Source organism: Schistosoma haematobium, chromosome 2 (assembly GCF_000699445.3).
Source record: "Schistosoma haematobium chromosome 2, whole genome shotgun sequence".
NCBI lineage: Eukaryota > Metazoa > Platyhelminthes > Trematoda > Strigeidida > Schistosomatidae > Schistosoma > Schistosoma haematobium.
The window spans coordinates 38,522,094-38,765,504 of NC_067197.1; the positions used below are offsets into that span (position 1 = coordinate 38,522,094).

The 243,411-nt window shown below is 34.5% G+C and overlaps 9 protein-coding genes across 19 annotated transcripts; 4 read left to right on the plus strand and 5 right to left on the minus strand.

Moving 5' to 3' along the window:
• The first annotated feature begins 20,166 nt into the window (after positions 1 to 20,166).
• On the plus strand, positions 20,167 to 21,501 carry SNRPD3 (Small nuclear ribonucleoprotein Sm D3). Its single transcript, XM_051215151.1, has 3 exons — positions 20,167 to 20,409; positions 20,443 to 20,552; positions 20,590 to 21,501. Exons 1-3 carry the CDS (start codon positions 20,204 to 20,206, stop codon positions 20,664 to 20,666), a joined length of 393 nt encoding a protein of 130 aa, XP_051068335.1. The 5' UTR covers positions 20,167 to 20,203; the 3' UTR covers positions 20,667 to 21,501.
• Positions 21,502 to 23,630: 2,129 nt separating this feature from the next.
• NUDT20_1 (Nudix hydrolase 20, chloroplastic) lies at positions 23,631 to 56,182 on the minus strand. 3 transcript variants are annotated; one of them, XM_051215154.1, is made up of 8 exons: positions 55,726 to 56,182; positions 52,974 to 53,334; positions 52,870 to 52,939; positions 51,509 to 51,787; positions 44,799 to 44,917; positions 38,069 to 38,201; positions 32,853 to 32,949; positions 23,631 to 24,084 (listed from the first exon to the last, which is right to left on the minus strand). In XM_051215154.1, the coding sequence occupies exons 4-8, from the start codon at positions 51,566 to 51,568 to the stop codon at positions 24,029 to 24,031; spliced, it is 465 nt and encodes a 154-aa protein (XP_051068336.1). In that variant the 5' UTR covers positions 51,569 to 51,787; positions 52,870 to 52,939; positions 52,974 to 53,334; positions 55,726 to 56,182; the 3' UTR covers positions 23,631 to 24,028. The 3 variants fall into 3 exon arrangements, with proteins under 3 accessions (XP_051068336.1, XP_051068337.1, XP_051068338.1); XM_051215152.1 differs by lacking the exon at positions 52,870 to 52,939 and having other exon boundaries at positions 23,975 to 24,084; positions 53,078 to 53,334; XM_051215153.1 differs by lacking the exons at positions 23,631 to 24,084; positions 55,726 to 56,182 and having other exon boundaries at positions 30,879 to 32,949; positions 52,974 to 53,490.
• Positions 56,183 to 66,460: 10,278 nt separating this feature from the next.
• Positions 66,461 to 84,344, plus strand: DDX3X_1 (ATP-dependent RNA helicase ddx3x). The gene is made up of 9 exons (XM_012937838.3): positions 66,461 to 66,541; positions 68,186 to 68,463; positions 68,501 to 68,900; positions 68,936 to 69,183; positions 69,230 to 69,374; positions 69,558 to 69,702; positions 76,132 to 76,349; positions 77,394 to 77,647; positions 80,752 to 84,344. Exons 1-9 carry the CDS (start codon positions 66,521 to 66,523, stop codon positions 81,872 to 81,874), a joined length of 2,832 nt encoding a protein of 943 aa, XP_012793292.3. The 5' UTR covers positions 66,461 to 66,520; the 3' UTR covers positions 81,875 to 84,344.
• Positions 84,345 to 95,062: 10,718 nt separating this feature from the next.
• Positions 95,063 to 109,990, minus strand: MS3_00006915 (uncharacterized protein; the record flags this gene model as incomplete). The annotated part of the gene is made up of 3 exons (XM_012937845.2): positions 109,846 to 109,990; positions 101,561 to 101,767; positions 95,063 to 95,346 (listed from the first exon to the last, which is right to left on the minus strand). Exons 1-3 carry the CDS (start codon positions 109,892 to 109,894, stop codon positions 95,063 to 95,065), a joined length of 540 nt encoding a protein of 179 aa, XP_012793299.1. The 5' UTR covers positions 109,895 to 109,990.
• Positions 109,991 to 114,324: 4,334 nt separating this feature from the next.
• Positions 114,325 to 136,893, plus strand: MS3_00006916 (uncharacterized protein). Its single transcript, XM_051215155.1, has 10 exons — positions 114,325 to 114,437; positions 114,499 to 114,554; positions 116,397 to 116,430; positions 118,247 to 118,371; positions 123,183 to 123,260; positions 129,306 to 129,342; positions 131,445 to 131,569; positions 134,535 to 134,615; positions 135,876 to 136,652; positions 136,704 to 136,893. The coding sequence occupies exons 1-9, from the start codon at positions 114,398 to 114,400 to the stop codon at positions 135,900 to 135,902; spliced, it is 603 nt and encodes a 200-aa protein (XP_051068339.1). The 5' UTR covers positions 114,325 to 114,397; the 3' UTR covers positions 135,903 to 136,652; positions 136,704 to 136,893.
• An 8-nt stretch (positions 136,894 to 136,901) lies between these two features.
• On the minus strand, positions 136,902 to 155,856 carry MS3_00006917 (uncharacterized protein). Of its 3 annotated transcripts, XM_051215156.1 has the most exons (8): positions 155,784 to 155,856; positions 155,583 to 155,745; positions 155,429 to 155,536; positions 155,344 to 155,387; positions 150,780 to 150,810; positions 143,192 to 143,316; positions 139,540 to 139,620; positions 136,998 to 137,144 (listed from the first exon to the last, which is right to left on the minus strand). In XM_051215156.1, the coding sequence occupies exons 3-8, from the start codon at positions 155,520 to 155,522 to the stop codon at positions 137,118 to 137,120; spliced, it is 402 nt and encodes a 133-aa protein (XP_051068342.1). In that variant the 5' UTR covers positions 155,523 to 155,536; positions 155,583 to 155,745; positions 155,784 to 155,856; the 3' UTR covers positions 136,998 to 137,117. The 3 variants fall into 3 exon arrangements, with proteins under 3 accessions (XP_051068340.1, XP_051068341.1, XP_051068342.1); XM_051215157.1 differs by lacking the exons at positions 155,429 to 155,536; positions 155,784 to 155,856 and having other exon boundaries at positions 136,902 to 137,144; positions 155,344 to 155,378; positions 155,597 to 155,747; XM_051215158.1 differs by lacking the exon at positions 155,784 to 155,856 and having other exon boundaries at positions 136,902 to 137,144; positions 155,344 to 155,536; positions 155,583 to 155,747.
• Positions 155,857 to 164,020: 8,164 nt separating this feature from the next.
• Positions 164,021 to 179,757, minus strand: MS3_00006918 (uncharacterized protein). 2 transcript variants are annotated; one of them, XM_051215160.1, is made up of 8 exons: positions 179,468 to 179,757; positions 178,637 to 178,708; positions 176,166 to 177,024; positions 176,075 to 176,127; positions 175,364 to 175,382; positions 173,069 to 173,193; positions 171,819 to 171,899; positions 164,021 to 165,316 (listed from the first exon to the last, which is right to left on the minus strand). In XM_051215160.1, exons 3-8 carry the CDS (start codon positions 176,233 to 176,235, stop codon positions 165,293 to 165,295), a joined length of 372 nt encoding a protein of 123 aa, XP_051068344.1. In that variant the 5' UTR covers positions 176,236 to 177,024; positions 178,637 to 178,708; positions 179,468 to 179,757; the 3' UTR covers positions 164,021 to 165,292. The 2 variants fall into 2 exon arrangements, with proteins under 2 accessions (XP_051068344.1, XP_051068343.1); XM_051215159.1 differs by lacking the exon at positions 176,166 to 177,024 and having other exon boundaries at positions 176,075 to 176,103.
• MS3_00010828 (uncharacterized protein) lies at positions 177,883 to 192,371 on the plus strand. Of its 6 annotated transcripts, XM_051219228.1 has the most exons (9): positions 177,886 to 177,937; positions 177,980 to 178,026; positions 179,798 to 179,867; positions 179,964 to 180,082; positions 181,612 to 181,689; positions 182,994 to 183,030; positions 184,252 to 184,373; positions 189,976 to 190,056; positions 192,216 to 192,371. In XM_051219228.1, exons 1-9 carry the CDS (start codon positions 177,892 to 177,894, stop codon positions 192,273 to 192,275), a joined length of 660 nt encoding a protein of 219 aa, XP_051068348.1. In that variant the 5' UTR covers positions 177,886 to 177,891; the 3' UTR covers positions 192,276 to 192,371. The 6 variants fall into 6 exon arrangements, with proteins under 6 accessions (XP_051068345.1, XP_051068346.1, XP_051068348.1 ...); XM_051219225.1 differs by lacking the exon at positions 189,976 to 190,056 and having other exon boundaries at positions 177,883 to 177,937; XM_051219224.1 differs by lacking the exon at positions 181,612 to 181,689.
• Positions 192,372 to 230,855: 38,484 nt separating this feature from the next.
• On the minus strand, positions 230,856 to 232,446 carry MS3_00006920 (uncharacterized protein; the record flags this gene model as incomplete). The annotated part of the gene is made up of 1 exon (XM_012937835.2): positions 230,856 to 232,446. A coding segment is annotated over exon 1 (1,566 nt), but the record flags the coding sequence as incomplete, so codon positions are not given.
• Positions 232,447 to 243,411: the final 10,965 nt, after the last annotated feature.

Consider the following 243,411-nt stretch of genomic DNA (forward strand, 5'->3'; position numbering starts at 1 on the left):
GCTTAAAGTAGTGTTCAACTCTTCGAACGGACGTGACCTAATTTTACAGAATGGACACAAATTAAAGGGTTCAGGAGTCTTTATCCGGAAGGACTTACTGTTGGTAGACCGTGTTAAAAGACGGGAAGCCGAAAAAGGACTACAACATAGGTTAGACGCTGGCGAAAAGGACTTGAAAATTGTAAATTTTTGGGTTGTAAGGCTTCGGCAGAGAATGATGCCGAAGCCACTCTGGGTGAAGCACGAAGCCACTTAAACAGGCTTCGGATCTGTAACGCCAATGCCCGGAGCTTACTTAATAAGCTATCGGAACTAGGTGTACAGACTGACTCTACAAAGCCAGACATAATCGCAGTTACAGAAACCTGGCTGACACAGGCTATAGATAGTATGGAACTTGATTTAGAGGGTTTTACGTTAGTAAGGGTCGACAGAATACAAAAGCGTAAAGGAGGGTGAGTAGCTCTATTCATTAGGAATGCTATCCCATTTGCCATTCTCGACAGTATATCCCATGAGAGTGGGACGTTTGAATTAGTTAGTCTCCACTTGAAATGCAAGGGACGAGAGCTGCTGATTGGTTTGGTCTATCGCAGTCCAAGGTGTGAGGTAAATGAAGTCCTGCTAAGCAGTCTCAATACTTGGTCACGAAGTGGTCAATGTCTAATCCTATGGGACTTGAATGCACCTATGGTAGACTGGGAAAATCTGCGAACTGAATTGTCAGAAAATTCCTTCGAGCAGGAACTAGTTGATGCGGTTATCACATATGCCCTAGTGCAACATGTGAAAGAAGCGACTAGGTACGATCCGGACACTGAATCATCCTTACTAGATCTTATACTCACTCACTATGTGGATGACGTTGTGAACCTTCATTATATGCCACCCCTAGGTAAAAGTGATCACGCAGTTTTAATTTTCGACTTCCATATAACTGTCAGTCACGAGCACGCGTCAGCCTAGTCCAGACCTAACGTCTGGGAAGCAAATATACCAGACATCATGCACTCAGCATCGTTATTAGATTGGACAATAGACCCAGAGTCCTCAGTTGAAACGGCCTGGGACGCATTTCGAAATTCATACTTAAAAGTTACCACCCCACATCCCTTGGACTATGCCAAGGGGACTGAGAAACTCCCCACCATGGTTCAGTAGGAAGGTCCGCATCCTTCTCCGTAAGAGAAGAAGAATGTGGGATAGATTTAGGTTACTGGAGACTGATGAAACTAAATCCCAGTATAGAAAAGTCCGGAATACCTGTGCCTCAAACCTCCGTAAGTCCAGAAAGCTGTACGAAGAAAAGATTGTTAAGGAATCCATAGAATGTCCTAAACGTCTGTATTCTTATATAAACCAAAGGACAAAGAGAAGAGGAAATATTCCTACTCTATGGGGAGACAGTACTGCCGCGTCACTAGTGGAGGACGACTTTGGTAAGGCTCAAGTGTTCTCAAACTACTTTAGCAATTTATACACCATAGAAGCACCCAACCCGTCAGCGCATACAGATCCCCCCACACATACACTGGATAGCGTGACCATTAAAGAACTCGAGGTCTTTGGTCTGCTAAATAAGCATGACATAGGTAAATCCACGGGGCCCGATGAATTACATCCTAGGCTACCGAAGGAATTATCTAACTTCGTTGCGAACCCTTTAAGTATATGCTTTAACCTATCCGTTACGCAGGGTCGTCTACCCAAAGACTGGAAAAACGCCGTAGTAAGTCCTGTCTTCAAAACAGGTACGAAGCACAAACCTGAGAACTACCACCCCGTTAGCCTAACTAGTGTGGTTGTTAAAATCTTAGAAAAGATTATTCGGAAGGAGCTGTTTAAGTATCTCGATAAAAACCGGATCCTCTCGGAGAAGCAGCACGGTTTCAGAATAGGTTACTCTTGTCTCACTAACTTATTAGTGGCTCGTGAAAGCTGGTGCTCTCTTAAGGACCAAAAGTTACCTGTAGACGTAGCCTTCATTGATTTCAGCAAAGCTTTTGATAAAGTTCCGCACAACCGGCTGTTATATAAGTTAAGAAATGTCGGGATTGGAGGCAATCTATTTATGTGGATAAAAGACTTTTTAGTTGGGCGTCAACAAAGAGTAAGGGTGAACTCAAAGTTATCTAGCTGGAGAACTGTGCTTAGTAGAGTACCCCAGGGTACAGTTTTGGGGCCAGTGCTATTTCTCTTGTATGTAAATGACCTTCCTTGTCTCCTATCATCATCGGTCTTGCTATATGCTGACGATGTCAAGATATGGAAAACGATACGATGTAAGAGTGATAGCTTAGAACTTCAAAATGACCTGAAGAGATTATCTGAATGGTCTGAAACCTGGCGGTTGCCGATAAATACTTCCAAGTGTGTTGTGATGCACGTCGGTCATCAAAGTACAGATACCTACACGATGAATAACACTGAGCTACCTGTCGTCCAGACATATAATGACTTGGGAATCATCGTTAGTCAAGACTTAAAGACTACTGCACACTGCCGTGCAATAGCCGCCAAAGGTTTTAGAACGTTATGGTCAATACGTAGGGCTTTTATTCATGTCGACGCTAAGACGTTTTTGACTTTGTATACAGTGTTCTTACGTCCTAAACTTGAGTACTGCATACAAGTGGCCAGCCCCTGCTTAAAAAAAGACAGTGAGCTTCCGGAAAAGGTTCAGAGAACGGCAACTAAGCTGATTCCCGGAATAGCGAAGCTTCCGTATGAATCTCGACTGGCCAAGCTGATCCTTTTCCCGTTGTCATATCGCAGAACTCCAAAAAAGTTCACAAGCCAAGAACAAATTACTTGTCAGCTGACTATCGACTTTCCCATCGAATCATCAACGAGTGGAACTCATTACCTCAGCACGTGGTTGAGGCTCCATCCGTCGACTCTTTCAAAAGAAAGTTGGATCAACTGAGAGACCACCATTGCCAGGACTAACACAGGCCATCAGGCCTCCTGTCCTTCCCAAACTGAAACTGAAGCTGAAACTAACTCTGTTGACAGAAGTTCTTTCGCCCAAATAGTGGTTAGTCAAGCATCTATAGGAGATCACATTCAGGTACATTGCACTGCAAATTTGCGACAACTAGTCAGCCACTATACCACATACCGCAAATAATAGACCCTCATATCAAATATACATTGGTAGTCTTTCTTTCTTGACCTCTGCTTTCATTGGCTCTGGGATCGCTACGCAAGAAAAGATTTTGGACAGCAGATGTTGAAAAATCTTCCAAGTGAATGTATGAACTTGTTTCCTAGGCTGTTCTAATAACTCCAGACTAACTCTACACAGCAACTTTAACATGAGATAAAATACACAAAGTATGAAAAGAAAACTTTTTTCCAATATAAATAAATTACTATATTTGCACTATCCCAATGAATAAAAAAGATCAATTTTCTGACGTTTCCTAACGCAGTGTAAACTACTTATTCTGAGAAAAAATAACCCAGCCAAAATTATTCCAAGTTTAAATAGTACAAACGGATGACACAAGAATATTAGGTGTGATCAATCAAAAAACAGGTTTGAACAAATCAATGCCATGTTATTTTGGTCAAGGTGATTCGTAACTGACATGTATGTAAATTGTATGTGTATGTGTGCACGGTAAAGGATAAAATATATGTGACCTTTATGGTGAGAAAGGATATAGTTTAATTTATATGTAGGATAATAACATGAACTGTGAATAATATCAGACTATGCGGCTAGGAGAGATAGGCCATGTAGTATGTATAGTAAAACCTTCTTTTCCATGGAGAGGAGTAGGATCAAGCATTATATGGAACGCTTCGGCTTCTCTCTTCACTTTGTAATTAGACAAACACTTTTGTAATATTTTGATATTATTGAAATCGATTTGGTGGTTGTTGAAAATGGTGTGCACTGCTATCCAGTGGAATTATTAGGTAGTTTCTGTGTGTATCTAATATGTTCTTTGGCTCGAGCCAAGATTTCCAAAAATGACTCTTCAAAATAGAAGTCATCAGAATCAATACCACACAATTTGTAGACACAGTTCTGTGTTGACATAAAGGGAATTTTTTCCTTTAAGAGAACTAAAGTATTTCGAGGGGTGTTCGTTGTTTTGTAATACACTAATTCTGTGTTGCTTTAAGATTCTTTTGAGTTTTTCCGTTGTGCCATGACGGTATGGTAAGACTGCGGTACCAGTCCATAGTATTTCATTCGAATTATTATTAAGCAATGAAAAGCCTCGTTTTAATATACCTCTAATAATCTTCATTGGAAAATTAGTAGCTTTTAAGATGCTTATTACATCCTTTTGTTCTTTTTGTTTATCCTCTTCTGATGTGATGATCTTGTTGGCTCTTCCGAAAAGATTTAGGGCTAGCGAGATTTTTGCACTGAATGGATGTGCTGAATTGAAGTCAATATAACAACTCGGGTGTGTAGGTTTTTCGGTGGACGGATAGATTTATAATTCCATTTAGATTTCTATTCACTAAGCAATCTACAAGTGGTTGCTCAACATGTTTGTTTTCATTCTCGTTCGTAAATTTGACGTGCAATGAAAGTGTATTGATCCGTTTCGAAAAACATCTTAGATAAGTCTTTTTATGACAATAAGGGTATCATCTACATATCCAAGCCAAATTCGTGGTTTAGTGTCATTCGTGAAAATATTTGATTCTGTGTGCCATAAACAGGTTGACTACAATCGAGAACACAGATAATCCTATTGCTGCACGGTTGTTTTGTTTGTATAGCGTCTTGTTAAAAGTATATAGTGTCGAATCTAAGCAACGTTTCAAGGATTTCATGATTAGATTAATGCTTAAGGGAAACCTGTCAGAAAGAGTATTGTCGTTCCCTAGTAAATCACTAATGAGTTCTAGGCATTTAACAATAGGAATACTAGTGTATAATGAAACAACGTTATAGCTAACCATGACTTCATTCTTCTCGATAATTAATTCGGATGTTTTTGATTTAGAGTCATAGGAATCTTTAATCGTATTATGTACATTAACTCAAGCTTTAATAAACTTCACCGATATTTAGATAATGCATATATTCGTGAAGTCAGCTATAGGTCTTTGATATATGACCGGTTTATGAATTTAGGTGAACCAAAAACGTGAAGTATTGCATGATTTGGGATATAGAGCAAATCATAGCGAGACACCAACGACTGGTTTTAGTTCTTTCAAAATTTGACATGTCTCTGATTTAATTTCATTTTCAATCGTTAGAGAATTTCCGGATCGATCTTTTCATACAGTTATGTAGAGAGATGTTCAATAGTTCTATTAAAATAGTCTTTTTTATTCATGACCACTGTCTTGTTGCCTTTGTCAGCTCTTGTGAGTATATTGGTTTTGCCATTCTTTAAGTAAGTGTAGAGTCTTTAATTCTTCTTTCGAAATGTTAAGCGGTGTTTTGTTTAGTCAACATATGGAATATCTTTCGACGAAACAAGTGCGACTCTTTTTCCACTCATTGTGCGGTTATCGGTTCTATAATTGAAGCAATTTCAAGACTACTAAGTGATTTTCTATGAAAATTGAAATCTAATCCTTTCTCCAGTCGAGTGATCTCATCATTGGTCAAATTTCCGTCTTAAAGATTATGGGCAATTCTTAGGTCATTAGAACTAAATTTTATTACTGACATTTTCATATTTTTCTTTCTTTGATCTTTTCAAATTTTTTCATTCGATGACGTTTTGATGAAAGTGAATAACAACGTTCTCGTTCTGTAAAGAGGTTGGAAACCGTGGTTTGTAATTCTGTAGGAATTAGAAGTCCCAGTAGATCATCTAGGTTGTTGATTCCTTCACGATATTTTTTAAGTAAATATGTGCATTGTGAATGCTTTCTCGTAAAAATACTCGAGTTAAGCGTTGAGAAGTCTGGATAGGTCTCCAGGACAGTTCTGGAGATTTCACAAAAAGAGATTTCGGAATAATGTTGTCTTGTTAACATCGTTTATTAAATATCCTGTGATTGTACCAACTGCATTTACACCAATATGAGTCTGCGTACAGAAAATTTGGAGTATTTATGGCATTTCAGATGGTCTTCTGCCTCTGGGTGGTTTCGTATCCCTTCTAGTCATAGTAGCAGGATAGGCAATCACCCGGTCAGAAATGTGTGGTGGACCAGACAATATATAAACGCAAAAGGTATCAACAAAGTTAATAACAATCAATAGTAATATTAATATATACAAGTTAAATGTTACAAATACAATAATAATTAAGGACGTTACTTAGATTGCCCAAACGTTGCGTGTTCTGATTAAGTCCAGTAATGTAACTCCACAATTATAAATGCTTGATGACTCTGAGCAGGTTGGTGAACTCTCTAGCGATATAGTCCAACGTAGGATGTGATATATTCCGATTATAGTCTATAAATGTAGATAGTATTTGATTTAAACTTCCATTAACCCAATCACAAATGAAGATAGAACGAGGAATGCGTGAGTAGTAATGTATTTGTTAACCAGCACGAATATGTCACGCTATGTAGTAGCTCAACGGAAAGTGTCTTCAAGGTCAATGACTAAAACAACACGTACAGTCATTTAATGATGAATGTACATACAGTGAAAAATTGACAAAATAAATACAAATAATATTAAAAACTATTTACAAAATAAGCTTGTTAGAGTTATCTCCACATAGCTCCCCCCAGAGTGTCCGGAGGTAACACTGGTTATAATAACAACAAAAATGTGAGAATATGATATGTATATAAAAAAAAATAATATTTACAGTTATAACCAACAAAGATGTGGAGATGCGTATGATATGTATATTAGTGAGACATACCGTGTGTTATCGAGTGAAAAAAATAACAGTGATGTCACAGAATAACAAGCACAAAAAAAAATGAATATACTGTCATTTAATGTCTTGTTTAGCTAACAATGATAATGTGTAAAACTGTTAATGACCCACACACACACACAAACAAAATTGAACCGTTTATTTTTGTGACAAAATTTTTTTTTTGAAAAAGTGACAAAACGAATAATTGTGGGAAAATTTGATTAATCATATATACTGTTAAAAAAATTTTTTTTAGATGGGATTGATAGTGTAGGTCCTCGATAATTGTTTGCTTTGATTGTTTTAGTTTTTTTATATGGCAAAATGTACGTAACGCTTTGGTTTTTTTATAAGTCTCCCAGAACGTGTTAAACAAGAGGGTGTAGTGCTAAGTTTTTCCTCTTCCTCTTGTTTCTTAGCAATAGATGGGAGTGATTGTTTGTTCGCAGTATTGTCTTCTGTGTCATGACGGACTTCGTAGGAAGCTGGTTTTATTCGGTCTATAGAAATTGTCTCATGGTTCCCATTTTTGTTGATAATGAAATATTTGTCAGTGCGTTTTATTACTTTATAAGGGCCTTCATATGGTGGTGTCAGTGGCTTTTTCACCGCGTCTACTCGGACAAAAACAAATTTGCACGTTTCTAAATGTTTATCGAGATGGACTCGGTTGTCGTATTCTCGAGGTGGTATTGCTCTGATGCTCTGCATCATTTGTAGTAATCTGCTTACAAAACGAGAAGGGTCTCCTGGTGTTGTGGTTTCATTCTTGACCAGTTGTCCTGGTAACGTTAATGTCGTGCCATAGACTAGTTCAGCGGCCGTGCATCCGATGTCTTCCTTTACAGACGAGCGAATCCCAAGGAGAACGAGCGGTAAAGCATCGCTCCATTTTGAAGGGTCCGGTTGTGCCATCAGAGAGCTTTTTAGTTGGCGATGGAATCTTTCAACCATGCCATTAGCTGCCGGATGATAAGCTGTCGTTTTAACATGATTTACTCCAAGAAGTTTAGTGAACTCGTTAAATAGAACGGATTGGAATTGGGGACCGCGATCTGTTGTGATTGTTGATGGTACGCCAAAGTTGGATATCCAGCGGTCGAGGAAAACTGAAGCCACTGTCTCTGCCGATGTGTCTTTGATGGGGCATGCTATGGCCCATCTTGTGAACCTATCTATTGCGGTGAGGATATGTGTGAAAGAGTTTGATGGTGGCAGAGGCCCAACTAAATCTAAATGCACGTGCTGGAAGCGTTTGTCAGGGATAGGGAACTTCCCAATTGGACTGTAGGTGTGTTTTTGCGTCTTACTGCGTTGGCACTGGAGACAGTTACGTGTCCAACGTTTAACATCCGAGTTGATTTTAGGCCACACAAAACGTTCGGTAATGAGCTTTGTTGTTGCTCTGATGCCTGGATGTGAAAGACCATGCAAATACTGGAATATTTTTCGTCGGCAAGCATGTGGGACAAACGGACGATTGTTGCCTGTTGAAGTGTCGCACATGATGAATTCGTCTGAAAGGGGAATAGGTACAGGTTTGAGGTCTAAGCTAGACTTTTCTTTGCAGACTTTTAATTCTGCATCGTCTGCTTGTAATTTAGCCAAGGTTTCAAGGCTGATGTCATGATTGAGTACCATCGTATTGATATCCCTCCTAGATAGTGCGTCTGCAACAATGTTCGAGTGACCTTTGATAAACCTGATGTCTGTGGTAAATTGTGAGATATAATCAAGTTGTCTTGCTTCTCGTGGGGAGTGTTTGTCATACGATGTGCTAAAAGAATGGCAAAGGGGTTTATGATCTGTCATAATGATGAAATCACGACCCTGTAGCAAAAAGTTGAAATGTTTTACTGCTAAATACATAGCTAAGAGTTCGCGTCCAAAAGTACTATAACGTTCTTGTGCTGGCGATAATCTCTTGGAGAAAAATGCAATGGGGGTAATCGTGTTGTTTACTCGCTGTTGTAATACTGCCCCTACGGCTTTTTGTGAAGCATCCGTGCATAGGATCAACAGTGTTGTGGGGTCAGTATTTAGGTGTTGGAGCATGGTAGCATTAGCAATCATGGATTTAGCTTTTTCAAATGCTACTTTGGCATCGGAAGGTAACTTGAATATTTGGTTCTTTTCTTTCTTGGTACCTGATTTATCGTTTTTCAGTAAATCTGTCAATGGCTGTAGTACATCGGCACAATTTGGTAGAAATCGTCGATAAAAATTACATGTTCCAAGAAAACGGCGTAGTGATTTTACTGAGGTTGGTTCTGGATAGCTGGAGATGGCTTTGACTTTCTCTTCAAGTGGTTTAATTCCTTGGGAATCAATGTGGTGTCCCAGGAATTCCAGAGATGAGGCGCCAAATATACACTTCGAAGGGTTGATTACAACACCATAACTTTTGAAACGTTCAAAAAGCGTGTGTAGGTGTTGAACATGTTCGTCAATGGAAGAACTAGCGATTAAAACATCGTCGATATAGACAAATACGAAATCCAGACCTCTAGTTACTTCGTCCATAAATCTCTGGAAGGTTTGAGCGGCGTTTTTTAGTCCGAAAGGCATCCTCAAGAATTCAAACAAGCCAAAAGGTGTGATTACAGCTGTTTTCTCGATATCCTCAGGTGCCATCGGTATTTGATGGTATGCTCGGACTAGATCTAACTTTGAAAAGATCTGTTTTCCATGTAGATTTAAAGAAAAATCATGCAGGTGAGGGATCGGATACCGGTCTGGGATAGTCTGGTTATTCAATCGGCGATAATCTTCACATGGGCGCCAGTCTTGATCTTTCTTGGGAACCATATGCAGCGGCGAGGCCCAAGGACTGTTAGATTGTCTGATTATCCCAAGTTGCATCATATGTTCGAATTCTCTCTTAGCGAACTGCAACTTGTTTGGAGGGAGTCTTCTCGCCCTGGCGCGAATAGGTGGTCCTGTAGTAGTAATACTGTGTTGGACACGATGTGTGGAGCATTCGTTTTGGTAATCAGCTCTGGTTATACTTTCATAATTCGATAGGATATCGGTGAAAATTTTGTTTTCAGGTCTTAACATACGGACTCCATGAATTTCGTAACTGGAGATAGTTGTGCCACTGACCTGTAAGCTTGTGTTTTTGTCGATTAGTTTCTTTTTTGCCATATCTACAAGTAGGTTGTAAGCACCGAGAAAATCGGCCCCGATAATGGGTTGTTTGATTTCAGCTACGATGAAAACCCATGTGAAACGTCTCCGGAGACCGAGATCTAAAATAAGTGATTGCTCGCCATAAGTTTTAATGACTGTGTTATTGGCTGCGACTAGAGACAATTTAGTACTCTGAGGGTGCCGTCGTTGAGAGAGCTGTAATGGGATAATGCTGATTTCGGCTCCTGTATCGACCGAAAAATCTGAGCCCGAAATTCGATCCCTGACATGAAATAGACGGCTCGGGTAGTGGCCAGAAACAGGCGCCGCCATCACTGTCTGGCCGGGTCGTTTCCCTGATTTTCTGTGTCAGACGCAGAAAATGTGCACGGTCGTGTACAACGCCGTGCTTTGGTGCCGTATTTTTGGTGGTACCAACAAACATCAGATGTTCGCTTCGGTGACCTAGACCGTTGTCTAGAAAAAGATCTTCGTCTGGAGGGGGATCTCGATTGTCTAGCTTGGATGGTTGCTATGGTTGATTGCAGTGACGCCAGCTGGCTCGTTAATTGTGTTAACTGCTTTTGAAAGGAGGCTAAACAGCTAATATCTGTTGGTCCAGGTGGTTGCAATGAGTTCACACAGTGATTGTCGTGGTATACTTCCATCATTTTATCTACCATGTCGGCTAAGTCATCAAGTGCGACGGATTTCCCTGAAACACTGAGAATTTGTCGAACGCTGTGTGGTAATCTTTGAAACCACATTTGCTTTAGGAGGGCTTCGTCTAGCTTGTATGGACCGGCGAGTTGTTTCATGTGGCGGAGAAGTTGCGAGGGTCTTTTATCACCCAAGTCACAAGATGTTAACAACTGTTGTAGCCTTTTCTCATCTGAGACCGTGGTGCGTTGAATAACTGCTGCTTTTATCTTATCATATGGTTCAGATTCTGGCACGTGATCGATTAAATCACCAACTTCAGCGGCAATCTCGATAGGAAGTGCGCCGACTACGTATGCATACTTTGATGCCTGAGATCTTATGCCTCTAGCCATGAATAAAGCTTCAATTTGAGCAAACCAGACTCTGGGATTATTAGCTCCATAAGTTGGGAGTCTGAATTCTGAGATAGAATTAACTGGACTAAAATTATTTTCGGGAGAGTTCGACAATGAGACAAAAGTTGTTACTGAAGGCGAATCCATATCAATGAGTTTAGTGGGAGAGGACATTACGAGAAAAAAAATAAGCCAGTAAATTGTATGAAATGAAAAACAAAATAACCGTTAGGATAAACACGAGGCTCACCAAATAATTGTGGTGGACCAGACAATATATAAACGCAAAAGGTATCAACAAAGTTAATAACAATCAATAGTAATATTAATATATACAAGTTAAATGTTACAAATACAATAATAATTAAGGACGTTACTTAGATTGCCCAAACGTTGCGTGTTCTGATTAAGTCCAGTAATGTAACTCCACAATTATAAATGCTTGATGACTCTGAGCAGGTTGGTGAACTCTCTAGCGATATAGTCCAACGTAGGATGTGATATATTCCGATTATAGTCTATAAATGTAGATAGTATTTGATTTAAACTTCCATTAACCCAATCACAAATGAAGATAGAACGAGGAATGCGTGAGTAGTAATGTATTTGTTAACCAGCACGAATATGTCACGCTATGTAGTAGCTCAACGGAAAGTGTCTTCAAGGTCAATGACTAAAACAACACGTACAGTCATTTAATGATGAATGTACATACAGTGAAAAATTGACAAAATAAATACAAATAATATTAAAAACTATTTACAAAATAAGCTTGTTAGAGTTATCTCCACAAATGTAACACTTGACTTTTCACTTTCTAGATGTTTCCGAAAAAACTCTGTTGAGTACTGACCGGATAAGATAGTTTCCTGTGTTTTCATGGCCCCTTTGGACTTTTTTCGAGGAATTTCCCGGGTCTTTCAAACAGATATGAAAAAATTCTGCGTACCTGTGGACCCTTTACCACAGTTTTCTGAAGCTGACTGAATATGATACCACATGTGCTTCCTTTTTATGGGAACTAGTAGAAAGTGTTCCAGTGGTTCCATTACTAACCAAAGATCTAGTGTATTATACCCTGGAGGAGCGAAGAAATATACACCATCTCTCTCATGAGATAATGAACATCTCATAAAACTGACAGTTTTTGCTGCTGATCAGTAAAGTTAGAAGTTCTAACCTTACGATACAGCATACTCTCGTGTAAAAGCAAGTTTATCTTCAGTTTTCGGTGACAAAGGCAGTGGTTTTGTTAACCACAGCTCATCTACTCTACATGTTTTTCAGAGACTCAGTTCCTCTCAGAAGCCTTCCCATAGTTCCACATTATGCCTTATTTATATTTTCAGTCTTTCTTTGGAAGCCGTCCTACTTCTCTAATTTGCTTTGCATTACATGGTTCTACTATACTGATTAAATATTAGTGAATTATCTTCTGACGTCCTAAACATTACGCCGGGTAAATCGGTTGCTTTGCTTTTGGATGCAAGTCAACTATTCCTGTCGTCGAGATTAGAATTAAAAACGTCATGGCTTTCAAACTGTGGACACTGAGACAGGGACATATAAATGTATTTATGTATTGCTTCATAAATAATGGGGTAAAGAGAATTAAATTACCGAATCAATAGTTACGGGAATTAAAGGATATCGTAACTTCTCTCAATTGTTTTGACACCCTTATCAACTCATTGGGTCACGTTCTGAGAGTTCATGGCGCGATTGGTTCATTCTTTTCCTAACTTTACGGAGCTCATGCCCAAATATTTTGTGTTTGCTTTAGATTCACGAGTCAGGTAGCTATGTTTTGTGGCCTGGTTATTCAGAGACAGATTTTCAACCCTTGGAAAGCGACAAAGTTCTGTATGTGGAGTCCATAATACAGCCACAGGTTTGCTTCACATTCAAACGTGATTTCTAGAATTATATTAAAATGATGATTTAGAAATCACCCGATTTCTTTCTTACTTCTGTCAAGAAACACTTGTACCTAGTGTATTAGTTTACATTACTAGAATACGTTTTCAGTGACAAGGATAGTAAGCCATCCGATCTGTGTTAATTTTTACGGCTTGTTTTCCAGTGAGGACTCAGCTTCCTGAAAGTGCTAACCGATGGGTCCGTATTACTTTTTCGAGTCGGGGTTTCCAGTCTCTCACCGCTCAGTGAGTGTATTTGACCATGAATTCCTTACCTTCTTGCAGTGGCCTCGGAGGTAATAAGTTAAGTAGGAAGAAAAATGATAAGACGTCATCCCACAAACCCCTATTTAAGATACAAGATGCCTATATAAGGCGAGCCCCACTATACGACAAGTTACGGTATAAGGTATAAACATTTTAAGCGCTCATCGTAAATAAACTTGGGAAGACCTGTTTATATCTTAGTTTCCATGCTCGAGAGTGCTGGAACCCCGTTTAAGACAAGGGCTGGTTGTTTGGATACAATACACAAAGTGAAGCTCCACATGGGTGGGGTATAAAATCCAGTACATATTTTCTCAAAGTATCTGAATTTTTGTAGAAAGGACTATTATGCTCAAAGGCTACTGGTAGCTGCTGCATTGTAATTTACGTTTGTTTTCAAGTCATGACTTACAATTAATCATAAGTCTCTTTGTTCCTACACATGTGAAATCGATGTGTCGTTGACAATTTGACTGTTATTATTGCTATGTCTAATGTGTATTGGCACACTTTTCCTAGAATTGTTTTCCAAACGCCAAGTTTGGGACCAAATGAATAACTCTACTAGATCAACACGGAAACGAAGATGCACACCATCACTGTTCGCCAGTTTTCGACACAATTAGAGAGAAAAGTGTCGAGGACTTAAACATTTTTCAAAAATTCATGAACGTAGAGAAGAAAAATAGGGGACCTAAAATGGTGTATTGGTTTACAACAGTCTTTAACGGCCTCTAGTTAGATAATAACTCATCTATACTCACCCTCTACCTCGCTTCAGACAAAGTATCTGTTTGTTTTTATCACTGACTGAGCATGCCATACTTGACATATTACACGGCAAAATAGTTTAATGGCCTTGTCTGATTACGGATCGTCACGGATACACAGGGAATGACTACGCTTTCAGATGGAAGACCACATGTATATCCAAATAGGAATTCAGGAAAGAAGGAGTTCAAGGATATATTCAGAAAATAGTCGATACGTCACGGCCCGTGAGAACTAGGCTGATTGGTTGTTGAGAGAGATGCGTAGCATGTAGTGCCTAGTAGTGAAATATTATGAATGCGTGACTCATCGCCCTCAGCTAGGATGTGTCCAGCAAAAATCAGGAGGTCGGCATCAATTTCGAAGACTTTTAACAACTTAGGTTGATTAGTTAGGAGTTTAATTTACACAACTACTTTGTCAAAACAATAGAGCCCAAGTATTTATTCATTTCCTCATTTTTTGTAGGTATTATATTTCCTACCACCCTATATTGAATGTCGAAAAGCTTTTTGTGTTTGAAGAGGTAACCTCCCTCTCCAATGAGACTGTCCCATGAGCTAAATAAAGACCGATTCACTACTAGTCCTATCTCTTATATCAATAAAATAAGGGTTACTTAACGCTACCGAATTGGTGAGCTGTGTTGAACACAAATTTAACTTCATTTCTATCAATAGTATCTTTTCCTGAGTCGTAAATTAACCTTCCCATTATCCTTGACCAAAGTTTGGTATTTATATTTATACACAGATTTTTATCTTAAGGTATCAGTGTTATACCCATGATTTATTTCGTTATTATTATATTACTATATTTTTCGTGTACCTCATGTCAGACTCAATGCAAACCCAAAACCTAGGGGATTTGTCACCAGTGGAAATGGACACTTTTATGACTACGAAAGTTCAGCCCTCAGAATTTGATAGTGGTGAGCCCTAGTTGTAATTTGCACAACTAGAGCATTATTTCACGAGACACAATATCGAATTTGAAGGAATTCGTTATAGAGACATATGTTCTATCCTTCCTTATCCAGTCGCCAAAAAAGTCCGTGAATTAATATCATGCCCACCATCAACACAACCGTACACCATCTTAAGACGAGAGATAATGAACCGTCTATCATTATCAGGCGATCAAAGAATCCAAAGGCTTTTCCGAGGAGAAACATTAGGTGATAGGTCCCCGTCACAGTTTTTACGTTACCTTTAAATCTCAGTGGGCGAGAGCACAGTGGGTGAAGCAGTCCTAAAACAAGGATGGATACGAGCTGTCCCATGCTACTTCCAACACTGTTTGGATTCACAAGACCCTGACACATTTTTATCTCACTTGGCGCGTATAGCAGATAGAATGATGTAAAGAGGCCTAAACTGGATCAAGTAAGATAAACCACACACAAAAAGGAGAACCATAAAAAAAACGCAGTCATAGGATTCATTGCGAGTGTTTAAAGTCTCACTGAGGGCAGTGGATCATAGAAACAGGAGCAGGTCACCACAACGACGAGGACTCAAGTCATAAATGTTGATTGTCTGGGCAGTTCCCTTGGTATCACTGGATGTTTGGTGTCAGATCGACAGAGTCCAGGCAACAATGCGCCTAGCCTAGACGTAACCCCCAAAATACGGTAAATGAATAACCTCTGCGCAGGTCGCGACGACGGAGGACGGGGGCCTTAACAGTTTTATGTTAGAGACAACTGATCAGACCCCGGAGACCAGCACCAGATAAGCTTAAAATCTTTAGAGCTGAATTCGACTACAAACTTCAGCTGGGTGTTATCCGTCCCTCTGATAGTCATGGTCCCGAAGAAAAAATGAAAGTGATCGGAGATCGAGTGAGGTTTATAGATCATTCAGCCGTCGAACCGTACAGGATCGGTACCCAATACATTATATCCAAACGGTTTACATGGTATGACCATATTTACTAAGATTGACGTGGTCAGGGCATATCACAATATCCAAGTAGATGAAGAAGATATCCCTAGAACAGCTACTACAATACAATACATTTTCTTGACATTTCGTTAAACAGAAAAGAAACTACTTTTATCAGTGGATATGTATATAGAAAATGTTCTTCATCAAGTCAATGTACTCATTTCTTAAGCTTTATATCCCTTAATTATAAGAGAAACTTAGTCATATGTCTGCCAAATAGAGATATGTCCAGTCGATACAATCAATAATGAATTATAGCTCATGCATAATTTGTTGATTAAAACGGGTTATCTACAGGGTTTCCTGAAGAAACACATGTGTGTAACAAACAAGAAAATAGTAACATCAGCGGCTAGTGAGAAACCTCTCTTCCTGATGCTACAGTTTGATGGAAATGTAGCTGGTGATGTATTACGTGATAGACTGACTAGAGCAGTGAAGAGAACGTTTAATGCAGCCAACCTTTGTCCGTCGTATTCGAACCGATCTATGGCGATTCCCGAACTAAAGGATTAGTCTCCCGGTTGTGCCACTTCTTTGTATACTTACGACTTCAGCTGCCCTGGTGGAGAAAGCCATATTGGGCAACTGGACCGGAGAGTCAGTGAACACCTCTCTTCGGGGTTAGGAAAAGGTTCTGTCAAGTCAATACGCAGCTCGTTTGTATCACACTTGGTCGATAGTGGTCATGTAATAGACAGAAATAAGTCAATTAAAGTTGTTTACCGTATTCCTACTAGTTTTCCCTGTGGTGTTCGTTCTTGTCTCTCACACAGCAGAAACTATAGGAATTCGAGCCAACAATCCAAGTCTTTGCATTCATAAGAAATTTGTAACACCTCTATCTCTTCTTTGATCTTAACAAATGATTTTATTTATTATCATTTTCCATACTCTCTGTTCGTTTATTATCATTTTTCTTCACCCCCTCCGACCACGATATTTTAGTTTCCTTGAAATATGTTTCACGGTCCAATTGCCAGAACAATTCTTGTTACGTAACCTTATAATTTTTACGAATGTTTTTTTCATTTTCTATATTTTTTCTAACCGTTGACCTATTTCCCAAAATGTAACATTGATTCGAGCCATTATTATTCTCATCACGACTAGTACACCTATCACCACACTACCAATTTGTACTTTTCACTTATTTGTGTAATTTATTCCACTGTTATCACTGTCTCATAAACTGCATTGATTGGTTTAATAATCTCGTATATGCATATAAATATTACTGTATATTAGAGTGAAGCCGGATGAGGATCTAATCGAAAACAATATTGTTCACTTATATATGTTGTTCTTAATTACGATATGGGAATTTTTCAAATATTTGTATATTGCGAGTCCCGATTTACGGTCACACGAACAGCATGTGAGAACGATATTAAAACGTCTGGATGAAAATAGAATAAACATATATCAGTGTTTTAGGTGTTCGAACTATAGAATTTCTCGGGCACGCAACAAGCTTACAGGGGTTACACCGGCCAAAGAAGAAGTGGACAGCATTAAACAATACTCAGAACCTAGTTCTCTGAGGCAACTTGGAAGTTCTCTGGGTCTTTTTAAGTTTGATTGAAGATTCGTGCCCGGTTGTGCACAACTGATGCGATCTTTGACAGAATTCCTTAGAGGGAAAGTAAAATAATTCATGTTCGCTTATGAGGCTGTTGAGGCTAGTAAACAGCCAAGAAATAATCGGCCCCAGGCATCTACGCTGATGTATCCGAATTCTTTATCCCTATTTGCTTTGATGGTGGATGCTTTGGATAAGGCAGTAGACGGTACCTTTAAACATCTGTTCATATCGCCTGGAAACCAGTTGCTTTTTTCTCAAAAAAGCATTTCCGACACATGTCGGAAGGCAGGGACTCTATAGTTCTTACGGAGCACATGCCACTGACCAGTGTACTAAAAGCAAGAGCCGATAAATAATCACCTCGTGAAGTCAGACTCCTTAAGACAATTTTGACGGTGGTATGTGCTACATATCGAACGCTAATCGGAAGTGGAAAGTATCCTGGCAGAAGATTGAGAACATTCATTTGAAGAAGGAAGGAATGTTAACATATAAAAATCGCGATAACGACAGAATTAGAAAAATCATGAATCATGTAAAGGACAATTTAAGTAGGACGTGCAAATAATGCATTGAATGTATAGTTATCGTGTGTTACAGAAACATTCTGTAGTTTCGGATTCAACAACAACTTGGTTTTCCACACGTAACATTTTGTTCACTACATAACTACTTATTTTGTGGAATTTATTAGCCTCTACCGATACCTTAGCTTGGGATCTGACACTTGGGTCTTACTTATACACATATCAGGTCGTTTCGCAACATTAGCATCTTATTATATGCTACAATTAGATGAGGACATTTATCGTTACTCGAGGTTTTATCCAATGAACTATATACAATATTACTTTATACCCTGTTGATGTGAAATCAAGCACTCATTTTTATCGTCATGCATTTGGTAATCGTTTTCTTGCGTTAATTATCTGCTGTTAGTAACGATCCATCCTAGCTATGAATGGATTTAATTCAGTTGGCCTTTATGAACATCTCAATAAAAATAAATGATTAAAACTATGGATAATTTAGGGTCTCTAACGGCTTGTTTAATTTTTGAAACCGCTTATATGCCATCAATATTTCCAATACCAATTTCCTATTCGTTATGCTCCGCAATCAAATAATATATTCCTCACCGAAATTCAGTGTATATATTTACTTTAGGTAAGAGGCAAAAGACGCCACAGGTATTCGGATTTTCATAGCGGCCTTACACGTAGTGGCTTTATAATCGAATTATGCCAAACCAGTCAAATCAGAAGTCAGAAATGAAATGGTTTGACGATATATTTGGAAAACTGTCAATGTTCGGGGAGCGTTTAGCCTAAGCTTCCTAACAGTTGAAAGGGTTGCGTAGCACGTCATACCCACTCGTGATCTGGTGCGGGTGCATGATCAGGTGCCTTCAGCTGGATGTGTCTAGTAAAACTAATGAAGTCAGCATCAGTGTCAAAGACTTATAGAGTTATTTATTTTGGTGACTTATTTACCGCTGAATGATAATCTGCCTTTAATTACTGAAGTAATTTATTACATGAAACTTGAGAATCTGTTGAATTTCCTGCAACTGTCCCTTACAAATGGGGCCAATTACGTTTTCATTACTATTATTATTTCTTGTCTATAGGCGTACGACTGAACTTCAAATTATGATCAGTTGTTTAGAAATCTATGGAAGTCGTGATGACAGACTCCAAGTTCATTTATTTGATGGATAGTGAAAAATTAGGTTGCCGAATATAATCTTCAAGCTTTATACCCTTTTATCATTAGTTTGATTAATGCCATTCGGTCACCATTTGACCAGTCTTCAATCGTTTCAGGGGGCTCTAGTTAAGGAAACATTTGTGGATAGACAGTGTCTCTGGAGTAATATCATCCTCAAAGATGAATAAGATGTTTTGACACAAAGTTCCTGTAAGTTAAACCAACATCCTGGAAAAAATACAGAGGGCAGTACCCGTGCAATTCCAGAACTCCGGGGTTTACCATGGAAGGAGCGGCTTGAAAAGTTTGATCTCTTTACTCTGTCCTATCACAGACTGAGGCGATATCTAATTTTGATGTATAAAATACCACGAAATGATTGTGAGCCTGACATATTCTCTCTTATTCTTCTCACTAGACCGAGACATATCAGAGGACATAGTAGGCGAGTAGAAAAGCCAAGAACTAACAAAATACCTATGACATACAGGGCTTCATACAGAGTCAGTAATACTTGGAGCCTGTTATACAGAGTAGTGGTGTCCACACCTTCAACTGACTGATTCAAGAGAAGACTGGACACTCACAGAAACATACTAGAAAGGGAATAACATAGGCCGTAGGCCTTTTATCCTTACTACACAAATCTAAATCTAAATCAAACCATAATTTGCTTGATTGTCAAGCCGGACGGGTCACAAGCTGCACATTCGAGGACACAGTTTATCTGTTGGAAGAGTGTGGGTTTTGCAAAGTTAGTAATACCAGAAATTCAACTAATTGCAATGTACTTCACAGCTTTCTGGTAAACAATGTAATGAACGTAAGGGTTAGTTACTAATATCTGCGTAAAAGTAAGACTGAAACACTAATCTTATAGTTGCAGGTTCGCAAATGAAAGATTATCCCATCTCCTACACAATACAAATAGTTCCAATAAAATTCGTATTTACATCAAGGTAATTGGCGCGGTTTTTGAAACTTCGTGGAAGCAATGTCAGTTGGGATACCTATCAAAGTTTTACACGATGCCGAGGGACATGTCGTTACTCTAGAAACTGTTAGTGGTGAAGTTTTCCGTGGAAAACTTGTTGAGGCGGAAGATAATATGAATGTTCACATGTGTGATCTAATAATGACTTCCCGTGACGGTCGTACATCAAACCTTCAACAGGTATATATTCGAGGCAGTAAAATTCGGTATGTCTTCGTAAAAACTTATTGTCTCTTCAGATTTCTTATCCTTCCTGATATGCTGAAAAACTCACCGATGTTGAAACGTCCACAGGGTGCTAAGGGTTTAGGAACGGGAAGAGGGAAGAATGCCATGTTAAGGGCTGGTGGTAAGTTTCTAAAGTTCAAAAGTAACTCACCGTTAAGTTCGCGGGCGTGGCACTTTTGTTCGTGGACGTGTTGCGACTGTTCGTGGTACTGGAAGAACTACCGGCAGGTTTTGATATCTCCATTAATTTATCGAGTAACTGAATTTGTATATGCATCAAAATATCCATATATCTACATCATTCCGCATGTCTTCTCACTGTTTGCTTCTCATGTGTCATTCGATGTAAAATTAATGTCGATTGCACCTACCCTCGAATCACCAATATAAACTTAGTTCGTGCATACTGTTACCTAATTGTCTGGTACATAATGTGTTGTCATAGTACAATAATGCTCATTCAGTTACAGTGAGGCTAACTTATGAATCTTCGTGGCGCCAGTGTGTAGTTATATTTAAGACTGTTTGCGAATATATTTGAATGCTTACTAAGCTGAAAATTCAAATAACAGATTTCTTTAGATGTACGAGTTATACCAGTATTATCATTAGCTGCTTAAGCTTTTAATTAGTTTCCTCTTTTCACCAAGTTAGTGAACTTTTATCCATGACATTTTGAGTAGTCCAACTTTGTCCCTTCAGACGTCAAATTGAAATGAGACAGGATACTCAGTAGTTATTTCATCCATGTTAGTCAAATGTTACGATCGACCAATCCTACTCCGTACGTAGCCATATTTGCCTAGTAATTTTTGTCTTAACAAGGTTTGATTGATTAAAAAATTCCACGAATGTAGGGTCGTCTCGTCAGCTGCACTTAGAATACATCAAACTACATTATCACCGTAACTCGTCGGATCACAATTGTAACATAGCGTGTTAAGAAGTCTGTATATTTATGATAATGGAAATAAGTACAAACACGACCATTAAGTCAAATAGCTTGTGAAACATGCTTGTGTACTGACTACTTATAAGACGAGGTGAATTGGATACCCTTTTATTCTAGAGTTTGGCTCGTGCACGTAATTGCTATTTCTCATGCCTAACTTTCTAGAATGGTTGCCTGTTTATAGAGGCTTGGTGGACTAACAGTTATTATAAATCTTGATTAAAAGTTAGCCAGCTCATTCGCCAACAATGTGGCTATACATTCAAGGATAGCTAGAAACGACATGTTTGGTAATCTCCAATTCCAGCGAACTTGTGTTTGGTACTTTAGTAATACTTGCTTCTCAGTTGAACTTTAGTCGGCTAGTGGATTGTAAAAGATGTGCAAAGATCTATGTAAAATGTCGGCCGTTTTCCTTTCACGTCCAAATGTATATTTTTATTATTATTACCAGTCATCTACTATATAGTCTGCCAACTTGGATCGATGCATATATGCTACAAGTTCTAGGCTACATTCGACTGAGTGAGGAGAAGTACTTCCGTCAAGACTGACAGTATGTTAGACTTTTGTCGTATTGGTATCTTGTTGTAGGTACTATCGGTTTCCGAGCTTCCTAGTTAATATTCTCTAGTCCCGGCACCAGGAGACATTCGTTCGTTGACAGTGAAACGTGGCACCAATAATCATCGTTTCAAGTTCCAACAGCTCACCACATGGCCGAGAAAAATTAATGAGATGCAAACTGAATAGGACAATCATATAAATTGTAGCAGAAAGCACATCGTTGCTTACGCAAGCTTTGTTTAGAAAGTTTATATTTCACAATGAGTTTTAGTCCAACAGTGACTGCACGAACTACTTTCTTAGTTTCACGGCTTTCCAGTCTACTACGCTATCCGACAAAGGAGTTAACAAGAAAAACGGTCGTTCCGAATCAAATACGGATCATTAGCGAAATCAGTCACTTAAATAACCCATTTGGAGCATGATAAAAAAACAATTTCTAGTTTATGGACCCAGCATTTGTTAGGCGATTCCGGAGTACAGTGCGCTTTGATATGAGTAGTTATCAAGTTAATATGATCACATGCCATTTCGATTAACTCCCCCAGACCACCTGCTTCGGTTTGGACAGTATTCCAGCCCTCACACAAATCATCTATTTGTGTGGTGCATATATGTTTGGCGCCTCGCTGTACTAATTTTTATGTGTTTAAATAAATAAACTCCAAAACCACTAGAATAAAATTGTCTTACCCACATAGGTTGGCATGTTGTGTAATTTAAATGATATCGAAATAAGCATAAACCTTGTAATATCAAGTGACCAAATAAGGACAGTTTCGTCGGGATTAAAATTTATCAAGAAATACTGAATGAAAGTCTATGCTGTTGATATTATTTTTCATAAGTTGTCTGTTAATGAGCTTTTATTTTGGATACGGATAGGTGGGCCGATAGTTCACATTGATTATTATTATAGTGCGGTATCAATCAACTCATTCATCAACCACTTGAGTGCGAGCCACATTAAACGTAAGGCCTAGTGATACTACCCGGTTACCCAAACCAGATTAGGTTGAATATTGTCATAGAGTTACCTCATCTATCGGAACGCATATAAATGAATACGAAAATAGATGTACGCGAAAAGAAAACAAGATTGTAAAGATATAGAGTAAGGAGGGTGTGTATAACAAAGGAAATGAGTAGAATTTTGTATATTTAGATATTGAACTTCAAGTAAATCGGATAAATTTACCCGCCTTAGTTACGTCAACACGATGAACTACCATATACGCTGTGAAATATCAGATCTTTGCAGATAAATGATTTGTATTATCAATATTTGTAAGGGCCTTATTGTGTAGATATAGGTCTCTTCGAGTTAAACATCTAAATCCATCCAAATCTTTTGGTTTTAGATGACATAGTATCCATGTATGTTGAGGTACACGACATACATATCATGTTAAAAATTGTTGTGCACATTACGATTCACAGGAACGAGATATTGTCTGAATATTGCCAAATGACATAAATCTAAGTGACGAAAAACCTGTTAATATGTATTGTTAACACTAAAGGTAGAAGAACATGTTCCCAGTATTACAATCACAGGAAATTGCTGTAGATTTGCCAAAAAACTTAATAGGTTTTGAGTTTTTGCGAAAACTTGTGGTGCAATAACTTATTCACTTCATATTGCATACGTACCATAGACAACGAATAAAAGACAAGTAATTTCTGTAAATCAATTATTGTAAATAATAAGCCAAAAGGAAAACATTTAACCATAAGCACAAATATTCGTTTCCCCAAAAAAATAAGGAAGAAGGAACACCAACTAATAAATAGACATTATTTATGCAAAGAAATAGACTGATTTAGGAAAATTAAATGAGAAAGATAGCTATTTGAAAGGTGTATATTTGCATAATAAAAAAACTCTGCTTATGATTTGAAACTAGAATAAAGTCTTGACCGTTAGCCAACGATGAAGACCACTTATAATACAAAGAAAATAACTAAGTTAGAAATAATTAATTTCTACTGGAAAATAATCGAATGTATAGAAGTTGGAGGATTTTTGATTTTGAAACAATGACGTTGATAGATAGAAACCGTATTCACAAATGCAATTAATCAAATGGTAAGTTAACATGCATCAAGGATTGTACTTCTGCATGCCTTGGATCTGTAGTGAGATAAAAGAACATGTTTAACAAAAACATTACGACAACTGATTACAACATAATATAACAATCATTTGAATCGATTGGTGCACATAGTTGTGATTAGTGCTGTCGAGTAGTATCTGTATGATGTTTACAATAAGTTAGCTAATCTAGCTCAAAGTTATGGACTAGTGCATACATTCGAGTTTTTCTTCCATTCTCATTACAAATCCTTTTAAAAGGGAATAAAGTAACAGCAGAACTACCTTAACATACTATAATAAATCACTTGTTTATAGGTTGGTAGCGCAGAAAATGTGGGAGACAGGACTCAAGTTAGGTTCACTATTCATCTCATCAACACAAACCACCAGCTTTTAAAAAGGTCAAATCCTACATTTCAAAACTACTTATTTTCTGACATTCCTAGTGTTTAAAAAGGCTACGTAAAACTAGCTAAATTGTATGTACATGATGTCTGATGACCTTTTACTGTCCCGAAACTAAATAGCTGAGTCGGGAGTGATACTTATGCCATATATCAGTTTCCGAGAAATATTGACGATCTTCATGGTTATATATCATTTGGATTGTAGTAAGTCAGCAGTATCAAATTATTTACAAGAAAACTATGAAATATACAACATATATAATGATATAAATCGTATTTATAATTATCCGGCACATTTAAGCACTGTCAAAATTCACGAAGTTTACATTATTACTGATAACAAGTAATAACTCAGTTGAGCAGTAGGTTATTGGTTTGACCACTTAGCGCTCGGTCAACGTGTCCGGGGTGAAATTTCTACCCAACCTACTTCCTTATGCAGTCAGTCAAACAAAACGTAGAACCTCGTACATATGTACATTGGTTTACATTTTCATACATCATCAGCACAGCGATATGAAATTATTAGGGCTATTCATAGAGCAGTATTAATGGTAGTAAAAAAGATTACACATTAAAGATACGATCCAAGAAAATATAAATTAGTGAAATACACAAAACTATGAGGAATTCATAAGTTTAGGATCTGGAGGAAGACAAAGAATGGATCCACCTGTGCCATTACAACCGATTTTCAGCCATGTCATTCCACGTCTCCAACCACTGGTTATGATACTCACGTACAACCCGACCAGATAGTCTATACGTGTAAACATTGCTTAATCCACTTGTCTATGACTCCATGAACTGATGTTGCATCCTTATAATGCCTCCTCTAGTTTTCTTTCAACCTACCCCTACTTACCTAACACATGTCTCAACAACATCAGTTGAAGTTTTGCTGCCTTGTTAATCAATTGGCCATATTTACCTAGTACTATATCCTTAAATCTGGAATTGCTTGCTCAGTTGTCCTGGAACACAGATGACACTTCAAAGACATCTATGACTCAATACTAATAACCCACGACTATCATCTATTTTTAATGGCCATGTTTCATACCCATCAAGTAGAAAGGAGACTGTTGCGCTGTAAGACGCTTTTTAGTTGATAGACGGGGATCTCACCTGTGCTACAGTTGATGAAAGTTGGCAATAGCTAATTCAACTTTCTGGACCTGTGCCAAGATTCAGTTAAGCACCAAGCGGTTACTATGACGAGCTGATAGTTATCAACATTGTATGTTAATTATTTTCTTACTTCCATTATAAAAAAATTGAAAGTAACAAGGTTTTTATCCTAACTAGGTTAAATTTCTACCTTTTTAATATTGATACACGTTAGTAGTAGGATATTATATGTATTCACATTTTATTGAGAAGCAAGAGAAAGATTTATTGCAATCATAATTTATGGTTGCTATTAGAGACAATGTTATTACACTTGTGTCTATTTAAAATAATAGAAGGATAAATTGTTGAAAAATTAGTTTTCATTGATGATTTCATTCAAGGAATAATACTAAGCAGTTTGAATCAATGAATTTAGGGGTTACAGAGAAAATGGGAACTCAAATATTCACTAGGATGTCTCTAAGAAGGAAAATGAAAGACACTTGTTTTACTGATTCCAATGATGGTTATTACAGTGGTTGAGCTTAACTATCGGGACAACACGACCTAACTATAATGGCTGAAGCGCTTGTTCCTTGAGGTTACGCAGGAGGATTTGAAAGCAACAAGGTGTTTGCTAGAGATAATCATTTACGGAGATGTTTCCTGCCCACAACGTGGTGTTGGAAAAGGTCAATCCTGGGAGTATATCTTATCCTAATCCAGTTTTCTAGTGCCTGATGAGGCCTGCAAAGTATGGAGCCTATATATGAAAACTGAACTACTAAATGGTAGTATACCACCAAATACGGCCAGATATTTCTTCAGCTAAGCGGTCACGTTCCTGGATTGACCATTCACTAATAACCAGCCTAGTTCATTTCCAGGTCCATAAACGAAAATTATACTTTCACAAAACGTTTGGTTCGCTTAAACACACCTAACAATTCTCGATTTACTCTTAGTTATAGTAAAAACCTTTCATTAGTTCTTTACATTCTTTCCATTCCTATTATCAATAGGTTTTTGCTGACTCCTTCATTTTTGCGTGGGCTACTGGTGCTAACAATTCAATCTCAAAAAATATATCGGTAGCCTAAAGATGTGTTCCGAACCATATGATGAAGTTTTAAATGTCCGAACCCTTTGTCGAACCAGGTATCAGTGGCTAAGATTAAAATTTTATGTTGTTGATTTGTACTGTGTCGAGATTCAGTACACAGAATCCAAGGTTTATGACTTGTATCATCTCATCTAGATCACGCAGATTCCTTCTTGGTGTATCTGGAGATTCTTTAATGATTTGTCGTCGCCTCACATGTATAAGCGTAGCATTAGATTAAAAAGCAAAACAGGAACTTATTGAATAGATGCGTCGGAACCCTCGATTGTGTACTTAAAATCCTAAGAGCATGCATAATTTTCACTGATTAAAGACAAGAGAAAGTTCTATAGAAAGCTTTCTAACACTAATTAAAAGGTAAGGGACGCTGGTTAAGTAATTATGGCGAGAGATTTTGGCGTATAAATAGGTAGGCCTAGTCAAGTTGAAAAACGAATAGATCGCTCATTAGAGGCTCCAACTCAGAGAATTCCAAAACAGTAACCATCTGCTACATTTATTGTCAGATAACTGTTGAAGAGGATAAACTTAAAGTACAGAAAGAGACGTTTTCTGAAATGAAAACACAGACAGAATGGCGACCACAAACATACCACGCTAGCATGATGAAAAAACATGCTCGTTTTGCAGCACATAACTGAAATATAATAACGCTCCCGTAAGAGCATATAAATTTCTTCATCCAATAAAACGTAGAAATCTCATTAATATAGAAAATTCTAGAGCTGAACTCAAAGATAGAAATGTCAAAGATAAGATAATTTGATATGATCTATTATAAAAACAAGTGATGAGTGTCATTAATCTAAAATAAAAGTTTAGGGAATCCAAGTACATTTCAGTAAATCATTGGACCGACTTTGTGTTGGAAACCTCATCATAGTGGTTGATGAAATTAGGAACTTTTGTCATAGAAAAACCGCAACACTCGTAAAGCATGTACGATATATTTCTGCCTATTGAAAGGCGTGTAACCAGAAAGAAAGTTAACGCAGAATCCCTCTAAGGTTGTGCAACACTGTTTTTGATGGAAGAGGATATTTGTAGATAACCAGTATTTGATCACAGATATCTTTAAAGTCTTGCCAGTGCATAGTGCTGAGGATAGTGTATAGTAAAAGCCAATAATAGTAGACTGTTGACGGGGATATAAATTTTTATCGAATGTGGCTGTTGGAATACTTTACGTATAGCAGAATACTGGCTATCAATGTTCGTCGAAGTATGAGTAACTTGAAAGATCGCGGTGGCAAAACCAATACGTGACATCAGCCTACGAAATCACTAAATACTGATGCGTCGTACTGTGAACTCCATACTTCATGGCAATAGTGACCGCTTTATTACTGGTAAATGGTCAAACACCTGAAGTAAGTTGGATTAAAGTCGGTTACAGTAGAACAAATGCATTCATACTTTATTATCCGTAGTTCATAATGTTTCTGATATTGTCTGGATGGATAATATAATTATTTCATGATAAAGCCTTTACAGCGCAAACTGCAAACCATCTACATACAATTCATTATCAAGCAAAAGATTTGAATCCTTGATATATCCACAACACATTCTTCCTATTGAAATACTTTAACATTAAATCCATAAACGACTATGCATATTATAACCAAAAATACAGTTTGAATTTTGTTGTGCGTATTAAACAGACATTTGAAGCCAAAAATTCATATTGCAACTGGATTCCCCCCCCATAAACTCAATGTAAAACTGTTCGTTTCATTTGACACTGTCAAATTAGTTGATAAAATAGCACATGTAACAAAAAAGCTTTTCCGTATTTTAGAAATGAATAACTAGGACATCAGAAGCCATAAATCATAATCACAATGTACAATTATGAGATAATAACTATATGGAGAAAAAGAAACTGTTCACCTTAGTAATCCAATGACAATATAACGTTAAGAAAGTGAAAAGATTGCAAAACTATAGTATTTATAAAGCAAAAATAAATTGTAGCAGAAATAATGTTAATGATGAAAGTAAACGATAAAATCAATGTTATAATTGTAGACGACATTCAATTAATTATTGTACAACAAGTTGATTACATAATCAAGACAATGTATTTACACACTCTACTTAACTGTGTCGTTTATAAATTAATGTTTATATTAAAACAAAATGTGAGGTTGACCGTTATTTTGATTTCATATACAATTAATTGTGGAATAATTTGCCTCTAAAAAAAGAATTCTGTATTAGGTTGTTATTATTCGTTGAGATTAAATTAGCTACTTTTGGATAGGAGTTCACTTAACAAAGTATATAACTAAACTATTGGTAGTGTACATGGAGAGACTAATTTATAGATGAACCAATCAGATTTAAGATAGCAGATTTTGAATTTCATTCACTCATTTGGTTAAATACTATTTTAGCACTATAGCTGTTATCAGTTCGTGATTAAAAAAAACATTAAATTTAATTGCTAAGCCTAATGTTCAACTGTAAATCTTAATTCTAATTCTTCACACTAATATATAACCCTCATTTAACACTAGTAAGTAGGTGGACATTCCAAGGTCATTTTAGCGTTGCTGAAAGGTCGTCCATGAATTCTAGCCTCACTTAAAAAAAAGGAAATGATGATCTAGATCAATTATCGTATTGATTGAAATTTTGAAGTAAAAAGCTCAAGAGGATAAGAACAGAGCATAGAATTGCTCAGGAAAAACAACAAGATGTCGTTACAATATTACTAACAATAAAGGTATAAGTATATCTTATTGACAAAGTAATTTAATTGGAAATGGAGAGTATTGAATTTTATGCAAAGTTAAAAACATAATGATTGGTAGCTAAGTAGGAAATAAGTAAAACATAATAATATTTAGTTCATTAAACGCCTAACATTAATAAACAAGACAAAACTATAAAAAAAATGTTGAACTTGATCAACTCTTAAAATAACGATGAGAAAGTGATTATTTTTACTAATCAATATTATGGAAAATAGATAGGACTGTGAAATGTATATAAGATTTTTAACATAAATTATGAATTTTTCAAGGTGACTGACTTATAAACCTCTTGAGAGATATGAAATCAAAGAATTATTTGCATAAGTATAGTTGGATACAAAGCATTCTACACTGAAACCTTGTAAGTATAACGCTGATCTCTTAGTATTAAGACTTTAAATTTTTGCGTGATAAATTGATACTACTTAAATACTGTTTGATTAAAAAAAAAGCACCTTTACTATCTTAAGATTATTATTTTTAGTATCAATGATATAACAAAGTATTTCCTGTTGATTCGATAATATAAAGTTCACTAACATTTCAAATAAATAGTTATATGCAGCCTTTTACACAAGTAATTACAATAATTAACAGTATTAATACGTTCTAATTATCTAAAGTATATAATGTAATTTAGTTAAGTTCATATTGTCCTAGGAAATATAGCATACTACTGATCAATCCTCCCTCCTTTCACGCTCTAATCTCCTTGTTGTTTGATTTAGTTCGGAAAAAAAATATTAACAGTAGTATGATCAAGTAATTGTAATATATATCATGAAATAAATGATCATTTTTATGTATAATTACAAGATCACATGAAGATTTTATTGGTTCAACTGTCATAGAGTATATAGATGTAGATGAAACTTTAATTTATGCTTCATTACCCATTAGCTTTATAAATATAGCCCTTAGAGTAAAATATACAAAATTTGATTATTTTAAATAAATATGTAAAATATAATACTGTAAAGTGTAAAATAATGTAATTTGATTATTAACCTACTAATTCACTTCAATTTTATTGTTAAAATTACTAACCAGATAAAATAAACTAGAGGAGAATTAAGTTTTTTTTGTAAAAAAAGTAGTTCGTTTTGTTTTGTTTTTTCGACTTACACAATAGAGACCCTCATATTGAATCTTTTTTAAAAAAACAACACGTATATACTATTGTGATTACTTATCGGTGCTTAAAATGAGTACTATTTTTTCTCCAAGTACTTAATCAATACTACTTAATAATACATATACCCCCATACAAACTGTAAAGATCTACTAGACTGTTAATTCGAGGATAAAATAACCGTGTTTCAAATTGTTGTTTTGTTGCCTTTATTGATAGATAGAAGCCAACGGTGATAAAATGTTTGACAAAATGTCATGTATTCTTATCGAATAAAAACTATTTAATTAGAACCATTATATGATGAAAAAACAACCGACATATGTTTCTTATATTATACAGTAAACAGATAAACTGAAAACTAAAGAATACTAAAACTACTGAAAAGTATTATTAGTCATTTCACTTATAGGTTACAACATCGAACTTAGGCTTTTTTCAAGGATTTAACAATGTTCATAATAGGTTTTTTATTTAAAAATGTAACAACTCGTACTGACATCCGTTTTTACGAGTCAAACAAAGAAAGCGATAGTCCTCGTAACTGTTTCAAATAGAAATCAAAAAACCAAGATGCATAGTGTACTTTAAACATCCTTACCATTTCGTTATTTACATCTTCATATACTGACATCTGAGTAGAGTAACAACTTTTGATACTCATTCGTTCAACGTTCTAATCTGTCCACGATTGACTGACTTAATAATATATGCTTGAAGCCCGTAAGTCCTACTGATCAAATCCATGAGGAGTTATGTCTTTAACTTAAAAACCCAAGTTTGATAATTATCAGTCATACGAAGCGAGTGAACATAAGTTATTGAATCTTGTTTCTGACAAACATAGATGATAAATAAGGCAGGGTATGGAGAGCATAAATGAACTACAACTAATCTCAACGTTGCACAAATATCATGTGAAATTATGAACAGGTTCGGTGTAAGAGAATCCTAGAGCCACATCTTAAATTTGACAAATTCCAATTTTATTGGCAAAAAATACTAAGTTTCTTATATCAAACAGGCTTATAGAAGTATTTGATAATAGAACTATAAGAAAATTAATACACCAGAGTGATATAGTTTTTTTATTTACTGAATCAAAACAGTACAAAAGCTTCAATTTGATTTCAGTTACAAATATACATACATAGTAAATTGAATATCTTATTAGTGTTTAGATGAAGGTGAGTTGTTCAAATTTCTAAAATATGTTTAAGTGACAGTCGCTCTCTATGTTTATAGAATTCAAAATGTGATCTACTAATGTAATATGTAATGACAACAAGAAAAACAATGAAATATAGACCCAATGAATTTCGACCTTTTTCTAATCAACAATCGAACAACTGTATATATCATCATTTACAGTAATATTGTGAATTTTTTAACAGTTTTATCTATTAGTTCATTTTTATATCGGTCATTTGAATCTTCCCATTGATGTTCAGGACTAGAATTGATCAGCCTCTTATTGATATATGCCCATCCTGTGAAGACTACCTCGATATTGCCTTAAGTTACAAGGATTATAAGAGACTGGTCAATTTCAGCCTTGAAATTCAGTAAGATGATTTAAACAATCAATACGAAAATGAAGTAAGCTTCACTCCATTGTACAAGCTAGTGGCTATCAGGACTCAGTAGCTAAGTGGATAACGCGACAGCGTTTGAGACAAACGGTAATGGGTTCGAGTCCCGGAGTAAACATAAACTCTGAGATGCAAGTACAACCAGCTGAAGAGTCAGAGATTGGACGAAACGTGTGTCCTGGATTCCACTGCTAGCTACCATCATCTCTGCATATAATGCTTGCGGTTTTATCTCTTTTTTCAAATTCCCTGCTATTTTTATCGCGTGCTTTTTATTATATGTAACTAATGTTATAAATTTCAACATGAGAAATATCCTGTTTAATCTCTTAATCTACCTTTTAAATTGTCTGCCAGAAGCTTCAATATTCAAAACTCTATATTGTGGGAAGAGAGTAGATATAATTTATCGTTAAAGACACTAGATGAGATAGCTTAAAATGATCATAGTGATATTTATACCTTGCGATCATTCTTTATTTTGCACTCTCAGATCTTGTTCATTCCTTTGTGAAATATCAGCATTCCACTTGAAATTGGTACTAAGATTTCTATTAATCTGCTTCTCATCTTATTATAGTTATGTTAAGGCTGATACATATTTATACCGGATTCTACGCTGTTTAAGATTAATTAGGATTGGATAGATGTAAAAAGAGAGAAAATAATACGTACCTGAGTCTTTATCGATAAATTTATGTCTGTACAAAAAATCCAAGGCAACCATAGCAGAATTTGATTTGAAGTGTTCGTCAAATATTAGTTGTTTGATCTACAAAGAACATTTAAGAAACAATAAGAGAAAATATAAATGTTAGATAATAGGCAACAATTTCAATGTCATAAGCCTAATGACTACGTATGTTTTGACACTTATCAGGATGACGTATGTACAATGTTGAGAAGGATAACTCTCACTATTTAAAATGGCATTAATTATTGTCCCAGATAGATAGGTCATCAGTAAGCTAACCATGTCAAATAAAGTATAGCGTGATATGATCGATAAAATTTGATAAGCATTAAAAGAATAGACAAACATGACATTGGTTACTTATCAGTGACCAAATAGTGTTGACAATTTCTAATGAATGTTCTATCACGTCAGCATTAATTTCGGATTAAAAGACTGTTCATTCGTAATTATCACAGAGGCTTTGTCAAGACAGAAAACTGCCTAACTGTGAATGAACTTCAAAACAAATATGATAATTATTTGAAAATTTTAGAAACTCACTATACTGCTCAATATTATTTAATTAAATAAGTAATCTCATAAACTTTCTTGCATTTGCGAAGCTAATCAAAATTGTAATACACAATCCAAACATGAAAGTCATTTACTGTGGACAGGGTTAAGTGCAAATGTGTAAGTCACACACATTCATCGAGAGCTAGAAATAACACTAGCTGATTGTCTGTTTTTTTCTAAGTAGATAGCTGATTGAAGGTTGATTGCTTAAATAAATTAGCGATTATTTTACTTCAGTGACTTTCTACAGCTGTTAGGAGTTTAGAACTTGATATAGCACTTCTGAAACAATAAGTCGTTTTCATGTTATACATTCACTGTAAATTGAAGGCAAATTAAGTTTCCTTCTGAATGTTAGAAGTTCATTTACGCACGCGGAACTCGAACCAATGTCCTTTGGTCTCGCGTGTGAACCCATAACCTCTAGACCACTGAGCCGTCACCCAACGATTTTAATGTCTAACTTCAACCGAGCTTGCGTAAACCTTCATTTATTGTCTAATGTGGATAACTGTCTCCACCAGACACATATTGGACTCTACTGGTCACGGCTTCTCACAAGAACTCCAGGAATTCTATCATGAACCTAGTCACTAGTGAACACATGATCATTTTATGGGAATCTGGAAAATGAACAACTTGAAATAACTCTCAATAATGCTCCCGTTAATATAACAATACGTAATCTCAGTGAAATACCCTTATTATTATTATTATTATTATTATTATTATTATTATTATTATTATTATTATTATTATTATTATTATATTCTTCAATCATATTCGGTTACTATACATAATTTTACGGTTAATCAGACCTACCAAATAAATGAAAAATCTGAAGTAGGAAGGTTTAATTATTTAATCGGATTACAATTTATACAAATCATAAGTATATATTTATACGATTGTCCTTCTGACCCAGACAAGAACAAGATAAAACCTCGACCAGGTGAACAGTTAGCTTTTTATAATAGCATGCCTTGTTCATGATCTCTCAACTACTGTCTGACCTGTAAACATCACGTAAGCTTTAGTAAATTGCACTTGTAACTAGGCTTAACAACAGAATTTGACTAAGTTACAGATATAGCATGTATTTTACATGAAGGTAATTGGTAATTAAACTTTTTCGTCTCTTTATCAGGCTATATATATTCCTCATGGTACATTTATCATATTTCACTGAAACTAAGCAGAAAGATTGACTCAACTTGGGAAATATCGACTACTAGACTTCTACTTAATGGTTTGAAAGTACTGAAATTCTCATGAGACCTCAAGATTATGTTTTTTCTTGCGTATGTAGTCTTAGTTGCACACTACTACTAGCATATCATCGGCTGATACAAATACTTTTTAGCTCTCTTACTCTGAAAGTTTGACTAGTTATTAGTATACGGAAAAGTAAAGATTGTTGCATTTTACAGTCTACACTATAAACTGATCTTATTTACATAACCATTTAAAACCAGGAAACACTGAACAGCTGTTTGACCATAATATAGGACTCTTTAGTAGTATACATCAACGACTCAATCGAAGATCTGTTGATTTTTTGAAATTTGTGTACGACTGCAGCCTATTGTAATTTTTTAATAATGTACAAATGACAATCTTTTAATACGGAGAAAACTAATGAGAACTCGACAGACCGGGAGTCTAACATACAACAACACTGCAAAGTTAATAATCCATGTATCAATAGAATATAGAAAAGATAGGAATTAAGAACAGCTTTATATTTCTAAAAAAAGCCAAAACTGAAATAGAGCAACTTTGTCTATATCGCATAATCCAATGACATTGGGACGCGCAACAGTTAGCGAACTAAGAGTAATAACGTCCAGTTAGGTAACAATAAAGTTAATTGAGGAAATATGAATCAGAGAATGCTATCAAAGTCATCCTTCAACTAACGAAAGAAGTAAACATATAATAATAATAATAGTAATAATAATAATAAAGCCAGATAGCTTAATGTCTACCATAGCAAAATCAAGTTAAGACCCTCAGCCACTGATTAAATCTCTTACTGTCTTTATGTAAAGGATCCAAGTGAACAATTTAATGAATTATCAATGCTTTTTTCTGGTTTGCACTATGACCATAAATTATTTTTTGCCGTAATATGTAGCTAAAATCTGCTTACTTCAAAAATTTCTTTTTCATAGTATCATGACGTAACGTTTAATGATTGTCTCTTTTTTGTGTTTAATCAATCTGAGTATTGATATATTCGTCTACTGTTTCTTTCAGCTTACTAGTAATTACACTGAAAAATAAACACAACTCTAATAACATGTGTTATCGTTTATCATAATTTCTGTAAGATTATCGACATCAGTTGAGTGAAAAACATTACTATTGTTATCACTGACTTGAATGGAAGAAGTTTACCATAGTTTCCATATACATTCGTTAAAAATTGACAAAAATCAAAAGTCTTGTTCAAATAGGTTATTAACCTTTTTGAGACAGATGAATGTTGTAGAAAAATATATTCATAACTTTCAGCGTATGGGTAGAGTGAATTACACTACTTATTACTCCGTTAGACAATCATATATGTATAAAAAAACAATTCATTGGATAGAAGACTAACTGAAATTTCAAATATAAACCATTGTGTACCATCGAAGTGATTTAAAGGCACCTGAGAGCGTAAAACTCATGAGACTTTGAAGTCCTGAGATTAATTTCTAACGAAGTTATAAATAGCCATTGCTGGCGGTTACTCATACTAGGGACAAAATAACTGTTCAGTGTTCTATGGTTGGTTAGTTAAAGTCATTCCGTCATGTTCACTACTTTTAAATTGAACAATTTCCAAACAAATATTTTTTATTTTAATAATTGAAAGTGGCATAAAAAGTGATAACTTGAAATGTATGAGAGGAAAAAATGCACGCTGAAATGTTTCATGGAAATCCTGTATAGATTTCTTCATAAATTGATGTGAATTATAAAGTATTCTTACTAAATATATGTAAATAATAGTGCATAGAAATGAAGCAACTGTAAGTTGAGAAAATAAAAGAAACATTTTTGGAGTGAAAGTAAATTAGTGTGAAATTCATTCGTCTTTCGAAACATAAAGAAAAAGTTATGTAAATAAAAAAATCTTAACCATAAAATTTAGTCTGAGAATAACACGAAAACATTTGAAAACTTTATAAGTCGATTGTTTTCTCAACTTAGAACACACAATGCAGACAAGTAATAAACACGAAAGAAAAAAGGATTTTCTGAACTTTACAATTCTTCACATATAAGCATTCTCAGCTGATATCAGTTTTTCATGCCAACAATCTGGAAAAGACTATTCTTCCCAAATGCTTATATATATATATATATATATACATATATATATAATGTATATCAAAGCTATTAATAAGAAAACGATGTGCATGAAAGTATGCTTATTTCACTGAATGCTAAAAGTCTACATTAATAAGAGAAAAACTCCAATTAAAAATCCTTATCAAAACACATTCCTTCCTTTGATTTTCTCTATTCAATATAGCCTGTTGTTATTATGGTTGCGATTTTCTTTCTAATATTCTTAAAAGACTGATTGTAAAATACACAACATTTAGAGATAGTATATAAATACTAAAGAAAATATAATGTTACCTTTTATCGAAAAAGGTCAACTGGAACTTATTCTATGCACGTATTAAGAATGTAATTATTTCTAATATCTTGAATTGTTTTCCTTTTAATTTGACGTCTGTATGTTAGGTTTTTGTATTTTAAAAGAACAACAATTTATTATTATCATTATTGTTACTATTATTATTATTATTATTTTATTATTATTATTATTATTATTATTATTATTATTATTATTAGTAGTAGTAGTAGTATTAGTAGCAGTATTATTTTTGTTATGAAGTAAACAAAAACCAAAACAAACCAATTGTAACCAATGTTGAATGATGAAATGATAACAATACGCATTCAGTAATATGAATTATTAACTAGACTATTATTGTTGTCTAATATTTAAATATTATTCTAAAGAGTATAAGCATATAAAGAGCATTTATTCATTGTATGAAAGTAATTCACTGAAAAAAAAGGTAAAAACATTCAATAATTATAATTTTCTGATAATAGGGCAAATTGATTAAAGGTGATGAATCAATTTTAAATAATTTACGAAGTGATAGAAATATACATCTCTGTCCACATTGTAACACTTTACGTCAATTTATCCAAGATGGAAAATCAATGAGATGAAGATTAAGAGAGTCAATATGATATTAACACCAATAACAGTAAGAAATCTCAAATAGTAAATATTGCGAAAAGACCGAATGTATCAAAGAATTAGAAGACATAATCCTTAAACTGAACAGTTAGAAAAATAATTGATTTTCATCCACATTACTAATGGTCATCAACTACTACCTATCATGAGTACCTAGCGAACTGTCATCACCTTCTTTCCTTCCAACCTATGAGATCGAACTATAAACTTTTAAAAATATTTTTCAATAAAAAAAAGAACACAATAAAAGCAAAGGAGAAAATGTACAATTTTCCACTAGCTAAAATTATTTATAATTTTAACATATGAATTGTGAATTAATTAAACTTTTTTTAATGAAAGTACAACACATATACACATTACCTCTGATATACTGGCTAATCGGAAACTATCCACTTCACCATCAGAGCTAACAGGGATAAAATCTGGCGGTAATTCCAGATCGAAACAATATTCAATTTGTGGGCAAACACCGCGCTCATCTTCAAAAATATAACTGATTTAAAGAAAATGGAATTCAAATAAAAACAGAGGGTAATTTCGTCGATTTTTTGGGAGAATTGGAATAGTCTAATTCAATAGTAAACCTAGAGATCATATTGAAGTTGATGAGTAGTGAACAAGAAAATGTTAAATAATTCAGCAAAATGTAAATTTGAGCTAAAACGAACCATACTGGACATGAAAAGTAAATAAAATACTATACAAGAATAACATCAATTAGCTCTTAAAATCGATTGTACATAATTAGAAGCAGAATCCAGATTCTTGACAGTAAGTTAGCGGAAATCTTGCAACATAGATTAAATGTTTGCACATACTCATCTGCGGAACATATATTTATGAACATGAGTAATCTAATGCCGTCAGTCGAGGAGTAAGGGCACATCACATATGATGATACAGTTAAAAACTACCACTGAAGCGTAAATAATTCCTACGTAACTCAGGTGAAATATGACACAGAAAATAAAGTTACTGACTTGAGTCCTAATCAGACTCTTCTAGTAACCATGCATTAGTGAAATTACTACGGAGGTATTTAAAAAAACAGTAGTGATTAACCATAAGTTTGCTATAACTATTTCGTTTCATTATATGATTAACAATCTTTCAAAAAAATTAACACGACAATGAAGTCACTACCAATAATGGTAATAAGACAACGCATGAAAATTCAGATTAAAGAGAATCATATTCATTCTATCAACTGTATTTCATAAATTTCTATAGGTTCTGTATACTAAAATATGTAATATACTTGAATATGTAAGGACTTTCTCAAATATCCAGTGGCTTAATAAACAGAAACAGAAGTGAGCTCCAACATATGACCGAAGTAGTCGTTCAGTTAGTCAGTAATAATCAACACAGAGCCTGTATTGTTCTACGTTGCCATAACACAGTAGAAATACGAGATGAAAATAACAAGATAAGTAATTACAATGATCGAAATAATAGAGTAGCAATGGTAATAAGAAACAATAAATATTGAGAATATAATTCTAAAAGACAGAATGGAAAGGTATGTATGAAAGAGTATCAGAATTCAAGATAAATAGTGAATGCATTTACATCATTGTGAACGATTGTTAAACATTACACAGCTTTTTAGATAAATCAGTAGTTTTTAAGGTATTTATAATAACTTCTACAGCAAGTGGAGTGAAATTCCATTTGTGAAATTACTACACCTGATTAGTTTAAGTAAACAAACATTCTTCAAAAGAAAAAGATAAGTTCAATAAATTTATTAATAAGTTATAATAAAATTAATTGGTCAATTTAAAAGTTAATTTAACGAAATATGGTTAGATAGTAACACTCTACCCTTCTAAATGTTATAGCATAGTAGTTACAAAAGGGATGAATCATTAACAAAAATATATAATCCAGTTTATTTGAAAGAATTTTGTGGAGAATATTTTAATTTGTAGATAGTATTAGTTGTTAATCGATCTCACATATAGTACAGTTGAAAACCAGAGAGCATTGGAGAACTGTTTCGAACTAATGTGAAACTTCACACGATGCACTCATGACCCCATAAAGGATTAAACCTGGTTATTGCTGGGTCTTGATAGATAAGCATTTGTTGTGAGATTTGAAACTCCCTGGTTTGGTCTTTCATGAGGTTGTGAGTGAGAAATGGCGAGAAGTTTCATATCAGGAAGAAACAGATTTTAAGTGCTCTCAGGTTTTCAACAGTGCACCGATAAGATCAATCTGTGATAAATACATAAAAACATTACCCAGTTTAATTTGAAATACTATTCCCATTTTTACAACGTTAACCAGATTTTAAACAATTAAATTTCGCATTTAAGTCCTTCTTCGGTTTATTTAGCCAGATGATATCATTAGTTCTACAATTACATCAAAAGGTATGGGGATCAAAGTCAAGTTATGCAAATGTTTCCATGTATACTGATTTTCTAATATACGCAAACTTAGAAGGATAAGCTTTATACAATAATTTTGTTATTATCCAGTAATGATGTGAACAGAGAAACGAAGAAGCCATGACAAACAACGGAAGCTATTTCGGAGACGCTATTTCACTTAATTAAAAGTTTGCAAAATACTAACATTTAGTTTTGCCCCTAGTTTATTCTATAAACCATAAGCTTTCGTTTGATGTATGATTCAATGACATATCCTTTTCTGTTCAAAATCTGTTGTAACTTAGACATGACCTTTGGTACCTTATTTTAACTCCTTAATGCCCAGTTTGGATATGATTGTATCTTTCTAATTGTTTGTGCACTTTAGTCATGTTGATCATCTATTTATTCATGTACCTTTTTACAATAGTCTGAATCGGATATAAACCGAGTAGTGTTCCAGTTGATTTGGCTTCTCTCTCGTGCGCTTGTCAACCAATCAAGTGATAAAATGGTTCCCGTCTCTCTCCAAGGCCATTAGTCTCAAGTCGGACTCAAGCATTTTCTAGCCTCAAGGTTAACCTCAGTTAACCTATCGTATCAAGGCCTTAACTTAGTACCCGTATATTATTAGGTAAACATCAATGAGATAACAAGTAATGTTCAAGTCTCTCAATTTGTCTGACTAGTTAAAACATAAAATCAGCCAGTCGTAAGCAATGTAGAACCTGCCACACTTGTGCATCGGTTCAAGCTAACACACCATATCAGTATAGAGAGATGGAGTTGTCACAATAAATCCAAGATAGGTAAAATTAGTAATACTTTAAGTGGTGGCATAAAAGATAAAGCAAAAACAATTTGAACTCCCTGGAAAGTTAGAATCTAAAGTAAAAAGTGTTTCAGCCAATATACCTCGGCTTGGTCAACAAGTTTGGTAAGCTTGACTTCTACATCAAAGTTAAAGTTACGATCGGGAATAATATATTTTTTGACTTATTTATTAACACCTACAAGAAAACAATCTTTCACAGCGTAAAATATAGGGTAAGAAATAAAAGAGAGATGAATAAAAACGGTTAGAGATAGAATATATATTAGTAACATCCTTACTATTCTTATTTCGCTGTTCAAGGCGATCAGAAGCAACAATCCAAGCATGTTTGGGATGGATTACTCTTCTTCTAAATGCAAAATATTGCTTCAGGACTGTTCTGAATCAACGACTGAACTAATAATAGGGAATGAAGCAGTTGAGAAAGTCGACCACGTCACTTATCTTGGAAGTCTCATCAACCCTGGTGGTCTTGTGCCTGGCAAAATCTTGGCATGGACTCAGATGGCCCGGCTGGGCGCTTGCCAACTTGCATAAGTTGTGGCTTAGGCGAAATGTTTCCCGTGCGCGTGTGTATTTGTTTCTCTCATTCACTCACGAAGGCTATTTTCACATTATCATACAGATATAATGCGGGAAAAAATTGTGATTATTCACAGAACTCTTTCCTATTCTTTTCATATCCAAAAATATATTATTACTTGATTTAGTTATCTCACAACAGTATAATGTGTTTCCGGATTCCTCACACTTCTGTGTAATGCTTCAAAATATCGGTTTCTTCTAACTGGGTTCTTTTTAATATATTAATGGAATTAAAGCGAAACTTAAGTACAGCCTATTATATATATATATATATATATATATATATATATATACAAACGAATCCTCTGATTAGTACATTGACTGACCTTGAGATTTGATCTTCTTTGATCAATTATTATTAGTCAATATGATCATATCCTTAAGGTTAGAAATTTAGGTCAGTAAAAATAAAATAAAAATACCAGAAAAATCGAATGACCTAGAAAGGGAAACGAATAAGCAAAGTCAGGATGATATTCGTACTGCGCAATGATTTAAAACGATTCAGTCGCAAGATTACCATGAAACACTACTTTTTAGCCAATTGGTAGAAAAAAATATGTATTGTCAATTAGGATAATACGGTTTATTAAGTCGGATAACAACAATAGTAATAATATCAATTATTATCAATAATTTTAAAAAAACTAATGGCAACTAGAACATTTGTTAACCAATTAGGTTGCTGAAACATTTTTAAAGTTTATTGATCGGAGAATTAGTACTGGTCACATTCAAAGTGGATTGCATTACAAGCAAAATAAGCATTGAAAACTAGAATAGGGTGAAATGTTCTTCTGTATCTATACCATTATAGGGACTAATCGTTAATATGAACACAATTCCAAATATAATTGAAACTATGCCTTTCAGGCACAATGAAGAGATTATTATCTATTGAACTATTGAATTTAATTCTGATGGCTGAAATTTTTTTAAAATCAAATAATTTCCGTACCATCATAACTTAACCTCTTTTAGGAAGGATGTCATTAGTTTAGCGAATCTCTACAGTTGTCCATGAAATCAATAACTTGAGTATTTTAAGCTGAAACTATCAATGGTGAAATTGTTTCTAGTTATCTCAACTAAAATAATCGAAATATTCAAACCAATAGAAGATGTAAATGTTAGTATATTAATATTTTGAATTATCATTTATGTATAACAAAACAATATGGTTTAAAATCATACAAAGACTATCATAAGTAACCTTAACTAAGACATTATATCATAACCTACTTCAATCATTAAAAAAATGTTCACTTTATCTTTTTTTTTTAAAAAAAAACACAACATTAGTGAACAACATTAATTATTTGTATACTTAAGAACAATGACCGATAGGTTTTATCAGTTAGATTGACATTAAAACCGACGCACTCCCCCCCTCCGGTACATAGGTCAGATAACTTGAGACAAAATTGGCAAGAACCGGTAAACATTAAAAAAACGAACAGGCAAATTATGCACTATTCATCAGCTGACTAGTTCACTTTATTCATAATGACATATTATAATGGTACATACACAAAAAATTTAGGTAATTTTAAAAGGCAAATACAAATTAAAATAAATACATCAATATATTATAAGACTTTAATAAATTAATTGGAGTTACTTCGAGTTATTACAAATTATACACATGACTTTACAAATGTGTTTGTTACTTGACCTTAAGAATTGAATATCAGTGTAAATTTATACTTTAGAACTTATAAGATACTTCGAATAACAATAACGGTAATGAGTGATAATAATAATAATAATAATAATAATAATAATAATAATAATAAAAGAGCTAATAGCGAAGATTAAATAACACGAGGGTTTGAAAGCAAGTGATCTGTTTCCAGTCATGACCACAAATATATGAAAAGGATTATGGTAATAAGGCGATGATGACGTAATCGACACATCTGTGATACCATTAAAGTAATTTAACGACTACTTTACGATAGATTAAGGTTGTTGCTACAGGATCACGTTTATAGCGCATGTGTGACTATATGTAATTCTGAAAACATCAATCATTAAAATTCTTTAGAGGTACTATCATTTTATCGGTGTATATAACTTACTGACTGGAATAATTATATTTCCTCGGTAGAGTTGGCGTTAGTTTGAAATAAGTGTTGCTAACCTCCTCAAATATATAAGTAAAGAGCCTGATTGTAGTTCAAGTTAAGTCTGACCGTATCATTATAACTTCTAAAACAATGTTTCATATTTAAATTTATTGAATTAGGTTAGTGAACACAGTATCTATCGATGCTAAGAGATGATCATAAGAGAGGTAGAAGTAATAAGTCGACATATAATTTTTTTAACTGTACTAACATGTGAATACAGTGATATAGTAGCTGCCTACCTAACTAATAAAATGTTTACATACAGACAATTGATGATAGGATAGATAATAGAAGGACCTGTATAAGCATGAAATCTTAAACTAAGATAAACGAATATTTAGTCACTTCTAGTATTTTATTTATTTATTTAATAATAGCTTATCTCGAATTTACTCATCTCTTACGATCAACCGGCAACACATCCGAAATCTTACTCCACTAGCTTCAATAATTAGATTTGTTTTTAACTCACGCTTGTTTTATTGCAAACTTTTGTCGGTTGCATTCATTAATAAAAGTAGGTACATCCTCTTATGGGCTTCCACAGAGTTGTCGACCCACTTTTTCTGTTATTTTTCAAATTTTTCTAACATAAGCAGCTCATCATTTTCCTGCCCTCCCCTCAGCACACAATGTCACTTCAGGCTGAACAGAAACCTACAAAAGGTTAAGCTGTATATATAAATACAATCAGTTTCATGCATAAGAAACCTAATTGATAGAAAACGATCAGCACTTGGCATTAATTAGGGGAGCATGACACTATTCATTACACAGTAACTGATCAATCCAAATAATTCAGTCCCATGGGGAATAAATGATAACCCGAATAACTATGGTAATGTATCCAACGTAACGCTGCATGATCCAGGTTTGAAAGTCACATACAACATCAGTTCCGTCAACACTACAAGTACACCTTGCTGACGAGGAGTACAAGCTAGAATGAAACTTAGGTCTAGTCTAGCGTTTCCTGTCGACTATCTCTAACGATCTGATATCCAAACTATCTGGGTTTTTTTTAAAAATAAATAAAAAGTTAAGAAAACTAAAATATTACCAACTTATTCAGTAAAAAAATATTTTCATCGATAAACTAAATAAAATGTAATATTCTAATTCAAAATTAGTTTTTACACTACATAAATACAACTTACCTGATTTGATTTACAAGGGTTAGTTTACCAAGCATATGCTCTGGTACACTTGCTTCCTCTTGACACTCTTTACGAGCACATTCCATTACATCTAGACCATATGTTAAACCTCCAGCAGCCTGAATGTAAGTTCGGAAAACAACAAAAAAGTGTTATGTTATCCTCAAATTAAGTAGATTAAATCTGGTTACTTGTAAATGGGTTGTTTACATCTAGAAAATGAAATTTCAAATATTTTTCGGAAAAAAGTTATCCTTTCATATAGTTCAGTTCAAATGTATTGAACAAGTTTTTTTTTATTATCCTCTTTATGAATTAGAAAAATCTGTATCCACATTTGCTCATAATTCATAATGGATAATAAAACCGATAAGTAGTCACCAAAAATACTAATATGTAGATAGGTAGATAAATAGATGAATATATCTTTCTACAATACGTCGCTATTATAATTTAACTCATTTTAAATGGTGAAGAAAACTAGACATCTACTTTTAAATAAAACTCTTGTATTTTGTTTGATGTAAAAAACATTCTGAACTGTCTTAGATGAAATATTTTTAAAAATTTTCTAACACCATTTAAACAATGACCGTTGTATAAAGATGGGCCATAAAGTGACTATGTAATGGATTTTTACCGATATTTCAAAGCTGGATAACCAAGAATAGAAGTAATACATTTTCGAAACAAAATAAATTATCGATATGCATGAAATTCAGTGATCAGTTAAAGTCCAACAACAAAACTACGAAACTTAGTTTTCGACTATGAATTCGAACTCCTAAAATTACATCACATTTAGGTTGTTACAACTTCAGTCTACTCAATCACTATCAGAATGGAAAAAAATCTCGAAGATTTTATCAGAATATGTAAAAAAACTCGAGTTTATCATCAAATGAAACTGTTATGCAATTAGTTAGTAATTTCTTACCTAATCATATACGGTTATGATAAGTCTCTACGTCACGCATAAAACTATTGACTTTTTATGGAAATACTCAATAAATCAATCTTCCGAAAAAAATCTTAAAGAACGTTCAAAAAAGTTTAGTCTCTCAAATTCATGACTACATTCCTTTTTGCAGATACTTTCCCATCAGGTGCAAAATTTTGCTTTAAGATTGGATTACGCCAGCACCCGAATTAACGATAGGAAATGAGGTAGTTGAGTGTATTGACCACGTCACTTATTTTGGGAATCTCACCAGTCATGATGGGTTAGTTCCTGACGAAATCTCGGTATGGATTCAGAAAGCCGGATTGGCTATTACCAAATTACATCGCCTGTGGCATAGGTGAGATATCCGTCTGTCAACCAAAAACGAGCTTACCGAGCAACGGTTCTCTCCGTTCTACTTCAAGGGTATGAAACATGGTCAGTAAAAATAGATGAGTCATAGACAATTGGATTGAGCCATGTTTACAAGTATAAAGTATCTGGTCGGGTTGTACGTCATTATCGTAACCAGTAGTTGGAGACGTGGAATGACATGGCTGAAAATCGTTTGTAATGGCACAGATGGATCCATTCTTTGTCTTCCTCCAGATCCTAAACTTATGAATTCCTCATAGTTTTGTTTACTTCACTAATTTATATTTTCTTGGATCATATCTTTAATGTGTAATCTTTTTTACTACCATTAATACTGCTCATACGTCTACTGCTCTATGAATAACCCTAATAATTTCATATCGCTGTGCTGATGTATGAAAATGTAAACCAATGTACACATGTACGAGGTTCTACGTTGTGTTTGGCTGACTGTAGATAGTTTTGAATTATTTTAATTATTAATCATTTATATTATTCGCTATATTCAGATATTAATCTAATAACGAGTAGTAAAACAAAAATATTTGCTTTTTGTAAAGGATTTTGTTTTCCTATTGGTAATGACAAGGACCGTGACTGGTCATTTGCAAGTGGTGTATGTGCATCATAGTGCGTTGCCTCCGTACTGTCACATAGTCGATTAGTTTTAACAAAATTGGGTTGTGGCTAGCATTGGAATCAAGGAAGTGTGTTTCGTCCTATTTGGGACTTGCCAACTGGATATGTACCTGCACCCCAGAATTGATGCTCACATTACGGTTCAAACCCGGTAATCTTCTGCCTCTAACTTCAAGGGGTTATACACTGAACTAATAAATTTATATAAGCTGAAACATACTTCCTGGATTCCAGCGCTAGCCAGTAACGAATATTTACTAAAAACATGTGTTTATAATCTAGAGCATTAAGACATATACACACCGTGAAAATGAACAATATAACCAAATGAATACTATGATTATTGATTTGACACTAATTGCTAAACATATAGAATATATTTGAAGGCTTTGTAAAATTATTAATTGTATCTAATAAAAAGAAAAGTCGTTTGTTGGTCTATTTGAGTAGAGAATAACCTTGTTAGATGTTGTTGTTGTCATCAACCTATAAAATTTAGCACAACAAAATTTCACACAATATATTACGGTAGAAAATAAGAAAGAAAGAAAATTATGAATTATGCATGAAAAAGTATGCAATCCATGTATATTTATAAAATATTCAACCAGTTATTGAAATACTTGGTAATAATTAGTCAGTAATTACTGTTGAGACAATTGAGTGGCTAGAGAAATCTAATTACTTTTACTCAATATAGTGAAACAGGGTGATCGTATTAATTAGACTTGAGTGTCTTGACGTTTCGGATTATATATATAGGCCCTAGAAATGTAAGTTATTAAAAAATATAATTTACTTACTGTATGATTACAAATACTGAGTTGATAAGTACAGGTTTAAGTGATAACCATTAGTTGCAAGAGATAGTCAGTGCTCAAAAAGTGACCTACCTGTTTTATTTAAGATAGTTTTTTTGACAGTGTACTAAATACAAAATATCATAAAATATTTAAGTCTATTTAACTTTAACAAACTCTGCCTGTAGGACTTCTAGGGCTACTGTCGGTCCCAAAGGTTGGGCATGGAGTCAACAACCCCATATCGTAGAAAGTAACCTTACTCAAAAACGTTAACCAAAATGAACAATTTAAACTCTATTCTGAGTTGAAGGATCTTCATTCAGAGGAATTATGACGCTACAAGGTGAAAGCCGAGACTCTTCAGAAGTCACGAGGCCGATACCCCTTCTAACAACCAGAGAGACATACATGAAATGTCCGGACAATGTGGGAGACCGGGAGGACTATTCGAATAGCTACAAAATGGGGAGATACAACTTGATGGTGCTCGTAATCAGTGAAATACGTCGGACTCAAGCTGGACAGAAAAGGATGAATTCGGGGAAGATGTTGCTGTACTCCGGTCATGAAGAGGAAAATATTTCACACACTTAGGGAGTTGTTCTGATACTGTTCAAACAAGCACGAAATGCACTTATAGGATGGGAATCTCATGAACCCAGAATCATCAAAACATTATTCAAAACAAAGAAGGAGGGAATCACAATGAGTGTTATCCAATGTTATGCATCCACCAATGATAGCAACAACGACAATAAAGATCAGTTTTATGAAAAGCCCCAATCGATGATAGCGAAGTGTCCAGGAAAAGACCTGATCATCTTGATGGGAGACCTAAACGACAATGTTGGAACACACAACACTGGATATGAAGATACCATGGGACAACATGGACTGAGAGAGAGAGAGAAATAAAAATGGTGAGAGATTTGCAAACCTAGGTGCATTCAACAAATTGGTTTTAGCTCGCACAATATTCCCACACAAATGCATACACAAAGCCATATGCATCTCACCGGATCACATAACGGGGAACCAGATCGATCATATTTATATCAATAAAAAAGTCAATAGGATTATGGAAGATGTGAGAACCAGGAGAGGAGCTGACAGCTTCAGATCACCATCTGGTTGTGGTCAAGATGAAACTGAATCTAAAGAAACACTAAACAGCTGGGAAGACAGTAGTACGAAGGTTCAATACAGCCTTCTTACGAGATACTGTCAAACTCAACGAATTCAAGATGACTCTCAACAACAGGTTCCAAGCCTTACACGATCTACTGTAAGAAGAAGAAACTACGATGGGAGACAACTGAAAAGGGATCAAATAAGAATTAACTTCAATGTGTCAGGAGGTGCTGTGTCGCAAGCAGCATCATCATAAGGAATGGATCTCTATTTATACCCCGGGCAAGATTCAAGAGAGGAAGAACAGAAGACGGCAATTAATAACAGTCGAACAAGAGCAGATAAGGTCAAGGCACAAGCTGAATACACATAAGCAGACAAGCAAGTGAAGAAGAGCACTAGAATCGACAAGCAGAAACATGTGGAAGAGCTAGCAACGACAACGAAAAATTCTTCAAGAGAAGGGAATATAAGACAGTTATATGATACAACGAAGAAACTAACAGGAAAATAAAGTAAACCAGAGACTGGTCAAGGACAAAGAAAGCAGGACAATAACTCAGATTCAAAAGCAGAGGAACAGATAGGTGGAACAGTTCAAGGAACTCTTTAGTAGGCCAGCTCCACTGAATCCACCGAACATCGAAGCAACACACACAGACCCTCCTATAGATGTCAATCCACCAAAGATCAGAGAAATCAGGATGGTCATCAGATAAATCAAGCGTGAGAAAGCAGCGGGACCTGACAATATACCAGTTGAAGCAATGAAGTCAGACATAGAAGCAATTGCAAAAATGCTCCGTGTTCTATTCAGGAAGATTTAGGAGAAAGAACAAGTGTCGATAGACTGAAAAGAAGGATACCTCACCAAGATGCAAAAGAAAGGAAATCTGAGCAAATACGAGAACTACAGAGGCACCAAACTATTAACAGTACCAGAAAAGGTTTTCAACAAAGTGTTGCTGAACCAGATGAAAGACTCAGTAGACGCCCAACTTCGAGATCAACAGGCTGGATTCTCTAAGGATCGGTCATGCACAAACCACATCGCTAAGAACCACCGTTGAACAATCATACACATAGTTCCCCTTATTATCTCAAAGAGAGAAAGAAGGAAGATTGGTGCAGAATAATATGAACTAATTTTATTTCGTAGCTACATCATGATATATATATTCATCTTTAATCACCCTCTTATGTATAAGTATGTCAATATCTGTAATAACGTTGATTTTCAAATATTTTAGGTCGTAAGCAGATGATGAGAACCTAACGAAATAAAATGAATTCATATTATTATGCACAAATCTTCATTTTTTCTCTCTTTAAGTTGAACAATCAACTGAATGGAACTCGTCACTGTACATCAAGTTCTTTGACTATGAGAATGCGTTTGACAATGTGGATAGGGAAACCTTATGGAACCTTCTTCGGCACTACGGTGTACCTGAGAAAATCATCATCATCATCATCATCATCAGGAATTCATATGATAGACTACACTGCAAAGTGGTGCATGAAGGACAGGTGACAGACGCATTCTAAGTGAGGACCGGAGTAAAACAAGGCTGCTTACTCTCTCTGACTTTCTATTTCTTCTGGTGGTTGACTGGATCATGACGACCTCCACATCTGACGGAAAGCACAGAATACAATGGAAAGCTTGCATGCAACTAGACGATTCGGACTTCGCAGATGGCCTGGCTATTCTATCCCATACACACGAACAAATTCAGGTTAAGTCAACTAGTGTAGCAGAAACCTCTGCATCAGCAGGCCTCAACATACACAAGGAAATAATCCAAGATCGTGAAATACAACACGGAGAGCATCAATGACATCACATTTGATGAAGCTCTGTAATATGTGTGGGACTTTCACGTACCTGGTGAGCATCATCGATAAACAAGGAGCGTCCGATGCAAGCGTAAAGGCAAGGATTGGTAAAGCAAGGGCCACAATCCTACAACTGAACATACGGAACTCAAAACAACTGTCAATTAATATAAAAGTCAGAATCTTCAATCAGAACGTCAATACAGTTCCACTATAAGGAGGTGAGACTTGGAGACCTACCATAAACATAATCAAAAGGTACAAGTATTTATAAATAGTTGTTTAATCAAGATACTCAATGTCCATTAACCGGATACCATCAGCAACAACCTTTTATAGGAGAAAACAAACCAGATCCCAGCTGAATAGGAAATTAGAAAAGACATTGGTGGCATACATTACCGAAGTCACCAAACCGCATCACAAGGACTGTAATAACTTGGAATCCTGAAGGTAAACTGAAAAGAGGAAGGCCAAAGAACACTGTCGGGGATTGAAAGCAGACATGAAGAAGATGAATAGAAACTGGGAAAAACTGAAAAGGATTGTCCAGGACAGATCTGGATGGAGAATGCTGGTGGGTGACCTATGCTCCCCCGTGAGGGGTAACAAGAGCAAGTAAGTAACTTTAAAACCACGCTTTACACCAAAACATTTGAAGCGATTGAAATATTTTTAGCTCAGTTACCAAGTACAAATTAGTGTACTTGACTCCGAGCCAGATCGTTCTAACCAAAGTAGGTGAGATAGGACTCTAATCCGCGAATCATTAGCGGAAAAATGCTAGAAACCTAAACTACTGGGGCACGGCTCCATAACACAATGATGTAGTGTCATGAACCAACAGTTACATAATCAATTTAAAATATTGTACTAACGATAGGATTGAGCTGTCGAGAGATAAAAATATAATTTATATACTATATATATATATATATATATATATATATATATATATATATATATATATATTCAATTACCATATTATCGAGCATTCCAGGAGATGTAGGTTTGTTTATTGATCGTAAACCGAGCCACATAAAAACATTGTCCGGACCAATTTGAGCGAGTGAATTAGAATCGTTGGAATTACGTGAGCTGCCATTAACGATTCGATCAGACTTTCTAGAGTAGTTGTATCGATTTGAGAAGAAACCATTTACATGTACACCATATCGTGTAATACCCAGAAGACTCGATGCTGAACGTTCAATTTTTAATAATACTTTTTCACGGTTATGAACGTAAACGCCATAGTCCTATTTTAAAATCAATAAATCAATAACCGTTTACACACTTCTGATAATAACAACAAAATATTTATGGAGATATGTTGGCGAAATTCAAGAAGACACTATTTTGAATAAGTACTCATATGATTTATCTCAATATAAGGTTACTAAACTGATACTATTTAACTACCTTATCGATTAAAATGCTGAGACTAATTAGCTACAGTTAGTTTATTAATGTAATTTCACACGGTTGTCTATTAATCAAATATCTAGGCAGTAATGCACCTATGATGCTTAAATCCACATTTACAAGCTGTGGGAACTTCATTAAATGCCTCGAATTTAAATATCTAATAATGTTCAGATAAAATCACATAATTCATGTAAAGCTGTAACCTAGATGTTTAAGCAGCTAACTTTAATCTACTGTGTCAGAAATTCGACACTTATGTCATCCGCTATAAATGGACAAATCAAATATTTTTTGAACTTTTCAAACAACGGGGCTTCAACCCAGTTTTGAAGCATGATAGTAGTTTAGCAGTAATTATATAATTTTCAATAAGTATCGTTATATTATAGCACAGAACATTAATTTTGTTAAAAGTAAAAGCATAAGTCAAAGGCCCTTTTCAAAGTAATTTTCTAGAAAGACAAGTAATTGGAAGATAAATCACAATACCTAGTAAGTGAAACTTTGAATTATGATAGAATAGTAAGAAATAGGCATATAGCAGACTACTCAAAATTAATAGCTTACATGGATCATTTAATATTCTGCATTAATAACGTACAGAATGACTATATGTTTTGTAGTGACTGAATTTCGATTTCATTAAAATCGACATAACAACTACGCGAAATGATTATGAATTCAAATACAAGTGATGTGATTACAAATTTATTTCTTTCTTACGAAACTGAGTCCGAACGATCCAGGCATAAAGTAATTCATAGTTCATAAAAAGTAGAAAGAACGAGAAAGTGTATATCACATAAAACTTCAGTGAAAGAAACCACAAACCCAATGGTTTAGTATCACTACATATCAATGATAACCAACCAATAAGTGGTGAACCACACAGTTAGGTAATCGATTGACCTACCTTATAAAGGTCTGGTGATTAAAATAAAATGGGATCACCATAGGAAACCTCAGGTCATACTAAGAATAGACTAAAGAAGTCGACAGGTTACAAAAAGTCTTTACCGAAGACTATAATTGTTCTGAAATATTTGTTCAATCTTTCTGAGGTATCTCAGGCCTATAAAATTAAAAAAGAGCAACAAGAGCATCTGGAACAAATAACTCACCTCGTTTCTCCATCCTTTTAGAGCCTTGAAAGGACTTGTGGTCCGCAAATCTTGCATCACTTCTGCCACTGCATTGCTGCGGTCATTCACATTTATCATGGCCTGATGCACTGTAATACAATGATCACCGTGTTGCGGATGAGAAATCTTCACAAAAACATTTGCATATTTCAATAACCAATCCAAAAACATTGGGTGGATGAATCCGACAAAGTAACCATCGAGCAAAAACTTGTAGCACTTATCTCGGGATGATCCTTGAAGAATATATAATGCAAACAAACAATATGTAGGCAGAATGAAGTGAATAGAAACTTGGTGACCAGAATTATGCTTATTAATAAAATCAATCAAAGTATGCAATAAAACCTTTAAAAAGATATTTGATCATCTTATTTCAAACTGTAGGGAGGACAGCTTTCTGGGGAAAATCTTGAGAAAATACTACCTTACTTCCTAAAATATTTTTTACAATACCATAATCAGATAATCCTTGAAATCATGACTTTTCCTTTATTCAAATGAGTTGCAATTATTACACGAGTGTGAAAGGAATGCCGAAGATTAGGTTTTTCAGATGATTCGTATAATAACTGAAATTAATGGAAGTAAATAGAACATTTTAACTAATGAATACTGTTGTGTTCATATTAAACCTAAGGCTTTGTGCAACGTTAAATTCTCATAAATAAATTAATTAATGGCTAGCATAAATTACACTGAAGGTTAAGAAGTACAATATAAGGATTATCACAAATTAAATTCACCCAATGAATCACCTCTCTGATAACAATTTCAGAACAGCACAATTAATTATTTTAAACAAGCGACTATTAATTAAAACACTGGAAGAACCACAAAATGGGGAATTACAAAACAATTCAGTTTTGAGTCCTAACAGAACAACAAAGATCAACATGTTTCCCCTAACAAAAAGTCACACTAACTATCTAGGTATATTCATTTATAAAGTTTTAGATAAGACATGAAAGCAGTGAAACTGGAATTACTGTTAAGTCTGGCCACATACCAGTCAGTTTTTAAATAGTAACATTCATCAAATAAAAGTAGTAATCAGAAACAGTTTCACATCACCAGAACTCTATAAAGCCATGGGGAACTTAAGGATATAAAAATCAGACTATAGATCAAGAATCCAGTATGATATAACTAGTTGAAGTTACAGAACGAAATTTAAGTGTATATCACAGCTAGGTACCATACCCCTATTGCTTTAAATTAGATCGACGAATTCCGGTTATAAATTTTGCATCTGAATTGAGACGTTTGTAATGATTCACACACAATTATTTGTAAAATCGAGTAGAGGATATACTTAACGCAAATATCAGAAACACAAAAATCTGTTTCGTTAGGAGACGTAACTAGAAGTCCCCTCAGTTTGTTACCCGAACTACCAGGCATGGGAAAGAATAAACATAGACCGAACAACCTGAAAATCGTCACAAGACTGAATTAACAAAATTACTTCCAGAGAAAATCTGCCAAAGGGTAACGGTTCAACAAAAACGGCAGCAAGAGATGTCAAAAAGCAGTATAATGGGACGGCAAATGAAGTGAAATAACAAGATATGAACCAATCATGAGATAAACAGAATATAAGCCATAGCTATTAGATTTAGTCATGAAACTAATCTTTTAGTCTCTACTCAATAACTTTCTAAAACTGAAGAGTATTGAGTAAAGTACTTACGCGTGACAGCCACCACAATATCTGAAGACCAGTCGCTTTAGGTTACTTATCTACCTACCAACAAGACAAACTTTATCGTTAGCTATGTAATATACAAACTACCTGTTCTAAATATGTAGTACATGTGAAGCCTAGTCTGCCGGCAACATAAGATCTTAGGATGCTCTTTTGTTCCAATATACATATGGTGTATTTTGAAGAGCGGTATTAGAATAAGTTCACACAAATCCTATTACCTCTGCTTGACAAAAAAAACTTCAAAGCTTATTAGTGTAATGAACCGAGATCGTTTTCTATGTCTGATTTTTAACCAATCACTAGAGAATAAAGGTGAATAGGATTAGTTGAATAAGATTAAATTCTGGTAAGAACTACCGGATAACAGAAAAGTTAACAGTTGAGCTAATACACGCCAATAAACTCAAAACAAATAAATCCCTAGAGATTATAGTTCATTTCACTAGGGATTAAACTACCAAACAACCACACTTAGTTTAGTTGCAACATATTTAAACACGTCAACTTTGAGTTAAGAAATTCATTTAAGACTAAGAATAAATATCACTTGCTCTACATGGTTTCACAGCCATATAGCTCGCTAAGACCATGTAGAAAGGCTTTAAAAATCGTATGCCGCCTACAGTCATTTTTTGTTCCTTGCCAAAAACATTTTTCAATACTGGACGAAACAACGGACCAGTTTATTCAACCAAATGACTAATAAACTATGTTTTGAAAGGATAGCTACCATAAAATAATTATAAGGATGTTTTGTGTAAATAGCAGCCACCATGGTTATATCGTCAAAGCAAACCATGTGGTACGCTACTCACGTATGTTTATGAGGCTCAAATAAGTGATAACTCATGTCTATTGTGCGTAGTAATTAGAAACAAAGTGACGAAAAACGAATTTAGTCTTACATCGAACTCACCAGGAAGTAAAAAATTATTGCACTTGTTCAGGACTAAGTTGCGTAAACTGAAGAAAGGCGTCACAGCCATTCACGTACAGAAGCTCTAAACGAACTACCCAAGGACCAAACACCCGTTAACTCTCTCTCTCTCTCTCTGTACTGATTTTTATGATGGAAGATAGAAATGCGGAACACAATCGGTAGAAAACACGACTAATCAAAAAATATTTCAACTGCGAGTCATTCTTTGATGGCTGAACAGAAAGCCTTGAACATTAGGTTATTTTAAGAAATGACCTTAGCTCTGTAGCTATACAGACAGAAAAAATTGAGAAGTTTCCAATACCCAATGTCTTTTTGACGAGCTAGTGTAAACCAGACGATATTTTCGCTCTCACCCGTTTTCGTTTCTTTAATGTTCCAGATCTTTGATGTCGTCAAACAGGGGTTGTCTAACCACATGACTGTATTGGATATGGTCAGTTTGATTATTATTTGTGGGTTTGTGTATTTATAAACCTGAGTGAACGCGCTTGTCCCAAGGCACTGAGGTTTCTGGGACCAGCAGCAATCACATTTCCAGGAAGGAGGCTAGTCAGTTGCAGGATGAAAAATAATGAAAGGACTCTAATGCACAAGAGTAGGGATAAGACAAAAGGTCATAAGTAAATAAATAATTCTATCGGTTAGTTTTATAGTTTGAATGAACAGGAGCATGGGAATAACCGTTAAACACAGTTGATAAGTGAGATGGATCGAAATCGTCTTTAGGTACGGGCTAATAATAATAATAGTAAATAAGTTGTAGGACATGCGCTAGGTACAACCAATTCAGGCAGTGGATGATAATCCATTGGTGAGTACTTGGTTGCCAAACTTTCCTTGAACCTATCCACCGAAGGGTTTGTTACTGCTTTGGTTGGGTGTACTAAAAACATCGTTACTACGTACTGATGCAGAAAGTGGACGTTGTGTAAAACCAGATACATAACCTATTAGTCATCGAAAAAGAAGCTTATTCAAGGGTCGTGAGTATCTTTTATGTTTTTTCTCACGTTTCCCGTCTTGACATGTATAACAATCGGAGCATATCAATTTGAAATCATTATTAAGATAGTGGCTAGGTCCTAGGTCTTCTCATGATGATAAGAAGACATTTAGATTAGTTGATCCGCAGCGATATGAATGTTCAGAGATTCCAGGGGTCCATTTGGTTTCTGTTTTTTAAGTTTTAGTGACAGTGGACGAGCATTCATCTTTATTCAAATGATCTTTCGTGCTGAATGTGCCGACCATGGAAGATTATATACTGGATGTTGAATGGTTGGTTAGAAGTGGATGGGTTCGAGGAAGGTTAGTGTGGGATAATTATTGACTCATTAATGTGGGATTTGCACATCCACGAGCCCCTTTCGTCTTCATAACAAATATTTCGTTACGTTGATAAGATTACAATTGTTATTCAAACGTCCTTCAGCAGAAGCAAAGCCTAATCGACATGACAGTTAGGAACACGATGTATACTGCTGTGGCTCCGGTGTAAGATCGTTCAGATTAGACAGTCAAAAAATGGTCATTAAACTGTTTTAGACTGTCATCACCAATCTAGTAATGTTAATAAGTTCAATAATAACTATCATAGTTTTCTACTCAGCAAAGCCTTCTCGGATTGTTACTGGTTTTGTCATAGGGGTGTTATATAATTAAATCCGAGGTTTATTAGACCTTTAGAGTGCCACTATTCAAAATTTTTAGTTACTACCATAGTCTCTTGCACTTTGGATTTGTTCTTGTTAATTAGTTGTATCTGTCAATCATGTATACTTAAGTGAATTAGAAAAACCCACGAAAACAGTATGTGTTTTCGTGGTCCCTATCTTTTGATAAAGCTTAGACCGTCTGTCTCTTACTCAAATACATGATTTTATGTAAAGAGAGAATCATCGTTCCCGTCACTTATTACAGTAGTTTTCCGGTAGCAAGTAATGCAAACAGTATCAATAAGTCTTGACATTTGAGTACCTAAGCACTTTGTCGATTACCAGAGTTTTAAGATCCCTAACAACTGCTTCTTAGTACTACATCGTAGATCTTCATTCTTAGACTGTTTACTGAAACGAAGGTAGGGAGCAAGTACGGAGTAGGTTATCAGTAGTTAAACACAAAAACTTTCAACACTCAATAAGACAAAACAGGGAACATAACGCCAGCATAAAATAATTGATTAAACAACTATGCTTTCTGATCACAAAGTCTTCATCCTGATGGTAAGTTGTAGTTTACTTCTAAGCAGCCTGCCTATTGCTTCTTCTCGTCCTTCTTGAGAGTATTTCTGTTCAACTGAGTTCGATTTTTTTCAGAGTATTCAACCATGGTTTATTGACATGCGCAACTACTATCCCTGGCTCCATTCGTGCTTTTGAGTTTGAGGATTTGTTTTAGGTTCCGATAGTGATCTTGAAGATTTGTAATGAAATCAACCTCTCGGCTATTGAATAAAAAGGATATGGGGCTCACGAATGCACTAGAAATTCTCGATTTTTGCTTTATTTTGGGCTTTAGACCCGTCAAATTTTATTCTTGTTACCCAGGCTAAAGATAGATTAGATTTAACACTGCTCAGATCAAAAGGATTCGAAAACCTGACCTGCAACACTGAGTGGAAAAAGCTGCAGCGTCAGTTAAATGATTATAAGCCCTGACCAGATTATCCGTCTAATCAAGTGTTATCCAAACTTAAAACACTGAATGCATAATGCTCAGTAGTTAATTAAAGTTAGAAGTCGGGGCTGGTCAGTTTGAAGTGACCACCAAGAGAAATACTTGCGGTACATATGGCAGATTACTTGCCCCTTGTACATGACTTCTCTGTAGAGTGTCATCTCGAATAGATTTTTCAAAATTTATCGGCTCTCTTGGAGTAATGGGGAGTCGAGTCAGTCTGGTCACCAAGTTAGAGCAGAGCAAACCAGGGAGTCATTGCTTATAAGCCTCCGATTATTGTACCTTTGAGACGTAACTTGCAGAATCATGGTCTACTACGATATTAGTACTGCACTGATAATAGACCTAGTCCTAAAATTGTAGACTTGTCATGATATAACTGCCTAATCTATAAGATCTTACGTGGAAGTCATACCATCGTCTTCACCAACTCATCTTATCGTAACAATCACCACTACGTGATGTAGAACAAGCTTAGGCTAGAGATAAAACAATATGTTTGATATGAATGAAAGATATAAGATAAAATTCAACAAGGACCACGCCCGCAAGGCCGAGCAATGCCATTCGACCAACTTCAATTAATTCGACTACTTGTTCCTGTGTTCTCCATCGTTAGGTATTTCTCCGCGTTAAATATTGAATATCCATTTTCCGAGTTGTCTCGTGTTCAGCTTTGAGGATTGTGTGGTTATGGTCTAATGCCACTACAAACTAATAAAAGAAACGTATATATTTGTCCCTTTTCCTGCAAGTGAATACGACCCGACCGTACTTGGTTTAAAAGCCCTTAGACTAGTATAACCACCAGTGAGACGTCGAATACAAGCTTTTACCAGCAGATAAATTTAAGACACTAGTTTTGCGTTGGGCACGGTTCTAATCATATTAATCACGACTGCAAATTGCGGGAAATATTTAAACAAATTAAACAAAAAGCAATTCAAAGAAGGTTTAGTGGTGAAATATAAAGTACGTCAAGTAAATAAATCTTCAAATGATCAAGAAATATTTGCTTGTTAGAGAGCAAGTAATGTCCCTGTTAACCAAGAGTACTTCATAGTAGATATTTCAGTCAACTGACCCAGAAAATAGGTAATCGATATTTTTAACTGCAATTCACATCTCTGTCAGCACAAAAAGGAGACTTGCAACCCTTAGGACTATTCGAATCAACCTGTTAAACATTAGTTATTATGAATTACGGTCACTCAGTAATACAGTCTATGTAATCCAGCGATAGAATAAAACAGGATCGCATCAGGGGATAAAAAAACACAATTACGAGAAGGAGACAAAGGACAAAAGTTGCAGACAGAATGAATGCCTCTGATCCTATTTAGGTCAAAATATATTGTGAGAACAAAGACAGCACAAAACTTGATAGTTTCGAGTAGATTGGGCATTGGGTAGTGAGTTAATGATAAATGTATTTTTGTTGTATCCGAATAAGTAGAAAAATTGTATTTCTGATGTTTCGTGACTTAATCTGAGCCACTTCTTCAGACTTAAGAGGTAACTGAAATTAGGTTGACACAAGATCAAATAGTTCAGAGGAAATAATGTCGAGTAATTTCGGTCAAGGCGAATTTGTGTGGCCTGTTACTGCATTAATTTGTGTGTCAGATTGTAGGCGTGAAAAATGTGCGCATTTGTGATATGAAGTAGTAGGTTGAGATTATGTGTCCGTGTGTGTGTGCGTAAAAACGATAAAAAGTAACGACAAATGTGGTTGTCTGGAAAAACAGACCAGGTTTAATTAATATTCAGACCCTCCTTCTCATTAAGGGCAGAGGGATTTAGCATTATGTGGGACGCTTCGGCTACCCGCCCCCGTTTATAGTTAGAAAAGCCTTTTTGAATTATTTCAACTATTGAGATTACTTTGATATTTTAAATATCAATTTGGTGAATACTGAAAATTGCGTGTTTTGGTGTGAATGATTTATTCAGTAAATTTTCCAATCCTACGGGATTATTAGGACTTTTTGTGTAACTCAAGTGTTCCTTGGCACGAGTTGAAATCTCACGGGAATTCTCCATCACAACCGACACGACCTAATCCTTAGACATATTTTTGTGTGGAGGTGAACGGGATCGTATATTTTGTTCAAATTAAAGCGTTTCTTAAGATGATAGTTGTCTTATAGAAAGCTTTAATTTTGTAAATTTTCAAAATCCGTCGTAATACTTCGTTTTACCTTGACGGCAAAGTAAGCAACAAAAGTAACCGAACAAATATCATTAGGATTGCTATTTTGTGAAGAGAATAACGACAACTTTATGTTTCAATTAGTTTTTGATACTATTTACGTTTCTTTTTTAATTCCCATAATTTGTAAGTTTACTACGAATGACTGTCAAAGTTATTAAAAAACGGGCGTGACATTGACTACTTCAGAGGACGACACACTGATAAGAGCCCGCAAATACACTGCTACAAACACACGTCTCTTGTTCTCAATTGCCTGTTGTTACGATAACTCAACCATAAAATATTTATCTACATTAGTAGGCCACAGCCATGTTTCCGTTATATATCTCATATGGACATACCGCTGGAAATATAACAAACTTCATTAAAATTACTGACCACCTATAAATGTGAATTATTATACAAAGGCCTGTCAATTTAAGTAACGGCCCGTAACTTTATAAGTTACATTTAATATATTAAAACATGAATTTTTGGACGTCATAAATTTATTGTCACTTCTGAGTTAATATAATATCAGATCCACCACAATTATCTGGTGTGCCCGAGGCGATTCGAACATGCAGCCTTCTGATCTATTTTCAGACGCGTTACCGTTGTCCCACGAGACAGTTTTGTTCCAATATTTTTTGGGAAGTTGTTAGAACTTAGCATGTTTGTTACATTTCCCTTTTCTTTCAGCTTATCTTTCCCAAAGATAATGATTTTTATTGCTCTTTTGGAGAGATTTAGGGCTAAGAAAATTTTTTTACTAAATGGATATGCAGAGTTAAAATCAATAAACCGATTTGAATGTATCGGTTTTCGGTATATTGCTAGATCTAAACTTTTATCAAAATTCCTTTTAACTAAACAGTCTAAGAATGGCAGTTCATTATATTTATCTTCCTTTTCGGAAGTGAATTTGATGTGTTCTGAGAGCATGTGTTTGGGAAAATTTCTAGGTAGTGTCTCTTTAATGATGACAAGTATGTCGTCTACATAGCTGAACTCGATGCATGATCTGACGATGTTGGCGAAAAACTCGTCTCAATGTCGGACATAACGAAATTTACAACGATTGGTGATACTGAGAATTCTATGGCAATTCCGTTCGTTTGTTTATATAGTCCTTTTGAAAGTGGGGAGTGTCGAATTTAATCGTAATTTGAGGGACTTGATGATAAAAATAATGCTTAAAAGGCATCTGCTCGATAAAGTGTGATCGTTCGTCAGTAAATTAGAAGTGTAGTTTAGACACCTATCAATTGGAATACAGGTGTATGAAGATACAAAATCGAAGCCTACCATTGTTTTGTATTTGTTGATAGATAATTTCAAGATCTGTAAAATTATGGCCCCGCCATTGTCTACACTAACCCGTCATATCGTACCTATCAGCAAGGTGTCTGACGTTTCTAAAGAACACATTTTGGCTGGAGGTAGAACGATATTATCCACAAGCCATTGCTGAAGACTGTGACATGGATAGGTCAGTAATCAAAATGTAACTGGATTCTATACCAACACGTCAACGGCGAACAGGCAGCTACATTATTTATAAACAAGTCAAGTTGGAGTCTTAGTAAATGTTCTGGTAGCATATATCTGGTCTCCCTCCCAAGCTAATGTGCTCAGCCACACATAAAATGCAGTTGGGTAGTCAATGAAGAGAATCAGGACAAGTGAAGCTAAAAGACAGTTTTAAAGCTGCTGACTTAGCAGTGAGATATATTAGGGTTAATGCTTATAAAACAACAACACCTCACTTTGACTCATACGTAGAATTTCGCAACGAGGAAGCTATCTTGCGATATATTCTCACCCCAAGGCCAGTACAAGTCAAACACAATAGAAAACGAATAAAATTGTCTATTTAAAATCTTTGGAAGTACACCAGCTGCATATCTTCCAGACTCGCATGATAAGACTGAAAATTAACAAAACGTTTGATCCCAGGTTGTAACACAAGACGTTCAGCTTCATTATAACCTCCTTCGGTGTGCGAGTTCATCTTCTGGATGAGAAATGAAAAACTATTCAATGCTCCCGATTCGACGTAGAATCTAGATGTCGCTAGAACAATGAAAGGAAAACAATAGTGAGAAAGCATACCCGGAGTCATCATTTTTAAGGGGATAAGTTAAGGTATTAATCCATCATCAAGTTAGAGTTGAATAAACATGTTTTTTAATCTGAAAGTTTTAAAACATTTCGGATGATTGTTATTAGGAAACTAGGAAAAATGAGTTATTCAATATGGCTCACTTGGTTATAGATGGAACAGTGAAAGCTTTCACGTAACCAATTCTTATTCTGGGTACAGACGGATCCATAAGGCCTCCAGGTATATACCTAGGCATGTATTTCTAGCGAAAGTAATAGTAGTACTCGTAAACTGGCATGAAATACTGTTCCAAGTGTCAAACATATTAATTTACCTTACGAGGAGTCCAGAGTAGATTCTTGAACCCGTTTGCTCGGTGATGAGATCTAAGGTTAAACTACTCTTGTGGAGTAGAAGATGTACTAATTATCCAAATAACTCTAGTTTCCAAGGGTTTTTCTCAAAGTGCACGTTGATACTTTTTCACTTAGGTCGTTCAAAGGACAGTCTGGAGCGTTTGTCATGCCATAAGTTAGTAAACCGCACCCTCTTGTCGCCCGAATACTAAACTGCTTGGTTGGCTTTTGGATGTGTGGAGTATGTTGCCCCCCTGAAATAGAACAGTAAACACTATGTTACCACACTCCAAGTTGGACCAAATAAGATTGTAACGAGTTGGAAAGGTATGCATTTGAACTGATGAACAATTCACTTCGAGGTTTCAGTGTAAATTATGATGTAAGTGTGTATTCGTCACAATGTGAATGATAATTTAGGTCGCAGGCAATCAGGACACCAAGATCTTTTTGGATTAATAACATTTACCGAGGGAGATCGACCAAATTTTATGTGTATTTGTGTCTCAAAGTGTTGAGGGTAAGTCCGTTTCTGTATGCTCTACTTTAAAGGCGTGTCGAATCCTCTTGGCGTGTTCGCTGGTCATCCTGATTCCAAACTTCTCATTAAAACTTAACACCAGTAAAAAGTAATATATCGTCCCGGTAAGAGCATTATCCAACTTTAGGTAAATGAAGCGAATTGACAAAGTTTTCATGAGAACTAAAGTAAACAATGAAGATATTCATGAAGCGTTTAGAGGTTGATTACCCGGAGATACGAATCCAGTGGTGACAAAGACAGTGGCTGGTGGGAAATGTCATAGAAAAGATGGTGTATTACAGGAACTGAACTTTTAGTCCTTTTTGCTCGTGGAAGATTCAACTGTAGAGTAGGAGCAGAAAACAATCCCCAAAAATAAATAGCTTACCAATCACTAAACACTCATGCTGATCGTGTTAGTCTTACTAATTGACAAATAGTTGGAAACGCTAGGTTAAGCATCACTACCAGATCCTAATACGACCAGGTGTTAGATAATTTTCCTGCCCTAAATGGTCAATTTATTCGCCTTAGGTCACGCCACATCTGTGTACGATCAACTATGTTCTTCTGCCCAACAGTCGTAGACGTTTGCTTTGTTTGTTTGCGGGTATTCCGTTAGATATTCAGTTGTTTGTATGAGCTGATTCTTCAGTGCTAAGGATAATATCAGAATTTGCATTAGGCTCATACTTACTATTCCAAGTTAGCTTAGCATATTTGTTTCCATTAAAGATATGTAGCATCTATATTAAATCATCTATATTGCCCGGACTTTGGCTTTAAAATGATAAGAGAAATGTCCCAATCTCTAGGTCAAGGACGTCATTAATCAGATTCCACTATGTTAATGGGACCTCCTAACTGCAATACACAATCAGAGCCAGTGATAGCTCATTCTATCGCTTCTTTTTTATAAAAATTGTTCCAGAGAGCTCTCTGTTGTCTTTTGTATAAGATAAAGATCCGTAAATTCATTTGTATTCAAGTTGACCTAATTCTGAACTTTTACTATCTGGTTAGTAGGACTGCACAGCAGCGAAGCGAACACGTTCTGTTTTTTTCAACCTAAATAATGGCCTTAGATACGTCATCCTTTAGTAATATGCAATTCACCGTTCCAATCAAGATCTCGGTGTAAATTTCTCTGATCTAAAATAGGACTTTTTCTGTTCAGTTGGTGTTTATTCAATGATGTCTTGACCCTAATCTGACAACAAGGGATCGGTTAGGCTACATTTTAAACATTGAGAGGAGCTACTGTTTGTACTTTATGAATTTTGCTTATGGTCTACAGTACTTCGAGCAGCGGGTTTTGATATGATATGCTTCACAAACAAAATACCAACCCTGTAAAAGATAGGCTACCTTTTACGGTGACGTTCATCTCGGCCATATTCTGTTTTATTGGGTTTACAGTACACTTTTACTTATTCACTCCGAGGAGTTACGAGACTTTTACATACTTATCTCTGTACTTTAACTGCGCTATCTCAATAGATTAGTCAGTCAGTGTAGATGGTCCGGTTGAAGACGAATGGAAGAAATTAAAAACCATATTCGAGTGCTTAACTTTATCATCCATTTCATGGTCGACACGTAGGATATCACACCTCGCTCTATGGATCGATAAGGAAACTCGAAAGCAACTGAGGTGCAGGAAACACTTTTGGGATTTGTTCTTGTTTATATGCCACGGGTCACTTAGGTGTGAATGCTGAAAAACCCAGAATGTACATAAGTAAACCGTAGCTAGACGCTCACCATTTATGACAGTTGTTAAAGGATGGCCGTACTTGCGAAGAATAACTGTTTCCGTACGTTGAACGTAGAACAAAACGTAGTGAAAAACTTTCCCCATTGTTGTTGTACGAAAATTTAGATATACTAGCTGAATCGGATTTGGCCAGAGCTGAGGATTTATCGACTCATTTCAGAGGGGTCTACTTTATTGACATTGTTAACAACACTTTTCATAATTACACCGATGAGACGCTAGCCACTGAACTATTACATGTAGCTGAGAAGACTATCCTTCAATTAACCAGTCAACCCTGACCTTGACAGACACCAGGTCTTGATAGGGTACATCCTCGATTGCTGTCATCTCTTGCAAACACTATTCCAGGGACACTAACGATGCTGTTCAACATATCCCTTTCCAAAATCCTACTTCCTAAGGGTTGGAAAATGCTATACTTAGTCTTTGGGAATAAAAGGACTTATTCATGACTTAAAAACAACTGCATATTGTACTGGAGTAGCTGCCGAAGGTTGTCGAGAGATTCGGTCACGTCGCCAAGCGTTCAAGTGCTTCGATGAAAACATACTTCGGATTTAAAGAGGTCCGCCAACCTACTATCGTAGTTACTGGAGACTGATTTATTATATGATAACGGGCCGTGACCCGTCAACTTCTTTTATCAGTCAAGAGGTAACCAAGTATTATTATACCTTGCACTGAAAAATGGGCTTGGTACTATTATCATCCGTCGTATAAGAAGAAATCATCAGGAAGCTCAAAGACCACGATCTCGTTCACGTCCAAAGTTTCGCTTCAGGGACCGACATCAGTTACCGACGTCAGTACCATTGGTTGGCGAGTTGTAAGAGAAGCTGGGTCTTCTCAGTGCTACAACTCTTAGGGATTAATGAAGGTCACCATTTTTAATATTAATACCACTGTCTACCGAAGGAAACCGAGAGTTTAAGTACGACTGTTATCAATTATCCTGAAGATCCAAACTTGAAACAGGTTGATTAGCCCCAAATTTTTTTCTAGCATACAAGAATTAAGCATATGGAAATAAATTGATTCACATAGGCTGATTGGCACATTGAGGTGCGTGGGATATCCAAAATGGTACCAACCACTTCTCTGTAGCCCTTTTTGTGGGCTTCGTTGTATGATGGAAAGCCTAGAGAGCAATGTAAGTTGCTTGCCAAAATATGTTTCTAGATTTGGTATCCAAATCGTTCATTTTTATCATCGAGGACTTCCAATTTTCTAGGTAGATGTTACCGGAAATGAAGTGAAAGCGACGCGTTAGTTTCATAAATGTTTTTATGAAATCATGCTTATTTTAAAGGCCAGTTTCATTCAGAGCTCAACACTTGGCTCTCAACTAATATCTGGCTGAGTTTAGCACTTGGTGCATATAAGTTGGAGGGACACAGCACAAAAATTTCTTGGTGTTGGTGTTTAGAAATAGTCTTTAAATATAGTACTTCTTCAGTTCATAGTCATCGTCTGTGTGAATAATTTAGTTGAATAAAAGTAAGAGGGTATAAAAGATCAATAAAAGAAGCAGTAGGTAAAAAGTCCTTATATACCCTAGTTAGTGGTTGGAATCGTTACTTCGACCACTACGTTTTAAGAGTTTACTTATAATTGAATTGCTTAGAAGTCATCTTATTTTGTCTAAACTTGGTAATTTCATCTGAATTCGTAAACGCTGATCAAAGATGATTAAAAAGACCCTTGCTGAGTTGGGCTTAAGTTCCTAAAGTAGTATTCGGGTAACCACCTGCTTTTCTGAAATACTGGTGGTTTTAGTCTCATCTAGGTTGGAAACCAGATGTTTAAATTATCTATGTGAAGTTACTGTTGAATAAATAGGGAACGCTAGCTCTGCAAGTATCAGATCCCCATTGTTTTTCCTGTGGTGCAAAAGCATGATTTCTTTCTTGCGAAGTAAATTCGATACCTCTCCATTTTGATATTTTAAGCATTTATCTGGTACCACGTACCCCCACTACATGAATGTCTTGTCCGTCTTGTGAGACATTCTCATATAATATGACCACTGAGGAAATAGTTGCAGATATCTAGTTGCAACAAGTATTAGTAGACGGGCTTAAAATCCCGCTTTATTGTGTAGGTTTGTGGGAATTGTGCATATTGAGTTGTAGTGTGTTGACATGTCATTTCGGGAGTAAATTGAGTTGAGTGCTGTTCATAAATTTACTACCAAAATGTGGTGTTCATTTAGATTGAACTGATGTGCTATTGTACATGATTTCCAACATGAAAGCTCTCAGACTTACATGCACGGTAGACAAGTATTGTGTGGTTGAATGAATGCCCTGCTTACTCTTTGTTACTACATTTTATCGGAATACCCTGCTAACCTTAGTGCTTACGTCCCCATATTTATTGCATTGTCACATACTAAGTTGCATGCTTAGGAGTTTAGATCCCTTAGTATTTCTACTAAGATCATGTCGATGGAATGAACTCAATTCACCCACGTGACCACTGGTTTTTCAACTATAACCCTCACTTTGTACCACTCAATATTGTAATCGCAATTGGCTAAGTCTCCATGCCTCTTTCAGTCTATCGTTTTCCATGGTTTTGGTATACTATCACCGGGATACACCCATAAGTATATGGTATATGAGGATTTTGCATTGAACTTATGGTGGTAGGCAAAAGTAAAGCTACCGAAGTATTTTTATATGAGTTCACTAGAATTCCTTGACTGGTGTTTGTGTCTACTTGTTTAACTTTTTAATGTGTGGGGAGAATGATAATGAGCGTTATAACACTTTCGTTTCTCTTTTCTTTATAGTTTGGCTATCTGAGCTTAAGAGATGCGTCCCAACCACTGTCTGATCCATCATGCTTTTACTCAAACGAGCAAGTTTTTAAGGCTTATGGGAGTCTCCCAGCCAATAGTCATAGGCGAAATGCTACTCGAATATCTCGCTATGGGAATGGAGAAAGTGTCACACAACAGTCTAGTGGTTATCCTGTATTCAATCAGTGGAATCCTATTCACAGATTTGACAACATTGGTCTTTTCGGCCCCCCACCCCTAATCTTTGAAAGTGGAACAACAAATCATGGGTAACCTCAATTAACTATTGATATGTGTCTCTAATAGCGTTGTTCAGAATTCAGTCAACAAACAGTATAATGACAAACAAATGTGGTCTAAATCTTTGAAGAAGAGTGAATATGAATTGTTTGACCAACCCAAACGTGGTTTAAACTTTCAGCTGTATGATAGCATACCGGTTACTCAATCTGGACCTAACTGGACTCCTGTAGAACCTATAAAATCATTCAATGATGTTGAACTTCACCAAATAATCAAGGAAAATGTGACCAGGGCTCAATATATACACCCTACACCAGTGCAAAAGTATGCTTTGCCAATTATCGCTGCAAAACGTGATTTGATGGCATGTGCTCAAACAGGTTCTGGAAAAACGGCAGCTTTTTTGCTCCCAATACTCAATATGCTGTTTGAAGATAACCACTGTGAAAATTCAGATGCATCGGTAAATATCAGTGTTCATGTTTAGTTATTTTATAGGCACTCAATTGTACCGCATGTCCTGTAGCCTTGATCCTTGCGCCGACAAGGGAGTTATCTTCTCAAATTTATGATGAAGCCCGAAAATTTTCGTACCGTTCCAACATTAAGCCGTGCGTAGTCTATGGTGGGGCCTCCATTCTTGCCCAAATACGGGAATTATCCCACGGTTGTAACCTTCTTGTTGCAACCCCTGGGCGTCTTGTCGATATGGTGAGCAGGGGTAAAGTGAGTCTGGAACAAATCAGGTATGTTCGACTTCAGTTACCATTATTCCCCTTGTATTATCTTTAGATTTTTTGTCTTGGATGAAGCTGATCGAATGCTTGATATGGGCTTTGAACCACAGATTCGTCGAATAGTCGAACAACATGGAATGCCACCAGCTGGGAAAAGACAGACTTTGATGTTTTCTGCAACATTTCCAAAAGAAATTCAGGTATAATTTCCTACTGGCTTTTTTGCAATGGTTTCCAATAGAACACTTGATCTTTAGTTAAATTATGTAATAACTTTGTTTCCATTATAAACGAAATATGTTTTTCACGCTGCAGAAAGTCTAATAAAAGACGTTGGCTTGTAAATTAGTGCACCAGTTAATAAGTTCCTACTCATTTTTCAGACACTTGCGAGGGATTTTCTGCACTCTTACATATTTCTGGCTGTTGGACGTGTCGGTAGTACCAATGAGAACATTATTCAAGAAGTTTTGAACGTAGCTGATAAAGATAAACCTGATATGTTGGTTCGACTACTTCAAGGAAAAGGTATATTTAATACTTCTTCATCTCGGTTTAATGATCTTATTGTTATTATTAAAAGTTTGATCAATTATTTATTCTGCTGAACTAAAATGAATATATCCTTTGATACTTCACTGTCATAGCCATCATTGAACTTCCTCGTTGACTGGTTCTAATGATAAACTTACGAAGATCATTGAATTGAAGTGTAAAAGCTAAGCAGATAGTTATATTTATGAAACTCTCAATTCCTACCCTTTAAGTAAAGATCTTAGTACAAACACACTTGCTTCGGTCTGGGCACCCGGGCAGTATCACAGCCCACGCACAATTATCATGAACTATCTATATTTATGGAAAATACTATTCTTGCTTCGATTAACAATCAAATGATTCACATTATTACTATTATTATTATTATTATTATTATTATTATTATTATTATTATTATTATTATTATTATTTACTACGTCATTTATTCACCCTCTGTTATTCCCACTCTGTGTATACTTGTTTTTCGACTTATACAGCAGCTCGCCTATGGTGGAAGTTCGGCTCTATCTAAGCGTTCTCGAGTCACTGCCTGGTTGGAAATTGTATGCTACCACCAAGTACGAGTACTGAAGCAGTTTTTCTGAAACCACGTGCACCATTCAAACTGGGTGCCTTCAACGTTCGCACAATTATGCAGGTTGGACAACAGATAGGGCTGGCTATGTCTTTGGAAAGTCTTAATATCGATGTTTTTGTCTATCCGAGATCCGTATTCAAGACTCTAGTGAAGTACTACAAGTTCGCTCTCCATCTGTCGCTTCAAAAAGCTTGTTTTACGTGCGTTTATCCGGAGACCCCGTGGCATCTTCGTCTGGTCTTGCTGGCGTTGGTGTCGCACTAAGCGTTAGAGCTGAGGCAGCACTAATAGATTGGATCCCCACTGACAATCGGTTATGTGCTGTTAGATTAGAAAGTTCCATCAAAGTGTGAAGAAATCGGTATGAGGAACGATATATTTTCGTTATCTGCGCCTATGCCCCGACAGATTGTAGCCCGGATGCAATCAAGGATGAATTCTATCACTAGTTATCTGTTCTCCAGAAAGTGCGTTCGACAGATATTGTAGTACTAGCCGGAGACTTGAATGCTCAGGTCGGGCGTCTAGGCACAGAAGAGAGTCGTTTAGGTGGCCGATGGGGACTTGTTGGTCGCAGGACAGATGACGGGGACCGTCTACTGCAACTGTGCACAGACCACAACCTGTTTCTGGCTAGCACTAACTTTCAGCACAGTCATCGCCGATGTGCCACCTGGCGTCCTCCCTCTGCATCTCAAGCCTGGACTCAGATTGATCACATCAAGATCAGCTACCGCTGGCGTGGTTGTGTACAAGACTGCTGCTCCTTTTGGAGTACCTATTTGGACTCTGATCATGCCTTGGTCTGTGCCAATCTTACCTTACTTTTCAGTGGTCAACGAAGTGACCACCACCAAAGGATTGATGTTAGCAAGCTGGTTGCAACTTCTGTTGTTAGTAAGTATCGAACCGAGCTAGCTTCTAGGCTAGTTACCATCCCACCGAAAAGTATAGATGAGCATTGGTCGCAATTGCATAACGCCATGAAAATGGAGAGTAAAGTCAGTTGTGGGTTCGCGAAACGTCCCGCTTACAAGCACTGGGTTTCTTCAGGCTCCTTACAACTCATTGAAGCCTGCCGGTCTACTCCGGGTGACCGTGAGTTTGACTACAAACGAAGGCTGTTACGTAATGAAACCGGGCAAAGCTTGCGTAAGGACCTAGAAGACTGGTGGTCGGAGCGTGCTAATGAGCTGGAAGTAGCAGCTGCATCTGGTAACTACCGGAAGCTCTTCCAACTTATCTGAGCGACTGGCAGCAAAAAGGCCGGTGTGAGCGAAACAATCTACGAGGATGACGGGATGCCAATCACTAACATCCATGGACGTCTTGGGCGATGGGTGGAATTCTTCGAAGGACGGCTCAACTGGCCTGCTGCTCCGGCAACGTCGGTCGGACTGTCCTGCCCTCCATGGTCGGTGATGACTGATTCACCAATTGAGGCGGAAGTCCGCAAGGAACTCCAACTCTCGAAGCGCTACAAATCACCGGGCCCAGATGACTTACCCCCGGTCCTTTTTAAAGATGGTGGTGACTTTCTGACTAAGGAACTGACGACGTTGTTCACAAAAGTCTGGGAACTAGAGAGTGTACCAACGTCATGGAATGAGTCGATAGTTGTTCCTATCTTTAAAAAGGGTTCACGTCGTTCCTGTAACAACTGTCGAGGGATAAGTCTACTTACGATTGTGTCCAAGCTACTGGCTTCTGTCGTACTTCATAGGTTGTTCAAAACCCGAGAAAGATTGACTCACGAGGAGCAGGTTGGTTTTCGTTTCAGTTGAGGATGTATTGATCATATCTTCACCCTCCGCCAAATGTTAGAACACCGTCATACTTATCAAAGACCAACAATCGTAGTGTTTCTTGACATTAAGGCTGCCTTCGATTCATTGGATAGGACTGTTCTCTGGAATTGTCTATTGAAGAAGGGTGTGCCTGAGAAGTTTGTTAACATCCTAAAAGCCTTATATACAAACACCTCAGGCAGAGTGAGGGCATACAACCACCTCTCTCCATTGTTCCATTCGAGCAGTGGGGTTAGGCAGGGTTGCCCAATCTCACCATTCCTCTTCAACTTTGCCATCGATGACATTCTGGAAACAGCTCTGATGGATGTAAGTAATGGTGGTGTGGATCTGTTGCCTGGAGAAAGACTTCTCAACCTTGAGTATGCGGACGATATTGTCTTACTGTGCGATAATGCCCAAGGCATGCAATCCGCACTTAATCAGTTGGCAATCAGTGTCCGTACGTATGGTATGTGCTTTGCACCTTCGAAGTGCAAAGTACTTCTACAAGACTGGCAGGATTCTAATCCTATACTCACCCAGGATGGTGAGCAGATAGAAGTAGTCGAGAAGTTCGTGTATCTGGGTAGCTGCATAAGTGCTGGTGGTGGCGTGAGTGATGAGATCAATTCAAGTATAATGAAGGTCAGAGCGGCTTATGTCAATCTGAGCCACCTTTGGCGCCTTCGTGATGTTAGTCTGGCTGTATAAGGTCAGATCTACAACGCGTCGGTGAGAGCAGTTTTGCTCTATGCTTGTGAAACCTGGCCTCTCCGAGTTGAGGACGCTAGACGACTCTCTATGTTCGATCATCGCTGTCTCCGAAGGATTGCTGACATCCAGTGGCAACACCATGTTAGTAACGCAGAGGTTCGGCATCGTGTGTTCGGGTACAGAGACGATAATGCAATTGGTGTCACCATTTTGAAACATCGACTTCGGTGGCTTGGACATGTTCTAGGAGTGTCGTCCCAGAGAATTCCACGTCGTGCGTCATTTGCCGACGCCGGGACTGGTTGGAAAAAGCGGAGAGGTGGTCAGTGCATGACATGGTGTCGTGGTATCAAAGAAAGCTGTAAAGGGCTGGCTTCTGTTGGTCCTTCACGACTCACTGGTTGGGGTCCTAGAGATAATGCAACACAGTGGCTAGAGACGTTATCAGATATTGCTGAGAATAGAAGCCAGTGGCGATCCTTCTGTAACCTTTTACTTTCTTTATAAAAAGTGTTTGCTTCTTCCTTAACTGAGAGATTTCTGATTGTACCTTTTCGTTTCCCCCATTATTATTATTGTGCTACCTTACCTTATTCTGTTCGTTATTGTTCTTTTTTTACGCTTCTCACCTTTTTTCCTTCTCCTCTTCAAATTCCCATTGTTTTGGGTGGCGCATATATATTCGGTGCCCTCTTGTACCGATGTTTATGTGTTCCAATAAATAAATAAAACAAATAAATAAATAAATAAATAAATATTAACTTGATCCTGTAATTGATATACTAGTAATATCTTTTTCGAGGTGAGTGATAAATAACAACGTATGGGTTTGACGATAATCTGTCAGGTTATCTTTGTTAAAGTAGGTTATATGTGGTTTTGTATATGCTTTGATCAAGAGCTAATTATCGATTCGGTTTTAACAATTTACTTCATATTGTACTCTTTTGGTTTTGCTAATACCGATGTGAGCTCTTGATCTCTTGCTAGATTATTCTTTAAATTGGATTCCGTTATAATCCATTCGTGTTGTATCATTATGTTTCATAGTTATTAGCATCATACCGCACTCAGTTGGTCAGTCTATCGAGTGAAGCATCGTGAAAAAAAAACCCATAGTTACTGCAATAATTTAATGGGGAGAAATAGTTTGTTGTAGGATTAATCAATAGACCGTTCGCCTTCGTACTTAACAATGTTCACAATCAATAAGTATCTCAATTCATCATCTACCTGTATGCTGTTTACATTTTCGATGAATCGTCATCACTCACTAACAACAGCATAATGGATGTGATCACGTTAAAAAACAACCAGCATATTCCAATACTATCTTTATGTTATTCTTTGACCAAATTAATACTTGAAAAACAATAAAGTTAGTTGCAATGTAGGTAACTACTTGCTGGAACTTATGGAACAAAAACTGGTAGTTGGCATACTAACTTGTATCTCTAACAGCAAGATACTCAGTGAGAACTCTTGGACTGATTTACAACGACGGAAATATTACGATATCCCACAGAACACATAGCTCTAGTTTCACTAACTTCCTAACGTCTCTAATTATGTCATCATTTTGTATGTCACAAGGTGTGGTACCTGGGCAGTGTCACAGTCCACACACAAATCAAGTGACGTGTGGCGCATACGTATTTGGTACCCCTTTGTACCAATATTTATGTATTCAAGTAAATAAATAGGCGTTGTATTTTGGTGCATGTGGCCGGGATAAGAGTTTGGTTTGGGCACCCGGGCAGTATCACAGCCCTCACACATATCGAATGAGATTTGTGTGGCGCATATATATTTGGTGCCTCCTTGTACCAATATCTATGTGTTAAAACAACAACAGCAAGAGTACCCCGTGGGAAGTTGTGATGGATGATACGTCTGCAGAAGTACGATTTCAGTATCAGGCGTGTTCCGGGAAACAAAAATGTAGTGGTGGGATACTTGTCAAGTCCAGGCGTAGAAGCTGAACTTCCACTGACAGCATACGCAGTATATAGTCTAGAGGGACACCTGCCCCCAATTGCCCTGGTGCAGTCGAAATTGGAGAAAGTTAGCTCTCCCTCTCAAAATGCTCCCACATGGCCACGCGTATACAGCTACTACCAGGGAAGTCCTACTCATTGCCTTCTCATGGCAGTGGTATTGTTTACGAGATTAAGAGGACCAGAAGCGAATATTCGGCGCTTTAACCGGGTTGGTGGATATGGAGGATCTACCTAGGGGAGTGCACATGGGCTCCAGGATCTTGAGGAAACAAATGGCGCATAAACCTATTGGTCGGTTACCATGGGAATGCATCTCCTAACATTGCTTCACTGCATTGTGGATTAGACCTTTAGGTCAAAGGCTCCGGGTATGACCTAAGAAACCACCTGCTTCGGTTTGGGCGTTTGGGTAGTATCTCAGCCCTCACACAAATCAAGTGGTTTGTGTGGCGCATATATATTTGGTACCCTCTTGTACTAATGTTTGTGTTTAAACAGGTAAATGAGTAAAAGGGAGACCCACTAGAACTTGTCCGGCAACAGTATGCTGACCCTAACCTTCGAGAGTTAATCAGAGCGATAGAGGAAGGAGCAGACGTCGACAAACGGGTGATGGAAAAGGAAGTGAAAATGTTGATGCGGCAGAAGGAAAGATAGGGTGGACGCATATGAACCTTGATTTGGCGGGATGACCACGAAAATTGGATGACAGTGATCCCGAAGGACTTTCGGCATAAGATTATACATGAATGTCACCAGATAGCGCATACAGGTGACGCAAAGACGACGGATTTACTACGACAGAGTGAATATTGGCCAGGCATGAGAGACGATGTGACCCAATATGTGTTAAGTCGCGAACAGCGACAAAGAAGCGGTATGGCGATCGGAACGACTGCGAGAACAGCCTACCAAAAGGGGGGGGCGCGGTGAATGCTACTTATATTAACAGATATAAGTAGTATGTGACACCGATCAGAAGTGGAAGGCCTGTCAAAAGAAGGTCGAACTGAAGAAAACGGAAAGGAATTGAAAAGTGGAAAAATCATGAAGAATCTAAAGGACAACTGATGGAAGATTTGCAGATGAAGTATTTAATGTATTGTTTTCACATTTTACTAGAGGACTCTGTAATTTTGTTTTAGATAGTAGATCGGTTGTCCCCACTTGGGTTCCCGTTCACTACAGTATTTTTAGGATAGGTAAAACAAAAATGCCTCCATTGGTTGATGTTTTTCTTCAGTTTACATTGTATACCACGTTTTGAGGCTTTATTTTAAAAATAAATTGCATAACCAACTTGTAAATGTTAATTTAGATCCGGATGGCTTGGCTTTGGTATTTGTTGAAACTAAACGTGGAGCTGATGTTTTGGCTAAATTTTTATGCCAGTTAAATTTTCCAGTCACATCAATTCATGGTGATCGCCCTCAGACCGAACGAGAACATGCACTTCAATCTTTTAGATCTGGTCGTACTCCCATTCTTATTGCTACGGCAGTTGCTGCTCGAGGTTTAGATATACCGAATGTTAAGGTTAGTTTCTATTTCAATATATTTTACTATCATGTAGAAAACAAGTAAATACTTCAAGTTTTCATTCTGCTTAAAAACATGAAATAATAAAAAAACTACCTTTAGACGATGAGTTTATTGGATAGTTATTTGTTAACTAGTATTCAGTGTTATGTGGAATGTTGTGCGACATTGTACAGTTTATATTAGTTGACGATTACTTGACAATCATACCCTATCAAAAAGGGTATTGGATGTTGTTACCGGTATGCTTCTGAAATGTTATTATTAAAACATCAGTTTTTACTATAGTGATTACTATTATGATACTCACTACGTGTTTCATATTAACTTCTGCTTAAAGTTCGTTAATAATTTCTGTACATCTTTTGTCTGGCAGCTACCAATAACATATACTGTTCGATATAGTCAATAACTTCGCTTAGGTGTAGATGTCTCTCAATGATACACTATTTCTTTATGTCTATGTTAAATGGTTTAGTAATCTTGTAAAGCTTCAGTGTATTTGATAAACATCACTCTTATAACTTTTCATGGACAACAATTTTCAACTTTCCATAGTGTATAACATCTAGATAGTAGAACACAAATAGAAATATTATAAAAAAAGGATGTTATAAGTGGTGTTGGTAACAAATCAAAATGGAGTTATAAAGTATTCAAGACTCAGAAGAAATTACATCCATATACCATTGTAATTGTTGTTTGTCCATTTCACTTGGAGTCTCCAATCATACTTTGAAAGTCAATATTTAATCTTGTAACTCTTAATTATTATAATACTACCAGTGCTGTTGTTTTTTATATTCTCTGCTAAAGTTGATCTATTCCAAATTCGATTCTGTTCCATCAGCACAATACATTCTTACAAGATGAATGTAGAACTACTGATCTGTCAGGTTAAAAGTAAACTAATCAACGTTTAAAATTATAATCAGTAATCTATTTAATTGTAATTAGTCAGTTACGAAGCGGAAACTACTTTCTGGTTTGATTATTGTATCATGTTAATCATATTCCTTTGCGTTTGTTCTTTTTCAACAGCATGTGATTAATTTTGATCTACCGTCAGATATTGAGGAGTATGTTCATCGCATTGGTCGTACAGGTAGAATGGGCCAACCAGGCTCTGCGACGTCATTCTTTTCTGAGAAAAATCAGAATGTGGTAAGAGATTTGGTTGAATTGCTTCGTGAGTCTAAACAAGCTGTACCACCGTGGCTAGAAGCACGTGTTGCTTATCCATCAGGATCAGCGAGTCGTCGCAATAAAAACATAAATAATAACGTTAGTAAAAAGTAAGGTTTTCTACATCGTATTCATATAAATTATTCAAAGTATTGAAATGTTTCCTTTACAGTTAACATACATTGTTTATAAATTCAATAACTATTTAATTTATATTTTCCTGAGCTTGTAGGCTCTTCCCCCATTCTCTTTTGTCAAGAAGTAATATCTTAACTTTGAGCATATTTTACATGTGATTAAGAAGTAATATGAAGTAATATTTAATGTTTTTAAGTATAGATATTTCTAGTTCATTCTTATTTGGTGTAGTTTGTTAACAGTCATCCCACCTGTGTTCGTTTTGATTTGAACACATTTCCATTTCGGTAAATTATCCGTTTCTGTTTGTGAAGCAATAGTTCAGTAGTTAAGGCATCCAACTTTCAGTCACTAAGCCACATGTTCGAACCCCACTTTGCTGTAGTTTAAGAAACTGTGTACTATCACTATCTCCTACACTTACAGATTAGTAAATAAACTTAATAATCCAATTATTTCTGTTCGTCTGAGAAGTGTGCTGGCTTGAGTTGATACACTAATGCATGGTATTCTATGTAGCTGTGTCTATTCATCGTTTGAAAAGGAGGCTGCTTGATACCACTAAAAGTCATAATTCCATAACGATTCTTTTCAAGATTAGCTTTCAAAATAACTTGAATGAATGCGATGTGAATTTCTCACAGAACAGTAAATACAAGATTACTTTCGTTCTTCATCTGGGTTTATTAGAAATTAATTGATTTTTCATAGATTTGTATTAACGACGTAATCATTTTCTAAAGATAAAAAGTGGTTTATCATATCGATTGTGTAATTTTATTCCCCTGTTATATGCAATATTAGACAACTATATTGTGGTTGTGCTGGTGTAGGAAACTTCCTTCTTTTATTGATCCATATTTTTGCTTTCCATTTATTTCATTTTGTTGTGTCAGTTTTTTCAAACTCACTACATGTATAAATTAGAATTAATGTAAACCCTATACCTCCCTCATGTCACCTGTACACAAACTGTTTATGACGTTTACCAACAGTTATCCCCTTATCATCTTACTTTTCTGCTTTACTTAATGTAATTAAGAAAAGTTGTCCCAACTATTCAACTCCCGAATCCGTACCTTTTCTAATAGATTATTACTCATCATAAGAACACGTAAAACTTGTTTATAGATTATTCTTAAATCTTTGATTAGAGTAAAAAGCTATTTTTGTGGTTAATAATGGTTGTTATATATTTGGAATTTTATCTAGTAATTTCATATGAGAAGGTTAACACCTCGTATCTAAACTTCACCCCATTACACAAGCAGGTGGCTATCAGGACTCAGTAGCTAAGTGGATAACGCGATGGCGTTTGAAGCGAACAGTACTGAATTGGAGTCCCGGGGTGAACATCAATTCCGGGCTGCAGGTACGTCTAGCTGACGAGTCCCAAATAAGACGAAACGTCCGTCCTGGATTCCACTGCTAGCCACTATTTTATATTTATTTTATTTGAACACATAGATATTGGTACAAGGAGGCACCAAATACATATGCGCCACACAAATCTCATTTGATTTATGCGAGGGCTGTGATACTGCCCGGGTGCCCGAACTGAAGCAGGTGGTTTCACTAGGGGGCCACATCCGAAGCCTCCGACCTGAAAGTCTGAACCACAAGGTAGTGGCGCATCGTAAGGAGATGCAGTCCCATGGTAACCGGTGACCAACGATTGGTTCATACGCCATTTGTTCACTCAGGATGCTGGAGCCCATGTGCACCATTGGTTTGGAATCAGGGTTTTCCAACTCCCCTAGGTAAACTCTCCATATCCACCAACCCGGTTAAAGCTCCGGACATTGGCTTCCCATTTTCTTAATTTCGTAATCAACACTCCCGCCACTTAAAGTCAGTGAGTAGGACTTCCCTGGCAGAAGCTATATACGCGTGGTCATGTGAGAGCATTTCGAGAGGGTGAGTGAACTCTCCTCACTCGCGGCCGTACCAGGGCATTTGGGGGCAAGTCACTATCTATCTTTGCTTAAAAATCTTGTGACTTAAGGCTATATCGAGGCAATCCGCGCAGGATGCACATATGCTAACACGAAACTGATCAATTGCAGTCATAAATAACAATGGAAAGATACAAGTAAAACAACACCAAGTGAATTTAACCAAACTATTGTTTTTGACTAGTTTTGTTAAGAATGTCCGGGTAATATTCCACGTACACACTAAATTAAACATATATAAATTACTGCTAGTTTGTTGTCAGTTTCAAGATATTTGTTAAAGGTCTCGAAAATCGTTTTATTGCATAAACTGTCATCTCTTTATACATTTTATCATCAAATTTCTATATTCTCTTGCCGATAAAGTGATATTTAGGTGCTTGTTTTTTACTTCATGAAAGATTTCATTCAATATAGTTTAATCCTCGACTATCAATTCCAAGGATAAATTAGGGTGATTTATTAGAGAGCCTGCTGATTTTGTTATACGTCAAGTGTGACAGTCTTTTCAGTTTTAGTGGTTGTTATTTGGACTAATAAAACCGGGTACTTTGGCTAAAATTTGATTTCTGATAAGTGTATGGTCTTTTAAAATCAGTTAGAGTACACAAGTGTATTGTACATAGTTGTAGCGTTGTAATCTAAACACTTGAATTTCAATTAGTAATTTTTCGATCGCTTTTCTACTTCACTCCCGGTTTTAATAGATCGTTAATAGTTCTAACTCATATAAGACTAGTATGTTTATGGTTATCAAGTTGAAATACCATTTTCTTGAGAATAGTGTTGTCCAACGCTGCCTCTACCTTATGTATTCATGTAGTAAGTAAAGATAGTTATTATGATGTTTTGACGCTTAACTCTGTGGATCCATACGTCGTGTGTGTGTCTGTGAGTGATCAGTTTTCATTTATTTAGGCTGACGGAGTTTCTAGTGTCTCCTGCTATACATTTTTATGTTAACGGTTGTGCTTACTTTAGAGGATGAGTTATCATTCAACATTGGTTATACTCTAAAATTTCTTTTGAATTGACTTTATAAGTGTAGATAATTTTAATATTAAAGTATGTACTCTTGTAATCACATTTATTTACTTGATATTCATAATCCTATATTTTAGGAATCGGGTTAATTATTGTTCATTTGACTATCGACAGTATGGTAATCGAAGTATTAGCTATGTCGGTGGGTCCTTGCCAATGAATAACAATACCAATAACAATAGTAATTTACCGAATGGTGGACTTGGACTACTTGGAAACTGTTCATTGTCATTCCCTATTGCTAGTAATCCTAGACATCTGCAAAATAATACTTACAATCCATTATTTCAGCCTGGTCAAAATCAACAGTCTAATAAAGTTTTCTGTAAAAATAATTCTAATTATGTCAATCGAGTAAATACGTTTACAGGAACACATGAACATCAAAATAATTCTTTATCAGCATCTGTTTCTTTATTTCATCATCAGCCTAGACTTCAACATCCACAACCAGCAACACTTATGCCTGGAACCAATCCAAATGCTGCAGTTCATCAGTTTTTAGCGGCAGCTGTTGCAGCTGGAATTCATCCTCTACCATCTAATGGTACAAATATTAATGATGGAAATTTAACAACTATGAGTAATGGAGGTTTTCGAAATCCACATGTTCATCCAACAAATGGTGCACCATTTGCTACACCTACCTATCAGGCTTTCCATCCAGCTGCTGTTTTTCCTTCATCGAATCAAGTTCCATCACAATCTGTTTCTTCTAATGGTCGAGATGGCTCTGGAACTGTAGTATTTCCACCTGCTGGTCTTTATCATACAGGTAATTTGAATGGAACTAATACACTAAACTCAACAAGTTCAGCCAATCATCAAACTTTACAACAGGCTCATCCAACTACAGCACTTATTCAGACTGGTTATCCTGTTCAGTATTACCCTCAAAATCAACAACATTTTTGTCCTGTATCCAATGGAATTCAGCGTCATTCACCTCAACAACAACACCAACAACAAGCTGTAGTCGCAGCTGCAATGGCTGTTGCAGCCGCAATGAATAATGGTATTCAACCGAATAATGAGAACTGTAATGCATATATATCTCAGCATTCTCAAATCGAATGCAATATTCCACTTGATCCTGTCACAGCATCTAGTCCATCTGCACAAATATCTAAAGGTGGATCTGTTATTCAACCGGTGTTTAGAAATGATGGTGACTGGTGGACATCGGCCACACCAACATAATTAATATTATGAAGTTAGGCACCATTTGATTTAAACAATGTCATAGTGATTTTGTTTACAATTATTTATGCATTCACATGTTTTGAAGTGCTTACTTTAATTAGACATTTGACTTTTGTATTAATGTTTCACATTGAATGGGTCTACAGTATACATGCATGCTCGCCTACAAATAAATTCATTGTTAATTGAGTACAATTTGTCTTTATAAGTTTATATAAATCTTACTTAGTTGTTTAGCCAGTCATTCTTACGTAACCAATTTTCTCCCTTATTCTAATTACTGTCATCAGTAATATATGACTTCAGTTGTTTACTATTTTATCATTATTTCCTCATTGTGTCTCCCTACTAGGTACTAGTTGTTTTTTATTATTATATGTGTTATGTTGTCTTTTGTCCTACTATTTTGAATTGTATGCATGTGTGTTTGTTCATGTGAATTCCTTGTTTATGGGTACATCCACATTCTCTATTCCAACATTCATTAGCTAATTTAACGAAAAAACACTTCACAAGTGCTCCTGGATATATATGCATATATATCAACGTTGGAGAAAAGTCGGTCAACTAATTCCCTGTGTGTCTATATTTTCTTATTACTCCTTTTTCCTGTTTTCTCTTTTTATACTACTGATTCTCGTGCTACTATTATCTTTAATACCATATTCATATTCACTTTTTCCCTTTTGTATTTTTCTCATTTTAAGAGCTCTTTTTTGTTGAGAATGCGCCTCCTCACTGTTTTCAAGCTACCATTGTTATTATTATTAATGATAATTATGCTGTACACAATTACGAATCACCATTCTAAATGTATGAATTTTTGTACAGTTGCGATACTATCATTAGTTTGTTTTTTTCTTTTCATTATTTGAAGTAGAATTTACATTCATTTAACAACTACATACAATTTGTATGCACACTGACACATGCACTAAATACATAGGATTTTCACGGAATATTATGCATAATGTAGTATTAAGATTGTACCATATGTGACTTGTGTTGTCCATCTATCTATCATATTATTTGTTTGTTGTTTTCATCTGTCATTCAATTTGTCATCTTTCTCATTTCATTCGCTTAGGATAATCGTCATCTTGTTTTACTTCTACCATTATATTTCTTTTCATTTTTGGTTAGTTCATGTTTCATCCAAAATTATGCTATTTTCTTTTATATGTCAATGATTATATTCTTTCCTAGTTCGTGTAAAAATCAAGTATATACTGTCCATGTGCTTTCCTCTGCTGTGTCTGTGTGTATACATGTGTTTCAACAGATGATTATATTTCTATTTTGTCGTTACATCGTATAAAGTCATCAAAGTGTTTATACATTTATATTGGATAAGGTCTTCATCAGTGTGGTGTTGACATATATACTACCACTACTACTCTTAAATTCCAATGAATTTTAATCGCAACTCAGGGCCATTGTGTTTAGAATAGAAAAGTAAGTTACGTGAACTTGTATTTAAAAGCTGAAAAGAGTAAACAAGGGCGGAGGATATTCGTTTGTGAAATTATTCTCTTTTTTTTACAAAGACATTCTCTTCAAACGCTTTTGATTACCCTTCGTCTTACACTTCTCTCCTTAATCTAGACATTTTTTCTATTCTGTTCTTGTCTGTTACACAGGTGGTTTTACATTTTCTATTTGAGAAATCTTTCCCATTGTTATAAAAGACGCCTTGTTCTTCATGATTGAATTAATTGTGGTGATATTCTTATACTGGTTACCTTCGTTGATACAGCACTACTTATTGTCAATGGGCAAATGTAAATTAGCTAACATTTTTTTTGAAACTTGTTTTGTTAATCTCTCCTCTTCAGTTTATATTAATACTACATCATTACACTGTCTTTTCTTTTCCATTGTTTGCTTTTGCCACATTAGTAACAATAATGCTAATAAGTATGAAAACAACAATTATCAAGGTTAAAACAATAATCTATATAGATTAGTAATGTTAATCTTGTTAATTAAAGGAACCAAAATGTCATGGTTGAATTTTGTTGATATATTTCCTTACATTTACTTCATATGGTTATTGGAGTCATTATAAATGGATTAATCATAGCGTATAGATTGCTGTGGTATTACGCTTCTCACCGACGTTTAATATAAGAAGTTGAGTGAGTGTCTAGCTTTTATTGATAAAGTTTTCTACATCATACATGCTTATGACAGGAGTAGCGTTTCACCAATGAAATTCCTACGTTTTATAAATTTTGTATGGTTGCGTTTTAGCTTTATTGACTCGAATTCCATTCATAATTTTACAAAGCTATGAGTAATCAAGCCAGAAAACTAAATTACATAGCTTGACATTCCTTTAACGTCTAATTGGAATCCTGAAAGCTAACTGAATAAGACGTGGAATATTTCAAGTAATCCAATATTCTTTTACACAGTATTACAGCTTTATTCTCATACGGTCGGTCCACATTACGTTGACTTAGCGATGTATTTTTTGGTGGGTGGCTTCTGCTCTACTTCTTATCGTACGAATCAAGATGCTTTCACCAAGTGATAAAAGGATCTTAATTATGCTCATCCTCGAAATAACTTTCAGGTTAGCGGTACTTTGATGCTTCGAGTGATCTCATACCGTTGCGTTATTTTGGAAGTTTCATTTTACGGTTTATGCATTTTACTTCCTGTCAACATTTGGGATCCAATCCCGAATATATTTCATCAACTGGATATGATTGATAACTCATGGAGTAGGTTTAATTCATAATGGTAGCATCAATATTCATTGTCTAATAAATACTTTGGGTCAACTCAATTTAAGGAACTAGCGTTCATTATGATAACACCCCTTCTAGTATCAAAATAATCTATATTTTCAATTAAACTTACTTGGGGTTAGTCTAATGCATTAAATGTGACTAATCAAATCTTACTATTATTGACCTGTACTTTTTGAAATGGTGAATTAAACACACACGTTGAATGTATTACTAAATTCTGTAGCTAATACCATGCGGTTTACCAATCAAACACGAAATGCTTTTACAACCAACCGATCTTGTTCAAATGGCTAGCTTGTTATGCTTGAAGCTATTCTAGGTGTTAGTGGATTATGTGGAAGATTTGCTTACCAAATCAGACAAGAGTTTAACATATACTGAAAATAAATTAATAACTGGCATAATCAAGGTGGGAGACAATGTTGTTGAATAGGTGAAGTGATATGAGAGAAATAAATTCTGAACTTGAGAACTTTGACAAGCGGTAAGCAAGAAGCTAGTAGCAAATTATCGCGATAATGAGATTGATGATTATCTCAGCCAGCATAGTTTGTTTTGATCCATATGATCTAGCACATAATAGCTTGGTGCCCTGTGTGTAATGCATAAACTAGGATCCTATCTTTACTCACATTTTCGGATGGTTGGCTAGTTTTGCTTCGCTCGCGTAGTGAAGTTTTTCAATGGAATTTCGGAACCTTTGTTTGAACTAGTAAATAAAAGATTAAGTTTTGTTGACCCGATTTCATTGATGAGAAGTGTAGACGTGGCTGAATATTATAACCTTTGAAGATATAACATAATTCCTTGTCTTAATATTAACTCAGAGCGAAATATATGAGCAGGTAAGAGAATTTCAAAACAAAGCCTTGAATAATAATTATTAAAATGTATGAGAATAGGCACACATTCTGACTCATTTGTCAAAACAGAATAAACTAGAAGGGAGTTTATAATGTAAGGATAAATCGCATTTTCTTGACATTTTACTAAGCAGTACAAAAAGCACTAGTGCACATAACACGTACTTCTCTTTGACAATTCATTCATCCAGTGCAAAAGATATATTTTAACAAAAGCTAGTAAAATCTACTCGAATGATATCATATCTACTGGGTAAATGATCATCCTTAAAATATCGATTGGAATGACTCACGACAACAGATTCGCAAGCAACGGATTACGTTTACTTGACAGTAAATTGACTAGAGTAATTGTACATTTCTGTCTATTTCTGAAACTTAAGCTGAGTACAGCATTATACGTGGGATTTATCAGGGCTGTAAAAAATACTTTTACGAATCTAATATTTGTAATACTTTGCAGATTAATTCTGACAGTGGAAATAAAAAGATAAGCTACCATGAAACCCCCATACTAAAACTATAGTTTCGAGTTTACTAGTGACTTACTTCGAGATGATTTCCTGAAGTCCTAGTGGTAAGTCAAGCTGTGAACTTAAGACACATCGACAGTGAAACTAATAGCATTCGATAATGAAACTGCTGCATTGTGAATTGACTGAAATTGGAAGTGTGTATTGTTTGGTACTGACGCTGTAGTCTAGCAGATAAGCGCTGACTTTGAGGCCTAGATTTCCCGAGTTCTATCCTTAATGAATTCCTGGGTCAGGAGTACATATGAGCTTCGTAACAGGACGAGACTGTTGTTGTTGGTTCTTCCAAAACAGTGAAAGAAATGATGTTAGGTCGTTAGAAATAGTCATCAGGAAACCCTGGACCAAGATTTCGTGCCAGTTGACACTCACTAGCGAGGTGCATCTGCAATCTCATTCTCCATCTTAACAGTGGGAAATGAATATATCCCCGAGAAGTTGGAGCGTGCCCACAAAAAAATTAATTACCCACTTATTAACACTTATTTCTCTACCAAGCATTTCTAGAGCAAGGAAATCATTTAGTATTGGTAATGATGTGTTTTGTTATCCAACATTGATGAAGTACCACTTATTATACTTTTCATTTTATCGCATTACGTCTTATTACCATTAATTCTAATAAGATAATTACCGTTTGTCAAATATCACCGATTGACCTATTTGCTGTTGTTCAGCAATTACATTTAGTCGCATGTTATTAAATCGCTGTCTAGGATCTGTGAAGATTTTATCGTATTAATTCTCTTATGGGGAAATATGATAAAAGTTACTGCATTCCTACTACCAAATTTGTAAGAACATTGTCTGCAGCAGGATCATGGATCTGAACAAGATTGGTAACGAATGAAAATAGATATTTAAATGTTCATTGCAATTGGCCTTTTGACTGACGATGAACTAAAATATAAATAGATCTAGGAATGCGTTTAAAGCGAAACAGGATCAATGAAACATTGTGTTTAAAAAGCTTATTTAATAATATGGGAACATAATTATCTTAATATAAAGCTGTCGTATTAGCATTACTTGACAGTATTCCTGTTCACAACACACGTTCTCGAAAGTTTCTAAATTTAATTTCTGAATAACTTGTAACTATTCAATGATTTTATTATCGCATTTAACAGTTAATGAAATGTTTTGAGAATATATCACCCTGTATTATCTGTACACGTGAACTCAACAGCCAGGAATGAATATGCAATTGTCGCAGCCAAATCCCAATACAGTTTATGGGAGACGTTACTCCGCTAGATAATCAGCTTGGTAGTTTCACATTCACTTAACTCTTTCTGTAAACTAAATATATTGTTCTTTCTGACCACTGTATTTTTCCTTTAGGTTTATCTTATGAGCACGAAGATTAAAGGACTTATATGTTAGCCTCATGCATTTCTTTCATATTAGAACTTCTTCATAATCTTACGGAGTTATGATAGTCTTATGGTTAATTATGCTGTATTTGTAATTTTTCGCTTGGTCGTACATTAGACCAGAAACTTTGGAAGTACTCTCCATTCCTGTACACAGTTATTATATAAATATCCATTTGAGACTAAGTATTGTTCCGTTCACTAAAATTAGTATATTTATTTTGGAATTCATGTACGGGTAGATTTAAATTGATATATCACAATGACAAAGTACATAATTGAATAGTCTGTTTTGAATCCATAATGCTTTTATGAAGACAAGTATTGGTGCTGATATATCTAAACTGAATTAAATATAAATTCACTTGGTATTGTTTACTTGAATCTTCCCATTGATGATTAAAACTGCAATTGATTAGTCTCTTAATGGCATATGTGCATATTGTGCGTATTGCCTCGATATTGCATTAATTCAGTAGCTAATTGGATAAAGTGATAGCATTGGAAGTGAACGGTATTGAGTTCAAGTCCCAGAGTGAAAATCAACTCTGAGATACAGGTACATGCAGCTGGCAAGTCTCAAATAGGACAAAACGCCCGTTCTAGATTCTACTACTAGCCACTATCCGTCATTGCTTATAATGCTTTTGAATTAAATATAACTAGATTTAAACCTACAATCTAATAGTTAGAAATTGAGTACTTCAACAACTAAGTCAATTCACCATTGATTAGAGGTATAAGTTGACCTACATTATCTCTCTTCTCCTTAACAAATTTTAAATGCATATTTAGATTCATTATTGTTTCTCTTTTTTTAAAAATCACTCGAATATTTAAGAAAATAAATTAAATATATTTTCACTGGTTAAGATCATGAGTCAATTGAAGCTAGACCATCATGGAAAACGTGGAAGCCCTATTGTGGGGCTCCTCAGCGGTGTGCATCCACGACCTCGCCCCCTGAGCGATCCGAACCCTGGACCTACTGGTTTCGCGCACGAGCACTTAACCACTAGACCACTGAGACGGCATCCTACGGTGTCAATGTCTAACTTCAACTAATTCACAAAATTGAGCGACACATCCACCATTGTCTTCAGTGAGTTACTATCTCACAACAGACCTGGTTGAACTTCACTGGTCACTACTTCTCACTAGAACTCCATCATATATCTCTTGAAGCTAGTTACTAGTGAGCATATATTTTCTATGGTAGTCTAGCTTCAACTGACTCATGATCTTAACCATTGAAATTACTATAATATCCACAAAACCCCTTCTGAAAATAAAAAAATATGTCCTTCATTGATTTACATGATCAATTCATGAATGTTGTTTATACAAAATTTATATTATACAATTGAATTGAGAAAAAAAATATTCATCAATATCAAAGTTAATTTTACTTAAACTACTTATTAAACTACTTGTAATACATAACATCCAACTATATTTTTGAAAATTCTCATCACGAATATAATAATATAAACTGGCTGGTATTATGTCATTATTATTATTATTTATTAATTCAATATAATCATTATTATTGTTATTATTATTAGTAGTATGTAATAATTGAATTAAATTTTTTATTGATTTTTTAATGATTTTCTTTTTATTGATTTGATCTAATGTTTCATAACCTGGTGTAATTTGATATAATGGTATAATAATTTGTTTATTTATATTATTAATTAATTTATTATAATCCATTAATATTTGTAAAATAATATGAATTAATTGACAACGTATACCTTTTGGATCAATTGATTGACCAATCATAATTTGTAAATATTTTTGTAAATTTTTGATATCCTGAATACATGTTATACCATTCATTAATAAATTTAATAAATTTTCATTTATTATTATTTCATTATTATTATTATTATTATTATTACTACTATTATTATTACTATTATTACTATTGCTATTACTATTACTATTATTACTATTATTATTATTGTTATTATGTAATTGTAATTGTAATTGTTTTAAATAAATTAAGAAATCTGGTATTAATGAAATCATTTTTTCATTAGATTTTTGAATAAAATAAAAATCATTTTGAAATAATTGATTTTGAGCTAATTTTGCATATTGAATTAATTTAAGATTTTTCTCTAAGTGATAAAAACAAAAATACATATGTGTAGGTGGATAAAAAAAGAGGGGAGGATGGAGAAAGAGAGGGGGAGAGAAGTACATTTTTAAAATAGATATTTACAAAATAAATAATAAGTAAATATATTTGCTTATAATGATTGTGAATTAGGTAATATGCACAGTATGTACATATTCCAATAAGAGACTGATCAATTGTAAACCTAACATATCAATGAGAAGATTCAAGTAAAACAATACCAAATGAATTTAAATTTCACCCATATTGTACAAGCAAGTGACTATTAGGACTCAGAAGCTAAGTGGATAATGTGATGACGCTTTGAAGCGGATGGTTGTGGGTTCAAGTCCCAGAGTGAACATTAATTCTAGGATGAAGGTACATTCAGTTGATCAGTCCTAAATAAGACGAAACGCGCGTCTTAGATTCCACTACTAGTCACAATCCATCTATGTTTAAAATATTCATTTGTTTTATATAAAAATGTGATCTAATGAATTCATAGTTAACTTATTTGGATTTCGTCTTCTTTTTATAAAAAAAACTTATCACATATTCAAATCCTAATTCTATTCGTTTTAGGACTGTGGTCATCATTAGTGTCTTAAATGTTCAGTAGGTTTGCTATGCCCAATACTTTTATTTATTTGTCTATTCATTTAACAACTGAATATTGTAATGTAGGGTGTAATTTTGATTAAAGATTACATTTTAAGGCCGAAATGTTTACTAAATTTACATTTTTTTATTTGATATTTCGGGATGACTTCACCTTTTATGGAAACAACACTCTATTCTACAGGATTCAAACACTAGATAAATAGAACAATTATCAATAGTATTGGCTATGATATGTTGCTGATACTTTTAGCTGCATTTAAGTTTCAAGGTAGCTAGTTATTATTATATGAATCCCTACAAGCTATTTAACTCAAAGTTGATTACATTAACCTGTACTCGGTATTAATAATTTTTATTTAAACATTAACACCTTTGCACACCGGCTCAATGGTCTACAGGTTAAGCGTTCGTACGCGAGACTGATATGTCCTGGGTTCAAATCTCATGAGGCGCGATCGTGGACGTGCACTGCTAAGGAATCCCACAATGGGACGAAATGGCCGTCAAGTGTTTCCAGGTTTTCTATGATGGTCTAGCTTCAATTGACTCAGGATTTCAACTATTGAAATTACTAAAAATCTCCACAAAACCCCTCCTGATAATAAAACATAATTCCTAATCGATTAGTATATGGTCCCCAAATGGTACGGCCGATGGTAGGGAGAGTCAGCTCTTTTACTCGAAATACTCTTACATGGCCACGTGTATACAGCCACTGCCAGGGAAGGCCTTCTCATTGCCTTCTCGCTGCGGTGTTGTTTACAAAGCTGGGAGGTCAAAAACTGAATATCTGGCACTCTAACCAGGTTGGTGGATACGAAGGATCCTGGCACCCGAGCAGTATCACAGCCCACACACAAATCAAGTAACTTATGTTGCGCATATGTATTCGGTGCCCTTCTGTACCAATATTTGTGTGTTCAAATTAATAAACTAAATAAAGTGTATGATCAATAAATACTTATTCATACTGTTAACATTTAACCAGCCCATAATAATCTCTAGTCTAGAAATATTACAATTAATTTCCACTTTATTTCTTATAAGATAGTGATTAATAACTCCTTTGATGAACTTAAATCTACATATTTTCTCTAAAAAAAGTTGTCGAATGTGATTCGTGAACTAAGCATCGATTTGTACAACAGATTTCAGCTCGAATTTCCTGGTATCAGGGTATGTGATATTATTGAGTTACTCAAACAAATATACATGGTAAGAAGTTTAAAAGTCTTTAGGTGTTAAACTACTATTATATTTTCATTTCCTTTAACTGTTTATCATCCAGTGAATATTTTTGTTTTTACAATAAATAGTATCATTTCAGACATTGATTAAACTTCATTTTTAAAACTAAAAGGAAGTAATTACTTATTTATTAGTTTAATCCTTTAACTATCCGAAGTTTTTTTTCTTTAATTTTTTTCTACTGATAAACACGGTTTTACTACAATAGTAAAAACGGCGAGACTCTTATTTATGGACGACCTTTGAAGGAATCTTAAATTACCTTGAGAAATATTAGCCAATCAGCACACAGTTAGTATAGGATAAAAATATGTTATACAAAACCAAGGAAATAAAGTGGATACACTTCTTATACGTGGTTCAAAATCTTGTCAAGGTTAGAAGGAGGTTCAGAGGTTCTAAAATCCTAATGAATGCAGTAGAAGAAATCATCCATATGTCTACAGAATAGTCGGCCTCTGGAGCCATGATAAAGTCTCAAATACTCTTTCAGCCACAAGCACATAGCTTCAATATTGTTTATTTGCACTCCGGTTGTTGGGTGTACAAAATGCTACTTGTGGATAACGACAACATACACAAAACCAAGCCTATGTAGGGGTTTGTACGCTCACCAAACATCCGTATATATTGTAGTACCTGGCTGCAGCCAGTGTTACTGGTGCTTATATTATCCAGTTCGCAATAATTGTCGTAATTCGCCTTAGTTAGGAATTATATATGGTGTTTTCATCACGAACTGACATGAGCTATAATGCCAGAAATTTATTTAGCCAAATGGATGAAAGGCTTTCCCGTTAAAATCCGAGATCTATCATCTTATACCTGATTGATTCGTCAACAAATTATAGTCCCACCGTTTTATTTGTTATAGCCGCTCAATTATCACGTTTTGTACAAAATTCCCTGTGAACCGATCGTACGTTAGCATTAAGCACTGAAGTTGGCGCTGTAACCTTGACATCTCTAAAACGCCTTTGATTGGCTCGTCCATAAATTAGAGTCTCTCCGTAAAAACTAATGTAACTGAAAATATGAGTATCTAAACATGTAGATTGTTCAAGGAAATTGTATTACTTCATTAACAAGAATTTATTTTACAGCTTTATAGTTTGATACTTTTGTTAAGCAAAATTTGTTATACAGTAAAATGATCCGATTTTTCTCAGTTTAAGTTTTATAGTTTTCTTTATTAGTTTCTAATTATGTTCGATTTATTCACTTGCGAGTGAAGGTGGATAGTGATTAGTAGTGGAATCCAGTTTGACGAGCATTTTATCCTAAGTTCTAGTCACAGAGTGAAAATCAACTCTAAGATGCAAGTATATCCAACTGACGAGTCTCATATAAGATGAAACGCGCTTCCTGGATACCACTTCTAGCCACTATCTATCTTTGAACAGAATGAAGCTTTTCTTTTCTTTTAATGTTCAATGATTGATTTCATTATATAATATATTCATTAAAATATATTTTAATTAATATTTTTTTCAATTAAAATTATACTCAAATTCTCATAGTCTCATTCGTAATTCAATTGAGTCAATATGAACATTGAATTATTTATATCATATGAATAAATAGAATAATTCAATGTTTTATTCTATTTGCATAGTGTTAACTAGCTTAAAGAATATCTAATTATTAGTGAACACAATTGATTTGTACATCATCTAGGTTAAAGTGCTATTTTCAAGTATTTTAGTATTGTAAATAAATAAACAATTAATGTAGGAAGAAATGATACACATTTTTGTTACGTTGAAATATTGATTAAAATCTATGCATAACTGATTGTTTTATATAGTTTCAAAGTAGATTGATTACTGTTTTGATGGAGATTAAAACAATGATGATGAGAAGGTTATCAGTTCATTTGTGTGGAACGATTGTAAACTATAAAGAATTTGGGAATCATGTTAGATTCAAGTCAGGAACTCTTAAATGATACAGAATGATGAAGAAATAAAGAATTGAATCTATTATCCTTAACGTTTCTCAATGAACATAATACTTTGAGACTGCTATTGAAGATCCAATGGTTAATGGATGATAACAATCAATGACAAAATTAACTTTGAACATGGTAATCTCTACAACTTCTTCGTGTTTTGAGAATGATATCTTTATAATTTTAGAATAATGAAGCAAATATTGTTGATAAATCAATAGAAAAGGATTTACATTGGAACTTAATATAAGTGAAATAATTATTTAAAAGACTCCTAAAATTAATCAAGAACTATTTGATTATATTATTATGAGATACTTCAACTGTATGTATTTATGATCATTTATTGACTGATACTATGCCTTAGTGATATTGTATAGAGTACTCTGTTATTTGGTCAATTGAATGCCATTTAAAGACTGATTCCAAACTGTCTTAAACTCTAATAACAGATGTATAAACCTGTAATGAATAACAAAATTGGAAAGCGATCAATATTCCCTACAGATTATTCATACTCATGTGTTTAGGACATCATAAGAAGTATTACCAAGTTTATATATTTCACTTCTTACAATCAAATTAGTTACAGATATAGATTAAACTATAGGAATTCGCCTGAACTCGTCGAATCTTGGTTGTATAGTCACATTTATTGTTTATCTCCATAAATAGATCCAGTTAAGGATTATTCTTAGTTTTTCACTTCTCGGTTTTATTTATTCTTTTAGAACCATATTTAAAGAAAAACATATTTATTTCTAGATTATTTCTTTTTCCAATGTGAAAAATTCTATAATTGTACACTCTTACCAAATCCTACTTACTTACGTCCGTTACCCCTCATCGAGGAGCATAGGCCACCCACAAGCACTCTCCATCCAACCCTGTCATGGGCAATCCTTTCCAGTTCTTTCCATTTGTTGTTCATCCTTTTCATATCTCCTTCTATTTCGCGACGTAATGTGTTCTTTGGCCTTCCTCTTTTCCGCTTCTCTTCAGGTACCAGGTTAGGGTTGCCTCGTGATGCAGTTTAGTGATTTCTGTAATGTATACCCTATCCAACTCCATCGTCTTTTCCTAATTTCTTCTTCAGCTGGAAGGTGGTTTGTTCTCTCCCACAAAAGGCTGTTGTTGATGGTATCCGGCCAATGGATGTTGAGTATCTTGCGTAGACAGCTGTTTATAAATACTTGCACCTTATTAATGATGGTTGTGGTAGTTCTCTAAGTTTCAGCTCCATACAGTAGAACTGCCTTGACATTCGTATTGAAGATTCTCACTTTGATATTGGTTGAAAGTTGTTTTGAGTTCCATATGTTCTTCAACTGTAGGAATGCTGTCCTTGCTTTGCCAATCCTTGCCTTTATGTCTGCATCTGAACCTCCTTGTTCATCGATTATGCTTCCCAGGTATGTGAATGATTCTACATCTTCCAGAGTTTCGCCATCAAGAGTGATTGAATTGCTGTTCTCCGCTTTGAATTTGAAGATCTTGTTTTTTCTTTTGTATATAATGAGGCCTACTTATGCACAGGCTGCTACTACACTAGTTGGCTTCATTGACATTTGTTCGTGTGTATGGGATAAAAATGCTAAAACAAAACACCAACCAGATTAAACAAATTACCAAATCTTAAGTTGATAATAATTATTGAATTAATACTCTTTATTATAAACTGACTTCATCATCTTAGCTAATATAAATCATAATTGGCAACAATTTTCAATAAAGTTCAATACAATTTTCATCTTACCTGAATCTTCTATATGATATACAATTGGAATTATAGACATTTTCCATTCATTTATAGTATTTGCTACATCATTATTATTAATATAAAGTTGAATTTTAAAACAATCTACTCCAATTACTTTACGTGTTTCTATGGTGTCAAAATATTTTTGTAGACAATTTGCAAATTGATATTTGATTGAATTTATCTCTTCTAATTTATCAATACTATCTGGATATATAATAAGTATTAGGTCTGTAATAAAGTAGAATGTACATTATCATGAGTAAAATTTGTAAAATGGAAAATATTCACTCATTATGAGATAATTATTATTACAAAACTGATATATGCCTAAGAACTAATGATAACTGAAAGCTATTGTTCTACTGTGGTGTGTACTACTGATGTCGACAGATATAAGTAGTATGTATCACCAATCGAAAGTGAAATGCTTGGTGGCAGAAGGTTAAGTAGAAGAAAAAAGAACGACAACAGAGAATGGTTGGTGTGGAAACGAAACAACAATGGAATCTGAGACAATTAATTTACATTTTATAAATGAATTACTTATTGTATGGTTTTCGGATTTTACTAAGACATTCTGTAATTTTTTATTGAGATACATTTGGTTGTCCCCATTTGTGTTCTCGTTCACTACACTACTATTCAATAATGTACATTGAAGTCCTAATACGGGATTATGGCCAACATGTACAATAGAAATTTTTTACTTCTTATTTTCAGTATCAGTTAGTATGAATTACAGTTTGATCTTGAACCAGTAGTGATTTACTGTGTCATTTGTAAATGGACTGACTTTAAAGATTAAATCGTTTCATTGGAGCTTTGGAAATCTCATCTGAAAGCTAGTTATTTATCAGTGTAAAACCATTATTTAATTAGCTTTAATATTACGATATCCTTTTATAGTTTATAGATATTTTAAAGTTAACACTACGGATTGATTCTAATTAAATGACCATTGAAAACGAGGAAACATTGGATGGCTTTTTTATCCTAGTACTAGATTCCTGATCAATTCATATTTACGATGTCGCCACGAATACTACTACTACTACTGAAGAGTCCCATAATCGGACGAAACGACCGTCAAGTACTTACAGGTTTTCAATGGTGGGCTAGCATCAATCGGTTCATGATCTCAACCAAAAATTTATTCAAGCTGATCTGCTGAAAATAACATTCTGGAATTTTATTCATTTTCGCGTGGGTTTGAGAAAAATAACGTTGCCAGAAACTTTGACGAAGTGGCTTACATTAAGTCACGAAATGTCAGAAATACAGCTTTCCTATTCATTGGGATATATTAAAAAATATATTTATTATGTTGCCAGACACTGTTATAATGGGCTGTGTCCGAGATCTGATTTTGATACACAACGTACTACACACTACACATATTTTCTATGGACTATTTAGACTTGGGTTCTATAAAACGTTATATGTAGACCATAACATGGATCTGATTAGTAAAATAATTACTGATTGTGTCCTGTGGAAAAATATCCAAATTGTGAATTTTGTTGTATCTAACCGTATTTCCTAGGTCAACTAAAGCTTTCTTACAGTTATATTCAATCGTTAAGCACGAAACTAAATTTTATTCATTATTCACTTCATTTATTGGTGTACATTTATTATAGTTTTGTCAACATCAGAAATATTGGCAGTGTGACAGACCACCATTATGTACATATCGTTAACTTTTAGATGGTTTGGGATAGTTGACAGGGAATCCTCTACCAAAATCTTGTGCTAATTCTCATGCGTAAACAAAGTATACCTTCAATGTCGAGAAAAATAATGCTCCTTTTATAATTTTAACTTGTTTTCCCAGGTTCACAGTTCAATAAATGATTACTATACATTCGGTAGCGAATTATGTAGACTAGTGACGAAATTGAAACTCTGTCGATAGAATCTCGGACACCCTCCACCATAACAATCTCTTTGTATAGATTATTCAGAATTGATGTATGCGTCAAATATTATGAATGTAAGAAGTTAAGATCAGTGCAAAGAATTTTAGCATCTCAATGAGAATGATTGACTGTTTGAATTTACATATCCGGAATCTTCCTCAAAAACGAAATGGGAATCAACAGATTATACAGTTAATATGGATTCTTTTACATGTAGCTTGAACACTGCATATTATAAAAAAAATCAGTGAATAGTGACCTAATCGACTGGGAACTCCAAAGATATTTATCGATTAAAAGGTGTTATAAGGAAATTAGTCCATATTATCACACAGATTTTGAGTACTAAAGTGAATTGTACTATAGAATTTATCTGCATACTGAGTTCTTGTTCTTTGCTAGCTATCTAACAATCGGGCGAATGAGCGAAGTTGTATGTTGGGCTAATAGATGTTATGTATTGATCTCGGTAGCTATTTTGCTGTTATTGAGTCATTAGTCGAAGGAAGGTCACTAAGTTAACGGAAACTTATTGGTCTTATACAGGAAATTTAAGCTAATTAATCAATAATCCGACTGATGAATACAGCTGTACACCTGAATATCGGCCTGATTGAATTGGTGTTAATTGCAATGCAAGAATCAATTCCCTTTAGCAATTACACCATCAACTTATATCGTTTTTTTAAATTCATTGTCATCACTAAACAATAATTCTCAACTATTCTCGTTATTTACAAATTACTTATGCTATGCGACTTATTAGAGTACTGATAATAGGGTTTCTTTACATTTTCCATCATACGATGAAGTAATTACTTTATATTATCTTTTTTTTACTTTACTTACGCCTGTTACTCCTAATGGAGCATAGGCCGCCGACCAGAATTCTACAACCCACTCTGTCCTCCGCCTTCTTTTCTAGTTCCATCCAATTCTTGTTCATTTTTCTCATGTCTATCTCCATTTCCCAGCGTAATGTGTTCTTTGGTCTTCCTCTTCTCCTTTGGCCTTCAGGATTCCATGTGAGGGTTTGTCTTGTGACACAGTTGGGTGCTTTCCTCAATGTGTGTCCTATCCACTTCCAACGCTTCTTCCTGATTTCTTCCTCCACTGGAATCTGGTTTGTTCGCTCTCATAGTAGGTTGTTGTGATAGTGTCTGACCAACGGATTCGAAGTATTTTGTGTAGACAACTGTTAATAAACACCTGTATTTTCTGGATGATGGCTTTCGTAGTTCTCCAGGTTTCCGCCCCATACAGTAGAACCGTTCTGAAATTTGTATTTAAAATCCTGACTTTTGTGGTGGTTGACAGTTGTTTTGATTTCCAGATGTTCTTCAGTTGTAAATATGCTGCTCTTGCTTTGCCGATCCGCGCCTTCACATCTGCATCAGATCCACCCTGTTCATCAATGATGCTGCCCAAATACGTAAAGGTTTTTACATCTTCCAAATCTTCTCCGTCAATTGTGATTGGATTGGTGCATTCTGTGTTGTACCGGGGAATCTTGCTTTTCTCTTTGTGTATATTGAGACCTACTGTTGCTGAGGCTGCTGCTACACTGTTCGTCTTCTCCTGCATCTGTTGTTGCGTTTGGGATAGAAGGGCTAGATCATCTGCGAAGTCTAGATAGTCTAACTGCATCTTAGATGTCCACTGTATCCCGTGTTTCCCTTCAGATGTCGACGTCTTCATGATCCAATCGATCACAAGGAGAAAGAGAAGGTGAGAGTAAGCAACCTTGCCTGACACTGGTCTTTACTTCGAACGACTTTGTCAACTGTCCTCCATGCACGATTTTGCAGTTTAATCCATCATAGGAATTCTGTATGATATTGACTATCGAAGGAGCTTTCATAGTGTTGTTCTGTCCACGATACCAAATGCTTTTTCGTAGTCGTTGAAACTTTATGTTATCGTTACTTACAACATTTATTCAATACCCTCAATGAGCGCTGAATGAAATACGAAGGTTTATCAGCTGCTTATAGTCTATCTTAATCACTTGTGTTTTTTCATACATTATGTATTCAATTAAGAATTAAAGATTTCAAAAGGAATATTAAAATGGAAAGATTATGTTAAATGTATAATTGATTTTGTAATGTTAAAAAACAAACAAACAAAGAAACAAGTAACCAGTTAGTAACTAAATTAATTAAGTCACTCATTATAGGTATAGACAATTGATTGATTATAGTCTGAGGCCTATGCTCCATTAGGAGTAACAGGCGTAAGTAAGTAAGTAAGTACAAATTGTTTATATTGAATGAATTCAATTATATTAAATAATAAGCTTAATTAATAAGAGTACTCAATGTTGACAGGTTAACTTTTAAGCACTTTTTTAAAAAAAAACTAATCTATGTATTGTTATGTAATTGATATTTAAACAATACAAATAAAAATAAACTGAAATCAGTCACTATAACAATAGGATTTCAGTAGTATGATGTAATATGAATATATATCTGTATAGATTGTTTTTGAACTATTAGTCCAAGTACTTCATAGTCAATATGTTAGTTACCCGTATTAAAGATATATTAATTTCAAATGACTATTTACAATTTGGAAGGGAAACGGAAAAAAGGAAAGCCAAAGAACACATTACATACGGAAGTAGAATCAGATATGATAAGGATGAATAACAAAATGGAAAGAACTGGAAATGATTGCCCGTGACAGAGTTGGATAGAGAGTGCTTGTGGGTGACCTATGCTCCTCCACGAGGAGTAACAGGTGTAAATAAGTAATTTACAAACACTTGAAATTAACTAATTAATAATCCCTTGACTTACTTAAATATATTTTAATAGGTGCTAACGGATTAAAGGGTTAAAACTGGATAACATCATTAATATAAGTCGATGATATGTTTTAAATATGAAAGTAGTTACTGATAAAGTTCAAAACTTTAATTTATCTGTCAAATCCGATATGTTTGTGGTAGATGTTTTGGTAACGTTTTTGTTTTACTTTTCTGTAAGGTTGAAGTCCCTTTGTTTTGTAGTGCAACAAGCTAATTTCCCCAAAACAGTCATACATACAGAAAGTAAATTACTATCATATGCTATGATATGCTTGACTGTGAAATGACTAGATGGGAATGATAAATCAATATGGTTGGCCTGGTTGTTCAGAAACAGTTGAATTCCACTAATAGCTAAATTATTATATCAATAAAGCATTATGCTCCAGTGATGTGAAGTTTGATAAATATTAGTAGATTGATCGATATAGATAATTAGGAGAAACGCAGATAAATATGGTTTAACATAATTATCGATCCAAGTTGTATGAAAGATATCATTAGATTATTGCAACCATAGAATAAAAAATAAAATCAAGTTCATAATGAATAAATTTATGCGATGATCTAATAATCAGAATGGAAATCCAAGAAATGGTTACGTAAAGCAACGAAACAACAGTGAATATTTCACCTGATCCCTTTATATAGAACCTGATTTATCGTTGAAATTCAAATTAATTAGCAGGGGATAGCAATAATGGGATCTTATAATCTTAATGAAAATAAAATTAGTTGAAGGGACCTCCATACATTTTCAAATGATAATTAATTAATCGGATAATTTTGGAACAGCCGAAAAACACTGTCTGTCGTTCACAAATATAAACAAGACACTTCGATTGATTTGAGAAGACCGAGAGTTAAGATTAAAAGACTTTAAGCATTGGATCAGAAGGGACATCAGCCTTGTGACTTCCGAAAGAATTTGGCTTTGATTATGAGACATCATAACTTTTCTAAATGAAGACCTTCTAACTCCCAGGGCAGAGTTTAAATGGTTTTAATTATTTTTTCTGGTTAGCGTTTTTTTAGCGAGTTAGTTTTCTACAGGATCAAGTCACTAACCCCATGCTCAACCCTCTTCCTTTATCCGGCCTTGGGACAGGCAGTAGCCCCACGGGGGGCCCCGGGCAGAGTTTTAGGCATTGGATGGTATGTTAATATTTTATTCATGTACACTAACTGAACAGTGAATTATTATATCTGATTGTTACAAATAAATAAACCGGGTCATAGAGCTCAAACAGCTACTGAGTTAATGGTTAACATCAATAACTGATATAGAAGAAAATAAAATCTATTAAATGTTCAATCTGAATAAAAATGTTTAATTAATCAAGCCAATATTATTCAATACTCTGAAATATAAGCAGGCAATTTAATAGTTATATTCAAACTAATTTATATTAGGGCTGACAACAAACAAAAAATAATAATTTAATAGTTGAGTTCATGAGTCAGTTGAAGCTAGACTACCATGGAAAACCTGAAAGTACTAGACGGCCGTTTCGTCCTATTGTGGGACTCCTCAGCTATGCGCATTCACGATCCCACCTCTCGAGATCCGAACCCAGGACTTATCGGTCTCACACGGGAACACTTAACCTCTAGACCACTAAGCGGCCATCCAACGATGTTAATGTCCAACTTCAACCAATTCAAAAACCCCCACCTCTGATTATAAAAAAATAATAACCATACTAACCAGATTCAATTCGTTCTAATACAAATCCACTAAATATTTCATCATTCTCTTCTTCTAAACACCATTTTAATTCCAATAAATTAGTATGACAAAATATTTGATGTTCAAATTTCTCATGTACTTGAGCTAAGAAATAATTCATAGATGAGTAAATACCATTGACAATTGGTTGACAATCGATTATTTGTAATTTTATACCAATTTCTCCTAGAGATTAGTTTAGTTGAAAAAATGTTATATTGAAAATTATACATGGTAGTAAATATAAAATTTATATGATCATTTAATAAGTAGACAAATACCTGAAATATTCATTTGGTGTTGTTTACTTGTATCTTTCGATTGTTATTTAGGACTACAAATGATCAGTCTCTTATTGGCATATGTGAATCCTGTGCATATTGCCTGAAGTCACAAGTTTTATAAGCAAAGATGAATAGTGGCACAAGGAGGTGGCTAATAGAATTCAGTAGCTAAGTGGATAATGCGATGGCGTTTGAAGCAAACAGTACTGGGTTCGAATCCCAGATTGAAAATCTGTTATAATGTGAAAAAGGGCTGCAGATTGGAGGTTAGCGTAATATCGATCGGACCAAAGACGCGCAAACATGTAAGAACGGCCTAGGGTTCTGAATGGTCCAGCTTCCCTGTCTACCTCAGCCAGTTGAGTCCAGACCTCTTGTAAGACTGAGTTATTTACCACTGACCGTTCATTGATAAGTTAACGATGTAATGTTTGTATGTTCATACTGTTTGTCTCTAACCACGCAACATCAAAATATATTGGACGCATTGTTGAGCCACATAGCAGTCTATGTGATCTCTAGAATTATATCAGCACTAATAAACTGGGATAACATGGCACTGGTCACCACTCATTGATCAACCAACCTGTAAATAGGATAATCACTGAGGAATATTCATAGAGAGTAGGTGTCTTTCCGTGCTGTAATGTTTTAATTTAAAAGATTCTATCTGGATCACAAAATCATTTCAGTATACAATATCTAACAGAAGGATAATATTCCATTGATTATTATTTCGACTCCATTTAAATTTCTCTTTGAAGAATTATGTAGGCTTGGCATACGTCAACTTTACTTTCTGAATATCCCGAATTCCTTCAATATTGGGTAAAATTTCCTAAATCAAGAAGCTATGTGCTATCCAAACTTTGAAAATATTGGTTATCTACAGTTACATTGTTTATTCATACTTCGTATACAAGACCAAAAACATTTAAACATGTCATTCATTCTAAACTATGTGTACGCAATTATTTATCATGTTTCAAAGTTACCAAATTTTGTTAGTTTTCTCATTTTTAATCAACCTCTATAGTAGTAATAGTTCAGCGACACAGAAAACAATAATTATCATAGTATATTTCAATTCCCCAAGTCAACAACCATTTGTGCATATTTTCAACTTTGCTTGATTCGTGATACTGAATACTTTCGGTTTTATTAATCACCTTCTAAACAATTTTGACTTCACTAGTTACTGTTTCTCACTAGAAACTCGAACAATTTAAGTAACACACATTAGAAACAGATTCATGATGAATGTTCAATTTCAAGGTTGAATTAATATTAACATCCATATTGATTAAATTGTAAAGGGAACCATTGCGTTTCTTTTGTAATTATTATTTCTTTAAAATCCTTAGTTTATAACTCTCCTGCTTGAATATCTGGACTACTTGTTCCTACCATCTAGATATTTCAACAAGTTGTTTTTGTTTATTTCAACATACCATTATGTTTGTTAATCAGGTAACCTATTCAGGTGCCTTTATGAAAAGTTTACAACATTTCGCTGTACAAGTTACAAAAAAGTCCAATCAGAGACATCGCGGTTGTTGGTAATATACATCGAAAAGAATGTATATTATTCAGATGTCGATTCTTGAAATGATAATTTTGAACTGGCGCCCACTAAATATTAAACATCAGGATCGATCAATAAGTAAGTAACTTGCTGAGAATTCTATATTGTATCAAGAATATAATATTGAATAAGGCTAATAATAATATTTTTCATAACAGTATTTTTCCCCTTCTTAATTGAAACGAATCAAAAACAAAAATTTGAACAACATAATATTAATTTAATTTACTTTAATTTAGGTTCTTATCAATTGCTTACATAACCTGTAATGTTTGAAGATTAAAACTATAAAATAGGTTTGTAGATCACCGACGTTGATGATCAATGTCGAATGATTGGAGGTCTATTCGAGTTAGACGGGCATGCTGTGACGAACCAAATAACTTCGAAGCCACACCTCGCGGTCAACATCTGACGTGGATTACCCCTTTGACGTATCAAAGTAATATGGCTACTTTGAGGACCGTATAACACGAAGGACGTTATTATGGGAAGATATTAGTAAAAATGAGTACAGAGAAGATAGCGAGACCACCGTTGTATGCGACAGTCCATGGCATACGGTTAACTGATGCGCGTTGGTTATCCTTGACCTTGACGAGGATCGATGATCTATTCGAAATTTAATGACCCAACTGCCAGATGATTAGGCTAGGGCTCAGTGACATTTCACTGGCCCTACAAGTTAAAACTATATAAATAAATTTGATTAATTGTTGTGGACAAACATCAGAATGCCATTAGGAAAGATGAAAATAAAGTTAAGAGATTAAATAAAATATGATACATTTGTATCCTATTCAGAAAAACATTCTGAAATGTTAATTGTACTAAATGGCCAAAGAACCAAAAAAAATAGGTGATTACGCAATAAAAAGGATTTAATAATAACTAGAAATAAAATAAAATAGGAAAACTATATTGTAGTGACGACTCTGGGTGACTCACCAGCTAATAAGGAAACAATGTTTAGTTTTATAATGAGAAATTATAAAAATAACATGAATATTTAGTTTCTAACATGATTAGTGAACGAAATATGGTTATGATCAGAAATTAGGCTTTCAGGATTAAGGTTAAAAAATGTGGTTAGGAGTGTTAAGGTCAGGAACTATGGTTTATAACGAACTGACACCAGCTATTGAAAAACGTGTTGAACTTTTAGTAGTTCTAGTTACAAAGGTTGTGTCTAGGAGCTGATGTCACAATGAGTGAATACTTTTGGCCATCAAATAGCATTGGTTATACTTCAAATTACATTAACTGTTCATAGCTTGTTATCAGCTTAATTAAGACATAATCTTTCCTTCATTACATTTTAAGTTTCTCACAGAATTCAGCAGATGTTTCTCATATATGCAATTTATTCTGATTATTAGTCAAAAATGGGTGTACAAACCAATATATAAATGAGTGTATTTCCGACGAGACTTGTTGGGATTGCTCATGCTTCTGGATGCTTGCGGAATATATTTCTCCGTTTTGAACTTGAACTTCTCTCTCTCTCTCTAATTAGCCGGTTTGGGACTCATCAGAATAGCTAGGCTATTGATCTTTGATCACAGAGGTTTTGTTCCGTTCGCAGACTAGGTAAACTCATAATCGCTTCAAACATAGCAATAACTTAGTAGTTAAATAAGAGAAGGCTGAACATTTTCTATGTAATGGAACAGAATTTATATTGTCAAAACAAAGAAAGATTGACAACTGTTTCTTTTTTAAACACTTAAATCAGATTATGGATACCTGATAACAATAACTTCGAAGTTAAACTTAGTTGTTTATTAATTACATGTTGAAAGACTTCAAGCTACTAGCCTGGTCTCTTGTTTCCATGAAAAATTGAGTTATTCGGTGTTTCATTAATTTTCTGGACTGAAAGCCTTTTTTTGAACATTTCCAAAATATCGATGATAAGTTCTCATATTTGTTTTTTTAATAGATCTCCTTTGATAAGTAAATATAAATGTATGAGCATAATTCACCTGATATTGTTTGGCTTGTATCTTCCCATTGAGGTTTAAGACCGCAGTTGATCAGTCTGTTATTAGCATATGTGCATACTGTGCGTATGCCTTGATATTCTCTTAATTCACAAGCTTTTTGTAAGCAATGATGGATAGTGGCTAGTAGTGGAATCCAGAACTCGCGTTTCGTCCTATTTGGGACTCGTCAGCCGGATGTACCTGCATCATCCCATTGCACAAGCAAGTGGCTATCAGGAATCAGTAGCTAAGTGGATAAAGCGATGGTGTTTGAAGCGAATGGTACTGGGTTCGAGTCCCAGAGTGAATATCAACTCTGAGGTCTAGGTACATTCAGCTGACGAGTCCCAAATAGGACGAAACGCCCGTCCTAGATTCTACTGCTAGCCACTATCCATCATTGCTTGTATAAGCATAAGTTTGGGAACAGAACTTGGAGCTTTTTAGATATTTAATTTAAACGCATTTACCATTCAATTGTCAATTATCATTATTGTTACCTTAATTACATCCTTAACTTTAGATGAATGATTCATTATTATTGTTGTTTTAATTAATAAACCATATGGTTTATTTCAATTAGGTAAGAAGTTAGTGGACAGTAAAAAGAATGCATGATTATTTTATTTTTCTATTCAGTTATTAATTATTGTAACACATTTGAAATCTTGTTCTGATTGCCAAATTGTTTTAATTTCATGCCTATTTTATAATTACTGATTATTATTAATTACTTTCATTATCTAATTGTGAATATATCGTCATATATATTTGCGGAGTTGTCAGATCACTTTTTCTTATGTTATTTCCTTTTTTCTTAGACTTCTTCAACTGCTCTGAATAGCATTATTCTCCTACCCTACACACGAAGTACTCATTCAGATTAAATACTAACTACTACTGTGGTGCGTGGTACTTATATTAATATAAGTGGTATATGACGCGAGTCAGGAATGTAATGTCTGGCAGCAGAAGATGGGGAAGATCAAGAAAGAAAGAATGGGAATAGAAAGCAAATAGTATAGAAATGCAGGAACAATGAAGTCCGAGATAATTATTAGACATTTTGCAAATTAGGTATTATAGTATGATTTCTTCTATTTTACCAAGTAACTCTGTAATGTTGTGCTAAATATAATTCGGTTTTCCTCACCTGTGTTCTCCTTCACTACACTACATTTATCAAATGACAAGTTAATAAATAAATAAAACGATATACTGTATTCATCAAGTGGTGAAATTTCACCCACTAATTGTCATCTTGAAATTAAATGCAATGAATAATTATTTGAAATCTTGAACCGCTTGACGACTGTTTGCATAATTGATTCGAATTCTTTCAACGTATTATAACTCGTTCTAACTTATCAAAATCCAACATGAAGTACCGTTGAGTTCAATCTATCAGATTGTGACTAAACTAATTATTGATTAACTTTGCTTGAAATCAATATTTCCTACTAATCTAAATCCATCTATCACAGCTTCTTTTAAAGTCAGACACGTACCCTTGATATCACTAGTATGAAGATGAAACTTCTTGGTATATAAAACATAATTTATTTTCTGAGTTTCATTACTGTTTATCAAATATTTAAGTATCATGTGAGTGAGTTATCAACCTTAGAGAAAATACAAATCAATATCTGACAGAAACGAATATACAACCTGTCTGATATAAAGGAATTTAATATTTTATGGAATTCAACTGATTTCTTCTTTATGGGTTCCTAATTAACTAAATAATTTAAAACAGAAAAATAATCATTTGGATTGTGTTATTTTAAAGAATTATAGATATCAGTATAGGGTTGTGAAGATTGCTGAGTTCCATTTAATCACATAAAATGGATCAATGTTAAACCATTTGTCTTAGTATGGGGCTACTCAGCAAGAAGTATTCACGACCCCGCACGTAGGACTCGAACCCATGACTTTGGGTCTCGTATGCAAACGCCTAACGTGCAAACTACTGGACGAGCATCCAACGGTGCACTGTTGATGGGTCCCATACTAGGACGAAACGACCATCCACTTCTTTCAGTTCTTCACTAGTGGTCTAACATTGATACATTTATGATATTGATCTAAATTATGGATATATTTATAGGGTTTTTTCGAATGAGTTGGTAGATGTTTTCTTTTTTCTAGCTTAAAACGACTATATCTTCTGTGTCAACTTATATTTATTCTCACCTCTATTTTAACTAACTGTTGTACTGTTATTTAGTCGTAATATTCACCCGAATACTGTTAAATAATTTAGGGTTTATTTAATTGTGATCAAAAGTAAAATGGAATAATCGAAAATTGAATGTAAAAATGAAAAAAGAAGGTTGTTACGTTTTTTTCTTTCCAGTTTTCGCAATTTCCATTCACAATGAAAAGCTAAATAAACACAATAATAAAATTAAGGATGAGTAGTAATTGGTAGGATAATTATAGGTGACATGATAATTATTACTGATTTAATTTGATGATCAAAGTTCATTATTTTTGAAGAGATCACGATATCACCTAAACCGGCAAGCGAAGCGAAAGTCAACAACACAACAACAGGACCAGCTATGTTATTCTACTGAGCCCCAGCCCTGCTAACTAGAGAGAGAAGACCAGAATTTCGGTAGTTACTAGTGTTATGCTATTTAAGTCTGATTTTATTGAAATAGTACTTTTGTGGTGAATGCTACTTATTCTGACAGATATACGTAGTATGTATCATCAATCAGAAGTGGAATGCCTGGGATCAGAAGATTGAAACGAAGAGAACAAGAAAGTAACCAGAGAGTAGTTGAAGTAACAACAGAATCAGTAGAATAGTGAGGTATGTGGTCAACGCAAAGAAGCTGTGCATATGATTTAATTTATTTAATGTATGATTTTTATATTTCACTAGGCCACTGTGATTTCGTATTAATTTTCCCCAGATGAGTTTTCACTACACTATATTCATTAGGCTGTATGACTTTCAAGAGAATTAATATTTTACACTGATTTTTTAACTATTTTAGTAACGGTGTTAGTGGTATCTTTAAAAGACTTATCTTCCTTCCTATGATTAGAGGGACGTCACTAGTTACCATTGCAGGAATAATCAACACTACCCTACTTATTTTAAAATGAGGACGGTGAACAACACTTCGATATATTTTAATTCATTCTTTCTAAAGATCTGTTGTAACGGAGATTGTGGTTGAATGTGAAACCAAGTTAACCGGAATGAGGACCTCTCATAAAAAATTAAAACAAAGGCAACGAACAACTTAAAGATGATCTTCGGTTACTGAACAAGAATTTATTCCGGTAAACTTCTGATGATACTGAAAACAAATGAGGTTAAGAATGACAGAGCTTTCAAATCCACTTTGACTACCAGTGTGGCATCCATTTATCTATGTTAGTTATACATTTCAATGTTTTAATTGTTTAAACTCTCGACTTTCAACTATTATTTAGCTCGTTTGAACTTCACTCTTTTCCAACAACGTTCATAGTAAGCGTGGTTCAGAGATTATTACATCATTATATGTCGCATAAAACAGTATTCTTGTAACCCAAAGTATGGAATGACATATTTTTATTAGGTAGAACCGCAGTTAACGAGAGCACAAGTGGGAACAACAAAATATATTTCAATACAAAATTACAGAATGTCTCAGTAAAATCTGAGAACCATACAATAAATACTTCATTCGCAAAATGTCAATCAATCGTCTCAGATTTGACTTTCCCTTCATTTCCACATCAATCATTGTTGTCGTTCTTCTTTTTCTATCCTCTTAACCTTCTGCCACCAAGCATTTCACTTCCGGCTAATGACACATACTACTTATATCTGTCGACATCAGTAGCACACACCACAGAATCACATTCTCCTGATAACTAATAAACATGACTTTCTCTAGAGTTATGAATATTAATTAACAACCTAGAAAATTCAAACTTTTAAAAAAACTTAACCTAGATCAGTGGTTGTCCGACTAGCAAATCTTCTTATGGTATATATAATTAAAAATAACAAGTATGTTGTGTTATGTTTTTGTGTTCAACATTAGATATAGTCAAACAACTGAATAGTATTAAAGACAGATTTTGTAACGGATTGCTATCACTTCGAGCATCATTGCAAAATCAACCATTGATAAATAACTGTTAGATCTAAGATTGCAACTCCTAGACAGTAAATACACACAAAAAAGATCTCAGATAGGATTAAATCTATGATCTTCAGGTAGTATATCAAGTAGATTTAAAAGAGATCAATAAGTGTTCTACGAATTCCATATTGTACTCTGAATAAAGCCATTTACCATTAAAAAGTTTTAAAAAAAAGTCAAGAATCAATCATCCATATTTTCAAAATAACATAATTTATGACTAAATTATCATTTAATTTATTTGTATACTCACCGGGGTTTCGTCTGTATGGTGAGAATAGGAGTTCTTGAGAATTGTTCATGTTTGCAAGTGTTGAATATTATCAATCATAGTTAGATATTCAATGAACGTTTTAATAATTCAATCCTTCAATCTATGATCATTAGTGATCTAGATCAGGAAAAAAAGATAGATCAGTTATTATTTGTTTATTATTTATTTAAATAGTTATTTATTTCTTATAGAGGTGACCTAAATATTGATCGACCTAAAGTCAAACGTTCATTCACTTTGATTGGTACTATCATAATCTAAATACTAACAATCACATACCCCCTTTTTTGAGAAGAAAAACAAGTTTCAGTTTGTGCACTAGGAGAAACTTTTTAAGGTTTATTTACGTAAATAAAATTAACTATTGTTAAGGACTTCTTGTAAATGATAGATTGACTCTAGATCATCTATTAGGTGTGTTCAAAGCTAATTAATCATGGAAGAGAGTATATGAAGATGGTTAAATTTTAGCCAATATAATTCTAGACTTCTATATATTTGTATTTACTGTGTGTGTAATTTATTCAATTGGGGTAACATTGAAAGTTAGGGAGTGTTGGATAGTTGTCTTTCCTTAGTATAGGACTCTTTCAGAGTGTACACTCAGAGATGGGAACCAGAAATTTTAGGTCAAATTATGTGCATTAAACCATCACATCACTGGATTATCATCCACTGATACATGTTTCAAACTTCAATCGATTCATAATGATTGTTTGAGGTCACTGACATGGCTGTTTTACTCCCAACATTTCTGAACTTTATAGGTTTTAACTTGCCGATAAAATTCCAGGAACATTTAAAGTTGTGGGTCTGCAATGTTGAGTCAAATATAAGGACGAAACAACCATCGAATGCTCCTAATTTTTTAATAGTAAGTTAATTGTGATCAATCCGTAACAAATACCACCTACAGATAAAATTAAAGCCCAAAAAAACCTTTAAAGTAAAAGTATACTGAACTAGTGGATTTAATGTAGATATTTCTTACTGTATAGTCCTAAGTATTTTGTTTAGAAGGTGGTTTATTTTTACAACTGAACATCTATTTGAATATTATTACAAACCCGAGAGAAGCACGTAACTGTTATAGTATAGTTTGGTGGTACTGACTATAAACTCTCAGTTGTAAGCATCAGGTCTTTTTGTGAGTATGATGACAGTTAAAAACGGTAAACAATAGATTGGAATTTCGATTGAATGACATCTTATTCGTTATGAGATGTAAACGTTTTGCATTCTGTTTGAGCAAGTGAATTAGTTATTGTCCTTCAGAAATAAACTATAATGAAACAGCCGTTTGTGCTCATTGGTTTCTAGTGGTTTCTCATTTCTCCAGTTTACTGAATTATAATAATCATCTGAATACATTAGATATTTAGCCAATTTACTATTACTTTATTCATAATATGGTGTGTCCTAGCGATGTTTACAGATATAAGTAGTATGTATCAACAATCGAAAATGAAATGCTTGGTGGCAGAAAGTTAAGAGGATAGAAAAAAGAGAACGAGAACAGACAATGATTGGTGTGAAAACGAAGGAACAGTCAAGTTTGATATAATTGATTAACATTTTGCAAATGGAGTATTTACTAAGACATTCGGTAATTTTGTATTGAGATACATTTGGTTGTCCCCACTTGTGTTCTCGTTCATTAGAAATATAACAAGCTGAATAAGTTCAGTAAATTTAGAATATCTTGATATTTGTCACTCAAATGATCATGGTAACATAGTTTGTATCAGCTAATGCTTTCTATCATGATTTTACAACAAATTAATGGAAATCGTTAACATAGTTCCAACAACGAAATATTTGAAATATTCCCATAGTGACCCTGACGGCTAATAAGAAACCGCTTTTCTTGAAACTGCAATTCAATGGTGATTTAGCTAGCGACGTATTACGTGATAGATTGACTAGATCAGTAAAGAGAACGTTTAATGCTGCCAACCTCTGCCTATCGTATTCGACCCGATCGATGGTGATTCCGCAATTGAAGGATAAGTTACCTGGTTATGCCACTTTTATGTGTATCTACGAATTCAGCTGCTCCTGTGGAGAAAGCTATATTGGGCGCACTACCAGGCAACTGAACCAACGAGTTAGTGAACACCTCCCTTCGTGGTTAGGAAAAGGTTACGTCAAAACAATACGCAGCTCGGTTCTATCACACTTGATCGATAGCGGTCATATAGTGGACAGAAACAAGTCGTTCAAAGTTATTTGTCGGATTCCCATTAGTTTTCCTTATGGTGTTCGATCTCGTCTCTTACACATAGCAGAAGCTATAGGAATCCGAGCCAACAAGCCAAGTCTTTGTGTTCAGAAGAAATTTGTAACTCCCTTATCTCTCCCTTGGCCTTAAGTAATAAATTTATTTGTTTATTCCTTTTCTAACTTTCTCTTCGTTTATTATTTTTCTTCACACCCTACTACCACTTTATTTTCTCTCAACTATACGTTTCATGGTCCAATTATCTGAACATTTCTTATTACGTCATCTTATAATTTTATAATTGTTATCTCAGTTTCTATTTTTCTAATCATTGACCTATTTCAGACTATGTAACATTGATTTGAACCTTTATTATTATTGCTTATCAAAAACTAATGCACCTGTTGTCACACCATCGATTTGTACTTTTCACATTTTACTTATTATGTAATCTTTTCCATTGTTATCATTGACTTATAAACTACCTTGATTGGTTTAATAATTTCGTATATGCATATAAATATTACCGTATATTAGAGTAAGGCCTGATGAGGATCTAATCGAAAACAATATCGTTCGCTTATATATGTTGTTCTAAACGAAATATTTGTATTACCACTGGTTAATTTCAGGTGTGATATCCACAACACAGGGACTAGTATATAGAAATCGACTGTCGATTGTAATTACGAATCGCTGATTTCTCGCACAGGATATACAAAATAGATGCGTCTGCTGAAACACTGATTGAACGAATAAAAGAAAATCAACTATGGTTGAACTTATCCACGATTTCATATTCTACAGAACATATTAACTCCGTTGGCCTTCTACTTACTCTCTAAACTTCATTTAGATAGGAGGTTGAATACATTGAATGAAATTACCAGATTTGTGACTTAAATTCTCATCAAAATATACTAATCTTAGAAGTTGAATTAAGGTTTAAGAGTTATACTACTTATAAGTACGTACACTACATGAACGAAATTTTTAAATCCGACAGAATTTTACAGTAAAATAAAGGTTGTTTATCGTGAATTTCCATATCAATTCAATCAAGAGTTAACTGGGTATGGTGAAAATAGTGAATATTGACAGCATTTGTTAACGTTATAAATTATCACAAAAGACGTATTGATGACAAGTCTGTTATATCAGATAAGACACTTAATTAATCATTCAATCATATCTTCATTTGAATTTGGCTATTCAACTTTTGAAGAAGCAACTAAACTGTAAGTTACAAAAACGCCAAAAACTGCATTTTATGCTCACTGAAACACCATAAATACATTAAAATTTTAAAAATCGTAGATAAACTGTACATTACTGGATTTGTTTGAACTTATCAAATCTAATATAGAAGAACTTTCGTCTAAATTTGATCGAATAGTTTCACAATATTTGGGTGCCGAGTTAATATGAGACATTAAAGAGAAAGAATGTATTTGTAGAATCTCAGCAAATGAATTTGAAGTAAATTCAACGTTTCGCCTAGCAATCTCGTCCAAGTCTTCTCACGGAAATAATAATCAAACATCAAATTCATCGAATATAAATAAGTGCATGATTCTCCGATTTACTGTATACTGAGTAAGTCATCTAATCAAAGTTAACAATGCCTAAAGTAGGTATATACATTAGTGTGTAAGAGACATGTGGTGTGAAACGAAAAGTGTTAAGATAACAGATTGTGTATATACGTCAGTGAGAAGAAGAAATTTCATTCACTATACATTTGTCTCGTATCGGTGAATTTTACGAAAATATATTATTATTATTAATGGCTTTATTCAATATCATATTTTGGTACAATATAGATTTTTCAGCACAAATAATACTCCGTGCGAAGAAGGAGTTGGAAGAAATGAGATTAGACTCATTGTATTGTGCCTCCCTACGGAAATCTTTAGTAAAAAGGTGAAAGATTTATCCGCAAATGAGGAGATACCAGAGTTTCGATGTGATATATATAAACTTACATTCTAAACAAAAGATTGATTTTATTCAAAACCTATAAACAATTGTACATCAATGAAATATTATAGACATTTATTGCCTTCTTCTTATTAATTTTTTTAGGACTTTACCCACGGTTTGTTTTTTAACATTCATATTCATGTTGAAACTGAAACGAAGATAAGTGACAATGAATTTTTGTTATTGAAGTGAACAAAGATCAATCATGTAGTTCATTCAGTTGATAAAGATAAAGGAATAATGATAAAGAAAAACAATTCTTGATCAATTTATGTATAAATATTCATTATATAATTAAAGTAGAATGATAATAATTAACCATTAACTATGAAATCATTATGTATATTGTGTTTACTTATTTCATTAGGTAAGTAGTGAATTCATGAAATTTCTTATTCATCTTACATTGTATTTTTTTGAAATTTCAGTATTCTGTATGAATAATGTAATGGAAGATTCTACACAACAGTTACAAGTTCAAAAGGTCAGTAAAATCAATGAAAATTGTCTGATTGAATATTTAATTAAGTTGAGATATTTATGATCTCTGTTTTTCATATGAAGTAGACTGAAAGATTACAACTTTCTAGGGGTATTTCCTAGGGTTCTTATGAGAAGCAGTTATCAGTGTAGTTCAACCGGGTCTGCATTGGTCTATTGGTTAAGCGTTCGCGCTTGAGACTGATAGTTTCTGGGTTCAAATCTCGTGAGGTGGGATCATGGATGCGCATTGTTGAACAGTCCCATAATAGGACGAAACGGCCGTTCAGTGTTTCCAGGTTTTACATGATGGTCTAGCTTCAATTGACTCATGAATTCGACTATAAAATTACTAAAATCTCCACGAAACCCCTGATAATTCATTAGATCATTCATAGATCAATTGTGATTTTGTAATGCTATTTTATACTGATCCACTTGATAACGTTGGTTGATATAATTTTTTATTACACATGATTTAATATGGATTATTTTAAATATTCATGAGGGTATTGTATGGAGAGGTGAGTTGCAACTTTGGGTTGAACACTAAAAATACCAAACTAATTCTCATTAATATACATGAAAATCAAGTCACATAGTTTCTGGCAACTTCCTACAGTCACACAAATCTATATTACGAGTATGAAACGATTGAAGAGAACCAAAATATATTATTCAGGTGTGTATAATTTAAAGGGATAAAGACCTATATACATTTCACTGTACATGTTTACACTGGTACTGGACCGAATCGCCTATAAGTTTAAAAGTCAACCCGTTGTTTACTGTGTTACTGAGTCCAAATTTAATAAAAAATTGTGTATAAATGGCAAAGTCAAAAGTATCCTCTCATGATGTGCATGTGCTAAATGCATACTAATTTAATACAGTCATTATGATCAGCAACAAGAAAGTATTAATTGTTAAAAGTAGTGATAAAATGTTTCGGTAATTTAAGTTAAAAAGTCGATTTCAAGCCAAGATAGTTATCTATATGAAATAGACGAGATGTAATTAGCAATGAAATCCATGACACACATTTCTCCCTATTCGGGACTCGTTAGATGGATTTACCTGAATCCTAGAGTTGATATCCTCTCCGGGGACTCATTTCACTATCTTTTTGCTTCAATTGCCATCCAGTTAACTATTGAGTCCAAGTAGTCATTCACTCTTGCAACGGACTGGGCATCAACTTTATGATACCAGTACATCCATCTGACGAGACCTAAATAGAATGAAGCGTGCGTCATGGATTCCACTGCTAGTTATATCCTATCTGTTTTATGCAGATAACTATACTGGATTGAAATTGACTTTATAACTTAAATTAACGAAACATTTTAATTACTACTTGTAACAATCAATACTAACCTGCGGCTATAGCAAGACAATCCGCATAGGATATACATATGTCAATCAAGAATGATCAAATCTCAGTCAAAATATTAACAATGAGATAATCCAGGTCATTCCAAATTTAGATCAATGTATTTATTGAATGATGTACTTAGACTAAAACATTCAGTGTTCTACGTTCATATTTTACTCAAAAATCCATTTAGTTTTGATATACCATATTAGGTTGATAAAACTAAACTTAAGTAACTGGTTGTTTGTGAACAGTGTGGAAGCTCCATACTCGAACGGTTTTTGTTAGGGACTAGAATGATTAAAACTTGACAGAATTGCAGATTAGTTCCGATTTTTTTTTATATATACTGAACAGATCATTTATACACGATTGAATACGTGCCAGTGTTAAATAGATCAAAATTATTTTCTGACATTTTATCTTTCTGTTCAATTTATCCTTTATAATTTATTTCTTTAAAAAAAGCAGGATCATAGAAGACGAAGTCAACCAAATCTTTATCGTAAGTGTACTTGTCTTCATTAAACTACAAATATATCAGAAGGGGTTTTGTGGAGATTTTAGAAATTTCACTGATTGAAATCATAAGTCAATTGGAGCTAGATCACCATGAAAACCTAGAAGCACTGGACGGCCGTTTCGTCCTAGAATGGGACTCCTCAGCAGTGCGCATCCACGATCCTGCACTTCGCGAACTTCGTGGATTGGTTGGAGTTAGACATTAACACCGTTGGATGCCGCCCCAGTGGTCTGGTTGGTTAAGCACCTGGCGCTGGACTGATAGGTCCTGGGTTCGAGTCTCACGGGGTGCGGAGTCGTGGATACGCACTGCTGAGGAGTCCCATGCTAGGACGAAACGGTCGTCCAGTGCTTCCAGGTTTTTCATGGTGATCTAGTTTCAATTGACTTACAAAATATATATTGATACGGAATGATTTGTGTGTATATTTGTATCAACTTTGAAATACACAATTTAGGAACTGTTTTATTTGTATTGTCAATTAAATAAGACAGAATCACTTCAAGGAATTTTCAACACATCGAATGTAATATTCTCAAATGAAATGTTGTATATTAATAAATCGATTGAGAGAAACCATTATGTATATAAGTAACAAAATATATCTCTTTCAAACACTGTAATTTAACATTTAAGGTAATTTACAAGATAGATTTTAATGAAGTTTCAATGAAGATTTAGTGATACATAGCATATTTCATATAGTCACAACAACCAGTCTAATAAAGAAATCTAAAATGATATAAAAACGATTTAGTAAATAAATACTTTGCATTATGTAAACATCCTCAAACTCTTGACTGGTTCAAATGATTATCATTGTGTTCTTTAATAGTTTCGTAATGATATTTGTGTGTCAGTTGAATTTGTGACCTGATAAAAAATATGTTGAGAAGAATACTCATTATTTATATATCTGTTAGTTCATTCGTGGTTGGCTTCGTCGAATAGACTATTTGCAAATACTTTACGTATCTTATTCAACAAAACATACAAGGAATAGACATGTTAGTTGACTTCAGGCAATTTTATTGATAACATTATGTGTATTGGCGATAAAAGTAATGATAAGTGCGATAACTGAACTATCGATTGGGTTTCTCAGACAATTACGATAACCCTAGACTAAAGGCCCTTGTCAAATTGAATACAACAGTAGAGGTCTAAAGTGTAAAAGCATAGACTGGTGATAAAGATTTATTTGACTCCCAAAATAAATCAATAAATGAGTTATGAAGACACCACATAATGTATAGTTTATTTTCAGTCGAATTAACAGCCAGATTTGTATAAATTGAATTGATCGAAGGTCCTCGATGCGCACTTTTGAGGAGTCCCATACTAGGACGAGACGGCCGTCAAGTGCATCCAGGTTTTCCATAGTGGTCTAACATCAATTAATTCATGAATCCAACTAATAAATTACTACAATCTCCACAAGACCCCTTCCTGATAATAACTTACTATGTGACTACATATTTACTAATTAAGCATCAGTAATTTTACTTAACGTGTAAATAAGTGTCACAAACGATTGAGAAATGTCAATTTTATGTGTCATTCGTACTCCAATGAATGAAGTTATTCCTCTCCATATCAAAAATTTTCCATCATTTAAACATTTTATTACAGAAAGGCACTGTACTATTAGATCTACTACTTTGTCCCTCCATTACAAATTTCAATTGTTTTAAAATGAAGAATCAACTATTAATCGAAGCCAGATAGTTTATATAAAGTAATATAATATAAATCATATCATATATTGTGTATATTGTTTTTTTCTCTCGCAATTTAGAGTGTATGGCATGCGTATCCGGTGTTGTACAAGCCAAAAATATAATTTTAAGTTCATCAACAAATGTATCAATCAATGGTATAATTAAAAATGTTTGCATGGGAACTGGCCCATTTAATACCTCAGTAAGTAATTATTAACTTCTTTTAACATCAACTTAATCATGCATATAAATGTGTCTTTCAGTAACTATGATACAGTAAGTGGTTTTATAAGTCAAACGCAGAAAAATTAACAACGAAGAATTTTGATAGTTTGTAGAGCCCTTAATTTTGTTGTCATTTAGATCGAACGATGTTGTCGAAAGGGCTCTCTACTTTAGTGGCCCGAGATCTGACACCAAGGTGATTGTATTGATGATTGTTGTTGAAATATATATGTCGCCTATCCTCGTATATAATCATCGACTTTAATAGCGTTAGTCAGTAACGGATTAAGATAAGTCAAATAGCGAGAATGGACTTTTGAATACATATATTTTGTATATGGAGCGAATGGAAAAGAGAGAAGAGAAACGACGCGCAGTGGAGATGGCGGGTAAGCCAACACCCATTTAACCAAGCGTTAATCAATATTTATAGTGACACAAAAATAGGTTACAGACATATAAGTAGTGGGATAAGAAGTGTACAAACACATATGGCTCATATAAAAACGGTGAAGATTGATAAGCGGATAATTAACAAGGTCAAAATGTGACTCAAGTAGGATGAACAGATTGGGCTGTCCGAAAGCGAGAAAAAGGTATATGGGCTTAACATAATAACCAACACCAAAAGTTTTATTCTCTGAGCTAGACGATCAAACCATCCAGCTCAGAGAATAAAACTCCATCAAAATCATTCACCTGAGCTATAAATCTTTCCCACCATTACATAACCAAGGATTTCATGCATAAAAATTCGATTGTTTAACTGATGTTAGACTTTGTAACAGGAAGTAAACGTTAACTGAAGGTTTTAAAATTGTAAACTGTAATTTTTCGAATCAATAGCATCATACTCTCTTGTCAGACCAAAAAATTCTGATACTGGAAAGTTTCAATGCTTAACAGTTTCCTGGATTTTAATTAATTTCTTGGCAAACAACAGTCATTTAACAGCGATCATATTGTTATCGTAAACTTATAGGACCAATAGCCATTACTATAAAATATGGTACCAATGTGTGAGATAAAAAAAGACCACAATATTTCAAATTATCAGTGGTAATGGACTAGGTGTCGGTACATGAAATATCATCTGAAAGTATAGTACATTATTACGTGGAGTCTAATGTATAGGATTTGATCTTACATAACATTGTGAATGTTTACTACTTAAAACATGACAACAATGAAAGTATTCTTCGATATACCTTAGTTTTCAATATCTGTTTATTCACTATCAATTTGTAATATGATTTCAAAATAAACAAGAATGAATTGCATAATATCATTGAAGGATTATTCTATTTGTCTTGGATTATTTTCATTGCTACCGAATAACTTCTGATATCAGAAATAGTTCTACTAACAAACTTTTACCTACTTAAATAGTCTAAGACTTGATACATTATACATTATATCTGTTGACTCTTCAATGTCAGCAATATTCTGAGTGCTCTTTGTTACTTACTTACTTACGCCTGTTACTCCCAATGGAGCATAGGCCGCCGACCAGCATTCTCCAACCCACTCTGTCCTCCGCCTTCTTTTCTAGTTCCATCCAATTCTTGTTCATTTTTCTCATGTCTATCTCCATTTCCCAGCGTAATGTGTTCTTTGGTCTTCCTCTTCTCCTTTGGCCTTCAGGATTCCATGTGAGGGATTGCCTTGTGACACAGTTGGGTGCTTTCCTCAATGTGTGTCCTATCCACTTCCAACGCTTCTTCCTGATTTCTTCCTCCACTGGAATCTGGTTTGTTCGCTCTCACAGTAGGTTGTTGCTAATAGTGTCTGACCAACGGATTCGAAGTATTTTGTGTAGACAACTGTTAATAAACACCTGTATTTTCTGGATGATGGCTTTCGTAGTTCTCCAGGTTTCCGCCCCATACAGTAGAACCGTTCTGAAATTTGTATTTAAAATCCTGACTTTTGTGGTGGTTGACAGTTGCTTTGAGTTCCAGATGTTCTTCAGTTGTAAATATGCTGCTCTTGCTTTGCCGATCCGCGCCTTCACATCTGCATCAGATCCACCCTGTTCATCAATGATGCTGCCCAAATACGTAAAGGTTTTTACATCTTCCAAATCTTCTCCGTCAATTGTGATTGGATTGGTGCATTCTGTGTTGTATTGGAGAATCCTGCTTTTCCCTTTGTGTATATTGAGACCTATTGCTGCTGAGGCTGCTGCTACACTGTTCGTCTTCTCCTGCATCTGTTATTGCGTTTGGGATAGAAGGGCCAGATCGTCTGCGAAGTCTAGATCATCCAACTGCATCTTAGATTTCCATTGTATCCCGCGCTTTCCTTCAGATGTTGACGTCTTCATGATCCAGTCGATCACAAGGAGAAAGAGAAAGGGTGAGAGTAAGCAACCTTGCCTAACACCGGTCTTCACTTTGAACGACTTTGTTAACTGTCCTCCATGCACGATTTTGCAGTTTAATCCATCATATGAGTTCTGTATGATATTGACTATCTTCTGAGGCACGCCGTAGTGTCGAAGAAGCTTCCATAGTGTTGTTCTGTCCACGCTATCAAATGCCTTTTTGTGGTCAATGAAGTTGATGTAGAGCGATGAATTCCATTCAATTGATTGTTCCACAATGATCCGTAGAGTTGCGATTTGGTCTGTACACGATCTATCCTTACGGAATCCTGCCTGTTGGTCACGAAGTTGGGCGTCTACGCAGTCCTTCATCCTGTTTAACAATACCCTGTTGAAGACTTCTCCCGGTATTGAGAGAAGAGTGATGCCCCTGTAGTTATCACACTTGCCGAGATCGCCTTTCTTCGGTGTTTTGATCAGGAGTCTTTCCTTCCAGTCTTTTGGTGCTTGTTCCTCATCCCAAATCTTATTGAAGAGAATGTGGAGTATCCTTGCAGTTGCCGCTACGTCTGCTTTTAATGCCTCTGCTGGGATGTTGTCTGGTCCTGCTGCTTTTCCACTCTTGATTTGCCTGATGGCCATGCTGATTTCTTCAATTGTTGGTGGGCCAACATTGATTGGGAGGTCCGTGGGTGCTGCTTCGATGTTGGGTGGGTTCAGTGGGGCTGGTCGATTCAGGAGTTCTTTGAAGTGTTCTACCCACCTGTTTTGTTGCTCTTCAATGTTGGTGATTACCTTGCTTTCCTTGCTTTTCACTGGTCGTTCTGGTTTGCGGCGATTTCCAGAGAGTTTCTTTGTCGTGTCATACAGTTGTCTCATGTTTCCTTCTCTTGCAGCCTTTTCCGACGTCGTTGCTAGATCTTCCACATATTTATGTTTGTCGGTTCTGATGCTCCTCTTCACTTGTTTGTTTACTTCTGTGTATTCAGCTTGTGCCTTGGCTTTTTCTGATCTTGTTCGACTGGTATTGATTGCTGCCTTCTTGTTCCTCCTTGAGTGCTCTTTGTTGGATATGAGATATTTAGAGGTGGTAAACAGAAAGCTCCAAAACTTATATCTTGTTCTTATCAACATCTATCAATGAATCGTACTTGAAAAACCAAGGGAATTAAACTACTCAACTCCTTCAAGTAATGATTTCATCATTGGGTTTATTTAACGGTGAGTAATTTACTGTTAAGGAAGATTATATAATTTATCAAGTTACAGAATATACCTTATTTATTACATTTCTGAACCAATTGATCATTTTCAAGCCATTAATCAATAATCATTGGTGCCTAGATTTCTTGATATCATCTTCTAATCTAGACCAGACTTTTGGTTGTATATTACATTCTTGTTTTTGAAAGGTCGATTTTTCGACCATTTGTTGCCATAAATAAAGAGTTGTGTTTTTAAAGTCGATGGCAAGTTTTCTCTGTTTCATTGACCTGACTATTTAGCTTACTCATATCAAACTACAGAAGTTGGTAATGATTAATAAACTAGAATGTATGTTCGTAACTTTGATCTAGTCGACTTAAATGCGTGATTTTAACAAATGCAATAAAGGGTATTAACAGTGAAATATAACAGATAACTTTCTTTACAGTCAGTCATTCAAAATAAACTTTGCGTTTAATCATTGTATCGAAAACTTTGAATATCCAGTCTATTTGTGACCTACATTTTACTTGGAACAGGTTGCTGTAAATATTGAGTTTTCTGATAATTTGTTCGATCATCTCATCATTAGTATGTATAAGTCAACTTGTAAAGAACCACTGTTTATCACACTTGAAGTGAATATGTAATTTAGAGTAAAAATGTTTCTTTTTTCGTAAACAAATAACTGCTGGATGATAATTCGTCATCATTTGAAGTACCCATCCCTTCTCATTTATAGTTAATCCCATTACAAATAGTATCCAATATCCTTTGAGTTTACAATACAATGCCATAGATTACAGACTGAAATTTGTAACTCTCATCAACTTTCCTCATATCACAATTTATTCTTTACTGTAGCACGTGATACAACCATTTCAGGGAATGTTCTCTGTGCCAATAATATGAAAACAAATTATTCCAACATGAGATAGTTGTTCCTGAATAAATCAAGTAAAGATATTTTAGATTGACCGATTAAAAAATATAATAGGCACACACTCATGATGGGTTATAGTCTACGATGAAACGTTTGGATGATATTGCATGAGCTGAATTATATTGACACTGCTTATCAACTAGAACTTTTATTCTAATATTGAGTTCAACTTATTTATGCCTGTTACCCCTCGTGGAGGAGTATAGGCTGCTCATCAGGATTCTCCATTGAACTCTGTCCTGGGCAATATTGAGTTCAAGCAAGTGGGAAATCTTAGTATTCTTCTTTTTCACTTGAATGTTTCTTTTTTCAGTGTGGAATGTTTGTGAATGGACTTTTGTCAAATATCTTTTATGTAATCCAGGAAGTGATACCACATGATTTGTGTGCTGTAAGTCGATTCAGGATTCCTTTCACTTGAATATTATTACTTTTATTATTGTTTTCACTAATTAGACTGTGTTTGGAAGATTTCCTGTTTGTATGAAGTTGACAAAATGATTACTAAAATAAAATTTAAGTTGTCATATAATCCTCTATAGTGAGTTTTAGATTATTGAGCATGAAATTAACTTGACAAGCTGCACGACTAAACTACACAATGTATCATCTTTCAACCCTAGTCATACTCTTTATAAAAACCGAAAACACGGTTAACTACGGTTATCTTGAATAATTAGTTATTTAGTCTATTCATCTGATTGCTGTCTGATTGAAATAAACTAGAAATATATGTAAAACGTGAATAGTTACCCTATAAAGACTCATTCAACCGATGAGCGATCCACTTAGTTGTTTATATAACAACTGTCAGATTGATTATTTTAGGTTCAACCTCGATTCGGGGTTTCTTTCAACATCACTCATTATCTTTGGGTAAACGACAATAGGTTAATTGTATAGATATGTCATACACATAGTTCCATTAACCACTTTAAAGACAATAAGGACAAAGGTATGGATATGTGACTGGGTATTTTAATAATCAGTTTATGTAAAGCTGGCAGATAACTCGTTGGGAAAAAGTGTGTTTATTTTGAGATAGCATTATAATCAAACACTATGTAAGAGGATAGACCAAGAGCAATGAAATGTACCTCTATATACTAATGGAAAGAAATTAACGATAATTAACAATTTACAAGAGCAAATTTAAGATAGTCTGAGAGTAGAAATCAGAAACATAATGATTAAGTACTAAGTACAAAATGAATTGATAGAAAATGTCAGTATGCCTCCCATTTAATGAAGACTAAAAATAATTTTATTCAGTTTCACACGCTACTGAACTACTTGAAGGTTTTGTTACGAAATTATAGGGAGTAAAATGATTTACGAAGACAAATCTACCCTCATATGAGAATCCTAGACAGAAATCACAGTAGTTGGCTAACAAAAGTTCTGATTTACAAGTAGGAACTTTGGAGCTAATTGTGTTTTTAATGAGTATAAAAGTCCAATGTTCCCATTAAATGATTATTATACCTCATAGTTACGCTTATTTGTACTTCATTATCGAATCAGTAAAGCCATTACCACAATACGAGATTTTTGATAATTCTATGATATTCTAGATGTTGGTTTAATTTTACTTTGTTGATATAATGCGGCAACTTCCGAGTCAAACCGTAACCTAGTTATCACCAGCTTCATGGGATATGAACTTAAGTGCGTCTACGTTTGAAATGATTCAACTCCAAACAAGATAATTATAAAGAACTCTCATTTTCAATAATTCGTCAGCTGACATCAGTTCATAATGAAAGATTGTCTGTCAAAATATGCTATTGAATAGCTTGAAAACCAATCAAAATTATTCTTATTTTGTTGATCCTCATAGTATACTGTTACTACATTGATCATTAATAATCAATAAAATAGTGTAAAATTAGAAAATTTCGACTTTCAATACTTGATCACACCTTAAGATTCCGTGATATCGAACTTTGCCTAGTATAAAATGAATAAAGGTTATACAAGCTCTCTGATAACTTCGCCTGGAGTCCTTCCGGGGGCTACTGCCGGTCCCAAGCCCGGATAAAGGAGGAGGGTTGGGCATGGGGTTAGCGACCCCATCCCGTAGAAAACTAACTCGCTAAAAAAACGCTAACCCAAAAAAATTATTCAAACCTTTCAAACTCTGCCTTGGGAGTCAGAAGGTCTTCATTTAGAAGAACTATGACGCCTCATGATGAAAGCCGAATTCTTTCGGAAGTTACGAGGCCGATGCCCCTTCTGACAACCAGAGCAACCATTTATTTAGGTACATGGAATGTTCGTACAATGTGGGACACCGGGAGAGCCTTCCAAATTGCTGCAGAAATGAGGAGTTACAACCTAGAGGTGCTTGGGATCAGTGAAACACACTGGACGCAAGTTGGACAACAACGACTAACTTCAGGAGAACTTCTGTTATACTCCGGCCATGAAGAAGAAAATGCACCACATACACAAGGAGTTGCATTGATGCTGTCCAAACGAGCACAAAAGGCACTTATAGGATGGGAATCTCATGGACCAAGGATCATCAAAGCCTCCTTCAAAACAAAGAAAGAAGGCATTTCAATGAACATCATCCAATGCTATGCGCCTACCAACGACTACAATGAAGACGCTAAAGATCAATTCTACGATAGGTTGCAGTCAATCATCGAGAAGTGCCCAACAAAGGATCTGACCATTCTGATGGGAGATTTGAATGCCAAGGTTGGAACGGACAACACTGGATATGAAGACATCATGGGACGACACGGACTGGGAGAAAGAAACGAAAATGGTGAGAGATTTGCAAACCTATGTGCCTTCATTAAACTGGTCATAGGCGGCACCATATTCCCACATAAACGCATAAACAAAACCACATGGACTTCACCGGATCACTCTACACAAAACCAAATCGACCATATTTGCATCAACAAAACGTTCAGGAGGACGACGAAAAACGTGAGAACCAAGAGAGGAGCTGCTATAGCCTCAGATCATCACTTGCTGGTCGCCAAGATAAATTGAAACTCAAGAAACACTGGACAGTGGGGCGGACAACATCACAAATGTTCAATACGGACTTTCTTCAGGATACTGACAAACTCAACAAATTCAAGATAGTCCTCAACAATAAGTTCCAAGCCTTTCATGATCTACTCAATGGAGAAGAAACTACTATGGGGAGCAACTGGAAGGGGATCAAAGAGGCAGTCACTTCAACATGTCATGAGGTCCTGGGTCACAAGAAGCACCATCACAAGGAATGGATCACTGTTGATACACTGGATAAGATTCAAGGAAGGAGGGACAAGAAAGCAGCAATCAATACCAGTCGAACAAGATCAGAAAAAGCCAAGGCACAAGCTGAATACACAGAAGTAAACAAACAAGTGAAGAGGAGCATCAGAACCGACAAACATAAATATGTGGAAGATCTAGCAACGACGTCGGAAAAGGCTGCAAGAGAAGGAAACATGAGACAACTGTATGACACGACAAAGAAACTCTCTGGAAATCGCCGCAAACCAGAACGACCAGTGAAAAGCAAGGAAAGCAAGGTAATCACCAACATTGAAGAGCAACAAAACAGGTGGGTAGAACACTTCAAAGAACTCCTGAATCGACCAGCCCCACTGAACCCACCCAACATCGAAGCAGCACCCACGGACCTCCCAATCAATGTTGGCCCACCAACAATTGAAGAAATCAGCATGGCCATCAGGCAAATCAAGAGTGGAAAAGCAGCAGGACCAGACAACATCCCAGCAGAGGCATTAAAAGCAGACGTAGCGGCAACTGCAAGGATACTCCACATTCTCTTCAATAAGATTTGGGATGAGGAACAAGCACCAAAAGACTGGAAGGAAAGACTCCTGATCAAAACACCGAAGAAAGGCGATCTCGGCAAGTGTGATAACTACAGGGGCATCACTCTTCTCTCAATACCGGGAGAAGTCTTCAACAGGGTATTGTTAAACAGGATGAAGGACTGCGTAGACGCCCAACTTCGTGACCAACAGGCAGGATTCCGTAAGGATAGATCGTGTACAGACCAAATCGCAACTCTACGGATCATTGTGGAACAATCAATTGAATGGAATTCATCGCTCTACATCAACTTCATTGACCACAAAAAGGCATTTGATAGCGTGGACAGAACAACACTATGGAAGCTTCTTCGACACTACGGCGTGCCTCAGAAGATAGTCAATATCATACAGAACTCATATGATGGATTAAACTGCAAAATCGTGCATGGAGGACAGTTAACAAAGTCGTTCAAAGTGAAGACCGGTGTTAGGCAAGGTTGCTTACTCTCACCCTTTCTCTTTCTCCTTGTGATCGACTGGATCATGAAGACGTCAACATCTGAAGGAAAGCGCGGGATACAATGGAAATCTAAGATGCAGTTGGATGATCTAGACTTCGCAGACGATCTGGCCCTTCTATCCCAAACGCAATAACAGATGCAGGAGAAGACGAACAGTGTAGCAGCAGCCTCAGCAGCAATAGGTCTCAATATACACAAAGGGAAAAGCAGGATTCTCCAATACAACACAGAATGCACCAATCCAATCACAATTGACGGAGAAGATTTGGAAGATGTAAAAACCTTTACGTATTTGGGCAGCATCATTGATGAACAGGGTGGATCTGATGCAGATGTGAAGGCGCGGATCGGCAAAGCAAGAGCAGCATATTTACAACTGAAGAACATCTGGAACTCAAAGCAACTGTCAACCACCACAAAAGTCAGGATTTTAAATACAAATTTCAGAACGGTTCTACTGTATGGGGCGGAAACCTGGAGAACTACGAAAGCCATCATCCAGAAAATACAGGTGTTTATTAACAGTTGTCTACACAAAATACTTCGAATCCGTTGGTCAGACACTATCACAACAACCTACTATGAGAGCGAACAAACCAGATTCCAGTGGAGGAAGAAATCAGGAAGAAGCGTTGGAAGTGGATAGGACACACATTGAGGAAAGCACCCAACTGTGTCACAAGGCAATCCCTCACATGGAATCCTGAAGGCCAAAGGAGAAGAGGAAGACCAAAGAACACATTACGCTGGGAAATGGAGATAGACATGAGAAAAATGAACAAGAATTGGATGGAACTAGAAAAGAAGGCGGAGGACAGAGTGGGTTGGAGAATGCTGGTCGGCGGCCTATGCTCCATTGGGAGTAACAGGCGTAAGTAAGTAAGTAATTAAGTAAGTAAGTAAGCTATCTGATACATCTAACAGACATAAATCAACCAATAAGTACAAACCAGTAATATGATCTTGGATTCAGTGTAATGAAATCATTAAAGTGACTAATTTGATGACTGGATGCATTCTAATATTTAGTTAATTGAAGAGAAATGTATTGTACATTCAATAACAGTTTAGTTAAAAGTAAACATTGAAAATCGTTAGATTCCCTCTGTTTACCTTTCATTTATTTGAATTTTATTAAGTGAAATGAACTATCTGTTGATGCGACATTGATGTTTACCTCACTAGATTGAACAATAAACGGAATTTCACCGAGACTTAATGTGTTCACATTTCGCAATTATCATTTTCATTAAGTTACATAACTTGACTAAGTTTGATTTCTTTCAAGCAAATAAATGTTAGAGATGATCACGGTAATTTACTGAAAGAGGCAGTATAAATCTCTCTGATGTTGTAATCAGGTCTTAATCGAAACATAAAGTTATTCACAAGTCATGAAATACGTGCATTTTATCTACTGGGATTAGTTGTCGAACTTTAATCTTACATTAATAACTTAACTCAGTTTGTTTTTTATAGTTTTAACTTGAAAATGTGTTATTATTAATTTATCAATACGAGGGTCATGGAAATTGCTGAGAATTATTGAGATCACGAACCGATCTAAGTTAGACAATTATTGAACATCCGAAAGTACTTGACAGCTTCTTATCCTCGTATGGGGCTCCTCATCAGAGCTCATCTACCACCTCGCCCTTAAGGACTCAACCCAGGATCTTCTGCATTAGGCCAAAACCCCATACTAATCATCATCATGTGCTCATCAGTGACTGGCTTCGAGAGGAAATTTCCTGGGTCTTAATGATAACCCATTACCAGTGGAGTTTAACTGTGTTGACTATGAAGAAAGTACCCACCAAAGAAAATGGACGATGGTTGTGCGATACTAATGATTGACTGAAGTCAAACTTATAGATCATTGAATCCCAGCTCGGTGCCCTGAATATTTGGCGCTTGTGAGTGAGACAAAAGGCTCTGGGTTCTATATCTTCTGTGGCTGTGAATCCTCAATGGTAAGGGCTTCCATACTAGAACGAAACAGCTGTCCAGTGCTCCCAGATTTTCAGTAGTTGTATATCTCACATTGATCAGTGATCTCAACAAAACAACATTAATAAATTCATTGAGTGACTAAATATTAGATGATTGATTGTTTTTCAGACATTCGATTTTTGTGATTACCCACCTGAGATATCTGGTGAGTTTATAATATTTTGTGTAACATTTGGGTAGCCTATAAATTTACCGTAATTTCTGTTTATATTTATGAGGCTTGTGATTTGATGCTATAAAATATCGTATCATGATAATTAAAACAAGAAATCATGCTTTATCATAAGACTGGAGTAAACTTCCTTACTATCATCATCTCTTTTATGGCTAGCAGTAAAATTTGTTTCATTTTTTTTCTCATCGGCTGGTTGCACTTAGATTTCATTGTTAATGTTCAAACTGTGACTCGAAATCAGTACTTATGGTTTCGAACGCCTTGTTCTTTATTAAGCTACAGAGTCTAAATGGCACCAACGTTTTAACGTGCATAAACGTTCGTATTATCAAATTCGAGTCTTCATTTAGTCTGTCTCTATTGGAATCTGTGCATGGTAATTGTATACTTTGGAGACAATGCAAGTAGAATAGAGAACGTGACTGTTAGATTTTTGTACGAAATTCAAGTATCATATATGACAATTAGTAAAAATGCATTTATATACTGCGCAAAACATTTAAAATGGTAGCGAAACATTACTCTTTCTTTAACCATATGGTAAAAATGATAATGTCGAACTTATCGAACTCTTTAATATGTTACTTTAGATTGTTTATGAAACGGAAGTCGACGTTCATCCAATCAAAGTTAACAATGACTAAAGTAGGTATATACATTAGTGTGTAAGATACATGTGGTGTGAAACGAAAAGTGTTAAGATAACAGATTGTGTGTATACGTCGGTGAGAAGAAGTAATTTCGTTCACTATACATTTGTCTGGTGTCGGTGAATTTTACGAAAATATATTATTATTATTAATGACTTTACTCAATATTATATTTTGGTACACTTTTCGTTTCACACCACATATCTCTTACACACTAATGTATAGACCTACTTTAAGCATTGGTAACGTTGATTAGATGACTTATTCAGTATACAGTAAACCGGAGGATCAGATACCCATTTATATTCGATGAATTTGATTATTATTTCCTTAAGAAAACTTGCACCAGATTGTCAGACGAAACGTTGAATTTACTTGAAATTCATTTGCTGAGATTTTACAAATACATTCTCTCTCTTTAATGTTTGACATTAACTCGGTGCCCAAATATTGTGAAACTATTCGATCAAATTTAGACGAAAGTTCTTATTTGGAAGTCGACATTATTCCTAAAACCTAACCACAAATCCATAATTCTGAAATAAACGTAACTTTAGTGGCATTATATTTTATAGATGGACTAATCTGATATCACCATTCATATTTTTGTGTGAAATTTTTACTTTATAAATGATATCAGTTCGTGATAAAAATTCAAACACTAAATACCTAACGCTTACTGGAAACAGCCTGAAAACTATTAAAAATCGATTTGTATCTTTTTAAGGGTTTAATGAAATAGACCATCTCTATTTATAAGAACAAGTTTCTCTGTCTTTATTCTTTGGGTTTATACTCTGGCTAACCTGCAGAAGATATTAAAGTATTTAGTAATTATATAAAATCTATTTATACTTCGTAATATAGTTATTTCTTTTTCCAAAAACCATCCACTTATAAACGCTTTTTGCTGATTGACTAGAAACTAGTTGGAAATTTGTTGCAGTTGCTTTAAATTTGTCACTGTACAATGCTGTCACCCTTCTATAATGATCATATACACAAGTTTTACTAAACCTCTGAATATTTGATTAGCTTAATTTTCTATAAACTGATAAAAAAATGATGATAAGGCATATTGAAGAGTGTCTAAACAATCTCGAGGTATCCATTCAAAATTCATATACGATAACAAAAGTTGATTAAATGTAAGCAAAGACGGATAGTGACTAGCAGTGGAATCCAGGACGCACGTTTTGTTTTATCTGAGAATCGTCAGATGGACGTATCTGTATCCCAGAATAAATATTCACTCTGGGATTCGAACCCAGTACCATTCGCTTCAAACATGATCGCGTTATCAACTTAGCTACTGAAGAGATACAAGTAAAACAACACCAAGTGAATTGGATTAAATGTAGTTCTAATTATCAACTTTTTTTTGCATACTGATCAAAAGTCTTTTTTCTGTACGGTATTTAGTTTGTGAATATTGCCTCAAATCTGGACTTTCAATCAAATCAATATTATTGTCGGAAACTTTTGTATCCGAGTTATATAATAATACATTAAATATGTGTAATACACAACGCAATCAATCACTCATTGTAAGTTTATACTTGTCAATATTTATATATGTTTTATTTATTGATTTGATAATGTTTTAAATTATTGATTTTCATATATATTGATTATGAATTATTGATTAAATTTATTCAAATATTTATTTAGCTTAGTTGAAGTATACACGTTTTATTGTTTTACCTAGTTCCTTTATTTATTTATTTATTACAATTCATACATTTAAATGTTTACTTTATGTATGATCATTGGGTTTCTTTTTATGAATTGAATAATTGGAAGTCATCTTATCCTAAGTTATGATGAGTTCGTTGAAATTTAACTGTAACAAATTCTAGGAAAACCTAATAGAAGATGTTACTATTAGAAATAATTACTCTTTTAGTTATTGGGTTCTGTTTATTAACTACTACCGACCTACTGAGTCATTTATATCTGGTGTCCGCCCAGCAGACTCACGTCCCACCACTCCTCTCCGTCGACAACACCCTCTACAGCCAACACCACCCCGCCAGAACATTGCACTTGGCTCTACCTCTTCGCATCAGACTGTCCCAACTAGCACCTCAGCTCCAGGCCCCTCCTGGTTGGCAGTGATACCAAATGCAATGAACAAAAATACCAGTGGGGACAATCAAATGTATTTAACACAAAATTGCAGGACATGTTAATGAAATCTAACAATCATAAAATAAATGCTTAATTTGCAAAATGTCCATCAATTGTCTCAAAATGACTCAGACTTCATTGTTCTTGCATTTTCATACAAATTGCATTTTGTTTCCATTCTATACTGTTCGATCCTCTTGTCTCTCTGCTTCCAGACCTTCTGTTTACGACTAACACTATATACTACTTATGTCAATATAAGTAGCACATATCATACTACTTATCAGATATTCATCTCGGAATCAGATTAAATGGTACAATGGTTTTTTATTCCATTGTTTCATAGTTAAAGGGATTCAATTAAAATTGATTGTCTATAAAATTAGTAATAATAATTTATGATCTGGGCTCAAACACAAGAGACAATATGTTATTTCGATTCCGTTGAAATCATGAACCGATTAATGTTAGATCACCATTGAAAACCTGAAAGGACTAGACGGCTGTTTCGTCGCAGTATGGATCTCATAAACGGTGCGCATCCACGATTCCGTACGCGGGATTTGAACACAGCACCTTCAGTCTTGCGTGCAAACGCTTAACCTGTAGACCATTGAGCCGGTATCGAACGGTGTTGGTGTTTAACGCTAAAAAATCCACAACGTAGCGTGACCATCTTGTTTCAGGTTGGTTGCAGGCGGGGATTTATTACTACTCATAAAACAAGAGTCCATAAATTATTAGAGAACTTTTGCAAACATCCAATATCTAGTATATTCCATTGTTTATATTACGGACTGACTGTAATTAGACAACAATGGAAAACCAGAGAGCTTTGGACATCTTGTTTGTTTTAGTAAAGGACTACTGTGCAGCATGCACACACGACATCTCTTGTGATTGAATAAAGAATTTTCAATTCTTGTGGAAAAAATCTAAACGTTCAAACCATTAAGTTGGCATCCACAAATCCAGCAGCTATGTAGACATCCATTCCTAAGAAAACAAAGACATCCAAAAAGATTGGGACTAAGAAGGTAATCCGAAACATGATCTGACAGTTCCTGTATAGATGCTGCTACTATGAAGAACGTGAACCAAAATGGCCTTAGTTAAATCAATTTGTTTATGCAATAGATCTATACAGTTCGCTATTTATGCCTATTGCTAAATCAATCAACGAACGTCTAATTTAGGACGATGGAAGCATGACATTGTGGAAAATAATCAATACCTTGGATTAAATTTTATGTACATTTGACAATAGCTAGCAGGTACATATATCACATATATTGAAACTCAAACCGACAAACAATAGCCTCAAATGTCATAGTTTGAGTCACTAAATTTCACTGCAGTTTATACATCTTAGTTACTGTTTTCTAGTTCAGGAGAATATCCCTGCATTTGATTCTCAGTAAAATGAAGATAAAGATATACCCATTTGAAATGTTTCGGATATTATACAATCAAACGTTTGGATTTTACTGGAGAATAGTTGCAAATAATGAATTAATTAAGCAAAATTAAAACAATCCAGTGAAAAGAATCATCAATTTAATGATGTCATTTATTAAAACCATATATAATTGTTTATAATTATTTTATACAGTATTTTATAATAATTTTCGTATGGCTGAGGCTTCAGTAAACCTTAGCACATATTCTTTAACACTACAAAGGCCGTGTTAAAACCAATCTTGTGACCTATTTCAACGATGTATTTGACAATAGACGATGATAGATATTTATCATTTACTCTTATCGGGTCATTTGATTTTATTTGTTTCTGCAACCATTTAGGTACATGTTTACACACCTTAATTTGGAGATCACGATTACTGCTTCCTATGTATGTGTGGCAACACTCACAGTGGGATGTGACGCAATTGTTTTTATGTCTTTTAGGTTTCTGGTGAAGCATCGACTTTGTTTCTTCCTTGAGAATAATTTTTTACTGAATAATACGTTTTGTCAATAACTGCTTAGGCTTTTTTTCGATAAAAGACTATTTGAATCACCTCTAAACGGTAAGGTGATGTGGACAGGCATTTTGTTTGTGCCAAGGCTATAATGGGTCTCACTATACCATGACCTTTCCATCGATTTATAAGTTTTAGAGGATAATCATTTTACATTATTGTTTTATTCAATAACCTAATGTCATCATTAATAGAGTCTTTTATGCAAAGACGATTAATCTTGTTAAATAGACTCCTTGTTATATAGTTCTGATCATCTTCATTTTCTTATTATACCCTATCAAAATTTATCAAAGGGATTAATTGTTTCAAATTTCACATCTCTCTTCTATATTTAATTTGCATTTTGTCTTTGTTTTATAACACCTCAATCTTTACTGTATTTTACTTTTATTTTTAGTGTGGTCCATTCCTACATGATTTGTTCTTGGCAGTAACATTAAGCTTCAATAAACAATTTCTTATACAACGCCTTTGTCAGGTAATATAACCAGGGTGAATATTATTTCTTAATTAGACATAAATATTGTTTCATTAAATGAAGTTCCATTCAAAAATGAGAAACTAAAACTAAATTGTTTATCAGTATAGGGTTGTGGAGATTGTTGAGTTTTGATTAAGATTATGAATCGATCAATGTTTGATCACCATTGAAAACGCTCAAGCACTGGATGGCCGTTTCGTTCTAGTATGGGACTCCTCAGCGTTCGCAAGCAAGACCGAAGGTTTTGAGTTCAATTCCTCCGTGTGCGAGGTCATGGATACATTTCTGAGGAGTCTCATATTAACACGAAACAACCATCCAGTGCTTTTAGGTTTTCCGATGGTGGTCCAAAATTAACTGATTTGTGATCTCAATCAAAAATAATATAATTAAACCGAGATTTAGTGGAATGCTGAGAATAAATGTAACTGTACACTTGAAATCTATTTTGATCCATGTCACATTCCTAACCATAAACTATTACACTGATACTAACAAGGAAGTGTGTATTTATAAACATGAATTATACTGACCGTTCAGTTCATAAAATTGTACTATCAATGAATTTTACACTAAACAAGTAGTTTTCACCTAATGGAATAAGTTATTACGGTGTAGTGAACAAGAACACCAGTGGGGGCAATCGAATGTATTTAATACTGAATTACAGGACTTGTTAGTAAAATCTAACAATCATAAAGTAAATGCTTAATTTGCAAAATGTCCATCAATTGTCTCAAAATGACTCAGACTTCATTGTTCTTGCAATTTCATACAAATTGCATCCTGTTTCCATTCTTTACTTTTCGATCCTCTTATCTCTTCTGTCAGACCCTCTGTTCACGACTAACATCTATATATATATATATATATATATATATATATATATATATATATATATATATATATATATATATATATAACGTCAATATAAGTAGAACACACCACAACTGTTTGCATGATAAATTTTATTTTAGGCAGTTAAAATCCATCAAAGTATTTCGAAGTAAAGCCTGTCGAATATTCGATACATCTAATTATCTCTTGGTTATGTAATAATAAATTACCACAGTACAACCATTTATTGACTTTATTATTCCGATTGTGAAGAGTCAATCAGTTAGTAACTTTGTTATAAGATAATTGATTTCCATCGGTGATTGTTATACATTTTAGTTTTCTTATAATTTCCTTTTTATAATAAGAACTTTTAAATCATTCAAATCTTTATCTGTTTTGTTTTTGGCTTTATGATAGAATGCTGGATTTTGTTCAAAAGTATAACACTTTCAATATGAATGAATAACATTTCCTAATGTAATCGACTATAATATGAAATATCGATTATTTTTCTGATTGCTAAATAAATATACTGTTTAAATGTAAACAACCTTTTTGATAGTAGTATAGTAAATTATTATAAAATTTTACTAAATCACTTATATTCAAGTAATTTTATTCTAATGGTTTAAATAGTTGTCTTCTAAAATAAATCCGCCCCCTAGGAGTTACTTACTAATTATTGATAAATGATTATTATACAAATTGATCAATCACTGTGAGTCAATATAAAATTCTTCTGTAACGTAGATACAAATTCATTCGAGAATATAAATTGTATAAATACTTAATTCAGGCTTGTTACTATATACCAAACTTACATATGGATCAAACTTATAACCTAAGAGTTTCTATCAATGACATTGATTTTTAACTTTCAATGTATATTCATTCTCAAATTATTTCTTTACGTAATCATGTTTACATTTTATTATTCACATTAATCTTTCTTAATCAATGTCAATAAAAGTTATTATAATCAGATTTTATATCTGACTCAATAATATTACAATTACAAATCAATCTATGAAATATTCTAGAAACTGAAGAAAACTAAATTTTGTATTCATTCAAATTCATCATTATAAATTCTTGAATTTTAACTTATTCATCATTGATAACGAGCAATTCTTATTTCATTTATTTTTAATATCAATTATAGAAATCATTAAGAAACTATTAAGGAAAGGAAAGGTAACTAGAAATTTAATACTTTTAGGTTTATAATTATCTTCTATTGATTAGATCATGATTTAATTTTAATTATCAGAAGGGGTTTTGTGGAGATATTAGAAATTTCACTGATTGGAATCATGAATCAATTGAAGCTAGACTACTATGGGAAACGTGGAAACACTGAACGGCTGTTTCATCCTAGTATGGGACTCCTCAGCAGTGCGCATCCACAATCAAATCATTTAACTTTATTATAAGCATAAAATAATCAATGAAAAGATTCTATTATTGATTAATTCTCTAATTAGTATTATACTAAATATCTATAGAGTATTTGATATGGTATGAAACGTTTAGTTAAAATCCATAATATTAAAGATTTATTTATCATTAAAATAAAAAATAAAAGATAAATCATTAACTTTTCACTGTATTCAATGAATTCAAGATCCACAGTTTCATGTACTTATTGAACTGAATTGTCTATTTTCTATAACATAAATACCAACCCTGAAATAGAAAATATTAAAAATTAATTAAATACTTTATAGATACAAGATACAATAATTTCTTGGCATAAAATTTTGATGATGATGATGATGATGATGATGAGTTTAATAACCAAGTATAGGTTTAACCATTCGTTTTTCTACCAAAATCATGGGGGGGAATGACATAACCGCTGAAACTGATATATTAAATACGAATAGAAAAGAATAGTATTAATTGGTTCTAGGATCCTAATTACTTACTTACTACATGTGCCTCCTAATATCTCTTTATAAAGTTGTTAACTAAACCTTGACGACAAGGATTTAGCAGGCGGTATACGAAGAAAACTACTTGTATAGGTTCAGGTTTCAGGGTATTATCTCAGCATTTACAAAAATAATGTGAAATATCAAATAAATCTACTCTATACTAAAAAACGAATTGATTTTCAAGTAAGTATCAAGATTATTGATCGAATCCAATCAAAACTGTTTGGTGCCATACAAGTCTGAATTAAACACATAGAAACTTATAACAATGATTGTCATAGACGTTTACATAATCAAATGAAAGTTCCTAACAAAAATGGATTAAGTTATTCACAAATACCTAAATGAAGATGATGATGATCACTACACACTTACAATGTTTATTTCCATAGAAAAACTTTCTTTATATTAGAAAATGATCATCTTCAATGTATTAGATGATCATGGGATTATATGCTATATGTTACTACATTCACAAAAAATAAGACAATTCATGTCTATACCGCTCATGATTATTGATTGTTGTAATAGGTAAGTAAAGAGGAATGAAATGATGTGATTGTTCGTGTTTTTAATCATTTTGATTAGGGTTACTTTTCAAAGAAATGAAACCTTCACATCAATTTTTCAACAAGAAATATATACGCATTGGTGATTATGCTTAAAACAAAACAATAACTTTTAGAAATTAAGATGCAACATGTATAACGTCATTGGTTTATTGTTATTTCAAGGAAGATCTACTGAAGTATTGAAAAATTTCCTTCAATTATTTTTATTCTGAGTATATTAGCTGTCATGAGGAACTGTGTATTATCGTATATAATTATTATAAATATCATTGATGATTTTGGTGGAGTTTTGTTCTCTGAGCTGGATGGTTTGGTCCTGGAGCTTTCATATATGGAGAAATTCGAACACTTCACTTCTAGCTGAAGTTTTTGCTGATGATGTCGTTCAGAAGAACGATGAAAGCTCCATGATCAAACCATCCAGCTCAGAGAACAAAACTCCACCAAAATCATCCACCAGAACTACAAATCTTCTCCGCCATCTCAAAATCATTGATGATTATTGTTTGTTTCAGTCTTTGATTTACAGAAAAATACTTAATTACTTTCTAATGGGATTTAAGTTTCTTCAGTCAGAAGTTCGTTATATTTCCAAATAAAATTCCCGTAAATCAATCACTAGATTAGTCCAGTATCATCAGTTTTAATGATAACTGACAGATATACTGAATACAGATGACTCTCAAGTAACTAGAAATAATCAAGTTACTTAGAGTTCCCGCATATTTCAGAGTTTAATTCTTGTTCTCAACACTACACATAGAATGTTATATTTAATGTTGAAAGATTTTACTGGTGAGACTATAATTTATGGACGAACCAATCAGATTTAGGATACCAAGTCTTGGATTTTGGTGCTTAACTCATTCATCCATTTGGCTAAATAGAATTTTGGCAGTTCGTGATCAAAACCGTAAATCTTATGCCTAACCCTAACCATCAACTGTTAATCATAATTCGAATTCATCACACCGGTTTATAACCATCATTTAGTCCTAGTTAGTAGGTGAACATTCTCAAGGTCATTTTAACGTCAATCAAAGGTCGTTCATAAATTATGGTCATACCAAATGTTTTAATCATCTTCTTCTGATTGACTATCTTTAAGGATTTAAATGACAGTGAAAATATATGAAAACACTTTTAAATCTCTTAACAAATCTATTCATTGTTTTTTTATTGAGATCATGAAACGATTAATGCTAGACCAGCCTTGGAAACCTGGAAGCACTGGACGGTCGTTTCGTCCTATTGTGGAACTCCTCAGCAGTGTGCATCCACGATCCCAACTCGCGGGATTCGAACCCAGGGCCTTCGGCCTCGCGCGCGAACGCTTAACCTACTGAGCCACTGAGCCGGCATCCAGTGGTGTCCAACACCAACCAATCCATTCATTATTTGTCAATGATGAAATTGAACAAGATTTAAAGTGATTCCCTTCCTATTGGATTTAAATATTTAAGTAGTAATTATAACTAAAATTGGTTTCTAAGCGCAATCGTTTTCTTTTTTTACTATAAATTTATATATTTTAAAGAAATTTTGATAAATATCTAAATAAAAACTACATACTTCACAAGATACCGATGGATCGATTTGGGCTATAGATTTATTAATTGCTTTAAACATTGTAAATGTGACTAGGGCTACACACTACAAAAATATAAAGAAAACATATAAACATTTGAGTTATTATTATTACTGTAAATACTTTTATTCATATTGATACTACTGTAAAAGAAGGAAATGAGCAGAAGGAATATATATGTTTATTGTAAGCAGTTACAAAACACTTACGCAGTACATATATACATGTTTGTATCCTTCGGTGTATACTTCAATCTGAACTGTTTTACCGTCTGATCTTCAAGTAATGTGATGACGCCGTGCTTTGGTTATACTGAAACTCTTCATTCTGTCCAACAACTTCAACGCCACGTTTCGCAACATACTACTTACAAGAAATCTTGTGAGTAGCATCTACTACAGTACTAGTAATAATAATATTAGTAGTTCATTTTTGCATTGTTTATTTGAATCTTCCCAATAATGTTTAGGATAGCATTTGATCAGTCTCATATTGGAATGTGTGGACCCTATGCTGATTACATCGATATTACCTCAAGTCACAAGCATTATAAGTAAATATTATGGTGGTTAACAGTGGTATCCAGGACGCGCGTTTCTTCTCATTTAGGACTGGTCAGCTGGATGTACCTGCATCCCAAAGTTAATGTTTACCCCGAAACTCGAATAATTACCACATAATTTAATTATCCAGTGCGGTAATAGTCAGTAGAATAAAGTTTTTAATAAACTGTCTATCAAATTATGCCAAGTAAATAATAGCTAATACTTTCATTACACTACTTAAAATCAATACTTACTCTTCAGGTTCGTAATGTAGACGAATGGATTTTAAAAATCTAGGTAGTAATCAAATCTTTTGTTTTCATTCATCTTACACAACATATATATCTGTGATGATATGTGAAATATCTGATATACTATTAAGCCAAGAGATAATTAATCTTGATATCACATGGAATACTCGACTATACATTTATGTTGTAATGTGATCTTTGCACAACGTCTATTGACTAATCATTTTATCTTATTAAAATAATAATTTTAATTTTAAATGGTGTGTAAAACTTGTTCAGTAAGAAAGAAAAATTCACAGACTAAAAGTAGGGAACATGAATTACATTTAAACCTTCATTTATCTAATTTGATTTGAGAAATTAATTAGTAGTATAACTAGTCATTGCATAAATAGTGAAACTCAAGTCCAAACACTTGAAATATATGCTTAGTCAATGAGTTATTAACACATTATCATCGACATTTGTGATAACTACTATCAATAATTATTACACCATATATGCTGGGCAGTTCCTAATTTAGTACAGTAGGTAAATATTGCATGAAATCACTTAATACGTATTCAAAACTTCCAAGACATGAAATGTATTTAGGTAATGTTCTATTCTCTTTGCTACTTGGTTTAAATGAACAATTATATCAACTCCTACTGCAAGTATAAGTTAAACTTTTCAATCAATCCACTGATGATACAATAGCCTGTATTATATCTTCCTCCATCTATATACTAGAGCTGATTATTTTGTTTGATTCACCTCTTACTGTGTGATTGATTACCGTTTTTTTGATGAATTAATAGAATAAATTTGTCTATTTATCAAGTGACACTCGTTTGACGTAAATGAAGTGCCTGAAAAACGTTTTGCGTATTCTTGAGCTACCTCAACTTTAGAATTATCATGTTTCCTCAATCACATTCATGTAATCAGTCGTCTGAAAACACCGACATAATCAGTGACATTTCCTACTATTACTAGACTATGTTCATGTACATGTATATGCAGCTGAAGTCCACTTTGTTCAATGTATTGGTTGTTCAACTTAGTTTATATATGGTATAGTATTCGCTTTTTTTATAAAGAGGTGGCTCGGTGGTTAAAGCGTTTAACTTTTAGCCACTAATCCCATAATCAAAACTTCTCCATCTATTTCGATCTAGGTATCTGGATGGAATCACTAGACCTCACAATCAGAGTATGGCTGAAAGTCAAAGACATTAATTAATACCTATCAAATAAACCAAGAGATAACTTCATTCACTGTTATGTCTTTCAGTTTGCATAAAGTGGATTGATATGATATTATTGCGTTGCCCCGTCAGCGACATAGTCTGCTAGCTTCTCGTATACGCTTTCCAGGTGTGAATATGTGGACTTTCTAGATCTATTTTGTTAAAGCTTCAGAGAAACGAAGCTCCGCCTGTAGCTCTTCTAGGGCTACCTCTAGTTCCAAGCCCACAAAAGGAGGAGGGTTGGGCGTGGGGTCGACAACCCCATCCCGTAAAATAACCTGCTAAAAAACGCTAAGGCAATTAGACAAATTAAATCATTTGAACTCTCTCCTCCGAGTTGAAGGATCTTCACTCAGAAGTATTATGAGGCCTCATGATGAAAGCCGAGGCTCTTCGGAAGTCACGAGGCCGATATCTCTTTTGACAACCGGAGCAACAATTAATATAGATACATGAAATATCCGGACAATGTGGGAGACCGGGAGGACTATTCGAATAGCTACAAAATGAGGAGATACAACTTGATGGTGGTCGGAATCAGTGAAATACGTCGGACTCAAGCTGGACAGAAAAGGATGAATTCGGGGAAGATGTTGCTGTTCTCCGATCATGACGAGGAAAATATTCCATACACTTAGGGAGTTGTTCTGATACTGTCCACACAAGCACGAAATGCACTTATAGGATGGGAGTCTCATGAACCCAGAATCATCAAAACATTATTCAAAACAAAGAAGGAGGGAATCACAATGAGTGTTATCCAATGTTATGCATCCACCAATGATAGCAACAACGACAATAAAGATCAGTTTTATGAAAAGCCCCAATCGATGATAGCGAAGTGTCCAGGAAAAGACCTGATCATCTTGATGGGAGACCTAAACGACAATGTTGGAACACACAACACTGGATATGAAGATACCATGGGACAACATGGACTGAGAGAGAGAGAGAAATAAAAATGGTGAGAGATTTGCAAACCTAGGTGCATTCAACAAATTGGTTTTAGCTCGCACAATATTCCCACACAAATGCATACACAAAGCCATATGCATCTCACCGGATCACATAACGGGGAACCAGATCGATCATATTTATATCAATAAAAAATTCAATAGGATTATGGAAGATGTGAGAACCAGGAGAGGAGCTGACAGCTTCAGATCACCATCTGGTTGTGGTCAAGATGAAACTGAATCTAAAGAAACACTAAACAGCTGGGAAGACAGTAGTACGAAGGTTCAATACAGCCTTCTTACGAGATACTGTCAAACTCAACGAATTCAAGATAACTCTCAACAACAGATTCCAAGCCTTACACGATCTACTGTAAGAAGAAGAAACTACGATGAGAGACAACTGAAAAGGGATCAAATAAGAATTAACTTCAACATGTCAAGAGGTATATAAAATCAATAGTATTAAATCGTAAATATCATTTACTTCAAATCTTTGAAATTCTCTGATACTATCAAACAACACACTTCAATCCTCTTGAAATCTTATCAAGAAAAGATCTATCATTTACATATGGTAAAACATTTAGTTTTAAAATAATATTATTAAAATAACAATTCAAAGAAAATTTAATTAATTAACTCAACTGACTTGATCACGAAATGGTCCTATAAATTCACAGATATTAATTAATTTTTCTTGTAAATGTTCAAGTTTAGTATGATCCAGAAACAATGACATGGCGGAATTATAAAATTTCAAACATACTCCACATACTGAAACAGACATATAACAAATAATAATTTACAAAATATGGATTATTGATATAAACAATGAAATGAGTGTTAACAAAGCTTAAAGGAATAAATTTCTCCTAAATACGAATTTAAATGACTGACTAAACTAAACCATCCAACAAGAATTAGATACAAATAAAGTTAATCTTGGTTGGATAATCATGGAAAATCCGGAAATATATGATAGGCGTTTTGTACCTTTATAGGAATCCTCAAAAGTGAGAACTAACGGACATCATATTGTTTTGAAACCGTTGAGTTAGAATCATTTAGTTTTCCAATCCCAACCTCATGGAATTTATGGCAGTGCAACATTATCATTGATTTCCAAAGCGATAAATGTCTTATGTTCATATTTGATATTCTACAGGTTATAGCTTCTCATCAGAATATATGAAGTTCTTCTAAACGTTATCTATTGATTAAAATACGTTTATTATAGAGATTGAAGGCTTGTAACAATTAGCTCACATCATAAACCAGCTTAAGTTAAACAACTATTCAAAAAACCCGGAGCATTTTGAACAGTTATTTCATCCCTTGTAAAAGAATCCACTTCAGTACACAATCAAAACATATTTGAAATATTTAAATTCATCATAAGAATGATTTCAAGACTTTTGACCAGAAATTCATTTTAATCTACGAAAACAGCTCGTTCCATCTCTAGGAGTATTTTAGTTAATATTCACCTTTACCAAGTCATTTGTCGACTTGTGTTTTATTTCTCTACTAGCATGTTTTTCTGTTGTTATAAAATTTAAGATTTAGTGTATTATCGAATCCTTCAGTACATGACTTTTTCTATCCTTCTATCTTGCATCTGGACTAGATGTAAATCTGATAACTCATCTCATTATATAATGCGTAGAAATCAATCTCTATAATTCTTATATTTATGACACTGTAGTTTGAGTACAGATTTTACAAACAGACAACAACATTTAAAACAACTTGTTGGAATGGATCAAGTGTAAAACTGTATTAATATCCATCAGTTTGTGCACATAGATTTGTTAAACTCAGTGTTTTAGTTATGAAACATAAAGTTCTTGTGTTCCATTTTGCAACTTTCGGTAGATTTCCTTTATTCATAAGTTTGGAATGTCATCAATTTTCATCATTCAGTTTCATGAACACTCTCAATCTATAACTGTTCAAGATAGGAATTCTCTTTGGATTTACTAATACAATCAATCAAGTATTACAATAATCAAATCAGTAAGAAAGTAAGGGATTGAGAAATATCCGTTAACAGATCACTCATGGATCAAAAGTCAGTATACCAAAGAAATCTTTCTCAAATGACAGGAAGATAGATTAATTTAAATGTGCAGCATAATTGAGATACGCAATATTAGTAGTAAATACAGGCCCAAGTTGTTTCAAATATTTTGCATATTTAGGTATTAAATACTTTCCTAAAATTAATAGTCTTCAAAAGCTTTCATTGTGATTTGATTTGTGAGTCAAATATGCATACAGGTTATCCAGAATGATCAAGTATGTCATCAGTAATCATCTCAAATCTATTCAGACTTACACATGTGTAAATGAAAATAAATCGACGGATTATCCAATTTCACAGGATTAGTCATGAACTAAAGTTACTTAGACAACCAATTAAAGATTAAGCTCCCTCCGTGAATTCTGGAAAGTCTTTGATTTGATCATTGATGAGGTTGTAGATGAGGATTTCTGTAAAATCCTGTTCTAGAACAAAACAATTGCTTCTTCAGTAGTCTAGCATCAGTCCGTGATGTAAACTACAAAATACAACTGATAATAAGTTACTACCGAATAATAAACAACATTCTCCCTTACAATGTTTATTAATCAACTACTCGTAATCCTTAATAATTACAGTTTAACATGAGATTATCGACTTCAGCAAGTTACACTCGGAATGTAATTTATTACTGATGGATGTTGGATTTCAATTATACATATATATATATATATCTTCGTATTGATTTAGTACAGTTAATAATGATTATATCACTATATCAGTAGATATACAGGAATTGAATGAATCACATACTTGGCATATCAATCCAGAGGTAGATAATTAGAACACAACTATTACCACACTAACTGTTTTAAAGTTTTCTTACATTAAATAATCAAATTATAGCTTTAGTAAATACTGATAAAGATCAATGCAAATCTTAAATGAATTCAATCATTGTAAAGTTTCTTTAGTTATAACCATCGTGGGTTTGAGTATAAATGAATGTTAAATCATTTGTCATCTGACTAAAGTAGTAAAACATTTATGTAGATTATTATGTGAAAATTCGTGAAAATAAACAAAATCAAGGGATCTTACTTACTGATTCACATGATCATGTATCTGTTCTCTTATTTACACATATACGTAGATTGATTGATAGATATGAAATGAAAACTGTTGGTCTATAGTTTTACAGTTGAGTTACATATAATAGAAAATTATCTACAAACTATGAATAGAATCCATTTCTTCACCGTAGTAAGTATAACCGAGATGCATATGAATATGTACATTAACGGATCATTGTTTTATGACCACTGTCATAGTTCTGTATGAATTCTATCTAACAGGTTGTAATGTGGTCATTAGTCTAAGTGACTCAAAATCGTTTTCACTATCTTTTAATGCTAGATGATCAGAAGCAATCGTCAGGAAACACTGATATTAATTTCTGACATAGTCATTTATAAATTCATAAGTAGTTTAATAAACCATTGTTTAAGTCAATCAAATGGCATGATGAAGCTTTAATGTGCGATTAAAGTCTTAAAACAATAGCAATCATTTTAAACATGATGGTTACCTGTAAGAGAATAATTTATTAACGGTATATGCAAATGTGAAATGTATTTAATGTTTGTGGGTGACCGTATGAACAATCACTGTCTTTTTACAACAATGTTAGGATTTTTGTGTCGGTTGTTCTGAATATATTGATTGAGAAAACTAAAATTGAATTCAAATATATACGCATTGCATAAGCTAGTGGGTAATTAAACTCAATAGCCCAGTGAATAATGCGTTACTTTCAGAAGGGGTTTTCTGGAGATTGTAGTAATTTCAATGGTTAAGATCATGAGTCAGTTGAAGCTAGACCACCATGGAAAACCTGGAAGCACTGGACGGCCGTTTCGTCCTATTGTGGGACTCCTCACCAGTGCGCATCCACGACCTCGCCCCCTGCGAGGTTCGAACCCAGGACCTACTGGTTTCGCGCGCAAGCACTTAACGACTAGACCACTGAGCCGGCATCCAACGGTGGTAATGTCTAACTTCAACTAATCCACGAAATTGAGCGACACGTCCACCATTGTCTTCAACGAGTTACTATCTCACAACTGACCTGGTTGAACTCCACTGTTCATTACTTCTCACTAGAACTCCAGGATATATCTCTTGAAGCCAGTCACTAGTGAGCGTATATTGATTAGTATCAGAAGGGGTCTCATGGATGCGCACTGCTAACGTGTCCCACAATAGGACGAAATGGCCATCTAGTGCTTCCAGGTTTTCCATGATGGTCTAGCTTCAATTGGCTCATGATCTCAACTGATGAAAATACGTTAGCTGTTTGAAGCAAAATGCAATTGGTTCAAATCTCAATGTGAACATCATTACGAGAAGACAAGTATATCTAGATAACCAGAACCAAATAAAGCAAAGCCTGCATCATGTATGTTACTATTAACCACATTCCATCTTTTCGTTAAAAACTTGTGACATAATGGCTATATTGAAACGACCTTTACAGAAAAAACACATACGAACTAAGGCTGATTACAATTCAGTCAAGAATACAAACAGCGGGATCATTCAAACTATGACAAGTTAAATTAGATACCATGCTTATTGATATTAACAAATGTTTAGATCATATAGGTATGTGGAATGGTTATTGACATTCAACTACTGGTTTGCAGTTTTGTAAGGCGTCTCACTTCAGTGAAAGCAGTCTTGGTGTATCTGCAAATCACTCAAAAATATGTTATTTAACGTCAAATAAATGAAACTTTACTTGATTACCAGCTTGGATATAAATATATACATACAACCGAAAGAGGTGAATTTTAATCTAAATGAAATACACGCTGTCATAGGCTTTCATTAATGTGGCTTCAAAAATATCTGAAACTTCTATGGAGAATGTCGAAACATAGTTATGACACTTTTTCTAACTAAATTCCACAAATATAGTATTTAAGCTCTCACAAGAAGACGGATGATATCTCGAGGATCCAGATGAATCTTACTGAATAGCTTAAAAATGAAATGAAACGTGTATTACAGAATTCATATTGATTGTAACATCGACTGATTAGTGAGGAGTGATCGATTTCATGTTTATTTGTTCTTTTAGTGCTAATCTAATTCTAACTATCGAGATCATATACGACCGATTGTCTAAGTGAATAGTTATCAATGTGTTCTATGTTTGATATTAAGTGATTGAAAGTAGCCTGAGCTGTCTTGAATCCTATAGAGACCATCAGTTCCTTCAAGGTTATGTAACTGTAATATTTGATGGCTTGTCCATTTAAATAATGAATTATTCAGATCAGATATACCACTGCTGAGAATTCTATATTGTCTAAGGTGGGTTTGAGTTTAATCGGAGGAACTAGTTGCTTTAAAGTTGCATGTACGTCTATATGAACAGCACTAAATATCCTAAAATCTAGGTCAAAAGCTACATACTAAATGCCTTTAACAATTTAACGTTTATATTATTATTTCTTGGGGAAGAAGGTCATGTATATCACTGTGACTAAATAAATTTCAGTTGCAAGACAACGGAAAGTAGAATTAATTTATATTAAAGCACACAATGAGCTTCAAAAATTTTCTATAGAGTTAGACTAGTCTCATATAGACTTATTTTACTATTTAATCAATAAAATGGTGATTTTTTATGAATAAGTCATCATTTAACTGTACGTTATTTTGATGGAATTTTGTTCTCTGAGCTGGATGATTTGATCGTAAAGCTTTGATCGTTCTTCTGAATGATGTGCTGATGATGTCGTTCAGAAGAACGATGAAAGCTCCATGACCAAACCATCCAGCTCAGAGAACCAAACTCCATCAAAATCATCCTTCTAAGCTACAAATCTTCTCCACCAACTGTACATTAACAATTGATTAATATTGAAGTTATGATAGTTGGAAGTAGCTTATCTGTTGATAAGTTGACAAGAATATTCAATGTTAAATGAAGGCTATTTTAGCTCATTGTTACAATGTATTAAACATTCAGTTTGTTTTAGTTGTTATAAGTTCTCAATATAAACCGCCTTCGATGTATCCTATGTTAGTATAAGGAATATTAGATTGTCCTGATAACTAAAAATATGTCTTGAACACTTTTATATTACAATTTTATTTCGCAGCGATCTATCGAATAACACTCTATCATTTGCAATTGATTGATCAATGAGTGATGACCAATGTCACACATGTCAAATTCTTCTTAGTGCTGGTCAAATTTTGTCAGTCAGTTTTTAATGTGGCCACTTATTTCACTGGTTAGATAACTCGTGTACTATATTCAGATGTATGGTAGTGGTTGAAGGTAACCGATAAGAAAACCCTGGACATGTGTTTCATCTTATATGGCACTCATCATCAAGGTGTACCTGTACTCCTGAAAGAACTGATCCTTCTGGTAGGATTCGACCACTTCACAGTCAGGGGCATTACCACTGATCTATTACAACCGCGAATGACCTTCTGAACAACAAACAGATGAATTTACGATTGACTGACCACTGAGTAGTAATCAGTCCTATGTACTTTATATCTTCCTTATTGTTGATCAGATTATGTCGATCAAGTTAACCTAATAGCTCAATAGTAATGTCTCTGACTATGAAATACGTGTCAAGTGCTCAAATTCTATAAAAAGAATCAGTTCTTCCAAGAATACCAGGATACCTTGATGATAAGTGTCAAATAATATGTAACTTAGATCCAGGGTTTTCTTATCGATTGCCTCTAGCCACCACCTTAAAACATCCGATCATCTCATGTTTATAGAACTTTCTTTCTTCAAAACATTAAACATTGATTGACAAGTTTACTTTAAGATCTTAAATTACTATTTTTAAATTGATTAAAATAAACCAAATTTAAGTTTCAGTTGATTGAAATTTACACCAAAAAATGATCATTATTAGCTTAAATTATTTGTATTAGCTCAAATTATGACGGAAACACAAATGAATTCGACATATGTCAATTAAAAGACCAAATATATTCGTTTAACGAATATTAACTAAATAGAATTAGTAAGTATTTATCATGACGTATCATTAACTGACAAACCAATAAGAAACTGAGGATTGGTAGACAATCATCCTTTTTGTAGTATGGGACTTGAAAGTGAAAACATATAACCCTATCGGGATTCGATCACAAAATTTTCATTTATGAGTCCGCTAACAATCTCTACAAACACATATTTTAGTCAGAATGAGAGTTTATGGAGATTGTAGTAATTTTGATAGTTGAATTCATGAGTCGATCTAACCTAGAGGTTAAATGTTCATATGTGAGACCGAAGGTTCTAGGTTCGAGTCCTCTGTTCGGGATCGTGGATACACAATGTTGCGGAGTCGCATACTAGGACGAAACGGCTGTACAATGTTTCTAGATTGTTAATGGTTGTCTAACTTAGATCCCCTCATGTATTCTTCAGGTCTCTGTGAAACATAGTGACTGGTGAAGTTCAGGTGAGACAGCTTAGACACAGTTATCTGTCACAGTCTTTAATTTAATTCATTTACGATCTAGAGGTTCTAACGGTGATCAACCAGGTTTCCAAAATGCGAAGATTGGGAAGAGTAAAAGGATATAAACTAACAAAATTGAATCATAATGTAGAAACATCATCAGGATTTATAATATTTGCCCCGGTTAACTCAGAAAACGACATATGAGGAGAGACCATAATCAGATGCATAATCCTCTTCTTTTAAAAGCCATTCCATACCTAAATTCCACGTCGCGCTGTTGACCCTAAATTGGTATTTTATCTGTCTGACTTTTACAAAGAACTTAATGTAACTGGACTCTTCCAGTTTACAATTATCATCGATATCACTAGATGACAACTGGATGTAGTAGAAAATGTTGAATAACGAATATTTATTTAGTAATCTACACAAACTATGATCATCAAATGATCTAAAGATTCTAGGCTTGATCCATCTATGAAATCTAATTTTGATTGCAATTGGATTTCACAATTAGTAGTAGCCAGTATAAATTGGATTCATTTTAGTTCATAATAATTACATCATTAAATAAATCATAATTTTCTATGAGAAATTAATCAATGTTATTCGAAATAACCTTTAACTAGTGTTACATCTCAGTACTGATAATTATTAACTGTAATTGAAATGAAACTGATCAAATAACCATTACTTACATTTACCATTAAAGGATTTCGGGTCTTTAGTCTATAAGAAAATAAAAGAGGGGTTAAGAGTGAGAGAGAGAGAGAGAGGGGGGACGAATATTTATTGATAAAAACACAACAAAATATTATTGAACGGTAAATGGAACTACTTTTAAACCTTCTAGATCTAATGAAGTTTTAAACTGATCATTCTATCTGATCTCTAACTGTTTACTTCAAATAAATAAACATTATAACAAGTCATCTATCCTATTAAAATAATTCCTATCAGGCAAGAATAAAGAACATAAAAGAATGCATATACTTTATTTCACATCAATGAAGATCAGTGAAATAATGGCAATGAATATGGCACAATTATAAAACACTAACAACATGTTATTAACAATTCGACTGTTCATCATTAATTTGATAATGTTGCCCCTTTGAAGGGCATATCAATTAAAAGGTTGAAAAGAAGTTGATACTTTGAAAAGTATACAGTTGTCCATCTTACACACCTTGGTGACTTTGATTATTTTTTACATTCTGAAGTTATTTTTTTTAATCAGCTTTACTTGTTTTACACTATTGATCTATTATAATATCTGAAAAGTATTTGAATTATAGTACGAACTAGGAATCCCAGGATTAACGCAATTGAATCAAGAACTACGACACAAGAACAAACGAATGTATTGTATTTGGAATTCGAAATCGAGCATTCAACAAGTACAAAGGAATCATTAGTTAATTCAAACACCACATCTATTCAATTACTTTTGACAGTTGTTATTACGTAACTTTCAGTATTGACTGTCATTTACCAGAAAACTATGTTCTTGTTTTGTTTTCTTATTAGTCTTCTCTCAGAATGTTTATGTGTTAACATAAACATTCAACTGTTAGGACATTTTTGTAGTTTTCCCGTATTTATTACCATTTTTTAATATGATATAGGGTATATATATTATTCTCAAATAATAGATCTCATTTGTAGATCTTGTTCATCATATATTGATCTCACTTGGTTTACCAATGTAAAACGAGTAGTATTGGACAGTTTCATGACCTTAGTATGAAACTTCTTAGAAATGAGAGCTCGTCTTGAGGCTTCAAAGTCTTGGTTTTATAAACTCATCAAGCTTTAGTTGTCCATTGATAATGTCTCATAAAATGACGAAACAGCTATCTAGTGTACCATGACTTTCAATGATTTTCAAATGAGATCATTCTGAGATAAATGTAACCTTCATAAAACATCTTCAACTAAATTATCGCTATTGTTTCAACATTGTAAACAGATTGAAAGGTTTTATGAAATGAATGAATTCATACCGTGATTCTAAGTTTGTTGTTCTTACTTTATTAAAAAAAGCATCTACATAGCATGAACAGATTTGGTGTTATTTGTATTGTTTATAGTTTGCAGAATAGAGTTCTAAGAAAAAAATTGAATCTGTTGTAGGTAAATAAGCATAACAATATGCAAGCATATCAATATTTTAATGTGAAAACATTTTAAGATCAATAGTCTACCCTTAAATGATCTTAACCATTGAAATTACTATAATATCAACATATGCTCACTAGTGACTGGCTTCAAGAGATATATCCTGGAGTTCTAGTGAGAAGTAATGAACAGTGGAGTTCAACCAGGTCAGTTGTGAGATAGTAACTCGTTGAAGACAATGGTGGATGTGTCGCTCAATTTCGTGGATTAGTTGAAGTTAGACATTACCACCGTTGGATGCCGGCTCAGTGGTCTAGTCGTTAAGTGCTTGCGCGCGAAACCAGTAGGTCCTGGGTTCGAACCTCGCAGGGGGCGAGGTCGTGGATGCGCACTGGTGAGGAGTCCCACAATAGGACGAAACGGCCGTCCAGTGCTTCCAGGTTTTCCATGGTGGTCTAGCTTCAACTGACTCATGATCTTAACCATTGAAATTACTATAATATCCATAAAACCCATCTGTTTTATATGAGATTAGAAAACTGTCGTAGAAACATTTTTAGATTAAAATAAAATACTACTTTAATTCTTTCATGTATTCAGTAGGTGTATAATTACCGGCTTTTTAAAAAAAATCAAATTCCCTTAAAAAAACTATTTAAATAAACGGATGTTCAACATAATTTACGTTACTTGAAGAAATAATAATCTCTGGAAGAACTTCAAAGATATAGTACATTGAATTGATTCAAAGACTTGATTTGAAGTCTTAATTGGACAATACTTTTATTTCAATATACATCTATATTTAATTACTATTAAATAGAATAGTGATTTCGATTTAAGTTGAATGAGTTGAACTAATTTAGTTCGTATACAAAACGAGTCATTGTCTAATTCTGATAATAGAATATATTAAGCAATAAACTGTGTATCATTCAAATGTTATAACTTGTGTACTTATCTCCTATTAATATATAACATAATGATACCGACAATTAGAGAACGGTAATTCATCGACCGGATCAACGACGCACAAAACCCATACGATTAGTCTAGAGACTTTATTTTTTCCGCTTCCTGTCTAGTCCTGCCTGTTAAGTCCAAAACACCAATCTCATCCTCTGCGATGTAAATCACGTATTTCAAGTATACTGGGTTTAGATACAAACCAAACAGACCACATCACAACATAAAATAGAAAGTAACATTTGTACAAGATCAAGGCAAAAGTGGCTGTGAATGTGGGAGATAATAATTGATAGACTAGATATAACTCAAGATTGGTAAATCGTATAATGATAGCTCATAGATCAAAATAAAGCTTATAATAAGAGTAACACGAATATGAATAGTTTAATTACTTAACAATTATATAATGAAAGTATACGTATAGTATTAGTACATAAATGGATCCCAATAGCTACCATTCTCGTCGAGATATGACAGTATTATATGAATACAACTGGGAAACTGTAGAACAACAAAGCTGAAGAAAAGAATGTCACCTCTGACAAATAACTAAGAAAGTTTGTCACTGACATTTATGATACAACTTTAAGTGATACTTAAGAAGTGTTCTTTATTTAAAGGTCATCAAAAAGGAATTTTTTGGTTTTATGTTTACTGCTTTGTAAATACATTCGTCTGTATATCAGGAATTTACTTAAATCTGTCCCTGCGACTATACAATTCTGACTAAATGATATAATGCTATAGGAGATGATGAGTAACTTAAAGATCTATGGTTCGATTTTTATATGATATGACAAAAAGAATCAGTAATTTTATTTAATCTCAACAGATAACCAGACTCAATAGCATCATGTTCTTTAAAAAAAATCATCAGTATTGTGGTCTGTTTTACAGTAGCCCTGTGTATCTTTTCACTTACATTTTGTTTATCAGCTAATCACTAAATGTGTGCAAAACTGGTACATAAATAAGTGTATTTGGTTCAGTGTCCTTTTTTTGTACAGAGTCAATAAAACTTTATTGTGCAAGATTTTGTGTTTTTACTTGACATCGTGGGAATTAAACGAATTCCCTTCTCCAAATAACAAGAAGTATATTACATGACCTAACAGAATTTATTCGCTGGAAATAATTTACTTCAAGAAATAGTACCAATTGCATTTATCATTACTGAATAATATTACACCCCTGAATCAAGTCAACGTTGATAATCCAACAAATCGGTACATTAAATGAGACGAACTCATTCATAAATATACATCAAAATCACTACTACTCAAATCTATTATGTATTATTATTCATATGGATTTGTGTTTTGTCGTTGTTGAATATCAGAACTAAAAAAAATCAATCTGTCTTGGTTTATGGACTCCTTCAACATACGTCTGAATGCTACCTACCGTTAAAATTTTCTTTTCTTTCATGAATAATATCTGAGAGTGATTGAGTTGTTGGTCTAATTTGAAACTCATCTGCTAAAGTCCTTCATGAAATATGAACAAAAGTAAGATTTTAGTCTTTACAACCAATAATTAACATTAAATTCACTTGGTGTTGTTTTTTACTTGTATCTTCCCATTGTTATTTAGGATTGCAATTGATCAGTCTCATGTTGGCATATGTACATCCTGTGAGGATTGCCTCGATATAGTCTTAAGTCACAAGTTATTTAATCAAAGATGGCTAGTGACTAGTAGTGGAATCCAGAACGTGCGTTTCGTCCTATTTGTGACTCGTCAGCTAAATGTACCTGCATCACAGAGTTGACGTTCACTTTTGGACTCGAACTCAATACCGTTCGCTTCAAACATTGTTGCGTTTTTCCACTTACCTATTGAGTCTTGATCATCAATATTATACTCCATGAATAACCTGTACGTTTTTTTACAACTCATTAAGTGATTGCATAACACATCTAACTTTAAAGTGATCAATACTGGTTTCAAATTTCGGAATGAATATCAGTTATACAATATAAATATATCTATTTGACAAACCCCAAATAAGATGATACCTACTAGACCTATTATCTTATCATCAAATAATTTGATTATGAAAATATACAATCAGTAATTATGATCTATCTAAATAGTAGTTTTAAATAAATGTACAAAAAAAGAGTAGGGAAAGAAAGAATGATCAGTAGACCTCATTTTTACTTAACTTACCCGAACAATCATTTCATAACTACCATGAATAGTTTCTGTTTTAACTGAATTCATAAGGAAATGAAAGGAAATGTATAATACCAACCAAATATTAATCCAATACATTGTAATAGAATAGTAATAATAATAATATTATTATTATTGTTGTGGTTGTTGTTAAGGTATGGTATCATAATCATGAATAGAAAAAAATCTATTAAATTGTAAACATTTAAACTATTATTTTATTTATAACATACATTTATGTATTTACCACACATGCCAAATATGAATAAACAGTAGATATATAAACCTATAGAAACAGAATTTAAATAGTGAGTTGTTGTTTTCTTTCTTTCTTTCTTGTTTCTCTCGCTCTCCCTCTCTCCCTCTCCCCCTCTCCCTCTCTCTATCTCTTATTCTCTATATCAAAAAATGTAAATACAAAATGTAAACTGCACTATTTATGTAACGTTGTAATTAATTCAATCAATCATTTACTATAGACATGATTGTAGTTTAAGTTTACTCAAATGTATAAAGAAAACATTAATTCTCTTTTTTTTTAATTTTAATTAAGATTCCTAATAATGATTCCTAATAGTTGCTAATACCAAATAGAAGTTTAAAAATACTTACCTAAATGAAATGTACACACGCACACACACACATGCACATAAACACAAATTTAACGAGTAGATCAATGAATAAACGTCTGGTTTATCTGTTTCATTGGTTTTAAAGAACATTATTTAAAGCAATTAGTATCTTTGATAAATTTCGATGATGTAATAAGAAGACGAAGTTTATCAGAACTATGTGATATTATTAGTGCAATACATTTCGAACAATCTGACCACACATATAAACTTGTTAAAAACATTTATATATGAAAACTGAAGGTCAACTAGACTGGGAATGGGTTAAGAGGAGACAAGGTGGAGTAATCGTGATCTCAAAATTAGGGTGTGTACCAAAATGATTGCAGAAACAAATACAATCAAGTGACCCAATAAGAGTAGAGGATAAATATCCATCATTCTCTATTGCAAAACATATAATCGAAACAGGCCATAAGATTGATCTTAACTCGGCTTTTGTGGTATTGTTTAAAAGTGTAAATGGTGTATACTAAAGTTTATTGAAGCCTTAGCCATACGAAAATTCAAACCCCCTTTGTGTGATCAAAAGCAGTTTGTTCTCATCTTAAACCTACCCTGGTAATATTGACTTATTATCCAGAGTGATTAGGTGTCATATGTTCTTAACAAGTATATGTGTAGTCAGTTTGTTCGAACTGTATTGCGCTAATATAACACATAGTTCTGATAATCTTCGTCTTCTTATTACATTATCGAAAGAACATTAAGCAACATTGGTAAAATAAAACACTACTGAGTTGAGTCAGAAACAAATGCTTAAGTAACCAATAAGTTGTTGAATTCATGAGTCGATTTAAGCTAGACAACCATTGAAAACATGGTAGTTTTGTCCTAGTACGGGACTCCTCAACAGTGAGCATCCATGATATCACACGGCGGACTCGAATTCAGGACATTCCGTCTCGTGCGCGAATGCTTAACCTTTAGATCACTGAACCGGTATCCAACGGTGTTTATATCTAACTTCAATAGATCCATGATCTTGCGAAACATTACATCCATTGTCTGAGGTAGATAACTGTCTCCACTCGACACGGACTGGACCCCACTGTTTACGGCTTCTCACTAGAACTTTAGGAAATCACTGGTGAGCACATAATTATTATCAGAATGGAGAACGAAGAGTCCCATACTAGGACGAAACAGCTATCCAGTGCTTACAGGTTTTCAATAGTGGTCTGGCTTAGATCAACATATGAATTCAACCGTTAAAATTACTACAATCTCCACAAATCCCCATTCTTATAATCATTAAGAATGAAAATCAGTAAAAATTCAGTTAGTCAAAAACAGATTTATTATGTCAGTTGATGAAAGGTAGTCGATAAGAAATATAATCTCTAGGTTTCTTGCTAGTTGGAACCAGTAAGCAACGAGTACTTACAACGCTAGGAGAAACAAAACGACCTTTAAAATTTCAACACTCACGACCCGTCTTTACAGTCTCAGACTTTAAAACTGAGCTATTCGGACGGTTGATGGCTTTCTGTAGCATTGAGTCATGTACAGGTGTTTGATTACTAACTAATGACTGAAAGGATTATTTGTGAAAAGAAATTATATAGGATTTACATAATATATATATATATATATATATATATATATATATATATATATATATATATATATATATATATATATATATAGCCTTCGATCATCAGTTTGCATCTCGTGATGTGTCCTGCAATCTGAACTGCCTTTTCGTCTGGTCATCAAGTATTTTGCGTATACCGTGCTTTCGACGTACTAAAACTCTTCACTCGGTTTGACGACTGTGATAACTTTGAAGTCACGTTCTGCAACATACTACTGACAAGGAATTATGTGATTAGTGTCCACTACACTACTACCTCCAGCTACCTGACATCTTAGAGTGGTGGATGCGATAATGAATTACCTAATCTAGTGCTTATATGGAAAGGTGGTTGACAGAATTCCATCAAGACTAATGAACTAGACAAACCTCTATCTGATAACTACTCAGCTATCAATCAGCTGTGCAGGTTTATTGGCATTAATATTAAGATGTATTTATATAATAGTTTTGTATTTGTTACCCTTCAAGCTTTTTAACTCTGCATTCATACAACAATGTAGTATTCATACGACATTATTAATATAGTCCAAACTCTCCATTCAACATACGATTTCTATTCACTTAAAATCACTAGCTGAGAATTCCTGTAACGTATAAATATAGTAAGAATCCACACGTCAATTTCCAAATATATGAGCACTTTTGTTATTTGGATCCGTTCTTATTTCAATTTTCAGTTTGTTAATTCGGATTTTGCATACAGAGATATGTCTCTTATCAATTTACTAAAATGAACGGTGAACTACAACAAAGGTTCACAGAAGTCGGTGAATCATTTTAAGGAGTTATATTGGATAGCTGTTTGATGCTAGTTTCATATTACTTCCTAGACGTATATACCAATCAACATTTTATATAGCTGCCGGCTTGATAACTTTAGAAAAACAACAAATATGAGCCCAAAGATTTACATTTACTACATCTTTCAATGTATAACATTCAGCCGTTGATATCCAATGTCTTCGGTAATTTCTGTCACATTTATGGTATAGTTTAACATTACGTGTCAAGATTTCTCATCAAAACTTTAGAAAAACATCTTTGAGTAAGTTATTAGTACGTATATGATTACTAGTAAGATCAATCTCAGTTCTAGTTTGTAAATCAGTTAGATTATTTTTAGTCTACTCTTCATTTTCATATATTCAATCGATTGTTCGCAGAATGAATATGGTAGCTAGATTGATTTAATTGAATCCTCTGAAAGTTCAAATTAGATAATTTTACATCCATTTGATTAAATTAGTAAATATTGTATTTACTAATGAAAGATGAAGTTAAAAGAAAGTACTGGCTGTCACAGGGTTTGAACCACAAGATTAATGAACCAGTATCTTAAAGATTAAAATGCATGACATTTGTTGTATCTAGTTTATACGTAAAAAGCACAAATGCAATGAGCCAGTTACAGATTTCAAATGATTCAGCTCCGGTTTACAATTTGATAACTACCTATGACGAGACTATAATTTATGGACAAACCAATCAGGTATGTGATAACAGGTCTCGGATTTTGGCGCGAAATTCACCCAACCATTTGGTTGAATAGAGTTTTGGCATTATAACTGATGTCACTTCGTGATCAAAACCCTAAATCTAATTCCTAATCCTAACCATCAACTGTAAGTCTGTGATAATTAGGAGTATTTGAATTATAGTATGAACTAAGAGTCCCAGAAATAACGTAATCGGATCAAGAAGTACTAGATAAGCACGAACGAGTGTATTGTATTTGGAATTCGAAATCAAGCATTCAACAAGTACAAAGGAATCATTAGTTCATTCAAACACCACAAAATCACAATTCAAATTCATCACACTGGTTTATAACCTTCATTTTATCCTAGTTATTAGGTGAACACTATCAAGGTCAATTTAGCGTCGCTTGAATGTCGTCCATAAATTATAGTCCCACGCTTCCTATTTATTTGTCAGTACGGTAAAATGCTCAGTAACTGGTTTGAGATTGATTCATGGTTGATAACTGAGTATCGCTCTAAAACTTAGTGGACACCATTGAGTGAAACATCAGTAGTTCCTATTTTAAACGATAGATTATTAGCCTATGTTAAAATGTCTATTTAAACGTAATCCTTTACAGAATACACATCTGCTAACAAAGACTGATCAAAAGCTAATTCTGAGTATCAACAAAGGGAGAGCTCAAACGCTTACCATTCCCTTTATTTGTAAGTGCTGATCAATCAATATCAATCAAGTATATTGTGTATATCAAGCTTAGGGTGGTTAAATGATAGGGTCAAGATTGTAAAATATTTGAGTACCGGAAACAATCGACAATATACTCATGACAAAATATCTTTGTTTATTTTCATCCATTATATGGGATATCCTCGTATCATTGAGAGAAGTAATGTACTGTGTGAGATTGAGATCAGCATTTCTAATGATAGCAGTAAAAACATTGTTATTGATCATTGTTCGCAAGCCTAAAATTTGTAATAACAAGACGTCTATTAGTGAAGCGATAAAAGTCTGTTTGTTTCAAAAGACAATGTCAGTTACAAAACAAAGTTATTTTCCAGAATATTAAACAGAATACGTATGTGTTGTGTCAGATTTTTCAACGATTTGTCATATAAAAACGTGTAAATACAGTGTTTAATTTTAAGGTTACCCCTCGTTAAGGAGCATAGGCCACCCACCAGCACCCTCCATCCAACTCTGTCCTGGCCAAACCTTTCCAGTTGTTTCCAGTTACTATTCATTCTTTTGATGTCTGCTTCCAATGCACGACTCAGTGTGTTCTTCAGCCCTCCTCTTTGTCGTTTCTCTTCAGGACTCCAGGTTAGCATAGCACTCTCTAAATCCGGATTCCAACAAATTTTCCAACAATGGATGATCATATCACAGATTAACCAAACCAGCAGTTTCCAAAAAGTAGGTCTAAATGTAATGTATTTATCGTAATACTCAAAAACGAAGAATATTTGAGCGAACAATTGTTTTCAATAACTTCATCATCAGGCTCTACAGTTATAAGTCCATAATTATAATATTTTACAAAGGCCAAAAATAAGGCATGTTTTAATGAGTTTGACAATGTTATGTGTTAAAAATGGTGAACGTTTGCATCTGTTACGATATATATATATATATACTTCAAAAAATTGTAATATTTGCAAATTAGAAAGGTCATTCAATAAAGGTCAGTAAATTGTTCAGTCACAATAAGATAATATAATAGTACTATTGCAAAATTGAAAATAATTTTGTCAACTGAGATAATAATAATAGACCTGGTTGAACTCCACTGGTAACGGCTTCTCACTAGAACTTCGGGAGTTTTTCCTGAAGTCAGTCACTAGTGAGCAGTTGATTATTATTATCAGAATGGGTTTTGTGGAGATTTTAGAAATTTCACAGATTGAAATCATGAGTGCGGGATCGTGGATGCTCACTGCTGAGGAGTCCCATACTAGGACGAAACGGCCGTCCAGTGCTTCCAGGTTTTCAATGGTGGTCTAGCTTCAACTGACTCATGATTTCAATCTGTGAAATTTCTAAAATCTCCACAAAACCCATTCTGATAATAATAATCAACTGCTCACTAGTGACTGACTTCAGGAAAACTCCCGAAGTTCTAGTGAGAAGCCGTTACCAGTGGAGTTCAACCAGGTCTGTTGTGAGATAGGAACTCACTGAAGACAATGGTGTACGGTGGCGCAACTTCGTGGATTGGTTGAAGTTAGACATTAACACCGTTGGATGCCGGCTCAGTGGTCTAATGGTTAAGTGCTCGCGCGCGAAACCAGTAGGTCCTGGGTTCGAGCCCCGCGTGGTGCGGGATCGTGGATGCGCACTGCTGAGGAGTCCCATACTAGGACGAAACGGCCGTCCAGTGCTTCCAGGTTTTCAATGGTGGTCTAGCTTCAACTGACTCATGATTTCAATCTGTGAAATTTCTAAAATCTCCACAAAACCCATTCTGATAATAATAATAATAATATTGTGTGAATATAATATGTAATAAGGAAGGTGTTATCAAGGTAATTATGGTCAACAAATTGGGAATGATGGATATGAAGATTAAGATATAGATAATGACAAATAATGATAATAAGGAAAATAAATAAAAATGAAGGAAGGAAGGGGTAAGAGGTTTATAATATTCAGTCTAGGTATTCGGTGATCTAGTCGTAGGCCAGGGTAAACATAGAGGCTGGATATATTTTTTCTGGATGCATAAGTTAGGTCTTCTGGAGTTGATCCAGATGGCTTCGGCTGTGTAAAGCAGTCGTAATCTAGCTCCTTGAGGTAGATATTTTGGAACTTGATATAAAACAGAGAAAGCTTCCTCTATTTTAATATGATGTTCACTATCTACCAAGTGAGAAAGAATGGTGCTGTTAATCGATTTGGTGACTCCTTTTCCCAACCATGCTGGTACATGTTCACGAACACGCAAGGATAAAGCCCTCTGAGTACGGCCTATGTAACTAGCTCCACAGGAGCAGTTGAATTGGTATACACACATGGAGGAGCCCATCTTCGGTAACTTATCCTTGATTAGTTGTGTGAGTACTGGTTTAATCGAGAAAGTTATGTGTAACTTGGCGGCATGAAACGTCCTCTCGACAGATCTTTTGAGTCGACGTGTTAGAATATCACCCGCTATGTCGCCTTTAAAGTCAAGTTTCAGATATAAGGTCTTTTTACTGACCGTATCGCAATGTCTTCTCTTTTCAATACTTTGTACGAGGTATTTTTTGACGAAATTATCCGGATAGCCATTATTACGTAATGTGTTCTTTAGTATAACTATTTCTTCCTCCACACTGTCTTCAGAACATAATACCTTGATTCTGTGGTTGAGACACTTAACCAAATTTATTTTATATTGCAGAGGTGTGAAGCTTTGGAAATGGGTATACTGACCCGTCCATGTACACTTTCTAAACATATTTCGCTTTATGGAACCATCTATTCTTCTAGAGAGTCGGACATCTAGAAAAGCTATGCTATTGTCCTTTTCCTCCTCGCTGGTGAATTTAATGGCTGGGTGGACATTATTGAAAGCGTCTAACATCTCCTGTTTGTCGATATTTTCGTCACATATGATTAATGTGTCATCTATGTATCGACAGTAATAATCAAGCTTATTTAGGATGTCTTTAAGCGGTCCATTTTCTAGTTTGGTTAGAAAAATATTAGCAAGGATCGGGCCTAGAGGTTATCCCATTGCTACCCCATCTACTTGTCGGAAAAATTCATTGTTAAACTTAAAGTAGATATTCATAGTGCATTTCAAGAGAAGTTCTTTCATTTTGTTTATTGGGATAGGAATCTCTATTTTCTTTTCTATCAGTTGTTCACATATGTAATCTATAGTTTCAGTCAGAGGGATGTTAGTGAACAAAGATGTTATGTCTAATACCCTACAATTTCGAGTTTGACCATGGGTTCGAACAACGGAGAATTTTTAAACTATAAAAGTCTACTTTGTTGGTGAGTTAATCAAACTTGAATTGATGGCTTTTGGAATGTTGCCTTAAATTCAAACATGATAACAGATAGAACTGAGCTAAGTAAAAACTATCAATATTCAAACTTAAAATTGATAATATAGGAAGAATAAAATACAAAGACCTAAGTTTATGGATTTTCAAGGATAAATTAAAGGTCCTGGATATTTAAAATCAAAGATTTAACTGGATTATCATTCATATTCTTTTGTAACTAGTCTAGAAAATAAGACTATCTTTGGAAGTAAATTACTACCTACAACTAGCTAGTCACAATTAAAGCCTCACTTAAATATTGATATAGTGGTATTTGTAAAGATTATTGAATTATCATTGTTTAAATCACTAATTGATATTAGCTAGGCTACCATTAAGTGTTTATCAACGACGTAACAATAAATGTAGTAATATCGAAAGCATATTCAACATGTCTCTTAACCTAATCTTCAGACGGATGTAAATGTACCCAAATTGTAATTGAAATTTTAATATTTACATCTGTTTACGTTGATATATACATGTTAGAAGTAATTGGTAGATTTTTCATCCTGCCTTTCAAGTGACTAAGCCTACCGGCAATCAACAACTATCATAACCAATGAAACATGGTTTGACATTATTTCAACAAGATCTTTATTTAATTTAATTATGTATAAACAATGGTTTAAATAATTATTTCTGATTAGCGCTTTGTAGCGAGTTAGTTTTCTACGGGATGGGGTCGCTAACCCCATGCCCAACCCTCCTCCTTTACCCGGCCTTGGGACCGGCAGTAACTCTAGAAGAGCTACAGGCGGAAGGAGCTGGAAAGGATTGCCCAGGACAGGGTTGGATTAAGAATGCTGGTGAGCGGCCTATGCTCCTTCACGAGGGGTAACAGGCGTAAGTAAAGTAAAAAAAATGTATAAACAAAGAATGAGTATTTGAAAATCTAGGATATTTTAAAATACTATTCATATGATGGAAAACATCTTTTACAGTAGCGAGTTTACAAATACAGAACAAGGGAGTATAATCTTGGATACTATACTCAGCAGAACATCAACTATAACAGAATATTAGAAATAGACTAACACCGGTCAAATAATTATTGACAATAGTAGTTAACAAAAAAGACACAAAGAATAATGTATAGGTATTATACTCAACATACAGAACTCTTTGAAGTCGTCTAATCGGGCAAAATACGGAAGTAAGTCATTTTTGTTTACTACCCATAAAAACAACTTCTCCAAAACTTCATCAAAACATATTTAAGAAATTGACGTTTTATTTAAAAATCAAATCCATAAACTCAACATTGAATAGTTCTCCATGAAAGACATTTCAAAACTCACCTGAATCAGTATTGTGTGCAAACTAGTAATCTCACATTAACCAGAAGACTGAACAGCGGTGAAAGGCAAAGTAGATATTATTTACGTATTAAAATGAATCAACTAAGAGAAACACTGAGTCGAAAAGAATCTGATTCAAACTACGCATACAGAGACACAAACTAGCAGTGAAGATACATGATATGAGATTATGAATGCTATCGGAAGATTTTCCATTTCTGGATTTGGTGAATTATCACTTATGTCAATTGTTCCACAATATATCTTAACTCAATGAAAAATTCTAATACATATATGGTTATAAACAGCTGATGAGAAACCAACAAGTACAATGAATTCATGCTGTTCTGCATCAATGTTCGTTTTGGCTTTATTTAAATTCATAAAAGGAACAAATTGCATGAAATTATCACACTACCGGAAACTTTCTAAAAGTATGTGAATTCCAGTTATTAATTCATTTGTAGAAGTAATCTTCGACTTCAAATGATGAAGCTCAGGTGATATAGAAACGAAATGCTGATGTAGAAGCATAAATGCGTGTATGATTGTGAACCGTTTATGACTCTACGATTAAGAAATCAGTCGATAGAACAAGATAGAGCTCAGTATACTGTTTTTCAGAATTAGTTTTCAATTCACAATATTTAGTGACATTGATGCTCATATTAAATAGTGTATATCCCACTTTTCACCCACTTTCTAATGATTAAAAATATTTTTTTATTCAAATACATTTTTATTGAGACGCGTCACATATTTTAGTCAGATAATTTTATGCTACTTTATATATATTTCAGTAGTAAACTTTGTTGAAAGAAAAATCCAAATGGCCAAAAGTTGTCGATAAATACAGAACTGATTGAATTGGTCGTACCATGACGAAACTTATATAGAACATAAATATATATTCTGAAATTAGAACAAAAAAAACAATATCATTCAAAGGTTAACTGGAGTTTCTTCTAACGTAAATTTGGATTGCATAACTTAATCTATATCCAACAGTAAACTTTAAACCTTGTTTAGTAAATTAAAAAAATAATAATAAATTATTGGGTTCAAAATTCATCTGAAACGTGAAACATTTGCGTGAAGTGCCTTAAACGTTCCTAATAAGTAACCAATTCACCATTTCAAAGCAATTGGACTTACTATTAGAAATATATTTACAAATTTATGTGTCAAGTTTTTTTTCCATTTTGATCGTTATCCCACAAATTAAGACCTACAGATGTTAACAAAGACTGGAAACAAAACTTTCTAACAGAATAATGTTTCATATGAGATGAACAAACTAACTACAGGTACGAAACTGTCCTGTTCAGATTTGTTTGAACTTTATCTAAACCATTTCTGTTATTGTAACTTGAAAACATGGTGATGTCCCCTTACAGACGACATTTGCTCAGTGGTAACGTCTCTGACTGTGAAGCTGGGTGACACGGGATCGAATCCTCCAGGGAGCACCAGTTCCCTCAAGATTACAGGTACACCTTGCTGACGAGTGCCAAGTAGCATGAAACCCTGGTCTAAACAGGGTTTCCTGTCGACTACCTCCAACCACCATCTAATCTCAGTATATAGTGTCCGCAATGTCGAGCCACCTAGACTGGTGGCCACATTGCAACATGGTCGATAGCATTCGATCTGCACTAAATAAGGACTTGACACACATGACATTGATCACCCAGTGATCAATCAATTGTTTTATTTGATCATTTACTCATGATGTCGTTAACATTACAAGAGACCTTTCTAAATCATATCAAGTTTATGCTGTCTATTTATGAAGGTATCTTTTTTATCGAAAGTCTTTCATGATCTCACTTTTTAATTAAGATCTTTATGAGTTGTGTCACAAGACTTTCTTCGCAGATATTTGGAAGAAGGTAGATGTTCTTTGCGTACCAATTGTTGTTGAAAAGCATTCCAAATTCAAATGTCTATCGTGTTCATAAATTTCTTTACGTTATTTAGATATAATATATTGTATCATAAGAAATGATTTATTCAAACCTTTAAAATAATATAGATTTGATTTGAGTAAGTTTACACCTCAAAGATCTGCTTAACTATCTTCAAGATTGTATATTCTAAAGCTTTAGGGTCATGAAACAGTGAGATCGATTATCTAATAGTATTCAGTCAACATTAAGAAGTAGTTTGAAAAAAACCCAGAATGTGTGAACTAATTAAGGTAACAAAAGCTGCAGTCTTTACAAATAATTTGATCTTTGTGTTATAACTTGTGCCTTGTGTCCTATTAATGTATAACATCATGATGCCGACAATTAGAGAACGGTAATTCATCGACCGGACTAATGGCACACAAAACCCATATGAGCAGTCTAGAGACTTTATTGGTTTTGCTTCCCGTCTAGCCCTACCTATTAAGTCCAAAACACCAATCTCATCCTCTGCGATGTAAATCACGTATTTCAAGTATACTGGGTTTAGATACAAACCAAACAGACCACATCACAACATAAAATAGAAAGTAACATTTGTACAAGATCAAGGCAAAAGTGGCTGTGAATGTGGGGGACTGTAATTAATAGATAGGGCATAACTGAAGATTGGTAAATCGTATAATAATAATCTATGGGTTGAAATAAAGCTTATAACATGAGGAACATAAATATACATAGTTTAGCTACTTAACGATTATACAATAAAAGTATACGCATAGTATTAGTCCATAAATAGATCTCAACAGTTATCATTCATTATTCTTGTCGGGATATAACACTTTACTTTGATCATATAAACATTCAGTTAAGGAAAGGTAGTCCTTCAGGAGTTCTATGCATTTTTTTGTCACCGTAATCCTCTTTGAATAGAAGTTACAGAACAATCAACAAATTTAGCTTGTTGTGACAACCAACAAAAAAATGGGCAATTTTATACTCATAACCAATCGATATTCGTTCAAACTAATTCAATATCAAAGTAGTTTCAAGTTAATCCATTCAAAATCGAATTATTTGTTTATTTTGTTTGTTTTATTGATAATTTTGTTCTCTCTTTGAATTAGGTATGAGGTTAATAAATCTATTTGAAGATTCATAATATCATTTACCCTTTTAAATATAATTAAATAAAGGTCGATATACTCTGTACAGAATCGATACAATATACAATTGACAGAAGTCAACCATCCATTGAAATGAGTAAACAAAATCGATGATTTTGAGATGATGGAGAAGATTTGTAGCTCAGGTAGATGATTTAGATGAAGGTTTTTTGTTTTTTTTTAGCTGAATGGTTTGGTTGTGAAGATTACTTCGTTATTCTGAACGACATCATCTGGACAAACTTCAGGTAGAACTCTACTTCTACCTGATGATGTCGTTCAGAATAATGGTGAAAGCTCTGCGACTAAACCATCCAACTTAGAGAATAAAACTCTATCATAAATAGAATCTATGATAACATAGAATTGATCCCTAAGAAATTATATATGGTATCGTTCTATGACAGAACATATTTGTGAAAAATAACTAAAAATACATCATCATTATCAAATCTCTTATCATCAAGTACACTTGAATAAATACATCCTTCTTATTGTTTTAATAACTTCAATGTGTCAATTAAAATTAACTGAAAATATTTAAAGAACTACATTTTATTAATGACTACTTATTACTACTATTACTACTATTACTACTATTACTACTATTACTACTATTACTACTACTACTACTACTACTACTACTACTACTACTACTACTACTACTACTACTACTACTACTACGAATAATAACGACAATAATAGTAATAGTACTAGCTGGATTATATCTGTTTAAGGTTGGATCCATATAATGAACCTTAGTATTCGGTAAACAACATGTGAATCAAGTTCTAATTGATAATTTGAATACAAATACAAATTTTCCGAGTAATCACTCATTAACCTTTACAATAATAGTAATAGCAATATCAGTAGTAATAATATGAAATATAGATGTGTTCAAGAGATTTGGGTGGTTACAAAACTAAAAAGAGAAAAGAAATTTCAAGTAGATAGTGCTTATGATGATCAAAAATTACCTACGTATTTATGCAGTTTTTCATATTATACTAAGAGGTTAATGAAAATAGTTAAATTTTTTTGAAGGAATGCTTATATCATGAATTGATTTAAGGTAGAGAAACCACAGAATGTTGAACAGGTATTTTTGAGACTTCACAGAAGTATCTACCCCTCCCTTCAAAAAACCCTGTCAAGATAGATAGTACTGCCCAAAGTTTTAGATAGAATCAATAACTAGTGAAGTTCTGTAACATGTAGAGTGAAACAGATATCAACGATAGTAACAGATGTTAGTCAAAGCAAATTATAAAGGTACTGGAACTTGAAATGAATGGCATTGGAGACGAACTCATTAGTTCATAAAGAAGCTGAAAAGAAGCCTGAAGAGAATATACTTCGTTCCTGATACGTTCTTTGGTTTCTGATTCTCATGTTTTAAACAGTATGTACTAATATGATATCGAACATTTCATCAAGTTAACCGCCAAAATTTGATGTGTGTAGGAAGATTTTTCAAAAATGAAAATAATATGCAAGGCTATTCCTGGTGGATAACATGCTGTTACAAGTTCACACAGATTATATGCCTTTGCAAGGATATATAATAAGTGAGCAAAGTAAGTTTGAGGGAGCTTACTGTGAGTGGGTGGTTGGTTTATTAATCTAACCGAGGTTACTAAAGACATGTCTCTCTAAGAATCAGTTCAGGTCTATATATATGTATAATTTATGTGAATATTCATTCACCCTTTCACACTAAAGCTTCCTACTAACTATATGCCTTATTAATTACCACAGGAGGTTGGGTAAGAGTTATGAAGGTTACAGTATTGATTGGGTTGTACTAAAGAACGTAACAGAATAAAGTCACTTCATTTCCACTAGTAGATAATGAACAGTTTGCAATATCATGCTTTTTTTATTGAAGCATTAAAAACAAACGCAGTTAACGTGTCATATACGTGACCATGAAAACCATGACTTTGTTAAGGCTGAACAAACGATCAAGGTTTAATCTAACTAGGAAAAACAGACGCTTTTCCAAAGTTAATTTAATTGCTCTCTGAATTGAATCAATCCCTGCAATAAATTCATAAAAGGTTAATGATTCAACCCTTGATTTATTAAAACAACCTTTGCTTTATTATCTAAATCACTGCGAAGATACTTTTTATCACGAATTGTTATACCAGCAAAGTATATTAACACTCAATATCAATTTATTCCCTGTAATCATTAAAATAAGGTTAATCACTAAAACGGTTCATTATTGATTACATATTTCAAATTATACGTGTGTGTTTCTATCTTATTTATATTTTGTAACTAAGAGATGGAAAAAATTCAATTCCGCTTAATTTATGTTCATTACCTAATTTTACAGGGGATAAACTGGAAAGCGAAATCTAAGTAATATACACTGTAGTTCCAAGTATTAATGCCTTTCTACCTATAGATCACATTTAAGTAAATCAATATCTATTAAACATATAAAGAACTTTACGAGAGCAAAACTGTTTACTACAATAAATATCCTTGTCAATTTTGTTTTATCTAGAAGCTTATGTTCTGAATATACCGCGTATGACTTGAGCACTGAACGCTAGAACCCTCCCAAGTCGTACATGAGAAGAAAGAAGAACACTGGAGAAAGTGCTTGTTGGACTAGAATCAAAATGTACAGAAAATCATGGGTATTTATAGACATTAGCGTTTGTTAAATCAGCATTATAATTCAACCAATCCGCAAGGCGGCATGTTATGCTACTAATCAATAGTAGCATGCCACGTTGATATTTTAGAAAGCTCCACTGAGTTCTGATTGGATGAAACTCGTCGGCTCTTCTAGGGCTTATGTAGGCCCTGTCGTAGTTCTCGGAAGCCGTCCTAACAAATTTATGTTATAAATCAGTAGTTGAAACAATATTTCACACCAAACTTTTAGTTCTAAGTAGAAAAATGCTTTCTACATACTCATTTATGACTAATGATCCAGTTCTCGACCAACAATTTAGTGAAGTCATTCTAATAGCATTCATTATGTAACTAAAGTTATATTTACCTCTGAATAACAGTATTGTACTAAACTATATTTCCTTCAATTTCAGAAAAGTACAATTGATTGAACACAGATCAAAAGGATTAATTTTGATCTAAACTAAAAAATTGGATCCTAAAGCGGATTCCATGACAGTTCTAATACGTAATTATATCAGTTTATAACATAGATACTGAAGTCATCGATTTTCGGCTTATTTTACATCATACATTTATCGATGTTTTTTTGTCTCTTGGTTCATACCAAGAACTCATCGTTTCTGTTAATATTATCAATAAGTCTTTGAAATCAAATCAAATCACTTGAAATCTAAAAAATAATGAAGTTATAAAGACTATCTTCATAGGTTTCATTAAACTCATTGAGCATAGTGGCTATTCTAATGGATGAATTCCTAATGATTGGTGAAAATCAAAGCTTGAGTTTGAATAATACTATATTTTGAAAGTATTTGTAGTGACCTACTTTTATCAAGAGAACACGATTGGTTTAATGGAAACAATTATTATTATAACCAATTGTACCAGGGATTGTTTTACCATACTTGTTTGTTTAACTGTATCAAAACACATACATTCTTCTGTTGATTGTGACCTTCCACGAATTCGGTCACGCTCAGTAACCACACTTGTAACCTGGCATGATCTCGGTATTCTTTCGATACCATGAGATCGCCAACAAATACATCTCAACTACAGCCATCAACTGCCTTCTGATATTTGGCCTACGAGGGGTCTTATCGGTTAACTGGCACGTAGTCTTACTGTAGTGGTGATCATAGTCAACCGCAACTCGACGCCACACTACATATTTATCATATTACTATGATGTAAAAATATCCTAAGGTAGATGCATGTGTATATACATATATGCTTAAAGTGATCATATGACTCAATACTTTAGGATAAGATTTTCGTAACTCTATTAAGCGGTCCCATATTTGTAAAAAGTATATTCGGTGAGACTATAATTTATGGACGATCTTTGAGCGACGCCAGAGTGAGTTGGAAAGTGTCTACCTACTTATTAGGGCTAAATGAAGGTTTTAAAGCAGTTTGAAGAATAAAGTCAATGTTTTACAGTCGATGGTAAGGGTTAGGAATTAGATTTATGGTTTTCATCACGAACTAACATCAGGTAAAGTGCCACGACGCTATTTTGACCAATGGGTGAGTGAATTTCGCACCAAAATCGAAGACCTGGTATCCTAAATCTGATTGGTTTGCCCATAAATTATAGTCTCGCCAATATTTCTTCTTAAAATATCGTACTATGAAATAAACATTCTAGTGGTAAATATTCAAAATACAGCTTACCTTACAAACTTTGTCAGGTTTCATATTTACTATAAATTTGTTGATAATTTTAATCATTGTTGAACTGAATAATGATGCACACTGTAAATTAACAAAGTAATCATAGAACGATTGTTTAATTAAAGAAGTTTTGTGAACTTAATTTAGAAGTTATATTCGGGATATATTGATCTTATTGGTGGTACTGATGAAAACCATGAAGCATTGAAAAGCTGCATAGTTTGAGTACAAAAGTCATTAGCAATGTATAGTAACTATCTTAAAATATTCTCGATATGTATACAATGAAATAGCATTAGATAATTGTCCAACTTCATAGTAAATTGACCGAAATTAGAAATGTGCCATTAAACACCAGCAGAGTAGTTCTAATGGTTGAGCGTTTGCCACGACGACTAAAGGTTCAAGGCCTCATCTATGAAAAAGTCGTGGGTGAGCACTGCTTTAGAGTATCGAATATGAACGAAACCGTCATTCAGTGTTTTCATTTCTGTGTTTGTGAAAATTATTATTTCATCACTTTGAAGTCATGTTAGTAAATTTAGTTAATTTTTCTAGTTTAAACCACACAAATTGTGTAGTAGCTCAATTGAATTGTACAAATCAGTACTATTTAAAACAACATTTTATTGTATGCTGTATTCATTTTTCGTGGTGTTGGAGTTTCTAAACTAGAGAATTTAATTAACAGTTCATTGGTACTTTTTTTTACTGAAATTAGGTGCTGATGTCACTTCCATTTAAAACAACGTTAAAACAATGAGGTTAGAAAAGTCAATATCATGAGAAACATTCACTTGGGCAATAAAATATCTGCATTATTTCATGAATTATGAATTTGAAATCAGTTATTTTCTAGTTTAAGGCCACTACTTGATCATACATAGCACAGATGAATAATCTTTATGAATCCTCATTTCAATGTTTGACTTCAAGAGGTATTTCCTAGAGTTCTATTGAGAAGCAATAACCAATGGAGTTCAACCGAGTGGGTTATAAGATAGTAACACACTGAAGACAATAGTGGATGTGTTGTTCAATTTGGTGGATTAGTTGAAATTAGACATTAACACCAATGGATACTGGTTCAGCGGTCTAATGGTTAAGCACTCACACTTGAGACTGATAGGTCCTAGGTTCGAATCCATGGTGATCTAACTCCAATTGACTCATAATCTTAACTATTAAAATTACTGTAATATCCACAAAACCCCTTCTGATATTATTATCGATTCAAAGCAAAAACTTACATTATCACGAAGCGGGCCAGTATATTTACATCCATTGACAAGTTTCATTTCCCATTTCAATTGAAAATCCAAATCCGATAAATCATTTATTACCTTAGCAATTGTTCTATTGCAACGACCACATACTATAAATAAGTAATAACAATAATCATTAGGAAGATACTATCGAAGGTTTAAGACTATATTACTCACCGAATGCTTTTGAGAATAGGTTTCATTTAGTTTAACTCTACTACATTGAACCAATAGACCAATGGACCACGGTATAGATTATAGCGTCGATTGATGTTGAAACACATCAAACTTGTGCAATGTCTGGTGTTTATCAACCGGTGACTCAGTGTCCGAATAACTGATGCTGTATCATATTCAAAACTATCTTTTGTTTACACTGTTTTTAAAAAAGCATTGACTGTTAAAGCTACCAAAAAAACCCGATTATTCAAGGACTTCCAATGATGAAAAAGGAGATGGAACATTTTTATGGTCAAAAATTGAAGGGATACCATGAACTTTGTATAATAATAATAATGTATTCGTGCTCTTTGTTTCTATGGGCATTGACCAGACTATTTACTATGCTTAAATAGAAATGGTATATTTTTCATTCGATTGTATTGACTGCTATTTTACAAATAGTGTTGTTATGAATGTGTCTGTCTATAAAAGAAATATTTATCTTTCCCTATAATGCTGAATTTTATAAACATAAGAGTTACTAACGTCCTAAATGCCATTTCACTTATTCTGAGTAACATTTGAATCCGTTACTTTATTGTTTTCTATTCAACACTTTTACCCTTGTGAAGTATACTCAATATATTGTACCACTTACATAATAAATATGTAAACAGAAACTATCATCGTTAAATGTATTCATATGCATTATATACTGAATAAGGATTATGTAATAATATTCTCTAATTACTAATATATTTTTAATATCAGAAGGGGTTTTGTGGATATCATAGTAATTTCAATAGTTGAGATCATGAGTCAATTGAAGCTAGACCACCATGAAAAATCTAGAAGCACTGGACGATCGTTCCGTGACTGGCTTCAAAATGTATATCCTGGAGTTCTATTAAGAAGCAGTGACCAATGGAGTTCAACCGGGTCAGTTGTGAGATAGTAACTCACTCAAGACAATCGTGGATGTGTCGCTCAATTTCATGGGTTAGTTGAAATTAGAAATTAACACCGTTGGATGCCAGCCAGCTCAGTGGTCTAGAAGTTAAGAACTCGCGCGCGAGACCGATATGTCCTGGATTTGAATCTCGTGGGGTGGGATCGTGGATGCGCACTGTTGAGGAGTTCCACAATAGGGCGAAACGGCCGTCTAGTGTTTCCAGGTTTTCCATGGTTGTCTAGCTTCAAGTGACTCATGATCTCAACCGTTGTAATATCTTATAGTTTGGGATTAGTTAACTATTGCTACGATGTACTCAGTTAATTAAATCCTGACCGTTTTGCATCTTTTTATTATAGATTACTTATCTTATAAGAGATATTAAAGCAATTTGAATTGAACACTACTAGATATAAACACTAATTGTAATTTCTTAATGTAGTAATTATATATTTACACAAGTGGTTACTGGTTGTGTTTCCCAATATCTATTTAGTTAAAGTTTGAATAAAGTCTTCTAAAGAAAGACGTATAGTTTGGTTGCTTAAGTAATTTCAGCCTTTCTATCGAATCAGCTGATCCGTCTAAAAAAATGGTTAAAAAATGATTTTTACATTAGGACTGATTTTAATTAGACCATCAGTGTTCATTCGACTGCTGTTTTGGTCCAATGTTTAAAATGATTCCAAATATTTGTTCCTATTAATCTGTACGTCGATGATCTGTGTTACACTAAAGTAGATTCTTTATTGATGTTTATAATTGTTCATATACTTCTAATGCTTTTAATAGGCAACTGCCGATAGATTCAATTACTATGTGATCAAGATTGTAAACAAAATACACATGATATTTACAAACGATCTCTAAAAACATTAGTTAAGAAGATAAGAAGAAAAGTATGGAAGATAAATAGCCATTTCTCATGAATTATTACTTTAAGTAATAATAATAAGGGGACTAGTGGTTACCTAAATTGCTTCATATTGTTATGGTTAAAAGACTGGTAATTAATATAATATGTCAACTATTTGACATGTACAATATCGCAGTTATTTGAATTTTTATTTATAGATTAAGCAAGGCATGAAAATCCTTCACCAAGATATCAAACCAAGAATTTTCAAATTAAGTAATACCCTTTTTTAAAATAAAAATAAACTCACAGTTCAGTAAATTTTCATTCTAAAAACAAGATGATACAAAAAAAGGATGAGTAACAAACAAAGTTTTTATTCACATGTTACCAAGTATGAAATGAACTATTAACATCGGATTCATGATAAAGTTTCGTCCTTTGTAGGCTTCGTCAGTTGCTCTTGATACGATAGTTTTCAATCGTTTCCTTTTTCAATAGTTGAAATCATGAGTCAATTGACGCCAGACCACCATGGACAACCTGGAAGCACTGAAAGGCCGTTTCGTCCTAGTATGGGGCACCTCAGCAGTGAGCATTCTCGATCCCGCCTCTCGCGAGATTCGAACCAAGGAGATATCAGTCTCGAAAGTGAGTACATAACCATTTGACCACTGAACCGGCATCCAATGGTGTTAATGTCTAATTTCAACTAATCCACCAAATTGAGCGACACATCCACTATTGTCTTCAGTGAGTTACTATCTCACAACAGACCCGGTTGAACTCCATTGGTCACTGCTCCTTACTAGAACTCCAGGATATACCTTTTGAAGCCAGTCACACATGATCTCAACTATTAAAATTACTACAATATTCACAAAACTCTTTCTGATCTATATTCTATTGATTTATAATTCTCAATGATCTTTTAATTGATGTTAATTCTTGATGAAATCTCCCTATTATAACTAACTAATTTATTAATCTATTAAATCTATTTACAATTGATGTTACTTACTTGAAGATATTCATTATGTATAGTAAATCCTTTAATATAAGATAAATAGATTACTATTAGGAAACATTTATAAAGTAGATATATTACATACATAAGGTAATTATGAATTGAAATTGTCGACTAAACATAATTGTAATTGTACTATATAAAACAATGGTCATTTTAATGACAATTCCAATGGACTTTATAAAGTATAATGACAGACAATTATTATTATTATTATCATAAGGAATAAGAGTTGATAATTGAACTTTGAATTGTGATTAATAAATTTGTGATCATTTTATGTTTATATCAAATAGTTTTTTATATTTAAGGTTATTTTAAAACAATCGATGTATTTTTTATATTTTATAAACAAAGATGGATAGTAACTAGTAGTGGAATCCAGGAGGTGTGTTTCGTCTTATTTAGAATTTGTCAACTGCTTATATCTACATCTTAGAGTTGATGTTTATTTTGGGACTTGAATCCAGTATCGTTCGTTCCAAACGCCATCACGTTACCCACTTAGGTACTGAGTCCTAATAGCCACTTGCTTGTGCAATAGGGTGAAGTTTTAAATTAACTTGGTACAGTTTAGTCGTATTTTCCCATTGATGTTCAGGACTGCAATTGGTCAGCCTCTTATTGGCATATTTGCATACTGTGCGTATTGCATCTGTATTACCTTCATTCACAGACATTCTAAACAAAGATGGATGGTGGCTAGTAGTGAAATCCAGGAGGCGGGTTTCGTCCTATTTAGAACACGTCAGGTGAATGTACCTGAATCTTAGAATTGATGTCCACTCTAGGACTCGAATCCAATATCATTCGCCTTAGATTCTCACTTAGCTACTGAGTCCTAATAGCCACTTGCTTGTACAATCGGGTGAAGTTTTAAATTCACTTGGCATTGTTTACTTGTATCTTCCCATTGAATCAATTTAAACTTTTCAATTGCAATCCTAAATAACAATGAGAAAATACAAGTAAACAACATCAAGTGAATTTAAAATCTTTTTTATTTTATTTATGAAAGTATTCATTACAAACAGATAAACATTAACATATATTTGGATGGTATAACTATTCTTTGAATCAATGGTTATTTGAAATAGATGTTCAGTGTGACAATTTGAACTAATGCTTAGTTGTGAATCGTTCTATCATGATTATAATGTACTGAATGGTAGTTTTAATATGAAGTAGTCAAAAAAAGTTATATGAGTTAATCAAGACAAGATAGTCTTTACAATAATGATTCATAGTTATTTGAGATTATAATGTACTGGGGATGCTAGATCCTCAGAATTCATTTGATTAATGTTTTATTTTGGAAATTTGAATTTCTTATTTTCGCGCTCAAAGCGCCCATTTTCACCTTTATGTTGTACTTCCCATTTGGTAAGTATTTAGTACCAAGTATGAAACTCCTAAGTAGAGTAAATCCATAACTAATTCTAACCTGCTATTAGATTATGCATATGCTTATCATAACATCGAAAAATCTTGCTAATGCCTCAGAAAATCACCACAATATGAATACTATCAAAAGACTATAAATCGAACATATAATCTCTATTTAATTCATCCAAAATTCTTTTCAAGTCACGCAATATAAAATAATCATATTAAAACTCTATGTATCCTCTGAAGGAAATCATCAAATAACCCTCTTATATAATTACCTTTGTTCATTGAAAACAAAAATACATCAAAGGTCAGTTTTTACAAAACCACCAATTCTATATATATATATATATATATATATATATATATATATATATATATATATATATATATATATATTCTTGAATACTTCCATTATCATTATGATTTATCAACTACTAATTTTATCATCATTAATTAATATTCTAAGTAAGTATAATTTCATATTGTGAGGTTTCCACTTTAATGAAGCTTCATCAGCCATCAAGGAATATCACAGTTATGAAAGTGAATTCAATGTAAGTGTAATACTTTATTATTAAAACTTTCTTATCCATATTTATATTTGAATAAAATGAGAATAACAAGATTTAAAGCATAAAATGATTTCATTATTTAATTTCAAGTCTTTTTATAAGTTGTAAAAAGTATAAAATTACAAACAGTAACATAATCATAAACAAGAGTTTAACACTCTTTGTGTAATGAATAATATAATACAAAACATATGATTAAACATAGTTTTGATTGGCACGTATTTATATTTTCAATCGTTGAGATTATGATTCAATTGAAGGTAGACCACTTTGAAAAACCTGAAAGCACTGGACAGCCGTTTCGTCCTATTGTGAGACTCCTCAGAAGTGCGCATCCATGATCCCACCTCGCGAGATTCGAACCCGAGACTTGTTGGTCTCGCACGCGAACGCTTAACCTCTAGATCATTGAGCCGTATTAATATGTTGAAAAGTGGTCATACAGACTAGAGGTGATGTCATAGTTACCGATCAACATAAGGAGATGTACAATTTCATAATTATACTGGCTATTTTTTAATGAGTGATCGATTAGATAGTTATTATTATCATATATTATTATTATTACTCATATTTAAAAATAACCTCTTACCATCAATTAACTGACGTTGTCTGACAATGTTTTCATTTAAAATGCTTAGTCCTCTAGTTACATTTGTTAATACTGTGTAAAGGTAAAATAAATAAACGGTTCATAACTGTATTATTTATGATAGTTCTACTAAGTGAATAATTAAAAATTAAAGGACTTACTTGTTGTACCACAGAATATATTTCAAATCACATTGTCTAATGTCATTAGCTTCTGTTTCTTAACTGTCTAAACTGTGATCTGAACCAAATAGACTGAAGAAATTTATTAGTCAGTCAATGACTTCATAATGAGTTTCAGTTTTATTCCCACTACTTACATGCTTTTTCAAACCCTCATTTTTATAATCAGAATAGATTATTGGTAAAAATTTTATCTAAACATGGGTAACAAGTGATCCATAAGTGTCAGCTTACCAGGATTTGGAACCAAATCTCCTCCATTTCCTTATATATATACACTATTCAATGAATGGATTTATTATATTCAGGCAAAACTACTTTATACTATTTACATGCAAAGATAGATAGTGGCTAGCAGTGGAATTCAGGACGCGCGTCTCGTCCTATTTGGGACTCGTCAACTAGATGTACCTGCATCCTAGAGTTGATGTTCACTCCGTGACTCGGATCCAATACCGTTAACTTCAAAACCCCATCACGTTATTCACTTAGCTACTGAGTCCTAATCGCCCTTAGTTTGTGCAATGGGGTGGAGTTTAAACTCAATTTGTATTATTTGTTTGAGAAGATACAAACAAACAATACAAAAATAGTTTAATGCTACTTACATTTGTCATTAACCATTTACGATAGAAATAATGAAGCTTACTGTTATTCAACATAAATGTATAGATTAAACACATTGATAAACTCATGGTACAATGTCTTAAGTTCATTTCTGTGTTCTATTAAATGATCAATTTGACTATTTTAGAGAAAAATAAAACTAATCCGTAGAAATCCAGCTGTAATAAATATAACACTAGTATTTATAACTCCCTTCAAAATTGTCTCTAATTGTGAAACCAACTTACTTACTTAATTACGTCTGTTATCCCACTTGAAGGAGTATAGGCCACCCACCAACACTCTCCATCCAACCCTAATTGTAAAACCAAGTCATAAGTATTTTTCTATTTTTGTTTTGTTTTTGTTTTAGAATATAAAATTCAACCAACTTAAACACATATATCATCATTTTATCTTAAATCAAAATCCAGCTAATCCTTGTAAGTTTATTTTCCATCAAAACAATAATCTATCTATCTTATTATGTACATGAACTTTCTCTCTCACCCTGATACTCACTCCTTTCTTTATTTCAGCATGTTTCGGTTGTAAATCTGGATTATGGTTGGCTAAAACATTTGTCTTTGGTAGTAAACAATTTGTACATGATCATATTGAAGTGACTTGTAAAAATTTAAAAAATATTTATCAACCTGTAAGAAACACAAAATATGGTTTATTCTAATGAAACATTATATTTCTTTTTTTACTTAAAACGATCCAAATTATTCATAACAGTCTGTTATGGTCTATGTTGAGATACAGGATGAAAAACTATATATGTGGTAAAAGAAAATTACACTCCACTATGAAGCATTCATCCATTAAATCAATAAAAAAAGAAGTGCTTAGTGAACATAGACACATTTTGAATAAACTATGATCGTTTTATTTATTTTCTGGTTAGCGTTTTTTTTAGCGAGTTAGTTTTCTACGGGATGGGGACGCTAACCCCATGCCCAACCCTCCTCCTTTATCCGGGCTTTGGACCGGCAGTAGCCCCCGAAGGGACTCCTGGCGGAGTTCGTTTTATTTATTCATTTATATATTTGAACATATAAATATTGGTACAGAGTGACACCGAATACATATGTGCCACACAAGTCACTTGATAAGTGTGTAGACTATAATACTGCCCGAGTGCCCAGAACAAAGCAGGTGGTTTTCTTAGGGAGGCACACCCGAAACCTTTGACCTAAAGGTTTTATCCACAAGGCTGTGGAACAACGTCAGGAGATGCAGTCCCATGGTAGCCGGTGACTAATAATTGGTTCATACGCCATTTTTTTACTCAGGATCGTATAGCCATTGTGCACCATTGGTTTGGAAGCAGGATCCATCATATCCACCAACCCGATTAATGCGCCGGATAGTTGTTTCTCCTCCTCTCAGTTTCGTAAACAATAATAATGGTGCGAGAAAGTGGTGAATAGGACTTCCGTGGGAGTGGCTGTATGCGCGCGGCCATGTGGAAGTAATTCGAGAAGGAGAGCTGACTCTCCTTACCTTCGGCCATACCAGGGCATTTGGGGTCAGTACTACATTATATGCCATCAAAAGTGATGATAGTCCAAATTAAATTCCGTTTACAAATGGAATAAATATTTGATGGTTTTTTGTTGTAATATCTCACTGTTTCATGTGATCAACATACATTTCTTGGACAACAATTTCCATCAAGAACTGGACATTAGCTGAGATGTCATTGAAATCCATGATATAAAAAATGAACATCCCCTTCTAGTTTTCTACTGCTACCACTACTACTACTACTCCTAGTGCATCAGAAATAAGCATCCACCATTTAACACCAAACGTTTTTTCGGGACTAAGAGTATGGATATCCAAACTAGAGCAAAAGAGCTGTCCAACACTCGGTAACTTCCAACCATCTGAAATTAATTTAGTGATGAAAATTAACTTTATATTAAATTCTAATAAGATCCATCATTGACAGTTACATGTCACTTTTAAAAAAAACAGAGATTTTTTAAAATTTAAGCTTACTCTGTTTAGCAATACTTGTCATAAATTTCTACAATATTCCACTTAATAACTACGATAATCACATTAGGAAAATAGTCAATTTTCTTTGATAAAACGAACACTATTCCATTTAACAACCATAATATTCTGTTTCTTAAAAACTGACGACTCTCTTCTTGGATTGTATATTTTTTCTAGTGTAAAAGAATATTAACTGAATTTCTGGATTACGCTTATGATCTGATATATGCTTACAGTTCAGCTGATTTATGTGCAGTAAGTTGTCTTAAAAAAATATGATAGTATGAATAATTTCCATTGTCAGTGTAAAGAGTTTACAGAAATGACGACTGTCATTATGTGGTATTGACCATTAAACTCGAAAATCTCCGTGAACGCTTCATACTAACAAAAGTATTTTTCTCATTAGTGATTGATTTTGAGAAGTAAATCACGGGGTTCCGGTAAGAAGCAATATCGAATGCAGTTTAATCGTATTGAGTTTAAGCCAGTTGCCCATCAATAACATTGGGAGATGGTTGCGTATTCTCGTAGATTGATTGAAGCAAAATAATATAAACCATTGGAGACAGGCTCAGCGGACTAATGGCTAAGCGCCCATTATGAGACCTAAAGATCGTAGGCTCAGTCGCTGGTATGTTGTGGAAAATCATTGCTGAGAGCTCTCACTCTAGTATAAACCAGTTGCCTAGTTCCTTTTGCTTTTTCATGGTTGTTTAACTAAAGTAAGATCGTAGTGTGAAGTGAGATCAAATAGTGAAATACTGTGTTTGATGATTTAATACGATAGATAAGAAACCCCATCTTTAAAGCATTAAATAGTAATGTAATACCGCAGAAAATATGAATGTAACCCCAAGGGGAAGACTTCAGCAATACATTAAATTTACAGACTGTAGTCGTCAAAGAATAATCCCAGTTGAGATACGATCGGACCTATGAACAATTATTTTGTCCAAGTACGGGACATTTTAGCAGTGCTCACTTGTATTTCCTCATTGTATCGTCGTCACAATGTACCTCAAATCGACCAAAGTTGTATATATACCGGTGGACATTTATCTGTTCCTTCTAATGCATTAGCGTTAACCATCAGACCTGAAGGTTTTAAGTCCGGTCCTAGGGGAATTTGTTGGTGCAAATCACCGAGGAATCCTATACTAGAATAAAACAGCTGTGCAACGCTCCTAGATTTTCTGTTACAGCCCAACTGAAATCGATATTTAACGAAAGTAACCTACAAACTAAATCACTATCCACCAAATCCCTTTAACTGATTCAATCAAGTCGCTATACATTGTCTCATTTATATACAGCCTCACCAGTTTAACGCTTTCAGAGTGAAAGAAAGTGACTAAAAGATACATCCAGCCGAAAAAACTGATCATTTTGATTTTTTCCTAAAACCCGATTCCATCCTAACTTTCTTCCACTGTCTTACATCATAGTGTAATCCTAGTTAGTTTAATTAGTTTAATGCCTCTGCAATTTATTACTATTTCATTACAAAAATTTATGGTTAGTTTGTACAATTTTTGTTTTGTTTTATCAATCCATAGCTTGCTGGGATATGTGCCAATCCACCGAAAATTGACTGTGAGAACATTTTACTTTTGAATTAGTATGGTTTTCATAATACTTTTTCTTATTAATTGAACAATCGCTTAAAAAAGTGCCATTGACTATAGAAATTGTTTTTTTTAATATTTGAGATCATGAATCAGTTGAAGCTAGACCACCATATAAAACCTGGCAGAACTAGACGGCCGTTTCGTTCTATTGTGGAACTCCTCGAATCTCACGAGGCGGGACTGTAAATGAGCACTGCTGAAGGGTCCTACAATAGAATGAAACGGCCGTTCAGTGCTTTCACGTTTTTCATGGTGGTCTATCTTCAATTGACTCATGATCTCAACTATTAAAATTACTATAATATCCACAAAAACCCCTTCTGATATTGAATTGTTATTTAGTAACTATGACAATTTAACTTGACACTATTGTTAATTATTGATTTACTAAATGATATTATCACTTTTGAAACAAACTGATTATGTCCGGTTATTATTTGACTCAAATGAAATTAAACTTACAGTTTTCATTTGCTATAATTTGTTGTAGTTTATTGGTATGATTTAATTTTATAGATGATTAGTTGATTTTAGATTAAGAACAGGTAACCCCAAAATAAACTATCCTTTTCAGTTGATATGAATTCTCATCAAATAACGTTATGATATTGGTTGCGATGCAATGATTGATTAATGAATTTGACTTATTCGATTTCATAAATTAATCTATATCAATGATGATGAGTATACTTAGTCTTATACTGTTTTTTATCATGTCATCTCATTACTTAGTCTCTAATCAGAATGCTAAGCCAGATAAATAGTCATTAGCATAATGTATCCTTATTATTATTATTTTTTCCGTTCAAATTAACAGAAAAAGAAAATAATTGTGTTGAAAAATATACAAACCGATTCCCTTGTTAAAGATGAATAGTGGCTAACAGTGGAATCCAGGACACGCGTTTCGTCCCATTTGGGTTTCGTTAGCTGGATGTGTCTGCATCTCAGAGTTGATGTCCACTCTGGGACATCTATCTGTCGAGTCTCAAATAGGACGAAATTCGCGTCATGGATTCCACTGCTAGCCCCCCATCCATCTTTGTTTATAATAGTCACCTATATACACTCGAGATATTACTTATTTATTTATCCAACTTATTTAAAAGATTACATAAACATTTAAATATTTATTAAGGAAAGTAAAACAAATCTTTTTAACTTCTTCCCTTTTTTTCCTAATTAGTTTGTCCACTTTGTTTAATGAGTGTAGCGGAAGGCAAAAATATATTATTATCCGATGCTCTTCTAAATGAATTACAATCTGTATTTGTACATGTATGTGATTATGTAAGATTGGAAGTAGAAGTAAGTAGTGCATGTATTAGTTTAAATTATGAGCTTTATTTCTAATTTCATTTTTTATGTTTTATACAATAATGACGACATAAATTTCATTCAAGGTTGTTTTTTTGATATAGATTGGGTATATCCCCAAACTTTTCATTGTTTAATACTTGTGTCGTACCCAGAACTTCTTACCATTTTTCCGTTCATCTATTTGGTGAATGCTGTATATTTGGGAACAATTTTCACAGAAGATATCATTTTGATAAGTTGAGGTAATCAGCGACTATTTACCACAAACATATACAGTGTAAAACAGCATGACATGTCTTCAGTCTACAGTAGTAAGAAAAGGAGACCAATCGAACCATATTAATCCCTGCAATTTGTATTACTGTAAAGATCCAATTTCGCTTTCAATATATCAAAAGAAGACGATGATATTGAATGTTCTAGTAGAGAATTCCAGTTATTCACTACTCGATACTGTCGGATAAAAAAGACTAAATGTGACTAAATAATTTTTCATGTAAATTCCACTCTAAATATCCATGATTCAGTCACTAAATGAATGAAAAAGAAAGACCGAAAGTTTTGGGTATGATGAATGTAGTTAATCATGTGGATAACTCCATTCATAATACGTTTTTTTGATATTCTATCAAGTATTATATATATTCTGAAAATAATTACAGAATTCACGCCAGTTTACAGGCATGATCAGCTTGATATAATTAGTAACATAAAATGTAGAGGACAAACGTGTGATATGAGATTGTTTTAGGTTACTAGTTCAAGAATTGTTTGGGCAGTACATTTGTGATATGTATTACAACAATGTAATGCATCGGCCGAGAACTTTTAATTCCTCTTAAGTGTACATCCTGTTGATTTATGAACAGTGCATGTAAGGTCATTTCCTATGCCATAAAGAATTGATTATAATCATCTACAATTAGAGAAAGTAAAATGGGAACAGAGAGCACGGAACAGCAAAGCAATAATTACTCAAATATGTCAGTTAGGTCAACCATAATGCATGTGTCATATGACTCAGTGACATATTGTTCATGTTAGATATTAGGGTTGCTAAGGTCGGTGTTAACGTAAGGTAACAAAGGGTAGGTGGTTTTATTTGGTGGATCCAGTAATAAGAATAGCTAAACATTTAAAGTTCTTATAATCTCACTTGTGGAATAAGATACACTTACAGGTGCTAGAACATTTAATACATATTTAGTGGAGCAGTATGCATCAATGCAGCAAATAAAGGATGAGAGTGATTTTATCTTACGAATAGATTGTGACAGATTATTCCAGAGTCTGGAAAATTTACAAGTAAAATAAAATATATAGAGAGATGACTTAGAAAGGGTCTGTTTCACTAGTGACAAGCAGTTACGGATGTTGTAATTAGAAGTTTCTGAACATTGACTTGCTTGACCGGATGTAAAGGATAGTTTATTAAGTATTTTGAAGAAAAAGTTTAGATTTAGTTTGAGTCTCCTCTTCCATAAAGGGTCTAGCCCAAGTTTATTACATCTAGAATTATAGGTTAAGGTACAATCAGCTCCAAGATATAATTACACACAAATAATTGACAAATGATATTCAACTGTACTTTCTACTTTTATAATAATTTCACAAAAGCTCCATAAAATAAGAAACTGATGGGCTATTTAAACTATGGTTAACTTTGAAATCTAGATTCTAAATTAATTTAAACAGAATAGATAAAATTTTATAACTCTCGGTTTCACTTCGTTCAATGTTATAACGGTTGGAATTGCACGTTTACACGTATGAGACGTTAATTTACCTTAGACGAATATCTAAACCAGATTCCCTCCCAGTGTCTATTCTACAGGACTTCAACACATCTCAGATCAAGAAGACGCGATTAGCCTGACCACAACGTAAATATATATCCACACCAGAACCCGACACAATCCAACAACAATGAACAATCAATCAATCAATCAATCAATCAATAATAATAATAATAATAAGGATAGGGGAATATATAACTCATCTGACACTTGTCAGACAATCTGCATGTCTGACTAAGCAGACAACCAATCATTATCATTCTCGCCTACACGTCATAAAAGTTGTGAATTTCTTTCGTGTATGACAATCGTTGTTGAACATAAATGGATTAATTTCGTTATTTGGAATAAAAATAATGTTCAGATAAAATAAGTTGAAAAACCGTGACCAGTGTAGTCCAATCCATGTCAAGTGGATAGAGTTATCCACTTCAGATGATAAATGAAGGATTGTGAAAGATTATTGTTCAATTGCAGTTAGACACTAACACCATTGGATGCCGGTTCAGTGGTCTAAGGGTTAAGTGTTAGCGAATGAAACCAAAGGCCCTGGGTTCGAGTCTCCAGTGTGGGATTGTGGATCTGCACTGCCGAGGAGTCCCATATGAGAACGAAACGGTCATCCAGTGCTTGCAGGTTTTCATTTGTGGTCTAGCTTAGACCGACTCATGAGAATAAATTGAATATTAGTGAAAATCAGAATGTACCTCATGAAACGCTATAATTAAATGCGATATTTATTGAAACTTATTAGGCTTCTCTATTAGTCCAATTCAAATCATGTCATATGATGAAATCCTAGTGTATCAAATGTTAACCGAAATCTTCAGTTTTAGTTATATCCGCTAATAAAACGAAGTGACTGAGTACATTTATAAGGTTATTCATAGTCTGGATCATTTAGTGGTAATATCTTTGACAATAATACTGACTGATACGAATTCAAAACCAACGAGAGAGATCTTTATTCTTTCCCCTTCCCACCAAAATTACACATATGCCTTACTAACAACTGGCAATATATTCAAAGAAACCAACACATATGTCAGTGTTAAATTTGTATGACCTATCACTGTATTAATTTGTGAGTCAGAATGTGGGTATGAAAAGTGTGAAAAATGTATGCATATGTAATATGAAGTCGTGGGGTTGAAATTAAGTGCGTGTGTGTGTAGACTGTGTGGAAATAAATAAGGTCAAATGTCACAATTGATTGATCACTGGGTGGTGATCAATGTCATGCTTGTCTAGTCCCTATTAGTGCAGATCGAATGCTATCGATCATGTTGCAATGTGGCCACCAGTCTAGGTGACTCGACACTGCGGGCACTATGTATTGAGATTAGATGGTGGTTGGAGGTAGTCAACAGGAAACCCTGGACCCGGGTTTCGTGCTACTTGGCACTCGTCAGCAAGGTGTACCTGTACGTCTCTGACTGTGAAGCTGGGTGACACGAGATCGAATCCGCCAGGGAGCACCAGTTCCCTCAAGATTACAGGTACACCTTGCTGACGAGTGCCAAGTAGCACGAAACCCGGGTCCAGGGTTTCCTGTTGACTACCTCCAACCACCATCTAAGGTCAAATGTGAAAAATTCACTTGTATCTTGCCAATGTTGTTTAGGACTGCAATTGATCAGTCTCTTATTGGCATATGTGCATACTAATGGCAGCATCATTGATGAACAGGGTGGATCTGATGCAGATGTGAAGGAGCGGATCGGCAAAGCAAGAGCAGCATATTTACAACTGAGGAACATCTGGAACTCAAAGCAACTGTCAACCACCACAAAAGTCAGGATTTTCAATACAAATGTCAAGACAGCTCTACTGTATGGGGCAGAAACCTGGAGAACTACGAAAGCCATCATCCAGAAGACACAAGTGTTTATTAACAGTTGTCTACACAAAATACTTCGGATCCGTTGGCCAGACACTATCACAACAACCTACTGTGGGAAAGAACAAACCAGATCCCAGTGGAGGAAGAAATCAGGGAGAAGCGCTGGAAGTGGATAGGACACACATTGAGGAAAGCACCCAACTGCATCACAAGACAAGCCCCCACATGGAATCCTGAAGGCCAGAGGAGAAGAGGAAGACCAAGGAACACATTACTCCGGGAAATGGAAATAGACATGAGAAAAATGAACAAGAATTGGATGGAACTAGAAAAGAAGGCGGAGGACAGAGTGGGTTGTAGAATTCTGGTCGGCGGCCTATGCTCCATTGGGAGTAACAGGCGAAAGTAAGTAAGTAAGCATACTGTGCGTATTGCATCGATATTGCCTTAATTCAGATGAATTATAAGCAAAGATGGATAGTGGCTAGTAGTGGAAACCAGGATGCGCGTTTCGTACTATTTGGGAATTGTCAACCGAATGTACTTGCATCTCAGAGTTGATGTTCACTCTGGGACTCGAACCCAGTATCGTTCTCTCCAAACCCCATCACATTATCCGCTTAGCTACTGAGTCCTGATAGGCACTTGGTTGTGCAATGGAGAGAAGTTTAAATCCACGTGGTATTTTTTTGCTTGTGTCTTCCCACTGATGTTCAGGACTGCAATTGATCAGTCTCTTATAGCATATGTGCACGCCTCGGCTACTCGCCTCTGTAGTTGGAAAAGCCTTACATAACCACGTTGATCGCCTCTCATTTTACATCCAAATCACTCAAAACTAAAAATCACCAAACACTCGTCTCATTCTATTTCGACATCACTGTTATGCAGTACATGCCATATGAACACACGAGGTATCGAAACTTAATTTTCAATCAAAGGAAAAAATTTTCAGAAACCCACATGTATCCAAATCATAATAAATCGAGTAATCCATATCTTGCCTTCAATACAAAAAAGAAATGACATATTGTAGCATAGTTTATTTTAAGTAAATTTCGATTCTTCATTATAGTAGTAAATAGTACTTAGAATATTATATATATGTAATGAATGAACACTCAAGTGAGGAAGATCAATTTATTGTTGAATACAAAATTACAGAGTTCGTTCGTAAAATGGGGAAAACCATACATTAAGTATTTTGTTTTCAAATCCTCTATCAGTTATCTCAAACTTCATCGTTCCTTCATTACCATTGCCATTAATCACACTCTATTTACATTCACATTCTCATCAATTCGATATTCTCAAACTTCTGCTGTCAAGCATTACACTTCTAATTTATATCGACATAAATAATATTAAAATATAAAATATTATTAACATATATTGAAGTTTCAATAGTTGAGATCATGAGTAAATTGAATATAGACCACCATGGAAAGCCTGGAAGCACTGGACGGCCGTTTCGTCCTATTGAAATTACTACAATCTCCCAAAACCCCTTCTAATACTAATCAACATATTCTCACTAAAGACTAGCTTCAAGAGGTATATCCTGGAGTTCCAGTGAAAAGTAGTGGCCATTGGAGTTCAACCGGGTCTGTTGTGAGATAGTAACTCACTGAAGACAATGGTGGATGTGTCACTCAATTTGGTGGATTAGTTGAAGTTAGACATCAACACCAAAGGATGCCGGTTCAGTGGTTTAGAGGTTAAGCAATCCCGCGCGAGACTGATATGTCCTGGGTTTGAATCTCGCAAGGCGGGATCATGGATGAGCACTGGTGAGGAGTCCGACGTTAGGACGAAACGGCCGTCCAGTGTTTCCAGGTTTTCCATGGTGGTCTATCTTCAGTTGAATCATGATCTCAACTATTGAAATTACTGCAATTTCCACAAAACCCCTACTGATATATTGAAGTATTGTATTTTATTTATTTTATAGTGTTCCACATTTTTGAATGAACTTTATAAAAATGTTGTCGATATAATCAAACATGTTGTAGAACCACATTTTGTTTGTCAGGTAAATACTTAATTTAAACATTAATTATTTACAAACACATTTGACATAGTTATAGAAAGAAAACTTTTTAAAAGAAAATCGAACGAGACTATAAGTTATGGACGAACCAATCAGATTTAAGATAGCAGGTCTAGGATTTTGGCGCGAACTTCATTCATCTATTTGGCTAAAAAGAGTTTTGGTATTATAGCTTATGTCAGTTCGTGATCAAAACTTTAGATTTAATTCCTAACCCTACCCATCAATTGTAATTCATAATTCGAATTCCTCATACTAGTTTATAATACTCATGTTGTCCTAGCTATTAGGTGTACACTCTCAAGGTCAGTTTAGCGTCTCTCGAATGTCATCCATAAATTATACTCTCACCGAAAATTGGTATCTAATACTATTTGAATACGGTATTGTACAAACAGGGGGAAAAGTAGATATTATTTAAACACAATAAACAAAAAACTCACATTGTTAATGGAGTTAGATCACCATGGAAAACCTGAAAGCAATGGACGGCCGTTTCGTCCTGCTGAGGAGTTCCATAATAGGACGAAACAGCCGTCCATTGCTTTCAGGTTTTCCATGGTGGTCTATCTTCAATTGATTCATCATCTCAACTATTGAAATTTCGGTATTTACAAAATCAATAAATTCTTAGTAAATAACTAACAATGGAATTCAGATCTTCAAATTCCTAGATATCATCGATCTCTGATCGAATTCAGTCTTAGATATCAACAACGAAAAAAATGCTATTCCTTGTAATTAAAAGTAGAGAAAATTCCACAACTGTTGGATAATTTGATGAGTATTGTGGTCACGTATTTTGAAGAGAAGGAAGAATACTTCTAGGACCGAGTCTTGATGTAAACATTAACTCTATGGTATAGAATTCCTCTGCTAGCTACTGTCACATAACATAATGTATCAGTTAGGTATTATGAACACATATTAGATGGGATTAGGTTTAAAATGGTTGTACTCAACCATGAGAATTAACTTTGGAATGTTTACAAATAACTAAAAGTCATTCAGTAATAAGCAACGTAGAGAGGAATTGTCAAGGTGAATAACGGAGTAATATTAGCAGCCATTATAGTTAAAAGATAAGGAGTACAGAACATAACTGGAGAAAAATGAATGAAGTTGTAAGATAAATAGCATAACATAAATTTAAAGTACAGGATCGAGGGAAACAAAAATAGTGAATGCATCTGCACCTCGCAAATGGCTGTGAAACAATTTCACGTAACGACTTCAACTCAATCTTCGAAAATTCACAATATCACCAGCCAATCTGCCATCTTTGTCAAGTATCCTAATAGCTGGTGTGTTTTTTTCGTTGTTCAAGTAATTGATTTCAAGAAAACACGGTCGGTGTGTTGATTCAAACAGGAAGCTTCAGTCTCAGAAGATAATTTAGCACTTCTAAAATAATCCTTTATCCAGTAGTTTAAAAGAATTGATATGAATAAAGTTGAAAAAAATGAACCCCTAACAGGCAACCCATAAATTCTAAATAAGACGAAATGTACTTCTTGAATCCTAATTCTAGCCATAATGCCAAATCGACTCAATCCGCTTAACAAAAACATGTCCTCAGAAATTAACCAATTTTTCTTCTGAATATCGCCATTGGAAAATTACAAACTCTTGTTAATAATTTTATAGTTGAATTCATGAGTCAATTGAGGCTAGACCACCATTGAAGACCTGGAAGCACTGGATAGCCGTTTCGTCCCAATATGGAAATTCCCAGCTGTTCTCATCTATGGTCCTGCATACGGGACTCAGAGCCAGGACCTTCGGTCTCACGCACAAACGCTCAACCTCTAGACTACTTAGCTGTCGTTCAACGGCGTTAACATCTAACTTCAATCGATACACGATGTTTCATGACCATCTCGTGAGCGAGACAGAATGTCCTGGATTCGAGTGTCTTTGATGTGGGATCATAGATGCGCACTGTTGAAGAGTTCCATACTAAAACGAAACGACGGTCCAGTGCTTCGAGGTTTTCCATAGTGGTGTAGCTTCAATTGATTCATGAATTCAACTATTAAATTACTAAAACTTGGGTTTTCGTCTAAAATTTTTATTTAACTTTGGAAAGTTATCCATTCTAGATAGTCTAATTATTCTTTTATTTATTATATTATTTTTAGCTGGGTCACATGTGTAACGCAACATATACAGAAGGATCGGATTACATTAGAATTGCATAAGAAGAACACTTTTTTTTATTGGTAAACAAAATGTATTGTTATTACAATTTTAGAATCAGCATACAAAAATAAATCATAAAAATTATGGATCATTTAGACTATTCATTGTTTTGTATATAACTGACGATCAAACCATTATCTAAAGTGATATTATTCCTTTTATAGATCTTTAAATCTCTTCAAGTCAATATAGGCTAAGCAGTCCTTGTAATCGGCACATTAACGTCTACAGACAAAAATGCCTAATTGACAAAAAAAACCTCTGTTGAAATATAATAAACTATGTAGATGTTTTAACATTACAGGAAATCATTTTCGGAATTAATAGTCCATTGGTAACTTACCGACTGTTACATAGCTCGATAAGAAATCAAAGATAACAAAGGGAAATTGGTTCGGTCAGAATTCTAGGAAACTTTTACTGATGTATACTTGAATGCAGAAAACTTAGAGAAATCAATTCCTATGGATTCTTTAGAATCAACTAACAATAAACGACGTACATACATACACAAATACTAGCACTCTACATTTCATAAAATATAAAGCATGTGTAAATGTACACATGTATTTAATTAAACCAGCATTTGTTTATCTATTATGAAAACTGCTTTACTAAGTAAACACGTTAACGACTAACCTTTAACTTCATTACATCCTAAATGCGTTCAATTTATTTGTGATTACTGTTTCATGATAACTTAAACTTAAAAATTCCATGAGTCTGGTAAGCAAAATCATAAGTTGAATAAACAATCCTAGGTTTTTATTAGTAAGAGGATTTGTGGAAATTGTAGTAATTTAACAGTTGAATTCATGAGTTGGTCTAAACTAGACCGCCGTTGAAAACCTGGAAGTACTGGACAGCCATTTCGTTTTAATATGGAACTTCTCAACAGTTCGCACCCAAATCCTGCGTACGGAACTCAAAGCCAGGACCTTCAGTCTCAAGCACAAATGCTTAACCTCTAGACCACTGATCTGGCGTCCAACAGTGTTAACATCTAACTTCAATCGATACATAATATTGCATGACCATCTCGTGAGCATGATAGAATGTCTTGGATTCGAGGCTCTTTGATGCGGAATCATGGATGCGTACTGTTGAGTAGTCTTACAATAGAACGAAACAACTGCCCAGTGCTTCGAGGTTTTCCATAGTGGTCTAGCTTCAATTAACTCATGAATTCAACTATTAAAAATCCTAGGTTTTCACTGGAAATTATTAGTTTACTTATTTAATATAATAAAATATGGATTGCCCGACCGTAGCTGCTACCTTGAAGCGGTGGTCGGGCTTGCCTATCGTGATGACCCAACCGAGCTATATTGGCTGGAACATATGTTCCTGTAGGTTCTACCATGCTAGGAAGGTCTATTGGAGAACGGTAAAACTAAAAGCAGCAACTCAAGGTCTGAGGGCGAAGTTGTACTGCTGACTGTAGAAGGGTGTAACAGCAGTAAGGTGTTTCCCTTGGACAACCAGCATCTGCAGAGGTGCTGCCTTCTTACAAGGAAGGAATGGATTAGAAAAGGTCGACCCTAAAAATTTCACACCTCATCTTACCTCACGGATTTCCGTCTCCGGCGGTAAGGCCCTTTGAAGCACGAAGCTAACACGTCAAAAGCTCGCCACAAAAAGGCCATGCGTGACCGGCCTCAAGCAGTTGTCCCTTGGGCTCTGCGGACACGCTCCCAAGTCGTAAATACCAGCACTAATCCAACTTCCTTTTCAGGTTCTTCAAGAAATACCCTTTCAAGGTTTGGGTAGCCGGGAAGTTATATCAGCCCTCATACCCGTAACAGCACACGAGGCCAAGTCGGTCACATTCAAATCCTTCCTACACCTAATTCCTCTCTTACCTCCACGACTAACCCTTCTCACGTCCCTTTATCACCTCGTCCCACTAAAGCAAACGATTCGAGTACGCGGAACGTTATTCCTGGTCTCCTGAAACCACGCTCTAAACTACATGTAGGAGCTTTTAACGTCAGAACACTGTGCCAAATAGGACAACAGGCTTCCTTAGCTAGGAATTTAGAATCTCGCGCCATCGATGTGTGCTGCGTCTCCGAAACGCGCATACAGGATTCGAGTAGTGTCATTCATTTGACCTCACCATATCAATGTAAAGAACTAACTTGATTCACACTTCGTGTATCTGGAAGCCATGATGCTGCTTCCCATGGCCTCGCTGGCATAGGTATAGCATTGATTTCTAGGGCAAATCGAGCTCTCTTAGAGTGGATCTCAATAGACAGTCCAACTAAATGGAACAGCAAGGACTCGGAAAGATAGGGACACTCATCGTTGCCTCTTCGTCGTCTCTGCCTATTCTCCCACTGACTGCAGCTCAGATGATGTAAAAGATGAGTTTCACAGAAAGCTTTCCGCTCTGATTTAGTGATAGTGGCTGGTGACTTTAATGCTCAAGTAGGTAAACTAAGCGAGAGGGAAAGACACCTGGGTGGATCTTATGGAGTCGCGGCTCAAAGAACAGATAATGGCGACCGTCTGTTGCAGCTATGCTCAGATAACCGCCATTTCCTTGCAAATACTAACTTTAAACATAAGGAAAACATCTTTTAACATGGAGACCCCCTAATTCGTCCCAACGTTGGACCCAAATAGATCACATCGCTAACAGCCACCGATGGAGGGGCTCGATAGAAGACTGTCGCTCATTCTGGAGCACATGCTTAGATTCAGATCATGCTCTAGTGCGAGTGCGTATCTGTCTGCGTCTTAATGGACGTAGGAAAGAAGCTGCAAGGAAACCTCTTAGGGCCCTACTTAATGATAGTCAAGCTAAGAGTATATTTCAGGAACAACTAGGAAATCAGTTAGGCAGCCATGTATGTGATGCCCACCCCGAGGCAGCATGGAATGATATCCGAAAAGCTGTGGAAACAGCAGTGATATCTGCTAGTAAGGTAAACCAGAAGGTTAGGGGGCAACACTGGATCTCAGCAGCATCTATCGCACTGATAGATGCTCGGAAACTCATTCCACCTGGCTCTGAACATAACCAACAGCGGAGTCAGCTTAAGCGCAAGCTGACAAGAAGCCTACGCAATGATCGTGAACAGTAATGGTTAGCGAAAGCAAGAGAGATGGAAAAGGCAGCGGCAATAGGTAGTAGCAGACAATTGTTCAGACTCGTTAAGGAAACCGGAATTAGGAACCCGACCGTTAGCGAAACAATCTCAGAGAAAGATGGACATACTATACATTCTCAATCCAGGAGATTGGATCTATGGGCAGAACACTTTAGGGATCAGTTCAACCGGCCTTCAGCCACACTTCGGTTTCCCACGACCTCCAGTCAACCTGAATGGCAAGTTAATTTAGGTCCTCCGACTCTTTATGAAGCTGAAAAAGCTATAGGAAATCTTAAGCGTGGGAGAGCAGCAGGTCCTGACAGGTTTACTCATGAGATTTTTAAGGATGTTGGTTCAGTATTAGCAGTGAGATTAACCGAGGTCTTAGGTAGAATTTGGGAACTGGACGCAATCCCATCTGACTGGTCTCAATCACTGATTGTGGCAGTCTGTAGGAAAGGACAAAAGTCCTCTTGTGACAATTATAGAGGAATCAGTGTGACAAATATAGTGTCTAAAATATTAGCTTCAATAATACTTCGACGCCTAACTCAAGCTCGTGAAGAGAAGACTAGGGAAAACCAGGCCGGTTTTCGACCTGGACGTGGTTGTATAGATCAGATACTCACACTACGTCAGCTTCTAGAACACAGACACACGTTCAGACGCCCCACAATCGTAGTATTTCTCGACCTTAAGGCGGCGTTCGACTCTGTCGATCGTAAGGTTTTATGGCAGTGTTTGTCACTCAAAGGAGTACCAAAGAAGTACATTAACCTTATACAGGCTCTCTACTCGAACACAACTGGTCGAGTGAGAGCTTATGGCGAACTGTCATCAGAATTGATTACCTCAAGTGGTGTTCGTCAGGGCTGTCCACTCTCCCCATTCTTGTTCAACTTTGTCATTGACGTACTTTTAGAGATAACACTCTCCTCGTCTAGATTTCCAGGGGTTGAACTTCTACCAGGAGGTTCACTTGTTGACTTAGTTTTATTTGGCGAAGACGCTGGCAAAATGCAGAGTCTTCTGACCACTCTAAGCAACAATGCAAGCATATTCGGGATGCGATTCTCCCCCTCAAAATGCAAAATGTTGCTTCAGGATTTGGTTGCATTGACACCCGAACTAATGATAGGGAGTGAAGTAATTGAGCGTGTCGATCGCTTCACTTATCTTGGATGTCTCATCAGCCCTTGTGGTCTGGTGTGTGACGAAATCTCAGCACGGATACAGAAGGCTCGACTAGCTTTTGCCAAATTGCGTCATTTATGGCGTAGGCGAGATATTCATCTATCAACCAAAGGACGGGTTTACTGCGCAGCAGTTCGTCCCGTCCTACTTCATGGCAGTGAAACATGGCCGGTAAGAGTAGAGGATGTTCGTAGGTTACTAGTATTCGATCATAGGTGTCTTCGAAATATTGCTCGTATATCCTGGGACTATCAAGTAAGTAACGCAGTTGTTGGGAAACGGGTACTAGGTAAGGATGGCAAATCAATTGATGAAGTAGTGAAACTTCATCAGTTGAGATGGCTGGGATACGTGTTACGTATGCCCAACGACCGACTACCTCGACGTGCGATGTTCAGTGGTATAGGAGTAGGCTGGAAGAAAGCTAGGGGCGGCCAGACCAAAACGTGGCACAAATCCATGAAGTCACTGACAAGTGGACTGAGTCATGTTGGTAGGTGTAGACTACCTGGTTGGGGACCACGAGATGATAGCAACTGATGGTTAGAGACCCTGAATGACATGGCTGAAAATCGTTTGCAATGGCGCAGGTGCATACACTCTTTGTGTTCTCCCAAATTCTAATCTTCTGAATTCTTCATGTCCTTTATTTTCTTTCAAAATTTATTTCACTGTATTATACTTTTTGAATAAGATCTTCAAACTCTAATCTTTCCAATTACTGTTTATATTCTTACCGCCTCTACCACTACGGGATTTGAATCGATAACTGCATCTCTGTGCTAATGTGGTGTGGCAACCTGAACTGATGTACGTACGTACGAAGTTCTACGTTGTTATTGACTGACTGACTGAAATATGGATTGATATCATGTTAAATCTTGAGTTATGATAAAAAATAAATCTCTATACAATCATTTTTCAGATGTATAAACTATTAGGTGACAATGTGTTTTAGAGAATGTAGACAATCACTAGGGTATATGATTTACCTTTCTTTAAGAACCATGCTATAAATAACAGAACCAATCCTATATGAAATCCCGGATCTCATGAGCACGGTTTCAATCTATACATGTCAGTAAGAACTAAGAAGCCAGGTGTAATGATCAAATCATTATCTCTTTAATATGATAAATAATAAATTAAAAACCAAATCCTATTCAGGAAGTAAGAATACCATGCAACATCACCAGTTTTGCTAGGTAAAGCGAAATCTGAACAAACCACTTATTGGTTGAGAGATGAATATCTACTCCAAGGAAGAAGGAAAGCAATTGTTTGTGTTTAGAATTATAATAAATAAGATCTGCTTAATCTCACAGACTATTCGGCTTCATCCCTCTGAATAACAACGATAATAAATATCGGAATCAAAACACAAATTGCCAAGAGGATAAGACTATAACCTACCCCCAAAATTGTTTACAATGTTATCACTTTTCAAATATCCCAAGTTTCAGTTAACGAACTTATATGAACAACAAAGTCTTTTAATTACAAGTATGCAAATATGAAACAGAAGTACAAAATAATAAAAGAGAGATTTATTTTTAAAAAATCGCCACAGACTACTCGTATTTCAACATGAATCGATAGTTTGAATCCCGCGAGATGGATCGTGGATGCGTACTGCTGGGGAGTCCCACAATAGGACGAAACGGCCGTCCAGTGCTTCCAGGTTTTCAACGGTGGTCTAACATCAATCAGTTCATGATCTCAATCAAAAAACTTAACAATCACTACAACCCCTAAACTGAAAATAAAAGTAATGTAGAACACTAAATTATAATAAATCAATAATAAGTTAGAATTTGGATGGTTGCTGGCGGTAGTATTCAAGATGTGCATTTCGTCCTATTTGGGACTCGTTAGCTGTACTTATCTTCTCACAGAATGCAAATATTCCAATAAAAAACAGATCAATTAAAGTCCTAACCATCAATGGGAAAAGAATTTTCCGTACAGTATTTAACTACTAATAAGTAGACAAATGTTTATCAACATGAATTACTGAATAACATCCAACCTATAATAATTCCATCCCAGCTTAGTTGTACACCTAATAAATAAGTGAACATTGCTACCAATGCTATTGACAAAACTGTAGGAAAACTTTCAGTGAATTCATGATTTGTTGACAGACTCATTATGTAGATATCCCATTGAGGCAAAAAACGCTTTTTTGCAAGCGAGTTAAGCATTTCAGTGAGGTCTGTGATGATTGCAAAATAATCCAAGTCAAAGACTACTGATCATCTAAAGTGTCACTGTAAACGCCGAATAAATGACGTCCCTAATGAATTCCACTCACTGTCTCAGACTCTGTATGACTGGTGATGAAGTAGAGTAGGCAAAATCATCTGCCCACAGTATTCTAAGGAAAAAAAACTTAAAATAGGGATTCTTCTAAGTTTAACCACTGATGTTTTCTATGAATCTTTTGAACAATGGAAACAAAGATACAAAAAGTATGCTAATGAATAGTATGGGTTTCTTTTTTAGGGAAACGAATATGACGTAACTTAAACGTTGTCAAATAAATTTTGTCTGACTGTATTATTTGTTTTTTGTAATTATTTGATTAATGGTATATCGGTTCTAATCGGAATTAAACATACATCAATAATAAACAGAAGACTAAATCATTTTTGTCCTTTAGTAAAGCCCTAGAGTTATTGATTTAGCGAATCGAAACCCTTTCTAATGTTTTGATTATATTCATTAAAAGTAAAGTTTGTGTAATTGTTTTGTTTATATTTGTCTATATCATCTGAAGTGAACACAAACGAACTCATGTATGATTGGACATGAAAGTTTCAAGTTTCACACTATGAGTCCTATTTGTCGTTTTCTTTTTTGATCATTGAACTATCAGTCCAATTGTGGCTTAGACTAATTTTTAATCAATATTAAACAAATGTTAACCTCCTTAAACAATCCAAATTATTCATTGTAGACTGTAACGATAGAATTATTATAGCTTATGAGTGTATTTTTATAGTCAAGTTTAACCTTCATAGTTTAAATTTGACTGAAACCAAATAGTTGGCATTGAAGAAACTTTTTTTAATCTAAAAATAACTAACTTGAAAGGAATTGTCTCTAGATAATCATCATGAGCGACTAATTTCACAAATCTTGTAACTTTGAATGTTATGAAATGTTTTACTTTAGTATTTATTTGGACATATAAACATTGGTACTAAGGGGCACCAAATACATATGCACTACATAGGTTCCTAAAAGACCGCTTCAGTAGTCGTAGTCAATGGTAGCACTCAACTTCTAACCAGTGACTTAAGATCGTTTCAACAGAACAGAGTTTCCACTAAAGGCGAGCTGCTAAGTTGAAAAATAAAATTTGGAAAATAAGAATAAAGGTGGATACATAAGTGACGTAGTATAAAGGAAATAAGAACGAATAATATCATATGATTGTGAATAAGATTTGTTTGAGAGAGCGTTAAAGCAAGAGAAATTTTTCCAGTCGTATTTATCATTGATATGCGTGAGGGCTGTGATACTGCTCGGGTGCTGAAATCGAAGCAGGTGGTTTTCTTAGGGGGCCACACCTGGACCCTTTGACCTGGAGGTTTAATCTACAAGGCAGTGGAGCAATGTTAGGAGGTGCAGTCCCATGGTAGCCGGTTACCAACAAAGTTTTCATACACTAATTGTTCCCTCAGGATCATGTAGTCAATGTGCACCCTTGGTTTGGAATCAGGATTTCCCAACTCCCTTAGATGGACCCTCCATTTTAGGATAAATCTTTATCAATTACACATGGATATAGAAAAAGATAATATTTTTAAGTTATTTATAATGAAAACTATTCAAAACATAGAAGGTAACCGATTAGATGTTAGATAGTACATATTGTAATTTTAATCTTACACTAGTACCGTTTTATGGTAGAAATTGATGAATTTCTATTAAGATCAAATGTATTTTTTTAATAAAATCGATGAACTCATTGTTAGTAAGGTGGGCAATGTACATATTCAAAAAATACTACTATTTACCTATGCTCCTCCAGAAGGGATAACAGGCGTAATTAATTAAGTACTTATCATAAACAAGTTCATTTGGTTATCTTTTTATTGGTACTGGGATGGATATGTAATAGATTTAATGTAGAGAGATATTATATCAAACTTATTGTCTGCATCACTTGGCAAATTCACTGTGATTAACTTTTCATTTTCTGTTAATATTTTCTCTAAAGTTCTTAATTGTTTATGTCTATTTCAAGTTTACATAACAAAAAGGGGCTGGTTCTCAACAATCTTAAGTAAACGATGAAACCTAATATCATCACTAACTCTAAGCTAACAAGTTCACTTTTCCTTGAATAAGCCGATCCTATAAGAAATAGTGAATTAGTAGCTCCTCTCTTTTTAGTTAGTCGATGATATGATTGAAATTTTTAAGCACGGTCAACTTTGTGCTATAATATGGCTTACTACCCACTCTATACCGATCCCTTTAGAGGATAGATGATTTAGCTGGTGAGAAATATCTTAAATTCATCCTAGAACCATATAACTAAATTATTTTACGTCTTAGTTCAACACTTAACCCGTAAACTTACCGGGGACTGAGCTTAGAACTTTCACATATTCCATTGTTTGAATTAACTTTCGACTGATGAGTCACTTGCATTTGAGCTTTAATCAATCGTTTATACAGAGCGAATATCGTCTAGTGTTATCATTGAAGGTTGTCACTAGTGATCAGTCAGTCTTTATTTATTTGGTTGGTTGTGAACAAAGATAATTCTCGTAACTGAATAAAAACAAGAAATGACTGAAAACTTACTTTGTCCCTATTTATTAATAATCTTCAACACAAGATGACTTAGTGGTCTAAATGCTGAGAACTCACTGAGAGATCTAATGATACTAGGTTAGAACCGGGTGAGGTTCTGGATAAACGCTGATGAGGAGTAACATAACAAAACGGAACAGCTATTAAGTACTTTCTAGTTTCCAATGATTGTCTACCTAAGGTCAGTCTATGACATCAACTATAAAACAAGATAACTGCATTTGACAACATTAATCACCATTATGAGTAAAATGTTTCCAAAAGGTTTACATAATGTTTGTGGAGAGTTCCTACTTCAGATCAAGGAAATGTTACTAGCTTCTAGAATCAAAGAGTATTAGAAAAAACAAAAATATTTATCCACTACACCTTCAATTTTATTGACCCGTTGATTGATATCAGAATATAATGTAAACTAATCTTGGATATCGGCTCAATGATCTAGCGGTTAACCGTTCGCATGTGAGATCAAAGCTTCTGCGTTCAAGTCTCGCGTATGAGATCGTGTATGAGAACTATTGGGACGAAACAGCCATCCAATACTCCCAAATTTTCCATGGTGGTGTAGCTTAGATTGATTCATGAATTCAACTACTAAATTACTACAATCTCTACATACTTCTATTCTGATAACAATCTTATCTATTTACCTTAATTAACAATTTATTATAATTTGCTAAAAAATGTTTATTATTGAAATCAACACTAAACATAAACAATAATATACCTACACTACATCAGGACGTCAACATTAGATCAGCTATATCTAATCCTTTTGAATAGTATTTTAATAGGATTTAAATTATTTTCTTTTCTACTTTCTTTCTATTTTAATGTCTTACTTAGAATTTCAGGTCAGAATAATAATTAACTTCAATGTTATAATTAAGTGAATTACTTTTCAACACGTGAATAATCAAATCAGACCATCTTTATAACGATCCCGGTAATTTAAAAACTTTTGAATAATATCAGTACATACCAAGTATTATTTGTCTTAGTGTTTTAAACCTTAAAATCTTTTTATTATTAAGTTGATCATACCAGTAATATGACATTATATGTACTATATTCTGGATAGATGGTTGATTTAGACAAGTTTAACCTAGGTATTAATAAACTAATTGATACTGTAATATAAGGCGTGTATACCATGATAAACTCCGCCTATAGCTCTTCTAGAGTTACTGCCGGTCCAAAGCCCAGTTAAAGGAGGAGGGTTTGGACATGGGGTTTGTGACCCCATCCCCTAGTAAACTAACCCGCTAAAAAACGCTAACCAGAAGAAAAAGTATATATATATATATATATATATATATATATATATATATATTCTTCAATTGAAACTCATCACTTCGCTATAAGCTCATCAAATTCATCCTTATATCTCCAGAGTATACGATAATATTATGTGGGAACATTTTTGAAGATTTTGTATTATTTCAGTATATTTTCCTAAAATAAATCTTAAAATATTTCACTTATGATTAAGTTCACCTATATCTCTAAATAATCTCACTGGCATTATGAAATCCAATTGTGGGAATTATTCTAGTTGACAGCTTCAGTTTACCTATCTATCTTAGCAGTATGTATCCATCACATTTAAATTGCAAGATTATTGAAATAACAAAAGGGTAACTGATCTAAAGTTCAATAATTTGTATTATCAACTTTAATCATAAAGAATTTTATCACTATGTATGGTCTAAACAAGTTAATTTATTTTTAAAGAGGTTAGATGGAATTCTAACAGAATCCATAAATTTGTATACTGACCAAACAAAAAATCTATCATACTTCTTATTTCCTGATTATTATTTAATAATTCACTAAAATAACCTGCCATCCGACAATAATAATAGGTTTTTAAAATGTAGGAAATTTTATTCTCTCAGATCATTCAATTCCCACTATATGCTCTGCCTTACGGCTGGTTAAATCCTACTAATCAGGATTTCAATCATGCATCTTTACCAAATTCATAGAATGGATATTATTATTGTTTTTATTATTATTCTCACCCAGTCTTCTGTAGCTCATTCGATTCATGGTTTTAATCGATTAAAACATACTGATTGCTACAGAAACTAAAAATCATGGTCTTTATTCCATATTCTATTGTGAATTTGTACTCATAAACTGAAATGAACTATCTGTCCAATATTTGATGGGTTTTGACAATTCTCAAGCTTTTGTCAATATATAGTAAGAAAATTATCTTCGGATAGTACGATTTCCTTAAATCCATAATCGAATTCTCTCCACATATGGTTGATCACATGAACACTGAAAAAGAAAGATCAAATATTTCTGTAAACTTGGAAGTGTTCAAATACTAGAAAAATTCACCTAAAATCTGTAAATTAAAGCTTTCTAAAATAACTTGATCTGAATTTTCCATACAATGATTGTCAATTATTTATAAGATAAACACTGATGATAATTTCATTTGTGATTTAACAAATCAGTGTTTAAATGTCTTTTTGTGTAAAACAATTAATTTTTTTCAAAACGTGTCTTTATGTTTTAAATAGTGTGATCAATGACAAAACCTCGAATTCTTGCCTTTGAAATTCGTGGTATTCATTAACTTCCAGTTATTCAAAATTGATAATGTTACTTATAAGTATAGGGTTGTGGAGATTATTAAGTTTTCGGTTGAGATTATGAACCGACTGATGTTAAACCACCATTGAAAACCTAGAAGCACTGAAAGGATGTTTCAACCTAATGTGAAACTCCTCAGCTGTGCACATCCACGATCCCGCCTTTCGCGCGATTCGAACCCGTGGCCTTCAGTCCCGCGTGCGAAAGTCCAAACTCTAGACCACTGAGACGGCGTCCAACAGTGTTAATGTCTAACCTCAACCAACCCACAAAATTGCGCGACCTTATTCCATTGTACTGGAGTAGATACCTGTCTCTACCTGACACGGTTTAGCTCCACTGGTCGCGAGAATGAAGGCCCTGGGTTTGAATTTTGCAAGCGGGATCGTGGACGCGTACTGCTGAGGAGTCCCATACTAGGACGAAACGGCCATCCAGTGCATCCAGTTTTTCCATAGTGGTCTAGCTTCAACTGACTCATGATCTTAACCATTGAAATAGTATTTTTGCCTAAGGACATAATAAACGTTATCTTGGACGGCTTATTCAAATTCGCATTAGAACGATCCTACTCTCAGAGTGAACTAACATCACTTTATATGGCTTAGCTTACGTGCATACACCATAATACATTTCCTGTAAATCTAACCACGTTCGATTACATGATTTACCCATCACTAATCTAATCTGGATTCTTGCATCACTCTCAATGTATAGATGTTTCTAAGACTCTTTGAATAATATGTTTATTAACACCTAAACATCAGTTGGAACAATCCAGTATTTGAGTAAGTTCTAAAGTTGAAACGTTTATCGACTGTTTGTTCCACGCATTCCCCTTTCTGTTTTACCAATACTGCTAGATAAACGAGTTTATTTATGTTGAATTATGTTATTTGCTTCGTGTTGTAACGTGTGGGACTGCAGGTTTTGATACGCAGCGTATTTATCGATCGATTACAGTGGACACGTAAAACACGTACGAACAGCCTAGTGCCCTGATTGGCCCTGTTCCGCTGTCTGTCCTAGCCAGTTGAGTCAAGAACACAAGCCACAGCCTCTGAGTTATGAATCATTGTATTTCAGACATACTCTATTTATATACCAAACAAACAAACCATATCGTACCATAAAATAGAAAACAACATTTACACAATATTTAACAAGTGAAATAAACATCGACCAATAGGAAATGTACATTTAAGGTCCAAGGCCACCATAGACTTAACACGATAATTATTGGTATATTTTTCCAACTATCCTAACACTTCGCAATATTTTAACCGGACAACGAATATATATATAATATTATGGGGATTTGGTATTAGAAGATTTATTATATGTACAACCTTTATTATGATTGATTGCTTTAACCGTTTACAAATGACTTAGAGAGATGAAGAATGTTATCACTGAATACGATGCCAGCTGGGTGTGTTAACCCATACTCTTGTTGAACTGCCTGTTTGTCTGAAACTGTTTAATTCGTTGTTATCCAGTACTAGTTAGTCCGTCTGAAATGTTTTGAGCTAGTTTATAAGTAAAACTTATCATTTTACTCACATGGTATTGTTTGCTTGAATCTTCCCATTGATGTTTAGGACTGCAATTGATCAGTCTCTTATTGGAAAATGTACATACTACCTTGATATTGTCTTAAGTTACAAGCGTTATAAGCAAAAGCGGATAGTGGTTAGTAGTACCAATAAGAGAGTGATTAATTGCAGTCATAAACATCAAAGGGAAGATTCAAGCAAACAATATCAATTGAATTTAAACTTCACCTCATTGCACAAGCAAGTGACTAACAGAACTGAGTAGCTAATTGAATGACGTGATGGTGTTTGAAGCAAACAGTACTTGGTTCGAGTCTCGGAATGAATATCATCTCTGGAATGCAGGTACTTTCGGTTGACGGTTCCCAAATAGGATGAAACGCCCATCCTGGATTCCACTGCTATTCATCATCCATCTTTGCTTATCATTTTATTATTTCATTTGTATATGTATTTACACTATAGTATTTTAGAATGATTTAAAAATGTACTCACTCGAATTTCTAGATTCAATTGGTAATTATTTTCCTTTCATCGTTTTTGAGTTATGAACCCTCTGAGTATCACTTCTGGTTGGTTTTGATATCCTTGAATTAATTTTATAGTTAACATAGTTTTAATGACTTTAGTGAGAAACTAACTGAACAGTCACAGTACTTTGTTTTAACTTAGATGGTGGTTGGAGGTAGTCAACAGGAAACCCTGTGTCGAGTCACCTAGACTGGTGGCCACATTGCAACATGATCGATAGCATTCGATCTGCACTAATAGGGACTAGACAAGCATGAGATTGATCACCACCCAGTGGTCAATCAATTGTGATTACATCTCAGTCCTACAGGAGGTTAGTCACGGCTCGGATAGCTCAGTGGTAACGTCTCTGACTGTGAAGCTGGGTGACACGAGATCGAATCCGCCAGGGAGCACCAGTTCCCTCAAGATTACAGGTACACCTTGCTGACGAGTGCCAAGTAGCACGAAACCCGGGTCCAGGGTTTCCTGTTGACTACCTCCAACCACCATCTAATCTCAATACATAGTGCCCGCAGTGTCGAGTCACCTAGACTGGTGGCCACATTGCAACATGATCGATAGCATTCGATCTGCACTAATAGGGACTAGACAAGCATGACATTGATCACCACCCAGTGATCAATCAATTGTGATTTGTTTTAACTTATTAGTGACCACGAATTATGTTGTTTCATACACTAAAGTCGACAGTCTATAACACCGTATAGCAGCCTTATTTGATTTAATTCTGGAGCTATAACTCTTGAAGAATATATGTGTTGTTTGTTTGCCTGCCGAATGAATAATCATTAGATTCTTGCCTATCTTGAATTGCATAATGTAGCATTCACTGATTTCTTTCTTTGATTTTTTCTGATTATTGGAAATATAATATTTAATAAATCTTAGTAGTTGACTCTAGATTTTATATTGTATTACAAAAGGTGGATTACCAGTGTATGGGTTATTGAACTCTATGTTACCTTTGACTGTGGTATTTTAAATGACCGTATCATAGGAACCACAGGAAAATTAACTCACGACTTTCTTGTAATCGAAACAGGTCCCCTCATAAATCTTACTGAGTTACAACGAGTAGATTATCAAATATATTTACGCATCAAAGCAAAGGTCTTCTAGTACGATTAAGAAACACAAGAGGAAATAACGATTCAAAATAATCATGATATAAATTATATTCGGGTAAGAAGAATACTGTTAGTTCAACATTAATGAAATTAAAGTATACTATACTAAATCTAACATAACAAAGTTGTATCTGCACAATCAAATTCACTGATTGTAATACTGTACAATAGGTAAGATATCTAGATAATTGAATGAAAAGGTGAAAGAAAATGAATAATGTCCGAAACATTCAACTACACAACATAATAACACAATAATCAATTTTTATTTTTGTAATCTGTATAAATTTTGTTCTTAATAAGTTCACACTGTTTTCAGTTTTGTACCAAACAGAATGACTAATATGACTCTAGTCATTCATAACCTTTATATATAATAAAAATAACATATTCATATCTCAGACGGGGTTTTGTGGAGATTTTTGAAATTTCACTGATTGAAATCATGAGTCAATTGAGGTTAGACCACCATGGAAAACCTGGAAACACTGAACGGCCTTTTCGTTCTAGTATGGGACACTTCACTGCTGAAGTTTTCCATGGTGGTTAAGCTTCAATTGACTCATGATTTCAATCAGTGAAATATGCATATCTATTCAGAATAGTGGGTAGCAATTTAAATACAGTTCACATGATATGACTGAGATTTATTTGTAAATGATTAAACAATTGTTTAATGAAGAAAAAACTATCTCTCTTCGACCTAATTTGTCTTTGATACTTCTGACAAAGTGCCTGAAATAAGCTTAAACTAGACTATCACGTGAAATATTTCCTGTTTCCATTTAGCAATGGAATCTGACCACGATACAATAGCAAGCTATATAACTTCGCATCCTTGGAACGACAGATCACCTTTGCTTCAACAACTGACAATGGTTTGAAAGCAGAAATCTAAATAAGTATCAGAGGGTACTGTATTCCAAACGAATCAAACCAACAAATCAGATCGGAAGCGATGATTAATAGTTAAAAAGCCAATGAAGTGTATCAAAAGTTCCCAATTCAGGACGACACACACAAATAAAAAGGAAAATATGCAATATCCAAGATTTCAGTCAAATGTTCGAAAGTATATTGGATTCAAATGATATAGAATATAATATTCATTACTAGTATTAGATGCTCAGAAACTGGCAAATCCCATATGTTTGAACGCTTGAATATGCTCCAAATAACTGATATTCACAAGATCAGCATAGCCTAGCTTTTTATTAAAAGTTTAAAGATGAGATAATATCACTTAGTTAACTGTATTCACGATTATTTGACAACAATTTTTAAGATATATTTTAATGTAAACTGATCAATTATTTGAATAATTTTTTTCTGGTTAGCATAGGTCTCAACATACACAAATGGAAAAGCAAGATTCTCCGATACAACACAGCATGCAACAATCCAATTACACTTGACGGAGAAGACTTGGAAAATGTAAAAACTTTTACATATCTGGGCAGTAACATTGATGAACAAGATGGATCTGATGTAGATGTGAAGGAGCGGATCGGCAAAGCAAGAGCAGCATATTTACAACTGAAGAACATCTGGAACTCAAAGTAACTGTCAACCAACACCAAGGTCAGGATTTTCAATACAAATGTCAAGACAATTCTACTGTATGGGGCAGAAACCTGGAGAACTACGAAAGCCATCATCCAAAAGATACAGGTGTTTATTAACAGTTGTCTACGCAAAATACTTCGGATCCGTTGGCCAGACACTATTAGCAACAACCTACTGTGGGAAAGAACAAACCAGATCCCAGTGGAGGAAGAAATCAGGAAGAAGCGCTGGAAGTGGATAGAACACACATTGAGGAAAGCACCCAACTGCGTCACAAGGAAAGTCCTCACATGGAATATTCAAGGCCAAAGGAGGAGAACACATTACTCCGAGAAAAGGAGATAGACATGATAAAAATGTACCAAAATTGGATGGAGTTCAAAAGGAAGGCCCAGGACAAAGTGACTTGTAGAATGTTGGTCAGCGGCCTATGCTCCATTGGGAGTAACAGGCGTAAGTAAGTAAGTAAGATCAATTATTTGAAGTTGTCACCAATATCCTGAATTTATTATCAGGAAAAGGTTTGCCACCACCAGTTTTATAAAGTGAATGTAGTGTTTGGAAAACTCATGGATATAATATTACTTAACATCTTACTGTATTGTGTTCGCGTCATACATATTATCTCCAAGTCCTTTATATATGATGTAACTAGCCCTTCAAAAAAAACGGATTATTAGTCAATAATCATTACAATTCTATTCTCTATATCGAATAAAAAGGAGTTTTAAACAAACCAATGAATACGAATAATTTGAAACAGTTTGACCGTCACAGAAATAAAAACTTTTTTTAGGTTTTTAAATATCAGGCTAAACAATTGTTTTGAAAGGTAGGTAGGACAGGCTAGTAATTTACAGTTATCAAGTTGATGAACAATAAGTTTTTCCTCAGTTATTGTTTGACATTTTATTGCCTCGACTAGTCCCAAACAGGACGAAACTTACATCCTTGATCCCACTGTCAGCCACTATTCAATTCTGCCTAGAATTTTTATGAGTTAATGGCAATACCGAGGCAATCCGCACAGAATGCATATATACCAAAAGAAACTGATCAATCACAGTACCTGACATCAGTGGGAAGACTCAAACATGAAATATAAAAGAATTAAAATTCACCCCATTTCACAAGTTAGTGACTATCTGGAATTAGTAAGTGATAGGACAATGTGTTGTTTGAAGCTGGAAGTACTGATTTCGAATCTCTGAGTGAATATGAACTCTGTTGTCCAGGCGCATCCAGCCAATAAGTCCCAAATAGGACGAAAGACGTATCCTAGATTCCAGTGTTAGCCACTATTCAACTCAGATTAAAGTGAAAAATAGAGTTGGTTTGAAAAACAATCTTACCGGAAATATGAACACAATAGCAGTCAACATGGGTTAAAATGATTTCATCTGTTTTATCATCTTCAGCTATTGAAACATTAAGATAAACAAAACGACCACAGAAAATTCCTTTATTAGTAAGGGAGTTTTGTGGGAATTGTTGTAAGTTATTATGGTTATCGGGCAATGCCGCAAACTGATTAAAGTTAGATATGTAAACTTTTGGACGCTAGTTCACTTGTGGAAAGTTAAGTTTTTACGGTGTAAGGTCAAGGTCCTGGGTTCCATCCACGGTAAGGTTGTTGATTTCTACTGCAGAAGATTCCCACACTAGCATCAAACAGCTATTTAATCCTTCCTGGTTTTCAATAATTGTCTGAATTAGATAGGTTAGTGGTCTCAAAAAACTTTGTTTTTCTAAAAGTAAACTTTTTGCCAAAACAAAACCTATTTTTAAATCTGTAAACTTTAGAAACTATTAGTTAACACAAAAGCCGCGCACTGACAAGAAAATACGAAGTCACTTAGGCAACTGATGGTTTGAATATTTACAGACATTGCATACTAAATTTTACCGAACTGTGCTTATGATTTGAAATATACGACCTTCTAAAGTATATCAATATAAACATTTCAAAGTGACTTTTATCTTATGTGAACTATGTTTATGTTAATAAGATGTAATTTATGGTAACATTAAAATTTATTGACGAACCAGTCAGATTCAAGATAGCTTCTCATTCATTGTTAATGCTACAGTGAATTCTTGAATGATAGCCGACATCATTTTGTCATGAAAGCTCTAAACTTAATTCCTTATTCCAACGAGTTTACTTAAATACTATTCCCAAAATCCTAAATTCGTTTTGAATGTATGAAGTGGCTAAAATCTCTCAAGGCCAATTGTAGAATTCCTCAAGGTCATTCGTAAGTTATGATATAATTAAATTGTCATTATTGCTATTACTATTATTATTACTAATAATAGTAGTTATTGTTTTTGTATTCACTAGATTTTAGACATCAAGCTAAGAAACATTGTAAGACCTTAGTAACATGAATACAGAAAGGTGTCCACAAAAGCTAATTTTAGAAAAGTAATTTTGACCCCTCCCCCCCCAGTATTTTTTTTTTACCTTTATGTATAAAGTACAATTTTATTGTTCACTTGTCAAACTTGAACTCTGAACATAACTCAATTTAAGCAAAAGTAAATTATAAAGTATGTCATGTATTTAGATAAAAAATAAAGTTATTATTTAGTTAAGTGAGTTATATGGTTTTATAATGTAATAGACTTGAAAATTTCATTGAATTGTGCATAATTATTAAATTTCACAGGTTGAAATCATGAGTCAGTTGAAGCTAGAGCACCACGGAAAACCTGGAAGCACTGGACGGCCGTTTCGTCCCAGTATGGGACTCCTCAGCAGTGCGCATCCACGATCCTGCACCCCGAGGGATTTGAACCCAGGATCTACTGGTTTCGCGCACGAGCACTTAACCATACTAGGACGAAACGGCCGTCCAGTGCTTCCAGGTTTTCCATGGTGGTCTAGCTTCAATTGACTCATGGTTTCAACCTGTAAAATTTCTAAAAATCTCCACAAAACCCATTCTGATAATTAATAAATTGTTCAAACTTTTCTTCATTATAATCTTGTTTGATATACTCTTGATTAATGTACTCTATGCTTATTTGAATTGAACAACTAAGTTTTTATAAGTAAAGATGGATTGTGGCTAGCAGTGGAATTCAGGAGACACGTCTCGTCTTATTTAAAACTCATCAATTGGATGTACCTTCATTTCAAAGTTGATGTTCACTCCGGGACTCGAACCCAGTACTGTTCGCTTCAAACGTTATCCGAGACATCAATGTGAAGATTTAAACAAATAATACCAAGTGGATTCAAATAAGTTCTTATTAATGATTATGAATTAGATTTGCTGCTTGATTGTGACTGAAACAAATTCTGTTGCGAAAACCCTTTTCTGGCTTTCTGTTACCATGTTATCAATAGTGATTGATTAAATAACAGGTTTAGTATGAGAAGATATAATAAATTAATCGGACTCTTTTACAAATGAAGTCACATAGGATTCAGGTTAAATTCTCACGGCAAAAGTATGAAAATAAATGAAATAACAGCCTATTAGTTCTTACTTTTTAGTAGTACTGTGACAGTTGTCAATGGCTAATGAAAATTACCTTTATTTTACTTAATTTTTTATAGTTTCCAAATAATTGATAAAACGAATGACATGATCAACCAAATCTAACTGATATATGTAAACCATCAAAGGTTGAAATGGCTAAAAGTAGATTAATGTATCTTGGAATATTTCCATATTTTATGAATAAGTAATTTACACTGTACTTCTGAAACAAATCTTTGCTTGTAAAACAACATTATATAAACGAATGCATATAAACACCCCGACGGTTATTTATTTATTTATTTCAACACATAAATATTGATACAAAGGGGCGCTGAATACATATGCGCCACACAAGTCATTTGATTTGTGTGTGGGCTGTGACACTGCTCGGGTGCCCAGACCGAAGCAGGTGGTTTTCTAAGGGGGCTACACCCGAAGCCTTTGACCTAAATGTCTGATCCACAACGCGGTAGAGCAACGTCAGGAGATGCAGTCCTATGGTAGCCGGTTACCAACAAAGTTTTCACACGTTAATTGTTCCTTCAGGATCCTGGAGTCTATGTGCACCATTGTTTTGGAATCAGGGTTTCCCAACTCGCCTAAGTGGGTCCTCCATAACCACCAGGTCGGTCAAACCACCGGACATTCACTTTTTGTCCTCTCAGCTTCATAAAAAACAGTGGTGCTTCGAGAAGGCAGTGAGTAGGACTTCCTTGGTAGTGACCGTACACGCGCGATCATGTGTGAGTATTTCGAGAGGGAGGGTAGACTCTCTCCAACCTTGGCCATACCAGGGCATTTGGCGGCTCTCGACAGTTGTAAAAAAATAACCTATGAATTATTCAACGTAAGTCATAATTGCATCTGATTGAGTCCAGTTGGAACAATTTCTATTTAGTTACCATCTTATCAAGTTAGATTTCATTGAATTACAAAATATTAGAATAGTAAGAAAAAATCGAATCATTTGAAGTCAATGCTAATTGATAGGACAAAGTCACTTAATATAAGTATATTTTTGATATGGAAGCCAACTTTATGATGTATTACATCCTGAGATCTACAATAATAAGAGAATAAATGATGATATCATGTTTTTGAAAATACTGTATTGAGAAGTACAATTTTACAATGAATTATGTGTTTAACTACTGTCAAGTTATTTAGTAAATTTCTGGGTTATACAGTTCATGTATTAATTTCTCCTAAGCGAGTGTAATTTGATTACATAGGCTTTATGTTAGCCTTATTTCTTTTGGACATCAACCAGTTAATACGTATCATTACCAAGATTTGACTTGATAATTTTAACCACTTGAAACTATAGGGTGAGAGTACACTTAAAACAAATAAATCAACTTGATCCACTGATACAAGTAAATGAAAAATATAAAAGGATAGCACTCTTATCTTATAAAACTTGTTTAATCACAAGAGACATAATGATGTTATGAAAATTAATATCAGAATTGGTTTGGTGGATATTATAGTAATTTTAATAGTTAAGATCATGAGTCAGTTGAAACTAGACCACTATGGAAAACCTGGAAGCACTGTACGGCCGTTTCATTCTATTGTAGGACTCCTCAGCATTACGCATCCACGATCTCGCCCCACACGAGATTCGAACCCAGGACTTATCAGTCTCGCAGTCGAGCGCTTAACCTCTAGACCACTGGGCCGGCCAGCATCCAACAGTGTTAATGTGTAACTTCGACTAATCCACAAAATTGAGCGACACATCAACCATTGTCATCTGTGAGTTACTATCGTGGATGCGCACTGCTGAGGAGTCCCAAAATAGGACGAAACGGCCGTCCAGGGCTTCCAGGTTTTCCATGGTGGTCTATCTTCAACTGACTCATGATCTCAACCATTGGAATTATGAAAATTAGTGAACTAGTTTCATATTTTGACTTCATTAATAATACCAATATGTCTAATGCTTAATCATTCAAATTCTTCATTAATGAACCCTATAAAATTATTCAATATTTTGAGATTTGATAGAGCAGCTCTTATTGGAGCGTTTGTCGACATAAAAACTGATTATAAAATACTTCGATCAATGTAGAGAGCATAGTTTCTCATTGTGAAACATACTCATAATATCAAAAAAATACACTCATTAGTTCTTTTCAAATACAACTCTCAGTAACAGGATCTTGTTTATAGAGGTTACTGAATCTAATAGTAATATCGGGTAATAATTATCCTGAGTTGGACCAAATGATTCACTGAGTTAAATAATTTACTTCATTAACTTTCACTCACATCTAAGAAAACCTAACACCTTATCAGAGTTATCAACTCCCTAATAAGATGTGTAAACTTTAGTAGAGGTTCGAGTTAAAAACAGAAAAGTATCCTAAAACATGTTTTATTGTATGATTTACTGGGCGTGAAATATTTGTGCAACATTAATTTCTTAGTGAACAATTAATTTATTCAAGAGTATATTAATACAGTTTTCTCCATTTTGCTGGAATTACATAAATGATTATCTAGCTTTTCTTCCATAGAATCCCTCAGAACTATAGTTGAATAGTGTTGCGACTTGATGTCCGGCTAGTTATCACGTAATTTATTCGCCAATCGAAATACCACTTATTCAATCTTAATATTGTGCTAAACCAATAACGTTCGACCGGTATGAGCAGCCTAGCGTCCTTATTGGTCCTTTGTTCGCTTAGCCCTGCCAGTTGAGTCTAGAACACCAATAATAACTCCCACTATACGAATAATTTATTTCAAACATACTTGGTTTGTATACCAGCCAAACAGACCTCATCACACCACAAAATAGGAAATAACATTTATACAAAATCAAGCCGAAAAGTGGCTGTAAACGTGAGTGACTGTAACTAATAAGCTGAACGTAACTTAAGAACAGTAAATTGTACATTAATAATCTATAGGTCAAAACGAAGCTTATAATAAGATGAATATAGATAAGCACAGTCTAGTTACTGAATAGTTATACAATAAGAGTATCTATACAGTATTAGTCTATTAATAGGTCTCAGAGGTTACCCGTAATTTAATCTTCGCTAGGATATAACAGATAGATGGTATATAGAAAGTGAGCGATGAATTGACTAAGAGGTAAGTTTTTGGTTAAGGTATTTGGTTTGAACGCCTTTGTGCTTAGTTCCTTTTGGCTAGTTCAGAAGTATCAATAACTTTCACATAAAAAGTGTAACTTAAAGACAAATACATAAATATTTACTGTATGGGTAAGTTACATAGATCATGAACTAATCAAATATATAGTGAGTACTATATATTCGTAATGCTGTCTATTTATTTTTTAGTTTGTATTGTGAAACACTGATTTCCAATCATATGTAGCAGACATACTACGTTGTTCAGATATGAAACTAATCATCATGTCTAGAAAATAAAACTACTGTTTTGACATTCGTTACCGAAAAAGATACATTCGATTTATCACCAGCAATTCATATTTAATAAGTGACACAATAAACTCTTTCTATAAACTTAAGTAACAGATTTCATATAATAGATGTATATTTCGACAGTAATCATTCGATAACAATCATTTTTCTGATCTAACTGGAGTCATATCACGGACCACTAAAAAGTAATCATCATCATTACATATCAATGTTACATTTAAAGAGAATGAAGAATATTTGAGTGAACAATTGTTTTCAATAATTTCATCGTCAGGCTCTACAGTTATAAGTTCATAATTAGATGGTGGTTGGAGGTAGTCAACAGGAAACCCTGGACCAGGGTTTCGTGCTACTTGGCACTCGTCAGCAAGGTGTACCTATAATCTTGAGGGAAGTGGTGCTTCCTGGCGGATTCGATCTCGTGTCACCCAGCTTCACAGTCAGAGACGTTACCACTGAGCTATCCGAGTAGCACGAAACCCGGGTCCAGGGTTTCCTGTCGACTACCTCCAACCGCCATTAATCTCAATATATAGTGCCCGCAGTGTCGAGTCACCTAGACTGGTGACCACATTGCAACATGATCGATAACATTCGATCTGCACTAATAAGGACTAGACACGCATGACATTGATCGCCACCCAGTGCTCAATCAGTTGTGATAAGTTCATAATTATTTAGATATTTTACATAGGTCAAAATATGGCATTGTCAAATTTATTAATACATGCCTTATTTTGACCTTTGTAAAATATCTAAATAATTATGAACTTATAACTGTAGAGCCTGACGATGAAATTATTGAAAACAATTGTTCACTCAAATATTCTTCATTCTCTTTAAATGTAACATTGATATGTACTGATGATGATTACTTTTTAGTGGTCCGTGATATGACTCCAGTTAGATCAGAAAAATGATTGTTATCGAATGATTACTGTCGAAATATACATTTTGGCTACCCTCGTATAAAGTCATTGACTTAACATGCATTAGTGAGTAACAGATTTAAATGAGTTAAATAAGAGAGTGGATTTTTGAATACGTATATTTCATACAATCATTGATCCAGACAGACGATCAAAGAAGCAAAATAATGCGCGGTGGTGACGGTGTGTAAGCCATATTAATTTAGCCAAGCATGAATCGATATTCAAATAAAAATAGTTTACAGACACATAATGAGTAAAGTAAGTAATTAGCACACATACGATCATAAAAAAAACAGTCAGGATTAATAAGCGAATAAGTTACAGGTTGAGAATGCGGCTTAAGAAGAATGAATGGACCGATCTGTTCAGAGACTAGAATAACCTATGTGCACTTGGCATAGTGCCAGTCTCTAACAACATTGTATATGATTACGCGCCAAATTCGAATTACAAATATAATACATTTGAGTCCACTATACTCTTTCTAACTTGAGTTCCTAGTTCGATCTCGACTACTAGAGTACGTATTGGATAATCCTAGGAACTACTAAATAGTATATTAAGCTTACTTCTACTACTTTCCACACTCATAGAGGTCAAGTTGTACAATTTATTCAGTCTTAAGGAATAAGATGTATACGTTTCTACATACACATAATTTCACTTGACAATGAATCATTCAAATAATGTCAAAATAACATTGTGACTTAAACATCAGCATTTTTTCATATATCAACATGGTTTGATCATCTAATTCTTGTTAGTCACATTGATAAAAAGTGTATATTGTTATTATTATTATTATTTGTAACGACAATAAATAATAATAAACAAAATGAAATCATGTAGGCGACCGGGAAGTGATAACCGACCTCATAATTCTAATACCATTCAAGACCACTCAAAATGTAATGGAATTTCGAATTCATGATAACCGTAAATCACAGTTTTTACTGAGACCAGAAGATAGGTTAGCATTTAAGATGACTGAAAGGTTAACCTTGCTAAGAGATGTAATAGGTAGTGTGGTGTTAAACAATTTGAGTTCATTTAAAAGGTTTACATTAGCACTGACAACTATAAAGAAGATAATGAAAGCAGACAGCAAGGAACGAAAGGAAAACCATAAGTCCAGTAGCTATCTTTTTACATGATGATTAACTACGATCAATATGGTTTGAATAGATTTCACCGAAGTATTAAGGATACAATAACCTCAAAAAGAAAAAAAAACGGAGTACAAGAAAATCTTATTGAGGTTGAAAATTGATCAATAAACTGGTCAGAGAATGACCTAGTCCCAAGGTGATGAATGGAAAAAAAACAGCTGATAACTTGGTTGATTCTGTTAAAAGGTAAAAGCCAGATATACTTACTCCTAAATGTATTTATAAAATACAGGTAACTATAAAGTTAGGTTTTACCCATAAATAAACGAGAGAATAAGTGCTAGTACTCAATTTATTATTAGGTAATTTACATAAATTAACAAGTCAGAAAACCTAACTTTGGCATGAATTTTAAAACTAATTAGAATGACCACAAACTGTAAATATGGCCGACAAACTTGAGGTGAAAATTATTAGAAATAATCTTTCATCCCTATATTTCATGTTTAAACTACTTAACAAAGGTTTTGTCAATAATATTTGCATGAAAATGATTAATCAAGCGAACGCTTATGCCTGTCTTAGGGGTTACACATTTTAGTGTGTAGTTTAAAGAGGTATGATCCAGATATTGAAACTAATAATAGAAATGAGATCAAAACGAATAATTAGATACATTTGAAAGAGTAATTTAAATCTCCCCGTTAATGTCATGCACAGCAACTGATCCGTCTCTGTTGGCATATGTATGTCCTATGTGAACCGCCTTGATATTCCAATCAAGACACAATCGTTCTAAGCAGAATTGGATCGTGGCTAGTAGTGGGATCTAAGACTTGTATTTCGTTCTCTGTGGAACGCTTTAGCTGGGTGAACCTGCATCCCAGTGTTGATGTTCACACTGGGACTTGAATTTAGTACCATTCATCTTAATCTGCCAACGTCCAGGAATAAGATAGAACTCAAGCGTCTTTGATTTCACCTTCAGCCACTATTCAACTCTGCTTAACTACTAATTCAGTCACGGTTTTAACAATATTTTTAACTGACTTGAATATAATATTACCATATGAATGAACGAGTCAGAAAGAGATTATGACATAGTAAACTACGGTTTTAAGCTTGTAACTCTGCAGAAAAACTTTTCGTTATTAATGAGAGTTGAGAAATAACTTCGATCTGATGAATTTCTCAGATAATAGCATAAGTATCTCTAAAATAATCTGAGATAATAAACATTTATTACATAACAAAAGTACCTTCAGTGAATATCTTTAGATCAAGCACCAGTTTTTATATTTAATCTAAGGAATAACAACAAGAAGAACAATAATCAGAATAAAATAATTAGACAGAAAATACCATAAACAAATTCACATACTTACTCAATAAACATTGATCCATAGATTTTTTGTAACCTACAACCTTGAAAGGAATAAACATGATTTGGTCGTTGATGTAAAATTATATTTAGAAATGTACGCTTGAAAGTTGTTTTTCATCATTCATAATAAAGTTTACCATGAGAAATCGATCAATCTTATTGAAAGGAAATACATAGTGATTGACAAACAGATACATGATACATTGTACTATATCCATGTAAAAACAAAATATGAACAAGAAATCTACACACTAAAAAAAAAATAATCTTAAGTATTCAATAACTGGATTTAGACTTATATTTTACACAGTTGATAAATAAATGAATTTTAATAGTTGAGATCATGAATCAATTGAAGCTAGACCATCTTGGAAAACCTGGAAGCACCGGACGGCCGTTTCGTCCTATTGTGGGGTTCCTCAACAGCGGGCATCTACGACACCCGCCTCGCGATAATATCCACAGAACTCCTCTGATACTAATCAACATATCACAATCGATCGATCACTGGATGGTGATCGATGTAATGTGTGTCAAGACCTTATTAGTGTAGATCGAATGCTATCGATTATCGACTACCTCCAACCACCATCTAATCTAATCAACATATGCTCACTAGTGACGGTCTCCAAGAAGTATATCCTAGAGTTCTAGTGAGAAGCAGTGACCAGTGAAGTTCAACCGGGTCTGTTGTGAGATAGTAACTCACTAAAGACAATGGTGGATGTGTCGGTCAATTTCGTGGATTAGTTGAAGTTAGACATTAACACCGTTGGATGTCGGCTCAGTGGTCTAGAGGTTGAGCGTTCGCGCGCAAGACTAATAGGTCCTGGGCTCGAATCTCACGAGGCGGGGTCATGGATGCGCACTGTTGAGGAGTCCCACTATAGGACAAAACAGTCGTCTAGTGTTTCCAGGTTTTCCATGATGGTCTAGCTTCAATTGACTCATGATCTCAACTATTGAAATTACTATAATATCTACAAAACCCCTTCTGATGTTAGATAAATTTTACATAGAAAGATTAGTGGTGTAACTTTCTGAGCAATATAATTGAAATACAATAAATCTATTTAAAAATAGTGTCTCGAATTCAACATTCACGTCATAAGGATTGAATTTCCTTAATCAAATGATGCGTAATTAGTGTACATTATTGAAGAGTTACAATCCTAGGTGAAACAGTTGGCAAGTGCTTCCTTAGTATTGAATGCAGTGTAGAATATAAAAAATTTCTAGGTCTGTCCGAAATAGATCCTACGAATAGACCAGCACTTGAAGAAAGGAGTTGACTATGAAGGTACTACAATATAGTTATAAATAAAATGCATAATAATGTGCAAAATAATTGTCGTTCAATACTAACACCACACCCTAGTTTTCAATAATTGTTTAGCTTATATCAGTTTGTTATTCGAGGTTAGTTACTTAGTTCTGGATGTCATCTTTTTTTCCAGTTTATGTACACTTCTTAATGTTACGTCTTTGTCTGTTATAATTTATTTACTGATACACATTGATATTATTCAAAAAAAGGATTCCTCAGTGTGGCAATTGTGATACAGAATTAGGATTCTAATCTGACGAAGAATTGAGTTTGAAGGATAAATTCTACAGATATTATACTACGACACACACTTGAACAAAAAATGCTACTCAATCCATTATATAAGACTACACATAATTGTATTACTGTTCAATATTGATTATATTTCTGTAGCAGTGCACATTCACAATCCCGCATGTGGGACTCAAACCCAGAACCTTCACTCTCGCTCGTGGACGCTTAACCTCTAGATCACTGATGGTGTTAATGTCTAACTCCAACCAATCCATGATATTGCGCGACCGTCCACCATTGTCTTCAGTGAGTAAGTACGCACTGCTGAAGGGCCCCATACTAGGACAAAACGGCCGTCCAGTGCTTCCAGGTTTTTAATGATGGTTCAACAATCATCCATTGGTGATATCAATTTAAACTCAACAATCTCTACAACCCTATACTGATATTTCTTTGGATTAATATAATATTCAGTGGTATTCCATACTTAGACAATAAGCTTTAAATGCTTTCTGGTAAATACCTACAACTGTAAAAATTTAGTGCGAAAAGGATTTACTTGACTGATTGACTATGGTTATTAAGGATCAAAGAATTGCACTATATAATTAACGTCTGAAAAGTATTTCAAAAAGGACGAACAGACAAATCCAGGTTTTAGACTCACTGAAAAAAATTGAACGAGAGTGCACTGATTGAATGTGATAAAAAAAGGAACAATACTGTGACAATGTTGTGCATGTATTCCCTGTTGTTGACTAGATAAATCAGTGATACAAAGCCAATGTCTGAACTTATCTGACAATAATGGAAACTCTCTGTATGAAACTATAGGTAATATTTCTAAGGAAAATTATCCCGTTCACGTATGATTTTTAACTATCAAGCATCTTATCAACAGACAAAGAAAAAACCATTAAGCCATATAACTGATTGCCAGTATTCACTCTTACAATTTCAAGCTGTATATTAACAATGAGAATTTTGGTCTGATGCTAACTATATTCTAACTTATCAAATATTCTTAGTTGAAACTGATAAGTTCGAATCTTTTCTTGTAAATATTATTATTAATGGCTTTATTCAATATTATATTTTAGTACAATATAGAATTCTCAGCACAACTGTATAGGGGTTTTGTGGAGATTGTTAAATTATCACAGTTTATATCATAAAATCATTATAGTTAGACGCCCATTGAAAATCAGGAAGCACTAGATAGCTGTTTCGTTCTAGTGTGGAACTCCTCAACAGCATATATCACGACCCTGCCATAATTAGTCGAATCCAGTGCCTTCCGCCTCATGAAAACTTTTCAACCTCTAAATCACTGAACCGGAATCCAGTGGTCTATGTGTATAATTTCCATCAACTCACAATACTATGCAAACATCTCTCATTGTCTGTGATGGATAAACATTTTACCCTCAGCATAGTTAAAATCCACTGGTCACTACTACACAAAGTATCAAAACCAAGGTTATATTATTAAATTACTGAGTGACTAAGTACCTTATTACACTGAAAGTTTATTGAGGGATTTAAAAGCTTGATTTAACTTTAAAGTGTCAAAAGATTTTGTAAAAACTAAATGTCACATTTTTTGATTTACTGTTTATTAGACTGTTGTGTAAGGAGACAAGAAATGATTAAGATAACAAAGTGAGCAAATTCTAAAACGAAATATTTGCAAGCGTACAAGCAACTGGAACTTATACAAACACTGTCATGTGAATCCGAGTGCTGTTAGATGTATAAGGACGGTTTTTACCAGTTGTCAACACCGCTGAATGATAATTTTTCTTGAGGTACCTATAGAGGAAACTGAATTGTTGGTGATCTTTGAGACTCAGAAACATAAAAACAGAGCCCAATAGACTACTACTCGAGACCAGACACATATGACCTCCTTGTGAGTAGTTCTTGGTGTATAAATCCCGCACTTCAAAGGCCCTACTCTCGTCGACAGAAACATATGAGAGATAAAGTCTGGTAATGTTAGCACTGACATTTTCCAACCTTTTCGTTGTAAGAAGACAGCATCGCTGTAGATACTGGCTGTCTGAGAGAAACACTTTACTGCCATCACACCACAGTACAGTCAGGATTACGACTCCATCCTCAGAACTTAAGTTGGCGCCTTTAATCTTACTGTTCTCCTACACCCCTGCTTGATATAATAAGATTGAAACAACAAGTGTTATAGCTAATATAGCTCGAATGGGTCATTATGATAAGCAAGTTCGAGTACTATGTCGTCGTATTAGCTAGTGTTGGAACCCAAACAATAAAAAACGTTGTTAATTTTAGAATATGCGTAAAATAACTAAAAAACTTGCTAATGTATCAGTTAGTCTTAGTAACCAAAATGCGAACCAGCAGGTAGTTCTCTTCTCTACACTTAACAATTACTGAAGGCATGTGACACTCATAAATCACCTGTTCCCCAATATATATATATATATATATATATATATATATATATATATATATATATATATATATATTCAAAACAAAATAAATTTTCATGTCATAATTATAAAAATATTGATTTTGGTAAAAGGTCAAATAAGATACTAATTAACATAAAACTGATTAAATGTTGACTGTCAACCATAAAAAGCGTCTCCCTAGAGAAGAAGCTAAATTTTGTGAAACTTAACTCTTTGAAACGATGGTGTATTATCGATGGCAATGTATTGATAAATCAAAGTTACCGCTTCGACTTTATCCCTTACCAAATAAAATGATATGCAATTTTTGCCTAGATCACATGTGAATACTTGGAAAATATTGACAAAAATGAAGATTAGATTGTTTCCAAAGTCAGTATTTTAATAGTTGACAACTCTTGTCTTTCTGAATTACTTCCACGTGACATAGATTTCATTGCGACTGAGGTGAAAACCACTGAAAAGAAATCACTACATAACTGTTTGGTCACTGGTTAGTGACCAATGTCATTTTTGACAAGTCCTTGCAACTTGATTGACAGAATTCGATCAACAGTAAGGACTTGACAAACATGACATTGGCCACTACTCAGTGACTAATTAATTGTAAATATATCTCAATGCTACAGGTCAATCTCAGCCCGAATACCTCAGTGGTAGGGTCACAGACTGAGAAGATAGGATTGAATCATCCATGGAGTATTAGTCCTCTCAATATTACAGGAATACCTTGCTGACAAGTTCAGGGTTTCCTATAGACTACTTCCAACAGCTTAAGAAATCATTTTGCTTTACAATTACTTGTCCTTCTGGATGTTTTGCTTAAATTTTGTTGAGAGAATGAGCAACACTGATATCAAATGTGTTAAGATGGAGTGTTTGAAGTTGCTTTAGACTTGTGTTTTGAAGTGAATATGAGGAATAAACATTGGCAAGATCTAGAAAAGTTGTGAATAACTTGATTAGAGGAACAAGAGAGGAATTTAAATAAATATATCCCTATTGCGGTAACGTTACTTTTGATATTGTTTTAAGGGTTTAAATTTTTCTGTTGATATTCAGAACTGATTTCACTTGGTCTCTGATATTATATAGTCTCTTTGAATATATAAATAACTATATATTGCTTGCACCCTACCAGTCCTAAAAGTTGGTAGCTGTCTATACTCAGTAGCTCAGCAGACAGCGTATTGAATTCTAAAGAGATAGGTACTGGGTTTAAGTATTCATATGAACAACAACGCTGGACTGGTTATACGTACAGCTGATGAACCCCAAGTAGGATCAAATAGGCGTCTTGAATTTACCTGACTGACACTATTCGAATCTATGTACTCCACTAAGTAACACACATTCGTTGGACTGGAGTAAGCATTACAACATCAGTAAGTGATATACCTTTAATTCAATGATATTTACCAGACTGACAGCACTGTATGAAGATTAGAATGATACTCATAACTGTTACTCTATAACAAGTTAATTCAGTCAGTAATAATAAACACAGGACCTTTAAAATACTCGTATTGTTTTATTTTCACAGAATATTTACTGAATAATTTCATTATGTAATCAGAATAATGCTCTGGCAACATGTCAAAAAAACACTAGTCTAGCGTAAACCAATCTAACGTTTTAAAAAACAGATGTCTAACTGACCTCAAAAACAAGAGTTATGGATAGAATCATTGATTTTACTGATGATTATCATTATTGTTCAGTTGACCGTATAATGTGAATTAATGGAGAAGAGATTACGCAAAATTCATTCAATCTGATGTTAAATGTATAAATACTATTTAATTGATTAGTGGGGAATACAGATGAATAATACTTGCATAAAACATCCTAGTAAATTCATCTTTGTATTGGTTGCTTGAATCTTCCTATTGATGTTTAGAACTGTAATTTATCAGTATCTGATTAACATATATGCATCTTGTGCGCATTGCCTCGATATTGCCTTCAGTCACAAGCATTATAAACTGAGATGATGGTGTCTAGCAGTGGATTCCAGGACGCGTGCTTCCTCGTCAGTTGGATGTACATGCATCTCAGAATCTATGATCACTCTGGGACTCGAACCCAGCACCGTTCGCTTCAAACGCCATCGCGTTATCCACTTCGGTACTGAGTCCTGATAGCTACCTGCTTGTGCAAGTCCCGGAGTGAACATTAACTCCGGGATGCAGGTACATACAGCTGATGAGTCCAAAATAGGACGAAACGCACGTCCTGGATTCTACTGCTAGCCACCTCCCATTTTTGCTTATAAAAAGGTTGTACTTCAAGATTTCATTACTATTAACAAGTTTAGTCTATATCAAATTAAATCTCTACAATTCTTTAGTTCAGTATAATTTACACTTTTCTTCTTATTGTACGTTAGTTCCTACTCATTACTAGTAGGATTTCAAAATTCCTTCAATCGAGATAAAGTGTTAAATGATTACTTGTCGCCTCATAGTGTGGTTGATGCTTATTTTTATTAGTTAAATAATGTTTTATTATTTCAGGTAGTTGTAATTCTTATGAACTTGTTGTACGACATATTTAAATATATTTCCTTTTATTATCATCAACATAGAACCTGACTCAAGTGTGTATAAATCCAAATTGTGAAATTTCGCATTGTCTATAGCAAAAGTGGGACTTGTTAAAATCATCCTGTAAAAATAAGTATATATATTTGCTATTGTACAGATATAAAAATGAATTCGCCGAAAAGAGAACTCTTCGCTGAACTAATCGTTCTTTCTTATTTAATGTCTTAATGGGTGTATTCCGTTTACTAAAATCAGAAATAAAGAATAAACCAATACAATCACAATGAAAATCGAAACATGAAAGATGATTCGAAAGGTATAAATGAAATCAAAGGATAAAGTTAGCAATAAATTGAAAAGTGAGACAAATGTTTGTGTTAAGATATCCAATGTTTCCATCTTTCTGTCAGTCTGTAGCTGTATCTGTTGCAAGCACAATATGTTACTGACATTTTAGTTAGTCAAGAGCAGGTTGTAATTACGTGATAAATCTTGTATTGTAACAAATTACAAAAGCTGTTGCTCAGCGAGAAATCTGATCTGAGATTACGGTTGTTGCATAAACCTAACACCCTCATGCAGATCCGAAAACAGGCGGCTCGAGTTTCAAGGTTGAGTACTCATGTCATTGATAAATCCTCCATATCAAAGACCTGGATTTAGAACATAAGTGGACAAATGTTAATCGTATGACGATTCTAGATAATCGACCCCCAACCACCCTCCTAAGGATACGAACCCAGTTACATCTATTTTAGTTCAGGAAACCGGGTAGGATTATTAACAGTCATTTAAAGAGGGTAGCTCAAATTTATGTACCCGAATATATACTTGGTTACCAAGTTACACAAAATCTTCATAGATCTATTAATGTTATCAGCTGCTAAATATATCAATATGTACAGTCTACAGTACAGTGATAAACTACGTTAAGCAAACCTTCAAGGCTCTTGATACGATTAATGTTAAGTAGCCTAATTTCCTCTCGAAATTGTTTGAAATGTCACTTTTTTGCAGCCTCTTTAAATCTTGATGAAGTAGGTATCTCCACAAAAGTAGGAAAGCTAAAGCAAGTATCTGGATATCAGGGTGAATTGATGGACACAAATACTAACACATGAGGTATGGCTAACTGGTATTTCCTATGCAATTTAATTGACGTGGGTCTGTCACAAAATCCGGTTACATATTGATAGTCAGATGACCTGACCAATCAAGCAGAACCTAATCACCGATGAATTGGAAGGAATCTTATAATTACGGCTACATAAGATCATGAAATAATGATTAGAAAATGTAAGAACTAATCAATGAAACTTACTAGCTTATTTGGAACAATGTCTTAGTAATATATTCATACTCCTTACTTAGTGACATGGGTCATATGCCACATATCATTTACACGATCTAGTTTTCTTACAAGACATCGCAAAAATCGTCATGAATTTTATGCTAAAACTATTTGGATTTATTTCAAATTTCTGAAAGAAAAGTAAACTGATGTTTTTCGTTAGAATGCTCAAAAAAGGACCAGATGTAAAGAGATTTAGTTTAGGTGATTTACACAGCCTTCTTAGAAGACTATTCAAAAAAATTTAGTATCAGTAACAAAGAGCCACAGAATTAAATAAGACTTACAGGGTTTAGATAATCTTTTATCAAAATGTCATTTCTAGAGTAGAGTTTACGAGACCACCAGATAAGTCGTATGTCCGGGGAAGATACAGGTTAAAGTATGGTTTTGACCAAAAATCTCATCACAGTACAACGACTTATTCCAAAAATCACTAAATCTATACAAAAATTATTTATTGCAAATAGGTTGAAACATTGTACAATGTAACAAAATTACCAAACGGTACAATCTATTATGAACTATGGAAATACGAAGAGAGAAGATCAACAAGAGGAAAGCTAAAAGGATGATAAAAGTACCAGTAAAGTTGGGAAACTGAACAAATGTAAGAGAAACAGGTAAAATGTAAGAATGGAATATAAAGAAAAACTTAACAAGAACTAGAATAGTGAATAAGTGCGTGAAAATGTTACAGGTACCCAGTTATATTACTCAGATTAAAACGTTGATAATAGTTATGTAGCCGCAACCGAATACAGTTAACAAATGACCACTGGTCTTAGGGACTTGTTTATTGCCTTTACTCAGCGATTCAGACACAAATGCCATAAAATTTAAACACAAAACTCATGGTGTACATGGGCACAAAATACACATAAAAATATATTCAAACAGTTGACCAATATATATCAGTACTGACAGTTGTAATATCCATATCAAAATGCTTTTAAGACGATTTTTAGGCAAATACACTTAATGCTATGTAAATAACACTCCTTTTGCAAGGAACGTTGTCCTGTACATGTACCTCCATTCACACCACACGAAATTCTAAAAGCCTATCGATGTATGGTGAAAGCTAACGAACTGTTCGCTTAGTTACCAGCAATTCTGATGCTATAAGCACGTTCTAACCATGGGTAAACAGTATAGTTCGTTGGCAGAACCACCAATCTCATATTCTATCGAAACTTAATTAATAATCAATACAATTGAGTGCTCAATGACAGGTTTATTTACTTAGCTCAATGTTGTCGATCCCCTCTCCTTTCACTGAGGACATTTCTAGATTCGTAATTTTTATTTATTTGTTTTATTTGAGCACATCAACATTGGTACAAGGGGGTATCAAACACCTATCCGCAACTCCATAACAATGAGGTTGTGAAGAGATAAAGTGAGTATAATAAAGAACAACGAACAGAAATCAGTAAGTGAAATAATAATAATAATGGGAAAAATAGTTCAGTCAGCAAAAATATAACGAGAAAGTATTCTTTCAGTTAAAGAAGTTATGTTCATTTTAATGAAGTAAGAGGAAGTTACAGTAGGATCGCCACTGGCTTCTATTCTGAGCCATGTCTGATAACGTCTCTAGCCCTTGACTCGCATCATCTCTAGGCCTCCAACCAAGGAGTCGTGAGGGACCAACAGAAGTCAGTCCTATACAGCTTTCCTTCATACCACGACACCATGTCAAACACTGACCACCTCTCCGCTATTTCCAAATGGTCCGAGTCGGAAAATAATGTACGACGTGAAATTCTCTGGGACGACATTCGTAGAACATGTCCAAGCCACCGAAGTCGATGTTTCAAGATAGTGACATTGACTGAATCGTTGTCGCTGTGCCGAACCTTCGCATTATTAACATGGTGTTGCTACTGAATGTCAGCAATCTATCGGAGACAATGGTGACCAAACACAGAAAGTCGTCTAACATCCAGAACTCAGAGAGGTCGGATTTCACGAGCATAGATCAAAACTGCTCTCACTGACAAGTTGAGAATCCGACCTTTAACGGCCAGACTAACATTACAAAGGCGACAACGATGGTCCAGATTGGCATAAGTAGCTCTGGCTTTTACTATATGCGAACTGGTCTCATCATTCACGCCACTACCAGCACTTACACAGCCAACCAGATGCACGAACTTCTCGACTACTTCTATCTGGTCACTACCCAGGGTTAGGGTTACCAAGTGGTTAACCGAGATTTCTGCTAGTTTTAATGCAACTCCTAAAATCCCACAACCGTCAAACGTTTAACTGCATACGAAATATGGGAGTCATCCAGAGCCATGGGATGATGACCCTATACAAGAACACGTGGCATTCCGAGAAGCTAAATAACTATATCCAGTGCTACGTCGCCTGCGTTACGCTGTGACCCAAACAGAGAACTTCAGGCAGGTCCGTAGAAAGTGGAAAGGTGACTAAAATTCACTTCAGATTCCAAAACACAAGCGTATTTATCTCGACCCGTATTTTTGGTATAAAAGTATTGACCTAATCCACGCGAATATTACTCAACCCAGTGTATAAACGGTAACATGACACCGAACACGCAGTTGGTGACATTCGACAGCACGCTTCCATCGCGGTAACAACCAAATATCTCAAGTCATAGTGAGACCTGGATTGATGACTGGCCCATCCCCATTCTATTGGATCCACGGTTTATAAACCATTATGAATGCTGCATAGGAGGATCATCTGCATAGACAGGAACGTGTCAACTATCCATTCTACAACACTAGTGCGACTCGAGACAATTAGATGTATACAGACGGAGACCTTACGTGAAAGGTGACTAGGATATTTATGAGGGAATTTAAACGACATTTGACTAAAAGAGAAAACCGTTATTCAGCCATAAGAATCTTAATTGTATACCTAATTCCGTAGTAGATGAAGAATGACTTAGTCGTGATACAAAGGATCTAAAAAATAAGTTTGCGACAGATACATCCTCCCCCACTTTTTACAACGTAATACAATTAACAGGGTACAACGGGAAATCTTGAAATCAAGAAACTGTCTCTGTTGATTACTAGTTTTCACAGAGTAGCCAGTGGGTTGGGTGTCATATGCTTGTATCTAAAAACTGAAAGAACACACGCCTAATCACCGTCGTTTTTGCTACGTAAAAGACTGTGTGGTAAGCAACTACTGAGATAATAACTGCGTGAACCTATAATTTTAAGGATTGAGACTACCCATTCATAGGATGTGCATAGTACTAACTTACTACACACGAAATACATAAGTATGCTCATTCGGACTTTCATTAAGGATTAAATGCTGAAAAATGGTCCGATCAGTAGAAATAGATAATAAGAAAAACACGAATTATTTACTGGTGAAAAAACGATTTTAGTCTACATAAACTACTAAGATTTACTGCTCAAATCTACAAAATTTCTAATCATCAACAGAGTTATGTTAAACCATGTAACCGCGGTAAGTACTGGAACAGCTTAAATAAACATGAACCAACCTATCCAAATTAGACGGAAAACGGCACCCATTCTGCATACCAACTTTTAATTTAAAAATCAATGAAAACACAAAACTATAGTTAAAAATATGTGATTCATATTAATAAATAATTAATTTACAAAGACAGCAGTCTGTAAAACAAACCTTAAGAATAAATTATTAAAACGACCATTGTCCCTTTGATTCATAACGGTGAACATTAAGTCCATTAATGTGATTAGGAATCATTTTTTACAGTAATTTGTGCAATGAAGACGAAAGACATGATTAGATCGCTTATATATAAGCTACTAGCTTTCTTTTGCTATCTCCAATTCACTTGGTGAACTAGGTCTATCATTAACAATGAAATCTTTGAATCGACAAGCAACGAGCAATGTAGGGAAACTTGACAATAGAAACATGGACAGGAACACTAAAGTTGGATATCCAATTAAAGAACCTCCAACATAGGGTCCAACTAAGAAGGCTACGTTTATAACAGTACGGAAAATAGACTGTGCTCGATCCATATCAGAAACTGGAGCAAGTTTTGTGTACAAGGATTCTGAATAAGCATATGTGAAAGGTATTCCAAGTACATGTATTGCAATACCTGCGAGCGTCAAAGGAATACCCATTCGCACAGGGATTTCAGGAAGCAAATAAACTGTTACAGTCAACCAAAAGTAAGAAATCACCATAGTAACAAGACCTGCTAATAGTAAGACACGATCCGTGTAAAATTGATTAAGAATACGTAGCAATATTACCACGAAGATAATCAGAATGCTTGCAGCAAGATATACATAGCTCGTTTCCACTTCAGTCCATTGAAATATACGGTTAGCTACTGGTGGTAATGCTGCTTCTAAGCTCATAAAACTGAAGTATGCTGCGAAATTGACACAGTAAAGAGCAATTATATTAAACGATAGGTAATGTCGTAAAGAATTGTTTATAACAGTAGTACTAAACCGACCAGAGTTTAGCGAATCAGTAGAGTCACTAAGCATTGGTCGAGAATCCTCCTTCGGTTGTTCATTAGGCTGTATCCAATTCTCACGGTCGCAACAGGACCGTTGACCATTATTGTAAATAACTCTGCCATTTTTATCAACATTTGGATATGAGAATAATATAACAAATGAGTGTAAAAGCCATAATATTGCCATTAGAAGCCCAGGCCCATTGTAGACATTGAGTGCAAAGTTTGCCACACGATAATCCATTTTAGCCATCATCAATGTAAACGAAGGACCAAAAATGAGACCAATTTGACGAGTAAGTAGTAATACAATAATGTATGTGGTACGTTCATCTCGATTTGTAGCTCTTACAATGTCCGCGTAAAGCGGAGGTTCACAGCTAGCTCCAATTCCAGAAATCAGCCTGCCCAAAATAACTGCTGAGGGGACCGGAGCAAACAAGTAAATAAGATTCCCAATGATTTCCAGAAGATTTGCGATCATTAGAAGTGTCTTTACGCGAACACCAGAATAGGAAGCAAGACCGTATATAGGGGTCATAATAAGAATAGACAAACTGAACGCCGCAACGGTAGTTCCATAATGAGTATTAGCGACATCTGCTCCCCAGTATTCTTTAAGATATAGCCAGAGCGTAGGTAATATCACAGCACGTTCAACATTAGATAAGAAACCCCAAGTGGATGCCGTGAATACCATCCAAAATTTATTTGACCACATTGTTTGCCTGCAACACAAACACCATCGGCGACAAAACGGCATGGTAGATTTGCTGGTAGTCGAATATGTGCTATCTGTATGGATTGGTATGGTCACATCTGAAACTTGTCGATAATGCCTTGGTTTAATTTTCCCAAGATCAGGAGCCGCAGAAGCAGCGCAACCGGCTTCCGATTCAACCATCGTAATATATCATCCCTGATTGAATGGCATTCCCCTCATCATGATGCACAACGAAAGCTATTGATGGTTAGACAAACAGACATTGGGAGATTAAGCCAATCAGATGGATTACAGAGAAAGTCTGAAGTGATTTTAATGACTAACACACTTGGACTGATAGCTGATTGGTTTAAAGAAAAATCGATGAGTTATATATTTTTTAAATGCAATTTGAAATATTAACAACATAAGTGATTAGTCTGACAAATTTATGGCTTGACTTGGCTACGTTGCGTCCAGTGTAACAATATGAATATAAAATTTGACTATCAATCGTGTTCATCGTTTGACCATGGCATAGTGACAGAATATGGGCCTCGTGTGTTTCCTACGTGAGTCCTGGCTAATTCGTGGATGTATATTCAGATTAGAAGCACAGTAATACTGTGATCTTAAGTAGAGATTCGTCTAGATTTAAAGACATGGGTAGATGATGTACGTGGATGTCTGGACGATTTAAATTGAATAATTTTAATGCTTCGCCTATCATTGTGGCTCGAGCACCAGTTCTTTACCTATTGACTGCCCAATCATGACTTGTTGATTTGATTTCAGCATGGGCGTATGTCATTTAGTTCGGAACGCATTTAGATTGTAGTTTGTGATGTGATGCACATCTGTAATCCATTGGTCACATGGTACATAAGGACTGTCACATTAGTCACTGTGGTTATAATGGATAATCATAAGAAGCGTGGTCAAAAATAGATTGGACTTCATCTGATTTCTATCCTCTTCAAAAATGGTAAGTAAAAATAGAAAGTTGAGAAATACACTTACGAGTCCTCAATTTTCTGAAAAAAATCACTTTATCGTCGTATCATTGTTTCAAATAAACAACAGATAACACTAAGCAGTACAGATTAAATATGAATTCATATTAAAAATGGTTGGAATTCATTCTTTCAATGGTTGAGATAGAAATTTACACTTATCTGTTATGTCTTTAATTAATGGTTGGAAAACCTTGAGAACTAAAGCATAAAATAAACAACTGTCAAGTAAATCAAACATTCATCTGATTAAGGATTAGATTATGTCAAATGCTATCTCTCTGGCTACGTCTTAATTTTCCCCTCATAGTTCTCGTTAAAGTAAAAACACCCAATCCTATTACTAAAAATACTCCTAAATACTGATTGCTTGTTGCTGACTGTGTAATGTACTTCTAAGTACTTCACATATAACCTAAACAAAGGCTACCTTGTAGAACTTTATGGTCAGATATGTCTTCATATGAAGAAACCGTTTGACTACTTAGTTTAAAGTTGTATATTTTAAATTGATTTAACAAAATTGGACGTTTTTTCTGACAATCGCATATGTTAAGCAGACATCAAAAATATCATAGAGTGAATAACAAGGTTCCAGTATGTTGTTCCAAAATTCTGTATAAATGAACAAACTCGAATGATGGAGAAAGATAACAAAATCAGTTTACTTCTTAATGGAATTTTGAGGAGAAATTGGTCTAATTGTTATGAATAAGTTTATTAGCCATACATTATTTATTTAAGAGAGAAAACAATGAGAAATAGCGAATTTTACAGGTACTAGGTCATACAGTTACATTTAGACTAATCCTTTTAAACCAACATGGTCTTTATGGAGTTCTTCACATTATTCAGACCAATAGCTTCTTGTTGTGGAATGTATTAACTGCTACAATGTACTAGTATTTTGGTTGGGATTTCTGTTACATTTATCAACCTTTTAAGTAGTTCTAAAAAAGAGAGGGACAGAACAAATAAATTTCATGCTTCCAGGTTTTAAAACTGACATGTTCATTGTTTTATATTTTATATTCAATAATTGAGATCATGAGTCAACTGAAGCTAGACCATCGTGGAAAACCTGGAAGCACTGGACGGCCGTTTCGTCCCATTTTAGGACTCCTCAGCGGTGCTCATCCATGATCCCGCCTCATGAGACTCGAACCAAGGACATATCAGTCTCGCGCGCGAACGCTTAACCTCTAGACCACTGGACCGGCTGGCATCCAACGGTGTTAATGTCTAACTTCAACTAATCCACGAAATTAAGAGACACATCCACCATTGTATTGAGTGAGTTACTCTCACAACAGACCCTGTTTAACTCCATTGGTCACTACTTCTCACTAGAACTCCAGGAAATACCCCTTGAAGCTATATATCCTATTCATAAACTTATTAGTCACTTATCGTATTCTCAAGTATTTTAAGTGATAAATTTATTCTTTACAAAAATGTATATAACTGATTCATTTCGTTATAGAATTAATATATCTTTCACAAAATGTTCAGAATAGATTCTAGGCTATTTCAGTTTTTATGTTATATAGCTGGATAACCTAGTTTACTAAGGTCAAGATCTATTGCAGCATTGTAGATGGATCCTTTTCTTTTCTTCCCCTAAAACATGGGAAGTTTACATACTTTTCACACTTTTCATTCCTACTGTTGGATGTATGTTCTTTATATCCCGCTTCCACCAACATGAATATTACCATTATTAACTAGATGGACTTTTAATTTTTGCTATGTAAATTGCTACAAATTGGAACAACGTACATATGTGCTACACTCACTAAATGTCTAAAAGTAAATTATAAATTGTTTCTTTGACATAACTTATACTCTTGTAGTTAATTTTCCGCAGTATTCCGTACATTTCGGTAAAGATATTTAACAATATATTTCTATAACAATGAATGTGACTACATCTGTTCATACTAGAATTCTTATTACCATTTATCTATTTTAAATGTAACTATGGTTACAACTTACATGGTTGAATAGACCTCACGATCATGTGACTGGAACGTACAATCAAAGATGATAACACTGCAACTGAGAAACGCTTCTCTCGCTAAACAAATTGATTTCTAATTGAGTAACTTAGCATGACAATCAAATTAATTAGCTAGTTCTCAAAAATTAGTCTATAGTCAAGAATTAGCAGTATCAAATTTACTAGTACATTCTATTTATCGATTAATCTGACCTCGTTTATTCAGTACATGGAACATCTGACTTTTATTATTTCCACACAAATTATTCAATTACAATAAAAATCCATCAAAACTAAGGAGATTCAACAAACATTACTGATGGTCCAACGTTCGTTCTTGTTTTGAATCAGTCAGATCACTGATACACACCCTTCTTTCTAAATGATGAAATCGCCCAATATTGATTACCCCTGTTTATCTGTTTAATTCTTTGTTTGCTCATTATATATGAATGTCATTTCTGTCAGCTTACCAATCCTCAACATACGATTGTTTACTAATTGTACTAAATAAAATTCTGTATACATTCAGGTAGCTAGTTATTTGAGTGAATATTTACATTAAAAATGAATATCAAATGTCGGATGAAGTAGTGTTAATCTTCAATTCATGAAACATATCATGAGTAGTTCGTATGTACTTTATTTAGATCGATTAAGTAATAATGCAATAAAAAAGTATAATGATAAACCTTTTCTTTAATTGAATCAAAGAAGTAAGGAAGGAAGAATGCTAAACAAAAAGTCAGAGTTACACATTTTTATGAAATTTAAGCATTGAAAATTAATTTATTTTCGGCGTGAAGATGAATAGTTGTACGTGCTTTAATTCAATTGTCTTTGAGATTGTATCAATCAAGTTGCAATGTGGCCACTGGTCTAGTTGAATCGACATCGCGTGCACCATGATGAGATGTAAGGTGGTGGCTGGATGTGGCCAATAATAAACCCTGGACCTAGGTTCCTTGCTATTTGGCACTCATTAGCAAGGTATACCTGTAATTTTGAGGGAACTGATGCACCCTGACGGACTTCGACCTCGTGTCACCCAGCTTCACAGTCAGAGACGGAGTTATGTGGACCGAAACTGACCAAGATTGCTGTTGAGTGATAAATAGCACGAAACCTAGGTCTAGTGTTTCCTGTCGACTACCTCCAACCACCAGCTTATACCGTAATGTCTACAGTTTCTTAAAAAACTTCCCACATATTGATGCAGACTTTGCATCTAATATCAATATTAACAGCAGTGTAGATTATATTGTGTGCATAATGATTTCAGTGCAGTGAAATATTAGTTTGAAATATCTTTTCAATACTTCAGCTCTCGAATAGTGCTGATTAATATGTAGCCCTGATTCTAGTTGAATATAATTCCCAATTTATTGTAGTATACCAAACTTTGGCTAGCCACTTTGTGAAACTGTGGTTTCAAAATCCAGATATGAGATGTACTGGAAGAATGTATACAATGTAATAGACAAAGCATGAGTGGAAATCGAACAGAAGATCGGTGAGGGAGTAACAGTCTATTCAATCTGAATAAGCATGAATCGTTTTATACATGAAAACAGACGACGTATAAAATACATGTAAGCAAATAGATGCATGTTCTTGGAAAATAATCTGAAACACCATCAGTTCGTTGTTTGTCAAGATCCGTTGATTAAGTTTACAAATTGATGATTGAGAAATTATTTCATTTTTCAATTAAGATCAATTTTTTAAAACAGAAACTCAGGAAGCTGCAAATGTATAAGTGTACAACACCAGTTCGTATTCATTGGTTTGGTCATTGGATAAGTGATATAACTTTGATAGAGTTATTAGCATTAAATAATGAAGTGTTAGTAAGAAGGAATTTGAGGAGATTACTATATCACCTAGAACCCGCGGACGGAAGAAAGTCAGCAACACAACAACAGGAGAATTTAAGGTATTTCACTGCTACACAGTCCTGATAACTAGAGAGAGAAGACCAGATTCAGCCTGGGAAAATATGTATTCCACAAGCAGCCTAAAAGCACGAACAAACATGCACACAATTCCTGCGTATATAAACAGTACAAAAATGTCCTATGAAAACGTCACAAAATAGAGTACTAAAAACGGAAACGAACCAGTGAAATCTAAGGTTCTTCCAGGTGGGAAATACAAACCGAAGGTATAAATGGGTACTTTTGGTGTGAAATCAAAGACTCGAATTTCCAAAATAAAATTACGAATATGAGACATTTATCAAATGATTTCTGGCGACCCAGCATTCTCAACAGTTTTGCTTTTTCCTGCTCTGGAAAATTTAAATTTCTAATAACAAACAAACCATTGTTAACGAGAATAAGCATACATATCAGTTAAAGTATCATTGGGGCAAATTTTAAGCATATATAACAAAAGATATATGGCAGAATCACTACCAAACAATGAATCTTATCATTTGTGGGGATTCGGCAAATTGAAAATCGGAGGACTAGACATCCAAAAATCTTGTAGATTCCTTCGAAAATCATTTTTCAGTGGAAATCTAAAAGTCTAAATTGATAGACAAAAAAACAATTCAATGATTTCGTGAATTCAGTTTAACCGTTTATGTTTAACTTCAAGTCAGTGGACGAATTATTCACAGAGAGAAAACTGCACCTAGTTTGACCAGGTCACCAAGAAAATGATAAGTGTGTAGCGTGGCGTCGAGTTGAGATTAACTATGAACACCGCTACCAAGAAACACGTGCCAAATAAATCAGAAGGCGAGGGTTGAACGTAACCAAAGAAACCCATAAAATCTCCGATAAGCCAAATATCAGAAGACAGTTAATGGACCAAGTCGAGATATATTTGCTGGCGATCTCGTGGCATCGAAAGGATACCGAGATCGTGCCAGGATACAAGCTTGGTTACAGAACGTAACCTAATTCGCGCGAAGTTACAATCAAAGTGTAAGTATAAGAATGGAAGCACAAAATAGTTGTCATTAGCACAGTCAAACAAAAGCACGTTAAAACAAACACTGGTACAGTTGGTTATAATAATAATTGTTTTTATTAAACCAGTCGTGTTCTCGTGGTAAATGTGAGTCACTACAAGTGAAGTAAAAGAATAGCACGAAGATGAAAAACCATCATGATCAATAAGAATAAGGGAATTCATAAGGGATATTCGCATAATATTGATTATTCATAGGAAAAGGGTGTGAATATCCTAGAAATAATAGGCGTACCAGACGTCACTCGCAAGTGGTATCCAACGAAACTTGGCTTCGAAGTTGTCACAGTCATCAGACAGTGTGGAGAGTTTCAATGCATCGAAAGTACGGCATAGGTAGAACACTTGGTGACCAGACGACAAGATAGTCTGGATCTCATAACACATTGCAGGATACAAATGTATGGTCGAAGACAATGATGCCTATCATGTAAATACCTTCTGTCTGCTTCTTTTACAACAATGGCAAAATTTTAAAGTGATTTGTAAGTAAGGGGTGTTTTAGATTGGGAAACTCACGTTGTCATTAGTAAGATTACGAGACTTGATGTATAAAGCTAGATATGGTGCTTACGTTTGAACCAATTAACGTATACAAATTGGTCAATAAATTAACTTATCAAGGTTTACAGAAGGCTTAAACCTGACATTTATATTTAAATAGAATGTGTGGTTTATGTCCAACCACCTTAGAAACGGAAGAGAGTCGAACTTTCTGGCTCCCTTTTCGAACTAATTGTAGTCACAATCTAGCGAGTTTAATTTGCACATTCTATTTCCTCCTAAACTTCACAGGCTTTTGTGGTATTACACAATATTCTAGAACTATTAGTCGTAAGATATCCAGTTAGAATTTAATTCCAAAATTATTTTTTGATTGAGACCATGAATCGATCAATGTTAGACTACCATTGAAAACTTGGAAATACTGCACGGCCGTTTCGTCCTAGTATGGGACTCCTCAGCAGTGGCACATCCATGAACCCACACGGTGGACTCAAACTCAGGACCTTCGCTTAACATATAGACTACTGAGCCAAAATTATTTTTCACAATTCATACAACTTATTCGTGATAAGTCTTGCGGATTGAACGCTATATTCGTCTCCTAAGCTATTCTGTAACCCCCAAGCTAGAACTATACAGCTACCTGAACACGAGAGAGAAGACTTAAAGTATGCGAGAAGTAGTTTGCTCCAAGATTCATTTTAATACAGAAAATGCAGGGTTTTTATAATATTTTGAATGTCCTTGGGTTGTTAGAAGATTCTGGAATGCTAATAAACATAGTAGCAGTGTAGCAGTTAGTCAATCAGAACCTCTGCATGTGCTGTTTCACTTCCTTGATATTTTTGGCTAAAACTTCAAGTAAACGCTGATTGGATGAAACGCATCTTAGTGTTTCCTGATTCTTGCCTGTCTTTTGCAAGCAATTTTCGGGATCACTCCAACAATTCCTTATTAATTGCAAATTCATTCTTTCAGAAATGATTTTGAATGACCAAAACTTATTGGCTTGTATTTATCTGGAAAGAGACTAACAATATACATCGAATTTATATCATATTCAAAGAAGCATCGTTGTTCTTACTTTATTTAAATTTATAAAGGTAGTCAATTGAATGAAATTCTCTTTTATAACTTACAACTAAATTCGTTATTTTAATCATTTAACTTGAAATGATTTAACACAGTCAAGTTGTTACATATCAGAAGTGATGTAATCAATTTGTCAGGCTATTTAATATGAAATTCTAGAATAATTTTTAAGATACTAACTTACTTACGCCTGTTACTCCCAATGGAGCATAGGCCGCCGACCAATCCAATCGTTGTTCATTCTTCTCATCCCTGTCTCTATTTCTTGGCGTAATGTGTTCTTTGGTCCTTTTCTTCTCCTTTGGCCTTGAATATTCCATGTGAGGACTTTCCTTGTGACACAGTTGGGTGCTTTACTCAATGTGTGTCTTATCCACTTCCAGCGCTTCTTCCTGATTTCTTCCTCCACTGGGATCTGATTTGTTCTCTCTCACAGTAGGTTGTTGTGATAGCGTCTGACCAATGGATCTGAAGTATTTTGCGTAGACAGTTTTTAATAAACACCTATATCTTCTGGATGATGGCTTTCATAGTTCTCCAAGTTTCCGCCCCATACAGTAAAACTGTCTTGACATTTATATTGAAAATTGTGACTTTGGTGTTGGTAGACAGTTGTTTTGAGTTCCAGATGTTCTTCAGTTGTAGATATACTGCTCTTACTTTGCTGATCCGCGCCTTCACACCTGCATCAGATCCACCTTGTTCATCAATGATGCTGTCCAGATATATAAAGATACTAATACTCATTATTTAGTAATGAAACTGAGGTTTATGTATACAATCATTACAATTGAAAATATTATTTAATTAATAAGTTATTGGTTACGGTGTACAGTTAATCGATAATCAGCTTTCTTGTCTTAAGGCATCAACATTGATATTAGGTTTCCAACTATAATATAATATGACTAATTGAATTTATTCATGTTCATACATGTAAACAGGTGTTTACAAATGTAAGTTGACTCGAAAAGCATACATCTTTTGGACTTACGTAATCGGTTACGATTTACATAATAACAAGATTGTTTATTTGCTAACCACAATGCATATTGTTATTATTACTTTAATTATTGTTAATTGTATACGAGACTTTTTCTTCAAAAACGGTAGACAGTGGGTGTACATAATGTAAACTAAACATTACGTCATTCACCTCTATAGTGTGTGAATGAAGCCAACATTTCATCTCATATAAAACTTAATTCAAGAAGGTACTATTAATTATAAATCATGGTAATAGTTAGTTATTATCTCGACTGAATTATCATTCTGAAATTTTATTTTGAAGAATAGATTTAGTGTTTACAATTAGTTTACCTTGATAGGAAAGCGGATTATCTCACCTCATTATAAAACCTTTAATAGTACGTTTAATTAGTGGCATTTTTCAATTAGCTTCAAATTAGTTATTTATCTATTGATTAATTTATTATTTTCCACATAAAAAACACATAGATTCATTTCTATAATTGACGATTCACATATTCCATTATTATACAAAGGGAGTTTTAACTGTTAAACATCTCAGTATATTATAAACAAAGATGAATAGTGGCTAGTAGTGGAATTCAGGACGTGCGTTTGAAGCGAACGGTACTAGGTTCGAGTCCCAGAGTGAACATCAACTCTGAGATGCAGATACATCCAGTTGACGAGTCACAAACAGGACGAAACGAGCGTCCTGGATTCCTTTGCTAGCTACTATCCATCTTTGTTTATAATGCTTATGAATTAAGGCAATGTCGAGGGAACCCGTACAGGATGCACGTATGCCAATCAGAGACCGATTAATTGCAATCCTAAACATCAACGGGAAGATTCAAGTAAACAATACCGAGTTGTTATAACCCAATAAGAATAATGAATGGTAGTTTTTCAGATCCATTTATGGACCAATACTATGAGTATATTTTTATCGTATAATTGTCATGTAACTAAACTGTCCATATTCATGTCCCACTTATTATGAGCTTTATTTTGACCTATGAACTATTATTATACGATTTACTATTCTTGAATTATTCCGTCTGTTAATCACTATCTCCCTCATTCACAGCCACTTTTGGCCGAATATTATAAAAATGTTATTTTCTATTTTATGGTACGTTGCTGTCTGTTTGATTGGTATATAAACCGAGTATGTTTGAAATAAATGATTCATATTGCAGAGATTGAGATTGGTGTTATGGTCTTAACTTGTTGGCCTAGACAGGGAGCGAGACCAATCAGGACTCTAGGCAGCTCTCACGTTTTCTATGCGTGACGTGTTCGGTCGATAATTCGCTGCGGTGTCGTTGCGTTATAACATAAACAGGGCACACAGCTTCACAAGTTATAACACAAGTGAATCTCGATATATTTTTTTAACATAGAAATAAACAGTGAAATAATTTTGTTAGATTATTGATTTTATTCCAGCTGAATATCAGCTGATACTTGAAATCGATGATGAAAAGTTACAATATTTCTATTCTTTTTAATTAAAAGAATATCTATGATGAATTACGGTCTTTATTCTTTTTTTTTCTTACTGAATAATTCAGATGATTTATTATTCAATAACTGAATCACGTAGAAACAAGAGAGAAGGTGATGTGATCGTTTCTGTTATCTAACATCAGTCACCCTTTTTTTTCTTAATTTTAATAAATCACCATTATGTCATAAGTGATATATTCCTATGATATTTTTAAGTAAGAACTTGACATAATCTGAAATTGGTAAAGAGTAAGAATAATGATTTGTGTATAATAACAGAAATTCATTTTATATGAATATTTTTCAATATTAGAATGAATATACGAATATTCGTCAAGATTAGAACGAATAGTTTGACAGAAATTGGGCGCCAAGTATAGAGAAGTCATTATATGTGGAGAATTATATTTGAAATAATCTCAGTGATTGAAATTTGAATAATTCCAACGTTTCGTCCAGCTAACTTATCTGGACTTCTTCAGGATAATATAATCAAAAACGTCGGAATTCTTTTAAATTTTAATCGTTGAGATTATTTCAAATATAATTTTCACCTATAATGATTAGAATGAATAGTTTGACAAAAATTGGGCATTTAGTAAAACATTATCTGTGAAAATCATATTTCAAATAATCCCAACAATGGAAACTTAAATACTCTGAAGAAGTTCAGACAAGTTTATTGGACGAAACATTGGAATTATTTTAAATTTCAATCACTGAGTTTATTTCAAATATAATTTTCACATATAAATTCATTTTATTTCATGAGATACTCATACACTGTTGCTTACAACCTGTAATAGGTTTAAAAGTCAAAGTCGAAAATGTTAGTTGAAAATACTTAAATAAATGAATTTAGTTGGGATTTGTTATAATTATGACTTAGCGTTATACCACCAAAGATGTAAATAAACTTAACAGATGAAATGAAAATTATATGTATATATCCTAAAACTTTGATAGTAACACAATGAAATCAAAGGATTAAAAATAAATGGTTACTTAATGCACGAATCCTTTAAAACATATATTGATTATGTGTAACAACGATGTTAGTTATCACGTGATTTATCCACCAATCAAAATACAACTTATACAATCTTAGCACTGTGCC

Coding starts and splice junctions, on each gene's coding strand:
- DDX3X_1 (XM_012937838.3), top strand. CDS start 66,521: ATGGAAAGCCTAGAGAGCAAT. Junction 68,901..68,935: donor GTGAAAATTCAGATGCATCG/GTAAATATCAGT, acceptor GTTATTTTATAG/GCACTCAATTGTACCGCATG. Junction 69,703..76,131: donor TCGACTACTTCAAGGAAAAG/GTATATTTAATA, acceptor ATGTTAATTTAG/ATCCGGATGGCTTGGCTTTG.
- NUDT20_1 (XM_051215152.1), bottom strand. CDS start 55,795: ATGGCTGTGACGCCTTTCTTCAGTTTACGCAACTTAGTCCTGAACAAG. Junction 53,335..55,725: donor CAATAATTTTTTACTTCCTG/GTGAGTTCGATG, acceptor ATATTCTTCAAG/GATCATCCCGAGATAAGTGC. Junction 44,918..51,508: donor CTGGAATGCTCGATAATATG/GTAATTGAATAT, acceptor ACTTACATTCAG/GCTGCTGGAGGTTTAACATA.
- MS3_00006917 (XM_051215156.1), bottom strand. CDS start 155,522: ATGATTATGATACCATACCTTAACAACAACCACAACAATAATAATAAT. Junction 139,621..143,191: donor TAGGACCATTTCGTGATCAA/GTCAGTTGAGTT, acceptor ATATTTTTGTAG/TGTGTAGCCCTAGTCACATT. Junction 137,145..139,539: donor ATCCATCGGTATCTTGTGAA/GTATGTAGTTTT, acceptor TTTCTATTTCAG/GGTTGGTATTTATGTTATAG.
- MS3_00006916 (XM_051215155.1), top strand. CDS start 114,398: ATGAAATCATTATGTATATTGTGTTTACTTATTTCATTAG. Junction 123,261..129,305: donor TACCACATGATTTGTGTGCT/GTAAGTCGATTC, acceptor ATTGTTTTTCAG/ACATTCGATTTTTGTGATTA. Junction 129,343..131,444: donor TTACCCACCTGAGATATCTG/GTGAGTTTATAA, acceptor TACGGTATTTAG/TTTGTGAATATTGCCTCAAA.
- SNRPD3 (XM_051215151.1), top strand. CDS start 20,204: ATGTCAGTTGGGATACCTATCAAAGTTTTACACGATGCCGAGGGACAT. Junction 20,410..20,442: donor ATTCGAGGCAGTAAAATTCG/GTATGTCTTCGT, acceptor TTGTCTCTTCAG/ATTTCTTATCCTTCCTGATA. Junction 20,553..20,589: donor TGCCATGTTAAGGGCTGGTG/GTAAGTTTCTAA, acceptor CTCACCGTTAAG/TTCGCGGGCGTGGCACTTTT.
- MS3_00006918 (XM_051215159.1), bottom strand. CDS start 179,534: ATGAACTTAAGACATTGTACCATGAGTTTATCAATGTGTTTAATCTAT. Junction 176,104..178,636: donor ACAACGTCAGTTAATTGATG/GTAAGAGGTTAT, acceptor CTTATATTAAAG/GATTTACTATACATAATGAA. Junction 171,900..173,068: donor CTGGCCCGCTTCGTGATAAT/GTAAGTTTTTGC, acceptor GTTAATTTACAG/TGTGCATCATTATTCAGTTC.
- MS3_00010828 (XM_051219228.1), top strand. CDS start 177,892: ATGATTTATCAACTACTAATTTTATCATCATTAATTAATATTCTAA. Junction 183,031..184,251: donor CAATCCACCGAAAATTGACT/GTGAGAACATTT, acceptor TTTCCTAATTAG/TTTGTCCACTTTGTTTAATG. Junction 190,057..192,215: donor AACCACATTTTGTTTGTCAG/GTAAATACTTAA, acceptor TATTATTTTTAG/CTGGGTCACATGTGTAACGC.